Genomic DNA, 203,208 nt, shown 5'->3' with positions numbered 1-203,208 from the left:
TTTCTCCTAATTTAGACCCTTCGTTTTGGGTCCATGAAGTCATTCAGATGAAGTGGGATAGGTGATTTTGTTTACAGTAGTGACATGGTGGACCGCATAGAAAGACAGTGTCAGCGAAGACAAGTTATGTCACGTGTACTGTGTTCCCATTAGCTACAGGTTTTGTCACTCTGGAGTGACTCTGGAGAGGCAGATTAATTTGGTTTGACTTGCTTAGGCAGACTCCTTGTTTGCTTTTGCTTCAACTTCTGGTATTTTGAATATTATGTTAAAAACTATTTAGAATATTTTCAATATTTGTAATAACTTCAGTTTCACTAAACAGACATTGGCTAATGGACACGTACCAATTCGTCACCAAAACCAACAAGCTGGAGCAGAAAGATAAAAAGAGTGATCCCAAAGGATTTCAGTTTTTCATTTCTTCCAGCCCTAAGAATTCCCCTCTGTGCTTAATTTAAGACTGGAGTTTTACTGACAAGTTATAGCCTCCAGAGACAGGGGCTGGCTGTGGAAACAGGCTAACAAAAGTCAGTTCTGAACACAGCTGCAGACTGTCAAAAGTTTGATACCGGTTCAAAGACAGCTCTTTGTAACTCCACTGAAGATATTATTGGGAATAACAGCCTGAAAAGGTGATTCTTTTCACACTCTTATTCTTTCTTAAATGCATTTCCAGACAACTTGCTAGAGTGGACACAGCTTAAATGGTCTCAGCCACTGAAGTTCTGATGTTCTCAGTGATTACAGTTGTCTGGACAAAAATCCTCATACTACAGTAGTGTTAAAATGACTAAGGGCGTTGGTGTCAGCATAAGCCTGTGGAGAAAGCTTCTCTTTGTGTCATTCTTACATGCATAATAACAGCTGATGCACAGAATATTTTTAATATCAGAGTGGGAGGATATGAGAACCCCAGGTGCAGTTTCAGAGGTGCAGCTTACAAGTTTAATGGTGTTATTAGAAGCTGAAAATTCACAGCTTTTTGTGTCGGTAATGGAAGTGGGTTTGGACCCCTATGAACAGACGTAACATATGTATTGCACATCCGTCAGCTGAATCATTTCTCAACGTACCATTTAGCATACAGTACCTGGTCGCCTCTGTGATAAGCTGTAGAGCATCAATCACCCATTCTGTCTTTAGAAAATGTAGTGGTTTATTTTGACTTGGTTTTGTAACTTTTTTTTATGTTTTATATGTTGCCCCAATACCTCATTAAAACTGCGCATTTTTTCTAAATTTCTTTACATGAAGGTGTAATTTTCAGCACAGTCTTAACAAGGATTTTTTTAAAGCAATTTTGACTTGTATTTTTTAAAAATTTAAGTAAGCAGTTCCATTATTGGGGACTGAGAGTTAGGTTTGGATTTGGAAGTTGTATTTAGGTTCAAAAAATTCCCAGTGTCCCACCTGATTCTTTACTGGCCTATTGACATATGGTAAAGGTGTCTTGTAATATTAAAACTGACACTATCAAATGCTCCTAGAAGTGAAAAATGAGGTAAAGTTCCTGCTTACCAACTAGGCTGAAGCAACAATTTCTTATTGATCTCACTCTGTTGTGTTGTCAAAAGCTAAAGGAAAGCAGTTTGTTAAATTTAAAGCTCAAAAATGAGACCTTTCTTAACAACACTAGACTTTTTCAGACAAAGAACATCTTAATTTATTTCTGGTTATATTAAAGATGAGCGCACGCCCTTGTTGCAGGAGCTTATTTGTGTGAGAAGGTAGAATAGTTGCTTTTTTAGATATGCTAAAATTATTGGAAAATTTCCAGCAACAAAAAGGACACATTAACAACAGTCTCCCTTTGGTGGATGAAGGAAATCAGAAATGGGAACTGCAAGTAACTTGCAGTATTTGCACATCTGGTAATTTGGATGACTACATCCAGGAACCTAGCAGTCTTTCTCTTGCACCTACCTTCCTCTTGCACGTTGGCTTTTTTACTATTCAATTTTATTTTTATTGAAGTGTCATTTTGTGCAATTATTCCCTCACAAAAAAAGTTAAGTTGAAATAAATATTAACTACGATTAGAATTAACAATTACATTCAGAGGATCACATTAGTAGTAAAATGTATACTAATTAGTATTCAAATGAAATTACTCCATTGTATTCCAAGTAGTTATTTTTTCTGCCTTTTCAAAAGATGTGCAAATATACTACTTCAGTTTCTCCATTAAATTTGAGCTTGCGTCAAAAATTAATCAGGTATTTCATCTTTTTGTGCTTGCTTTTTAGCTAATTGATGGGACTGTTCTTCTATCAAAACCTATAGCAGTAGAAGGTAATCCCATTCAGATGAATAGTAGTGAGAGGATTAAATATTTGCAGGATTTTTCCACCATGTAGCATCCTGACATTTCTTTATGAAGGAATGAATGTGTCGGGGTTAGCATTAGCATGACTTCTCCTTGAAAGTCTGGAAAAACATCTGTCATTCTGCCAGTCTTCCCATTAACTACCTGAGCAAATGCAGCAAGAAGATTTCATTACTTTCAGGAGACTTCCTCTGGTTTTATTTAGGTTTATTCTTTGCTAGACCTTTTGTTTTTAGAAATAGCAAAAAGGTAGCTGGAATTTTGTCTGATTTACAACTCACTAAATTTCTATACGCTTAATCCAATTAAAACTGGAAGGAATGTTGCCAATATGTCAACAAAAATGCAACAAAGTGATGGGAGGCTTAGTTTACAGAAATTGCTGAATTCCTTTGTCTTGACCAAATGGAAGAATATTGTTCTTGTAAGACAAGTGCATACTAAAAGGATTAACTCTGATGAACTGACTTCTATGTTCAGATAAAAGCCAGTCTGAGTACTAGGGGAACATTTTTCAATCAATTTCTTAAAAGCAGCTTTGCGTTTAATTAGAGATGAGTCTCGTGTTTAAAAGCTGAGGTGGGGTTTAGTGCACTAAAATGCAGAGGCTGGGCCTCTTAATGGTGTGGACTGCACTGGAAATGTGGTTTTAAAATATATCGGTGCTAAGGTAGATGCTGCTATGCAGAGGGACCATGACAATCCATCTCACTCCCCCTGGCTGTTTGCTCCTATCAGTACTGATGCGCAGCTCTAGGGTGAGCCAAGAGAGTTTAGGGAGTTAAGCTGGCAGAAAATGAACCTTAGCCTCCCCCAATAAAGTGGGACCAGCCAAAGAGCACAGCTGGTACAAAATGCAGATATATAACTGGCGATGTGAGTGCCCCTTTTGGAGTCAGCCCACAATTAGACCACATTGTCTGTATCACAAAAACTCACCTACATGGTGTAAATCGGGATTATGTAAGGGATTACTCAGATACTATATAATTCAAAAAGTAGTTCATTTTTGAAAACCTAGTTTTAAAATCTCACATAAAGATATTCTTTGGAATAAATGTATAACATATATTGAAATATATAACAGATATGTGGAATTTATAACATATATATATGGAATACAAAACATGTGGAATATATATGTAACATGTTTATGATGCAAGACAGGCATAGCAGAATTTGTGTCGAAAATATGTGTTAATTGGCATAAAGTATTAGTGGTACAAAGTATATACTTAATTTTATGCATGTTCTTACATGCTTTGCTGAGTTGGGATTATAGAGAACACCCTCTAGTCATGTGTCAGAACATCAGTCAAATCTACATAAATCAATACCACGTCAGCATTTTTCTAGATTAAATTACATGACTAGAAGTTTGTAGAATACTTTTTGCAAGGACAGGCCTAAGAAAATAAGCAACTTCTATAATGTTTAATCTCACCTTGGACTCTGAATATTTGTTAATATAATTCTTTACTAAGCAATTTCATTCTGAAATATAAAAAATATGAATAAATATACTAGTTCGCAAATTTTTCAAAACCTGCAAGACAGCATGTTTTATAGAATACCTAAAACCAGGGAAAACCATGACATCTGCTCAGTTGCGTGCAGGAGGTTTTACTTATACGCTCAATTCGTGATTACACAAAGTCAGTAGAAAAAACATACTCTGCAGTACCTGTAATTTATCTAAAAAGACAAAAAGAGTGTAAAGCTTCTAAAGAAAGATCCCGATACTTTACTGCAGAGCACAAGGGTTTGAGAACCAGGAGGCTCAAATAGTTCAGTTTGGTGAAAGACTGGTTATATTGCTGCTGATCTTGAACTGGATGATCTGTGGGCAAGCTACATGTCATTGCATCTGCAGCCAAGATAATCAGTTCCCAGATAATGGGAGAACTGAGTTTAATTTGTTGGAAGTCAGAACTAATGCTAATATACTGCAAGACAACACCATTTGCATTACAAGTGACTGGTTTATTGCAAGATATGGAAAAAAATGGACAGCGTGAAGCTATGCTCCCAAACAACATGTGAATTCAAAGCATAATTGCTTTTTAATTCAATTTTCAGATGTATTTTTGTTTTCTTGTCACTTTATCATGTCTATATGCATGAATGTCATTTGCGGAAACAACTGATGAAATAGATCTTTCTAAACACTACTTGAAAAAAAATGAACAAATGTTCATCATGCAAACTTACTCATAATTTCCACTTATCAAATGTAGGAACATTGTTTTGTATGTCATTTGTAACAATACATTAATTTAAATTGCATGTGACTTTTAAATAATATGCAAATAGGAACAGGAAGAATTGGTGAAATCTGTTATTGCAAATTGTCTGTTTTGAATTGTGACATCAGAAGTTGATGATGAGAGATTACAAAGTCGGGTGGCTAGCACTGGCAGAGGAGACTGCGATGTGAATGAACAGTAGCAGCATATACTGACTGTTACCAAGTTACACGTAATATGGATTCTGTTCTGCTCTGATACGACACGCATACCTCAGCAAATCATTTCCACTTTCTATGGCATAGACTCCATGCACACACTAGAAATCTTTATAATACTGCCACATTCCAGCCAGAGGGTGCTGGTGGCCAGTTTCTACTTGCTGAAGGAGAAAGCTTTTTCCCAGCTTCCCAGGAAAAGCTTCACATCTCCAGGTTTGTGATTCTGGAACAGAGTAAACATGTAGTGCAAATTTGGGGAGTTAGCTGTTACTCGATATTCTAGTTTCCATTTCTTAGAATTGTACAAAGCTTCCTGCATGAGCTGATGCAGGATTAGCCTTGGCTGGGGACTGGGGGTGTGGTGGGGCAGCCGTAGTTCCCAAGGACTGCACATGCCTTCTTAAGTAGCTGAGGTACTCTGGTGCTAGGATACCACAGTTTGGGAATCCCTGTCTAATATTTGTAAATTGCTTTGAAATAATATTTTGAAATAACATGTAAAAGTTTGAAGAGCTGTTTTTTAAGGAAAGCAAGAAAGTAAAGTACTTCGTTTTCCCTGAAGTGAATCATCCTCTCCCCCACTTTTGAAAAAAAAAGCCTGTAGAATTTAATGTGAGTAAAACCCATACAATTCTCCATGTAGATACTCCACGTAGAGTAATTTATGGAAAATTTTATAAATAAGAGCTGCAAATGATTGGGTGCTCATTTTCTGTCAATCTCAATCGGGAGTTCTGTTACTGATTTATAGAGGGCTGGGATCTCACCTTCTGAATCAAAAGGACATTAAAAATTATTCTGTAGGTTTTAGAGCAGCCATAAATTTCTTTATTGAATTCTGTATGATTTCCATAAAGTCCATAGGACTCTTCGATATAATAAATACTTTGTAATCAATTTGTCTGAACTAAGACATAGGAGTTATGCTAAGGCCTGTGAATATTTACCCCCAAAGATTGCTTTCATGTATTGATAGCAATTACCACTGAATTTTATGGCCTGAATTTTCTATTGCAATCAATAGATAAATCATAAAGTTGAAAAGTGTATGATGTTGTTTAGTAGGGAATAAATGCCAGCGCTTTATACCTTTACGATTATATTGACCTTATTATGAACAAATCAGCCGACTTGGAAATAAGCAACTACTAAGCAGCGGCCATAATTTTAACAGTGGTTTCCTGCTCCGAAGGACAGCCCATGCTCTGTTGTCACAGCTGCCTAACTGAAGTTTGACCACACAGCTGGATCACACACCAGTGATCGCTCCGCGGCTTTGGCAACTCATTGCTGTTACACTGACTTTTTGTTTCTCAATCATAAGCAAATTAAAGCAGGCAGCTGCAAAATCATCAATAGGTTAAATTTGTTAGCTGTCCTCGGTATGAAATAAACAGGAAAATGAAGCTCTCCTTGCTCTTAATTAGTTCTTATAAAAGTTGGCAGGGAAACAAAGACATTTGCACACTCCTTTATTTTTATAAGAGACTTGCCCGAAAGAAAAACCTCAGACTTGTAATTTCCTTTTTTTTTTTTTCTCCGCTGCTTAATGCTCTCAGTCGGAGGCTAACCCAGCACCCTCCCTCTAAGGGTAGAAAGAAAGGTGGTTTGGCAAGGGGTTACGCTATGTCTCTTTTGTGCGGATCGGGGCATGTCCTGGAGAGCCTGCACAAGCTGTTTCCACAGTGATAGGCCACATTCTGTATTTACAGTCTCCCGTACGGGTAATTCGTCTGCAGGAGAAGCCTTAGCCGAGCGCTGTGGTTCCACAATCATTACCGCTGGCTCTGGGCCATGCCACATCACCCAGCAGTACAAATTTGATCTGGATCAGGTGTGGGCACATGATTACATTTTTGTCAAATTAGCAGAGCGCTTCGTGAGGATTTTATGCTGCCTGTCTGCTTTTATCCTGGTTGCAGAGGAACACGCGGTGCCTGAACCACAGAGGGTTGGGGCTGTGTGGGCAACCGATGCCTGTTGTAGCAGTCATCCCGCCGGGGCAAAGTTAACCCGTCAAAGTTTTGTTTGAACAAATTGAATTGGCAGAGAGCGTTTCAATGGCAACAGCACGTTGTGTCGTGCACCCATGACACTGTAAAGCTGGCAGCAGAAGCCTCCAAAATATTTAATATGCTGTCAAACACTGGCCGATCCTATAGTCACAGACTAGTCCAGAGGCGTCTTTTTTCTTCTAATTCATGCTTATTTTCCACAGAATTTACTTGTGCTTCGCACTTGCGTGGTATTCTGGCCCCTATATACTTTTTAAAGTGAGATTTTGTGGTGAGCTGATGAAAATGCAAGACTTTACTGCTGCTGAAAAGGTGTGATGTCACCACTTACATTGCATCAGCTATAGTAATGATGCCAGTCATGGAGTGAGTCAGACTAGCAAGTTGATTTAACCGAGAACTAAGGAAAAAAATAATAGTAAGAAAAAAAAATGAGTCAAAGTTTGGACCGCTCCTTCGCTGGCAGCCCTCAGATTGACTTGAGCCAACTGTAAGCCCATGAGTTTGAGTTTCAGCTCTGAGTATTTTCCAGCTGAAAGGTCTTGTCATAATAAGGGGGAAAAAAACCTCTAAGAACAGGTGTGATTGATAAATGGTTAACAATGAAGCTACTGATTTACTGAAATATTGGTCTGCTGAATTATGGGGAAATATTTCCAGTGGCTTTTTCTACACCTACAATGTGGAAAATGACGTTAATGTTTATGTTTTTGCTTCTTTACTTTATTGGTGAAATATTTATTCTAATTCAATAAGTTTTTAGGAATTTTTACTTTCTTCCAGTAAGTGACATTCAGAAAAAAAATACATCTGAGACTTCTGTCTTCTCATCCATTACTCTGTAATTCCGCTACCCCTGGGATTGCATATTGCGTTAATTCTTTGGTTTTTAACTCAACCACTGGACAGACATTCCTATCTGGATCTATATAGCCGGATAAATTAAGATAGTTACTCATCAGCACTTCAGAGTTTACCTTTCTCAACCATCAATTAAGTGAGCATTTCTAAGACAGGGTAATAAATTGTATGTGAGGATTAATGAAGCTTTAAAAAGAAATGGCTCCTGACTGCCATCTCCCCTGCTGCATCCCCTCCCTCCTGGGGACAATTTTGGTAAGGAGCCAGCTTGTAGGAATTTGGGAGAGAATAGTTAGGGGGTTGTTGCAGGATGGAACTGAGGACTATGTTCGGGATTTCAAGAAAGAGCTTGCTTAGACAAAGACTGCAGGAGGTATCAAAGGGTGATTTAAGAAAACTATGTGAAGGAGGAACAAGTGGAGAGAACTGTTAGGTGCTGGAGAAAGGTTGTACCTGGTGGGGAGGACTGAAAGCAGCCGTTGATTCCCAGGAGCAGGTACCGAGATGTGGTACTGCCACTGCTAATCTGTTTCTGGTAAAATGAGCTTAAAAATAGTTCAAAGCATTCATTTATACTGTTCAAGCTAATCTTACTGATTCTTAGCTGTAGCTGGTTAGGCTGTGCTAAAATGAATAACCCTGCTACCAAAACTATGGGGTTTTTTAACTTACAATAAGAAGTGGTAAAATAATGCCTTAAAGTGCCGCAGCTGTTTGCAAAATAAATTACCAAGGCACTGCCTAAATAAGGAATTATGGGACTCTTACTTCACTTTTACTTAAGTCCTAGATAACTCATCTCTGAGTTGTCAAAGCTATATAAACTAGGGATTTCCTATCCTTTGCTTTTCAGAAAGAAATTTAAATTAAAGCCAGAGAGATTATTATGATTTATGCCTTAGTTATGGCTACCTCCATGACCCACTTTAAATTACGGAGGGTAGATGGAACTTTGTCCTAAACTGCAGATGAAAATAAAATTCCCAGTGTTCCACTGAGTATCTTGTTGAAAAAGTTAAGTAAATTACTATTACTTAAAACTTTATTTTTAAGCCTCTAATTTAATTTTTAGGGGGAAAAAAGTTCATATGTATATCACTTAGGTAGTCCACCAAGCCTTTGAACTGGATTTACTGGAATGAGGTAGGAAGTTACAGTTGTGGATTGCTTCTCTCTGTCAAACTGACCATGTAAAGGCATGAGCAATCTGAATATGCAACAGACTGTTCATTTAAGGTTCATACTTCTTGAGTTTGCTACTTTTTTCCAATACTGCAGTTGTTGAAAGATATTAAAAACCCAACATATATTTAAATTGAGATATTCTATGTGAATAGTAACAGAAGGTCACAATATGTTCAGAGAATTCAAATACATGAATGTTCTCTTATGAATACTTTCTTCTTATATACATAGAGTTGCAGATGGGTTACCAGATGGAATACCTTCCTTCCAATATAGTTATATGTATTTAAAAACGGATGCAACGCAATCATATTATTTAAATCAATTCTGTTATTACTTTTGAAGCCATAATGACAGTACCTATGCTGTAACAGAGAAATGTGGCAAGAGGAATCTAATTTCTTGCTGTAGAATTGTTGGGCTTGTCTGAGATCTTAAAAGGCTTGGTCTGAAGAAAGGACCTTAAACCAATCCTCTCTTCTTTAGGAGACTGGTTGAATATCTAACAGGTAGCATGCAATACAGTTCAGGTAGGGCACTAGGTGACCAGGAGCATGTGAAGCAGAACTGGCTAAAAAGAAATGGCAAGAACATCTTGGGACATAGCTGCCTCAGAAGTACTCTTCCCTTGTTAACAAAAGTCAGTCTCTGTGCCTGAGCTAGAGGCCCAGCACATGGCAGAAGCATCTTTTTCCACTTGCTCAGTCTTTTGCCCTTTGATTAGCTTGCTTAGCTGGGTGCTATTAATGTTGACATCACCATAGCACACTATTAAAAAATAAAAGATAGATCCTGCCCAAAGAGTGAAAAACCAGTACACACTGCCACTGTATACACCCTTTCTCAGTGTTAATGTTCCCTCATCAGCCTACTGTATGTTACGCATATCCTCATGCTGTACTTGTTTTGGCTCTTTTTTTTTTTTTTCAGACTGCCATTCATTCACCTGTGAAAAGTCATCAACTAGCAAGAGCTCTTGTTTCAGTCTCCTCACCCGCCTTCTTTCTCTTGTCACTTCTGGTCAGTCACCAACATGAATTCCAGCATCCTTGCTAATGTTCTTACCATGATTTTGGCAGAATAAGGCACAGAAATTAGTGATAATAGTAGTCACACTAGGGAAGGTTTGGGGAAAGGAAGCAGGGCCACCTACAGCCAGTTGCCCACAACCATATCCAGGCGGCTTTTGAAGATCTCCAAGGATGGCAGCTCCACCACCTCTCTGGGCAACCTGTGCCAGCGCTCAGTCACTCTCACAGTGAAAAAGCATTTCCTGATGTTCAGAGAGACCCTCCTCTGTTTCAGTTTGTGCCCATTGCCTCTGGTCCTGTCACTGGGCACCACAGAAAAGAGCCTGCCTCCGTCCTCTTTGCACCCTCCCTTCAGGTATTTATATACATTGACGAGATTCGCCCCTGAGCCTGCTCTTCTCCAGGATGAACAGTCCCAGCTCTTTCAGCCTTTCCTCATAGGAGAGATGCTCCAGTCCCTTCATCCCCTTAGCTGCACTTGTCTGGACTCTCTCCAATATGCCCACATCTCTCTTGCACTGGGGGACCCTGATCTGGACATAGTGAGGTGTGGCCTCACCAGCGCTGAGTAGAGGGAAAGGATCACCTCCCTTAATCTGCTGGCTTTACTAAAGCACATCAGCAAGACAATTTATTTCACTCCCCAAATTCCTCTGAGTAAAATCAGAGATTTTCTTTCCCTGTCACTATTGGAAGAAAGAGTCAGAAGCTGTAGGTTCTCCATGAAGGTCCGGACTGCTCTGTCTGACCACTTGTATCTCCTACATGCTTTGATGATGTCAATATTAACACTGACAGATTCAACAAATAAAGCAACTCAGCTTTTAAAAATTGTCTTCCTTGCCTTGGAAGCTAAAAATTCACACCACTGTTGAGCAATGATGCCAGTCCTTTCATGCATGTATGTGTACCTACCAGTCTTTCAGCTCCAGGCTCTTAGTTCCTGAACTTGCTATGAGCCAGGAAAAGGAGGGAGCGGTGGGAGGAAGGACCAAAGTGACTCAGAGTTCTTCAACCCTTAGCTCTGGTTGTGTGCAGCTGGAGGCTTCTGAAGCAACCCCGGACCTCCTGCTCTGTCTGGGCCGTGTTTCAAATTTTTATAGGCTGATACGCAAGTTTACATTTCCAGACGTGTTCTGATTTGTCTGTTTGAAATGCATGCAACATATAAATGAAATGTAAAGTGTAAATTGAGAGTAAAACTTTTTAGATATAAGGTCCTTTGGGATTAGGACTGTTTTTTAGTTTTGTATTGCCTGCCACGGTGCTGTTGTGGTGCAGTGTTAGGTGTTACGATACAAAAAATAAAAATCAATGAGAAGACTGAATAGGCGTTAAGTGATATGTTTTACTCTTCTAAATTATATAGCTGATCTGACAAAAAAGTTATGACAATTAATTAAAGTTTGAGTCTCTTAAAGTTTCATTAAGATGTGCTTAGGATGTTGAATCCCCAAAGGAAAAAAAAAATAGATGTTCAGGGATTGTGTTCATTTCCTTCAAACAAAACAAGAGTGCTTATAAGAAAAGCAATATAGGCTACAGAGCCATCTTAGCTCAACACACCAGAGGGAGCTGTATTCACACAGAACTGTAGGTCTAGGTGTGTGACAAGGTTGCAGAACACTGACTGATGTTCTTCTTGATAATAGGATCCTTATAAGTATAGAGGATTTGGGTAATCTCGAAGTGATTTTATTTTCTTCCTTTATTTTTTTTCCCCTTGATTTCTTCTTACCATTAAAACATATACATTTTTGTTTGTTTGTTTGTTTGTTTTGCAAGAATGATAAAGTCATTTTAAAGATTGAGATTAAGGAAACTGATTGAATAATCTGGTTTATTGTGTTCATACAACGTGATAGAATTAGCTGTACCTACTCTGATGTTAATGTCCTGGAAGAGATATTTTTACAATGCTACTTTGGCTCCTCATAACTATGAAAAACATTCACATTTTAGGTTGAAATGTGCCTTTCTTTATCCTCATCCAAAGCTGAAATTTGAGGGAATGTTTGAAATCAAAGAATACACTTAAGAACAAGAGAAATGTTCAAATCATATGCTTCGCACTAAAAAGCATCCACCTAGGAATGTTTTTCATCAGCTGTCACAGTTTGCTTCCTTTTTTATAAATAGTGTTTTCATGTGACCATAATTAATTATGGTTGGTTTTCAAAAATTTATTGATTTATTTTTCCAGTCTTGCAGTAGAATCCAAGCACAAACTCACTGACTCTTCTGAAGCAGACTTCACCTGGGTTATGGGGCTCCATGAATCCATTTGCAGGACTGCGGTCTATATAAAACTGTACTGGATCTCTGTGGCAAGGTTTAGGTAGTGGGGGGCTGCAGGGGGTCCCTGTGGGAAGAGGTCAGGGGCTGCCCCAGGCTGGGTACAGCCAGCTCCACGACAGACCCACCGCAGGACACAGCTGAGCCCATCAGCCAAGCTGGTGGCGCCTCTGGGAAACATATTTAAGAAAGAGCAAAACTGCATGGCAGTGAGGAAAAAAAAATGTGATAAACAGCCCTGTGAACACCAAGGTCAGAGAAGAAGGAGGAGGAGGGGGCACTCCAGGCGCTGGAGCAGAGATACCCCTGCAGCCCCTGGAAAGGGTCACGGTAGAGCAGGTAGTTCCCTTCAGACCATGGAAGAGACTATGGTGGAGCACATACTTTCATTCAGCCTGTGGAGAGGGCCACGGTGGGGCAGGTATTTCACTGCAGCCCGTGGAGACGACCACATCAGAGCAGATATCCACACAGCAGCCCATTCACCCTATGCCAGAGAAGGTGGATATTTCCTGAAGGAATAGTGGTCCGTGGAGAGGAGCCCATGCCAGGAGCAGATTCTCTTGATAGGAACTGTGGCCCATGGAGGGCTCGCGCTGGAGCAGTTCATGAAGGACTGCAGCCCACGGGAAGGACCCACGCTGGAGCAGGGGAAAAGTGTGAGGAGGAGGGAGCAGCAAGGAGGAGCTCTTATGAACTCATCACAAGCCCCCATTCCCTGTCTGCCCCGCGCCACTCAGGGGTGGGGAGTAGAGGAGTCGGGAACGAAGGAGTGAAGTTGAGCCTGGAAACAGGGTGGTGAGGGGAAGGCGTTGTTTTAATTTTTATCTTTGTTTCTCACCATCCAAATCTATTTTAATTGGCAACAAATTAAATTAATTTTCCCCATGTTGAGTCTGTTTTGCCCGTGACAGTAATTGGTATATGATCTCCATATCTTTATCTTCATCCACAAGATTTTCATCTTATTTTCTCCTCTTGTTCCTGTTGAGAAGGAGGAGTGTGAAAGTGGCTGGGTGGGGGTCTGGCAACTGGCCAAGGTCAATCCACCACAAAAACATATAATTTGGAACTGGGTGATCTGGGAGATGAACTTTTTGAGTTTGAAGGATGAACTATTTGATTCCAAGGATGATGTCCCAAGAAAAAAATCTTTTTTCAGTCTGTCATTTACAATCTTCCCTGTTCCAAATGGAAAGGAATGGCTCTCCAGGCTTTTTAATGGTATAATTTAGAGAGTAGCTCCATCAGAGTAAGAGAAGTACATCTTCTGTTTTGATATAAAATTCTACAAAAACTCCCAAGTCCTAAAGGGTGTTCTTCAATCTTGTTCTGTAAGAGACTATATAGTAAACCTAAGCTATGGCTGGTCTCAGAGAAGTGAACTTTAGAGCAAGACTGTTGTATCTTTAAACAAATTTAATACATTTGTGTGCAAAAAAAAAAAAAAATACAAACTCAAGACTCCATCAAGACTAAGGCGCAGAAGAACTAACTAAATACACAGATGTCCCATATTTTTTGGTGTCATTAACTCTCAGATATATCAGCCTTTAGGCTCATGAATGTTTTACTCCTTCTTTCATAGGTCTTCCTGAGAAATAACCAATTGGATACTGAGCAAACAAACAAAAAGAGTAATCAGACTCCACTGACCTGTTTAACCTTGATTGTGAAGGATGAAAAGCAGCAGCCGCTTTCCGTGGAACGAAACTTCTGGTGGCACTTGCTTCTTCCCTTTTGAATTATATTGGCATAAAGACATCAAGATATTGAACGGATAATGTTGTGAGTTTATACATGCCAGACTGTGTTCCATCACTTTTTGAAGCAGGTATGTTATTTGAATCACCTTGCCTTATTTTTCAGCAGAAATCCAAATTAATAATGGGTATGGTAGAAAAAGGCATATTATTACAACTTCTGTATAAGGTAGTTCATCATGGATAGTATAAAATTTGCACAGAAAAAGTTGAAGTTAACTGGAGTCCCATCCTCTTAAGAGATGTGGAATTGTTATCAGAATTTGGATTGTCTTTTAATATATTTTCTTGTCAGTCAAGGAAGTAAACAATATTTTCTTGTCTCTGTTCCACTGGAACAAAAATGCTTAACTTGAAAATAGGATTCTAATGTAATTTCAGCCATCAGGAATGGATCTAGTACTAAAATTGTAACTGTTGTATCTTCCTTCTTAAAAAGAGCATAACTTTTTTCTAGAAAAGTGTCATCTCGTGCTTTTAGTATTTTATAGGACTGCTTTAAATAAGTAAGAAATAACTTTGAGTAGTTAGACCTTCAAGATGATTAATCACTAAAAGACTGAATAGGCTAGTGAGTTTAAATTTCCATAGCTGACTGGGATATTAAAATTATTTTATTAGAAAGTACAAATTACATGACTTTTTAGTTCATCAGAATGAAATCCATCATAACTTTAATTTTGTTTTATGCTTCAGGGTTGCCATGTAGCTAATCAGCATTATGTAACGGCATTTTAAAATAATGCTGTATATCTGTGACTTCATATGGTTGCCTGCCGTTATGTTGTCCATTAACAGGCTTCATGTGCCTTGCATGATCCCAGTGTGATCAGGCTAGATCCCAGGATTATGTTAAATATGCTCTGGACATACCATTATTAACAAGTAGCATTGTAACTACTGCAGATGATAAAGTAATATCTATATGCTCATGTATAATTTCACTCTTAATTGTTACTTTAAAAACAAAAGTTCTGTCCATTTAGTTGATGGTTTGTGTATGACACTTAAAAAAAGAAAGGAATTTTTTTTCAGCAGATCACAAGACCCTAAATTGTGTGTTAACTTATTACCAAAAAGAAAATATCAAAGTAAATATGAATAAATTTAGGTCTTTTAGTACATCAGATACTACATGCCAGAGTTACTCAGTTTATTATATTTCTGGGTGTACTAACATGGTATTTTATTTTCTTTTTGGTACTGAACAAAGCTGAAGAGCTTAAAAGTGTTACATGGCTGGTTCTGACTCAAGATGTGGCCTAGTAAATAATATATGAATAATGGCAAGATAGTGTTTCTAGCTCAGCAATGAGAAGGGTGAAATAGCAGAATGGGTAGTCTTATCTAACAAAACGGGTTCTCAGAAATTTTTCTTATGGCTGGGGGTTACAGCTCACTTTTAGGCTTTTTCTGTGATCACTTCTCACCATTTGGAGAAGGGTGCAACATACAAAGAAATAAAGAGGTTGTGGTGAGAGTTTTGTTGTGGCAAGTCTGCCATCAAAGAGCTGCAGCTTTCTTCTATGAATGATAGGTATCTGTACCTGGTGTTTTAAAATATTGTTTATATGAGTTTCTTCATGTCATTGCGCAGCATTAGCTAGGTCTGGTGTAAAAACTTTTGGTTCTTCAAATCCAGAAGGATGAACTGTAAGGACGTAGTAGAGCTGCTCAGTGGAAAATCACTTGTTTGTCTGCTTTGCTTCTGTGATGAAAGAAGGAATGAGCGATAGATCTGAAGTGGACTAAATCTAGCAACCAGTGCTTAGCTTTTATTTGCACTCCACTGTAAGGGCACCTTGTTAAATTTATCACAAGCTCATGAATTCAGCCCAAAGCCTTGTACCTGAAATAAGATAGGACCCTGATTGACGTCAGTATTTCCCATGCATAAGTTTGCAATAAATGGTTACTTTTGTAATACTGAGGTCAATTCTTGGTATCTACTCTCCTTGCCTAGGTCCAGATTCCTTCCACCTGTCCTCAGGCACATGAGCTGGGAATGCAGTCATCCTGAGCACTCTGTAGAGGTAATAGGAAAAAGTGCTTGGTCAATTGTCCTCTGAGTATGTATGTCTTGTCTGTTGACAATATAAGGAATCTAGTTTGACTAAGCTTCAAACTTAATACTCAAATTAGGCACCTAAAAATGGTTAGGCTGAATCTGAGTCCTTGTGTTGAGAAAGCAAAAATTCACGGCTGTGTTGCATTAGATTACACTCAGAGGTACAAAGCTCTTACCCCACTGCAAGAAGCCAGTAGCCTTGATGAATAGTAGAATTATTCTTCTAAGACTTAGAAAAGAGAGATGTAAACAAGCACAAGTAAAACTAGGTGGAAATACTATGTGCAGGCATTAATGCTGTAGGAAATTTAGCCATTCATTTCAGTGAAAGCAACATCAAGCCTTTAATTCGAACAGTGATACCTAACACAAGCTTCTGTTCTTTGTTTTTTGCTTTTCCATTTTTTCAAATAATTTTAAAATCTCTTAAGGGCTGGAGGATAATTTAGAGGAGATTTTATTCCAGTTTCACTTTCATGTATTTTTAATCTTTTACTACCTCATTAAAATTATTAAAATGAACAATAAGAAATATTATCCATATATACTTGCAGTCCTTGCTATTTTAAATTCTGTTCTACATTAGCAGCCTTGGTAATGTACTGATAACATGGATGAACAAAGGCAACGTGCTTTGTCAACATCTGGGGAAGCGTTATATGAAATCCTGGCCCTAGACAAGGGAGCAACACACGATGAGATTAAGAAGTCCTACAGGTATGTAAAATGTGCTTTGCAACATGTCTAAAAATGCTTGTGTGTCTGGCATGATTATGATGGTAAAACCTTTTGAGTTACCTGCACTGTAGACATTCATTGTTACATTTTTTGTTTTGCACCACGAGCCTGGAAAGAATCAGAGCTGATGCAATGTGAATCTATTGATTTCATCCCACAAGCAATCCGTGTGCTTCATCTATAATGTTTTAGTCTAGCTGAATGAGAGGTCAGACTTGTTAGGGTAAGATAACGCAGACTATGCTTGCGAAGTGCAGTCTTTGAATACTGCACCCAGTTCTTGTGTTAACAACTTTTCCTGAAGTATGTTGAAAAGTAAAGCCAATGCAGAAAAGTGGTGTAATAACGATTCAAGAACTAGACTAAGAGACATAAGGAGTTCGATCAGTTTATCTTATCATAACGATGACAACTGATAGATTATTTTATTATGGTGTGTAATATCTCTGAAAGGGAAAAATGCTAGGTGTGAGAGGGTTCTTCACCTTATGAAGGCAGGCATAAGCAAAACCAGTGCTTGGAATCGAAAAGCAATTTGAGCTGAAAAAGAGGTACATGGTTTTAACAGTGAGCATAACCAACCACTGAAACATACCGGCACAGGAAATGGTAGGTTCTCTATTGAAAAAGAAGAGAGGAGTTTAAGATAACTTTTACTCAAACACAAGTTATCAAAATGGTGAAAAGCATTTTACTGTTGAAATGTAACAAGATCAAAAAGTAAGGCTAGAAGATTTAATGGGTCATTTTGCTCTTAAATCTGTTCTGCTGCTATTAAAAAGAGAATGAACTTTAAACGTCATGAGTGAAATAGATGTACTTGACATTGAAATATGCCAGACATGTACTTGCAGGTTTAATAAATATAGCAAAACTTTTATTACAGCATCGTTCTGGGTGTTGTTGGTTGCACTGTATTACCAGTCAAACTTTAACACAGCTTGCTTGTCCTATCAAATATAAGAATCCATTTGAACTGAAAAAGAGGTTATGAAATAGACCTATTTGCATCATTGTTTAGTTTGAATTTTGTTGGGACTCTGGCCTCTGCAACAAATTGCGTCTCTCCCGCTTCCTGTTCCTAAAGACATATAGTCAATGGAGGAGGGAGAAGTAGTGAATGTTCAAACTCTTCACACAATGGAAGGAAAGCTATTGACATCTCATGATTCTGTTGTCTTGCATAACTATACCGCTGGGGGATAAACTTGCTACAGTATCAAATTCACTCATGACTTGCACCTTCCGTGTCCCTGTAGTATAGCCTGGCTGCAGAAACCATCTTCTGTATCAAACCTCATGTTTTCCTGTTGCTTTTACATTTAACTTTATGGAAGGGAGGCCTTCTTTAATACCCAAAGGAGAGAGTTGTCATGGAAGAATGTAGAATGCAATTAACTATATTTAATGCTGAACATGAAGAAGGATGATTTACACAGTGATCTATGGTAAAACTGACAGTGGTGCTTTATCCATCTTTATGAGTAATTATAGCAAAAAAAAGGCTGCTTCTGACTAAAGTGGAAATGTCAGAGGGATTCACTTTTAATGGAGTAGCTGTAAATATTTGCAAGATAAAATGATGAGTCAGTCTCATAGATTTGCTTTAATTATCTTTTAAATTATGCTAATCCAAAAATCTGCTGCTGAACTGGTATTCTTTACTACAAGGTATAAAACCAGCAATACCTGATTCTGAGTTTCCTGCCATTATTAATTAAGTCAGTATTAACCATACTACCACAGCCCAGGGCAAAATTTACTTTTTAATAAACATGACAGAGGTACCTCTCTATGCTTTTATTTGGAGTTTGGCACAGTCTAATTTATTAAGGACTAAAGCTAACAGGCTTCTAATCAACAGAATTTCAAAGGAGATATCCATATATTCACTACACTACAAAAAAAAACTTAGAAACATTTTTTGGCATAATAACTTAAACTGTACTTGGACTTCTGCTTCCAAGTCTGACAGTAAAGTAATATGCAGAGAGATACCATATTTCTTATGTTTTCATCAGAAGTTTGAAAATATCCAGTTTGATAGACTATGTACAAAAAATAAAGTATATTGAAAACTCTGTGAGACAGTAGGTGTTGGTGATTTAGAATTTTATTTAAAAGAGTGTACAGTACTCTAAAAGCCATTTAATGACTGCAAACCAAAGAGGGATAATCCCTTAACTGTGCTTATGCCAATGGCCTGTGCTACTCCTGATACAGCCATGGACGCTCCCCTCCTTGGAGCAAAATATGAGAACAGGCCCCAGGCTCAGGACCACCATCCCCTGCCCAGGGTTCAGCCGAAACTGCCTTGGCCGGTCATCTTGGCCACCTCGGGCAAGAGTTCAAGGCTGGGCAGCCCTTGAAGGGGAGCCGCCCGGGCATGGCCAAAAGGCAGAGGTGCCGCGGGGTCTGGGCCAGAGCCAAAAGGGCACTCCTTCGAGCCGGAGTTGAACCAGCGACCTAAGGATGGCCGTGCAAGGGAGCCTACAGTCCTCCGCTCTACCAGCTGAGCTATCGAAGGAATCATGGGACATGGACACCTCACACCTTCCTCACACGCTCATCCAACCCTTCAGCTCTCACACCGCTCCCGCATACCTGCACGACTCTCCTCAGCAGGAAAAAAGACAGCCTTGCCGTGGATCACATTGCCCAGAACCTCTCAGGCCCACACCACCTGACCAGGGCAGACCCAGCCATGGTGGCTCGCTCCAAGCGAGTGTCCAGAACAGAAGGCACAATCAGCACCATGAGGAAGGGACAACTGCACGCCGGGAAGTCACTGCATAGGTCAGAGTGACGATCCCGTCCAGTGAGCGCCAGGCAGGTCCACACCGACAAGCCAGGGATGAGGTCGAGCCAGGACATCTGTCTGCACGTCAGCATCCGCATCAAGGGTTGCTGTGGCTGGACATCTCCATGGCCGTGGCCATGGCTGAGCTAGAGACCAGGACTCCTACTGTACAGCTCGGAAAGAGGGTGAAGGCCCAGAGCTGAGCACAAATACAGCTCCTGGACCTGCGGGTGGACGTCGAGGTCCCGCAAAAGGCTGGTCAGGGCCATTAAGGCCTATTAGGGCACTCAGGGCCCGGACGCGACTTAGGGGTAGCCCTGAAAGGGAGCCTGCAGTCGTCCGCTCCACCAGCAGAGCCACTGATGGACCGGCAGGGCCCTCTCCCAGCTCTGCCTCCATGACACAGCTGTCAGAGAAATCGGCTTGGATGAGACCTCAGCACATGTCTGTTCCAGCATCCTCCTCCAAGCACCCCCAGATCAGGGATCACAGCAGCTTGCTCAAGGCTTCAGCCAGTCAGCTCATGCCAACCTCCAAGCATGGAGACTGCACCGCACTCCGGGCCACCCTTCTTCCTCTGCCTGGCTGTCCTGAGGGGAGAAAAAATTGAACCTGTCCTGCTTCTGTTGTTTCTCACTCCTGTTGTTTCTCACTCCTCTGCCAATCACCACACTACAAGGCCTCACTGTTGAATCAATAACCTCCTGAGAGGCATTCTGATAAACTGCAGCTTATCTCCCCCAAAGCCCTCTCTTCTCCAGGCTCTGGACAAGCCCCCGTTCATTGGCCTCTCCTCAAAGGGCAAGTGCGCCTGCTCCCAACCGTCCTGGTGGCCTTGTTTGGAGGTCGCTGCACTTGGTCAATGTCGCTCCTCTACACAGGGGCCCAAAGTTGGGCATACTGTTCTAGAGGCCATCGACGAAGTGCTGAGAAAAGGTGGAGAACGCCTTCCCTCGATGCGGAGCCCATGCTGCTCTTGGTGCAGCCCTGGTTGCTGTCCTCGACTGTGCAGGCCAGGTGCACCAGGAGATCCCCACAGCCCCCAGAGGACAGGGGGCCCCCAGCAAAGGGCCCTGTGTCCAGGCAAGGGGAGTGAAAAGCATTGGAGAATGCGGGCATCGATCCCGCTGCCTCTCACATGCTAAGCGAGCGCTCTACCACTTGAGCTAATTCCCCAGCCCACGGCCTCTGCCTGAGGTCCTCTCCCCTCCCAGGCACCCAGCCCTGACCCAGGCTGCCCTGCACCCAAACCTGGGCCTCCCATCGGCCTCGCTCTCACTTCCCTGCTGGAGGTGACCCCAGAGAAGTCCCGTGCTGAGGACCACCATCCCCTGCCCAGGGTTCAGCCGAAACTGCCTTGGCCGGTCATCTTGGCCACCTTGGGCAAGAGTTCAAGGCTGGGCAGCCCTTGAAGGGGAGCCGCCCGGGCATGGCCAAAAGGCAGAGGTGCCGCAGGGTCTGGGCCAGAGCCAAAAGGGCACTCCTTCGAGCCGGAGTTGAACCAGCGACCTAAGGATGGCCGTGCAAGGGAGCCTACAGTCCTCCGCTCTACCAGCTGAGCTATCGAAGGAATCATGGGGCCCTGCCCAGTACCTCGCCCATCACACACTCATCCAACACTTTCCCATGCACAGCGCAGCCTGATGCCGCTACTGCAACATCCTGCTTCAAACAGCCTCAGCTCCAGCTTCACACGCCCTTGCTCAACCCTTTAGACCGTCAAATCATGCAAACCCCCAAACGGAAAAGCTCCACAAGCTCCTTGGACGTCATCTTCTACAGCTGGACTCTCCTCAGGGACCAAAAATGCTTACCCATATCCCGCTGCAACTTCTCTGCATCCCATTTCACTCTGCTGTCTTTTGCCTTCTGGTCGAGCACCAGACAACAGGAGACCATTTCCTCTACTCCGTAACCTACTCCTACGTGCCCGAAGGCCACGTGGAAGCCCTCTGAATCTCTCTTTCTCCAGGCTAAACATGCCCAGTGTCCTCAGCCCATCCTCAAAGAGAAATCCCTCCATTCCCTGAGCTTTTTGGTGGCCCTCCACTGAAGCTGTTCCATTTCAGTGATGTCTTTCCTCTACGGGGGAGATCAGGCAGAGCTGGACACAGTACTTGAGATGAGATTTGACGACTGTCAAGCAAAGGGGGAGAAAATCAGATCCTCTGTTAAACTGCCCGTGCTCCCTTTGATACAGCCCTGGATGTCATCCTCCTCTGTAAAGCCTGGGCACACTGTGATCTCCCCACAGCCCCCAGAGGACAGGGTGCCCCCAGCAAAGGGCCCTGTGTCCAGGCAAGGGGAATGAAAAGCATTGGAGAATGCGGGCATCGATCCCGCTGCCTCTCACATGCTAAGCGAGCGCTCTACCACTTGAGCTAATTCCCCAGCCCACGGCCTCTGCCTGAGGTCCTCTCCCCTCCCAGGCACCCACCCCTGACCCAGGCTGCCCTGCACCCAAACCTGGGCCTCCCATCGGCCTCGCTCTCACTTCCCTGCTGGAGGTGACCCCAGAGAAGTCCCGTGCTGAGGACCACCATCCCCTGCCCAGGGTTCAGCCGAAACTGCCTTGGCCGGTCATCTTGGCCACCTTGGGCAAGAGTTCAAGGCTGGGCAGCCCTTGAAGGGGAGCCGCCCGGGCATGGCCAAAAGGCAGAGGTGCCGCAGGGTCTGGGCCAGAGCCAAAAGGGCACTCCTTCGAGCCGGAGTTGAAGCAGCGACCTAAGGATGGCCGTGCAAGGGAGCCTACAGTCCTCCGCTCTACCAGCTGAGCTATCGAAGGAATCACAGAATCACAGAATCAGTACGGTTGGAAAAGACCTGTAAGATCATCGAGTCCAACCTGGGGGGGGGGGAGAAAGAAAAAAAAAAAAAAAAAAAAAAAAAAAACAAAAAAAAACAAAAAAAAAACCACACAACCACAAAACCCACGCCACACAACAACAATAACAAGCCACAACCCACCCAACACCACACAGCACCATGTCCATCAAGCTACATCCCACAATGCCACATCCACACGCTCCTTGAATACCTCCAGGGAGGGTGACTCTACCACCTCCCTGGGCAGCCTATTCCAGTGTTTCACCACTCTCTCAGTGAAGAACTTTTTCCTAATGTCTAGCCTGAACCTCCCCTGGCGCAACTTGAGGCCATTTCCTCTAGTCCTGTCACTAGTCACTTGGGAGAAGAGACCAACACCCACCTCTCTGCAACCCCCTTTCAGGTAGTTGTAGAGAGCGATAAGGTCTCCCCTCAGCCTTCTCTTCTCCAGGCTAAACAACCCCAGCTCGCTCAGCCGCTCCTCATAAGACTTGTGTTCCAGACCCCTCACCAGCTTCGTCGCCCTTCTCTGGACACGCTCCAGCACCTCAATGTCCTTCTTGTAGTGAGGGGCCCAAAACTGAACACAGTATTCGAGGTGCGGCCTCACCAGAGCCGAGTACAGAGGCATGATCACCTCCCTGCTCCTGCTGGCCACACCATTTCTGATGCAAGCCAGGATGCCGTTGGCCTTCTTGGCCACCTGGGCACACTGCTGGCTCATATTCAGCCGGGTGTCGATCAACACCCCCAGGTCCTTTTCTGCAGGGGAACTTTCCAGCCACTCATCCCCAAGCCTGTAGCGTTGCCTGGGGTTGTTGTGGCCGAAGTGTAGAACCCGGCACTTGGCCTTATTGAACTTCATCCGGTTGGCCTCAGCCCATCGATCCAGCCTGTCCAGATCCCTCTGCAGAGCCTTCCTACCCTCAAGCAGATCAACACTCCCTCCCAACTTGGTGTCATCTGCAAACTTGCTGAGGGAGCACTCTATCCCCTCATCCAGATCATCAATGAAGATATTAAACAAGACCGGTCCCAAAACCGAGCCCTGGGGGACTCCGCTTGTGACCGGCCGCCAGCTGGATTTCACCCCATTCACCACAACCCTCTGGGCTCGGCCATCCAGCCAGTTTTTTACCCAGCGAAGAGTGTACCTGTCTAAACCACAGGCCGCCAGCTTCTCTAGGAGAATACTGTGGGGAACAGTGTCAAAGGCTTTGCTGAAGTCCAGGTAGACAACATCAACAGCCTTCCCCTCATCCACTAGGCGGGTCACCTGGTCATAGAAGGAGATCAGGTTGGTCAAGCAGGACCTGCCTTTCATGAACCCGTGCTGGCTTGGCCTGATCCCTTGGGTAACCTGCACGTGTCCCGTGAGCGCCCTCAAGATGAGCCTCTCCATAACCTTCCCCGGCACCGAGGTCAGGCTGACAGGCCTGTAGTTCCCCGGATCCTCCTTCCGACCCTTCTTGTAGATGGGCGTCACGTTGGCAAGCCTCCAGTCATCCGGGACCTCCCCCGTTGACCAGGACTGTTGATAAATGATGGAGAGCGGCTTGGCAAGCTCTTCCGCCAGTTCCCTCAGCACCCTTGGGTGGATGCCATCAGGCCCCATAGACTTATGAGTGTCCAGGTGGCATAGCAGGTCGTTAACTGCTTCCTCCTGGATCATGGGGAGCCTATTTTGCCCTCCATCCCTGTCATCCAGGGCCGATGGGAGTCATGGAATCATGGAATCATGGGGCCCTGCCCAGTACCTCGCCCATCACACACTCATCCAACACTTTCCCATGCACAGCGCAGCCTGATGCCGCTACTGCAACATCCTGCTTCAAACAGCCTCAGCTCCAGCTTCACACGCCCTTGCTCAACCATTTAGACCGTCAAATCATGCAAACCCCCAAACGGAAAAGCTCCACAAGCTCCTTGGACGTCATCTTCTACAGCTGGACTCTCCTCAGGGACCAAAAATGCTTACCCATATCCCGCTGCAACTTCTCTGCATCCCATTTCACTGTGCTGTCTTTTGCCTTCTGGTCGAGCACCAGACAACAGGAGACCATTTCCTCTACTCCGTAACCTACTCCTACGTGCCCGAAGGCCATGTGGAAGCCCTCTGAATCTCTCTTTCTCCAGGCTAAACATGCCCAGTGTCCTCAGCCCATCCTCAAAGAGAAATCCCTCCATTCCCTGAGCTTTTTGGTGGCCCTCCACTGAAGCTGTTCCATTTCAGTGATGTCTTTCCTCTACGGGGGAGATCAGGCAGAGCTGGACACAGTACTTGAGATGAGATTTGACGACTGTCAAGCAAAGGGGGAGAAAATCAGATCCTCTGTTAAACTGCCCGTGCTCCCTTTGATACAGCCCTGGACGTCATCCTCCTCTGTAAAGCCTGGGCACACTGTGATCCCCTAACAGCCCCCAGAGGACAGGGTGCCCCCAGCAAAGGGCCCTGTGTCCAGGCAAGGGGAATGAAAAGCATTGGAGAATGCGGGCATCGATCCCACTGCCTCTCACATGCTAAGCGAGCGCTCTACCACTTGAGCTAATTCCCCAGCCCATGGCCTCTGCCTGAGGTCCTCTCCCCTCCCAGGCACCCAGCCCTGACCCAGGCTGCCCTGCACCCAAACCTGGGCCTCCCATCGGCCTCGCTCTCACTTCCCTGCTGGAGGTGACCCCAGAGAAGGCCCGTGCTGAGGACCACCATCCCCTGCCCAGGGTTCAGCCGAAACTGCCTTGGCCGGTCATCTTGGCCACCTCGGGCAAGAGTTCAAGGCTGGGCAGCCCTTGAAGGGGAGCCGCCCGGGCATGGCCAAAAGGCAGAGGTGCCGCAGGGTCTGGGCCAGAGCCAAAAGGGCACTCCTTCGAGCCGGAGTTGAAGCAGCGACCTAAGGATGGCCGTGCAAGTGAGCCTACAGTCCTCCGCTCTACCAGCTGAGCTATCGAAGGAATCATGGGACATGGACACCTCACACCTTCCTCACACGCTCATCCAACCCTTCAGCTCTCACACCGCTCCCACATACCTGCACGACTCTCCTCAGCAGGAAAAAAGACAGCCTTGCCGTGGATCACATTGCCCAGAACCTCTCAGGCCCACACCACCTGACCAGGGCAGACCCAGCCATGGTGGCTCGCTCCAAGCGAGTGTCCAGAACAGAAGGCACAATCAGCACCATGAGGAAGGGACAACTGCACGCCGGGAAGTCACTGCATAGGTCAGAGTGACGATCCCGTCCAGTGAGCGCCAGGCAGGTCCACACCGACAAGCCAGGGATGAGGTCGAGCCAGGACATCTGTCTACACGTCAGCATCCGCATCAAGGGTTGCTGTGGCTGGACATCTCCATGGCCGTGGCCATGGCTGAGCTAGAGACCAGGACTCCTACTGTACAGCTCGGAAAGAGGGTGAAGGCCCAGAGCTGAGCACAAATACAGCTCCTGGACCTGCGGGTGGACGTCGAGGTCCCGCAAAAGGCTGGTCAGGGCCATTAAGGCCTATTAGGGCACTCAGGGCCCGGACGCGACTTAGGGGTAGCCCTGAAAGGGAGCCTGCAGTCGTCCGCTCCACGAGCAGAGCCTCTGATGGACCGGCAGGGCCCTCTCCCAGCTCTGCCTCCATGACACAGCTGTCAGAGAAATCGGCTTGGATGAGACCTCAGCACATGTCTGTTCCAGCATCCTCCTCCAAGCACCCCCAGATCAGGGATCACAGCAGCTTGCTCAAGGCTTCAGCCAGTCAGCTCATGCCAACCTCCAAGCATGGAGACTGCACCGCACTCCGGGCCACCCTTCTTCCTCTGCCTGGCTGTCCTGAGGGGAGAAAAAATTGAACCTGTCCTGCTTCTGTTGTTTCTCACTCCTGTTGTTTCTCACTCCTCTGCCAATCACCACACTACAAGGCCTCACTGTTGAATCAATAACCTCCTGAGAGGCATTCTGATAAACTGCAGCTTATCTCCCCCAAAGCCCTCTCTTCTCCAGGCTCTGGACAAGCCCCCGTTCATTGGCCTCTCCTCAAAGGGCAAGTGCGCCTGCTCCCAACCGTCCTGGTGGCCTTGTTTGGAGGTCGCTGCACTTGGTCAATGTCGCTCCTCTACACAGGGGCCCAAAGTTGGGCATACTGTTCTAGAGGCCATCAACGAAGTGCTGAGAAAAGGTGGAGAACGCCTTCCCTCGATGCGGAGCCCATGCTGCTCTTGGTGCAGCCCTGGTTGCTGTCCTCGACTGTGCAGGCCAGGTGCACCAGGAGATCCCCACAGCCCCCAGAGGACAGGGGGCCCCCAGCAAAGGGCCCTGTGTCCAGGCAAGGGGAGTGAAAAGCATTGGAGAATGCGGGCATCGATCCCGCTGCCTCTCACATGCTAAGCGAGCGCTCTACCACTTGAGCTAATTCCCCAGCCCACGGCCTCTGCCTGAGGTCCTCTCCCCTCCCAGGCACCCACCCCTGACCCAGGCTGCCCTGCACCCAAACCTGGGCCTCCCATCGGCCTCGCTCTCACTTCCCTGCTGGAGGTGACCCCAGAGAAGTCCCGTGCTGAGGACCACCATCCCCTGCCCAGGGTTCAGCCGAAACTGCCTTGGCCGGTCATCTTGGCCACCTTGGGCAAGAGTTCAAGGCTGGGCAGCCCTTGAAGGGGAGCCGCCCGGGCATGGCCAAAAGGCAGAGGTGCCGCAGGGTCTGGGCCAGAGCCAAAAGGGCACTCCTTCGAGCCGGAGTTGAACCAGCGACCTAAGGATGGCCGTGCAAGGGAGCCTACAGTCCTCCGCTCTACCAGCTGAGCTATCGAAGGAATCATGGGGCCCTGCCCAGTACCTCGCCCATCACACACTCATCCAACACTTTCCCATGCACAGCGCAGCCTGATGCCGCTACTGCAACATCCTGCTTCAAACAGCCTCAGCTCCAGCTTCACACGCCCTTGCTCAACCCTTTAGACCGTCAAATCATGCAAACCCCCAAACGGAAAAGCTCCACAAGCTCCTTGGACGTCATCTTCTACAGCTGGACTCTCCTCAGGGACCAAAAATGCTTACCCATATCCCGCTGCAACTTCTCTGCATCCCATTTCACTCTGCTGTCTTTTGCCTTCTGGTCGAGCACCAGACAACAGGAGACCATTTCCTCTACTCCGTAACCTACTCCTACGTGCCCGAAGGCCACGTGGAAGCCCTCTGAATCTCTCTTTCTCCAGGCTAAACATGCCCAGTGTCCTCAGCCCATCCTCAAAGAGAAATCCCTCCATTCCCTGAGCTTTTTGGTGGCCCTCCACTGAAGCTGTTCCATTTCAGTGATGTCTTTCCTCTACGGGGGAGATCAGGCAGAGCTGGACACAGTACTTGAGATGAGATTTGACGACTGTCAAGCAAAGGGGGAGAAAATCAGATCCTCTGTTAAACTGCCCGTGCTCCCTTTGATACAGCCCTGGATGTCATCCTCCTCTGTAAAGCCTGGGCACACTGTGATCTCCCCACAGCCCCCAGAGGACAGGGGGCCCCCGGCAAAGGGCCCTGTGTCCAGGCAAGGGGAATGAAAAGCATTGGAGAATGCGGGCATCGATCCCGCTGCCTCTCACATGCTAAGCGAGCGCTCTACCACTTGAGCTAATTCCCCAGCCCACGGCCTCTGCCTGAGGTCCTCTCCCCTCCCAGGCACCCACCCCTGACCCAGGCTGCCCTGCACCCAAACCTGGGCCTCCCATCGGCCTCGCTCTCACTTCCCTGCTGGAGGTGACCCCAGAGAAGGCCCGTGCTGAGGACCACCATCCCCTGCCCAGGGTTCAGCCGAAACTGCCTTGGCCGGTCATCTTGGCCACCTCGGGCAAGAGTTCAAGGCTGGGCAGCCCTTGAAGGGGAGCCGCCCGGGCATGGCCAAAAGGCAGAGGTGCCGCAGGGTCTGGGCCAGAGCCAAAAGGGCACTCCTTCGAGCCGGAGTTGAAGCAGCGACCTAAGGATGGCCGTGCAAGGGAGCCTACAGTCCTCCGCTCTACCAGCTGAGCTATCGAAGGAATCATGGGACATGGACACCTCACACCTTCCTCACACGCTCATCCAACCCTTCAGCTCTCACACCGCTCCCGCATACCTGCACGACTCTCCTCAGCAGGAAAAAAGACAGCCTTGCCGTGGATCACATTGCCCAGAACCTCTCAGGCCCACACCACCTGACCAGGGCAGACCCAGCCATGGTGGCTCGCTCCAAGCGAGTGTCCAGAACAGAAGGCACAATCAGCACCATGAGGAAGGGACAACTGCACGCCGGGAAGTCACTGCATAGGTCAGAGTGACGATCCCGTCCAGTGAGCGCCAGGCAGGTCCACACCGACAAGCCAGGGATGAGGTCGAGCCAGGACATCTGTCTGCACGTCAGCATCCGCATCAAGGGTTGCTGTGGCTGGACATCTCCATGGCCGTGGCCATGGCTGAGCTAGAGACCAGGACTCCTACTGTACAGCTCGGAAAGAGGGTGAAGGCCCAGAGCTGAGCACAAATACAGCTCCTGGACCTGCGGGTGGACGTCGAGGTCCCGCAAAAGGCTGGTCAGGGCCATTAAGGCCTATTAGGGCACTCAGGGCCCGGACGCGACTTAGGGGTAGCCCTGAAAGGGAGCCTGCAGTCGTCCGCTCCACCAGCAGAGCCACTGATGGACCGGCAGGGCCCTCTCCCAGCTCTGCCTCCATGACACAGCTGTCAGAGAAATCGGCTTGGATGAGACCTCAGCACATGTCTGTTCCAGCATCCTCCTCCAAGCACCCCCAGATCAGGGATCACAGCAGCTTGCTCAAGGCTTCAGCCAGTCAGCTCATGCCAACCTCCAAGCATGGAGACTGCACCGCACTCCGGGCCACCCTTCTTCCTCTGCCTGGCTGTCCTGAGGGGAGAAAAAATTGAACCTGTCCTGCTTCTGTTGTTTCTCACTCCTGTTGTTTCTCACTCCTCTGCCAATCACCACACTACAAGGCCTCACTGTTGAATCAATAACCTCCTGAGAGGCATTCTGATAAACTGCAGCTTATCTCCCCCAAAGCCCTCTCTTCTCCAGGCTCTGGACAAGCCCCCGTTCATTGGCCTCTCCTCAAAGGGCAAGTGCGCCTGCTCCCAACCGTCCTGGTGGCCTTGTTTGGAGGTCGCTGCACTTGGTCAATGTCGCTCCTCTACACAGGGGCCCAAAGTTGGGCATACTGTTCTAGAGGCCATCGACGAAGTGCTGAGAAAAGGTGGAGAACGCCTTCCCTCGATGCGGAGCCCATGCTGCTCTTGGTGCAGCCCTGGTTGCTGTCCTCGACTGTGCAGGCCAGGTGCACCAGGAGATCCCCACAGCCCCCAGAGGACAGGGGGCCCCCAGCAAAGGGCCCTGTGTCCAGGCAAGGGGAGTGAAAAGCATTGGAGAATGCGGGCATCGATCCCGCTGCCTCTCACATGCTAAGCGAGCGCTCTACCACTTGAGCTAATTCCCCAGCCCACGGCCTCTGCCTGAGGTCCTCTCCCCTCCCAGGCACCCAGCCCTGACCCAGGCTGCCCTGCACCCAAACCTGGGCCTCCCATCGGCCTCGCTCTCACTTCCCTGCTGGAGGTGACCCCAGAGAAGTCCCGTGCTGAGGACCACCATCCCCTGCCCAGGGTTCAGCCGAAACTGCCTTGGCCGGTCATCTTGGCCACCTTGGGCAAGAGTTCAAGGCTGGGCAGCCCTTGAAGGGGAGCCGCCCGGGCATGGCCAAAAGGCAGAGGTGCCGCAGGGTCTGGGCCAGAGCCAAAAGGGCACTCCTTCGAGCCGGAGTTGAACCAGCGACCTAAGGATGGCCGTGCAAGGGAGCCTACAGTCCTCCGCTCTACCAGCTGAGCTATCGAAGGAATCATGGGGCCCTGCCCAGTACCTCGCCCATCACACACTCATCCAACACTTTCCCATGCACAGCGCAGCCTGATGCCGCTACTGCAACATCCTGCTTCAAACAGCCTCAGCTCCAGCTTCACACGCCCTTGCTCAACCCTTTAGACCGTCAAATCATGCAAACCCCCAAACGGAAAAGCTCCACAAGCTCCTTGGACGTCATCTTCTACAGCTGGACTCTCCTCAGGGACCAAAAATGCTTACCCATATCCCGCTGCAACTTCTCTGCATCCCATTTCACTCTGCTGTCTTTTGCCTTCTGGTCGAGCACCAGACAACAGGAGACCATTTCCTCTACTCCGTAACCTACTCCTACGTGCCCGAAGGCCACGTGGAAGCCCTCTGAATCTCTCTTTCTCCAGGCTAAACATGCCCAGTGTCCTCAGCCCATCCTCAAAGAGAAATCCCTCCATTCCCTGAGCTTTTTGGTGGCCCTCCACTGAAGCTGTTCCATTTCAGTGATGTCTTTCCTCTACGGGGGAGATCAGGCAGAGCTGGACACAGTACTTGAGATGAGATTTGACGACTGTCAAGCAAAGGGGGAGAAAATCAGATCCTCTGTTAAACTGCCCGTGCTCCCTTTGATACAGCCCTGGATGTCATCCTCCTCTGTAAAGCCTGGGCACACTGTGATCTCCCCACAGCCCCCAGAGGACAGGGGGCCCCCGGCAAAGGGCCCTGTGTCCAGGCAAGGGGAATGAAAAGCATTGGAGAATGCGGGCATCGATCCCGCTGCCTCTCACATGCTAAGCGAGCGCTCTACCACTTGAGCTAATTCCCCAGCCCACGGCCTCTGCCTGAGGTCCTCTCCCCTCCCAGGCACCCACCCCTGACCCAGGCTGCCCTGCACCCAAACCTGGGCCTCCCATCGGCCTCGCTCTCACTTCCCTGCTGGAGGTGACCCCAGAGAAGGCCCGTGCTGAGGACCACCATCCCCTGCCCAGGGTTCAGCCGAAACTGCCTTGGCCGGTCATCTTGGCCACCTCGGGCAAGAGTTCAAGGCTGGGCAGCCCTTGAAGGGGAGCCGCCCGGGCATGGCCAAAAGGCAGAGGTGCCGCAGGGTCTGGGCCAGAGCCAAAAGGGCACTCCTTCGAGCCGGAGTTGAAGCAGCGACCTAAGGATGGCCGTGCAAGGGAGCCTACAGTCCTCCGCTCTACCAGCTGAGCTATCGAAGGAATCATGGGACATGGACACCTCACACCTTCCTCACACGCTCATCCAACCCTTCAGCTCTCACACCGCTCCCGCATACCTGCACGACTCTCCTCAGCAGGAAAAAAGACAGCCTTGCCGTGGATCACATTGCCCAGAACCTCTCAGGCCCACACCACCTGACCAGGGCAGACCCAGCCATGGTGGCTCGCTCCAAGCGAGTGTCCAGAACAGAAGGCACAATCAGCACCATGAGGAAGGGACAACTGCACGCCGGGAAGTCACTGCATAGGTCAGAGTGACGATCCCGTCCAGTGAGCGCCAGGCAGGTCCACACCGACAAGCCAGGGATGAGGTCGAGCCAGGACATCTGTCTGCACGTCAGCATCCGCATCAAGGGTCGCTGTGGCTGGACATCTCCATGGCCGTGGCCATGGCTGAGCTAGAGACCAGGACTCCTACTGTACAGCTCGGAAAGAGGGTGAAGGCCCAGAGCTGAGCACAAATACAGCTCCTGGACCTGCGGGTGGACGTCGAGGTCCCGCAAAAGGCTGGTCAGGGCCATTAAGGCCTATTAGGGCACTCAGGGCCCGGACGCGACTTAGGGGTAGCCCTGAAAGGGAGCCTGCAGTCGTCCGCTCCACGAGCAGAGCCACTGATGGACCGGCAGGGCCCTCTCCCAGCTCTGCCTCCATGACACAGCTGTCAGAGAAATCGGCTTGGATGAGACCTCAGCACATGTCTGTTCCAGCATCCTCCTCCAAGCACCCCCAGATCAGGGATCACAGCAGCTTGCTCAAGGCTTCAGCCAGTCAGCTCATGCCAACCTCCAAGCATGGAGACTGCACCGCACTCCGGGCCACCCTTCTTCCTCTGCCTGGCTGTCCTGAGGGGAGAAAAAATTGAACCTGTCCTGCTTCTGTTGTTTCTCACTCCTGTTGTTTCTCACTCCTCTGCCAATCACCACACTACAAGGCCTCACTGTTGAATCAATAACCTCCTGAGAGGCATTCTGATAAACTGCAGCTTATCTCCCCCAAAGCCCTCTCTTCTCCAGGCTCTGGACAAGCCCCCGTTCATTGGCCTCTCCTCAAAGGGCAAGTGCGCCTGCTCCCAACCGTCCTGGTGGCCTTGTTTGGAGGTCGCTGCACTTGGTCAATGTCGCTCCTCTACACAGGGGCCCAAAGTTGGGCATACTGTTCTAGAGGCCATCAACGAAGTGCTGAGAAAAGGTGGAGAACGCCTTCCCTCGATGCGGAGCCCATGCTGCTCTTGGTGCAGCCCTGGTTGCTGTCCTCGACTGTGCAGGCCAGGTGCACCAGGAGATCCCCACAGCCCCCAGAGGACAGGGGGCCCCCAGCAAAGGGCCCTGTGTCCAGGCAAGGGGAATGAAAAGCATTGGAGAATGCGGGCATCGATCCCGCTGCCTCTCACATGCTAAGCGAGCGCTCTACCACTTGAGCTAATTCCCCAGCCCACGGCCTCTGCCTGAGGTCCTCTCCCCTCCCAGGCACCCACCCCTGACCCAGGCTGCCCTGCACCCAAACCTGGGCCTCCCATCGGCCTCGCTCTCACTTCCCTGCTGGAGGTGACCCCAGAGAAGTCCCGTGCTGAGGACCACTATCCCCTGCCCAGGGTTCAGCCGAAACTGCCTTGGCCGGTCATCTTGGCCACCTTGGGCAAGAGTTCAAGGCTGGGCAGCCCTTGAAGGGGAGCCGCCCGGGCATGGCCAAAAGGCAGAGGTGCCGCAGGGTCTGGGCCAGAGCCAAAAGGGCACTCCTTCGAGCCGGAGTTGAACCAGCGACCTAAGGATGGCCGTGCAAGGGAGCCTACAGTCCTCCGCTCTACCAGCTGAGCTATCGAAGGAATCATGGGGCCCTGCCCAGTACCTCGCCCATCACACACTCATCCAACACTTTCCCATGCACAGCGCAGCCTGATGCCGCTACTGCAACATCCTGCTTCAAACAGCCTCAGCTCCAGCTTCACACGCCCTTGCTCAACCCTTTAGACGGTCAAATCATGCAAACCCCCAAACGGAAAAGCTCCACAAGCTCCTTGGATGTCATCTTCTACAGCTGGACTCTCCTCAGGGACCAAAAATGCTTACCCATATCCCGCTGCAACTTCTCTGCATCCCATTTCACTCTGCTGTCTTTTGCCTTCTGGTCGAGCACCAGACAACAGGAGACCATTTCCTCTACTCCGTAACCTACTCCTACGTGCCCGAAGGCCACGTGGAAGCCCTCTGAATCTCTCTTTCTCCAGGCTAAACATGCCCAGTGTCCTCAGCCCATCCTCAAAGAGAAATCCCTCCATTCCCTGAGCTTTTTGGTGGCCCTCCACTGAAGCTGTTCCATTTCAGTGATGTCTTTCCTCTACGGGGGAGATCAGGCAGAGCTGGACACAGTACTTGAGATGAGATTTGACGACTGTCAAGCAAAGGGGGAGAAAATCAGATCCTCTGTTAAACTGCCCGTGCTCCCTTTGATACAGCCCTGGATGTCATCCTCCTCTGTAAAGCCTGGGCACACTGTGATCTCCCCACAGCCCCCAGAGGACAGGGGGCCCCCGGCAAAGGGCCCTGTGTCCAGGCAAGGGGAATGAAAAGCATTGGAGAATGCGGGCATCGATCCCGCTGCCTCTCACATGCTAAGCGAGCGCTCTACCACTTGAGCTAATTCCCCAGCCCACGGCCTCTGCCTGAGGTCCTCTCCCCTCCCAGGCACCCACCCCTGACCCAGGCTGCCCTGCACCCAAACCTGGGCCTCCCATCGGCCTCGCTCTCACTTCCCTGCTGGAGGTGACCCCAGAGAAGTCCCGTGCTGAGGACCACCATCCCCTGCCCAGGGTTCAGCCGAAACTGCCTTGGCCGGTCATCTTGGCCACCTTGGGCAAGAGTTCAAGGCTGGGCAGCCCTTGAAGGGGAGCCGCCCGGGCATGGCCAAAAGGCAGAGGTGCCGCAGGGTCTGGGCCAGAGCCAAAAGGGCACTCCTTCGAGCCGGAGTTGAAGCAGCGACCTAAGGATGGCCGTGCAAGGGAGCCTACAGTCCTCCGCTCTACCAGCTGAGCTATCGAAGGAATCATGGGACATGGACACCTCACACCTTCCTCACACGCTCATCCAACCCTTCAGCTCTCACACCGCTCCCGCATACCTGCACGACTCTCCTCAGCAGGAAAAAAGACAGCCTTGCCGTGGATCACATTGCCCAGAACCTCTCAGGCCCACACCACCTGACCAGGGCAGACCCAGCCATGGTGGCTCGCTCCAAGCGAGTGTCCAGAACAGAAGGCACAATCAGCACCATGAGGAAGGGACAACTGCACGCCGGGAAGTCACTGCATAGGTCAGAGTGACGATCCCGTCCAGTGAGCGCCAGGCAGGTCCACACCGACAAGCCAGGGATGAGGTCGAGCCAGGACATCTGTCTGCACGTCAGCATCCGCATCAAGGGTTGCTGTGGCTGGACATCTCCATGGCCGTGGCCATGGCTGAGCTAGAGACCAGGACTCCTACTGTACAGCTCGGAAAGAGGGTGAAGGCCCAGAGCTGAGCACAAATACAGCTCCTGGACCTGCGGGTGGACGTCGAGGTCCCGCAAAAGGCTGGTCAGGGCCATTAAGGCCTATTAGGGCACTCAGGGCCCGGACGCGACTTAGGGGTAGCCCTGAAAGGGAGCCTGCAGTCGTCCGCTCCACCAGCAGAGCCACTGATGGACCGGCAGGGCCCTCTCCCAGCTCTGCCTCCATGACACAGCTGTCAGAGAAATCGGCTTGGATGAGACCTCAGCACATGTCTGTTCCAGCATCCTCCTCCAAGCACCCCCAGATCAGGGATCACAGCAGCTTGCTCAAGGCTTCAGCCAGTCAGCTCATGCCAACCTCCAAGCATGGAGACTGCACCGCACTCCGGGCCACCCTTCTTCCTCTGCCTGGCTGTCCTGAGGGGAGAAAAAATTGAACCTGTCCTGCTTCTGTTGTTTCTCACTCCTGTTGTTTCTCACTCCTCTGCCAATCACCACACTACAAGGCCTCACTGTTGAATCAATAACCTCCTGAGAGGCATTCTGATAAACTGCAGCTTATCTCCCCCAAAGCCCTCTCTTCTCCAGGCTCTGGACAAGCCCCCGTTCATTGGCCTCTCCTCAAAGGGCAAGTGCGCCTGCTCCCAACCGTCCTGGTGGCCTTGTTTGGAGGTCGCTGCACTTGGTCAATGTCGCTCCTCTACACAGGGGCCCAAAGTTGGGCATACTGTTCTAGAGGCCATCAACGAAGTGCTGAGAAAAGGTGGAGAACGCCTTCCCTCGATGCGGAGCCCATGCTGCTCTTGGTGCAGCCCTGGTTGCTGTCCTCGACTGTGCAGGCCAGGTGCACCAGGAGATCCCCACAGCCCCCAGAGGACAGGGGGCCCCCAGCAAAGGGCCCTGTGTCCAGGCAAGGGGAGTGAAAAGCATTGGAGAATGCGGGCATCGATCCCGCTGCCTCTCACATGCTAAGCGAGCGCTCTACCACTTGAGCTAATTCCCCAGCCCACGGCCTCTGCCTGAGGTCCTCTCCCCTCCCAGGCACCCACCCCTGACCCAGGCTGCCCTGCACCCAAACCTGGGCCTCCCATCGGCCTCGCTCTCACTTCCCTGCTGGAGGTGACCCCAGAGAAGTCCCGTGCTGAGGACCACCATCCCCTGCCCAGGGTTCAGCCGAAACTGCCTTGGCCGGTCATCTTGGCCACCTTGGGCAATAGTTCAAGGCTGGGCAGCCCTTGAAGGGGAGCCGCCCGGGCATGGCCAAAAGGCAGAGGTGCCGCAGGGTCTGGGCCAGAGCCAAAAGGGCACTCCTTCGAGCCGGAGTTGAACCAGCGACCTAAGGATGGCCGTGCAAGGGAGCCTACAGTCCTCCGCTCTACCAGCTGAGCTATCGAAGGAATCATGGGGCCCTGCCCAGTACCTCGCCCATCACACACTCATCCAACACTTTCCCATGCACAGCGCAGCCTGATGCCGCTACTGCAACATCCTGCTTCAAACAGCCTCAGCTCCAGCTTCACACGCCCTTGCTCAACCCTTTAGACCGTCAAATCATGCAAACCCCCAAACGGAAAAGCTCCACAAGCTCCTTGGATGTCATCTTCTACAGCTGGACTCTCCTCAGGGACCAAAAATGCTTACCCATATCCCGCTGCAACTTCTCTGCATCCCATTTCACTCTGCTGTCTTTTGCCTTCTGGTCGAGCACCAGACAACAGGAGACCATTTCCTCTACTCCGTAACCTACTCCTACGTGCCCGAAGGCCACGTGGAAGCCCTCTGAATCTCTCTTTCTCCAGGCTAAACATGCCCAGTGTCCTCAGCCCATCCTCAAAGAGAAATCCCTCCATTCCCTGAGCTTTTTGGTGGCCCTCCACTGAAGCTGTTCCATTTCAGTGATGTCTTTCCTCTACGGGGGAGATCAGGCAGAGCTGGACACAGTACTTGAGATGAGATTTGACGACTGTCAAGCAAAGGGGGAGAAAATCAGATCCTCTGTTAAACTGCCCGTGCTCCCTTTGATACAGCCCTGGATGTCATCCTCCTCTGTAAAGCCTGGGCACACTGTGATCTCCCCACAGCCCCCAGAGGACAGGGGGCCCCCGGCAAAGGGCCCTGTGTCCAGGCAAGGGGAATGAAAAGCATTGGAGAATGCGGGCATCGATCCCGCTGCCTCTCACATGCTAAGCGAGCGCTCTACCACTTGAGCTAATTCCCCAGCCCACGGCCTCTGCCTGAGGTCCTCTCCCCTCCCAGGCACCCACCCCTGACCCAGGCTGCCCTGCACCCAAACCTGGGCCTCCCATCGGCCTCGCTCTCACTTCCCTGCTGGAGGTGACCCCAGAGAAGGCCCGTGCTGAGGACCACCATCCCCTGCCCAGGGTTCAGCCGAAACTGCCTTGGCCGGTCATCTTGGCCACCTCGGGCAAGAGTTCAAGGCTGGGCAGCCCTTGAAGGGGAGCCGCCCGGGCATGGCCAAAAGGCAGAGGTGCCGCAGGGTCTGGGCCAGAGCCAAAAGGGCACTCCTTCGAGCCGGAGTTGAAGCAGCGACCTAAGGATGGCCGTGCAAGGGAGCCTACAGTCCTCCGCTCTACCAGCTGAGCTATCGAAGGAATCATGGGACATGGACACCTCACACCTTCCTCACACGCTCATCCAACCCTTCAGCTCTCACACCGCTCCCGCATACCTGCACGACTCTCCTCAGCAGGAAAAAAGACAGCCTTGCCGTGGATCACATTGCCCAGAACCTCTCAGGCCCACACCACCTGACCAGGGCAGACCCAGCCATGGTGGCTCGCTCCAAGCGAGTGTCCAGAACAGAAGGCACAATCAGCACCATGAGGAAGGGACAACTGCACGCCGGGAAGTCACTGCATAGGTCAGAGTGACGATCCCGTCCAGTGAGCGCCAGGCAGGTCCACACCGACAAGCCAGGGATGAGGTCGAGCCAGGACATCTGTCTGCACGTCAGCATCCGCATCAAGGGTTGCTGTGGCTGGACATCTCCATGGCCGTGGCCATGGCTGAGCTAGAGACCAGGACTCCTACTGTACAGCTCGGAAAGAGGGTGAAGGCCCAGAGCTGAGCACAAATACAGCTCCTGGACCTGCGGGTGGACGTCGAGGTCCCGCAAAAGGCTGGTCAGGGCCATTAAGGCCTATTAGGGCACTCAGGGCCCGGACGCGACTTAGGGGTAGCCCTGAAAGGGAGCCTGCAGTCGTCCGCTCCACCAGCAGAGCCACTGATGGACCGGCAGGGCCCTCTCCCAGCTCTGCCTCCATGACACAGCTGTCAGAGAAATCGGCTTGGATGAGACCTCAGCACATGTCTGTTCCAGCATCCTCCTCCAAGCACCCCCAGATCAGGGATCACAGCAGCTTGCTCAAGGCTTCAGCCAGTCAGCTCATGCCAACCTCCAAGCATGGAGACTGCACCGCACTCCGGGCCACCCTTCTTCCTCTGCCTGGCTGTCCTGAGGGGAGAAAAAATTGAACCTGTCCTGCTTCTGTTGTTTCTCACTCCTGTTGTTTCTCACTCCTCTGCCAATCACCACACTACAAGGCCTCACTGTTGAATCAATAACCTCCTGAGAGGCATTCTGATAAACTGCAGCTTATCTCCCCCAAAGCCCTCTCTTCTCCAGGCTCTGGACAAGCCCCCGTTCATTGGCCTCTCCTCAAAGGGCAAGTGCGCCTGCTCCCAACCGTCCTGGTGGCCTTGTTTGGAGGTCGCTGCACTTGGTCAATGTCGCTCCTCTACACAGGGGCCCAAAGTTGGGCATACTGTTCTAGAGGCCATCAACGAAGTGCTGAGAAAAGGTGGAGAACGCCTTCCCTCGATGCGGAGCCCATGCTGCTCTTGGTGCAGCCCTGGTTGCTGTCCTCGACTGTGCAGGCCAGGTGCACCAGGAGATCCCCACAGCCCCCAGAGGACAGGGGGCCCCCAGCAAAGGGCCCTGTGTCCAGGCAAGGGGAGTGAAAAGCATTGGAGAATGCGGGCATCGATCCCGCTGCCTCTCACATGCTAAGCGAGCGCTCTACCACTTGAGCTAATTCCCCAGCCCACGGCCTCTGCCTGAGGTCCTCTCCCCTCCCAGGCACCCACCCCTGACCCAGGCTGCCCTGCACCCAAACCTGGGCCTCCCATCGGCCTCGCTCTCACTTCCCTGCTGGAGGTGACCCCAGAGAAGTCCCGTGCTGAGGACCACCATCCCCTGCCCAGGGTTCAGCCGAAACTGCCTTGGCCGGTCATCTTGGCCACCTTGGGCAATAGTTCAAGGCTGGGCAGCCCTTGAAGGGGAGCCGCCCGGGCATGGCCAAAAGGCAGAGGTGCCGCAGGGTCTGGGCCAGAGCCAAAAGGGCACTCCTTCGAGCCGGAGTTGAACCAGCGACCTAAGGATGGCCGTGCAAGGGAGCCTACAGTCCTCCGCTCTACCAGCTGAGCTATCGAAGGAATCATGGGGCCCTGCCCAGTACCTCGCCCATCACACACTCATCCAACACTTTCCCATGCACAGCGCAGCCTGATGCCGCTACTGCAACATCCTGCTTCAAACAGCCTCAGCTCCAGCTTCACACGCCCTTGCTCAACCCTTTAGACCGTCAAATCATGCAAACCCCCAAACGGAAAAGCTCCACAAGCTCCTTGGACGTCATCTTCTACAGCTGGACTCTCCTCAGGGACCAAAAATGCTTACCCATATCCCGCTGCAACTTCTCTGCATCCCATTTCACTCTGCTGTCTTTTGCCTTCTGGTCGAGCACCAGACAACAGGAGACCATTTCCTCTACTCCGTAACCTACTCCTACGTGCCCGAAGGCCACGTGGAAGCCCTCTGAATCTCTCTTTCTCCAGGCTAAACATGCCCAGTGTCCTCAGCCCATCCTCAAAGAGAAATCCCTCCATTCCCTGAGCTTTTTGGTGGCCCTCCACTGAAGCTGTTCCATTTCAGTGATGTCTTTCCTCTACGGGGGAGATCAGGCAGAGCTGGACACAGTACTTGAGATGAGATTTGACGACTGTCAAGCAAAGGGGGAGAAAATCAGATCCTCTGTTAAACTGCCCGTGCTCCCTTTGATACAGCCCTGGATGTCATCCTCCTCTGTAAAGCCTGGGCACACTGTGATCTCCCCACAGCCCCCAGAGGACAGGGGGCCCCCGGCAAAGGGCCCTGTGTCCAGGCAAGGGGAATGAAAAGCATTGGAGAATGCGGGCATCGATCCCGCTGCCTCTCACATGCTAAGCGAGCGCTCTACCACTTGAGCTAATTCCCCAGCCCACGGCCTCTGCCTGAGGTCCTCTCCCCTCCCAGGCACCCGCCCCTGACCCAGGCTGCCCTGCACCCAAACCTGGGCCTCCCATCGGCCTCGCTCTCACTTCCCTGCTGGAGGTGACCCCAGAGAAGGCCCGTGCTGAGGACCACCATCCCCTGCCCAGGGTTCGGCCGAAACTGCCTTGGCCGGTCATCTTGGCCACCTCGGGCAAGAGTTCAAGGCTGGGCAGCCCTTGAAGGGGAGCCGCCCGGGCATGGCCAAAAGGCAGAGGTGCCGCGGGGTCTGGGCCAGAGCCAAAAGGGCACTCCTTCGAGCCGGAGTTGAACCAGCGACCTAAGGATGGCCGTGCAAGGGAGCCTACAGTCCTCCGCTCTACCAGCTGAGCTATCGAAGGAATCATGGGACATGGACACCTCACACCTTCCTCACACGCTCATCCAACCCTTCAGCTCTCACACCGCTCCCGCATACCTGCACGACTCTCCTCAGCAGGAAAAAAGACAGCCTTGCCGTGGATCACATTGCCCAGAACCTCTCAGGCCCACACCACCTGACCAGGGCAGACCCAGCCATGGTGGCTCGCTCCAAGCGAGTGTCCAGAGCAGAAGGCACAATCAGCACCATGAGGAAGGGACAACTGCACGCCGGGAAGTCACTGCGTAGGTCAGAGTGACGATCCCGTCCAGTGAGCGCCAGGCAGGTCCACACCGACAAGCCAGGGATGAGGTCGAGCCAGGACATCTGTCTGCACGTCAGCATCCGCATCAAGGGTCGCTGTGGCTGGACATCTCCATGGCCGTGGCCATGGCTGAGCTAGAGACCAGGACTCCTACTGTACAGCTCGGAAAGAGGGTGAAGGCCCAGAGCTGAGCACAAATACAGCTCCTGGACCTGCGGGTGGATGTCGAGGTCCCGCAAAAGGCTGGTCAGGGCCATTCAGGCCTATTAGGGCACTCGGGGCCCGGACGCGACTTAGGGGTAGCCCTGAAAGGGAGCCTGCAGTCGTCCGCTCCACCAGCAGAGCCACTGATGGACCGGCAGGGCCCTCTCCCAGCTCTGCCTCCATGACACAGCTGTCAGAGAAATCGGCTTGGATGAGACCTCAGCACATGTCTGTTCCAGCATCCTCCTCCAAGCACCCCCAGATCAGGGATCACAGCAGCTTGCTCAAGGCTTCAGCCAGTCAGCTCATGCCAACCTCCAAGCATGGAGACTGCACCGCACTCCGGGCCACCCTTCTTCCTCTGCCTGGCTGTCCTGAGGGGAGAAAAAATTGAACCTGTCCTGCTTCTGTTGTTTCTCACTCCTGTTGTTTCTCACTCCTCTGCCAATCACCACACTACAAGGCCTCACTGTTGAATCAATAACCTCCTGAGAGGCATTCTGATAAACTGCAGCTTATCTCCCCCAAAGCCCTCTCTTCTCCAGGCCCTGGACAAGCCCCCGTTCATTGGCCTCTCCTCAAAGGGCAAGTGCGCCTGCTCCCAACCGTCCTGGTGGCCTTGTTTGGAGGTCGCTGCACTTGGTCAATGTCGCTCCTCTACACAGGGGCCCAAAGTTGGGCATACTGTTCTAGAGGCCATCAACGAAGTGCTGAGAAAAGGTGGAGAACGCCTTCCCTCGATGCGGAGCCCATGCTGCTCTTGGTGCAGCCCTGGTTGCTGTCCTCGACTGTGCAGGCCAGGTGCACCAGGAGATCCCCACAGCCCCCAGAGGACAGGGGGCCCCCAGCAAAGGGCCCTGTGTCCAGGCAAGGGGAGTGAAAAGCATTGGAGAATGCGGGCATCGATCCCGCTGCCTCTCACATGCTAAGCGAGCGCTCTACCACTTGAGCTAATTCCCCAGCCCACGGCCTCTGCCTGAGGTCCTCTCCCCTCCCAGGCACCCGCCCCTGACCCAGGCTGCCCTGCACCCAAACCTGGGCCTCCCATCGGCCTCGCTCTCACTTCCCTGCTGGAGGTGACCCCAGAGAAGTCCCGTGCTGAGGACCACCATCCCCTGCCCAGGGTTCGGCCGAAACTGCCTTGGCCGGTCATCTTGGCCACCTCGGGCAAGAGTTCAAGGCTGGGCAGCCCTTGAAGGGGAGCCGCCCGGGCATGGCCAAAAGGCAGAGGTGCCGCAGGGTCTGGGCCAGAGCCAAAAGGGCACTCCTTCGAGCCGGAGTTGAACCAGCGACCTAAGGATGGCCGTGCAAGGGAGCCTACAGTCCTCCGCTCTACCAGCTGAGCTATCGAAGGAATCATGGGGCCCTGCCCAGTACCTCGCCCATCACACACTCATCCAACACTTTCCCATGCACAGCGCAGCCTGATGCCGCTACTGCAACATCCTGCTTCAAACAGCCTCAGCTCCAGCTTCACACGCCCTTGCTCAACCCTTTAGACCGTCAAATCATGCAAACCCCCAAACGGAAAAGCTCCACAAGCTCCTTGGACGTCATCTTCTACAGCTGGACTCTCCTCAGGGACCAAAAATGCTTACCCATATCCCGCTGCAACTTCTCTGCATCCCATTTCACTCTGCTGTCTTTTGCCTTCTGGTCGAGCACCAGACAACAGGAGACCATTTCCTCTACTCCGTAACCTACTCCTACGTGCCCGAAGGCCACGTGGAAGCCCTCTGAATCTCTCTTTCTCCAGGCTAAACATGCCCAGTGTCCTCAGCCCATCCTCAAAGAGAAATCCCTCCATTCCCTGAGCTTTTTGGTGGCCCTCCACTGAAGCTGTTCCATTTCAGTGATGTCTTTCCTCTACGGGGGAGATCAGGCAGAGCTGGACACAGTACTTGAGATGAGATTTGACGACTGTCAAGCAAAGGGGGAGAAAATCAGATCCTCTGTTAAACTGCCCGTGCTCCCTTTGATACAGCCCTGGATGTCATCCTCCTCTGTAAAGCCTGGGCACACTGTGATCTCCCCACAGCCCCCAGAGGACAGGGGGCCCCCGGCAAAGGGCCCTGTGTCCAGGCAAGGGGAATGAAAAGCATTGGAGAATGCGGGCATCGATCCCGCTGCCTCTCACATGCTAAGCGAGCGCTCTACCACTTGAGCTAATTCCCCAGCCCACGGCCTCTGCCTGAGGTCCTCTCCCCTCCCAGGCACCCGCCCCTGACCCAGGCTGCCCTGCACCCAAACCTGGGCCTCCCATCGGCCTCGCTCTCACTTCCCTGCTGGAGGTGACCCCAGAGAAGGCCCGTGCTGAGGACCACCATCCCCTGCCCAGGGTTCGGCCGAAACTGCCTTGGCCGGTCATCTTGGCCACCTCGGGCAAGAGTTCAAGGCTGGGCAGCCCTTGAAGGGGAGCCGCCCGGGCATGGCCAAAAGGCAGAGGTGCCGCGGGGTCTGGGCCAGAGCCAAAAGGGCACTCCTTCGAGCCGGAGTTGAACCAGCGACCTAAGGATGGCCGTGCAAGGGAGCCTACAGTCCTCCGCTCTACCAGCTGAGCTATCGAAGGAATCATGGGACATGGACACCTCACACCTTCCTCACACGCTCATCCAACCCTTCAGCTCTCACACCGCTCCCGCATACCTGCACGACTCTCCTCAGCAGGAAAAAAGACAGCCTTGCCGTGGATCACATTGCCCAGAACCTCTCAGGCCCACACCACCTGACCAGGGCAGACCCAGCCATGGTGGCTCGCTCCAAGCGAGTGTCCAGAGCAGAAGGCACAATCAGCACCATGAGGAAGGGACAACTGCACGCCGGGAAGTCACTGCGTAGGTCAGAGTGACGATCCCGTCCAGTGAGCGCCAGGCAGGTCCACACCGACAAGCCAGGGATGAGGTCGAGCCAGGACATCTGTCTGCACGTCAGCATCCGCATCAAGGGTCGCTGTGGCTGGACATCTCCATGGCCGTGGCCATGGCTGAGCTAGAGACCAGGACTCCTACTGTACAGCTCGGAAAGAGGGTGAAGGCCCAGAGCTGAGCACAAATACAGCTCCTGGACCTGCGGGTGGATGTCGAGGTCCCGCAAAAGGCTGGTCAGGGCCATTCAGGCCTATTAGGGCACTCGGGGCCCGGACGCGACTTAGGGGTAGCCCTGAAAGGGAGCCTGCAGTCGTCCGCTCCACCAGCAGAGCCACTGATGGACCGGCAGGGCCCTCTCCCAGCTCTGCCTCCATGACACAGCTGTCAGAGAAATCGGCTTGGATGAGACCTCAGCACATGTCTGTTCCAGCATCCTCCTCCAAGCACCCCCAGATCAGGGATCACAGCAGCTTGCTCAAGGCTTCAGCCAGTCAGCTCATGCCAACCTCCAAGCATGGAGACTGCACCGCACTCCGGGCCACCCTTCTTCCTCTGCCTGGCTGTCCTGAGGGGAGAAAAAATTGAACCTGTCCTGCTTCTGTTGTTTCTCACTCCTGTTGTTTCTCACTCCTCTGCCAATCACCACACTACAAGGCCTCACTGTTGAATCAATAACCTCCTGAGAGGCATTCTGATAAACTGCAGCTTATCTCCCCCAAAGCCCTCTCTTCTCCAGGCCCTGGACAAGCCCCCGTTCATTGGCCTCTCCTCAAAGGGCAAGTGCGCCTGCTCCCAACCGTCCTGGTGGCCTTGTTTGGAGGTCGCTGCACTTGGTCAATGTTGCTCCTCTACACAGGGGCCCAAAGTTGGGCATACTGTTCTAGAGGCCATCGACGAAGTGCTGAGAAAAGGTGGAGAACGCCTTCCCTCGATGCGGAGCCCATGCTGCTCTTGGTGCAGCCCTGGTTGCTGTCCTCGACTGTGCAGGCCAGGTGCACCAGGAGATCCCCACAGCCCCCAGAGGACAGGGGGCCCCCAGCAAAGGGCCCTGTGTCCAGGCAAGGGGAATGAAAAGCATTGGAGAATGCGGGCATCGATCCCGCTGCCTCTCACATGCTAAGCGAGCGCTCTACCACTTGAGCTAATTCCCCAGCCCACGGCCTCTGCCTGAGGTCCTCTCCCCTCCCAGGCACCCGCCCCTGACCCAGGCTGCCCTGCACCCAAACCTGGGCCTCCCATCGGCCTCGCTCTCACTTCCCTGCTGGAGGTGACCCCAGAGAAGTCCCGTGCTGAGGACCACCATCCCCTGCCCAGGGTTCGGCCGAAACTGCCTTGGCCGGTCATCTTGGCCACCTCGGGCAAGAGTTCAAGGCTGGGCAGCCCTTGAAGGGGAGCCGCCCGGGCATGGCCAAAAGGCAGAGGTGCCGCGGGGTCTGGGCCAGAGCCAAAAGGGCACTCCTTCGAGCCGGAGTTGAACCAGCGACCTAAGGATGGCCGTGCAAGGGAGCCTACAGTCCTCCGCTCTACCAGCTGAGCTATCGAAGGAATCATGGGACATGGACACCTCACACCTTCCTCACACGCTCATCCAACCATTCAGCTCTCACACCGCTCCCGCATACCTGCACGACTCTCCTCAGCAGGAAAAAAGACAGCCTTGCCGTGGATCACATTGCCCAGAACCTCTCAGGCCCACACCACCTGACCAGGGCAGACCCAGCCATGGTGGCTCGCTCCAAGCGAGTGTCCAGAGCAGAAGGCACAATCAGCACCATGAGGAAGGGACAACTGCACGCCGGGAAGTCACTGCGTAGGTCAGAGTGACGATCCCGTCCAGTGAGCGCCAGGCAGGTCCACACCGACAAGCCAGGGATGAGGTCGAGCCAGGACATCTGTCTGCACGTCAGCATCCGCATCAAGGGTCGCTGTGGCTGGACATCTCCATGGCCGTGGCCATGGCTGAGCTAGAGACCAGGACTCCTACTGTACAGCTCGGAAAGAGGGTGAAGGCCCAGAGCTGAGCACAAATACAGCTCCTGGACCTGCGGGTGGATGTCGAGGTCCCGCAAAAGGCTGGTCAGGGCCATTCAGGCCTATTAGGGCACTCGGGGCCCGGACGCGACTTAGGGGTAGCCCTGAAAGGGAGCCTGCAGTCGTCCGCTCCACCAGCAGAGCCACTGATGGACCGGCAGGGCCCTCTCCCAGCTCTGCCTCCATGACACAGCTGTCAGAGAAATCGGCTTGGATGAGACCTCAGCACATGTCTGTTCCAGCATCCTCCTCCAAGCACCCCCAGATCAGGGATCACAGCAGCTTGCTCAAGGCTTCAGCCAGTCAGCTCATGCCAACCTCCAAGCATGGAGACTGCACCGCACTCCGGGCCACCCTTCTTCCTCTGCCTGGCTGTCCTGAGGGGAGAAAAAATTGAACCTGTCCTGCTTCTGTTGTTTCTCACTCCTGTTGTTTCTCACTCCTCTGCCAATCACCACACTACAAGGCCTCACTGTTGAATCAATAACCTCCTGAGAGGCATTCTGATAAACTGCAGCTTATCTCCCCCAAAGCCCTCTCTTCTCCAGGCCCTGGACAAGCCCCCGTTCATTGGCCTCTCCTCAAAGGGCAAGTGCGCCTGCTCCCAACCGTCCTGGTGGCCTTGTTTGGAGGTCGCTGCACTTGGTCAATGTTGCTCCTCTACACAGGGGCCCAAAGTTGGGCATACTGTTCTAGAGGCCATCGACGAAGTGCTGAGAAAAGGTGGAGAACGCCTTCCCTCGATGCGGAGCCCATGCTGCTCTTGGTGCAGCCCTGGTTGCTGTCCTCGACTGTGCAGGCCAGGTGCACCAGGAGATCCCCACAGCCCCCAGAGGACAGGGGGCCCCCAGCAAAGGGCCCTGTGTCCAGGCAAGGGGAATGAAAAGCATTGGAGAATGCGGGCATCGATCCCGCTGCCTCTCACATGCTAAGCGAGCGCTCTACCACTTGAGCTAATTCCCCAGCCCACGGCCTCTGCCTGAGGTCCTCTCCCCTCCCAGGCACCCGCCCCTGACCCAGGCTGCCCTGCACCCAAACCTGGGCCTCCCATCGGCCTCGCTCTCACTTCCCTGCTGGAGGTGACCCCAGAGAAGTCCCGTGCTGAGGACCACCATCCCCTGCCCAGGGTTCGGCCGAAACTGCCTTGGCCGGTCATCTTGGCCACCTCGGGCAAGAGTTCAAGGCTGGGCAGCCCTTGAAGGGGAGCCGCCCGGGCATGGCCAAAAGGCAGAGGTGCCGCGGGGTCTGGGCCAGAGCCAAAAGGGCACTCCTTCGAGCCGGAGTTGAACCAGCGACCTAAGGATGGCCGTGCAAGGGAGCCTACAGTCCTCCGCTCTACCAGCTGAGCTATCGAAGGAATCATGGGACATGGACACCTCACACCTTCCTCACACGCTCATCCAACCATTCAGCTCTCACACCGCTCCCGCATACCTGCACGACTCTCCTCAGCAGGAAAAAAGACAGCCTTGCCGTGGATCACATTGCCCAGAACCTCTCAGGCCCACACCACCTGACCAGGGCAGACCCAGCCATGGTGGCTCGCTCCAAGCGAGTGTCCAGAGCAGAAGGCACAATCAGCACCATGAGGAAGGGACAACTGCACGCCGGGAAGTCACTGCGTAGGTCAGAGTGACGATCCCGTCCAGTGAGCGCCAGGCAGGTCCACACCGACAAGCCAGGGATGAGGTCGAGCCAGGACATCTGTCTGCACGTCAGCATCCGCATCAAGGGTCGCTGTGGCTGGACATCTCCATGGCCGTGGCCATGGCTGAGCTAGAGACCAGGACTCCTACTGTACAGCTCGGAAAGAGGGTGAAGGCCCAGAGCTGAGCACAAATACAGCTCCTGGACCTGCGGGTGGATGTCGAGGTCCCGCAAAAGGCTGGTCAGGGCCATTCAGGCCTATTAGGGCACTCGGGGCCCGGACGCGACTTAGGGGTAGCCCTGAAAGGGAGCCTGCAGTCGTCCGCTCCACCAGCAGAGCCACTGATGGACCGGCAGGGCCCTCTCCCAGCTCTGCCTCCATGACACAGCTGTCAGAGAAATCGGCTTGGATGAGACCTCAGCACATGTCTGTTCCAGCATCCTCCTCCAAGCACCCCCAGATCAGGGATCACAGCAGCTTGCTCAAGGCTTCAGCCAGTCAGCTCATGCCAACCTCCAAGCATGGAGACTGCACCGCACTCCGGGCCACCCTTCTTCCTCTGCCTGGCTGTCCTGAGGGGAGAAAAAATTGAACCTGTCCTGCTTCTGTTGTTTCTCACTCCTGTTGTTTCTCACTCCTCTGCCAATCACCACACTACAAGGCCTCACTGTTGAATCAATAACCTCCTGAGAGGCATTCTGATAAACTGCAGCTTATCTCCCCCAAAGCCCTCTCTTCTCCAGGCCCTGGACAAGCCCCCGTTCATTGGCCTCTCCTCAAAGGGCAAGTGCGCCTGCTCCCAACCGTCCTGGTGGCCTTGTTTGGAGGTCGCTGCACTTGGTCAATGTTGCTCCTCTACACAGGGGCCCAAAGTTGGGCATACTGTTCTAGAGGCCATCGACGAAGTGCTGAGAAAAGGTGGAGAACGCCTTCCCTCGATGCGGAGCCCATGCTGCTCTTGGTGCAGCCCTGGTTGCTGTCCTCGACTGTGCAGGCCAGGTGCACCAGGAGATCCCCACAGCCCCCAGAGGACAGGGGGCCCCCAGCAAAGGGCCCTGTGTCCAGGCAAGGGGAATGAAAAGCATTGGAGAATGCGGGCATCGATCCCGCTGCCTCTCACATGCTAAGCGAGCGCTCTACCACTTGAGCTAATTCCCCAGCCCACGGCCTCTGCCTGAGGTCCTCTCCCCTCTCAGGCACCCACCCCTGACCCAGGCTGCCCTGCACCCAAACCTGGGCCTCCCATCGGCCTCGCTCTCACTTCCCTGCTGGAGGTGACCCCAGAGAAGGCCCGTGCTGAGGACCACCATCCCGCGCCCAGGGTTCAGCCGAAACTGCCTTGGCCGGTCATCTTGGCCACCTCGGGCAAGAGTTCAAGGCTGGGCAGCCCTTGAAGGGGAGCCGCCCGGGCATGGCCAAAAGGCAGAGGTGCCGCGGGGTCTGGGCCAGAGCCAAAAGGGCACTCCTTCGAGCCGGAGTTGAACCAGCGACCTAAGGATGGCCGTGCAAGGGAGCCTACAGTCCTCCGCTCTACCAGCTGAGCTATCGAAGGAATCATGGGGCCCTGCCCAGTACCTCGCCCATCACACACTCATCCAACACTTTCCCATGCACAGCGCAGCCTGATGCCGCTACTGCAACATCCTGCTTCAAACAGCCTCAGCTCCAGCTTCACACGCCCTTGCTCAACCCTTTAGACCGTCAAATCATGCAAACCCCCAAACGGAAAAGCTCCACAAGCTCCTTGGACGTCATCTTCTACAGCTGGACTCTCCTCAGGGACCAAAAATGCTTACCCATATCCCGCTGCAACTTCTCTGCATCCCATTTCACTCTGCTGTCTTTTGCCTTCTGGTCGAGCACCAGACAACAGGAGACCATTTCCTCTACTCCGTAACCTACTCCTACGTGCCCGAAGGCCACGTGGAAGCCCTCTGAATCTCTCTTTCTCCAGGCTAAACATGCCCAGTGTCCTCAGCCCATCCTCAAAGAGAAATCCCTCCATTCCCTGAGCTTTTTGGTGGCCCTCCACTGAAGCTGTTCCATTTCAGTGATGTCTTTCCTCTACGGGGGAGATCAGGCAGAGCTGGACACAGTACTTGAGATGAGATTTGACGACTGTCAAGCAAAGGGGGAGAAAATCAGATCCTCTGTTAAACTGCCCGTGCTCCCTTTGATACAGCCCTGGATGTCATCCTCCTCTGTAAAGCCTGGGCACACTGTGATCTCCCCACAGCCCCCAGAGGACAGGGGGCCCCCGGCAAAGGGCCCTGTGTCCAGGCAAGGGGAATGAAAAGCATTGGAGAATGCGGGCATCGATCCCGCTGCCTCTCACATGCTAAGCGAGCGCTCTACCACTTGAGCTAATTCCCCAGCCCACGGCCTCTGCCTGAGGTCCTCTCCCCTCCCAGGCACCCACCCCTGACCCAGGCTGCCCTGCACCCAAACCTGGGCCTCCCATCGGCCTCGCTCTCACTTCCCTGCTGGAGGTGACCCCAGAGAAGGCCCGTGCTGAGGACCACCATCCCCTGCCCAGGGTTCAGCCGAAACTGCCTTGGCCGGTCATCTTGGCCACCTCGGGCAAGAGTTCAAGGCTGGGCAGCCCTTGAAGGGGAGCCGCCCGGGCATGGCCAAAAGGCAGAGGTGCCGCAGGGTCTGGGCCAGAGCCAAAAGGGCACTCCTTCGAGCCGGAGTTGAACCAGCGACCTAAGGATGGCCGTGCAAGGGAGCCTACAGTCCTCCACTCTACCAGCTGAGCTATTGAAGGAATGGCAGGGTTGTATCTCACACCCTTTGATACTCCATAGCACAGCCATATCTCACCCTATACAACATAGTTTCTTGGCTCCAGAATGTTGCTCCCTTCATCCAGATGTACCCTCATCAGACACACCCCTGGAGCACAGTATAGCCTGATCTAACCTCTCATCCTAAGCCTCCCACGGACAGAGGTGCTGAGCATATTTCACTGGCTTCATTTCCATGAGTGCTCCATCCATCTTGTGTGATGGCTATTTCTGTGCTTGTTGTCACTTTTCTTGCCCAGATATATCACATTGCTTGCTGCTTTGAAGGGCTGCTGCAGTCAGTGGTCCCAAGGTGGTGAAGGAGAAGGCCATTCATCGTAAGAAAAATCTGAATGGACATAATCCATGCGTTTGGTATGGGAAGTAGCCAACAAACTCCTGTGTTCATTTCAATCTCCATTTTTTGGCCTCTTGCTTTTTCTCTACTCATACTGAACCACAATTATCACATAACTAGGAATGTCACTTTTCCGGTGACCCACAGGGAAGCTTCTCTATAGCTGATACTTATATCACGTAGTTCTTGTCCTTACTTTTTTTGTTTCCTGGGTTGGACCTAATGGAGTCCTTTTTCTCACTTGTATGAATTGCACTACCAGTATCTAGATCTCTTTCCCATTACTAAATCATCTCCAGTTACTATATGTCATCTTTGTGTAGGGAGTTGTTTTGTTAATGTACAATTTTTAGTGAGGACAGTTTTCTCAAAATCAAAATAAGAACATATCTCATCTTTTGTTAACTGTACTGTGTTGCAAGTAATTCTGTTAGCATTCTAAACCAAAACTAAGTAAAGTCAGTGTGCAACTAATTTTTTCTCCTTTTTAAACTACATTTTCTTCAAATTCTTATTTTTTATGAGATTGTTGGGGATATGGAGAGGTGCAGATGTCTTTGTGTTTGTGGGAGAAGAAAGAAAGGCTGGAGATTGATAGTCTGATGCCTGCAACCACGTGTGGGTTTTGAAAGTAATAGCTCTCCCATTTTTTTTATTTTAATTGCTGGGGTTTGTTTTGAGCTAGGAAAAGGGATAGATTGCATAAGCTACTTAAATACTTGGATGGCACATAATGTCATTAGTCATGCAAAACTTAGCTTGTTTTTCCAGTTCTCCTGTTTCATCTTTTATTATGTTTAAGGTACCACATGTTAAATAAGACTGAAAATTTATGTTTAAGATACCATGGGCACAGTATATTACATATGACTGAACGTGAACCCCTTCATGCTATTGGAGACATGTTTCAAGAGTTATTTATTTCCTATGAGAAGATGAATTGGGTTCAGCTTATAGAACTGAAGAGATCGTTGGCAGAGGCTGTTCCCAGGCTCATATCAATCTTGATATTGGCAGAATGTCTCCAAGGCAGGAACTGTCATAAGGAGCAAAGCAGTTACATTTTTCTGGGGGAATAACCTGTACTGGGACTTCAGTGGAAAGTCAAGCAAGACACTACTCTGAAGATAAATTTGTTAGAAGAAATGTGGGCACACTACCTTCACAGCACAAATGATTTTTTTTTTGGCATAACAGTCATGGCTAGCTCCTGAAACACTCCAAGACAATATTTACAAAATGCAGCATAGCTTAACTGAGGTGAGGATCACGGAATTTAAAACACTACTAAATTACTTTTGATGCCACTAGAGGTCAGCACTAGTCATTAAATAAATGTCCTGGAAAAATCTTATTGCCAGTTCTTCAAAGGGAGTGGAGATTTTTTTAAAAGATACACTGCTGTCTATGTTTGTTTTGCAGGTATGTGTGAACTCACACTACCAGTGCTCCAAAATGGTTGGAAGCAAACACTTTCTTCTCCAAGCTGTGCTTCCCCAGCACTGACCATGAACCAGCAGTCCCACACTGTTCCTTTCAAGTTGTACTTGTCCTCGGATGCGGTAGCACTGCATGCAGTCAGGGGAAAAAGACCGTACTGAGCCCTGTCCCAGCAAAGTCTTCCCACCAGCATAAGCAGCCCAAAACAGTTGACACTCAGCTTCCACTGCTTTAAGGACTCTCTCAGAAGTGTGACAGTGGGGAATTAGGCCCAAAGACAGGCACTTGAAACTGGGGCTAACCCACGATGCTTTTCCACTTTGTGCTTCAGAAAGATGCTTCCTTTCTATTGCAACTCCTAACTGTGTTTTCCATCATCACTGTCTGGGCTTCTACAAACACAGACACTGTTTACAAAATTTTAATATAGCTACTATTCATAGACAATCAAATATGGAATTTCCTTTGCTATAAAGAAGATAATGTTGGTGGGATACGCAGTGTGATCATCATGTTTTTAAACAACCTTTAAAAAATCTTTATCTTTGCTGAAACCTGCTAAATGATGCAAATCAGTTGGCAATCATAATGCAACAAATGCATGTGATTTATTATCATGCTGCAATCTGTGCTTTCAGCATATATCACTGTCTTCTTTAACATGGTATCTGACTAGGTATCAATGCACAAAGTTCATGCTCAGTGTAATAGGAACACCTCTTTTACCAAAACTTTCACGTTCAGTCACTTTGTGTCACTTTTTTTCCACTGAGTACATCAGAGCTGGAAAAAAGAATGTTCAGAATGATTATCTCTACTAAAATATTTTGTAATGTTTTGTGTCTGTATACATGCACATATACAGATGATTTATTTTCCTTCTGTTTTTTTTTTTTTTCCATGTTTAAGAAAGCTGGCTTTGAAATATCATCCTGACAAGAATCCGGACAATCCAGAGTCTGCAGAAAAATTTAAAGAGATCAACAATGCTCATGCAACACTGACTGATCTGTCCAAGCGAAACATATATGACAAGTATGGATCATTAGGGCTCTATGTGGCAGAACAGTTTGGTGAGGAAAATGTTAACACCTACTTCATGCTCTCAAGCTGGTGGGCAAAGGTAAGCTGTTACTTTCTGTTGGAAATCAAGTGTTACAATGCACACAGACAATTACATCCACAAGGAACCCCCTGAAAAACAGGGTGTCTCTACAGGCTTAACAAATAGTAGGATCTGAATTTAAACCACTACTAAAAGCTTAATTAAACAACAACATTATCTGGAAAATCAACAGTGGCAGAATGTAACATCAGCTCAGAATACTGCTAATATAGAATGTTTTATTTTTCTTTTTTACTTAGTTAAATAGAGTGCATGTTTTGTAACATTTTCAGATATTAATTAGATTTTAATCTAGTGCTCGAGGTTAATTTTGACTTTCTTTTCAGTAATGACTAAATAAAAATGACTCATTGTTCAAAAACGAGAAGTCCCACTTATGTGACAATCAGTTCATAAGTTATTACAGTACAAATTTAGCTATGTTCTTTGCTATATATAACACACAGCGTAAGTAAGCAATAATAATACATAACACTGTGATTATGGTGTCATATATGTGCCCTGGTGAGGGGGTGAGAGAAAGAAAGTGTAAGAAAAGGTGTGAAGGGTGGAGTGGAGGAAGAGAGTAGGAAAGGAAGAGAATGATACATCAAAAACTGGCATATTCCTCAGGAAAAACACATCATGGGCTGTTCTAATCATGAAGGAGTTGCGTTCATGTGTTCTCTTATGTCACTGGTGTCCTCTGATGTTTGCATATGTCAGATTCGAGTGTTTCAGCAAATATTGAGATGTTACAGAAATGTAACAAACCAACAGAATTGAAAATGTTCAAAATCCATGCTGTCCCTGCCTATTTGCAGCAATAGACGCATGGGAAAGGAAGGACTCTGCCCTGCAGTCCCCTTTCAATCTGGGAAGTCACTTGGGCAATTTGTGGGTCTGAGAAGCGGTAATTTGTCTGCTGAATCAGGATGAGACAGAAGCTGCTCAAATGCGGATCCGTGAATGAAACTAATGACTGCACAAAGGCACAGTTGCACCCTCAGAAGCAGGCTGGAGGCTGCCTGCCGGCAGGTGCTGTAGCCAACTTCTGCTGCAGGCTCGACTCCCCACCAGAGCCGCTGTCTTCTCCTGCTGGATCATCCCCTCTTTTCTTTGCTGTCCACCCTGTCCTTTGGCCTCTTTCTCACGGTTCAGAGGGCCAAAAGCATTGCCTTAGAGCTAAGGGAGCAGCAGTATTGACTCCTTTAACAGTCTTGCTAAACAAGGTTTTCTTCGCTGTTTGCTGCTTTTTTAGCTTTTATTTCCTCTTCTGATTACTGATCTTTAATGGAGGTTTTATGAAGTATAAAATCCTTTGTGGTTAGAAAATCAGGAACAGAAATAACCACCGTGGCTTTGACTCATAAGGAGAGCACCGGAGAGTACAGAGAGAAGCTAGTAAGTCCCTAACAGCTAAAGGAGGAATGTGTGGATTGTTTCAGGAAAGCTGTATCCCAGAGGTGAGATGAGATATACTGAATATTCCAGCAAAAGTGATCACTGCTTCCTGGTTTTTAAGCATTCTGTGCAAAAAATCCAAAATACACATATAGACTCATTTGAGGATTGTCAAAGGTGGTGTCTCTATCCCTTCCCCAACCCAAAATCTTGCTACCTCTAAAGCATAAACAGGCCACCAAGTGTTTTTTGCAAGCTGAGCTCACTATTCCTCATCTCTTTTTAACTCATGCACAAATGCTGGGTCAGTTTCAGATTTTTATATTGGCCATCATAATCCTATTTGAGTCTGAGGCATCATCTGCAGATGACCTCTGGACCCCTAATTTCCTCCATTCTGGTAGAAGACAGTAGGGTCCACAGCTTTCGCTCATTATCTTCAACTACGAACATTCCTGGTAAATCCTTTTCCCTATCACACTCAGAAAATCTGACAACTGTGAGGAGGTGTATCATTAGAAGTAAGGAAACTCAAATGAAAGGAGAAATGCAAAGTGAAAATTACTTTTTTTCGGAGTGCCAGACTTCTTAGCAGGCTTATTAAACTGGGAACATACTGACATGGGTAATGGGAACTTTAACTGCTTCTCCACTGGCAGGCATAGGCATTGTTCATTCAACTGTTTTAGCAAAAGGCAATTCTCCCTCTACCATGAAGACAGTTTATTGTTCATATCAATAAACTGATTCTTGATTTACCAACTATGATAATATAAGCACAAGAAATCTTGAAACATTTACAGTATCATGAATAAATTCAAGTATTTTTTCCTTCTATACACTTTTGTTCTGTCTTTTTTCATTCTATCCATTGTGGTGATTTATTCTCCATTATGGCATAAATGATAAACAGTCAGATAACTTATTTTAGGGGTTACGGCATTTAGAACAGTTTTGAGTGCCTGTTGGAAGGAAAATACTTAAAAATATTTAAAAAGAAAAAGTCGAAGTCCTTCTTTTTATTTATAACCACTTTGTTCACTCTTGACACATGCCTATATTAATATTAGGTATGTAAATAGTCTTATTACCTTCAAAAATGCTCCCGTTGGTCCCCACTAACATCGCCTGAGACATGCATACATAACTGAGTGTTATTTACACAGCTTCATTGTCAAAGTTTGACAATATCCTGACGTTTGTGCTTGCTTTCTTCCTCAGCAGCTTGTTTTCTTATGAATACAGCAAATAGTAAAGGGCAGACTGTATAACCACAATGCTAAAGCCTGGCTGTACCTTCACGTTAACTTACATGTAGCTGGTGGCCACAAAGCTGTGCTGGCTTTACATACACATTCCACATATAAGCCTTGGTTCCTCTTTCAGGATCATCACTGGCTTTTGTTTACTCTTACATCACTATGTCCATGATGACATCTGGAGGTTTCTCCTTTGCCACAAACAGGTGCAGGCCTGGATCCGCCCCGGGTCAGGAGCCAGGCTGCCGTCATGCACCCATGGAGCACAGGGTGGCAATTCCAGCCTAAGGGCTCCCCTTCTGCACCCCCCCATCCCACTGCCGTGACATGGCACGCAGCCCCCAACACAAGCAGCTGTGGAGCTGTGCTGTGAACCCAGGCAGTGACCTGGTCTGGAGGAAGAAAAGTTCCGTAAATTAAAGTTTTCTGGCTGTTGAATCTGGCTGAAATCTCTGGTCTCGGCCCCAGGCAGTTGTGGTGGCTCTGCTGAAGTCTCTGCACTTCGTGCCAGAGTGAGCAGAGGACGATGCAGGTGGGAACTTCTTGCTGCCTGAGTCGCCAGATCAAGAAACCACAGCCTGAGGAGTCTAATTTAGGAGTTGTCACCGGTGTGCTGCTCCTGCACAGGCTACTGGGGAGAGAGAGAGAGAGAGAGACACCCCCAATGGGCAACTCAAATCCTCCCGGGGCTGAATCACCCTCTGGCAGGGCTTTCAATTTACCATTGACTATGTGGGGAGCCCACCAGGGCTACAGTCCTAATTTGGATGCCTTAGTTCAATGCCTGAAGTTATGTGGGATGCATCTGGGTCTTTGCTTCTTTTTCTCTTGGCTTTGTTATTGACAAGAACCTGCCAGTAAATAAGTGTTTGCAACAACGATCTTGGGCAAATGAGTCATTTTTAAGATGGAAATGAGTCATTTTAAGGTGGGTGGGGGTTTGCATACCGCCTGGAAGTTTTTTCTAAGGGCCGTCAGATGAAGACAGACTTTCAAAATTTGAGCGTGCAGAATCCTGTTGGTTGGTGTCTTCTTTGTGGACATGGTCCTGAGTGGCAAGTAGGAGCTGGTGGATGAGGAGGGCTCTGGAAGATCTGGCCCTTGTTTAGGTACTTGGCCAGCAGCTGGATTCCTCTGAGTGCCAAGCACTTGGGAAGCCAGGTTCCTTCGACAATCTGCCTTCACCTGTAAGAGGCTGCCACGAGTTTCAGGAAGGTCATTGCTGACAGGGTTTTCCTCCTGCTGTGTTTAACCCAGGGCCTGTTTGCAGTTTGTGGCCTGCTGACGGGCTGCTACCTCTGCTGCTGCCTCTGCTGCTGCTTCAACTGCTGCTGCGGAAAGTGTAAACCCAAAGCACCCGAAGGGGAAGAGCAGGAGTTCTGTGTGTCTCCAGAAGATTTGGAAGAGCAAATTAAGAATGACATGGAAAGAGGTGTGTATTATAGGGGCTTACTGTGTGGCAAAGCTGTTCAAAACAGTCTTTGAAGCCTGTAGGCCAGATGTTCTGCTCACAACACTGCTCCAGACATCAGTGGAGGTGTGCCAATTCACTCTAGCTAACACCATGACCTGATGAACTTCCTAAGTTGTGTGTTAATGAAAAACTAAACTATGGCACTAACCATTAAATATCTCCTGTATCTCTTCTGAGACACTTAAACATTGGACGTTTCAGGGCTCATGTTAAGAGATGATGTTCACCCTCTAGCCCCCATGCCCATGTTGCTTCATATCTTAGCTCCTATACTTACAGATTAGGCTCTGCCTGGACTGGTGCTTGCCACATCTGATCTGCCTGAATAAGCTGTCATCGGGTTTTATTCATGTAGAATTTATCACTGACTGACGGGCCAACTGTACCCGTTCAAGAAAAGGCTTCAAGAAAAGGTGCAAAGTTTCCAACAGTAAGGTTGTGCAGTAACCTAAAAGAGTTTGCATGGGAGCTGCTGAGGTCCTGCCCCTCTCCCATCCAGCCCCCAAGCTGCTGGCTCTCTTCTGCACTGGCAATAGCAATTGTACTGCCTTACCGGGAGCCAGATCTTGGATACAATCTAGGTGAAAACTAATCCTCTCAAAAATGTGTGTAGTTCCCTGCCCATTTAACTCCCTGCTGTGCTTCACGGTGGGGCAGGCCAAGTGCTAATGATGGCTCAAAGAAGAGAGCAAAAGCACCTGGCCGGGAACACGGGTTGGGGACAGCAGGACCCCCTTCGCAGCAAGTCACCCTCTTTTCTCAGCTCTGCTGCATCCCCCGGCTGCACACTCAGGTTTTTGGCTATACCAAAGGATGATGGTGGTGATTTCCTAATCTGGCACTTGCGTGGGTGACATATTTTGAACAAAGAGCCCTGTCCTAATCTGCTGAAGTGGGGCAGAGTTTTGCCTTCATCTTCAGGGGAAGCAGAAACATCTCAAATTGGTTAGATTTGGAGACTTGCAGGACAGGCTGAGAGAGGCAATGACCCTTTCTCCAGCAATAAGAGGCCAAGGTATCAGGGGAAGACCTAGGCCACTTTTCAGTTGCAAATTTACATATACTATAATTAGGATTACACTTTTTTATGAGGAAGTACCTAAGCAGTCAACTCACTCTTTTTCTCATCCATTGTTATGGAAGGTCTTATGCTGTTATATTCTTACGTTTATTAAGCTTAAATTAGCACTGCCAGATTGCAAATGTCATGTTCCCTTAGCAGGAAGAATTTTTTTCCCCACAACTTTTCACACAAATTTACCCTTCCATAAATATGTAACAAAACACTTGTAGTAGTTGAAACAAATGCTATTTATATAACTGATATGCCAACGTGTGGTGGTGTTTTTAAATTGGTTTTGCCTAGAGGCGTATCAAGGTAAATACAGTCAGCTTAAAAACTGATCATACTTGATCGGTCTCTGGAAATGCAACAAAAACTATTAGTGAAAGCTTTATAACCACAATGCATTATTTGAAAAAAACCCCATAGAATCATAGAATACGTTGGCTTGGAAGGGACCTTAAAGATCATCTAGTTCAAACTCCCCACCATGGGCAGGGACACCTTCCACTAGACCAGGTTGCTCAAAGCCCCATCCAACCTGGCCTTGAACACTTCCAGGGTTGGGGCATCCACAACTTCTCTGGGCAATGTGGTATAATTATCCAATGTAATATAGTCTACAACATTAGGCACCTGAAAAGTGCAAATTTGAAATGGGTCTTGATATTTATGGGCCTATGACACCAAAGCCAAGTTTGAAATATGAAGATGGAACCTCGAAGGATAAGAATTTTTTAATTCTGCCTTTTTTGTAATTTGGCAGGTATTGTGCTCTCTCTCAAAATCCAGCACAAAATTCCCCAGTGGCAGAAAAAAAAATTCTCCCTCCTTACAGCACAGGTGGTATTTATTGGTATTCAGTAATTTTAGGCCACCTTTCCATCCCTTTACTCCCACCAAGTCTCACTGAGATATCAATTTTTAAAAATAATTTAAAATGTTTAGCAAAGTACCAGTCTGAAAAATTAACAAAATGTGGAATTACGTGTTTTAAGTATTTTGAAGACAGTATTAAGTATATAGGTAGGGTCTGGAGAAAACTGGATATTTCTATCTTTCCTACCTTTCTTTTCAGTCTTGCTACATTTTCCTACCAATCAAAACCAGCTTGCCTCAGTAGAGTAGAATTCTCTATATTTTAAAATTAGATTCTTTTATTAGATTCTAAATTCTTTTAGAATGCAACATATCAGGAATAAAAGTAAAAACTTCATGACAGAGGATAACGTGAGCATCTTTTCTGCAGCTGAAAGGAAAAATAGACACTGCATTTAGAAAAATTAATAACCAGCTCAAACTGCACTTCCTTCCTCCCTCCCCCCCTCGCCCCCAAATTTGAGGGATGCTGGCCAAAAAGATGACACTGACTTAGAATGGCAAAGATTGGGCTTTTCCACCAGACATTTTCAAATATTGAGCCATGGAAATGAATACTCATGTTTCCTTTACGTAAATAATAGAAATGCTCCTGTAGGTAATTCAGCAACAAACTGTAATCACTCCTGCAGCAGATTTCATTTTGGAAGAGGAAATCCTATTAGGATCCAAGTTCTTCACATGCCCTCTGCCCACAGACTGAGCATTCTATCTGGTAATTAATTTCTTTGCTTCCTGCTGTCCCCAGTATCTATATTATTGCTAGCCAGAACTTTTTTGCTAAGGTCAAAATATAGATTCTCAAGCTAAGGCCATAGTTTAATTTATCCAAATATTTTGTAGTCAGTCATTGCTTTTCTGAGGAATGCAACATTGATAAAACCTCAGCATTCCTGATGCTAAAAACCTCTGAGAGCGAGTCTCCACCAGTTGTTGCTGTGCTCAGTGGGAGCTGCTTGGAGCTGGCCCTACTGCACAGAAAAGGTAATATGCATGTTGTGGGAGTCGAGATCTAGACTTCATCTTTTGAGCTGGCACAACAGTAATAATTTTCAGAGACCCTCACATTTCTCCTTAACAAAATCAAGCTGTTACACAGTTGATTTAATTCTTCAAATTAACATACCATAAAACATAATTGTTAGTGAAAAAAAGAGATGTGAAGCCAAAAGTTCAGTGATCCATTCCCTAAAATTTAAAAGCAAAATGAGTTATCACTGAAATCAACACAATCATGTCAAAGGCTTCAATTCTGATAAAATGGCATATTCCTCTAGAGGAAAGTTTTATTCAAATATGTTTGACTAGTTCTAGTGCTCAGCTAGTTAAATAACTCCCGTGAAAGATTTGTTTTACAGCATGTACTTCCACGGGTAGCATGACCATCAGAACTAAAGGAACTTAGGGATTTGCAAGCCCTGGCCTGTACTTAGGTTACAGAGATTTCTTCTCACGCCTGTTGATTTCTACCACAGAGGACTGTGGCCTGATGTACAATGGATGATCACTTTCCAAAATAAGTCTTACATTTGGATTATTACATTTTAAACATGACATTTTTTAGGGTTTCAGATCAAACATGACATTAAAAAAGTGTAAGGTAGGATAATCTGTAGTATCATGCCATGATGTTACGGGTCACCTGCGAAAATACACTGGCAGAGGGAAGTATCACTCACTTGTCTCCAGCACGGACATGTGCAATGGTTCATAGCTTTCACTCACAGACACAGGGCAGGTTGTCAGATTTTGCTTCCACTGAAGTCAATGGCAAAACTTTTGTTGGCTTTTGTGGTCCCAGAGGAGGTGCCGCTGGAATTTGGATTGCCGTGGTACTTCAGGCTGCAATGACACACTCAAGCAGTTTGGCAGGTTTCTTCTCCTCTCGTGTTTGGTTATCAATGTAAGAACAAAGCAAGGCATTTCTAGACCAACTTTCATTTTACAGAAAATGAAATCTGTGAGAGAAAAAAAAAAAGAAAAAAGAACCTGAATAATGAAATACTTTCACAGCTCAGAAGAAATAAGTTTTTAGCACTTCATTGTCTCCTCCGCACTCCATATGATACCAATGTAGGCGAACAGTGAGCAAGAGCTATCTATAGAAAACAGTTTAAACTGTGAATTCTGCTGCACCTCCATTCTGCAGCTCTCCATTAGCAGGCTATATTTGTACAGTTTATTATACCATGGGTCCCTGTTCAGATAAAAAACATCATAAATCTTAGAGGGGTGCAGGCAGCAAAATACTTGGGGAAGGTGTCAGCTCAGAACTGTCTGCAGATCACCTGGAAGCAATGCAATGTATTTGCAGGGGGTCCTATTCTCTTGTTGCACATCTGGGTACCACAGCAAAACTAATTGCTAGTCTCTGCCCTCCATCAACTATCTTCCATAAAATGAACAACTTGGAGGCAGCAGAGGGTGGGAGGGAGTGCTGCTCAGAAATCTAGAAAATACATCACAACTTAAAAATGGATTGGAACTGCCAAACTAATCTGAGCCCGAGCTGAGCTCTAAGCATTAATTACTCATATACTTTTAGAAGTTATGAAACATGTCTGTCTTTGACCTTGTATCTAAATACAGAATTGCCCATACAGAGAAGCTGCTTGGCATTTAATCATTCTTGCCTTTCACCTTGACAGAGTCAAAGTTGTTCTACCCCCACTGAGGGGAAGCCGTATGGCATGCAATTAGATTCCTCCTCTGGGTTAAGTTACTCCTGTACATTACATCTTTTGCCCATGATTCATCCCATCAACTGTCATGTAAACAGGAGGAAATGTCAGATGAGTTTTTTTCTGAACATTTGGCCATTTGGCAAAAAAGTCATCATTTGTATTCAATTACTGTGAAGGCTGTGCTAGTATCAAGATTTAGATAGTCCAGAATTTTTCATATGAAAACACTTCACTGAGATGGCTGAACCTTTAAAAGTTCTTAAAAGTCTTGAGCCCCCTCCTCCCCCCGCCAAAACGGTGGATTGGAAAGAGGCCCAGGAGAAGGGCAGCTAAACCTTGTTCATTACCAGAGGGAACACAACAGCCATCAGGGAACTCTGTAAGGACTTCACTTTCCTCCACTCTACAACAAACGCATTTTTTACAGATATATTGGGAAACCAAACACATAACTGCATGGAATGAGAAAGTACAAAGCAGTAAGGATTTATATAGTCATAATGCAAGTTTTTGGCAGTTCCAAACTCATTAAAACAGTAATTCTCAAAATCCTACTGTAAATATATTACATCGGAGTTCAAAATGCAATCTAACGTTTTTATTTAACTAGCTGGCTTTCAGGATAGATACGATTTCTTCCCTCTCAAGTATATTACTGCTCACGCATTTTTTGCCTTTTAACTCTCTTCTTTCTTTATTGTTAACTTTGCCTTCTTCAAGACTCATTTCTGGCCCATTCTTGCAAACGCTGTCAAGGTTAGTGCTTGCTGACTCACAACAGTGCTCATTATCTTCAGATATTTGCAGGAACAAGCACTTGCTATTGGAATAGGCAGGGACCCTTATCTTGCAATCTCTGCAAAGCACCAGGTACAGCTAATGTCCAGTTTAATAACAACAGCAATAGTCGCCCAGAAATCCACCATTACACGTGGACCAGGAGTAAGAGCATTTGTAGACTCGGTGTGGGCATTGCCGCCTCTTCAATATGCACACAGCTGCCTGTGAAGCCAAGGTTAAGCCATAGCCATGACAGCAGATGAAACATTGTGATGCTAACAAGAAGTCTGACTTGCGTAACAAGCAAAGGATTCTTAAAGTATTTTTTGTCTTCCTCCCCAATTTAGATGGAGAAACTCCTATCATGCTTCATCCCACTAACGCAACCGAGAAGACACAGCTAATAGGGGACAGCCATCGGAGCTATCACACAGACTCCTAGAGCAGGCAAACACGACCTGTTGGTGCTGCCCTCTGAGTGTCACAGCAAGAGAAAACGCATGATAAGCTCTGCAGCCTATATTTGTAGTTGTCTTTTAGCTAATCAAGAGTAACCTGAGACTAGTTTCCTATCAAGGCAGAATCTCCCTCTAGGCCACTTCCAGCAGTTTGATACCTACACTCTGCAAGGAGATACTTATGTACAGAGCCCTACAGATCAGCATGCTGGTCTCTCACGGCTTCAAACTGCCAGGCTCGGCCTGGTTTTTCCCTCTAATAATACTCCCTTTAGAAAAGCTGCTCTCCTCCTTGGGAGGGTTTCACCTCCCAGACAGTCCCGAGGACCCTTCCAGACACACCACCTCGGTCTCTCCCTGTCCCAGGAATGCTTCTTGTGGTCAGCAGTTTTGCTGGATGTGAAACATTCCTGAGGGAGCCCTGGAAATGCTCTTTAGCAGAACTCAGAGGGGAAGTCGGTGGCAAGGAAGATAGGGCTGTCCTCCCCAGAGAGGAAACACTCTTTGGAAAGCAGCTAGGAACTTGTTGGGGCCCAGCCCCGGCAATTACAAAGCTGAGCCAGGACAAGGTGCTCAGGGATTGTTCTGCTGGTGGTTACAACACAGGTCACTCCAAATCCAAGAGCCTCATCCAGCAGCAGAAGCACATGTAGGCTCTCTGTCCTCCCCTGCACAAGCTGCAAACCCGGGAAATGGTGGGCAAACACCCCGTGGAGGGGCAGGCTGGCCCCGGGGCTGCCCCAGAGCCTCTCCTCTCCCCATAGCCGGTGACAGCCCCGTGGCAAAGCTCCCCCGATTCTTCCTGGACGGGCCTGCTGCCCATGCTGGGTGGCCCCGGCTTCTCCAGCTGCAGCTACAATATGCTGGAAATTGGTCCCCAGCCAACAGCTTTCTTCAGGCTTGCTCATTCCCCTGTGCCCCTGGCTGCCAGCCCCGCTGCCCGGCTGGCGCTGGGCTAGGAGCCATCGCACCAGCACTGGCACCGGGGCTGCGGGAGCAGCAAGGACTTGGCAGGGCAAGCAAGCAGCAGAGGAGCAACCATCCTCCTCACAGCCCATTCTCATCCGCGTGAGCCTGGGTCCTCCCCTCTGCCCCAGGCACAGGGGCTTTAAGAGCACATGGTGTGATTGTAAATAATTAGGTAGGGATGAGATGTATGTTCAGGTGTACCGCTGCACAAATCAGTGGAGATAGGTGTGGGTACAGCTAAAGCACGCATGAAGAAATCAGGCCCCTAATTTATAAGAGCTAAAGAAATACCTCTGAGATCTTCAACTTAGCACTTCACTGGTTTGACATAGTAGTTTAAGCCTTAGACAGCTGAATTGCTCTTTATTGATCATGTTACATCAATCATTGTCAGTTCCGTGCATTTGCTATTTTTACTCTTCTAATCACAGTGCTGCAGTCCAAAGGGGGACATAATGTACCGCTAAATTATATAGACCAGTGAATATATAGCTAGTCAGAAGTGTTATTCCCTTCCTTAAAATTGGATCCTGGGATTGTGAAACATTATTGTCTTCCTTCTATTCTCACCTTTCACATCAAATGTCATTCAGTGGCAGCTAAATATATGGGAAAAGAGTGTGTTTCATCGCACTAGCTGTAACTCCAAAGTCAAGAAACAGTACTTCTAACATTTCTTTAAAGTTCCCATAACACATGGACATTTTAAAAGCCATTAATTCCAGTTCAGGTTATATATCTCTTCTCCAGGTGCAGTCACTGGGGCCAGCTAAGGCTCACATTGCCCTCAGAAACAGGCCTATTTTTCTGCTTCAAAGAGGGGAAGTCCCAGCACAGGTGGGGCTGTGCACAGGCACTCACTCCCCTCCTGTCCACGGGCTCCTCTTTGTCCTCAGTTGCATGTTGCAAATAATTTTGGAGGCCACTCATATGTACATAGATCGAGACTGCCATCCTGCCTGCCCAGCAGTGCCAGGGGGATGTGCCCATCCATCCTGGTGGTCCCAGAGGAAGAGGAGCTGGTGACGCCATCCTGCCACTGGGGAGACATGACCCCAGAAGGCATGTTCCCAGCGGCAGCCGAGTGCCACAAATCTTCCTCCCGGGCGGCCGGATCAGTGTGTGCATCGGGGGTGCTAGTGCATGCGAGACATACCATTGGATATGTGCCAGGGGACACCAGCACGCACTCGCCCCAGCGCACGCACGGCACACACACATCTTTTGGCTTTCCTCGCTATTCCCTTTTGCACAGTGCTTAGTCTGGTGTAAGATATTATCACCCAACGAAGGAATAGGGAGAGCACATAGTATATGACAAATCTGCAGGCTAAGTGATTTCTTAAGTTTCACTGTCTGGTAGAGAAATTCACTGTGAAAGTGTGCACATGCTACGTAGTGACTATTTCCAGAAGAGATGGAAAAGGCATTCAGAGAGAAATCTAGCGTAAAGCTACACATTATACATGGAATCCTTTTGCGTGTGAAATCCCTCCTTCTGCTCCCATGGAAGTCACTGAGAATTGCACCCTTGATTTCAACAACAGCTACAGATCAGGCCTAAAGCCAGGGAGGGAAAGGTAAATCCCAGGTTAGTAAAAGCAATTGGGGAACTTTTTCACATGCAACACCTTCGATGTCTGTCCGGACCCCACTCTATGGGCCAGAAGCAAAGTTTACTGAAATCAAGGAAATTATCTCCATGGGCTCATGATGTACCGTAAGTCATGTGGTTCTTATTCACTCTTTCTAAATGAGAGATATTTTCTTGGGAAAGATTTATTACTCGATTTCACAGTGTGATGCAAAGATAGACAAGCTGCCACACGTTTGCAAAGCCCATTTACTGACATGGGGATCTGTACAGAAGAGCCACAATATATTATCTCAGTTAGCCAAAAGCCTCAGAACAAACCCGTGACCAAGGCTCTGAGTAGGTTCTCCAGGACTTGCAGCCTAAACATCTGAGTGTGTGAACCCATGGCTTAATTCCAAAGAGGAAACTTAGTTTTCAGAGTACCAGGGCATTTGCCTCTCTCACCACTGTTGGGATCATCTATTCTGAGGACACGTGGAGAAAGGATGAATAAGGATTTCGGAACTTAGCTCTTCAGTGTGATTTTGCTGATGTGTTTGCTTCTCAGAGAAGTTCCTAATGTGAACATAGCTACGCTTACATGATCTGTTTCTGCGTAAAGTTCAGTTGCACACCCATTAACCTTCTCAAAATGTACAGATCCTCAAAATTTTGTTCTGTTTTGCTGCATTTATTTATATGTAAACTACTATATATTAAAATCTACCTTTGCTGTCAACCACTCTGACTAATAAAGGTTGTATGTATGAACTGTAGCCCTCCCTTTACTTTTCCACACTATCAACAACTTCATTCTGGTAACAGCTAGAAAAGCTGTTGAGACAGCTGTCCAAAAGTATGGCTTTGCACCCTGACAAGTGGCAACTCAGGGTTTTCCCAAAGAGGAACTCGGTCTAGAATTAAAGCAGATGGGCCTACCTATGCAAAGCAGCCAGAGTTGTAGCCGCACATTGCAAATCCTTTATATAATGCAGAATGCTTGTCTACATAAAAAAATTCAGCCGTGTGATGAAGTGATATAACACAGCAGTTTTACTAGCATCAGTTCCTATACAGAACAATTTCCCCCAGCAAAGGGTGCGTGCTGTGATGCTGCCAAGGACAGTGGAGGACATCCCGTCAACTTCCCCGGGGCTGGCATCTCACTCAGGGGTTTTGTGTCTGTCCGAGAGCCAGCACAGAGTGTCAGACCGTCTGGGCCTGCTACTGGACAGGAATATTTCTCACTAGGATGGTACCCAGTCTCTGTGACCACAGAAGCCCAAGCATTTGAAAAATGGAGAAGGGGCAACTGTTTTGGCTGGATGTATTCTCAGAGAGCTGTCCTTTTGCGTGCTTACATATTAACTCATACCCAGATTCACTCAAAATACCAAATGGAAGAGGCATCATAGAAGATTTAGGCCTACCATCAACATAACCAGTTATTTAGATAGTTTGTGCACTCTTCTCTCCACCACAAGCTTGTACGATAAACCACTCTGCTTAACCTAAAAACCATCAAACATAATGGTATGTCATTTAATTTCATTGCTTACCTTCCCTCAGAATGAATACCCAAGGTATAAAATCATTGAAGAAAAATGATGAAGCATGCAAAACTAAGCACCATTGAAATTACTGATTTCTTTTTCTATCCTATCATTTTCTATAGAAAAGAAAGCATTTGTTGTGCTGTTACAAAGCAGGGAGAAAGACTGCAGATGAGAGTAATCCCCTTCCTGCTCTCCATGAACTAAAGTCAGGTAAATCACCACATCCAGCATCTCCTTTGACTTTGAGAAGGATGAACGGGTACAGGAGTTTCACACAAGAGGACTCAGGCCTTCGTGCCAGTGTCGCCCGTCCCAGGGTTGGGAAGGCAGTAATGCGGGGCAGCCGTGTGGCAGCCGGCACCTACATGATAATCTCAGAAAGACGCTGGTGAAGAAAGACATGCGATTTCCCAGTAGTGGAGAGAGGTAACACGTGCTGAGTATCACCTGGCTGAATTTGAATACGTATTCCTCTTGTAGCAGTATGTAAATATATAGATACTTCCTTATTCTGGAAAAATAGTGTCTAGACATTTCGGGGAGAGGAGAGGATGTTTGGAAAAAAACCCCTCAGAATTTCAACATCCTAATTAACTGTGATGAGACAAAAGGATCTCAACAGGTATCCTCCTGCACTAACTTGCTTTGTGAGGGTTTGTGGCAAGTTGAAGGAAGAACAACACACATCTTGGTTTCCTTTAAAAATTAAGGAGGCGCAGGCAGTCACGCAGTCCTCTGCTCCTGCAGCAACAGCTGCTGCTGAAAGTCATCAGGTCACAGCAGAAGAGGCTCGGTTTGCAACGCAGCTGGATCTCTTAGAGAAAAACAACCGTATCTGCAACTGGTTAAAAAAAAGCGGTTCAAAAGCATTTTGCTGAGGGGAGAGAAAAAAAAAAAAACCAACGCCTCCTTCGAGCCGGAATCGAACCAGCGACCTAAGGATTCCCGCGGGGCAGCGCCTCTACAGTCCTCCGCTCTACCAGCTGAGCTATCGAAGGGAGCTGTGATATAGACCTCCGCCACGCAACAAGAACCCAGCACGCCTCGCGTCGGCACTGCGCGGCGCATGCGCGGGGCGCACGGGTGTAGGGCGGGCGTTGGCTCCTACCAGGGCTCGCCGCGCAGCGGAGCAGGGTCTTCCGGGAGCGCCTCCTGCCGGCGGGGCGGGGCGGGGTGCGCTGCTCTGTGCCGTGCGGGGACGCGGGGCGGGGGGCCCTGGGGCCGTGTCTGTCACGGCGGGGCGGGAGAGCGGCCGGCGGGGCGGGGCGGGGCGCTCTGCTGGTGGGGTACACTGCAGAGCGAGGAAAGGCCGTGTATGCGACGGGCCAGTGGCGCAATGGATAACGCGTCTGACTACGGATCAGAAGATTGTAGGTTCGACTCCTGCCTGGCTCGTATCAGCTTTTTCGCTCATCCTCACGCTTGTTGTTAGACGGGAGGAGGGGGTTGTTTTTCATCTGAGCTCATCATTTAATAGCATTTATATGCCCCGCACGTCACTGCATTATTGTGTCGCCCGAAGCAAAAATGACAACGGTAGAAACTATAAAACGCCACCTAGGCTTAAACTTTTCCGACAATCTAAACGCAGTAGCTGTGCCAACAAATTAACCCAATTAATGCAGCAGCAAATTACATGGGGAAAAATCCTTTCAGCCCTAGGAGTGGAGCAGCGTGCTCATCATCGGCCGGATACAGTACGGTTAGTCTTATGAATGACATCACGGAAAATAACCATGAGGCCTCTCAAGGCAGCAAGCAACACCGCTGTGATGAAACTATTATTTTCACAGTGATTATCCGTTAGTCTTCAGAAGCGCGAGAGGATCCTTGTTGTGCAGTCGTGCAGCTGAAAAGTACGTGGCTTTGCAAAAACCCATTTCTGACATACAGAAAGGCTATGCAGCGCATAAAGAACAGCTTGCAACCCAGAGAGGTGAGGAAGGCATCCCCAAGGATTAGGTTTGAGAACATTCCACAGCTTCGGAGTAGCCGCAAGCTGCGGATTCGGTGCAAGTTTACTGTAACAAGTGGTTCATGTAAAAAGCGGTTCGTGTTGTTATGCCTAAATAACTGAGGCAGCTCATTAGTGCTGCTAACGTTTGGAATCGCCATCCTTTATTTCGCTATGCCTGTGAACGGCGCTGGTGACGGCCACGATGCGCGGCTGTGCAGACAGGCAAGAGGCAGCACAAGGAAAGGACACCCCACCATGCCCTGCAAAGTCCTCAAGAGCCTCTTTTTTCCGTTTGTTGCTCATGCTCATGTCACAGTCACTGGGAGTCATATCTGGAACGCTGTCTGGAGAATATATAACTTAGAAGATGCCTATTTAAAAGGAAAAAAGGGGCACATCTAAGGTCGCTGTGCTCTGCAAGTTTCTATGCGACTGCGATGGGGTTTTGGTGCCCGCCCCAGGACGCTCGCTGAGGAGGGAGGGAGGGAGGCCAGGCCTCTCGGGTTTTCCTTTCCGCGGGCGAGCGAAAACGCAGTGTGGCGAGGCGAACCGAGGCACCAAAAAACGCTCGAGCCAGGCAGGAGTCGAACCTACAATCTTCTGATCCGTAGTCAGACGCGTTATCCATTGCGCCACTGGCCCCGCACGTGGAACTCGCCTGAGCCGCCACGCACTCACCAAATCCCTTTCCCGCGGCAGGCGCGCTGCGCGCATGCGCCGCCCATCCGCCTGACTGCTGCCCTCGCGAGGCGCATGCTCAAAACTCCGCGTGGCGTGGGGCGGCACCTTGGGCGGTCGCTGGGAGGCGACTCCCAGCTCCCTTCGATAGCTCAGCTGGTAGAGCGGAGGACTGTAGAGGCGCTGCCCCGCGGGAATCCTTAGGTCGCTGGTTCGATTCCGGCTCGAAGGAGGCGTTAATTTTCAGTTTTAATTTTTTTTTTCCCCCCTCCTAGGGGAATTTGACTTTTTCGGCCCCTCGGTGACGGACGGGGGCGCGGCCGCCCAAGCAGAGGTCCGCGAATCTCCTTTTTTTTCTCTTTTGGAAAAAAGAAGATAAAACACTGCAAAGAGGTGGCAGCCCTGCAGTAAACACTGAAATCCATGTTGCAGCGACGCTTTTGGAAGTGCTTCATTGTTTCCGTAATAATATTAGTAGTAGTAATAATAAACTATGTAATAATAGTAATACACTATAATAATATATATTTGGCATCATTCTATGTGAAGCCAAAAAATTAGGTGGTTTTAGCTCAGTCTTGGCTAGTTTTATTAGGTCTTCTTTTCCAGGGTGGTCCTTGGGGTTCCAGTTCAGCTCTGGACAGGCTCTCCTCATTTGGCAAGTTGCTTTATGTGCTGCGATATGAGCCTTACTGAGTTTGCTTTCTGTGATGCCAGATAGTGCTTATGGATGAGGACTTCTAGCATCCTGACTGGTGAGAGCAGATAAAAGTCTCTTGAGTTGAGGGGAGGGACGTGATGTTTGGCCCTGGCCTTTGGTTGTGCCGTAAAGGGGTATGCAGGATGACTGAGGAGAAGGTGGAGCAGTGGGAGAGGGTATAGGGGTCCTTTATACAGAAGGGGTTTAATGCAGATAGACACGGGCTTGCTTAGGATGTTGTAATTAACAGGACCAGCACTCACACTCTGCTTTTTGTTCCTGTTTTCTGTTGTATTGCCATCCCCTCTCCTTTCCCTTCAAGTCTTTTTCATTACAGGTGCTACGTGGTGTGCAGAAAAACATGCTTGGCAATGACTCCTGGCTTGGAGAGAGTAAATGTGTCTGAAGGTGGCCAAGTCTGTCTGCATAGCAGGGGAAAAATGGAAGTTTTCTCCTTCAAAAGAACCCAGAATGAGTCTTCTCTGTGTGAGAGTGTTTTTCTGGAGTCGATTTCAGATATGAGAGCTAGGAAGACCCACTATCTGTGGGAATAGAGTACAAGCAAGATTATCAGCAGGGAAACAGATTTATGAAGCTCAGCGGGAGCCAGACCTGCAAGCTCTGCTCTGTAGTTACACCTTTATGCATTATGTCCCTAGCCCCAGCTACCTCTCTATTAATTAGTACATTTTTGTGTCTGTGTATGGAGACGCGCGCGCACACACACACACACACACACACACACAGAGCCTTTTCTCCTTCCAGCGTGGTGCAGTGCACCCCTCTCAAGAACAATCTCAGGAGAAATCCAGGCGTGAAAAGCCTGCCTGGCAGGGAACAGAGGTGCCCCGGTGAGCAGAAATTGAGGGAAGACATCCATTTCCTTAGGTGTCTGCTATCTTACACGTTTGCACGCACTAGCAGTCAAATCTGAATCCACAGTCCAAAAGCATATCCCTTTGCCACTCCCCGACGTGGGACAGGGCACAGACTCCATCCAGGGCTACAAGATTGATTTCTTTCTTGGTTAAGATTCACTCCTTCCTATAGAAATGTCTCTGCTCCTACTTTTTGCAGAAGTTCATGCAAACTCCTTCACTCCTTTTCACTCATTCAGTGGCACACCTTTTTCCTTGTCGTAAAGGATAGCTTACAAAATAAAAGCACACGCAGAGTTTCTTCTGGAGAAGGGACCACCTCCTTTCCCCCTCCATCTCCATCTCCGAGACATTTTTTCTCTCCCACCCACCCAGAAAGTATTGACATGTATGTGTTTCTGTGTAACAGTATATTACGCATAACTGAAGAGGAAGGCAGAGAAAAAGATAAAAATACAACAGAATGAAAGCCAGGAAAAATAATCAAACAAAAGAAACACAAAAAAAAAATCAAACCCCGGAAAAATGGAGGCACTGATCTCAGGACTTGCTATATGCTGAACAACTATTCTGCCTCTTGAGTTATGGCCTTGTTACATTAATGTAACTGCTTGGCTCAGCTTCCCCCTCTCCTAGGGCATGCTTGTGTATTTAAATGTACTAAATGCTTTTTGCTACAATAACAGCCTATTCAGTGCTTGGATGGTAGTGTAGCTTGCTAAATACTTCATTTAGGAGCAAAGTATTGGCGACCAGTGTCCTGCAAGTGCTTAATTATTTCTGTATCTGGTCTCCAGCAAGGGCCAATAATGAGCTGTGTGCGGGTATCCTATTCAACCATTTGTATCACTTAATAACGAAAGACACCAGAGATTATAAAAACCGCATTCATAAGACATTTCACTCTGATACACTGGGTCACCAGAGTGAGGTGGGCAGGCAAACAGATGGGCCAGGGGTTGTCAAATGGCCTGACGGGTACAGGAGGGGACACCTGCTCCAACAAAAACAAATTTTCAGCTCCTGCATTGTAAGAAAAGGTTTGTTTGCATTTCAAGCAAAAGCCGTCTCTTCTCCTGGAGAAAGGGGAAATAGAATAAATCTCAGGGGAGTTAAGAGTATGAGGACAAAAATTTTCAGACTGTCTGGAGGATTTCAAAGGAGAGATGTTGAAAATGTTCCCGCATGACGAGGTGCTGTCTGATGGATACAGTTTGAGATATGTGGCATGTCCACATGCACAAGATGTCCTGCTGATCACATAGGTGGGAAACCCCTAGAAATGAGAGACCATCTTTTCTGATTTTGTTAGTATCTGAAACTTTATTATTTCTTGACTTAGGTACTCTTTGTCAGTGTATCTATTTTGAATATTGTAAACACACACTTCTATTTGAAACTACTCTTCACCTGGCTTGAGTTAAGTGAGATTTTAGGGTCACCGGATCTATCCAGTTATCACTCAGCTAACAGCAGCTCTCTCAACTGATGTCCTGGGCACTTAGACGTGATTTTTAGCTCCCCGAGACGTTCCCCAGAGCAGCCAAACCTACCTCATTTCAGCGGCAGCAGCCAGATAAGCAGGCATCCGCTGGGGTCAGCTGAGCCAGAGCATGACAGTGGAAAACTGGAAGATGCTGGGAAAAGACTTGGGTGCTGGAGGAAAGATCCGTGTAATAAGCAAGATTTGTTTCAAAATAAAGCTCTTTGGAGATGGAGTTGACCCAGCTGAAAGCTCCCAAGGATAATGAGCAGGATGTGTGGGTACCAACTTAATTAAGCGAATCCCTTGATAAAGAAATCCTCACCTGCAGCTTTCCAACTGTTTTTTTTTTTTTTTCCCAAGCTCCCCAGTTTTTCCTCCATCCACGTCCGGTTGGGTGGGAACCTCACGGGAAACGCGGGCCGGGAAGGCGAGCGAGGGTGTAAAAGTGACAACACCGAGCCAGGCAGGAGTCGAACCTACAATCTTCTGATCCGTAGTCAGACGCGTTATCCATTGCGCCACTGGCCCCTAGCGGTAGCCGTGCGCAACGCGGGCTGTGTTGGGCGTCGGGGCCGCCCCCCTCGAGGCGCCCGGGGGGGAGCCCCGAGGGGGGCGGCCCCGGCGCCCAACACCGGCAAAGCGCGGGGCTGCAGGGCAGGAGCAAAGTCCTGCACACCCTGGTCCCCAAGTGTTGGGACCCCGATGCTGCTCCCGTCCCTAACCTTTGTTGCGCTGTTGTTCTTGGGGGCGGGGGGCGGGGGGGGAGAAACCGAAATTCTCCAGCAGCGGGTGGAAGTTGTGCAGTGGAAATTCCATTTTCCCACCGGCATCCGGGTCCAAGCTCCGTATCTGATATTGCTCCACCATGATGAAGAGCTTTGCAAGCTGGGAGCAAGTCATATCGTGTCACCTGTTGCAATATCTATGCTGAAAGGAAAAAAGAAAAACATCATAATATCATCCAGTTCCCAATGCTGGGAGTTGTGTCATGCCCCTTTGCTCATAAACTCCATTCCCCCCACCCCCAGCAGCCCCTGGGGCCAGCAGAGCCTGTCGGCTCCCATGGTGTCTGGAGGAGGAATCCCAGCTGCTGGGAAGAGGAGGTGGGATCTGCCTCTGCTTCCACGATGCTGTAGCAGAAGAGCCTCGTAGCCTTCACCCCACACTTGGTCCTGCCTCCACAGAAGGACCCCAGAGCAGACAGACAAGGCCTGCAGGGCTGGGACAGGCTGCGTGGTGTGGCACAGAGTCAATCTGTTCAGAGGGATAAGGGCAGCTCTGAAGGTACCAAGATAGCATCAGCACCTTGTCTTCCAGGTAGCCCCCACTCCACTGTCACACTGATACCGCTCCCGTTATGACGTGCCTGACTCACGCCTGCACGTTGGTTCCTGCCCCAAGCTCTGAGTTACTCCTGGTCTGTACCCCGTATTTTCTTCCTGCAGCTCAGACAATTCTCTTTGGACTGCGAAGACAGGCTTTGCCTTTGAATCTATACAAAGCACCACGTTGGTGCTTCAGGAAGGAGACCAGTGTCCCGCTGGCTATGGTCTTGGTCACTTGGTATGCTTCGCAAAGACCACAACATCCCCCAACTTGTTTTCCAGTTTTTCCTTGTCAATCGGGTGCAAAGTAAGTGTCACTTTTCCAGGGAGAGCCAGGGAACACCTCACAGATTAGCAACATTTTGGATTCAGCCTTGGGGCTTCTTGGTGACGCTTGCTGCCTGCTTTTCTGAGCCCTTCGCTGACTTTGCGGCAGCCAAACTTGTTGGCCCATCGCTGATAATAACCTGTGTGTCAGCGAGCTGCTGGGTTCTTTCTGATGCTAGCCTTGGATTGCTGTTGGACTTCTGGCCTGGCACTTACCCATTCAGGCTTTCACAAACAGGTCTGTACCAGAGAGAACCCGGCTACCAAAACCAAACTCTGCATATTTAGTCCTAGCTTCAGTAGGCAAACAAAAACCCCTGGTTAGCCAGCGTTGGCCATTAGGGAGCACGAAAAGAAAAGAATAGCTTTTCTTTCCTTTCCTTAGGAGCAGGATGGGATTCACATAACCTGCTGCCAGGGAAAATGCCGGGAGCTGTTGGAGACAGACGTTAATCACCGCAACCCTATCTGAACACGCACTGCTACCTTAGCTCCCTCAGCAGTGGTGATTTTGCCAGACTACTGTGATAAGTGATGGCTTTTGGCTTGACTTGCTTGTGAGTGCTCCTTCATCTTGTGGGGTACTGAAGGTATTACGTTCTGGATAACAACAAGGATGTTGAGGGTGAAATTTGAAAGTAAGATGAGCCAGCTTAGCAGCTCCTTGCTCCAAAGTAATGAGGTTTCACTTCACCTCCGCTCTTCTCCACTGCGGTCAGCTACGCAATTTGCTTTGTCCCTGCTCCGGTGTTCTGTGGTCACTCCAGGCACCTGAGTCAACTTGATAATCCAGCAAAGTGGATAATTTTCTGTCAGAGAGGTGAATCAGCTCAGCTGGTGCGAACGAGGGGACGGGACCTTGCTGCCAGGGCCAGCACGAGGAAGGCGAGAGGCACAGGCTGCCCCATCCTGCGGGCCACAGCAGCTCAGCTGCCTGCAGTTGGTTGTCAAACTGCAGCGCAAAGGAGGAGGGTCATGCTGAGACAAAGAAGCAGAAGACATGGAGTGGGAGCAAGGCGTGAGAAGTGGAGAAGGTACCCAGTAGGTGAGAGGTAGAGCTGCTGTCTGCATCCACAGACACATCACTTTTGATCTGTTATTTCCATCGACTCTTCATTTTCCTTCTTGCTCTCTTTATTTTTTGCAGGAGCTTGTAAGGTGGGCAGTGAAGACGAGGCCAAATTCCTCCTGATTGCCCCAGGCCAGAGCAGAGAGGTAAGCATGGAGGTGAGCAGCTCCTTCATAAGCAGAGACATGCAAATAGCTCCCCTTTGCAGATGGGTTTTGATTTTTTCCCCTGAATTAATCTTTAAAAAACACAAAGTGAAATAAAGGGGGTGAGTGTGTCCAAATGGCTGGTGGGCATATAACAACAGGAAGAATGTAATTACAAACAGGAGTTTGCAGGGGTGGGGGTAGTGCCTCTTTCTAGCTGGGCAGCTTGGACTTGCACCTATTCCTCCAGTTGGCAGCCAGAAAGATGATCCACTGAATGCCCGGGCCAGGCAGGATAGAGGGCTCCCGTGTATTCATTCAGAGATCCTAGGGATGTTACCCCTGCTGTGATGATGGGACAAAGGATGATGTTAGGAAAAGGTAGTTTCTCAGATTTCCATGCACTTCTAACAGAATTTCTCTGAGCAAACAAGGCCACTCAGTTTTGGCTAACGGAGCCTGTACTGCATGCAGGAACAGCTGTGTTGTAGTGCCCTGCAATTCAGAAAGCAGGTCCCGGTGAGATGGGCCCTGCTCCAACCCAGGAGAGGGCTGCAGCCAAGAATAATCATTTGAGGTGAAACCTTAGTCAAGCAGGGAACCATCCTCATGCCTCAGCTGGAGCCAGAGCTGGGAAATCAGGCTAGTGGCCCCGGGGAGGGAGTGAATACTGGTAAGAGCTGGAAATGAGAATGGGTGATACATCCCTAGAAGACACTTCTCCCCCCCTGTCTATTGCCTGTCCAGCAAGGCCCTGCAGCTGAGGGAAGGCACGTTCAGTAATGCTTTAGATATTATGGGGAAAAAGCTGGCAACCTTGAGTGCTTGTAAGGTGCCCCAAGGTCTACGTGGAGATTTACCACATCCTTTGGCAAGGAACGAGTCATTAGTATCCAATTACGCTGAAATCATACTTAATTCAAGACAGGTTAAGACAAAAAGCAAATAAAAACATTTACTCACAGCTGCCAAGATAGATAAACTTACAAAAGAGGTAGGTGGAGAAATGAGAGAAAACCAGGCTTCAGTTACGGCTTTGAAGATTAAATCAGCAAGGCCATTCCCCATATCCAGGCATTTTGCCGCGGGCTCTCCTGACATGGTGAGGAGCAGAGAGCCTACCTTCCTCCACACCTTATACCTCAGGCTGTGTTGACCAAGAAGTATTTCCTCGTGGAGGAACAAAGCACCTCTCATGTCTAATTTCCTCCTAAAAACCTGAATTCTTCCCTTCCAGGGGGGTCCATCACTTTAGCATGGAGCTCCTCCTATTTCTTCCCTATCCAGGAGACGTGCTGGTCCTTACTCTTGGCAAAAATAAGGATGATTTAATCCCTTTAGCATTACCTGGCCAGCTAACAATGCCTTGGCTCAAGTGCTAAGCTAGAGTGCTGTCATGGGAAAGGCACTGGCTTGATGCCTGAATGCCACCATTTTCTTTTCTTCTTTTTTTTTAAAACTTTTTGTTCTGTAATAATGTAAACATCTCTTCTTTGCGCTGCTTTGCCATCCTTATTCTAGTGGGCATACGGCAAAGTGTGTGTCCCTAGTCAGCCTTGTTTTGGAGGGGACGTCTTGACTCAAGCTAGTTTTGGGATCAGGAGCAAGGGGAGCAGTTTTCTGCCCGCACGAGTGGAGGCTGCTCTTCGGTTTGCAGGACTTGTTTTTTCAGGGAGAGGGTGAGACAGTCCATTCCCTTCATGGAAAAGGATAAAGGAGCTGAAGGTTGATGTGGGATGGAGGAAAAGCAGGTTGCTGTGGTGCTGCGAAGTAGAAGGGGAGGTGGGGGAGTTGTGCTAGGCTTAGGGAATCAGTTCAAAGGGCTTGTTCAACACATAGGACATCCTGGTACTTACCGCTGTGTGTGTATGTGATCTTCTTTCTTACCCTGTTATTGTGTCTTTTTCTATTCACATCTTCCACTTGCCTCTGCAAACTTTCTCCTTCCAGTTTTCCAAGTTGGCCTCACATAGAGACCACACAGAGATCCCCATTAGCCAGCTGGTGGCACAGTTTTCTCCCTAAACTGAAAGGAAATGGCCCAGGTGCCTTTCTGTCCCCCCGCACAGCTCCTGCAGCATGTTGGGCTGGGGGAGGAATGGGGGCAACACCAGCCCAGGGCCAGAGAGCAGAAGCACTGATCCTGCTGCCTCTTGCAGGCTGGGCAGGTGGACGGGCATACTTCCCTCAGAAACAATCCCCAACTGTAAAACGAGGGAAAGGACGGAAACAGGATCACCAAGATAGAAAAAGGTGGAGCTTCCTGTCCTATACATTATCCCCTCCAGATGCTTTATTTCTCAATTTTCAGCCTGATGCAACCTGTGAGGGTCGGGTGTGTAGAGCTTTTTACACGGGAAGGTGTTAAGAAGTCACCAGAAGAAGGATGGGAGATTTGTCACCTTCTTCAGGGAAAGGAGTTGATGTCTGACTGGGTGACAACTGGCTTGATAAAGAGACATTTATACTTCCCTGGAAGTGAACGGCAGCTGACTTCAGTTCCTGGGAATGAGCAGCCAGTCTGGATGCAGTTCAGAATAAAGTCTTCCAGGATGCCAAGGAATTGGCTACGAGACCTGACATATCAGGAGAACCCTAATGAACGCAACCTGAGCCATGACGTGCAGAAGAAGCTTTTAAGGAAGCACTATACTTTCTCAGGGCAATCACCTGCACACCAGGTGGTGACAGGTGAGAGGTCTTGCTGATTTAGATGGGTAAGGGTTGGAGTATGTTTAGCTTTTTTAAGTATTCCATAAATACCTATTTTGGATGGATATCCATGGATTTGGCATGGATAAATTATTTTCTTTGTGATTTTGCTTTACCTGTCCTCGACCGAGTGGGACTTCAGTCTTACTGGTTGCCCGCTGGCATTGCTTGCTGAAGGTTACAATGAACTGTTACCCTGTGGCCACCTAACTCACATCAGGCTCCTGGCATGTTCTCCAGAGTGTTAAAGGATAGCAATAGCCATGCCTGCCCCATTTTGGCTGCAGGAGCGAGGTCTCTGGTCAGTACCTCTGGTGGAGGTCAGGAATGGCAGAGGCATCCTCTGCTGGCAGAGGTAACTGGGGATACTCTTTGGTGCGGAATGAGAGATTGGCCCCAGGCTCGACTGCTGAGGTTCCTCAAGGTGCCTGTCAGGGGTCCTATAAGAAGACTAGTGATGAGCAGGAACCTTCCTGCCCACCCCAAAACCCCCTCTTTTTTGAACTGGAATTGGAACCAGTGACTAAGGATTACTCTGAAAGCACCACAGCCCTCTACCCTGGGAGATGAGCTATCAAAGGATGAGAGATGCAGTCCTGAGAGAGACTCCCAGCAGGATCCCACAGCAGCACCAGTCCCAGCAGCTTCGTGGCAAGTGGCAGACACATCACAGTGGGATATGGGGAACCAAGGCCTAAAAGGCACCTTGAATACAAATTTCTGCACAATGCGATGCTGCTGCAAAGCTCTCTCCTCGCTGTGAAGTGCTTCATAGCAATGATTAGGGATGGAAATAGCACCAACGCCATACTACGTAGGTAACTAGAAGAGATATGATTTGTAGTCTACCCATACATAAATCTATTATCACCCCTCTCATGTTTGCATTACAGTCTTTGGGATTATCAGAAGAAGCAGAAACATGCTGTGTACTGCTCCAGCTTGTCACCTCCCAAGGTTTCCCTGAAGTAAGATTCCCTGCACACCTGCCAACGGGGCAGAGATGAGGGAGATCTGACCTCACAGCATTAGAAAAACAGCAACACAAGTGACACAAGGAGGCAAAACTTGCAACAAGCGGATCCATCAGAGGACTGACTTTGTACCTGTGGCAGAGCAGCTTCCCTCCCCGCTGATGGCTGGGTCACCCTCCGGGCTGGGGAGAGGCTCTACTTGGCTGGGTGAGGTAGAGGCAGGGGGAGAATGGGGGGGAGTGGGGAGAGAAAGCCCCAAACTCTTTGGTTTCTCCCCGGATAGTGGTAACAGATTACTGTGAAGCAGTTTGCTGCCATGAACTACTGGTTCATATTGCCCAACCGTGACTGTGGGGGTGTAGGACTTCACGGTGAGACATGTGCGTCCTCAGGCAGCCCGACCTTGGCTTTCCATGCAAAACACAAATTTTACTGCAAAGCTGACCCTTCGGTGGCAAGGTCAAAGCCTTTGAAGTGGCACCCAAAATCTGATTTGTTCTGTGGCCAAAGGACTTGCTGTCTGACCTTTCTTCCCTTGCATTCCCTAAACTCAGCCAGAATCAGAAAGCGAACACCCTGATGGGAGAGGGGGACACAACACCGTGTGTGTGGGCATGGGTCGTGTGCTTGAGATGCTTCCTGAAGTGATAATTCAAAAGGATGTTAACCTGATAGACTGCTGCTTGGTACAGTGAACACAACATCACAGCGGACGGTGTCCCTGATCATAGCTTAAAGTGTGTTCATTCAACTCTTGCCCTGCTTGAAGGCACTTCCAGCTGTTGTTGCCTTTGCCAACACCTGCATCTCTCCCTCATGCATTGTGCTCCCCAACGCTCACATGAATCTCATGTGAGGGAGTGGGGGAAAGAACTTGCCTGGAAAATGTCCAAAGGCAAACTTGCTTTTCTAATCTGACTTTCAAAAGAAAAAAGGCATTGGCGCTCAGAAATGAATGGTCATGCTGGATTTGCTATACACCTAAAAAGCATTTGCAGGGCAAAGGAAGACATGAAAGGAAAACAGAGAGAAATCTGAAATACAGCAGAGGAAAAAAGCTAGAGGACAGAGGTACCACCACTGCCACTGGTGCTAAGCAGGTGCTTGACTGGGTCAGGTAATGCCTTGCTGTCTGAAAACCTTCTTGCCCCCACACCCAATATTTTTGTTTAACTGTAATAGCATAATGATCAATCCTTTCTCTTCCAGCACTGCATCTCTATTCTGTCCTGGAGGAATGACTCTCAAGATGAGGATGGATGAAAATATAACCTAGACCAGCCTAGGGACCTGGGATGGAGTCTCAGCAGGTCTCTGACATGGTGTAAAGTCATGCACTGAGTGTAACCATAAAACCAGTCTCTCCTGTGAAGTACAGACCTCAGCATTGTCCTGGAGAAAAAAATACCTGCACTCCTCTGCTCTCCCAGCTGAGCTATGGAGGGTACATACTGAAATAGCATCAAGAGTGGCTGATGTTGAGTAGACCAAGGCTGGAGAGAAACATGACACTGGGAGAGGGCTGTATCTCTGCAAAGTGATGAGCTGACGCCAGCTGAGAAGCTTGAGCTGGATCTGTGCTGTGAAACGCAAGTCGCTCCTCTGTTGAACATCGCTCTCTTTTCCTAACAACAGAGCTGGGGATTGCGGCAGCAGGGTTTAAAGGGGAGTGCTACAGGCTAAGGCCAGAGCAGAAATGAAATCTTTGCCCCAGTCAAAATTCCTACTGCTAAAACTCTACAATTGCCTTTCCCTTAAATTCTGGTATGCTCAGGAAGACCCCTACCGCTGCCACCACTGTGCCACCTGTGTCCAGCCCTGCTGTCACAGTACCGACTCCTCCGCTGCTAATGCAGCACTAAATACCCGCCTTATTCCATAAAATGCAGGAACTCGGGGAGGAGCCATCATTCCTTCCTCTCTGGTTACAGGGGAGATGTTTAGTGATGATTTACAAAAAGGCTCCCATGGGACTCTGTGGTAGCAAAGTAGAGGGGAAAGGATCAGGGCTGCATTTGCAAAGCAGGGGACTGTGCTAAGACACTAAAGCACTCGGTCGTTTACTCTCCAAGAGGAAGCGGGATCCTCCCATTTTTGTTGCTGGCTTTGTTTTATTTATATCATCTCTTCCTTCACGTCTCATTCTCACTGCAGGGCATATTTGGGGGTGTGGAAAAGCAAGCCTGTGCCTGTTATCTATGAAACTTGTCCCTAGACCTGGAGAGGAGCTATTTTTAGGTAGGCAGTAGTGTGGGGCTATTTTTTCCCCACATGCAGTATTTCCTCCATGCAGTGCTTTGGACATACTTTTACGCCTTGCATGTGAAATGTAGATCTCTCTGTAGCAGTAATGTGTTGAGGGGATGAGGGTTTGGGAACCTCTGGCCTTGTAAAGTGTATGGCTCGGGGAGATGCTGAACTGCTAATCTCACATTTGTTATTCCACAACACCGGCAGCCTGTCTTTTCACGCTCACCATTTTTGAGGCTTTTGAGAATACAGATAATTGCAGGGAAGATGATAAACCTCTTGACTTAATCACCGTTTGGGGTCACGCTGCCTCCCTGAAGGTATGGCCTGGCCACCATTTCTCATCCTGGTCTCAAGGACTGTGAAGAAACCAGGACTTTCTGTTGGGAGAACTTTCTTTTTCCCTGTGACCCCTACAGCCAGGTGACTCTTGGGTCCACGCTGGCCTGCTGGCATTGCTGGAGGGCAGCAGGAAGCCACAGGACCCTCCTTCTCCCAGGCAGGCAGCCAGGAGCAGCGACACCACATCTTGGTGTCCCGCCCGTGGCAAAGCCACGGCGTGCAGCGGTGACTGGAGGTGTTCAAGGGACGTGTGGACAAGGCATTGTGGGACATGGTTTAATGGGCATGGTGGTGTTAGTTGATGGTTGGACCTGATGATCTCACAGGTCTTTTCCAACCTTAGTGATTCTGTGATTCTGTGATTCTGTGACTCCCCGATGGAGTCCAGCCATGGACTCTCCCCATTTCAGGGTCTTTTAATCCAAGTCTCTGAGGTTTGTCTGCTATAATTTATGTTGGTACTGCTGATGCATCTGGAACAGAAATGACAACCTTTTATCCCATGTTTCTGTCTGTCTGCTGCAAACTGTAGAAGCTCCTTGAGCATGGACAAACCCAGAGAACACTGCTTTCGAGCATAATTCAGCTCAGGTAGGTGTCCATACCCTATTTGAAAGAAAAGTGTAGACATCCCTCTGACTGTAGCTTGTCCCTGAAATCCTGTGCTCCTGCACATTTGATGTGCTCCAAGTGACTCACCCTTAGAAATGCTTTGAGCTTGCCCCTGCTGCTGTGATTTTGTATGTGCAAAAGGAAATTTTGAAAGATGTCATTATCTCCTGTGCTGCGCCTTGTGTTCCTGGAGATTTGAAACTGTCGCTCAGACTGCTTTTAGAAGGTCTCCAAACACTGGTTGCATATGGTCTATCATCACATATGAGGTACACAAAGACAAATATATATGCTGAGTGGAAAAATGTCAGTCTCAAAACTGTGTTTGAAAGCACTTGTCTCTGTTGCAAAGGCTCTTTTGCTGCATAAATTGAGTCACGTATAAGGGTAGTTTCGGTATTTATCATGGGATGTTTAGTGATGAAAATAAAATCATGAAATGCAAGATACCATTTGCAGTTTGCACTTGTATAGGTATGAGGGATTCATCTTATAGCTGGCTCATCTGCTTAGGAAGCTGCTGCAAATGTAAGTGAAAATTGAGTTTCTGCAACATGCCTGCTGTAGGTGGGAATGCCGGTGCTCACCACCCGCTGCTGAGGATTGCTCACTGCAGGGTAAATGGGCACAGACGAAAGGTGAGATGGATGGAGAGCCTCCTCCCTGCATCCCTGAAGGATGCTTGGCTAAAAATGCAAATATTTTCAGTCAAAACAACAAGCAGCATTAGCAGGATGGGGAGAGGGGAAGGCCGCACAGTCATTTTACTCTAAATCTCACGCTCACGTTTGGGTGAGTAGAAATGGAGGCAGCAGCCTCGTCCTTGTTAGGATGCAGTATTGCTCAGGCAGCCAGGGCTTCTCGCCAGAGGTAAGGAAGGCAGGGCAAAGCTGGGGGGAGACGGGGAGGTGGGTCTGGGGGTCCCCCCGCACAGCGGCAGTGGCTTCTCCCCTCTCTTGCCCTGCAAGGGCACTCACCAGCCCTGTCCTCTTCCAGCAGCTGAGCTCTTGCGCAAAGCCCTCAGGTGAGTGCCACCAGCCTCTGGAGTGTGGGGAGCTGCTGGGGGTGCGGGGCGGGGGGGTGGTGTGTGTCGACCCCTGCCCCGGGGGCGATGGGCAATGGGCAGCTGCCCACCCGCTTTAGGCTTTGGCCAGGGCAGGAGGGGGGCAGATGCCAGTGGAGAGGCCGGCCTGCCCTGGGATGGGTGGCAGGAGTGGCACGGTGCTTGCTTGTCCCTGAGGACAGACGGGAAGTGGGGCAGCAGTGGGGCAGCAGCGGGGCAGCAGCAGGCCAGGGCACCGTCGCCCCGTGGACCGGGATGCTCCATGCCACCCACTGCGTCCGAGTGAGGATGCCTGGGCAAGCAGCCTGGTGCTTGCAGAATGGGCTTTGTCTCTGCTGGGCTTGGTGGGGAGGTAAGCCACATGGGAGTTATCCTCTGGCAAAACCACGCTTTTTCTCTTTGTTTTCCAGTCATGCAAGAGAGCCACAGGGCAAATTTTCAGTGACTGACACATGAAAACTTCACTGCACTGGTACATGATAAGAGGTTGACGAGGGGAATTCTGTGAATGCAAAACCCAGGGATGTCATTATGGCATTGAAACCTGAACCTGGACATCGCTCAACTTCTTCCTCCTCCAAATCCCTCTCCTAAACCCACTGCTTTGCAGCCAGCCTTCCAGGCTCTCCTGGCTGTCAGTCCACATCCTGCAAGCTGTTATTCAGCTGCAAAAATAGAGGAGTTAGAAGCAATGTCTGTAAAAGCGAGCATATCTCTAGGAACTAGTGTTCTGGTTGTGTCAGCAAAGCCAGGTAACATTCCTGGCCAAGCAATGCTGCAAAAAAAAATCATTAAAAATGATATTTTCTTCTTGGTGGTAGCTGGCAGACATCCAGAGTTTCTGTCCAGGAGTGGAGTTAAAGCAGGTCCTCTTGCCCTTTGTTAGTCCCTTGAGAGATGGCTTGGCTTGGTGACTTTGGAGGTGGACAGCTGTGCGTTCTGGTGGTCTTCCCTTGTGGGTGTGGAAGGGGAGGGAAAGGAGGGTGACAGGGCTGCCAGGGAGAGACAGGAGGGTGCCAGGCTCTTCCTCGGTGTGAGTCCTTCGAAGTCCAGCCTAAGCAATCCTTGCTGAAGGCCAGCAGCTGCAGGACCATCCCATGGCACCGCAGCCTCTTGGGCTTTGCTCTTCTCTTCCTCCTTGTTGCAGCACGGTCATACAATGCGTGGCTTTCCCGGCACTTCTCATCCAGCCTTTGCAAGCACGGCCAAGCCTCCGCCTTTCTTTACCTAGCAATCACTGCTGTGGTTCATAATACTTTAACAGAAAAATCACGTGTCTGAACTACCTATTCCTGCCAGAAAAATATTTCAGCTTAGGCCTGGCTGCAGAAGGTGGGTTTATCTTTGTTTTGTCGGCTCCTTTTTGTGGTTGTGCTGCTTATTATCTCTTCCATTTCAGCATGCTTCAGTACACAGAAAGGGAAAAACCAGCAGCAGACTGTCCCTCACTTTGTTGCCATCAGATGTCCTCTGCAGATGCTTCAGGTGTCATGCTCAGCCTGTTAGCAGAAGGCTTTTGTGGGCTACTTGTGTAAGTATAAATTCACCAGAACTACGTCCCAGAGGCACGTTACAACCTGAGAGGTGCCTTAGTTCAGTCTCCAAAGTGCTGGCACAGCAGCACGATCCCCCAGCTTTTTTCCATGCCGTGAAGACCCCCTTCCCTACATCACCATACGCAGGTGTTTCCATGCACTGACATTTTTAACCTTCAGCTTTTCCTCCCAGAATTTCTCTGTTTCTGTCTGTGCAGAGAGGTGGAAGTTCCTGCCTTGCCAGGCAAGAACGGCTTTCCTCATCTAATTAAAGCCCCTTATTAAAGCAGGTTTTGATGCACAAGGGGCAGCTGACTCAGAGTTAGGAGGGTAGAAATGAGGCGTTCAAATTCCTCCAGACGTGAAAGTCACCTCTGACCTGGCCGGGGAGGGGAAGGGAAGAAGAGACATATCTTCTCGCTGCTGCCAGGAAAAGCTCCCCACCAGCCCTGCCAAAGCCCCAGCTGTCCACAGCTCAGCTGCCGGAGCAACTTCTCCCGCTCGGCTCCCAACTCTCATCTGCATCAGGCAGTCAAAGCGAAGGTGTGATTTCAAATGGGTTTACTAAGCTATCACAAATTTCCCGTGAATGCAAGGCTTCAGAAAAATCTATTTGTTTTTATGTGACTGCTGACAAATATGTATATTTACACAGGAGAAATTCCATCTTGGTGGGTTGCAAATGGGTGCAGGATTTCACCAAACACTTAAAAATATGCAAGGCATTGAAAATAAAATGCCATTGCCATGGCATGCAGAGGATAGTATTCATTTTCATGCAGAAATCAGTGAAAACCTTCACTTTTATATTTCTCTGAAGTGCACAGTTTCCAGACTGTGTTCAGTTTTGGGCCCCTCGCTACAAGAAGGACATTGAGGTGCTGGAGCGTGTCCAGAGAAGGGCGACAAAGCTGGTGAGGGGTCTGGAGCACAAGTCTTCTGAGGAGCGACTGAGGGAGCTGGGGTTGTTCAGTCTGGAGAAGAGGAGGCTGAGGGGAGACCTCATCGCTCTCTACAACTACCTGAAAGGGGGTTGCAGAGAGGTGGGTGTTGGTCTCTTCTCCCAAGTGACTAGCGACAGGACAAGAGGACATGGCCTCAAGTTGCGCCAGGGGAGGTTCAGACTGGATATTAGGAAAAATTTCTTTACTGAGAGAGTGGTGAAACACTGGAACAGGCTGCCCAGGGAGGTGGTGGAGTCACCGTCACTGGAGGTGTTCAAGGAACATGTGAACGAGGCATTGTGGGACATGGTTTAATGGGCATGGTGGTGTTAGTTGATGGTTGGACTTGATGATCTTATAGGTCTTTTCCAACCTTTGTGATTCTGTGATTCTGGTGTTGCATGCAGATAAAGGGCACTGCTTTGGAGTCGGGGTCTGCCCCTGGACACATAGGGTACTCACTCAGCCGCTCTGTAGCATATTTCAGATGTAAACCCTGTACAGTCATGAGGTAGAACAAACATGAGAGCTTTCTACAAGACACTTAACAAAGAAAGTATTGTAGTTATTGATTAAAAGAGAAGATGATATTCTGATTACATGTACAGTACAGTGGTAAAGTGATTTTATACAGTACACGCAGGGACTTTGGCTTAAATATGAGGATGAGATATTTATTGCTTGTACAGTTGTGTGATAAATTATTGGCAAGTAGAAGCACAGATGGCTTTCCCTTAAGATCAGGCATCACATGCCACAGATTATCTGGGAAATTGTCATTTTAAAAATAACTCTGGAACACGTGCCAAGCTGAGAGGGATATCAGTGTCTAATAAACAGATATAAACACAGCAGTGCCCAAAACTAAAATATATTTGAATTAAACTGTGCGGAGAGAGAGAGCATATACAATTAGCACCTATTCTCTAGCAGTACAAGTGAAAGCTTTTCATACTGTATTTCTTCGGTCTCTTTCCCATCAGCAAATTCAAATAATGTTTTTGGTGCATATTTAAGCCTCTGTGAAGTTAATGGCTTGAATAGTTGTGTTAGATTCTTATGTTACAGCTCCTAAAAAAAAAAAAAAATCATAGCAGAAGAAACTTAAGCACAGTTATAGGCAGGCAATTTTTTTTAACTGGTTTTCAAGGTGGTGAAGTGTTTATGCCCTGAAGTGTCTGAGCTCCGGCGCAGCCATCACTCCTATTGTCTTCTCCAGCAATCCCATGTGTGCTTCCCACCTTGGAAAGGCATGATCCTGGATCCGGCTGAAACACACGGGCAAAATTATGTCCTGCATCTCACAGCCACAGCTGCTTCCTCAAAACAGTATTTAATAGGCTGCAGCCTGTGGCTGGGCAGATTGGGGCAGCCCTATGCTCTCCGCCACCGTGCAGAGATAAGGGGGGGAGTGGATTGCGTTTGCTTATCGCTCACCCTCCTCCTCAGGGGGTGAAGGCTGCTGTGTGCGAGTGAGGAGAGCCAGGGCCCTGCCGGCCACCCCCCCGTCCCCCCGTCAGCCATCACCTGTCCCAGCCTGTCCTCCTCTCACGCGCTTATATGGGCACGGCAGGATGGCATCTTGTGACGCCGTGCTGCTAAAAACAGCCCCGGCTCCCTTCGGCCCCTCGTTTAAACAATGTCCTCCAGCCAGAGCAACCCAGAGAGCCTCTGATCGCAGCGCAGTCTTGGACTTATTTCAAGGGAAATTAACCCGGAAACCCCTCCACGAGGCTGCGATCCTGAGCATATGCCCCTGGAAAAGCTAGGGATGAGCACCTCCCTGAACTACAAGTCCTTCTCCAAAGAGCAGCAAACCATGGATAACCTGGAGAAACAGCTGATTTGCCCCATCTGCCTGGAGATGTTCACCAAGCCTGTGGTCATCCTGCCCTGTCAGCACAACCTCTGTCGGAAATGCGCCAGCGACATTTTCCAGGTAGGTTTCTTCCCGCAGAAAGCTCTGCTTCCCAAGCGGCACTGGCTGAAATTAGTGGAAAAGCAGATTTTTACATGTTTTAGTGAATCGCTTTTAACAGTCAGTAAGACTAGGGGCGAGTGATTTAAAGCAGAAGTTCAGCATCCCTGGGGGCCCGGCCTGAGCTCGTAGCGGATTAGAGCGTCACCTGTTATAGCTGCGGGGACATGGCCGCCTGTGTGAGCTGAGGAACCGGCCCCTCACCCTGCAGTCGCCAGGCGCTTTCCCGGGGGCGGCTTGTTGGACCTACCCTCTCCTTCGGCATGTTGACAAATGGTTTGCTACAAGCGTGTTTTTGCCCCGGTGCTTTTGAAAGAGGTTTTCATGGTTTTGCATGGCCTTACTCACCTCTCCTTGTGCTGCTTGGCAAGAGCAGGCCTCCAACCCCTACCTGCCGACCAGGGGAGGCACAACCGTGGCGTCGGGAGGCCGCTTTCGCTGTCCCTCCTGCAGGCACGAAGTGGTCCTGGACCGGCATGGCGTCTACGGGCTGCAGAGGAACCTGCTGGTGGAGAACATCATCGACATCTACAAGCAGGAGTCCACAAGGTAACGAGTGAACGTGTACCCTTCAGAGGAGGTTTGCCACAAAAGCAGACATGGCTTAGGAGACTGCGGTGGCCTTCTGGTCTTTCTGTTTGTCACACAAAATGACGTAGCTGCTTTCTCTCTTGGAAATGTGGAAAGGGACCGTGCTGCCACGCATGCTTGTCTGTTTGCTGCGCAATGGAGTCAGCTCTCGCTGAACACAGAAAACCGTATCCAAATAGATGCTGAATTTTCCTGCTTCCACTTCCAGCAGAGGATTGTGCCGTGCTTATTCACATGAGCAACACTTACCCATGCAAGCAGAGCCCTTGAGGTCAGCATGGCTGCACACATGAATAAGGGAAAAGTAGCTAGGTTCACAGTCGTTTATTTTAAAAACAGTTCAGATGAATCTTATTTGTCTTTAACCTGTGTGTTCTCATGCTAAAGAAGGGAAAGAAATTTCAAATCTTGTTAGAAAATCCTGAGGGACAGACAGTGCAAACAAGAAGAAAACTGAATTTCACATAGAAGATACCCTGCATCATAATGTCAAATCAAAACTCAATAAAAAATTCTCCATTCCTGTCAGCTTGGGATGGGAACTCATGAAATCAAGTCTTATTTAGCACTCCATAAAAGAGAAGGAATAGCCAGAAATAATACGTATCGGTGCTGTGTGGCCGTGCAGAAGAATCAAAACCCCAGGGCAGAAAAATGGGTTAATCCTAAAAAGTAAGATTACTCCTGAATGTTAATTGCCTGCATTGGGTGTGTAATGGATCCAGCAATAGAAAAACGTGTTCTCGTCTCTCTTGCCCTGGGATGGGTCAGATGCATGATACCACTTTGGGGAACTTAGTAGGGGGGAAGCTAAGCCTCGTCCCAAACTGCCAAGCAAGCAGCTCTCACCCAGGGAAGCCACCTGTTGTCACCAGCACGCATCCATAGGGTCAGTTTTGTATGGCAAGGTGTTTTGTACACCTGAAGGAAGGCGTAATCCTGGCCGTGCTACCTGACAGTCTGCCCATCCCACCCCAAGAAGGAGCTGGGTTTCACAGGGACAATGAGGCGATATCACTGGAGTAGGTGGACACAACCGTTGGAGCCCAGCGCCTCGGGTGGCTTAGGGCACTTCTACCCTCCTCCAGTAGAGGAGGACAGTCACCAGCAGAGAGGACATTTCAGAGCCCGGCGCTGGATTTGGCTGTTCTTGGCTGTTTGAATCCCTTCAGGGACTGTTGTAGCTGGCCATAGGTTGAAGCTCCAAAGCGTCAGAGAGCACAAAGTTGGCTTAAAATTGTCCTTTCTGCTGCCCTTCGCACTCAGTGCCAAGGGAAGGTCAGCCACCCTTGTGTGTGTCATTGATACCCAAATATTATTTTAGTCAGGAAAATCTCGGAGGAAATGGATCAGCAAAGCTACGGTGGTGGATTTTGCTTTTGACCAAAATCAAAATGTGGCCTCACGTCTTTCTTGATTTTGGGTTTTTTTCAGATCACGGTTGTATTTAACTTAAAAAATAAAGAAATGCAGCTCCTTTTCCCATGTAGTTCACGGGCAATTGGAACAAAATTCAGTTAAACAGAAATATAAGAAATTTAGTAGGTTTTTTTTAAATTCCACGAAAGTAAAACACAACACCATGAATAAAAGGGGAAAACAGAAAAAAAAATACAAGTATGAATATATATTTGCTTAGATATTTTTCCAAAAGGTTCATTTATTTAGTCTGTTAAGGCGCTTATTTAACCTTCATGTATGTCCTTAGAATGAAAGTTATCATCAGTGTTATGTAGCAGCGGCAATGCATAACAGCATTATCTAAACTATTTCGCACTTTGTAGCCTCAGCTGCTTATCTCCCTCTGCCTAACGTTCCTCAGGCTCCCATGAGAGCATGAGCAAGATCTGCCATGGCTTTACCCCATGCCCTCCCACTCCCAAAAAGTCAATGGAAATCAAGTCTTCTCCACTTCTTCCTTTTGTACCAGTCTCTTCCAAACTGAGGGCTGGGGTCTGGCAGAGGTACGTAAGAGGAAGGGTGAGATGTGACCTTTGCCTCCTTGTTTCTTCCCAAGACAACCCTTCAAACTGGTAGCACCTGTGATTTCCAGACAGGAGCTTCTTCCCCTCAAGTCCTCCTGCGGGTATAATTCACCGTAACTGTGTATGCCAGAATGATGCTAGCTCCCAGCTGCATTTCACATGAACTTAGGAGAGTGAGAGGAATTCAGCTAGGGAGCAAACTTTGTCTCCTGCTTAGGCAAAAATAATTTCTTTCAAAAATATTTTTTTAAAATTTGAGCTTCTATGTGAATTAAGGAATTGGTTTTTTTTAAATAAAAGCTGGGGCAGGAGCTGGGCTATGGGGTTGGGAGAGTCTGTAGCCCCCCCTATTACTAAAAATTATATCATATGGTCTTTTATCTCATTGCTCATCAAATTCCAGCTGATGGCAGCGTAGCCTGTTGCCATTTTAGAATCTGTTAGCAACACAAGGAAAGAAATCTTCAAGCAGGATGTGGGTCCTACAAAGCTTTAAAGACAGGCAAGGGACTGAACCCAGTGGAAATAGAGTTGGCTAAAATATTAAACCAATGTTTGAAAGTCTGTAGGCCACTGATTACCTGAACTATCTGAGGAATATCAAGGTGCCTGCTGCTACCAGGGAAGGGTAGCAACAGGAGGCCGTGACTTCTTGCGAGCTCTGGCAGCCTCTAACGAGCTCAGCTGGCTATTTCTGATCAAAAGGTGCTTTGGGTGGTTTTACCAGCTGAATCCTGATCAGGGAGGGTCGAGCACTCTTTCTGCCTTGCACCTACCAGGGAAAGCCCAAGGTACAGGCTGTGCCTGCAGCCCCAAGCACGGATGGAGCAGTGTGTGCAGCAGTGTGCACAGCAGGGACCAGGCGCTGTGCTGAGAGCAGTGTGCGTGGGCTCTGCAACCGTGGTGATGTGCTGCAGGATGGGGTAGCCAGCACTGTCAGGAGCAGCTATCCCGGACACCTCAGAGACCTCAGCCAGAGCTCCTGAGGGAGGATGTGGCTCTCCAGGACAGGCTGCAGGGACACCTGGGGATCTCAGATAGGCTGGATCAGGGACATGGGCTTCCAGGTGGTGGGTATCAGCAGGGATCTGTGTCGCCAAGTGAGGGACCAAGCAAAAGAGATGAGGAGAGATAGCACCTGGATCTTCTCCAAGCCACCCCAAAGACCCAAGTCCACCTGCACCGATGGCTTTCTTGGGCCAGGCATTCGCAACAATACTAGTGTAATGGAGCTGCAAGAGTCCTATGTCCATATGATCTTTTTTGGTCTTCTCATTTTTCACGCCCCATTTCTACCTTGTGTATTGATGGACTTTTCACTGCTTTTGGGAGAGCTTATTATTGTGGTTGATTTCTAGTATCACCTCCTCCAAGCTCAAGAATGCACTCAAGCAATGGTGGCAGGTTATCTGCATGGACTAACAAGGAGCTCCTGATAAAATATTAAAAAAGAAGCAAAAAAAAAAAGATGGACAGGTGACTCAAATATTTTGAGATGCTGTGCAAGCATGTACAGATGGAGTTAGGAAAGCCAAAGGCCACCTGGAGCTGAATCTGGCAAGGGACAGCTAACAAGAAGAGCTAAGGCTAACAAGCAGAGCTTCTATAGGTGCAAAAGGAAGACTAGGGAAAGTGTGGGTCCTCCGCTAAATGGAGCAGGGAGTCCTGTAACAAAAGACAGGGAAAAGGCAAAGGTACTCAATGCCTTCTTCACCTCGGTCTTTACTGGTAAGATTGGCCTTCAGGAATCCCACATCCCTGAGACCAGTGGGAAAATCTAGAGCAAGGAAGACATACCCTTGGTGGAGGGGATCAGGTTAGGGAACATTAAAAAAACCTGGACATCCTGATGGGAGGCATGCATGAATGGTGAGGTAGCTGGCCAATGTCATTGCAAGGCCACTCTCAACAATCTGTGACAGCTTGTGGTAATCAGGGTAGGTTCCTGAGGACTGGACTGGAAGAAAGCAAATGTTACTCCAATCTTCAAGAAGTGCAAGGAGGAGAATGCAAAGAACTATAGGCTGGTCAGCCTCACACTGATCCCTGGAAAGGTGTTGCAGCAAACCCTCCTGGAAACCATTTTCAAACATATAAAAGTCAAGAAGGTGATCAGAAATAGTCAGCATGGATTTATGAAGGGGGAATCATGCCTGACCAATCTGATAGTCTTTTATAATGAGATGACTAAGTCCGTGAATGAGAGCAGTGGATGTTGTTTATCCAGACTTTTGACACTGTCTCCCATAACATCCTTATTGACAAACTGATAAAATAAGGTCTAGAGTGGACAGTGAACAGTGAGGTGGACTGAAAACTGGCTTAATTACCAGACTCAAAGGGTTATGGTGAGCAGCATAAAGTCAGGTGAAGGCCAGTCATTAGTCATTTATGCCCAAGATTGATACTGGGGCCAATACAGCGTAATATCCTCACTAATGACCTGAGCGTGCCTCATACAGTTATGCAGATTCTCTCCATTGCTTGACCAGGTGCAGGCACTAGGTGATGTGACGGTACTGGAAGGTCTACAGCTATCTCAGGGTCCTCAGTAAAAACACTACCAAAATTGGATTCAGGATTTCAATAGAGACCATTCTGGATTTGTATAAATCCTAAGGAAAACATGCTTTCTAATTAAACAGCAGTTTTGCTAAGGTCTTACTATGTCCTTCATTACAGTGTACTCCTTTAAGTGCCTAGGAACTTTGCATTTCCTCACCAACTCACAGAATCACAGAATGGCTGAGGTTGGAAGGGACCTCTGGAAGTTACCTGGTCCAAACTCCCTGCTCGAGCTGGGCCACCCAGAGCCAGTTGCCCAGGACCGTGTCCAGATGGCTTTTGAATATGTCCAAAGAAGGACACTCCACAGCCTCTCGGGGCAACCTGTGCCAGCGCTTGGTCTCCCTCAGAGTGAAAAAGTGTTTCCTGATGTTCAGAGGGAAACTCCTGTGTTTCAGTTTCTGTCCATTGCCTCTGGTCCTGTCATCAGGCACCACTGAAAAGAACCTGGCTCTGTCTTTACACCCTCCCTTCAGGTATTTAGATACCTGACAGTATTGATAAGATCAAGGTCATTGTTAAGATCCCCCTGAACCTTCTCTTATCCAGGCTGAACAGTCCCAGCTCTCTCAACTTTTCCTCATAGGAGAGATGCTCCAGTCCCTTAAACATCTTCAGGGCCCTTTGCTGGACTCTCTTGGGTATGTCCATGTCCCTCATGCACTGGGAAGCCCAGAACTGGACCCGGTACTCCAGGTATGGCCTCACTAGTACTGAGAATCCTCCTCTCCATAAAACATGCACAATGCTCCACACGTTAAGGTTCAAACCAATTTTAACGGAAAAGAATAAGCCTGTAGCAGTCAAACACAGACTTAGCATCTCAAAGAGCAGAGTCCGAGAATGAGAGCACAAAGCCATTAGGCCATTTCAGATACCTGCCACTTCTTTGGTGACAAGCACATCTGTAATGAATCTTTTCTTCTGCTAAAGCCATGCTGTCATTTTCCTATCGGCTACTCTTTAATCTTTCGTTTTAAACTTAGGGGTTGTGTTTTGGCCTTCGCTATACCAACATAGACCTAGAGGATCCCCTCTGAAGTCAGAGAATGTTCTGCTAAAAAATCTCTCCTTTTGCGCAGCCAGGGAGGAGACTGTAGATCTGTTTACTTCTAGTCTTCTGTCACTGTCTTCAGAGCCCCACTAGTTCAGGGAGTTCTGCCAGGTTTCTTCCAGCTCTTTGCGGCACCTTTGAAGGTTGGCTACTTCTGGCTGAACTTGCTTGACACCGTTGCCTTTTTGCCCTGTGTGATGTGTCTTTCATGCTAGTGGCACCATTCCAGTGTCAAATAACTTTCTAGTAGTTTCTGGTTCTGGTCTTGTAAATATTTGCAGGAAGAACAGCTATTTCAGGCTTAATTAATCACTTTGAAATTCATTGTCTGTTATTGCCCTCACATGCGGGCCCTCCCACTGGTGCATTACAGCATGAATACATTAGGGGCTGTTTGCAGTCATCTGCAAACAATGTAAGGCATTCTTTATAGTGGAGACACACCTCTTTTGACTAGCGTTGAAATGATGCTGGATTTGACACACTGAGTGCCTTATGTAAATGTATACTGGAAATCTGACCTAAATAATGCAGGCTTCTTTCAGAAGTGTCCATGTTGTTTTATTGTGGTATATTGTGCTATATGGCAAATTACAGATTTTCCTTATGAACGCCTTAAATTCCAGTGCCCTCTTGAAATTAAAAAATGTGAATGCATGAGACATTTTCTTTGTTGCTTGACCTTTTTTTTACATTCATTTCATTGATCGCATTCCATTCCATGTTTTAAGATCAGAAGAGAAAACCTGTACTTTGTCACTAAAAAATAAATGCCACGTCCATTCTACCAAACTATGGAAAACTCTGTTGCAATATAGTCTAAAATAATGATCCTTCCATAAACTTTTAAACTTATGTATAGAATGACTGGTTGCTACAGAGCTCTGTAGAATGGCTTTTAAAAAATTGTTCCCATTTTGTTCCATTAAATTCTATAGTTTTGGAAAATCTTTTCTATCTAATGATGAAAAAAATATATTTCTATGATGCCATTGCTCCACTTGCTACTGGTAAGTCATAGTCCTCCTTCCAAATGGTAGCAGAAGGGGATGATGACTTATATTGGACAGATTTAACTTTGCCACAGTAGGAGTGGCAACCTTTGGAGGCTTGAACCTTCAGGCAGACTCCCTCCACCTATCTACTAACCCTGTGCTCTGGTACCACATCCTCACACACTCACATGCTTGCCGCAGATGTGCTCAGAGTGCTAAGCCTGAAGCATGGGCTCAGAAAAGCATCAGCCTGCCCACGCAGACTGGACCAGAGCTTTCACTTACACTGGGAATGTCAGTTAACTGGTTTGTTTAAAGGAAGCTACAGCTCTATTAGTTCCTAAAATAGCAGGGATTGACTTGTGTGTATATGGCTAAATCATTTTGGTGAAAAGAACATCAGGACTGAGCTATAGTCTGGTGACAGCTCCTGGCTTAGCACATGAGAGGAACGCTTCTTGTGTAACCCATGCCCTTGGTGGTTGGTACAATCAAGTTAGCCATTATTAAAAAGTTCAACACTGTACAAGCTAGACACATGCTACCCAGCTACAATTAATTTGTGTGAGACCTTATTTTGATTGCTGGCCTAGTATAAAGGCCGTAAGGACTCAGTCCTGTTTGATATTCACAGTCCTGACCTGGGCCTCACAAAGCTCATCAGCAGAGATAGAGAGTTAAGGGCATAAAGGTCCATCAATACCTACAACTCTTGCTTCAAATTAGTCCCCTGCATAAGAGCTTTGCTGCATTAAGGCCAAGTGCCCAACATCTTGTGTGATGAACACTAAAGGAATTATATGTTTCCTATTTCAGGCAGATGTTGGACAACATGCTAATTAAAGTACACAAGTAGTCTGAGATCAGTCTTAGTGAGGTTACTTACATTTTTAAATATGAGTGAGGGTTCAGTCACACTGCCAGCTGGAATCCCCCTATGAAGTCATGTTGCTATATTGTCACCACATCCTGTTGTGTCAGGACATTAAGCTGTACCACTATCTATTTAGTCATCCTGTGTGGCAGGTTTAAGTCTACGCTGCGTATTCAGGTCAGCCTTTAACACTGCTACACGAATGTACCACATTTCATGCTGATACCCTAAGTATTGTCATCAGAAACTCATGAGCACCAAGTTTGTTTTAAACTTGTTTTCTTTTGCAGACCGGAAAGGAAGTGTGACCAGCCAATGTGCGAAGAGCACGAAGATGAGAGAATTAATATCTATTGTTTGAACTGTGAAATGCCCACCTGCTCCTTGTGCAAAGTCTTTGGTGCTCACAAAGACTGTCAAGTTGCTCCTCTTACAAACGTTTACCAGCAACAGAAGGTAAATATCTTTTTGTATCTTATAGTCCTCCCAGCAACTGACAGGACTATCAACAGGAAAGTACTCCCATGGGCTTCCTGCGAGTTTCCAAAGGGGCCTGGGGGTGCCTTTGCCATTCCTGTGTGTGAGTGAAAGGCTCACACAAATCTGTAGGAGCTGTTTAGAAGCACTGTAAAATAAATTTATGAGAGATCACACAGAAAGATATTACAGTGTCCCAATTTTTGTTAGTATAGTGAGCAAACATTTTCGACAGTGATTTGGTGTGAAGCTGAGGATCTCTCTTTCAAGGTTCCTAATCTCTTTTTTTCAGTGCTTTTAGATCAGAAAAACAATTGGGATTTCCAACACATGAACTGGAAAGACAACAGAGCATTACAAATTAAATAGATATCTATCATCAGGCACATTTGCCTTCAAGCGTCCGATTTTTAAGAAAAGTTAAGTGAAAAACCTCTACAAGTAAATGCAGGAATATTCAATAGTTGGCAGCACAGGATGTACCTAACATCCTCTGCCCTTGCTGTCACCAGTAAAAGACTTGTTTATTTTTAATACAGTATTAATTTAAAACGTGACTCACTGGGTTATCCTCCTGAGATAAACAGCTCATTTTTCTGGAGGGCCCCAGTGGGGCAAGCAATCAGACAGGCCAAGTTTGCAATCCCAGCCTCCAACTTTTTCACACAGATGCTTGTGTGTGGAAACTACAAATGAGAAGTCGCTTTAGGAAAGTAGTTACAAACATCCTTTTCAATCAAAAAAGAAGGGAGAAGGGGGATTACTTGGACAGAATCCATGCCCCTGATCATTCCCTTTGCGTGGAGGCTGAGGGAGCTTGGGTTGTTCAGTCTGGAGAAGAGGAGGCTGAGGGGAGACCTTATCACTCTGTACAGTTACCTGAAAGGAGGTTGCAGAGAGGTGGGTGTTGGTCTCTTCTCCCAAGTGACTAGCGACAGGACAAGAGGAAATGGCCTCAAGTTGCACCAGGGGAGATTTAGAATGGATATTAGGAAAAATTTCTTTACTGACAGAGTGGTCAGGCATTGGAACAGGCTGCCCAGGGGGGTGGTGGAGTCATCATCATTGGAGGTATTCAAAAAATGTGTAGACGTGGCACGGCAGGACATGGTTTAGTGGGCATGGTGGTGTTGGGTTGATGGTTGGACTTGGATGATCTTACAGGTCTTTTCCAACCTTAATGATTCTGTGATTCTGTGAGATTTGCAAGCAGTGGTTTCCCTCCCAGCATGCCAGTGGAAAGGGGCTGTCATGTCCAAGACTGGAGGCATAACCCACAGGCTATGGGATACATGCTTCAAAGGATCCTTTACAAAGCTGTGGAGGCCACGGACACAGTTGCCTCTGTCACTACAGTGGTGTGCCAAGGGCCCCTCACCCTCCCCAGCACCCTCCTCAGGTTCCCTAGGGACTAGCTTCTCTGTGTCTCCTCTTCTAAGGACACCTCACAGTCATCCCATCCCCTCACTCAGGCCATCCCCTTCTTCCACTCATTTCCCTCATGGCAGTGGTTCAGTCTCCACCCTTTCCTCCCCCTTTTCTCCTTTCCCCTCTCACCACAGCCCCAGACTCACTGTCATCATGCCAGGGGCTCTGTAGTGCCCTGGTTCCTCCAGGTCCATGGGCCATCTCTTCTCTCCTCCAGGGCCAACAGCTACAGTCCTCAGAGAAATACCGCAGCGGCATGCCTAGATCCAGAAACTGAAAAAAACCCCAAGAGACAAAGACTTTTCTCTCAACAAACCCAAAGAGAATATTTTGGGGCTGTTGAAACACAGCACTTCAGACAAAACTATTTAGAAGAGCCTTCTAGAACAAAGTGTTTCCCCCTTTCCAAACCACAGATTCTTCTCCATGAAAAGTTTCAAAATATCAATGTTTTCATAGTGTTTTGGTAGAGGAAACAAACGTCAAAGTACTAGCAGATAACTTGTGGGCAGGTAAAGCTCCAATTTTACTTGATCCTGGTGGAAGAAGAGCTAATACCCTGGCGCGGTTCATTTATCCCCTGCTCCCCACTGTTAGATGTGCCACCCTGAAGTGGGATGGTGTCTAACCCCCTCCTGCTTGCTCTCCCCTTACTGCCTAGTCTGAGCTGAGTGACGGCATTGCAATCCTGGTGGGGAGCAACGACAGAGTGCAAGGGATAGTCACGCAGCTGGAGGAGACCTGCAAGACAGTTGAGGTAGGTACCACCCCTTTAAATGCAGATATTTCAGTGTGAAATCACATCCTTTAAACTGATGGTAACAATCATTCTTTAACAGACCTCGCTTTACCCACGTGCATTCCCATATTGTTTTGCTAAACCATTACCTGTGGCTTTGTACAGTATCAGCTGTACTGCCTCAACCAAAGGATATGTCCTGCTTGGCACCCTGCCTCTGACATTGGCCATGTGGTTGAGGACAAAGAGTAAGGATAATCCACATCAGCATGTCTTGCTCAGCATTCTTAGTAGCATAGGATATCACTGAAGTTAAAAGCAGATCCAACAAAATGCCATCAATTCCCAGATCATTTAATATCTAAGATCATGTGCTAAAGCTGTAAAAGACCAGTATTAGTCTAAGGCCTCACTGGTCCTGTGAACAGAGCCTTAGTCTCAGCCACAGGGTAACCACAGCATGGCTCCCAAGAATGCCATTGAACTCTGTCTTTGGTTACTTTGCCTCCTGTGCAGAAGTAGTTATTTAATATACTTACATTGTTCTTTAAGGAGCCTTTTGTTGCTCATTGGAGGGAAGAGCTTGGGTTCTTACTGTGGGTCTGGATTTTCTGGTAAAGGTCTTGCTCTGACAGAGCTGGAATTAGGTTTGTGTCATTCAACAGCAGAAGTGATTTTCATTTCCTCCAAGAGGTTTGCACCGGCAATGCAAATATAAATATCAGCTCTGACCAATTTGAGCATCACAGAGTGATAAGCTGAAAGGAACTCGTATGAATTGATTCTATGATCAGAGTCTGATGAAGCATCTAGTGAAGGAGTTGCATCCCTCTCTGCCCAATTAGAATTATATTGACCCTTCAGAGCTGGAGCAGAAAGGAGAAACTGCACAGAAAAAGAAGTTAATCCAAGATGTATAGATTCTAAATGGTAAGAAAAACTGATTCCACAATCTACGTACACAATTGCCCAAGGCTCCTATTTCCTCAGAGCAAGGAAGAACAAAAAATGGCCAAGTTTGGTTCAAAGAACATAAAACCATTAGCCCAAGTAAATAAGAGAGTGCGTTAGCAGCAGTCAGAACTTTATAGTCAGGAAGCCTTCACATTGCAAGGATGAAATTGGCTGCTATCAGGACTTTGCAGACAGAAACAAGCCTTTCAAGTAGGTTAACGGCAGAAATTTGAATGATACAAAAGCAAAAGCTTATACTCATTTAAGTTGAACTAGCTGAACCAGAAACAAAACTTCAAACATCTAATCTGAAGTATGGAGAAAACACTAAAAATACCTTAATAAATACAACAGTTTCTGAAACTAGCTTCCTCAGAGTCATCTACTCAGTTTAAAGTCTAACCTTTAAACTCAAAGCCCAAAGAAAGTGCAACCATTTTACCTTCAGATGTTTTAACAGGCTTTTCACCTTTAAAGTCAGAGATTGCAGAAAATAGATCTTAGAGCTTACCTTGGCACTTCCATGTTACATTTCAAGTAAATCACATTTCCTACCATACAGGAGCTTTGTCTGAATTGACATCAGTTTGTCCTTGAAGATGAAAAGCTACAGCTGGAGCTGAGAAATGTGCACACATGGAAATAATGCTACAATCCAGGACTGTCTCTTCTTTCTTTGCAGAGAACAATATATATCTGCTTTAGCAGAAAATACATGATCATTTCCCTTTTAGCTGGAGTAAGCAATAGCCTACAGTTCTATGTTTAGCTATTGCTCCTATCCAAACCTAAAAAAGAGAAAAACAAACAAAAAAACCTGATTAATACTTTTATAGCTTTTTACTGATGGAAAGGTAGACCAAATTCACATATTATTCTGAAAATAAAAACAGGGAATATAAAATGCTAAATACGGGAAAACAATAACAAATAATTAACTACCTTTTAGCCGTGTAAACAATGAGTCAAATAATGAAGTGTTTCTTTCAAATGCTAATAGCATAGCCCAGTCAATACACATACTTCAGAACAAGCAGTGCAACTCATGCTCAGTGGCAAGGACTCCTTTCTTTTTGCTGTAGCTGTGCTTTAAAAAAAAAAGGCTGAGAACTTTTTAGAACGGAAAGTCATGTATTTGTTAGCCTTTTTCATTACTCAGAATCTGATTAGGGTAATTCCAACAGACAGAGACTTTGTATGGGACCATTTTATACAGAAAGAGAATTTTTCTGAAGTATTTCAGCATTTGCACTTAGGAACCTGTTTTGCACTCTCACTCTTGAGGTTCACAACTCTGTAATATCTGCTGGCAGGAAATACTGTATATTAAAGCTTAGAGATAGGGAAGGATCTCTCAGGGCACCCTGCTATCACTCTCTTGCTCTTCTTTCCATAACACTTATCCTGTGTCAAATGGCAAAGATAGCACACACCTGTCTTGAAATTAAGGTTGTTTTATAAGTGATCTGAATGACATTTCAGAGGAGGTCATTGTAGACTAAACTGAAGAGGAGTCTGCAACAAGCAAAGGTGAAGGAAACACTGGGAGAAAGCTAGGAAAGGAGTGAAAGAAGAGACGAAGATTATTTGAGGTCTGAACAATGGAGTGACACCCAGGAACTGTAACTCACTTTGTTCAAAAGCTTCCTTATCCCCACCTTATAATTCACTAATCGGGAATTTCTATGAAGTGGCAAGGACCTCCAGAAAAGCAGGACAAGCCTGTCCCCCCCCCGCGAGGAGTTTCAAATTAGGAGTGCCTGTTTAGCCTAGTCTTCCTCATTGGGAAGCAGATGTGGATACTTGGGTCAATGCAGTAAGATCTGTATTCACTCCCCACCCCTCAATGTAGACAGCTGGTTTTGGCCATACGACCATCTTCAAAAGGCTTTCTCCTTTGAACAATACAGAGCAGACTGTCACCACTTGTAGGAAGGAGCTTTGGCTGAAAGTCAAGAAAAAAGTGGGATTCTCTCTGGCCAAGTGCTATGAATAATCAGTCTTATCACTTCCAAAAGTACTGTGGGACTGTTAATAATCCTGTGCTGCCAGGATCTCAGCATTATGCCTCAAGGGATGACGATGAGGAATTGATTTAGCCTCAGTTCCTAGGAAAGACATTTAAATTATCACCACCATCCGCAACCAGATATAACCACAATAAGGTTATGCCCATCTGTGTGCCCTGAGGCACACAGATGACTCAAGTACTTCTATTTGGTAGACCTCAGACATTATAGATCACCTGTCTCAGATTTCCTCCCCACAAATCCTTCCTTGCAAGTGCAGTGTGTTCTTGTTAGAGAGCGCTCGATGAAGCAGTCGCCAAACCCATCGTCCTTACTCAGTGAAATATGCTATGTTGTCTGGTTGGAAGGGCAATACACATGTCTCAAAAAATGATGTGAAAATCAGTGCCTGAAGGTAGGGCTGCAACCTGATTCTTCCTTCTTGTCTTTGTGGTTTTGTCACACACCGTTTTCTTCGTGGTACCTCTACTTCATTCAGTGCACAGTAAATGGAATATAATGGACGCCTATTGTCAAAATAGGGTCTAAGAGGGCATATGTGAAAATCAAGCCCAGCCAGGATACTTCCAGGTTCTCTGATAGAAAAAGAAAATTCTCCAGAGCTGATCTGAGATGATCGCTCCTTTAAAAACCATTCTGTTCGGGCAAATGAATCCAGCTGCTAATATGTTGGGGGTTTTTACTTTTTCTGCAGACTTTGATGTATCACTACAGACATCATAAATACCTTTCACAATTTTTTAGCAGGCTGACAAGTTATACAATAACCTGTTTGGGGGCTTTCAGCGGCTTGAAACTCAGAGTTTGAGAACAGTTTTAAAACTTTTGTTCCAATAGCTTGGACTTTGAAAATTATAAAAGTCTCTGGGGTCATTCAGAATCCTTTGCACTGTTCAGAAAGAGGAATTTCTTTGATGAAAATGCTTCCAAGTAACTGTAAAAATAGAAACTCTTTTAAGAACATAACATATTTAACATAAACCAAATGATTCACAGGAATGCTGCAGACGACAGAAAGAGCAGCTGTGTGAAAAATTTGATTATCTGTATTCTGTACTGGAAGAAAGAAAAAATGAGATGACACAAATAATCACTAGAACCCAAGAGGAGAAACTGGAACACGTCCGCTCCCTGATGAAGAAGTATGCGGATCATTTGGAAGCTGTGTCAAAGCTGGTTGAATCAGGAATCCAGTTCATGGAAGAACCAGAAATGGCCGTGTTTTTGCAGGTATAAAGTCTATAAATAGAGATAGAAGAAGAATGATGGGTTTATCGAAATACTATTTAAGCATTCCTCAATTTTAGGCACATTCAGAGTTTGGTCATCTTTGAGTGAACATTTATACAAACTCATTTTTTAAACACTTGCATCAACACAGACAAATTACTCATTTTCTTGTGAATAGTATCCAAACCAAGAACGTGAGTATTGGCTATTTGCACCAAAATATACTATCCTGTGTTTGAATTTCTGGTCCCCAAAGAAGAAACAGGAATTTTAACATCTTCCCACCACTATAATATATGTGTATATGAAATTCTGTGAATTATAGGTTTCATTTGCATATTGACAGAGTGATTAACTTCCCAAGAAATAAATATTTATGTTCTAAGTCACATTTTTATGCCCTTACTTATTATTTTTTTCTTCTGTTTTCTGACTATAAACTTAGGAAAGCTGATTAGGAAACCATTAGCAGTCCGTCCACTGAATTCATTGGTGTAGAATTTCTGTCCTGCAAGTTCACAATTCCTCTATATTAAAGGCTGGAAGGGTGTTTTCTACAAAAAAAAAAAACCCTTATTTTCATCTAAGAGTTGCCTTTGAAGAGTATAATATCCTTTCCAGACAAATAAAATTTTGTGGCTCCAGAAGTATGCCCTTATGGATAGTCAAAGATCTAGTTACTGTAACTAAAGATGTTAACAGAACCATTGCTTTTCACCACAAACACAGAAAAAAAAGAGCAAAAATATTTCCATTTCATTTTTTTAGAAATTGTATGTATTTCCTTTCATATTCAGATTTTAATTAAAAAGCCTTCAATGAACTAAAAGGTTTACTCAGTTGTATACTAATTACCATCCAAATCTGATCTCATTCATAGATCTCATGGTTGTCATTTATGAGATCCATATTAGTGTGTTTAGAAGCAGCCAGTGATCTAATTCTCAATGCATAATATCTCTGAAAAAATGGAACCATTTAAGAAGTCAGTTATTTCCTTTTTGTTTTCACAGAATGCCAAAACATTGCTACAAAAGTAAGTATTTAAGCTTGAGACTCTTGATCTTTATAATAAATTACAAATTACAAATTTATCTGCAAATCCAAATGCCAATAACCAATCTCTCTGTTTCAGAATTACTGAAGCATCTAAAGGATTTCAAATGGAAAAAATAGAGGATGGGTATGAAAATATGAACCAATTCACAGTGAACCTCAGTAGAGAAGAAAAGATAATACGAGAAATTGATTTTGACAGAGGTATGTCATTTATTGCACCTAAATTTCTTTCTTAAATTGCAGCTGTGTGTAATTTACATGATGATATTGAGTAGGAAAACTTGAATCAGATATTTCTCTCCATCCTGAAGTGTAACTAGACCATTTTGTATCAATTATAATCAAAAGCAAAATCCATCACAGTCAAAAAATCACATAACCTGTTGACACCATTAATCTTACCTGTTATGTGGCCTCAATGCTTTCCTAAGGTCATGATCTTTACTGCCTCCTCATGTGAAGGGACCTCAAAATTAAGCTTTTATCTCAGCCTGTAAAGTCCTTTTTTTCCCTAAAAGATACCATTATTGTATATCCTGTCTGCTCTAGAAAGTCATTAAAGAAATAGAATGTTTACTACTAAAAGAAGTACTTATGAAAGATACTTTTAATCTTTTTTATAATAATCAAGAAATTTAGCAGAAACATAATCGAAATTCAAGATCACAGAGTTATATAGGGAAGCAAAAATTGTCATCATCTTTCATGCATTTAACATCCTGTATCATGTCATTTGTCATGACATCATGACTAAACATGCTTAATATAATAATGCAAAGTTTTAATTTTACATTTACCAAAGTAGCCTGAAATCTAGTCTTCTCTATGCTTTACCTTACAGAGTAAGCCACAAGAAGTTAATGGAGTTAAATGTTTCAAATAAGCAGATCTCTCCTATAAAAGGCAGCAGTAATAGTCATCTGAATATCTCTAATTTTCTTGCTAGCACTGGATTCTGCTAGTACGTGTACATTTACCTTTGTCAGCCCAGTTAAGTCTCATGCGCCTGCCACCCATCGCTGACTCCCCTGCCACAACTTACACTAACTTCAGAGTGCGTGGCTGCTCCCTGCGAGGGACCCTGCGTGCCTGCTGCGCAGACCTTGGTCTGTAGGTTGGGATCCATGGACTAGCTGTGCTTGGCACCGGGGTCCATGTAGCGGGACAGCAGCTGTGGCACCAGTTAGCAGCAGAGGAGCAGGTGCCATCTCGCAGGGCCATGAATCTCCGAGGATTTGTCCTGGGAGGGACAGTCCCTAGTCACAGCCTTGTGCCCAGTTCGTCCCTGTGATCAGCCACAGCTGCTACATTCCTGCCACACACATGCATCTGCCAAGGTCGTGCATCTGCCAAGGTCGTGACTTCGTGCTCTGGACACACACCCCCACCACGTGATAGGCAATGTGACACCCCCCTCTTGGGGACAAGGCATTAGTAAGGTCTTTGGCAATCTGGAGTTTAGTCCTGCATTTGAAACTCCTATCACAATCAGTGAGGTCCTCTGCAGCCAGGGGACGTGGAAGCGCAGATTCAGCACTCTGCTTATAGGAGTGTATTTGTCTGCAGAAATATTTCTCCATTATGAGGGCGTTACTTAATTTGCAGATCCACAATCCTTCTACATACTCAGGCAGAACCATAACCTGTGCAAAATGTGCAGACAATTTGGAGCTTGGGTTAATGTATCCACCTAGGTTTATTTCTCTCAAGTGCTAGGATGGCTCTGAACAACATCCAACGTTTGTGAGGAGGAATGGCGTGATTACGCAAAAGAAAATGCATTGTTAGAGGGCTCCCTCTGGAAACGTGCAGAGCTATGAATGCTGATAACAGGATGTGTCAGATGATGCAAACGCCACAGTTTGACCAAGTTTGACAGTCTGGTTTTAGGGAGGTTGGTATCCCAAGCCTCCAATTACGTATTGCAAAGCACTGACTTGGCAAAGATTTATTATGATGGCTTCAATGGTGTTTAAAACAAACATGTACATAAAATTGCAAGAGGGACTTTTTTCCTGGCAGATTGTGCCAGACCAGGTATCCTCTCCCCAAAAAGTGAAGGACTATGCTGCCCATCCCTCATGAGGATAACTGCATTGGCAGGACTTTCTGTCCTCCTTCCCATGGAAAAGAGCCAGCTTAAGATTTTTAAAAGCATGTGTGTTCGATATCCTCCCTGCTGCGAAGTACCTGCTGGCAGGTCCACGGCAGTGCCCAGTGCAGACTGGTGGGAGCAGGGTCCTCACTGGTGCCCTCTCCCCAACCTGAGTCCTCTGCCAGTATCAGTAGCTTTGCTGTGCAACAGTAAATGGCTTTTTAATTACATAAATATTGTAGCCATCTTCACGTGGTGCTCAGCCCTGTCCTTTTACATGTGTCCTGTTAGAGGAGGAGGGGGAAGAGGAAGAGGAGGAGACGGTGGATGGTGAAGATTTGGATGAAGTCCACACAGAGTCATCAGGAGAGGAGGAGGAGGAAGAGATAGAGGAGGAAGGGGCTGAGAGAGCATCACAGCCACCTCAGCAGGACCCAGAACCGCAGAGCACAGCGGGAGAGCCCCCAGCTGAACCCACCCCAGCACCACTGCCCGCTGCGCCGGCTGGTCAGGTAACTGTGCCTGTGTCCCACTGCACTGCCAGCTATGCTGAGTGTGCCCTGGCAGAGCAAGAAAATGCTCCCCTGTGGCCTGTAGGCACCGTATGTCAGGAGTAAGGCTAAGGGAGTTGAGGCACTGGAGGGCAAAATTGTTTATTGCCCTTGTACACATATACGCAACTGTATCCTGTCCTCTCAACCTGCGTATATATCGCTTGACAGGCAAAAAATTACGCTGCTAGAGAAATTGAGATATATATGGGCTACATAAGATATAAATAAAAGAGATTCAGTTTGGGAGTTAAGTGCATTACAATGGATGTTCTGCTTGCTGTGATTTAACTCAGACTAACTATTATAAATTGAATGGTTGTTACAATATTTATACTCAGAGAATTTGGCATTCCCTCTGGATTTAGTGAGCTTTCCACTACCAATTTTTAGATCATACTTCTAATCTGTTTTCTGTGAATGGCATTTGCCACCTTCTGCTCTGGTCATCCTAGGGATCTCATCTAGGTGGATGCAGGGCTATCATACACCAAACAGGAGAGGAAACTGCCTCTTACAACCTAGCAGCAAACAGATTCAGGGTGTGAATAATTTAGGCCAGTACTTTTTCTTAAGGAATGCGATTAGAATGAGATTATAATTGCTGCATATTCTAAAAGACCTACAGAAAAAAATATACTTCATGTGTTACTTTAGCTGGCCTTACATACAATTAACTTAGCAAATTCTCCTCTTATTCAATTTACCCAGTGAAGTTGCTGAGCGGCTAAAGACTGCTGTGAAGATATTTGAGGAGGCCAGTGTGAAAACAAGAGAGCACATAAAGAATCTTTGATTGTAGCAAGCTCCCCACATAAAACAAGGGAAAATAAATACTATAGATTCATTCTTGCTTTGATTTAAAAACATACGTGAGTTTGCACCAGTTGTGTGAAGATGCTCTTAAATCCGGATTTATTGATTTAATCAAAGTTTGTCTTTTGAGGATTTGCACTGACTTAACTAGACTTATGTCACCTAACTGATGTAGGTTTTTATGCAAACAAGAACTAGACATAAGCAATTCTGCCCACTAACATGAAGTCCCCCACTTCAAAGGCTAAAATGGGAAAGGTACAGCATGCTGCTGTAGCAATGGTAAAATGCTGTTAGGAGATGGTCAGACATGGAGTCAGACATGGCATGTGGGTGTTGCAGTGTGTGGGATACCTGTATTTCAGCTTTTGCCTTCTGGTGTAAGAAAGGCAAAGTGGAAGTGCTGTGGTGATAGCAGGTATCGTGTGGGTGAGCCCCAAGAGCTTGATGCAGGTAGAGACGTGCAGTTCAGCTGGCTGCTCCTCTTCCTGGCAGAGCAACTGTGCTTGGCTTATAGCATTGATAGCAAGGCTGGTGGGCAAATGTTCCTCTCCAGTGTCTTTGTATTCCCTTTATTCTGACTGCTCATATCAGCAGACTCATTGGCACACGTGTTGTTCTTAACTCAAAACCCAACAAGCCATTCGACGAAACCTACACCTGTCATTCATGGCTGGTACCATAAGTTCATGAGGCTCTTATGCAGAATTTCATATATTTTTAGGGTTGAATTGGGTGTTTATCTGAATTAAGGAACCGCTTGCTCACTCCTTTCTCAGTCAGCATCCACTTCCCAGCTAATTCTACCCTCCTATTGTATTTTTGGGGTAACTTAAGTTCTTTCCCATATCTGTGTTCTTCAAATGATAGTTGCTTTTGCTTCGCATTTTGATTGTAATTGTTTCAGACCATATATTAGGACAAATCTATTCCTTGCAGTGAGATATAAAAAACACGGCATGCAGAGCAATGTGGCTATGGCAGGAAGGTAACGTGGTGCACTCTGCTTGTTCTTCTCTTTATCTGTCCTGATTAAGGATGAGGTTGTGACACCAAGTGGTTCTCAACAGACCCCAGAGTCTGACACTCAAGTGCCGGCCACAGCAGAAACCATCGATCCCTTGTTTTACCCTAGCTGGTATAAGGCTCAGTCACGGCAATCAAGCAGTCCGAGCTCAACCCCGGTGAGTGGGTTGGGGAAAGTAGGGCCTCCTGTTTCTCTGGAAACAAGTGCAAAGAAGGCAGAAGCCCCGGCAGCAGCAGCGATCAAGGAGAGCGCACCGGGGAGTGGTAAGGAAAGTAATGCCACTGCAGCGACGTCCAAGGTCAGTGCTACCGAAGTCACCCCAGAGGGCTGTGACGCGCAGCAAGGCGGGAACAGCAATTATTAAGGAAAATGTGACTTAATTTTCCTCTGCATGCTAAAGAACAATTTCAGAAATATGGAAACAACATAAATTGTCGTTTCAGCAAATCCACTGGATTTATGGATGGTTTCAATATGTGGCAGGCTGACTTTTCAGCTTCAGAGTAGCATGTCAACAATTGCTTGTGCTTAACTGCCGGTGCACCTTGCTTGTGCGAGCTGTTATCCGAGTTGCTCACGCACATGCTCAGGAGCTGTTAGAGAGGCTGGCAATGCCTCTGCACAATCAGATATTTGCATGCATTAGTAGCAGACAAATCCTGCGCATGAGATTATTCTCGTTACCTGTTGAAAGCCTAGGTACATCACATGCCGTCCTACCACCGCTGGTAGAGCAGCTATGGCTTGGCTTCGCCTTCTGCAGCTCTGTGGCTGCACCTGGAGTGTATGGCTTCCCCACGTGAACACGAAGCTATGCAAATACCCAGAGCCTTCTTGTGTGTTTGATTGCCTCTCAGTAAGCAGTGTGGTTTCTTGGGTTCAGATCTGTTGAAGAGGGTTGCCTTCAAAGATTATTGGGACTTGATTAAAGGAGAGCATAAAGATAATATATTCTGTGTTAGACTACCAGCAGCATGATGGGATAACAGAAACTGATATGCTGGGTACAGGAGGGTGTTTCCCTTAAAATAATGTTAGAGTTGGGATAACCTGAATTTGAATATTCCTTCTTCTGCATATGTGTACAAATTCCACATGGGTCAGAGATCCAAGGGACAGAGCTGAAGGAGCTGTGTGTGAAGGATTTGCACACTACACCTGCTCCTGCTCTAGTGCCTGGCTACCAGCCCATGAACAGCACTCTCTAAATTAGACCATCCTGATTTACAGGCTTAAGCCATGTGTTTTAACAAAGCAATTACCTGTATGTGTGTGACGAGAGGAGATTATGTGCGTGTGTGTGTGTGAAAAAGCACAAGCGGGTACTAAGTATTTCATGCTGTTTCCTTTAAAGTTGGAGTCGACCATTCAGCATACACAAGCAGCCCTACCATGACAAACCATCCCATGGCAGGCAAAAAGTTAGAAGGAGTTCATACAGATATGACAAAAGGGACACTTATCTTTTAGCTGGAAGCTTTAGTCAGTGACACTTGAATTTGGTGGAAGGATCCTTGCTGACTTCACTTTTAACAAAAGCAACATTTGACCCCCAAATTTCAGTAGCTATTTTTCAAGTTAGAGTTTGATTTGAGAATATTTGAGTGGGGGGGGAAAAAAAAAGATTATTTTAAAATCACCAAACCTGCTATAACCTTGTTTTCTCAAGTATATTCCAAACGAGCTGGCAAAAGCAGGTAAATTCACGGTGAAATTAATTGCTGCTGTTTCTTCATATCAATTCCACTAATGACTGGGCAGCCAAACCTCACCACAGTCAGGTAAAATCCTCACTGGGAAAATTCCCTGGGTGCTTGCCTGACTGTGGTCTGCTTCCCTGGGCCGTAGTTTACCGGCAGCAAGTAAAGGAGCAAAATTAACGTTTGCTGTGGCCAGCTGTCTGAAAAAACAGTGGCAGTGGTTTTCAGTCAGACTGAAGCAGCAATCTGATACCCAGCTCTCTTTATCATCGGATACCAGGAATAAAAACAGGCGCATGGGAAAGATGTCAATTCCCATTGGCATGTGAATTTGCGCATGGTGGGTTTCGATATTTTCCTGGATTACGAGTGACACTGACATTTTGGGAGGAGGAAGATGTTGAGAAGAGTAGCATGTGGTTTTGGGGACAGGGGGAAGGAAGGAGCAGGGGACACAGCTGAGGATGGGGTTGCCCCTGGGCTGGAGACAGAGGGAGGGATAGGAAAGCTCAGGAAGCAGAAAGGTGCAGAGTGTGCTGAAGAACAGAAAAAGCAGAGTGACCAAGCTAGGAAGGGTGTTGCCCTGAGATGATGCCGTGGTCAGATTTGCAGATCTGAGCTGAAGTGCGTCTATGTCACGAGGAAAATGGCCTCTGTCGTGTGGCAGTGATCATTTTCAAGTATGTGAACTTCAACTTTGGTTTTTTCCTGCATGTGATTTTTACACAGCCCACTCTGAAATGCTATATTTGTTTATTTTTTTAAACCCCCAGCTGATGTTCCTCACACCACTGTTTTTACTCCCTTCCTCCAATTAAAGGATATCATGGAAAAGTACTGTGGAAACAGAGCTTTTTCACTGAACGTAGTGATAATGACTAGTTTGTGTCATGACAACACTGGTGAAGCACTCTTCTTATTTTCTCACAGGAGTTAGCATTCTGCATATCACTTTTGGCATTTCTTATCATACTACATCATCTTTGGAATCTGATTCAATACATGATTTGTACATTCATGGGTAGGAAATATTTTGTTTTACCATTAACTAACAGTTAAAATAGTGTATCTGGTGATGTTCCTACATGGTTTTAAAGGATTTTTCCCTTTCTTCCCATCCAAAAACATCATGCTAGTTCACAATACAAGCTGCCTAAAACATTTGTTCCTCGCACCTTCAAAACGCCACCCTTCAGCTTACTCCTGCATGGTTAAACATTGCATCTCCCTGGTTCAAAAGAAAAGAGACATTTACTCCCTCAGATACATGGGCTTATATTTCAGTTGCTGTTCAGATGACCAGCAGGATGGAGAACCTGTGGGTTGACAGGAGATGTGAAGAGCCCTGAGCTTGTTCAGTCCAACAAATGGGGGAGGAAGATCTGGAGAGCAATGGTTATCATCAGAGGGGTAAACATCAGGAAGACAAATCCACTGAATAATCCTACTGCTGGGATTCCCACCAAAAGCAAACCACCGGTGCTCCCTTGGGGGGGGCGGGGAGGGGCTCAAGCCCTGCTCCCCAGAGGTCCCCATGGGTGACATCCGGGGAGCAGGGCTAGAGCCATCCCCCCAAAGGAGCACCACCGTGAAGAGTCCACTCACACCCCAGCCCACACAGCACACCCCACATGTTGGGGACTCCTCCTCAGGTCCTTCTTCCACCAAAAGGCACCCGAATCCATCTCTCTCACATTCCCAGTGAGTGTGGAGTACCAAACATGGCCCTGAAATGCATCCCCATGCAGCTGGGAGGCATCAGAACCCTTTAGACACCCAAGGCTATGTGTGTGCTTTTAAATATCTGTGCTTAAAAAATGTTTTTCTGTAGCCAAAGGCTTTTTTTCCTTAGGTCACACTAATTAAGAGCTGAAATATCTACAAGATCAAGGACTAAGAACTTCACTACCCAGTGAAGTTGTCCTGAATACAAATACTGTAAATTAAACCTTAACTATTCCAAAACATCTCTTCTGGTGTATATCCTTTTTGGTAGACACTGTCCATGATTTAGTTCTTCCAGCTCCAAATACACACCCCTCTTATGTAAGACATATGTGTACATTTAATTTCCAAAATTATATGGCTGATCTGCAGAGAATTCTGTGTTACCACTAGGGCATTTAATCTTATTTACTGAAGACCAAAGACCTCTGACACAAAACAACTGTCGTTACCTTTGAGTATTTGCTCTAATGGCAGAAGAATTCAATTTTGGTCTATTCTTCATCACAAAAATGCTTGTTTTTCCTTGCTCACTTTCTGTACTGCAGTCTAAGCACTGTACAACATGATATGGTGCACCTATGAAAAAATGATAAATTATTATTCAGCTTTTATGTGCAAAAATTCCAGCACTATGACTGAAGTATCTCCCTCCATAAAAAAAAAAGGGATAGGGGAGAAGCTAGCACCTATGCTTTAGCTACATAAGTTATGCAAAAAGATGCAGTGTCTGGTGGTAATTTGAATTTGAAAAGCATTGGACACTGTGAATCTCAATTAAATTTATGGATCATAGTTTAATTTTCATTTATTTGTGTTTGGTTTTGAAAATTCGTTGTATTATTACAAGAGGACATAGAGCTTGTTTGTACTCCTGGGAAATCAGGCATGCGAATAGCATTATGCTCTTTTTTTCCTCTCTTTCTTTTTTAATTCAAAATACCTTTTGAAATTAAAAATAGACAAATGCAGAAAGCTCTCATTTCTACCATTTGAGACCTCTTTCTATGTGGTCTCTAGTGGCAGCTTTATGATTTATTTAATCGTGAAATAGAAAGGAGGTGCAGGAGAAAGACATTTTGGTCTCAGACTCTATTTGCATAAAAATGATTTTCTTCTCCATGTGTAGTGACGTGGCTGTTTAGACAGTTTATATGTCTTTATCTTTCATGTGAGATATCAGGTCACTGCCCTTTTTTCTTTTTGCGTGATAAGCCCCTGAAAGCCAAATAACTAAATTACTTGAAATAACTGTAATAATAATTTATAATAATAATATAAATCTGCATGACTGTCGTAATCCAAGCAGCATATAATTTATTTTCAGGCTATTTTAATAGAATGCACTGATAGGGATTTCCTTGTTTTTCAGCAGCAAAAAGAAGTCAGTTCCATCTATTAATTCACAAAATTTATTTTAGTTAAGGGCCGCTTCACTCTAAGAAATAGTATCAATGCTTCAGGAAATTTCCTCCAGAGTGCAGGAGGGTGTATCAGCAGGGATATGGCAACAGGAGGTGCAGCGCACAGGTGTACAGTTTGCTTGGTCTAAGAAGGGACGGCAGGAGATGATTCAGCAGGAACAAAATAGGAAACTCCGCACTAGAGAGCCGCATCCCCGCTTCAGAGAGTGCCTAAGTCGGAAGTATAGTCACCGCAGGCTGCTTCTGCGTCTGACGGAGTATGAGAGGCATCTCCAGTGAGAGACAGTTCACCAGCTGCTGCTGGTTCTCACTTGGCACATCTTCACATGTGTCTGCTGTGTGTAAGGTGACATCATTGCTCTTAACCCAGGTGCCTCTGCTCAGTGTCTAAAGTTGGGGGGGTCTTCTGAAGTGAATCTGAGCCTCTGCAGATGACAACCAGGAGCAAATGATTCAAATGCAGGGAGCGGGAACAGCATCAATGAGCTGTCTTGCCACCATAGGGAGTAATGTATTAGTGGAGGGTGATACAGACATTAACAAGCAGCCCTTTCCACTGCATGGGAGAAACAGATCTTGGAGTCCAAAACAAAAACTTAGAGAGCTTAGAGACAGACTATATGATGAGTTACAGAAGGAGGTGAAACAAGCCTTCACCAAGTCTTAAGTCATCTTCTTGTGTTCAGTTTCAGAAGACAGGCAAAGTGAGGTAGGAAGAAGAATACATATTTTGTGCATTAGACTTCAGAAACTCATTCACCCATTTGGCATTTCAGGACTCGGGCATGTGGTTTTGTACTCTTTATATCTGGAGGATGCTACCAAGGCATATACGTGTGGAGCTTTAGGCATATGAAGAATGGTGTGTATGTTTGTAAATGCTCGTGGCATCTAACTGTTGGACTGGCGCACCTGAAGGGTTATATGGCCCTTCAGTCTCTTGGAAATCTGACTTCTAAATATGCATGGAGTCATCCTTAGTAGTAAGATTAGTTTTCAGGAGTGCTGAAGATCTACCTGTTACTTCTGCCAATGCAAATGCTCAATACTCCCAGCTATCAAGCCAGGTATGTAAGCCCCTCTTGCTGCCCAGCTTTAGGCAACCAAATGTGAAAAGCTGGCTCTAAGTTCTGCCTTTTAATTCCCTTGTGCAGACCTCTGATAGCCAGAGAAAGCCATGCACATCAAGAACAGTAAAACCACTTTCCAGGAATGTGTAGTCCTTAAAAATGTCTTCACATTCAGAACCACTCTATCCCTTGGTTTGTAACAGAAGAATCCCAAAAATCAGTAGTGACAAGTATTTTATAATATAACCTTCTTGTGTTGTCACTGGAAGAAGACAGATCACGAAATACCTCACACCTGCTCAAATTATTTCAGTCTGGTTAAAATACAGAGGGCAATGGATGCATACGGGAAAGTTTGTTCATTTCATTCCCCTAATCAGACTTTTGTAGGCAACATCTCTCATGCAGTAACACCGTATAAGTTTGTGAGAGTTTATGAAAGTCTTGTATTCGCCTGGGTCTCTTGTTATCCAGTTTATTTCACCTAAGATGAAGTACTGGACCCTATATTCTGTTGCTCAAATTCCCCGTCAGAGAAGTGGCTGTCTGTGGCTCTGAAGGACTCAAGTGCATACATTTAGTTTGAAAGGAAATGCAAGTTAATCATCCACAAACAGTATTCTGATCTAATTTCCCTTTGCTGCCAGTAAGTACAGTGCTTTAATTCCATGAGGATATAAAATATAATCAGGACTGAGCTGTTTGGGAGGAGAAATACTAATGGAGTGGCCTATGTTAATCTTGTTTCATTCGTTTTAAAATTTTCTATTACTTGCTTGCAACCTTATGCCATCTGCCAGAATTATCATAGGGACAGTCCTCTCTGTATTCATGCACTGTAGTTCTCTTTGCCCTGCTGCTGAATACTTCAATTTCAGCTGGTGATCCTTCAAATATTTTTCCATGAGACAGCTTTAAATGACATGTCAGAGAGGTCAGTACTTAGCTAAGTTTTAGACGATTGATTGTCATGTCAATATGCAGACAACACGGACAAAATAAGATAATTTAAAACCAAAATAAACCCAAGAGAGATCACGCTGTGCTCATTGCCCATGTACCTCTTTTTTTCCATCACTCTATAAAAGGTACGGTCCCACATTTTAGCGCAGTGCTGCTCTGGAATGATTGCACGAGCATGGCAGTGGTACGCAAATAATAATTTCCTTTCTCTTCTCCGAATTGGAAACTCAGTCTTGCCAATCTGCTCAGGTAAGGAAGCTAAGACCCCCTCTTCAAGCCAGCTGCTCCAAGAAAGGGGATTGCTTGCTTGAGAGAAGGCAGTCTTGCAAGGCTGGATCTTGCGGGAATGATGCTAAGCGAGGGTCTCCCTCCCCTCTGGCCCACCTGGCACGGCCTTCCCACGGTTTGCCCCCAGAGTGGGACAAGAAGTTTGTTAGCATCAGCAGCAGGCGCAGCCCAGGCAGCTCTCTCCCAGGAAGCCAGCTGCTGCAACAACTGTGTTTAGTGCTAATGAAAGGTCTGGGAATGCGGAGAGCAAAAGTCAACTTGATATTTACGATCTACATCTGGATGTAATTGGACTATATCTTTCCTTAGGTAGAAAACTGGATGGGTTTATTTATGTTCAGATAAAAAAATCTGCAAATTTTGACTGAATGAAAAATGGGTCATCTATCCTCCACGAAGTTGAGCCTTTTGTAGGAGACCCATGAATCAGTTAGCATACAAGCCCAAAATAAATTCTTTTTGAAGCTTCTTCCTAAACATATCTTAAATTTCACTTGGGAAAAAAAAAGGGTTCAGCCTGTAGCTGAAATACAGGGCAAACGCTAGATGCAAGAATCTCAGTTAATGGTCCAAAAACTCTGCCTTTGTTTCTCTGTAATTTGACTTAGTGAGTTGGGACTCAGTTATAGTGGCCGGGTGTGAGGCCACTCAGGCTGATGTTTAGTTGGTGGCAAATTCTGCCTGTAAATTTCCATTTTGACTTTGTGCTTCAGGTGAGATTTTTTTTCCCTCAGTTTAGCAAATACACACAGAGAAAATCAGGAAAGTCTTGATTGTTCCTCTTTTAACACCTCTCTTTCCCTTGCTTCTGAGAATTATCTGAGTAATTCAGAGGCAGAGTGATGAGTTGTGAGAGCAATGCATTAAGACCAGCTTTCAGACAATAGTTTCTCATAATTAATATGAGTGGCAAATACTTCACCTGAAGTTTTACCTCGAATAGTCTGCTCTGTGATTTGTCTGGTGAGTCATAGATACCATCTGATTTATGTATATTTCATTTTTTTCAGTCCATTACTAGCAAAAGGACCTCCACAATGACAGCGTGGACAAAATTATTTCTCCTGTTCAAATTAATACAAAGCCAAGCTCACCTAGATGTTGTCTTTCTGTGACTAGCTCGTTTAAATACTGAATCCTACCTCCACTCAACCTCTTCCTCCAAGCATCGCTCGTTCTGCTTATTGTTAAGGCGTTCGGAAAGGAAAATAGAGTGTAAACAAAAAATATTTCTTAATCATGGATGAACTGTTGCTGTTTTACATCACATTACAGTAGATTTATGTCATAACAACACAAACCATCTGTTGTAAAATACTTGGTTAGTTGTCATCCTACTGCCTTGAGACAGTTCAGGCTTTCAGTGTAGCTGTACAGTCATCTATGGAAAGCAGTGCTTGTAGTCCTCTAACCATTAGAGATAGACCAGTATTTAAATACCAGCCTGCCTGATTGAAAATGCCAGTGACAGTAATTAGTAAACTGGGCTGAGCCCTTGTGTTTGGATATTTTATCATGCCACCTCCAGGCTTTCCTGATTTGTGAGCAGGTGAGGGGCTGGACCGCAGCACCCTGCAGGATTCAGTGCCCACCTACCTGGCGTTTGAAACGGAGTTACAGGTTGGGGGGCTGCACGTGCAGCCAAAATGAAATGTAAAAAAAGGAGTGGGACATATCAAACAGCGTTGATTCAGTCTTAGATCCCTTTTCAGGTGATATATATTCCTGACATCTTTACAATAATCTTCAGGTCATTAAGTAAGAGACCAGTGACTAATTCAGAAAACCTGTTATCCCAGGGTACTGCCTAATGGAGATAGATAGGTGCCACAATGTTCAAACTATGCTACAGATGTCTGACATAGATGTCACACCTGTGACTGAGCAGAAAATTAGGATCTCACAATCCCAGAGAATAAATGATCTGAATTTCTCATAGTTCTTTTTCATTTAGAGAGCACTCTATGAAATCTCCCTGAGTCTATCTCAACCACTGAAGGTGGTGATCGAAATACAGTCCCAGTCTCTTAGAGCACTCCTGGCTCAGCACTTCTGCTCACAGAAGTGGCTGTTTTTCATGATGAAACACTTGCTGTTTGACTTGCTCTATTACAAAATGCCTTACGGAGGAAAGGTAGCTGTTGTTTCCCCCGTCAGTGCTGGTGAGCCTTTTCAATGTCTGGCACCAGAATTATTTTTTGAAAAACATTCATTTTTATATTTATGCACAATTTCATAATTTGATTTTATAAAACAAATAGATGCCTTTTTTAAGAAAATGGAACTGGTGCCTGCCCAGATGCAGGTCAGTTCCAGGCTTGTCTCTGGTGACAGTTGCTAGTGATCTGTGTTCTACGTTCTGTAATAACCCCATCAATAACTGTGATGATTGAATCCGAGGCATTAAGAGCAGTATTTATCCCAGCTTCCTTGGACTTCACCTGGGAATAGTGCGAGATGGACAGAAGGAAGCTTAATTTAATATCCTACTCATCAGTTGACCCAGTGCTGTGCAAGCAAGTCAGCATTGCTAATGGGTGAGCAGAGATTACAATGTGAGACGTGATACAACAGACGTCTGTCCAGGAAGTCATGGTGCTGCTCGCTGAGCAATGCATTATTGTTGGAGTACAGTCATTCCTTGGCTACCAGCTTCAGTTGCTGTGGTTGTAGTAAGGAGAAGATTGAGGCAAACGAAGACATGGAAAAATGAGCACACTAAAGAAAATGGGCAGCAGCAACAGATGATGAGGGAAAAATCATAGAATCATAGAATATCTCAAGTTGGAAGGGACCCATAAGGATCATCAAGTTCAACTCCCTGCTCCTCACAGGACTACCTAAAGCTAAACCATATGACTAAGAGCATCATCCAGATGCTCCTTGAACTTTGACAGGCTTGGTGCTGTGACCACTTCCCTGGGGAGCCTGTTCCAGTGACTGACCACGCTCTCAGTGAAGAACATTTTCATAATGCCCAATCTGATCTTCCCCTGACGCAGCTTCATTCCATTTCCTCGTGTCCTATCACTGGTCACCAGAGAGAGGAGATCTCTCTCCACCTCCGCTGCCCCCCTTGAGCAAAACATGTTTTAACTGCAGCCAAGACTTTCCTTTTCTGACTTTAAAGAATGGCAACCTGTTGCTTTAGCTGTCATTGCAGCTTTTCTTCCTGCATCTCCATCAGTATGGTTTTGTCTCTCAGAGAAGGTGTGCTGTGTCCACAGCTCACATATACCACCCCCCACATACATACAACAGCCCAGCTAAGTCAGTCACTCACAATGTGAGCAGTGCTCCAATCTCCAAAGCACGGTATGTGTCTACACACCTCACAGCTATGCTGGCTCCATTACCTGATCCTGTGAATGGAGCTCTGGGGTGAGTCACAGTTTGAACCAGCACTCTGTCTCATTCATTGGATTTACGAAAAAACCATTTGCAGAGGAAGAAAAAGCTTTAACTTACAGCACTTTGTATTACTCAAAGGAAAGAGTACATAACAGAGACAAACGGGGCGTTAAACCATTACTAGGTTTGCACTTCTCCCTGAAAGCTAATAGTGAAGTTTCTCTGATATGGGTTAGATGCGTTACTGTCAGAGAGAAGTTCTTGGAAGGCCTTTACTTCACGTTTAACTTGTTGATCTGAAGTCATATCTATTTGTCTGATGAAGCAGAGGTAGGAGAAAGAGGGTAGAACTGGTAGCCATGAGCAGCTTTCTGGCACTGGTGGCCAGCACATACCACTTACTCCTGCACCTTCTCAAGACAATCCTTTCCTTGCTGGACAATTCTCCAGCAGGGCTGGAAGGGAGCAGAAGTGATAGATGGCTCATTGATCAGGACGTCCTCAAAAGCTTCTCTATGAGAGGAACAAAGAATGATGTGTGGATAGATCCAGGAAAGACTGTTCTGATCATGCAGTCTTAATACTCATGTGTTTGTAAGACTCTCCTGCTGGGTTTCCTTCATTTTCCTGGACAGTGGCAGGACTAGGTTTTATGGAGATCTGTAGTTAATCACTCTCAATGAAAAGTAATGCCAGTGAGGACCAGCAATGAGTGAAATGTTAAACAAGTATCTTATTTCTGTCTTTTTTGATTGAGTCATGAAAAAGATACGTGACATAAATAAGGGAATTGTATCTACTTTGTCCCCAGTAACAAAAGAAAGCCGCTCTTTCACACCGTTCTCTAAAACTGTTTCCACCACCAGTTCAAGTGTCTGGACCTCCATATCCCATGGGAGATGTGCAGATCCTATACCAAAATAAGCGAGCCAGGCTGTTTTCCTCTGAACTGTATTTGGTCTCTTTAAGGTCATTGGTCTCTTTAAGGTCATTATGTAAGACATTGCATTAGACATTAACCACATAATGTTAATTGTAATGTAATGAAAATCTATTGAAGAAAGGCATTTCCTCCCAATGGACTTTTAAAATTCATTACTGACCGCTATTAAGAGAGTGACATATCTAGTACTGTGACTGATGGAGCTTGTCTGTGCATATTATTTTGTCTGCCACCATATGTATTTCTGTGGCAGGTGATCACAGCAATTATTTCAGAAAATATTCTGTTGGTTCCCGCTAATAAAAAAGAAAAGATCCATACAAAATAAGCAGCCTCTTAGCTTGAAACAATACTGTTGTGATATATGTGACAGCTGCCAGGTGTTATGCTGAAGGAGCTAGACTGCATAAAAATATGAAAACAAAATGCTTGAACTAAAGTTTAAACTATTTAAAAATAACCTGTTGTGCTCCCTTTGTTTCCGCTGCCTGGAAGTGTTGAGTGCCAGAAGTGTAACACTTGACATTTGAGGCAGACAAACATAGCCTACAGATTCTGTGGCGGCTTTGCGACCAGCTAGCATTTTTTAATCATGCCTGTTCTTGTCAACACTGGGGGTTGTTTCTAAACAAGCCAGCTAAAATATGGGTATTAACTTTAATTTCTCACTCATTTTCTGAGGCTACAGAAACGGTAGAAGCAAGAAGCTTGTATTTTCACTGCTTCTCTCTCCAAGACCCACATTTTTCTAACGTATTCACATTCTTGCTCTCCTGCTGGATCAAGAGGAGCCAGTGAAGGCATTGGGTAGTTCACATGCCTCTAAGTGGTTTAGGAGTTTCTTGCCAAACAGCCCTGCTTCTTTTTCCTGCCCAGATGCCCCACTCACATGTCATTTGTGCTGAGGCAGCTCTTTGTTGTGTTGGAATCAGATAATTCAAATGGCCCGGGTTTAAAAATATCTTCCTTCACCTCAAAAAACAGCAAAAAATTAATGTCATTCCAGTGAGATTCCCATTCTTAGCACAGCTCTGGGAACAGCTGCAGCCATGCAAATGGACAGTGAACCCTGGAGGCAAAGTGGGAAGAGGTGGATGGGTAGCCAAGGGGCGCAGAACCTGCTTTGGTTAGCATTGTTGCTCCAGAAAACTTATACAGCTGCACAAGAAGGCTATTTGTAACCAATCAGTGCATCCATGTGCATAGTTGTAAGAAATAACCCCCCTTCCTAGGGCATGCTGACTTCTAGTAAACCACACACATTCTTTTCTCACTTATTTCACTGTAAATCTAGACCCTTCTCATTACATCAGTCAAAACCAAGACCATGATTTCACAAGATGGTAAATACAGTTTTGGAAAATTCAGCACTAGATCAGAAATAACATACTTGGTGACCCAAAGTGTTCAACTACTACGAATTCACTAGGTAGAACCATATTTGTTCAAAAAATGTGAGGAGGTCATTTTTGCTTTGCCAACAAAGGCATAATCTATTCTGCTGTGGCCAGCAAAAAAACAGCAACCATTTTTGTTTTCTGATCAATTACAAAAAATTGTGATCATTAATTATGCTCAATCCAGATAAAATATACTGCTGGGTGATCTACAGCCCTAGAGGAAACAACCATTTCAGCCCTCAGTTCTCTTATTTCTCGTATCTCCTTGCAAGCTGGTGTGATATAACCTCTGAGAGGGACATTATAACAATGGTTTCTCCAGATCCTACTTTATCAGAAGTCATCAAAAATAAGCAAAAAATTGCCAAAACAAAAAACAAACTAAAGAAGACTATGAAGACCCTTCACCTTTCCTCCCCACTTCCTAAATTTGAGTTACTGATCATGTTAAAGTAATAGTGCAGTCGAAGTTCTCGTTTCCTATCAAGTAGTTTTCTGATATCCTGAAGTATTTGGCTGGAATCTTTCTTGTGTAATTCCTTAAAAGCAAGACCTAGTCCAACCGGGTCACCAAGAGTGTCTCTAGAGTCAGTAGAAAGAAACAGGTAGCTCCAGAGGGCAATCCACCCTATAGACACTTCTTTTAGGATGGGAGAAATCACCCTCTGATGGTGTCTTTCTCTTGTCACTCCCATTAGAGGGAGTGAATACAGTTTGCTTGAGTGGTTATCTCATTTCTGGATGACCAAAGTTTGGTAACAAGGATCCCAGTTTTTGTACCTAAAGGCTACAGAGATTAGTGGTGGTAAAGCAGAAAACAGACTGTAGATTTCATTGTGTTTTAAATATCTAGAAGGCCTAGACTGCGTATTTTTCCCCAGCATAAACAGGATTAACTGCTGGCCCTAATAAATGAAAACGTTATGATAAAGCCATCCCACTCATCCCTTTCCTCCCCTCCACTCCCTTTACAAGAACCTTATACACATTTAAGTAGTGCTCTACTTAAGGAAGCAAATGCTGAAAGATGCTGAATTCCTGCAACTTTGATACGATGCTGAATTCCTGCAACTTTGATACGACTCACCAGGTTAAACTCTGAGATCCTCATACTGTTTATTCATGCAAATTCTGGTGTGCCAGATGCTGAGGAGTGCTGAATGGCTGGTCAGTGGGAGTTGTGGCTGCTCAGCACCTCAAAGAATTGGCATGTAAACTCCAGCCTGGACTTTGCTTATGGGAAAAACAAATCCAACCATCAGTCATGCAGGGTGTGCTTCCCTCCCCGCTTCATGAGCTGGCCTGGTGAAAATTCCTGGTGCTTATTGAAAGCATCATCTGATGTCACTCGACACCACAGGGGAAAATATAAATCAAAGTGTAAGTATTCAGCACTCTCTCAGCATTGGCCTAATGTGATTAATGTAATCTCAGGTAAACACTTTAGTTATTCCTTATTACTGTTAGGGACCCAAATCAAGGGTTGGGACTTGTTATTCTAGGTAATGTGAAAAACAAGCCCTACCCATGAGATCTCCAAGACTAAGATAAAGCTCAGATAGAAGCTTGACAACAGTTACCTAATAGCAATGGACAGACACAATGAAGTGTTGAATCTGAACCGTCTGAAAGGCATGTGGCAAGGGCTGTGCCGTGCTCAGCAGAAAGCTTTTCTCTGGCAGCAGAGTAGGGCTGCAGTAACAGAGAGAGCGAGGTGATCCGGGATGAGATTGCAAGGACGTACAGAGGGGTTAGATGCCCAAATCCCATTGACACTGAGGAGACCCACTTTTGCTTTCTACCTTTCAGAATCACCTCCTGGTTCAAAAAAGTTGTTTTCTATAAAAGTCTACAGATGAAATCTTTGTCTCAGACAATCCCAGCACACTGTATAACTCTGAATTGTGTGGGCTGCCATTGGAAAGGGGGAACGGACTTAATAACATGGACAGAGTTGCTCCTGGCACCTTTTAATGGTCTCTTGCCTCACATGAGGATAGCATACCTCAGCCGCTGTATGACTCAGAGCACAAATACTAAAGTGTCACAGATGTGAAAATGCAAGTCTAAAAGCCAAGGAATGGCCCTATTGTCAGTTTTGTGCTTGATTCACCCCCAGCTGGGTGGGATGGCAAATGATTGCTCTTGGAAAGGCACATCGAGGTATTGCAGACTGGCAGCCTGCTGAGTCCAGCAAGGTGCAGGGAGTAAATGCTTCATCCAGCCAAACCCAGTGGGAATATGCTGGAGCTCCAACATTGTTTTGCTGACATAGGAAGATGTCATCACAGCAGAATATGAAGGAGTTAACACATTATGAAATAGAGTTTTGGCAGTGATGCAGACAAAGATTGTTTTGTTTGAAATGCAGTACCAGCAGTGTTGGTTAACAAGGTAATGTAGTCATCTGGCCAGTCTAAGTTATTAGACTGTGCTTTCTTTTCTTCTAACATGTTAGGTCCAAATGCTATGAAACAAGCTACTTAACTTTAAGCTCATAGATAGTTCTTTGCTTCAAAGTTAGCCTTAGTTTAATGTATATTTCTGGGTAATGGCTGGTTGGAATAGCAAGTGGAAGAGCTAAAGGAAGCCCATCTTGCACAGGAAGAGAAATTACAAGGTGACAGTGTGGTTCTAAGTAAAAAAGAATAAAAATACAGGAAATTATTTTTTTTAAACCTCTTGCCAGTTGCATTCTTTTGCAGAGTGAGGAGAAGTGAGGAGGGCTGTCCTGTGCCTGCTTACATGCACTGCTGAGAGCTCGGTGCACAAAATTGCACAACCAATTTCAAAATTACTTTTAGCTAGTCCAGGCACTCCAGCTGTCCTTCCAAAAATAAAAGGCAAAATTTTCAACATCACAGAGGACTAATAAACGACCTACGCTCCTGCATCTACCGAGATCAAGAGAGCGCAGAATCCCTTACGACTCAGAAAGTCTAGCCATGTATTTACTGCTGATACCTGACTTTTGTAATCAGGTTGAAAGGTTTGCATTCAGCACTTTCCTGGGCTGAGAGGCAAATCTTCTATAATCGGGACTCAATTAGTTACCTGCCTTTTCAGCTGAAGATCTGGCCCCATGGGCCTGATTCTTTACAATACTTTTGCATAAGCCTGGGAGACGACCCTTCTCACCAGTATTGCTGAAAATGGACTTTTGTATTCAAGTAGACAGCTGTTTCTCCCAGATTTTTCACCATGCTTGTGCTCTCATTAAAGTACATGATAAAGTTAGCAAGCAAAAGCTATATTCTTCTAAAAGGTCCTTGTGCATAAAAATCCTTTTGAGCCCTGTGTTTTGTGGTGAGTAGCAGTGAGTGCCTTGCTTTGAAAATATTAATCTAAGTCAAAGATTGGTCCACATTTCAAATATTAAAGCAGATTCTCAGATAGTATTTCACTGGAACAAGTAGGGCTATTCCAGTCTAGAGCAACTGAGGATCTGGGTCTAAAAAAGGAGCTATGATGAACTCTGATTAGATATAAATAAAGAAATAGGGAGCTACTTTTTTCATACCTCTGTGCTGTCTTGTCTGTTGGTGTCATGACACTTAAACAGGTAGTAACTGGAATGAAGCCCAGTAGCCAGTTTATACTCAACATACCATTAGTCCTTACTAATTCCTGTGGGACACTTTAACATTAAGCACTTACAAAAATGCTTAGGAAAATCATCCATCCCATGCTTCAGCTCCTCACAAGCATCCCTGCTTCATTGTTTGTTCCTGTATATGTCTGTTAGCTTTGGTAACTTTCCATTTTAGGACAGTATTATAAATGATTGAGACATGTTAAAATTCAGAGGACACTGCTCTGTTATTTTCCCTTTATCAGGTAGTCTCTTGACATCAAATAGTTCTCCTGAGACCACGCTGAAGTTCCCAAAGTAAGGTGAAACCCTGCACAGAGAAGGCTGGCAGTATTGGCTATTTTATTTTAAGAATGTACAATAATGTACGTGCATATCTAGGAATGTAAAGAGGGAAAAAAATCCTGTATATTGCACATTAAATTGTGATTTTAATGATGAAGACACAAGGCATCCCTTAGCTACCAAATCATCCATTTTTGTGTATTTTATCTTTAATAGGATTTCTAATACTATCACAAAGTTGGTCTTCATTCTCTGCCAAAGAGATCTGAAAACACTGGAACCATATCATACTGGCCTGTTAAATATTCAGCTAATTTAAAAGATAATAATAATTTCTGTGATTAGCAGCATATCATGTCCAGATTCCTTTTTTTACTGTAAGCATAGGATACCTGTGCTAACAAAAGCAGAATTTGGCCTGGGATATAAGCAGAAGCTTTTCTCTCTGTATTATTTATTTCCTGTTCGTGGACTGAGTGAAACTGAAGTGAAATAAATATTAAAAGACTTTAAAGAAAAAAACAACACATCCAAGGCAGATTTCATGACAGCAGAACAAGTATCATTTTGAGTGGCAATGCATTGACAATAACTTTTGGCTTCGGTCCACATCAATCTGGAAGCCCAGCTATACAAGCCAAGCTGGCTCAGGAGCACTTCCAAACAGGCAGTTACCACCTTCGGTGCAATAATATTCCAGAGGTCCAAGTCAGGACTAAGCCCTTTGCACAGGTGCGACACACTCACCCAGCACATTCTTTCCTCTGCCGTTGTCCATGGCAAAAGTCCCTCTGACTTCTCTGGCGTTAGAAGTCTGGCTGGCCTCTCCAAATGTTCGTGCTCCCTGCCTGTTCCCCTCTTTCCCACTTCATTCTGGTTTTCTGCACGTTGTGAAATCTTAAGGATTTTAATGCAATCCATCTTTTCCTCTTCCATTTGTCAACCTTTCCTTCCTTTACAGACTGGTTCTGAGCCATCACCTCAAGGACAAGTGGAGGAAACTACCATGAGCCATCAGAGGGGTGACGAGCCGGCTCGTCATGTCTTCTCCTTCTCCTGGTTGAACTCACTGAATGAATGATGACTCACTCCGGCTGGCTTCTGGTGTGCTTCTCCTCGGAGGGACCACGAGTGCAGGCAGCCTGGGTGCAATCAACAAAGAAACTGGCCTGGAAAGGGACGTCCAAGCAGGTTTTGTTCCCAGGAACCCAGCTGACCTCCACGTCGTACCGGGCCCTTAAGATGACAGAGTGCTAACAGGGATGGGAGCATGGGGACAAATTGCTATACTGTATCGTAATGAGAGTGTTTTCCGATAATTTCTTGTTTCCAAGGGGAAAGTAGCATCACTACAGCTGTAGGCTGCGCACCGCTGATGTTTTGTTATTCACTTTTTGGCATGTCCCTGTGTAGGTGTAAATGCTTCACCAATGTTCTTAGCTAAAATGCTGGTAAGATATTCGTTATTAGCATCCTTTGCCAACACAGCATTTCTCCTCAGTACCCTCCCGCGTCCCAACTCGTCGGTGCTGGTGACTTCAACGACACTATCGCGCCCTTGGCACCCCCGAGTCAGGGTTGAGTCTAAGCTCCTCCCTGCAGTCACTCATGGTCCCCAGGGTACTGGTGCCTCTCTGGCTGCGGAGGCTGAACACGGGAGGGGAGAGGGAAGCTGCCATTTCTTCCTTTGCACTTGCTCTTCCTGCTAAGACACGACATGAGATGCTCACATAAACAGGTCATTTGTAGGGAAGGTGCCCAGCGGCAGGGATGAGGAGGACGCACACGCCAAAAGCACTGGCCAAGTCCCCGTGCATGGATGTGGGACACAGCTCTGAGTGTGTGGGGCAGACGCTAGAGTGCTGCCCTTGTCTGTCCGGCCGTAATCTGTGTCTACGTCTTCTCAGTCATCCATATGTGTAGGAAAAGGAGCATGTTCTTGCATGAAACCAGAATGCGGTGAGGTGGTCATAGGTATTCATTCAAGGTTTAAATTGAAGGCCCCATGGGGTGCTGTAGAAAAGGCAAATGCCGAATGTCCTGTTCTGTGTGCGTGGCAGATGTTGAGCCATCTAATGAAATCAAATTTGTGTCTTAAAAGAAGCTCTACAACTTGTACTGAAGGTGACACTCCGCAAGTTTTGTCACTGGGGACAGGGTGTCAGCACTCAGTAGTGTTTGAGAGAGATTGGCAGGTTGCCAGGAGTGCTCGGTGCCATGGGGGACCCGATGTCAAGCTCTGCACTAGGGTTAGGTGTGGATCTTTCCAGGAGCCCTGAGCCAGGCCCTCAACACACCGTTTTGGCTGGGGACTGTGTCAGGCCATCGGGCTGTGCCGTGCCCCAGCAGGACTGGTGAGCTGGCAGCGCAGACGCAAGGCGGCATCTGGTTAGCAGGCTGTGAGGGGTCAGCCCCAGTGCCGGCCATCCCTCGCTACAGGGCTGGGTCACGTCAACCCTCACTTCTATCTTTCCCCAGGAAAATGCTCCTGCGAAGGAAGTTTTGGAGGGCTGCATAGGCGAGCTCTGTGCAAAGCTTTGAGACTTGCACAGCCCAGAGCGAGCACCTCTCCGCACCGCCACTGCCACCGCATCACCTCCGGCTGCTGGAGCAGCTTTTCCCTGGGATTTGGTTTGGGCTGGGGGATTTCCCATTTTCTCCCAGTCATCCTGGAGGATTTCCCCCAGTTCCTCCCGGGAAGTTTCTCCACAAGCACCTCCACCTCCCCAGCGCCCCTGGGAGGGACCCGGCTTGGGCCCTGCCGCCGGGACGGGGGGAGCTGAAGCGGGGAGGAACCTGCCCTTTTGGGGTGCGAGGAGGATGAGCAGAGCTAGACAGAAAAGAAAAAAAGAGACGCGGGAGCACCTCACCGGTTTCCCATCGCCGCGCTCTGGCAGGAGGAGGCTGCCCGGCCCCGGCCCCAGCGGCAGCAGCCGGGGAGCCCCCTCGGGGGGCTGCTGAGGTGGGAGCCGGCAGGGCCGGGGGCGACCGATCGGGCCCCGGCCCCCCCCGGCCCCGGGAGCAGCCTGTGCCGAGGGCGGCGGCGTGGGGCAGCCCCTGCCCGGCGCCCGGTGCCGGCGGCCCGTCGGGGCGCGCCTCTGGGAGAGCCCGCAGGGACGGGGGGTCCCCGGGGCGGGCGGGGGGAAAGATCCGTGATTTAGGGCTCCCTGCGGCTCTGGGTGTCCGCGGCCGTGGGTGCCCCCTCCCCCCGCCCCGGTAAGCGCTGAGGGAGGCGGAGCAGCCCTCAGGCGTCTAGGCAAGAAAGTCTATCAAGCCATCTTTACTTTGCAGCTTTTATTAAAAATATAAATATTAAACATTCTCTTACACAACAAAATCGACCGAGCGCTGAAAAGATGTTTTATTGTGAAAATGTTTACAGGAAAAAAGTGGATTTAAAGTAGCTTACAGAGGTTCCCCCTCCCACCTCCCTGCCCCCAGCAGAAAAGTTATCTGTCTTCTTGGCACCATTTCTTCCAATGCTCACACATCCCTACGTAGCGATGACACTAGAATAACTGGGAAATGGAGAAATAAATAAAGGTAGGGGAAGTTACGAACGACACTCGTGTTTCTGCACTTGGTACACGGTTGTGCATGCTAGTCAAGGGACAGAGGCTGTTCGGAGTACACCCTTCTAGGTTTAAAGCTATATAAAAATAAAGAGATGACATCAGAGCAGCACTATGGTACATCGGACGGTGTAATTATTCTTGTGCTAACTGCGGAATCTCTTTGGCAAGGCGGGGAGGGGCCGTTTCATTTCCCGATTATCTCCATCAGTTTCCTGTTGCTGTGAGCTTGCTGCGCTAACTGCTCGGCTCGGGCCATCTCCAAGACTTCTCGCAGGAGGTGGAAAGTCAGATCCAGAGAAATAGGGGGCTCCTCGGACCGCTTCTCCCTCTCCACGGCCTCCCCCTCGGCTTCGCGCTCCTCGGGGCTCCCCAGCGAGCGCTCGGACAGCTGCTGCAGCTGTTGCACCGGCGCTCCGAAAAAGTTGCTGGCGGAGGCTTCGGGCTGTAGGTGGCTGGTGCTGCTGGAAGAGGCGGAGAAAGAGCCAACGGGTCTCTTGTTGAGGTTGCCCAGGCGCAGGAAATACTCTTCTCCCATGCGGAGCAGGACGGGCAGAGTTTGCTGCTGCTGCTGCTGCTGCTGCTGCGGCTGCTGGAAGAAATCTGGCTGGTGCAGAGCCCCGTGGGCGGCTACCGGGCTCTTGCTGAGAGCTCTGCACTCCTGGCAGGGCAGGAGGGCGACCAGCAGGATTCCCGTGGAGACCAGTAGCGGGATCTTCATGGTCAGGGCCCAGACCTGCGGGGACAGACGGGGGGCGGGGGGGGGGGGAGTTACACAGCCGAGCCGCGGCGGCGGGGAGGGCAGCGAGCGGCCGGGGAGGGGGCGTCCCCCGCCGCCGCTGTCCCGGTGCTGAAACACGCCGCTCCGCGCCGCTCCGCGCCTCTCCGCGCCCATCCGCGCCCCACACACCGCGGCCCGGCCGCGCTCAGCCCTGGCCCGGCCGGCCCCTGCCGTCGAGGCGGCCGCCCCCGGCGGAACAGCCCCGCGGGGCGGCTCCGGGCTGCGCCGGCAGCGGCTCCCGGGGACGGGGCTGAGCTGAGCCCCTGCGGAGAGAGTCCACGCGTGTGCGCGGACCCGCGTCTCTTCCCCCTCCCGGGGCTGAGAGGGTGCGTGGGGTGCCTGCGGCGGGGCGGCTGCCCCCAAGAGCTGCGGGGTGCGAGCGCCCGGCTCCCCGCGCCTCCCCGCTCCCCGCCCGGCCTGGGGAGCTCCCCGCCTCCCGCGGGACGCCGCGCTCAGCCCCCCGCAGCGTAGCGCGGGGCAGAGCAGCGCAGCCCGCTCCGCGCCCGGGCGCGGCCACGGACCTACCTGGGGCGGCGGCGGCGGCGGCGGCGGCAGGGCAGGGCAGGGCAGGCGGCGGCGGGGCTCGGCGGTGCCCGGCGTCCCTTCCTCTCGCTCTCCCTCGGAGCCGGCTCCTGGCGAACTTGGGATCAGATTTGGTCCTAATCAGAGCCGGGGCGCGGGATTTTTATAGCTTAGACCCTCTCCTGGAATCACGCAGAACTTGCCTAATAAGCTGACGCTCTCCTGACAGCCCGATTGCGTGCCCCGAGCCACTGCTGAATAAATCATGGGGGCCCGTCGGAGCGGCGATGGGCCGAGTTTCGCTATCGCAACCCCAAATCGCACGTCCAATTATATCAACAGATATTTATCGCCTCTGCGGTGACGTCAGCCGGGCCGGGGGCCGGGGAGCAGGGTGCCCCCCCCCCATTGACAAAAATACTTGAATGAGATTTCCTAGCGGGCGCGTACTATGAGAGGTCACTCCGGGGGAAACTTTCCACTCGCGAGCCGGCCCGCGGGGAGGGACCGGACCCGACCCACCCGGGGCCAGGGCTGCCATACCGGGCGGTCTCCTTCCCCCATCCCCGGTGCTCCCCGGCCCCCCGCCGCCTCCGGGCCCGCTCTCCTAGGGCGGCTGCGGCCGGCCGGCGCGGGAGGCTCCGCGGGGCGCGGTTTTTGCGCGGAGCCCGCCTTTGCTCCGCGCCCGGGGCCAGCCCGGGCCGGGGCAGGGCTTCCCCCTGCAAAGCGGGCGGGAGTGCAGCCGAGCCCCGCGGGGCAGGGCAGCTGGCGGTGCCGGGAGGGACCCGCGGCACCGCTGACACCGTCACATCGCACGGGCTGCCCGGGGCCCCGCCGCCGGGAGAGGGGGCGGAAAGCCCTCGGCGAGCGCCCTCAGCGGCGGGGGCGGCGGGGAGGGCCGGGGGTGCCGCCGGGGCCGGGGCCGGGGCCGGGGCCGCCCCGGGAGCACCTGCCGGGGCAGGGACCGCAGCCCGGGCGCCGCTACGCCCGCTCCTCCCCGCCGCCACCGCCGGCACCGCCGCCTGCTCGTCCCGGCCCTGCCTCCGCGCTGCCAGCTCCCACTCCCTCGTTCCGGCCCGTGCTTCTCTCCATTCTCTTCCCACTTCTCGCGTGGAGGTAGCAACTGCTGCTTTTTCTTTTCCTTTTTTCTTCCCCTCCTCGACGCCGCTAGCTGATCTTCCCCACCTCTTTGCCCCCATGGCCATGAGTTTCTCTGCTTGCCCTCCTCAGCTAAGGCCCTATCCTCCAGGGCGTCCTAATCCCATGTTGAGCTAGCTCCCTTTGAAGCGCTCTCCCGTTTCCATTATCTCTGCAGGCTCCAGACCGTATTCCACCAATGTCTCCAGCTGGGTTGCTTACCCTCAGATCCCCTCTTCCAGGAGGTAGCGCTCACTATAGAAATAACTTCTGCCCAACACCCATTCCATGCCTAATGTGCATTCTTCAGTTTTTGCATCCCGTCAGCTTTGCCACTGCGTCTCAGTCCTGCTTCTCCACTGCCTTGGTTGCAACATTAATCATGTCCTTCCCCTTCAATTGGAAAATTGTACTGAAAACCCACTGGTTTTATCCTGCTTAGGCTGTAAATGCTTGGGGTCATGCACTTGCACGTCTCCGACCACAGTGAGGAGTTTCAACAGACCACAGAAGGTGGTCGTATGCTATCAATGCCAAATCAGTGACGAATCTGAAATCCATTTCCTTAATAAAATAACAAAGTTCAAACAACGTAATATATGAGGTTGGCCACAGCCCAATTCTGAGCATCTCCTTAGGGATACTATGCACTTTAGTTTTTGTTATACCTACCTCCAGCCTCGGTCGCTGTTGGTGAAATGCCAAAGAATCAGTTCTTGTGCATCATGAAGAAACAAATGGAAAAACAAGTAGTAATACCAGAGATTTATCTCTGTATTACCTCTGTTAGCTCAGGCATTCATGAACTGAAATGCGTATTACAACGAAAACAGAACAGAATATATTGTGCAGATAGACGCAGCAGAAGCTATTTGTATGCTTTTAAAGCATGTCAGCACGGCTTTCAGTGAGAACAACAAGAGGTTCAAAGAAACAGGAGCTAAGTTCAATCAGTTGATGGAAAATGCAAGAGGCACTTCTTAAACTCAGACCCTCCACATGCGCTCTGGGGTGGGTTTTATCACAGTGTCTCCATTTTTAGGTTTAATACACCTTTTAAAGACACAAAACCTCTTAAAATAATGTGATCATAAATGTAAAGAAGGAAGCATTGTAATCCAAATACATTTTTTTTAGTGTTGTGAGTGAGATCTGAATAAGACATAGAGCTGCATCTCTCCAAAAGATGGAGGCAGTGAGAATTGGCTCGGATTATTTTATGTTTTTCATCATTTACAATATTATTTAGGTCCCTTTAGGCAGACAGTTTTGTCCTTTGAAGAATTACAGAGATAGCAAATAGAGCATAGGAGTGGGCTAGGAGAGCTCCTGCAATTTTTGCAAGAGCTGTACGACATGCCAGGTTCTTCTCCTCTTTTTCCTGACCCCTGTCCCTGAGCAGGGTCTGCAGTGTTTCATACATGCTTGTTTCTAATCCATCATGGACATATTACCCCACTTTCCTCGTAGATCCTGAGTGATGTGTGAGAGGACTTGCAACAATTTAAATGCAGGGAAGACTGTGAGACATTTGAACATCTTGATAATGAGGAATGTAAAATATCACAGATACACAAACCAAAAAGAACTTCCCTCAACGCTTCAAATGCAGAACTGAGTGCCTAGGAACACAGAAGTCCCTCCTCCAAAGAGTCACCAATTTCTGGGTGAAATCGCAGCTGTTACTCCTGAAGGAGATTACAACAGAAGAAATCTTGGTTTCTTACTAGAGGGGTGAAAGAGGGAGACGAGGCAGATATCAGGTATAGCTGGATTAGTGTTTTATGTCTAGTGATACAGTTTGAGATTAGCATACCCTTCATAAGAAAAGTATTCATATTCGACTCATTCTGCAAACATCAGGGGCAAACAGAATTTTTGCAGTGAATCACAAAATAACATTGTCTTGAAATAAAAAGCATTAACAAGGCTCATCTCCTCTCTGCTGACTTGGTTTGGGTGCACCTGCCCTTTAGCCTTAGTGATCTCAAACTCAGGCACCTGCTGAAAGGCAATTATAGCTACTCTGAGGTAGCTAATGGAAAGGAAAAGCACGCCCAGAGCATGATACAGCCGATCACAAAATAGCACCTTCAGGCTTCTGGAGAAGCTCACCTCGTTCCCTTGTCTATAAAGGGAGTGCAGACAACTACCTTAGCCTAGTCACCGAATTTTTAGATAGCTAATGTGAGGCGAGAAGAATCCCCTCCTCACTGATTGACCATAGCAGAGAGATCACACAGTTCTAAAAATAGCCATACAGAAGGGATGATGTTAAACTGAGGGCATGGCTCTTACCCCAGGTATTTCTGAAGATGTCCAACTACAAACATGGAAGAACACACACTAGATGTAGATCAGCTTTCTTCCATGGTGCAATATTTCATTACCACTTCAGCTTTTGTCAGAAGGCGGTAAGGATTTCTGGTATTGTTGCATTCAGCAAACGTTTCCATGTTGTCTCGCATAACCACTTCATGCGATCACCAGTTACTTGGTTGCTGTGGTCAGCTCTCTAACACGTGATCCTACATTCTGTGACTATTTCACGCAGACTCAGTTCATCTCACCCACTCTGAGGTGCCAGCAATCATACACTGGCACATCTATACATCACATTTCCATTTCACCCTTCAGTACTCCCGATACTAAGAAACCTAAATCTGGTGGTCATAAATGTTATGGATTATAGGGTAATCTAGAGAAAAAGAAAAAAACTTTAAGGTATCTTACTATGCGTAAAGTTGATAAGTCATTTTAAGAACAAAATACACTTGCCTATTATTCCTCAGCAGTCTGAATTTGCTGGACCAGTCATAGAGAACATCAATTAAAGTGAGTTATAAAAAAATCAATAAAAATAAATCAATTGAATACAAAAGAGTATGTTCTAGGTCAGGATGAAGAACAAGACTGATATCTGCCCTTTCTCCTGACCCCAGAAGTCTTCAAAATCCTCTCATTCAGTTTTAATTTCTCTTCCATTTTTTCAATGATCTCACTCCAGGAAGGGAATCACATGCTCATGTCACAGGCATTTTCTGTGGTACATCTCACCATCATATCAGAGATCCATCTATAACTTATAACAGGTTTTCCTACAGTCCTGTGAGAGAGAGGAAAGCACCTTAACTTCCCAAACTTTCCAGTGGGGAAAAACAACATGAGAGGATGAAGAGATTTACCCAGTGTCCTCACGGATTTGTGTATGAGGCAGGAGTGAATCTTGCATTTTCTGAGACCCAGTTCATAAGCTCAACCAGAGGACTATTTTCATTCATGACTTAATGTTCATACTCTTGATCCCAGACGGCTGCCCACAAGATACACTTCTCTGGGTTGGGGGTCCCAGCAGAAGGAAAAATTCCTCAGGAATATCCTCTCGGTTCCACCGTGTCTGGGGAGAACACAGCCGTTCACAGCAGCTCACACACGGGTGGATTTGCAGGGAGGGTTTTCCTCCCAAAGCCTGACCCCCAGCTGAGCAGAGGCCAGCACACACTGCTCAGGAATCTCAAGCATGGACCTTCTGCCCCAGCACGAGCCTTCCCTGTGCCCAAAGCCCCGCCTGCCCAGGGGGGTATTCCCACCAGCGCATGTAATACGGAGAGGAGCTGGGCACATCATAACCTCTTGGACATCACCAAAAAGCACTTCTGGAGGCCTCACGGCCTCGCTCTCTCCTTCTGAGCCGTGAAGGGAAGTTGCAGACGCAGGCTGGGAGAAGCGTGCAGGCGGCAAGGGCTGCGCCTCTCTCCTCTTGACAGCCCTCGTCCAGTGAGGCAACAGCTGACCTTTATATTTACCTCACAAGACTTGTCAGTTGCTATTCTTGCTCTCGAATAAGGGCTGGAGAAGGCTGTGCGGGTACGTGTGCGAGCCCTCTATGCCATTAATGACAATGCTGCAGGAACTCATCCCACAATTATTGGTAGCAACAACGAAATCCATCAAACAAGCATTCCCTGAGAGCGCCAAGCAATTGGATTCCTGGTTGTCTTGGTGTCTGGGTATGTTTGGCCATGTGAGAGATTTTGCTGGTTAGTTGAGCATCCGATCTGTCTGTGTTTGGCACAGACTGGGGCAAGGACAGGGGATTGAGTTTGCATCTCGCACGCATCTTGAACAACCCACTGAAATCGCCAGGTTCACCCAAGTTTGCAGTGACAGAGAAAAGGACACACACTACCTGTACGGGCAGCAGGATACGGGCTCGGCTGAGCGGGAGGGGGTATGCTGAACCAGAGGAGGGCAAATGTCGGGCACACGGGCCAAGCCACTGGCCAAGGGGAGGTAGGGGAGACCAGGGAGCCTGCAAGGAAGGGCTGGCATCGCCCCTTCCCAGGCACATCCCTGCCCCTGGGAGGTTACAGCCCAGAGCTGTCCCTTTTTCAGCTCTGGGAGAGGGGCACAGAGGGGAGCCCACAACACTCTGATGGTACTGCCAATGGTTGCTTAAGGACTTGCTCCAGGGAGCCTGCAAGGAAATGTCCACCAATGGCCAGGAGCAGATGAGAGCCTGTCTGTCCAGCTAGGATGTCCCAATGGAAAGGGCCATTGAGCCAGGGATGGCTTCAGCCATCAAACACACCCTTGACATGAGGGACCTTGCCTTGCTCTCATCACATGCCGCACCAGGACTGCCATTAGCCATTAGTGTCAGCAGCAATATTTAGTTCATTCAGCTCTGCAGTTGTAGCCATGCCACAAGCATGACGAAACCATGCTGCTGGGGTGATGGATCTGTGCGTCACTACGAAAATCAAGAGAAACATTTGAGCACAGCTGGGCTGGTGTGGCATTTTCCAGCATCCAGGCAGAAGCAATTTGAGCAAATTGCTGGGGCTATGTTTTTTCAGTGGCCAACCCACTGCTATCCCACTGGAGAAGAAGATAATGGGAGAATTGTTGGAGTTGGAATTTGCAGAAAGGAAAACCCTCATTCAATGGCAAAACATCCACCATGTGTGTTTGTTGTGAACAAGGATTTCCTTTGTAATGTAAGACACGTGATACATTCACATCTAAGAGCATGTACAACATGAGAATGAGACCAAGAAATGAAAACTGAGTAGAGAGGGAAAATGATCAGCGCAATTTAAAGGAGGTTTGTGATACCAAGGGCAACTCCTGCTCCTGGAATCCTGTTACAACCTCAATGTTGCTAAAAAAAAAAAAGAAAGTTTAGCCTTCAAGCTTAAAGACATCACCCAGCTATACCGTCAGGGCTGAGAATCACCAAATAAACACCAGAAGAGCTGAGAATGTCATCTTCTTTAAAAATCTTATGATTCTGAAAAAAATCTCAATATCTGGGGGAGAAGGAGAGGAGGGCAGCACAATTTTGGAATACTTGAGGCTAGAGATGTTGCAACTGCCTTCTCACTTCTTTCAAGTGAGGAAATATGGGAAGAAATACAAACACACTATCTGTCTTGAATGGCTGGGCAATGGGCTATATATAGAATCTGCTCCGTCCTACTTAAGTTATGACTAATGCTAAACAATTAGAAATTCAGATGTATGCATATTTGAAGGAGCAAACATCTCTAATGCACCATTTGTTGTTCATTAAAAAATGGAAGAATCAAAGCCTCTCTAAGCTCTGACTAGGCTGCACTTATCAACAGGTGCGTGTTGCTGGAAGTGGAGCCCCATGAGACTAATTGCAAGAGATAATGAACAAGATGAGGCGTTTCTTGGAAAAAAAGATTGTTATCTTTATAATGACCATACTCATGCCAAAGACTGCAAATTCTTTAGGGAAGGGACTTTCTTTTTTGTTCCATGCCTGCCTGGTGTCTAGCACAGCAGCGCTCTAGTCTGTGACTAGGAATCCTAAGTGCTACTGCAATTCAAGCAGTACATTATAGTAAATAGTAGTATTAAATTAGCTGGGAACATGAAGGTGGTTTTCATCAGCATCTCCGATGTACAGGATCAACAACCATTTCTCTAAGCCAGAGGCCAACGGAGTTTCATTTGAAAACACTTCATTTTTATGAGGAGAAGACAATGCTAATACAAAACTACAGCTTACTCTCAGGAATTTGGCAGGACTTTTTGTCTGGTTCCTCTAAGTCAGGGCTGCAGAGTCTGGAAGCACTGGAGCGGGTTTTGATATAGCCAAGATGAAAGACTGGGTGAAGGAATCAAAGCACAGAATAAAACCACAAATCATGCCAGCCAATAAATGGAAGAAATTATCAGTGTCCACCGGACAAAATTTCCAGATTTCTCAACCGTTCCCATTCTTACTGTAGGTTACTGTTATTGCAAAGCGTATAGTTAATGAATTTACTTACTGGATGGTTTCCTTCATCTCTCTTCCGTGTTGTAATCATTACAGATGTAATGACAGGGGCTATGGATGGCACTGCCACATACACATCATCATATATTATTCTTTTAGCAAAAGAGGAAAATTTTAGTCTGGAAGAAAATACTGGCTTTATTCTTAACTCCTGATGCCGGGAGAGCAAAGATGAGTGGCAATGGAGGTACTGTAGCTGCTTCCCTACAACTAGAAGCTTCCAGTAAACTTAGAAGCAGGTTTATCTTCAGCCTGAGGATGTAATTAAAAAACCCTCTATTCCAGGCTAGTGGATATGAAAATCAAGTAAGGCGGACTATGAATATTCCTAGGCACTAAGTTTTTGATTTCTCCTTCACCAGGAAACAGCGGTGCCAGTGTCCTGACATCAGGCCACTTGATAAGAAGCAGATCTCAAACAGCTTTGCAAATATTACCTCTGAATTTAATCAAGTTAATGAACAGCCATATATATAACTAACTTTGTTTAGCACTGTAATGCATTCTGTACTGAGAATGTACACCACCCAGAATCAAGGCCCACAGACTGGGCTAAAACGAGCACCAGGGCATGAGTATGGATACTGGATCCAAGCAAGGCTGCAGGATGAGTATCTTACAGGCAAGCCTACCTCACATAATGGCTGCAGAGATGCTTGAACTACTCAAGCTTGCATTATACTGCTCTGGCACTGCAATGCCACATCTCATATGAGAGTCTTGCTGAGAGCTGGTGGCTCCTCACTTTTCTTTGCAAGAGCAGGCACATGGAGCAGCACTAGCTCAGCACTCTCTCACTGTGCTGTGCTGCACATGCCCTTGGATCAACAGTTAAACTGAAACTTGGCTAAAACCATCTGGGTAAATGCCAAGAGCTCTTCAGCACCCGTCTCTGATGTAACCTGGCTCATCCGGATGAAGTTTTTACTAAACGACAGAGGAAGGATGAGATTTTAGGTGTGAACAACTAAAGCAGAGAGCCATAGGGTGGCCTCAAAGATGTTAGGAGCTACAAGTTCACAGCTCCTCCTAGGATGCTTTCAAGTGGGAGAAGACAGCTGCTACCAGAGGGGCCAAAGCTTTTTTTAAACTTAAAAAACAACATCAGAACTGTAATCAGTACAGAATCACAGAATCACAGAATCATTAAGGTTGGAAAAGACCTGTAAGATCATCAAGTCCAACCATCAACCAACACCACCATGCCCATTAAACCATGTCCCACAATGCCACGTCCACACATTCCTTGAACACCTCCAGTGATGGTGACTCCACCACCTCCCTGGGCAGCCTGTTCCAATGCCTGACCACTCTCTCAGTAAAAAATTTTTTCCTAATATCCAGTCTAAACCTCCCCTGGTGCAACTTGAGGCCATTTCCTCTTGTCCTATTGACAAGAGTCGAAAAATAAAGTCTAATAAAGTAAAAGTCTAAAGTAAATAAAGTCTAATTTTAAGCAATACTTGAGTTGATAGTGTCCCTTTTGAGGCAGCCACATATATGGGCATACAAAGGTTGGGAATGTCCCTATAAGGCTTTTTCAGTTCCCTTAGTGAAGACTGCGTGAAAAATAATTTTAGAGCAGCCAAATTTATGGTGTTAACAGTGAGTGCCATTGACCTTTAGGTGTTGCTGTAAGACAGCAGCGTGAATAATAATAAACTGAGGTTGTCTCTCTTCAGTTTTCTAGAGTATCTTTTGCTCAGGGAGGTTTTTAAAAATCCTTGGCTCAACCAGTCAGCTCATCTGAACCTCCAAGAGATGCCACTCCAGGAAGTCTGCTCAGCAAGGCCTCTACCATGACAGACAGAGTCAGAGGAACCTGGAAACACATCTAGTAAAAGGGTTGGCACAAAAGCACTTAGAGCTTAGTCAGAATTGCTCTTAGGCTTGAGACTGAGAAAGGTCTCTGCCTCTGCTAGAAGGAGTAGGAAGAGGGTCCCTGGGTGTAATGTGGGGAGTACATCTCAGTCCCTCACTTGTTCTACCTGTATTAATGATCCTGAGGGGAAAAAGGTACTGGTTTTGACTCAGAGGAGATGAAATTATGCATTCTGAAATCTAGGGGTTTGACACTGACTGTAGTTAAACTTGTTTTGGCCCCAAACTGAAAAGCACACACTTTCCTCCTATTTGTCTTGGCAGAACTTTTGGCAGAGCTGTGTGATGGAGGCTGGCTGACTGTTGCAGAACAGGAATGGAAAAGAGATGCCAATAACAGGAAACCGGTGAACTGGAAAAGAAGGGCAGCGGTAAGTGAACTGGCTTCTACATGTCAATAGGTGATTGAACTGCACCGTCATGTCTTTATCATGTCAGCAAGAACAATGACAGTAGGTACATATGTGTGACTTACGATACCCTGCAATCTCACTACTACAGTGACTGTGCCTAAGAGGTGGAATTTCTCTCTAGATTCTTTTGCTATTTCTATTAACAAACAAACCTCAAATTAAAGAAATGAGCAAGAAGGAATATTGTGCATTTCACAACCAACCAACACTTCCAGCATAGCTCTATCTAGACCCAGAAAACACTCGAGTAGGTCCTTCAGGGAGCAAGGAGAGGAGATATTAATCCATTCTGAGAGTGAAGGCATTGTGGCACATATTTTCTTGTTGTAGCTGGGAACTGCGTCTCTTGCCGCACTCACAGAACTACCCTCCCTCCTTCAGATGCTTAGCAACATGTGAGGACAAACTTCTAATAAACAACACGTCCTAGATACCTATCTAAGGTGTAAATATCCCAGTTTTGGCCCCTCAGATCAGGTCTTAATTTCAAAAAATGAGCTACATAATAATCCCTTCAAAAATCCATTAAAGTCAACACCAAGCAGAGTCAAAATCGGCTGACGGAAAACAAGGCGTTATTTGACTCTCCCTTTGTAGAGAATGAAAACAAAGTCGCAGTTTGGCATCGAGGCCAGATTTCAAATCTTGAACACCGTCCTGAAGTGCAACCTTGTCTCTCTGCATGATTCTGCTTGAGATACTAGACAGAGGTTGAGGTAGAGCCGCCTCATGCTCCAAAGAACAAAAGCTTAAATATCTTTACACGCTATCTGTCATTAGGACTGGAGCCACAAGGAATAAGTTTTCCATCTGTGTGTATTTCCACCACAGTATCACAGAGATCCTATTCAGTTTGACTTTCATGTTCTAAGAATTAGACACGAACGATGCCAACTGTAGAGGAGTCGCAGACAAAAGTCTGGTGAATCTTTTCATGCTCATTGACACCTACTGATAACCAATGTCTGTTCATTACCAAAACCAGATAGTCTACTTATCCTTCAGCCTTCAGTTATGGCTAGGATGTTGCTTGAGACAGACTAAGATGTTTTCAAGAATATAAACTGAAGTAAATCTTCCAGAGGCTTGTCTCTTCTGACAGTTGAATTAACTAGGTTGTTGCGAACTCATGGCATGTATAGCTCCTGGTGGTTTTGGAGAAATAAAGTAATATTTTGATGTTTTGATAGCACGGTTTCAGATGGGGCACTGGCCTTCTCCAATCTGCCAGGCACAGCATCAGTATCATGTCACTACCTGGGATGCCAGTCTCAGACTGTATCTCCTGACTGCACTCAGTCTGAGTTCATTTTCCCCTGGGAACTAACAGATGCCTCGCTTACTAGCCATAAACTAGTTGTGTCTTCAACTGCACTATCTTTTTGAGTGCTGAAGAAGTAACAACTGTTACAGTGCTTACCATATTTCACAAATACAGCGTGGGTCTGTCATTCATTTGACTGAGCCTTCAGTCAAACGGTGCTCTCTGCCCCCTGCTCCACCTGCTAGGGCCCGATCACGCAGCTCCGTGTGCAAGGGCTCTGATGGGAAGTGGTCTGCGGCTTAGGGACTTTGTGATCCAGCGACAGGCTTTGTGTTTAATAGAATAGAAATTTCATAGAATAATACAGAATTTTCTTTCGTGAATGTGTCTGAACAAAGATTGATTGAGAAGTGCTCTGTCTGTGAATGACATCTGCATTAAAAATAAACCAGACCCATAACAGATCCTAACATGTAACGTGACTGTGATAGGAAAAAGAGAACTTCAGTTATACAACCCATTCGTAAAACCAGCAAGATTCTTCTTTTCCTAGGAAAGATACCTTTGCATCTGACATTGCTGCCCTTACACTGGGAAAGGAAGGAATCGATTTTATAATTGATTGTAGAAGTCCTGATTCTTCCACAACATAAACAATGCAGGTGATCACCCACAGCTCAGATTTCCAGTGGAAATACCAGAAATCCCAGCAGTGCTTTGAAAGGCTGGCAGATTGCTTGCTTTGTGCCTCTAGCTGAGGAAATAACATCTCTCCAAGAAGAAGAGAAGAATGGAATGAACCTTATCCAAAAAGGCTAAGCTTCCTGATTCCCCATTATTCCTTTATTTAGCTTGAATCATCCCATACCTACAGGTGGGAGCCAAGAGGTGGTGCTAGAACTCAGCTATCTTGTACCCAGCAAACTGTCTATTCCGTCTGGCTTTCAGGTGGAAAGATGTAAAAGATGGCTGCACTCACTATGCTTTATAATATTTCCAACCTATGTTGTTTAGTCTCGCTCATCTGTCTGTGCTGTTAGGAAGAGTATAACCTGTTTTGTAGTTTTAGGGGCTAGCTGTTCTGGAAAGCAATCATCCTCAATTCTTCCTGCTCGCTTCCTAGAGTTCTTGAAACTGTTCACTCCTCAGCTACATCCAGAAGCACTTATCATCAATATAATGAGAACAACTACCTCAGATGCAAATATTCATGAGTTAATCTCGTCTCATTGTCCCTAAATTGAGCACTAGAGCAACATGCTACCAAATATGCGTGAGTCAAATCATGCTTAAAACTAACACCAGTCCTTTCATCAGTGACAAACATCCTACTTTGGGGATGAATTACCAGAAGCTCTTTTAGTGACAGTGAATTGTGCTACATTTCAGGTTAAGGGCCTTGAGTAAGAAAGCAAGAAGAACACTGGAGATACTTACAGCATCACTGACAGGACCATCTGCCATAGCTGAGGCCCCTGCCCTGCTTGTGTATGGCTGAACTGGGAAATCAATCCCCTGGGAATTGATCCCTCTATGCAGCCATCCTCACAGGGAAATTTCAGTGCTGCTGGTGGAAATTTGAGCAATGTTAGGAAGAGCAGGTATGTCTCTGCTGAGAGAACTGCACAGTGAGGTTTCAGTGGCAGTTTTGGAGTGCAGACTTTTCCAAATCAAACTAAGCAGAGACCACAAGAGCAGTGAATAACCAGGTTTATTATCAGCTAACAGTACTTATCATTTGTTACCTGCACCACACTTTACCAAATGATTTTAAAAGGCCCCCAAAAGAACCCTCCTCTTATAGGTTCCAGTGTGTTTTCTGTATTTATCTCCATTAAAATCTGGACAATTAAGACTCCTTCATCAACTTCATTTATTCTATGAAAACAGCCCACTAAAGGCTGTTACTTCAGAATCAAGAAGAGGTAGCTAATAAATTGTAGCATCATCATCAATGGTTTGGGAATTTCTTGAAGAGCTCCTAAACAATTAGCTGATAGAGCACTTGAAGTGAAATTTTCATAAGCTGCTCATGAATAAACCTGGTTTTAATTCATCATTAAAAAAGCATACTGAGATAATAAATTCAAATGCTAGGATATTACGTAATTGGTCATTATGATATTCTTATATAATTTGTTTAACATTGCATTGTTATGCACTAGACCAATTTTCTTCGGAACAAATGAATGTAACAGCCGCCTTCCATTTTGGGATAAATGTAAGCATCAATTATAGTACTCTAGGGAATCAGACAATAAACGATACTATTCTCTGTCCCCAAAATGTGCACACGTCACCAATAAAGCCATAAATCAGCATAACTAGCAGGGAAGTTTATTAGACATTGTTTTTGGAAGGCTATCCATCTGAAAGAGGCTGAGAAGACTAAAGCTGCTGAGAAAGAAAAGCAGAAAAGCTCGTGACACGATCAGAGCAAGCTCTGGGCACACAGCTCTGAGTACTCAGTACTGCAAATCTGACCTGGCGCCTGCCAGTATTGGATCAAAAGTGCTGCAGCCACCTGGTGCAAAGTGCTGCTGGATCAAAATTCTTGAAAAGCAAGTTAATTTTGTACCAGCGGGGTTTGTGTTGCTCTGGGTATCATCTGTTTCCCCTAAAGCTGGCACAAGATGGAGGCGGCAAAAATACCACAGCACGTGATGCGAGTAATTTGACAGAAAAGGGAGCATATATTCATGCTCCAGCTGGATCAGTGGGTGATCTGGTGGTGAGCAGCTCTACCAGCAATGAATGTGGCACCACCACCAAAAAAAGAGAGAGGACTTTCAGGCTAAAAAGGAGTCCAAACTACAAACAATTATCCTTTGTTGCTTGATTCTTTCACCAAGGTTTTGACAAAGAAACACCATTTTGTCAGCTTTTGTGTTTCTGTGGCTATGGACTCATGTCCAAATGGGGAACAATAGTACATTTAGAGTACAAGAGAATATTTTGCTTAAAATAGCCCATTTGGCAACATGTATCCAAGTTTCATAATAAAACAGCAATGGCGCAGTTATTTAGTATTTTTAATGAACTGAGAAGACCCATGCATTTCAAATAAGATACAAACCAGCAGATAAAGTATTTTGAGCTCTCATGGTCCCTCTGCCTGCCAAAGAGCACACAAATAAAACTAAGTCACAAGATTGAAGATTATTTCTTTCCTTTTTTTTTCCCTAAATCTGTTCTGTTACCGAGCTATGTCCTAAAGATCTTACTTCAGTAGAACGCTCTTCACCATTTAGAGTTTGCCCATGGAGGTAATCGGCGGATGTGTTTATCTCATAGGAAATACCTGGAGCCAGCATTTCCAGGTGTGTTATTTCATTAGCAATTGATGAATGCTTGCTAATGCATTATCACAAGAATTTACACCACCAGAAAGAGCACGTGGGGTGACCTACAGGCAATTTTGTAGTTCCTGGTCTTTCCATCATTGTGTGCTCACTATTGCCTCATTTGAGAAGTTTTATTTCCGACCTTTTTGTGGACAACCGCTTCCACCCTTGCATAAGAAACAAGAACTAGAGTTAGGCTAAGACTTGGAAGACCAATGCTCAGTTCCTTTCTCTGCTACTGTCATCCTAGGTGACTTTGAGCAAGTCATGTACTGTTTCAGTGCCTGACTTCCTTAACCCTGAAATATTCTTTCTGAAGATGCTTGCAGTAAAGAATATAGGGTACGCAGACATTACTGTCCTGGAAGCCCTATGACCCTACATGAGATACGCATGGCCCAGTAGCTTCCTAGGTCATCTCAGCCATGCCAGTCCCTCAGTGCTGTGATCTCTCCTCCCCTCCTGCCAGGTTTATTTTGGAGCTCACAGATGGATGTCTCAGTAGAATGCCTCTAATCAGGCACAATATTTTGCATGTAGTTAATCATTCATATGGGACTCTACATTTCAAACAGTTCAGATTTTCCTAATTAATGTTTTGCATCATGATCGTATTTACAGTAATTGGGACTGATATTTGAAGTACAGTAAAAGCTGTCATCTCATTCCCTCCTAAAGAACCCAATTACCTTCATTTGTTAGCAAATTCATACTAACATTTGGGTTCATTACACTTAGCAATATAAAGCCAGCTCCTTCCGTGACGCCGTTCAGCAGCGTGCCGTCAGCCCAGGCCTAAAAGATGCTGCAGACCTAGTCTTGGAGGCTAGAGTTGGGAGTGCCTTCCTGACTTATATCCTGACAGCAAAATCAATCAAAAAGTGTCTCCAGAACAAGAATTTCCCTTGTGCCCATGCTAGACTTCAGCACATGACTACTGAGGAAGATGACAGCTTTTGTAATCAGCCATTTCTCTGACGTTCGTGTGCCACAGGAGACAGCTTGTGCTCAGGTTCACTCAGCCCAACTTCCACCTAATTCCTCATGCCTAGTGTTTTCAATTAGCACCTCTGAAGACCTACAGCCAGCCAAGAGGAAATATTAGGCACAGAAACTGGGGCAAAAGTCAGACCACATGAACTGAGGCATTAGTCTTTTTGGGTTTTCACATCCCCGGATTGTAGTCCTAATTGACAGCTGCAGAGTGGCACATGCTACTCATGTCATTGGAAGTGATAGATGCCATTGCATCCAAAAGTTAATTTCATCATCAGGTGTTAAAATGCACCTGTGTATATGGCTATGTCACATAGCCATATACACCTCAGTGAGGTGTTTACAAGTATGCCGTACCGGCGCTTCAGAGCAAGTCAGCCATTCCACAGACGGGAAAGAGGATGGAAGAGTGCCATACTTGTTTCTCATTCTGGGAAGTCCTATTTCAGCTACTGATTATTACCTAATAACCTAATCAGCCGTAACAGCAATATTTGGCACTTAAAAGCACTTTATATTCAAAGAGCTACACAAGCAGATTAGGTAGAAAATTAATCCCTAACTAATTAGCAAAGGAAGCAAGCAAAAACAATATTTTAGGATCAGAAATTGGAGCTACAGAAGCAAGGTCAGATAGTTGGAGCACAGTCATTCATTTGTTGCGGCTTTCTGTAGGGAAACAGGTGTTTTTCAACAGGGAGATAAGGTAAACTGATTTTAACAGATGTTAAATCTGGGTCAATGTCAGACCTAGTGGGACTCTTTGAGTTGTCTAATTAATAAACATTTAAACACTAAGAAAAAGAATGTTTCAATCACACTCATCCCAGCTACAGCAGAGGTTTAAAATGGGCTTGTTACAGTGTGTAGTGAGCACCAAAGATGCCTCCCTGCCTGGGGTAAGCAAGATGTGAATGAGAAAAAGAAATCAGGAGGTCCCATCCTTCCCACCTACCTACTGAGAAAACCAAATTTGTCTCTGCATGAGATTTCAGCACAAAGTTTTCCAACTGAAATCAGTTCCATGATTCAACAGTTCAATAAGCAGAAACCTCTCTCTCTTCTTGGTAATTTTCCCAAGAGTTTCCTCCAACTATTTTAGCTCTTAATTTATATCTCTCTCTTTTTTCTTTTCTTTTCTTTTTTTTTTTTTCTCCAAGCAACTTCTTCCCCAAGCACCTATCTACAATTGAATCCTACTCTAAATTCATGTCAAGATCAGCTTATGTATTCATTGCTGAATGAATTTCAAATATGTGCTCCTTGTGTTCCTTTCCCAACAGGATAGAGAGGCCTCTTGAGTTGCTTTAAATGTCTCATTACAAATGCTTCATTAGAAACTACGTCACAGATTGTGTCAATCTGGTCCACACTTTCATGCCAAAAAGTAAAGACTTTCAAGCTGTGCCTTTCTTAACATTAAGTTTCCAATCTGTTTTTAGAATCTCAATCAGTTCTTTAAGGAATGCAAATGTTACTTCTCCCTTTAGTGCTGAAACTAGCCATTGGGAAATGCACATGCATAATGCTTTCCTGTTCCTGCATGTATTGAAACAATAATCGATGCTGGAAGGGCAGACTACTTTCTATATATTTTCTGAAGGACACGCAGACCTTCCACACTCATAGGGACAGACCGCCTCCTTCACATTGTGTGAACAGAAATAATTCAGTTGAAATCAATATTACATGTGACAAGAGTTTAATCAAAATCAGTGTGAGAAGCTTAAGTCTATTGGGGCTGAAGCTGATCTTATGATAATGTAACATGAGTCAAGTTTCTTTGAGCCTGTTTTTCCCCTCAGCTAGACCTGGTTTACACCACCATAAACATACTTACTTCAGGGGACTACTCTTAACTGCAGCTTTCTGCTTAGTGCAACTTGGCTCCATTATCGTTTCCTACATACTCAGGAGCCCTGCCTGCTTTACAGGCATTGTGAACCTCAGTTTTGTCAGTGATTCTTACTATGCTCTCTTATATCCAAATGGTAGAGGCCTTCTGCTTCTGTGGCTTCTGAACCATGTGGTGAAATATGGATTATTTTGTTTGCTACTAATTCAGCCTTGGAAGTTGAGTAACTCATTAAAATCTCCTATTCGGTGTGAAACCGTAAAGAACTAGTACAGAAAAGCATTCTCATACATATGATCATCAGTAAAAACGTGAGATGGAAAACTCAGCACCTCAGATGTGGGAAGCTCAACCCAAGTAAAAATAGGAGGTAGCATATACTAAACACAACACAAATTATTCCTTGTTGACTGTGGCAGAGCAGACGGTAGATAGGACACCCATGCTGCTGACAGCTGTGCACCCAGACAGCCTCACCTGTCTGATGGTCCTGGCTAAGATATACCAGACCGTCTTGCCTCAAGGTAGGATTACAGAGGCTCCGCATCATAGAATCATAGAATCATAGAATCATAGAAACATAGATAGAATCATAGAATAGTTTGGGTTGGAAGGGACCTTTAAAGGTCATCTACTCCAAGCCCCCTGCAATGAGCAGGGACATGTTCAACTAGATCAGGTTGCTCAGAGCCCCGTCCAACCTGACCTTGAATTTTTCCAGGGATGGGGCATCTACCACCTCCCCGGGCAACCTGTTCCAGTGTTTCACCACCCTTGTTGTAAAAAATTTCTTCCTTATATCTAGTCTAAATCTGCCCTCTTTTAGTTTAAAACCATCACCCCTTGTCTTATCGCAACAGGCCCTACTAAAAGTTTGTCCCCATCTTTCTTATAAGCCCCCTTTAAGTTGAAAGGCTGCAATAAGGTCTTCCCAGAGACTCCTATTCTCCAGGCTGAACAACCCCAACTCTCTCAGCCTTTCTTCATAGGACAGGTGTTCCATTCCCCTGATCACTTTAATGGCCCTCCTCTGGACCCACTCCAACAAGTCCATGTATTTTCTGTACTGAGGACTCCAGAGCTGGATGCAGTACTCCAGGTGGGGTCTCACCAGAGCAGAATAGAGGGGCAGAATCACCTCCCTCGACCTGCTGGCCACGCTTCTTTTGATGCAGCCCAGGATACGGTTGGCTTTCTGGGCTGGGAGAGCACATTGCCAGCTCGTGTCCAGCTTTTCATCCACCAGTACTCCCAAGTTCTTCTCTGCAGAGCTGCTCTCAATCCCTTCATCCCTCAGCCTCTATTGACACTGGGGGTTGCCCCGACCCACATATCAACTTTTCCTTACCACTGCCAAGGTTTCCTAACACCTAACCACAATATCCACACAGCCCATGCATGAGTTTTCATCCTATCAAAACATTATTCGGAGACCACAACTGTGTCTCACTGAGTTTTCTTTGTATTAAACCCTCTCAGTTGCTTTTGTTTATCCACATACACTTTGTTTCCTAGGACTGCACTGCCCATACTACCCTCTTCTAGACTCTACATCTATCTTGCAGGATGGCAGACACAAGACTGGATACAAGACTAAGGTGAAGCCTTATCAGTAGTGAGTAAAGAACTCCTCTTCACACATCCTGGTGTGATATCTGCTTTTTTATCCAAACAATGTGACATGGTTGGTGTAAATTCAGTTGTGATCTGCTGTAATCCCTAGACTTTTTCAGAAAATCTCTGTCTACTGAATACCCTCATTTTAGGTATGTTCATTTTTCTTCCTAATAACAGAACTTAGCTTGTTGGGCTACAGCTTTTTAGCCCAGTAGTGGTTTTTTTCAGATTGTCAGTAACACCTAAGTCCTTTGCCACTTATGCTGCCCCTCCCAGATGTGTGTCATATGCAGGTTTAACAGGTATATTCTCTACTCCATCATCCAAACCATTAATGAAATACTGAATATCAAGCCCAGGTTATAACTCCTTGGACACATCTCCTCAGTTGGAAAGGTAATCATAACTACTCTCTGAACAAGGTTTTTTGAAACAGATCTGCACTGTCTGTGTTGCATTTTCATCTGGAGCAATCTTCTTCAACATTATTCAACAATAACCACTCAACTCTTTTGAAAAAAAAATAAAATAAAAATCCATGGACCATCTTGTGCAATGACACCACATGAGATTTAGGTGTGGTGAAAACTAGATGAAAGCTTATTTCTCCTCCCTCCTTGTTTTGCATTCACAGCATGCATAGGAGCGTGCACACATTTCTTTTTAACTGTTGTTAGTAACCATTTTGCAACTCACCTCTGATATCTTACAAAAGACTAGAGGTCAGTCCACAGACTACCAGAAAGAAACTTGAACTAGACAAGGTTCCCCTATACTGCTTAAGACAAATACCCCTGAGACAGTTTCAAAAGTCTATTGGAGTCAAGTTTCATCTGTAGGTTCTTGATTAACAGCCTCCCCAGGTTCTGGAGAAAAGGGAGAGTTCATACATTTTGTGTCCCAATGTCACAAACACTTTGGCTAAGAGGCAGCAGGATCCTGACAACTATACACTTTCTTAAGTTTAGGTGGTTTCAGGAATTGTTAGGAAAAAACACAATAGCTCAAAGAGTGGTGTTAGGGATTGCTAAGTGCTGGAAACTGTAAGAAGGTGTTGTTCCCAAAGATAGGCATGCTGTTCTGCAGTGCTCTCAAAAGCAACCTGCTACAACATCCAAAGCTGAGGCATGCTCCGCATTGCTATGGCAATGGCTGTGCATGTCCATCTCACTTTCAGAGATTATGTTTATCGCAGATGCTCAGAGCCTCAAGCCTTCGGCAGACATAACAGCTTTGGCTGGAAGAGTCAACCCCGATCTTGTGACCACAGATTACATATTACGTTATGCACCATGCTGTCACAGATGTTTTAACACTTTTGTATGCCTGACATGAGTAGGAGGATCCTCAAGGGAAGCTATAACCACAAATATATTACATTTAAACTTGGAGGAGAGGCCATGCAATGCCTAATTAGATTTTCCTCATTTCTTCCTCACATTTGGCCACTTGGGATGTTACGAAGTTTCACAACGTCTTAACTGAAAGCAAGGACTGTTTTCTGTTGGGTTTGTTTTCTTCCTAGCTGACTAAATGTCAATTAGGTAGTGGAAGAAATTTAATTGAGTTGTGCTGAGTTCTCCAATGACTAACAAGTCTGCTCCTGAGCTCTGGAAGAAAACATTATATCACCTGTGACATGTGTCATCCCAAGGATGAGGCAGCGGAGATGAAGGAACACTGGAGCTTATACAGCTGGATTTCTTCTTTGCAAATGAGGCTCAGGCAGTATAGTCCATGTATACACTGTCTTAAAGAGAACAGAGTAGTAAAGGCCTCCGTCATCATCATCATCCGTATCTCATCCCAGAAACTACAGACTGCTAACATTTACAAGTCCAAAAGCTTGAGCAGAGGGATTTGAACATACTGATTTAAATGCTTTGTTGAGGGTATGTAGACCCCTGGGATGCTGTTTACTGAGCTCGTTTGGGAACCAGCAGCAGTCTGACTGCATCAGCTACGCACTACACCCATGTCTGCTAACCTTGCTGAGAGGTGGGACTGCCTATCTCCTATAGAGGACACAAGTCAGTACTGCCTCACAGGACTGTCCTGTACATTGCGGAGGTACCAGTCAGGTCAGGGAACTTGACCCATGAATTTCTGCATTTTGTTCCTTTGCATAGCTTAGATGTATCCTCCAAAAATGTCAGCCTGCACCTCAGTTCTGGCCTCCTTTTGCTACTTTGGCAATAGAAAGATCCCTTTAAGTAAATGTAAAATAAAGTGTTACTCACTGTAAGGTACCTCTGCGTTGCCACAGCAGCACTGAAGAACCTTTATGTTACTGAAAAGAGGCAATTTGACTGTACAGTCCTGACCTAGACACGTTTTACAGTTGCCATTAAGCTGTGGCTGAACCCTGCCCTTAGTCAGCAGGCAGTGAGGGTGGAGGAGCAGTCTGCAGCCCGTGGAAGAATGCGGGCAGGGTAGAGAGCACACTGCTCTCCCTGAGGTACCAGAAGTTAAAAAGCTGAATCACCTTTGCACAATTTCAGTTTTACAGCTGCAGAGGGTAATGCAGCCTCCCGGGAGCAGCAGAGCAGTCCTGGCCTATGGCACAGCCCTCAGTGCTCCAGCGAAGCTCCTCTCCTGCATCACCCGTACAGCTGGCGTTGTAATTAAGACATCTGATCCACTGAAAAGTGATGTCTACTGCTCTGATACATTAAGCTCTGTAATCTGGTGGGGAAAGGCACAAGAAGATGTGGGTGCTGGTGGCAAAAGTGGGCCACACAGCAATAAGTCAGAGCAGAGACACGCCGTTTTTATCATGAAAGAGGGTAACTGTTGCCACAGACCGCCTAGTCAAGAGCTAGGCTCTGCAGTTCTCAAGTGTTTTCAAAACAGGACTCAGGGCCTTTCTGGGAGGACTTTCATCAAACATAATGAATTCAACTTAGAGGTAACAATGACCTGCATGTATGAGATGCACAAAGAGTTTCAGGCTAGATGATCTAAAGATGCTCTCTGGCCTTAAATACCATCCATCTTCATACCTGCTTTGTCCTTGATGCTGCAGAACTTGCAGCAGGGACCGGCCATCTACTATCTCTCTTCTGATGTTAGCCTTTCTAGAAAATGTTTTTTTTTTTTAAACTCACATCCTCTTCACCATAAATGTTTTCTACCAAAGTTTCATAAGCAAGTATGTGCCCATTCACATAATTTTCAAACTCGATGCCATTATTAATTCAGATTTTGTTTGTGTTTGAAAAATAATGTATTGATGCACTGAATTTTTGAATGACTCATCTAATTCTCTGAGTAGGTGGATTGTATGCCTTCACGCAGTAAAAGTATACTTTAATCTCAGCCATCCAATTCTTTTAAGCTTCAAAGGCGGAACGACGCAATCCAGCAGTGCAGTTGACTGCTGTTTGAATTTCTGAGGAAGATCTCTGGTCATGCACCTATGTCATAAAACAGACCTTCAGTTACCCTAGAGCTTACCAGCGTGGCTTCACACTACTTCAGCTTGTCTCTGGCTCCAAGGAACTGATTTAGACCATGGCATATTTCAGTCCAGTCTTAAAGCTGCTCTGAATTCTGCTGGGCTCCATGACCCTCTAGGGCTGCAGGAGCTGGTGAGGTCAATGGCTGTAGTATCATCTATCCACGCTCCTCTTTCCCTGGCTCAGACTCCAGGCTTCCCAGCATCAACTGGTTTGAATCTAACTCCGCTTAATGGCACCAACTCAGAACAAGAGCTTGAGGTGCATGTGCACATATAGCTACTACTGCCTTTGGAGCATAACGTTGGAGGCTGACATGTGGCAAATGTCTATGGGTAGTCAAACGATCTAGAAGAAACCAAATGCAAGGTTTCCTGCTTCCTAGGTAGGGCCAGCAGACGGTACAGACCTACAGGTAAAGAAGAACTCAATTCTGTCTCATCTGTCTTTTCAAGAAGGACAAAATACGGAGATGGATGTTTCGTCTCCAATCCCACCTTGTGCACAATGGTAGCCTCTGCTATGTACTACTTAGAGCTTTCTACTACAATTGAATAACATCCAGCCTCAGAAGGGGGATATGAAACTTACCTCCTGTATTTAAGTTTCATTTGAGCTGCCTTGGCCAGCTAACCCACCAGCTGCTCTAAGTGCCAACATACATGCCTGATTAGAAAAAAAGTCTGCCATTAAATTTGCAGACAAAACAGAGTAAATGGAATAGTTCCCCTTTCCCAGCCTACGTATTGTTAACATCCCTTTGGCTGAGTGTCAGGCTGTCTAAGCACATTTCTTAAAGCAAGAGTGAAGGTGTTGTCTGCATCAGATTTGCTGGAGAGAGTCTTTATTAACTGTCCCTAATCTGGGATAAATTACATACAATCAGCAACCCCAGCTTCAGAAAATAAATTAGAAAGAGTAAGAAAGTGGTATTAAAACAGCTAAATCAACTCAGCACAGGTAAATACAAGTCCTACATGCAGCTTTTGACTGACTTACAATTACTTAATTCCCTGAAATTAAAGAAAAATTAACCACCTGATTGATCCAGGGGCCACAAATTGCCCTTGTTAATAGAAGACCTGCTGGTTAGGATAATAGAGAGAATTGCTAATTTACTTGCTATTCACTATGCTATATTTTTTCCTTTGAACTGAACCGTTAAAAATAAACAATTTCTTTTCCTTCCCAAATAGGAAAAAAGAGAGAATTTATTACCAGGAATGTTTTGTGGCTTTAGGGGGAAAGTTAAATTTAGAACTCAGACTAGTTGCACAAAACGCTTTATAAATATTTTAAGGAGCTAGCTTCCACTTTCTTCTGAATATAGATGGGAGCAGGGAACAAACTGAAACAAGGGTTTGGGATGGAGTGTTACTCACAGAGCCTGATGTACCTCTGAGGACAAGTGAATGTATTTCGCCTGGGATTTAACCTTTCTTGAGTCTGTACCTTGTCTTTATAAAATTGCAAAGCCCGTGGTAGCCAGACTGGTCAGACAGGAACCTGTTGGTGACTCAGTCTGTAGCCCAAGAACTCCATGCCTCCTGCCCAGATGTGCCTGCACAGGTCCTTCCTCACCTATAAATTGGGGTACAGCTCTGGCTGCTCCCTGGGCATGGGCCCAGGTGCTTTCTCACTAGGACTGTGGCGTATGAACATGTCTATTTGTTAGTAGTGCCTGTTTAGTTTTAATTTAGCATGCCATGCCTGCTTTGCGATGCCCAGTAAGCAGAGGAGACCGGTCCCCACTGCCACCCCATTCTCATTCTCAGCCTTGCCTACCAGCTGCGCCGCGCTCGGCCCATCTGTGCCTCTGCAGTGTCTGGCTTTCCCTTTTTGCACCTTTTCTGATTTTGCTGGACCAAACCTGGGTGTCATGACAGTGAAATACAGACACCTCCTCCTCATCTCAGCAAGCAGGAGGCAACTGGGAGCTAAGTAAAGCCAGTCACCTCCTATGGGAAACATGTGCCTGCCCAAGTTCAGCCTGGAGCACACCAGACACAGGCTGAGGTAGCTGATGGGCAGACAGGTTCTCCCATGAGCTAGTCCTTCAAGTGGCTCTATTTAAGGGGGTATTACGGACTCTGGGACACGTTCCTGTAACTCCTTCACACCAAACTCTCTCCAAACTGATGCACCAGAATAGAAGCAAAGACATGTGCATGGATTGTACGCAGTAAAAAACAAAAATTTGGCCAGACCAGAGGTTTGGATCTGAGCCTGGATCTGGGATCTGGGCACACTTTGCAGTGTATATACAGTATATGTCAAGAGTGACATTTTAGAAGAGCTTAGGAGAAGAAGAAATGATGACTTGCATCTCCCTGAACGTAACCCAACAGCAGTATTAGAAAAGAGCAATCAGCCCTTTTTAACCACACTTGTTCTCACAGAAGAGTCAGGAAATGAAAGACTTTTTTTTAGGCAAAGAGATCAAATGAATTTTGGTCCCACACTTCAAAAAACCTGGCACTTTTTCCAAACAATGAAGATTTTCAATAGGAAAGGACAATTAATTGCTCCAAAGAAGTTGCTAAATGTTAATAAGCACAGAACTTAGACATAATAATTTTCATCTGACAACTATTCCCATTAATAGTTGCTGTGCTAAGCAATATTTAGAAATTCTGACTGAAATTTTTAAATATGAATACAGTAATGCAATATAGATCTATTGTCTGATAGACTCATGGCATGGACGGAATACATAATTTTCTCTGCCCCAGTGCAGTAAAGAGGAAAAAAATATTGCACCAATGCAACACAACTGAGAAAAAAATTAGCTGCAATGGTGTATAGATGAGTAATTAGAAACAGTTAATTACCACATACAGAAACTAGTCTGTATCCTTCATCAAGGCAGGCCTGGGGTCAAGCAAAAACTAGTGTTGTCCAGACTTTTGAGCAGATATGGTCAATGATTTATTAGAATGTGATATTGTAGAATGGATTCCTCTTTTTTGTGAGAGACTTTGGGATTAAATATTAAGCGTAAACTCTCATTAAGATAATGACTGTGACCACTCTCATAAAATAGATTATGAAGAACTATGTGTCTATGTTCAGAAGAATAAAACTCAAATTTTTATTAATACATGAAATGCATGTATATACATGTGTTCATGGCTTCAGATGGAGAATAATTTGAATATTCTAATTCTCAGCCTATTTTAACCAAAACCTCCTTCTTGTCACCGGCTCTACTCTGTACAAAATGAATCTGAAAGCAGACAAACACGTTACTCAAAGCACTTGGGAAGCCACAGTAATAGGTATTTAATTGACCCAAGCATTGCATAGGGCTGTTGGTCATCAAAGAGAGTCTAAATCTAAAAAAACAAAAAGTGTCTTCAGTCGTGGACTCAGGATATGTTTGTAGCTGTGGGTCAATGTACTGCTGGTGATGTCACAGAATGACAGAATGGCTGAAGTGGGAAGTGACCTCTGGAGGGCATCTGGTCCAACCCCCCTGCTCAAGCAGGGCCACCTAGAGCCGGTTGCCCAGGACCATGTCCACATGGCTTTTGAACATCTTCAGGGAGGAAGATTCATAGGTGGTAGCTTTCTTTTCATGTTATTACTGAAGCAAAACTCCAGGCACGACAGTACCACATCAAGTGAAATCAAAACCATAAAGCTAAGACTCTCAGGATCTCACAAGATTTTATTTTTTAGCCTAAATCTAGGTAGGTCACTAAAATAAAGAGATTAAATTTCAGTCATTATTTCTTAAGGAAAATAATAAAAATAAAAAAAAATCCTGTTAAGCCATACTTAAAATAGAAAATTATTTTTTGTTCCAGAGATGGTGACATTTCAGGAATAAAGGTGCTACAGAAAAGCATAAGAGTTAATACTATTAACATCATGAGACAGTTTTATCTAGCACTTTGCTGTTTGTCCTTAAATTTAAGTGAATTTGAAAACTCTTTCTGTCACATTTCAGGCATGACCTCTCATGTGCTCTGACACATCGCACTGGGCCACGTATGTGACATCATGTTTTCCTTAAAGAAAGAAGTCTGATGTGACCTATACAACTCCATGCCATGAGTCACAGCATGATGTATTGGGCAGAAAATTTAAAAAGATGCTTTTGTAAAATCCACAATTAAAAGAGTTAATTTTTCATCCTGGGAAACAAAAATGTTAAAAAATACAAAAATATTTCTAAAAATGCCAAATTCTTCTTCATACGTTGTTTAGGTCTGGATTGGTGGTTGTAATATATGATTCTCTTTTAAAGACTTAAATTAACAGGTAGATAGATAGATAGCGATAGAAATGTTCTTTTCAAGTCGTTTTTCTTCTTGCTAAAAGATATCCTCAGTATGTTTTCATTCTCTAGATAAGATAAAGGTGAAATGAGCAAACTATGCAACATGCAATGAGACAATGAATGCTTCTCTTTATCCTGGAATAGCAAAGAGAACAGCTCTGTGCTGGGTCTTTTGAGCTGTATTGTTATCACTTTCATGACGATAGCTGGTTGAATTTCAAACTCACGTCCCTTATTGAGCTGTCAACTTCATAGCAGGACTTTATCTTCTGTCTGAACTCTGTTGGGTCCCCTGAGCTCACAGCAGAGCCGGCGCAGCATGGAGTACACAGCGGTTTCATCTAGCAGCTGGGTGTTGTGGAGCATCTCGGCATCTCTGAATCACAAGGAGCTGGATTTTGGTCCCAGTTCAATGTCCCCTGAAGTCAGATGCATATGAAAGATACATCATGCTCTTAAAAATAAGACCCCGGACCCTTCCGGCCTACTATGAATTATCTTTACAGAGCTGTAGCCCTCCTCTGACAGGAATCACAGTGTGTCTGTGCGTGGGGACATGCTGGAACCACAGACACAAACCTCCTTGCAGCCCACTGCCATGCTTACAGCTCCCCACTTTCCATGGCCACCCAGCTTACAGAGCTGGCTTCTCTGTTGCTGCCCACTGAGCCACTTGTGCGAGTTAGGTCAATTTAAGCAGACTAATTTAAACAGCAGATTCAGATTGATTTTGCTCATTTTCACTGAGGTGGGTTTGGGAGTACTTGCACACATAGTTGAGTGAGCGGGTCAGAGTAGCAATAGCCCCTAAGAGTGGATAGCACTGAAAAGCTGGAGCAATACATCTTCTAGTAACAAAGCCACATCCAGGGGAGAATGCCTACAGCCTGTTTTGCTCTGAGTGCCATACTGCTGTACCCAGGCTTTTCTGGGAGTAGAACTAGCTCATTTAAAACTTCCTCAGGTCTCTCCAGGTTACATCACACCCTGTGAAGAGCAGACGCCTCCACAAACAAAATCCTTCTTCACATCCAGGAAGGCCATGGCTGTGTTAGCCCCTGGATTGCCTTTGTCTTTGCCTTCCCAAGCAGTGCGAGGTAGTTTGATGCAAGGAAAGAAAAGTTAGCACCAGTCTGTGGTGCTCATACATTGTGATTAATCCTCCATACTGATGAAGCAAGGTGGCATGGCTGAGGGCCAAAGATGCCAGTTGAAAAACCTTGGTATAAATTCAGGATGTAGCAGATTCTGTCCATTGCCAGTCAGGGCTCAGTCCAATAGAAGTCTTTCAGGGGTGACCCTGCGCTGAATAACCTTAGCCACTTAAGCTGGACATGTAAAATTAAATGCTGCAAATACTCACACCATCCTCTGTGTTTCATCCTCCTGATTTTTGCTGGGATGATGGAATATTGTCCTGCATATGTATTTCCCTAGCTTCCTTCCTCCCCTGCTCTGGACAGTGATAAACAAGGAAGAGTGTTTCTCCTCCGCAAAGCTCTCGCTCTGCTCCACCTCCCTGAGAGCTCAGTGGCAGCTAAAGATTATCCTTCAGGTAGAGACTCTCTGCTCTGCCTCTCTGGGGATCACCACTGCTAATTCACTTTTTCCTTGCTGCTGCCTGCAATAGTCCTCTCACCCTGCTCCGTAAGGAATGTGTTCAAGTGAACTGAATATCAGCAGCAATTAAATTTGTGATGGTTTCTAAGCAAATAAATATCCTCACTTGGTAATTTTGATTTGTTTGTTTTGCTCAGGCAACATCTATAGTTAACTTTCCATGAAGTTTTTTGACTTGACAGTGAGCCAGAGCCATGAAAATAATACATTCACTTAAGAACATTCAAATTCCAGTTATAAAAATACAACTGTTGCTGGGTGGGCAGCTGGATTTAATGCATACATGGTTGTGAACAAAGAAATTTATACATTTATCTGTAATGCTGCCTCTATCAGCTTTGCACCTTATTTTTACACTGGCAGTTGTTTCCAGAAAAGGAATAAAATAAATTTGTCCGTTAATAAAACTTCAGTGTAAGAAAGCTTTTAGATATACTATTAAAATAAAGTTAATTGGTCTGCTCACAGTTCTGTACATTTTGATTCAAGTTCAAGTACAAAGTACTGTGCAATTACGCATCTGCACATAGAATAGTACGTGCCCCTCATTCAACCACCTCCTTATATTAGCTGAATATGTTTGTCATATCTTGTCATAAATTGTACCTCTCCATAAGGAATCCATAAAGAAGGTAGTAATAGAATGGCATTCCCATTCATATTTACCTACTCTAAGTCTGCATTAAGCAAGTATTTCCTTGAATGCTAATTTAACAATCAATTGGATATTATGTTTGAAAATTTCATAGCATAATATAGCTGACTGGAGTCATTAACTTGTGCATAAAATTAATGTAAAATTTATTCAGAATCTTCTGCTTGAGGGGAAGGCGAAATGCAGTTTGTTTACAGCAGTAATGATTGAAGATAGTCTCAAGATATTCATAGGAAGTGCATATAATTAGAAGAAGGGAATTTGAGTTTCTCCAAAACGGCAAACACAGCGGAAACATTTTTTCTGAGACCACAGTGGACAAAGGAGCCACCTTCCACACCTCTGGTTTCAGGACTGGAGACGTGCCCTTTGTAATGACAGCAGGGAAAGAAACATTCAAGTAACACCTTAATGATTTATATCTGGTGGTTTCTAGAAAGACTGAGCCAAACTTTGAAGACAAATGGAGTAACTCTCAGCTTTACATTGTTGTAACTTAAAGCAGAATTCGCTTGCCGGTAGTAGAGGAAATAGAAGGCTTATAACTATGGCACAAAAGTCCTTTGTAAGGTAGACTTGATGCGATTTTTTTTCAATAGGTATAATGTAAGTACTTAGCAGAGTGTCTTTCTCTGGCCCCTTGACATTTAAACAGGAATCTATTAGTCAACTGATGTCATTAGCTAAAGTACATTCTTTCTAAGGATGACACTGATGATCTAATCGATCATCATTATTAAGCTAACATCAATCAACCGCAGGTAGACTACAGCAGCTGCCTGATAGATAAAGTTCCTCTACTAAAGTTGGAGACAATGGACTTCCTTTCAATTCCTTCCTGGTTTTAAAACTCACAAAATGTTGACGGGCCAAATTTTGCCACTGATTTCAATGGTGGTGTTATTTTGAATTTATGCTGGTGTAAGAAAACAAGGGGAAGCTGTGTTTCCTTGTTTCAGCAATGGGAAGACCATAAAAGTGCCATGGTTGTGGCACAGCAGTTCAGAAGAATAAGTAACGTAGTTGCCTGTTAGGGACCAAAGGCAAATTCTATTAACAAGTCTCCTCTTTAGACAGCATCAGTCTAATACAGTGAAATAAACTGTTAGAAATTCTTAGCCCTTTTCATAGCAAGTTTTAGAAAAATGGAGGGACATCCTAGACATAAGATGAATCTTGATCTGAGCATTCATTTATCCACTGCTGATTGTATTCACTGTGCTGCCTTGGTTTGTTGAAGCTATTTTATAGACAATTTTATACATATGTTGAACAAAGTTAGGAACTATTATAATCATATGAATTGTGTTCAGGGAACAGGATACCACCAGCTTCTGAGCTGATTCTTTTCGCCGTTTGCTGATGGGAAGGGAGTGAATCACCATGGAGCGGGTGTGGATGGACGATGACCTCCACCAAGGTGATGATTTCCGGCAGTAAACAAATGTGAGGAAAGAGGTGAGCTTTGCCAGGAAAAGGGAAGGCAGACATTATCCTCTTCAAGGAAGGAAAAAGAAGCAGAGTTTAAAACACTTCTTTAGTCACTATTTGGTTATTCATCTTCTTCTCTGATAATGTAGAACTGATTTCTATAGGGCTAACCAGCTCACAGACTGCATGTTCCTCACAGCAGAGATCTGGCACCCAGCTTGTTCTGGAAGGATCATTGCACTCTGGAGCTGCTAAATACACAGAGCCACAGCAATCCATATTACCAAGCCCGTATTCGGTAGGGATCCACCACCACTGAGTTTTTAAAGGGTACCCAGATAGAGAAGTCCCTGACCATGAGGAAATAGAATGTGCTCGTGCCCTGTCTGAAATGGGTTTCTGCTCCCTGAGAAATTACTTGCCCATTTCAAAGACCCATGCCCTGACGGCTGCCATCAGGACAGCAGCGAGGTCGTGAAGTCATCCCATAAAGGCACATTTCCCTCCAGTGGCAGTGAGACTGGGGCAGGCAGAGCCTGTGCCGGAGGGAGGAGATGTCGCTTCAGCCTCTGAAAGACAGAAACAAAAGGGAGAGAAGAAGCAAGCCAAGAGTGGGGTGCCTGTCAGGTCTGCCTCATCCCTGTCAGATGTCAGCTGCCTCCACTGCTTCTAACTATAAATGTGACAGATAGTTGCCTCATGCCAATGAGCGCTTATAATCATGCATGATGAAAGGATCTGAGATTATGGCGCTGTCAGTGGATTCTGTGTCAAACTGGAAATTTATATTTAGTATTTACCTCACTTGAAGTCACTGAAGTTGTTACTGGAGTTCTTAGCCAATTCTGAGCCCCACTCCCTCCACCATTACATCTGACTGAGAGGTTATGGAAGTGATATTCAAAAGAGCCCATGGAAGGAAGATGTCCAACCTCTAAAGAAATTCAGTAGGATTCTGGTATCTCAAAGCTCCTTCAGAACCTCTGCCCACTGAGCGCCAAGTAAATGGAAAGTGCTTTATCTTAACCCAATCCCCCAGCACAGCTTTAAGCGATGGCACAAGATGCTAAAGATTTGGGTAGATTGAAGAGGTCAGCAGCGAATTGTGGGACATCCATTAAGTGATGTAAATTACCTGGATGCAGGTTGGCCTTACGCAAGATACCTGGTCCAAGCATGACCTGCTTCTGTTCCAGATTCAGAACAAGCTCTCCAGCTATCTGCACTTCTCTATCAGCCCAACTGTAACTATGCTGGGATAATCTAGTCTCTGTAACTCTACTGGGATGGCTCAAGAGCTACAGTTTTCTAAGGTGGATGAGTTCTCACCAGAATTAATCTTGTACCAAAACAACTGCCTTTGGGTGGACTTTGATAGCACCTCTGAGCATCGTTCATTCAGAGACTGTATTAGTCTAAAGGAATAAGAATGAAGTGACAAAGAGGACGTTCGGCTTTAATGAAATCAACTCCACTGAGACAAGAGGCAGATCATCAAACAGGCAAATATGCCTGCATGGACTTCTGAAGGCAGAGATGAGCTTGTTTTGCTCTCCCAGTTAAAAGTCATAATCAGTCTAGTTCTTGTTGTTCTTGGCATACCCTGATCATCAGCAAACCATAGAGTCTCTATGGTCCATACTGCCAGAAACGGTGTGTTAGAACCCGAAGCAAACAGAATAAAGCTGGATTCTCTGTCTCAACAATCCTGCCAGCGATAACAGCTCACTATTTTACTCCTTAATGGTGGGCTATTGACAGCAGACTACGGGGCCAGCACAGAGGCTCCAGCCAAGAGAAGCCAAGTGAGAGACAACCTTGAACAGAGTAAAATTTTGGTAATATATATTAGTGGCAATATGTCCCTACCACTCTGATCCATTAGCATTTTATATATATATTCTGTCTGATGTAAATATCTGCACAAGTGAGAGTTAGTTGGAACCTTTCATCCTATTCCTGAAATTATTCTTGGATTTGCAATAGACTCCACTATTACCCAGCAAATGAGGTCTGATGTGCTCAAAACCTACTGGGGCATGGCTCTAAATTATGTGCCTGACAGGTTTTAAATTTGACCTTAAATACCATATGTATTTAGCATAGATATCTAGTTAACAGCAACCAGCTCACAACACTCAGTTTTGTATGCTGTGTACAAAATTTCTTAATCTATACATGAAAAAGCACTTATTATAGGTTTCCAGATACACTTTTCTTCAACTGATTTTTCTACCTCTGTATCACATTCTCATAAATTTTGTATCTGCATATACCAAATTGTGAGCACATTTCCAGTTTACCATTTTAATATCACTCATTATTTTTAATGTTACAAAATGGCAGTACTGGAATTATGACTTGAAATGATCAGAGTAATCATTGACATACAAAGGACTCCATACTTCATGAATTGTGCTAATAAATATTTATTTAGTAGACAGCAGAAGTAAAACATCTCTTCCAACTAGATCAAATTGACTATATCCTGCACTGTTAATTCTTAATTTGTGTGGCTCCGTCTGAATAAAAAAAATTCTAAGAGGTTTCACGTTCATTTATTGGTGGAAAAATAAATGTAACCATAGTAAGTAATCCTATTATGTTCTCAATTTAAAATGGTTTATAGCGCTGGTTTATCATCAGACAGCTCTTGTCTAACAGATTGGCTCAACAGATCTTAAAACACCTGAAAGACTGAGAATCTTCCTGTAAGAAAAACTTTCTGTTTACGTCTGAAAATAGTCTGCTCAAAGTCTAGGCGTAACTGCAGAATGAGTCCTAATAGAAACCTTTTTGTGTCTTGTCTCCTTTCAAGAGAAGGAGTTGCTGCTGCTTGCTCTGACCTTTCTCAGACTGATGCACCGTACCTATATCTGAAAGGCTCAAGCTGACTTTTGCAGTACCTACTTCTGGAACAGAAGGTGCTCAGTACCCAACAGAAATAAATCAAATCAGTGACCTTTACTTTAAATACATCTGTAACATCTTCCAACTATCTAATGGTTTTCTCTTTCCCATCTAGGGTTGGAGGTGTGAAGAACTGACCTAGCTGTTGCAGTTCGTGCAAGTCCTTACTGTTTTTCTCCCAACCCAAACACAAAGTTTCCCAGATTCATTGGGCACATTCAGCACTAATCTGCCTTTTAAGATACTGGGGAGACTCTGTTCTCACTTACACTCACCGAAATTCTGAGTAACTCAAGCAGGTGACTTTGTGTGTTCTGAAGTTAATAAATCCTCTAGGACTCCCTCCTGAGTCGACTCCTTATTCAGATCCAGTTTCACATTTCTCACACATCATCATGATGTCCAGGGATGCTTCCTGAGATTTGAACAACCATATTTTATTTACAAACTCCCAACACACAGCGCTTTACAAAAAATAAATCTGCAACTTGTTCAGATTGTTTGTTTGCTCCCTGGTCAATGTAAAGACACAGAATAGATAGGAAAAGCCCCACCAGTTTTTCAAAGTATGTGTGGAAAAAAGCGAATCTTCCAAAAACTTTTGACTCATTGAACATCAGAACCTAACTCCTTTGCTCACAGGGGCTAGTTTCTGCTCATGTGTGAAATGTTGTTATAACGCTGAATTAAAATTACTCCAAACACCGGGATTTTCCAAAGCTTGCAAAAGAAATTACAGGAAATTGGGTTTTGCAAAGAAAGCCAGTACCAAGATTTTGATTGCCATTTAGAAACTGCAAGTCAACATACAGCTCTTAAGATCATATTTCTTGACCTCTTGTCAGGTATCCTCACTCCTCCTGCTAGCATTTCTGAGTCACATCAAGTTGAAGCTTCCGGCAATCTTATTTGCGCAGATCTTTTAGCATGCCTATTAACTCTTCATTACTACCCTCCTTAAATTTGTCCTTACAGACCATTACTCCAAAAATGCCTACAAAATGCAAACTAAGTCCCCTGTTGCCCTGAGGCCAAGCATACAGACTTTTGCTGATGCTGCCTGTCAGTTCCAAGATGCTGAGTCTTAAAATGCCCACATCTTCTGGGGTCCTCACCCTAAAACACTGTATTTGGGGTCCGCCATGGAGAAAAGAGACTGAATCATGGAGGAAAAGCAAGGAGAAGGAAAACAAAGACAGCAACAACAAAGTAATGCAAAGTAGATTTAGGCCAGCAGCACCAAGACACTTTTACAAGCATTTCACTACCTTGTCCTTTATAAAAGGACTTCCACGTTTGCGTTTGGCAAGATACTGAAATGTACTGATAAATATTTATAATTTCTTTCTTATTTAAGTAAATGTAAGCAAAATGTTATGTTTTATGCCTTGTCTGTTCTGATGCTCCTGAATATATAGCAGAAATGTAAAACAGAAAGATAACCTGAAAAGAGGTAACAAAAATATCAGACTAGGATATGATGAAAAAGGAAAACAAATGGGTCTATCCTTAAAAGATAACAGCAATTTTGTTATTTTAAAAAAATTATACTAGCGTTACGTGTATTAAATGCTAATTGCCAGAAGATTTTATATCATCAAATGTTTATGCGTATAAGATATAGAAACGATAACAGACTTCTTCAAAATTTTCCTCCAGGGATTCTTCTGATGAATGTTTGAATGCAAGTGACTTATTTATTAAAGACAAGAGGAACTTCAGTTGTACTGTTAAAACACGCCAGTTTTGTCCTCAGCTAATATAAATCAGTCCATATGCCTCATTCTTCATTCTTTTGCATCAATCAGGTATGTGTACAGTACCAGTGATATCACTAGGCTTATAACCAGCAAGAATTTATGCTAACAGAGAAGAAAATCAGGCCCATAAAATTCAGTATGCTTTTCATGCTGTGTAACAACCAGGCATAGAGCAAGTGGTGAAATGTTCATAAATGTGACAAATTAACGTCATGAAGCTTGATCCAAGATCCATTGAAACAGATGGAAAGACTTTCTTGATCTTAAGGTCTATTGAATTTCTCCTGTTTCATACTATGGTTTGGTGCTCCCTTCTAGGTCTTCAGGCAGAAGCCTATGGGACCTCTCATATACCAGGCAATACAGTGAGGGCTGGCTTTTCTGGGAAGGGAAAGGTCAATGATCCCAACATTTTACAATTAAAATTATAATGCTTGTACACTAGTCTTTAATCAATTAGACTGGGATCTCTAGACGAGATTCTTCTTTCTCTGGATATGGAAGACCCTACTGCAGTTATCTCCTTTGTCTGACAGGAGCTGAATCCAGAGAACATCCAAAATATTGGGGTCCACTTGGAAGGAATAGAGGATGGGGAAGGCAAGAAAAGTCCTCATGATGTAATTGCTTGGTATTACATTTTTTTGAGGGGGGAAAAATGTCCTACAATTTTCACCTTCCTAATGAGCCTAAGCATGAGGCACATGAGTCACTTTCAGCATATGTTTGTTCAGTGTCCTATACAGCTCCCAGCTGGGATCGTACCACCTGAGAGCAGTCTACTGTAGGTAGCTGGGGTGCCCACTGGGAGATAGGGGAGTTTCGTTTGAAATCCTCACCCTGAATAAGGCCCACGTGGATATGAACATCCTTCAGCTGCACTCTTCTTGAACGTCCTAAAATGTAGGCAAGGCATATCCAAGTAGTTTTTCCTTTTCAGGCTGGTCTGTTTTGCAGTAAGTGTTTAGAGAGACAGAGGCTGGGTGGCAGCCTGACTGCCAGGAAACTGCCATGGTGGGCAGTCAAGTGACAGGTTGCCCAAGAGGGTGACAGGCCATCTGGATTTGGCTCTTGCTTGAGTGGGTATTTAATTATTTGTACACAGCAGCATAATAGGAACAGGAGAACCTTTTGTCTTCCCACCTTCTCCTGTCTGCCACTCTACCTTACAAAATTCATGGGTTAAAACACTCTCTGAGACAGTGAGAGATGTGGGCTTCAAAACTGCTTTGCAGGGGTTCAAACTGACACAGCATCTCCATGCTGTGGTAGCGAGTGCTTTAGCCCCTGAGTTACTGGTCAAAACAGGAGCTGCTGCCACCAAGAAGTTCAGGATTTACAGTTTAGTGAGAACAAAAGGAGGACAATCACACATGGTTCAACCCGAACACAATTTGTTCCCTGTTTTGCCAGCCATCAATTAGTCATGCAGGTCTAATTTTGAACATTAGCAAATGCCTCTATTTTTAGAGTATCCTTATTCAAGAACCCTGAGTCCACAGAAGATAACAAAGACATTTAGAAACAAGAAAATAGGAAAAATGTTTAGCCGGTGTCGTCTTTGATATTGCTTTATACAGCATGCTAGAAGCATTAACTAACACAAAGGTTTGCTTGTTCAAAGTGCTGTGTTAATATTGACTTAGTAAAACTAGTTGTGATTTATAACTAACTAAACAGCAGCAGAATACAGGTATAGAAAAAAGCACATAAATTCACTAGTTGGTGGATAAACTTACTGCCTCTTTAGTGTTCCACACAGGCCAATGCTAAGAGGGTAAACCCTACAGCCAGAATAGAGGAAGGCAAAATTCACGTATTTGCTCTGACTTTTGACACCTCGCTACTACCAGCTGCTAAACTGCGTAAGAAAATATCGCTAAGAAGAAAAAGGCCATGGTGTCAACATAAGAAGGACTTTCAGTATAGCTGAGGAAAAAGGTAGTGGGCAGAATGATGTAAAGACTGTCCTTTGACACTGCAGGAAAAACAAAGCAAGGACCCCAGGGGAAGCTCTCTTCCAAAAGCCACGTAATCCCTCCCAGGAGTACACTAAAGTCTGTCAAACATCCAGCTGGATGGATGGTCTTGTTGAAGGCTGCTCCTGACCTTTTCCCTCAGCCAGTCAGAACTCCCCTTCCAGACCAAACAAATTTACTAGCAGCTACGTTTACCTTGTTCCTGCAATTTGGCAAAAATTGCTGCGTCCACAGAGCATTCAGAAACTGCTGTGGCTACTGCTATGGCTGGGCTCTACTCCTGCACCCGGATTCGTGGATGGGAACTGGGGATCTGGCAGGCAGCTAACAGCAGAACTTGGAGCCACTGTTGGTAGAGTGTCTTTACTGGAGAAAGAAGTTTGCCTTATTTGTTTATTTATGTATTTTGATTTGATGTGCAAAAATGCCTCTAAGCACTCTGACAGTAATTAAATCTACAGTTCCCATAGGATTATTCAGTGAATGATGCCAATGTAGGTATTGACAAGGTGCCCGTAAAACCACACTGTTCCAGCACACAAAATGAACATATGTGTCACGCTGAAGGAGTAGTACTGTTGTTGGTGTACGCTCACCTCCCACATGAAATACCATCATACCTGTTAAATGACACTTGAAAATGTGTGAGCACTCAACCAGAAATATTTTCAAAATAACACTTGAACATAAGAACCCTTAACTGCTGGAAACGTTACCCTAATTTCCTGCTAACATTTACGTGCTGAAGAAGCTCATTCTCAAACAGACTGCAAGAAAAATTTAGGAGACCCACTGGCTGAGCTTAATGCCCAGACTATGAATGTTTTTTAATAAGAACTTGACATTTCTCATTCTGACCCTGTTTAACACAATGCTCTTCAATTCTGCTTCCTGAAAATAAGTTTTATTGAAAACACAGGGAGAAACAAAAAGTGCAAAAACCTCTTGCAAATATCTATAGGTCACCCACACCATGTTAAAGAGAAACTGCTGAGAACATTAATGTTTCAAAGGCAAGCACTTAAGAAAACGCTGGAATTAAAGCTGTCTGTGGAGAAAGTGGTGTATGAGTGTAGAACTGAAGACAGTCATAGGGCAAACGAGTGAGGTGTGATAATCCTCTGTACCGGGATCATACAGGCAACCTAATCATGTCATTATGTATCTTTCAGTGCTTGAAGCTTTCAATATTCTTCTTGGGGCTTTTATGTGTAATTTCCTAGCTCTGCCTTTTTTTTTTTTTTAAGCTTTTTTTTTTTCCAAACCTCTAGTGTTGTTTCACAGTGACAATCACCACCAGCAGGACAACAGCTGATACAGAGTCACCAGACAAGACAGGAACGAACATGATTTCTAGAAACCTCATCTTCTCCAGACCCACCTTAGCTGCAGCTTCTGGTCAAGCTGCGACTTGGCCCTGCAAGAGGAGAGTGGGAGAGCTCCGTGTGAACCAGAATCTCAGTCCAAGTATTTCACAAGCAAGCACTGGTATGAAATTGTACTGGGTCTGGCTGGGATGGAATTAGCTTTCTTCATAGAAGCCTGTATGGTGCCATGGTTTGGATTTGTGACTAAAACAGTGTTGGTAACACACCAACCTTTTAGCTGTGGCTGAGCAGTGACTGCACCACATCAAGGCCTTCTCTGCTCCTCACTCTGGCCCCCAGGGAGCAGGCTGGGGGCGGGCAAGATGCCGGGAGGGGACACAGCTGGGACAGCTGACTCAGATTACCCAAAGGGATATTCCACACCAGACAACATCACGCTCAGCAATAAAACCTGGGAAGACCAGTTTTCAAATGGCTACTTTCCAAACTAGCCATTGCTCGGAGACTGGCTGAGCATCATGGGGATGATTGCCTTTGCATCACTTTTTTTTTCTCTCTTCCCTTTACTTACTAAACTGTATTTATCTCAACCCAGCAGTTTTCTCACTTTTGCTCTTCCGATTCTCTCCCCAATCTGGCTGAGGGGAGGGAGTGAGCAAGTGGCTGGGTGGGGGCTTAGTTGCTAGACAGGATCAACCCACCTCAGGAGGTCCTAAGCTTGATTTTCCTGTTGTTGGCAGTGGTTAATGTGTGCCAGTGATGGATACAAGGAGGTCATTCATCATGTACACCACAACAACAAAAGCACCAAGAAAAATGACACTGTTGGTGCTGTAAAGCCAGCGATAAGAATCCACCTTGCTGGCTTTTACTCAAACAAGTTGCTGAATCTGATCAGGACACTTCTCTGGCCAGCACAGAAAAACACAGCCCTGTGCTACCTGAATCTAGGAGTTTGAGTAACAAGCAGATGTGTGGTAGAATAGATGGGAGTCACCAGCTAAAGAAAATCTTTCTCCTCTCTTCAAACCCACAACTTTGATTCAAGGTTTAAATGTCAGTGCTTGTCACATCCGCTTTTGTCCACCGCAGGCTAGTCCTACGATAGAAATGTCTTCATATTCTTCTGTGCTTAGAAATGATTTTGAGTGGACCTGACTTCTTCCTGACCACAGACTGTGATGACTAATGACGGTATGTATGTCATGTTCTAACTTGCAGTTTGACAACAGTCAAAAAATTCAAGAACTGTTCTGCTTCAAAATGCAAGAAGTCCTGAGCCATGATACAAATTCTTAGTCACACCATTACCTCAGGATACAAGTTTCCACATGGATTAGAAGGTGATTTGATTTGTTTGTTTCCAATAACGTTATTAAAGCTTCTGATTTACTTGAAATAGCTCATTATTTGGTCTGTATTTGTTTTGCAATTTACTTTAAGTTTCAAAAAAGTTAATTGAAGGGTTCTGTGAAGAGCTCCCATACCCAAGAGCAGTGGCCTATGGTGACAATTCAACAACAGAGTGTTTGTGATATCTACACCACCACAAGCATGTGGCAGGCATCACTCTCAGATTGTCTCCTATCTGACAACCTCATGATACAGGCATTGATACAAACTGTAACCAACATTGCTAATTACTGACGCAGCAATAAAAATGAAGTAACTGTAGAAGTTTACTGAAGCTGTGCAGAATTCTGAATGATCTAAAAATATGCCATTAGCCCTGCCTTCTTCTTTGTAAGAGTGTCAAAGTCTGTCATTTTCTGAAGTTGGGTAGATTTTTCTTATTAGTATTAATATGCACAAAAATTAGCCCCCTTCTAATATGCACAAAAAATACCCCAAAAGTAGCCACCTTTTGAAGGTCTGGGGCATTTTGCATATGATTTAATGGCAAGTGTGAAAAACAAACGAGTGTCATAAGTACTCCCCAGAGATTTCCAAATGCCATAGGCAGACAGAGAGTTATTGATTGTTGCTTAACATGCCTGCAGAAAATAATGGGGTAACAGCATCTGTGCTGTAGCAAATAAAGTTATTCCATCTGTTGTGCCAGCACCAATATTTGGACATGTCCAGAGCTGAAGCCTCATTATTTGTAATGCCAGCTCCACTGTAACCAGAAGGGAAAGCGAGCGGGCTCCCGAGCCCTTGTGCTTTTGCTGTCTCGCACCAAAATCGTGAAGCAGTTCGAGGAAGAAAAGGCAAATCAATAAGTAATTATTTTACAGCCCTCACCACTCTTCGCCCATGTCAACTAATTGAAGTAATAAATAATTCATGGCTCTCTTGCTACCTCGCTGGAGACGGGCAGCAGTTTCCTCAAATGTGTCATCGCTATTGATAAAGAGGCGACAGGGATGATCTTTCCCAATCTCCTTTCGGTCACAAGTGGCCTCCTGAGTTTGACAGTGGTAGTTCAGGGTCTCTCTGCCAAGCTGAGCAGGGCTGGCAGGGAAAGAGGGAGGACCAGGGTGCCCAGGCTGCCTAATAGCAGGGTGTCGCTTGTATTCAATCTCCTCCTAACAACACAAGTGGGCCAGGAGGCTCATCTACGTGGTTCCCACTCCTGCGTGTCATATAAGCGGTGCCAGCTGGGGAGTGCCAGGGCGCTGCAGGGGCCGGGGGGTCCCTGGGGAAGCGGTGGGGTGGCAGGGCAGGCCCTGGCAGACTATCCCATCCCACCCCAGCCAGGAGCAGGGCAGCCAGGAAACACTGGGACAGCCCCAGCCCCAGGCATTGGGCACCTCCCCGGGTACGGGCTGAGGCTGGGACGGGATGTCAGCCTGTGGGTGGGGGTCGGGATCAGGCCCAGTGAGGGTAACCGGGGTCAGACATGCCCAGGGTGGTTGGGCTCAGTTCTGGCCAAATCATCCCCATGGCCATGGGGCCGGGGGCTGCCCTCGGCTGCACCCGTGCTGAGCTGCCCTGAGCCTGGCGGGCAGCGCCCGGATCAGGGAATGAGCTTGGGGCCCTGACAGGCGGGAACACTAAAACTCTCATGAGATGTATTCGTGAGAGCTGGAGAAAGCAGGCAAGCTGTTGGGAGACAGCCCCTTCCACAGGTCTCCATCCACCACTGCAAGACTACACAATTCATTAGGCAACATAAGTTTAAAATAACCTGGTGGGATTTCTACAGTCTTTGTTGATATTTATTAACATTGGTTATTTTGAAGCTAGCTACAGGCACCACCATTTGATGTTATTTCTGTTTTTTTAACCATAACACTGCATGCTCCGTGATTGCCTTGCCTTTGCCCACCAGCAAAGAAGGGCCATTTTGGGTGATTGAGCAGCCTGATGCAGTCTGATTTGACGACTTCTTTGGTTTCTTCAATGGGAGGGTATTTCTCACCAGCTTTCAAAAAACTGCAGGCATCACTTTTCACATCCAGTCTTCATGTGTGAACTTTTGGACTTACCAATATTGCAAGCTTTAACATACATATGAGGGAGCTGAAAGGTAAGTCAGAAGAGTAGGTAGCAATGTACTTTTTGATCGTGGAGTGCCATGTTATACTGTGAACATCAACATGAATTTCAGACTCTGAACAGAGACATCTGATAGGGTGATTTCCAGAGGGTGTTTCCCAGAAATCTCTTTCAAAAGATTATAAATGCTCACCTCCTTAACAGACTTCACTTTTTGACTCATATTTTCCACAGGTATCTGCTTCACACTGATAATTTTTCCTAAATTCAGTGTATATGTTTTGGGTGCTTATGAGAATAATCTTAGGGACAAGTTATTTTTTTGAAATAACATTTCAAGTCGAAAGAAATCTCACACTGAGAAACTCAAGAGCCCTGGCTTGGAGCAGAAATTTTGTCTTCATATCAGAGATGCTTCTCTGATGCATTTACAAATTCTGAGGAATCTTTATTCACACGTGCCCAATAAAGATTTGTTAGCATTTTGTGCCTAAACTCTCTAAAGATGTTGTGGCACCGGGTACTTCCAGCTCAGGCTATAGAGGCTGAGCACGGGTTTTCCTGCAGTTGGTTTTCTCGACTGTCAGGGACCAATGTCTTGTCACTGTCGGAGACACCTTCCTCCTCTGTATCACCATATGTTCACCTGCTAGTGTGTGGATGAGGAGCACACTCTTGCAGCAAACCTCCGGTCTGTCCACGACTTACCATGCTTTGCTTCATTTTGTGGAGTAGTCTCACAGTGCATAGGTCGCACTCCTGCAAAGTGAAATTATGAAGGGAGGGATACGGTCCCAATGTAAAGAAGAGTCCTGCCCATGAAAGGTTGTCCAAACTGAAATCCCCGGAAATCACCCTTATGGGGTGGACACTGGGTCTTGAACAGATATTGTTTCACTCCAAAGGTCTGCTCCCATCGGGCCACGGTATTTGCTAATGCAGACATAGCCTCTCTGTAGCGTAAAGGGGCAGAAATTTCCACCTGAGATGCAGAGGACAAGGACCGGACCAGGGGAAATGAAGGAGTTAGGAACTTGTTTGGAAATAAAAATGGCGTTTCTGTTAGTAGGTGTTATCAAGTGATTTAGACTTACAGACAGTGAGTCTCAAACTTAGATGAGGAAGCTATGGCAAGAGAAATCAGAGCCAACTGCATGTGGAAGTGGGAATGGAAGAAATAGCTGGGAGGAGAGCAGCAGAACAACAGCTGGCAGCATCCAAACCGTAATTAAATGAATAGGTCATGGGTGAAACCCACAGACGTTTTGCCATTGACTTCACCCTAGAACTCCAAACTGCTTTAGGTCCATCAGCACGAGCAGCGTGTAATTTTAGGGCTGTTTTATAAACACGTTTGAACTTTCAAATACAAAATTGCCTCTGGCCCCGACTAACACCTCACTTCCCTATCTATTCTCATGCTGTGCTTGTGCCTGTAGCTGTAAGCTAAGCATGGACAGCCACTCAGCAGGAGTAAGTTGTCATTGATCTACTGGCTTAAATAGCAGTTGCTTAGATTTATACCTGCCTGAGATCCTACTCTTGGGATTTGGCAGTTAGATGAAGAAAGAGGTAATTCTGAAATCTTTCATATTTTAAAACGAAAATGTCTTCGTAGCCTAAATCTTAGTATGTATTATTAAGCCTATTACCAGCTGTAGTCTACTGGCAAGGCAAAAGGACTCGTGAAAAGGAAGAACAGGATGCGATTCAGGTAAATCAGAAATCACTTCAGGATTGATAATATTCAGGACTTTTACCTCCTGCAGTAGTATGTAATAGCAAGTTGGTTAATCAGCAGAGGAAATGCACAGGATGTCTATAAATTATTTAATTCAAAAGCGACAGGAAAAGATTATTAATGAGTGACACTATGATACAATGCCCTCATGGTGAGACCACCTGTAGTTTAATGAATTAACATTGTTACAAGAATCTTTGCTTAAGACTTATACATTTAATTTGATTGTGTTAAACATGTCACTTATTTTTCGTTATTAATGGGATTTCTATTTTTAGATATTGGTCTCAACATGAGCAATGGGACAATATAATCAAAAGCTGCTTCCATGATATATACTCTCCATGGGAAGATTGCACAGCGTTTCTCTGTGAGTTCCCTCCATTCTCCAATTCTTCGTCTGGTCTTGCTGCAACTACAAGTGTAAGCCATGACAGAGTCAGCATCTAAAGAGCAGCAGATCATGGAAACTAATTAGACCGGTGACACAGGAGGTTCAGTCCTATCAGGCAGCTTTTACTTTAACTTCAGGTAATATTTTTTATTACAGCCAGTGAAATGTCATATTTAAACCTGAACCCTGCTCCGTGCACAGCTACATCTCTCTTCCACCTACAGTTCATCCTGTGCTTGTAGTCACACAGCAATACTGTCCCTTGCATTTCGCTGGTTTAATTTCTTCCTGGTCTGTTCCTTCCACACAGACAGTTCTGTCCCTCCTTCAAAAAGATTACAGTACAACCACAAAGCATACAGAAGCCAAGGTGGGAAAGCCCTCTGGAGATCACCTGGCCCAACCGCCCGTTGAAAGCAGGGCCTCAGATTAGGTTACCAAGGGCTCTGCCAAGCCAAGGCACGAGTGCCTCACTTGTAGTGAGGGAGATGCCACCACTTCTCTGGGCATCTTCTTCCAAAGTTTAACTGTTCTCATGGTGAATTTTTTTCTTATATCCAGACAGAATTTCCTCTAAAATAACTTGTGTCCATTGCTTCTTGTCCTGTCGCCGTGCATACCTTTTTCCAGTTTACAGGGCACCAGATTATCAAGTACTATAAATCAGCACAGTTCTGCTAACTCGAACCATCCACAAAGGTGATTCACCAGCAATGGGGATCTGTCCTGTCTCTACCCTGACGTGACATCAGAACAAGTTTCCTTGGGAGTCTCAATATGAGAGGCTGCAATCAGGGACCAGGGACTACGAATACAGCTATCAAACTGCCTGCCTAACTGACCTTCTGAGCATCTCTGTGGATGATGTATAGCAGGGGCACTTGACCTACAGTCTTCGGGTTAGAGCCAGCCAGCCTGAAGATGAATCAGTCTTCTGCAAAAGACCCAGAAACATTGGCAGGAGCAGGTTGGGAGCCAGAAAAGTTGCTCTAGCAGTCTGTTATCCGCTGCCTCCTTTTCCTAAAGTACTGCAGCCCCTTCCCATTACATCCAGTCTTAAGATCTGTTGCACATACATGCTCTTGTCAACTTTTTTTATGTGGCAGAGCATGTTGGATTACATGACAGAGAAACTGCCACTGCATAGAACTCACAAGACCTTCCACACAGCACCTCTGTTCAAAGCCAGTATGTATTTCACTGAGCCCCTACTTTCTCCTAACCTTCCCCTAGCTATGTGACTGTTTAAATATGTTTCCTGCTTTGGGGTTGGGGGTTGGGGGTTTGGGGTGGGTTTTTTTGGGAGTGGGGGACTTGTTCTTGATTGTTTGAATAGCTAAAGCTTTTGTTAGGAATAAATGCCTTTGATTATTGATCAAATTCCAGCCAAACGCTGCAAGACAAGTAGAAAGGTCTTTTAGCACAGGAAAAGGAGGATTTTTCCACTTGCAGAGAATACAGAGAAGGAATCAGGAGACAAAGGAGCTGTCAGAGCAATGAATGGCCACACTGTCAGTAGTGCCTCAAAGGTTGTGCTCTAACTGCAGAAGAAGAAAACTGGAAATCAAGAAATGAAAAGGCTAGAAAAAATCATTTTGGAGACTCACCCATAAGTAATACTGTCCTTCCACACCCTCCCACCCTAGACAAAGTAATTACATGTGAAGTGTAATAGAGAACTGGATACAGATTGCTGTTTTATTGAAGAGATGTGGCATGGCTCTGATCCCCTTTGCTCTAGAGATGTGGAAACAAATGAGTTCAACCTAGGCAACAGGAGGAGCAAACATGTAAAACTATACTTAAGGCTAGTTAGAGAAAATTCAATTTGAATTAAACCTAGATAGCCTGATTCAACACAACTGCTACATATCAGTGCCAAGCACACCACGAAAATCAACTTTTTAAAAATGTAGCCTATACCAACAAAGAGGAAACACCACACTTAGGAATTGATAAATTCTCATTTACCTGAAATTGTAGGTTGCAATCTCAGGTCTCGCCAGACTATTCGGCACCGATCACTCTTTTAAAATTTCAAAAATGTGAGTTCTCACTGTCTGCCACATCCTCGCGAAGTAGGAGGTGGAACTGAGCTCACAGCATCAGTTGGGGCCACTCCTCATTTCTGGGCTTCCTGAGGGTGCAGGGAAACACTGGCCAGAGGCTGGCTAAGTAACCCATGTTTTGATTTCCTCTACCCTTACTTCCCCCATGTGGCCGTCATCCCAGAAGCTGAGGCTTTCCGTTCTTTTCCTTGACTCTAACACTTCATGCATTTCATACACTGCCATCTCACAAACCCTCTTATAACCTGGTGCAAGACATTGTTGAAAATGTGGAGCCCATCAAGTCTAAATGAAGACTCACACTCAAATTGGAGAGAGTATCAACTTGGAAAAGTCCTATTTAAACTAGCAATTATGAACAAAAATGAATCAAAAACGGTCTCTTCCACAACGCCCCAGCAGAAAACCACTTTTGAAGACCAGTTCTGATGCAATTAGAATCAAGTAAGTTCAGAAGATATTGCACTATCTTCAATACGGAAAATTCTGCAAAAACTGCTAAAAAAATTAGGAAAAATCCTAGCACAGTTGAATCATTTACCCAAAAATGCATTCATTAGGAAAAGTTAGCTATGAAAGCTTTTATCACTTTCTGTGCTGACCTAAAGCCACAAAAATTACCTTATCCTTCTTACAAAACTGGCTGTTACCATAACTGCCCTATTCTGAAAAAGAGCTAAAGGCCAGATTACCTTTCAGAATCTACATCTTGAAGGAAAGCTGAAAGACGCTACATTACAAATACAGCTTAAGGTTTGTACACCTACACAAAATATTGAAATGATCTCCTGTCCAAATACCCAAATATTTCAATTCATTTGTCTTATTTCTTGAATTATATTGAAGAATCCCTTTATTTTCCTTTCCAAGAAGCAGAAGGATAGCAGGATCTTGAGGTAGAGTAAATGTTTTAATAAAAAAGTAAAAGCAGCATTTTGTTCCACATGCAAGAATGAGAAAATGATGCGCTCATGGGCGAGCAAGTGCCTTTGGTGGGTGTCCTGATAATTTCCTCAATGCCATTATCTTCTCTATAATATAAGTCCATGACAGAAATTAAACGTAAATGTGTATCTGAAACACATTTTAGAGTAGTTACATTCTTGCAAACAATTAACAAAGTTTCCACTACACTAATTAGACATTCAAATTCACCTAGTGGCTTTGTTGACACCTCCTACACATCCCCTGATACAGCTGTGGATAAGATGCAGGATCCATACAGTTATTTTAGGAACATCTTCATACAGAGAACTGTTGCAAAACCTCACTAATGATGCAGAAACGTACAATAGGAAATTATGCAGTCTGATGGTAGGTTTTGCACTCCTTTTGCATATAAAACCAAAAATCATCATGCAGCAGAATTCAGGTTTTATGCACGGCTTTACACACGCAGAGGGCATAAAACGATCACATGCCCTTATAACATACTGTCATTTATGTCAATAACATCAAAATGCATCTGAAGCAAGTTTATCATCTGAGAAAGCAGATTCTATGAATTTGCTCTGATCTTTACTGAATCAAAAGGAGCAGCAGGTACCTTTTAGAGGCAGAAATTTGCTCCTCGGATGTTTTAAAGGGGGCAGTGGGCACACACTGGTGGTTGGGAAAGGAGCTGTAGGGCTACAAGGAGCCACAGTGACAGCGGCAGGGCCCCGAGCCCATCCCCTGCTCTGGGTGCTGGCCATCAGGCTGTGGGCAGCTCAGCGCCGACGCAGCTGAGGGCAGTCCCCCATAGCCGTGCCCATGGGAGGACATGGCCAGAACCAAATGACCATCCTGGGCTGTGCCTGACCCCGATTCCCCTCACCGGGCCTGATCCTGACCCCCACCCATGGGCTGACATCCCGTCCCAGGCTCAACCAAGGCTGTGCCTGACGCCCAGGGCTGCCCCAGGGCCCCCCGGCTGCCCCGCTCCTGGCTGGGGCGGTGGGTCCCTGGCTGGTCCCCCACTGCTTGGCCACACACAGTCATTCTGACTTTGACCCACAGCAGGCTGTGCAATGGCATTTTGTGTTCAGTTTGCATCGAAAAACATACAGATTCAAGGCAAACGAACATCAGGCCCTTCATGAGAGATTCACCTCAACTGATTTTAAGGGCAGAATCCGGCTGCCTGAACCCGAGCACCTGGTGCCACATGCAGTCCCTTAGGCTCTGCCACCCGGCCTCCAGCGCTGCTCCAGCAAGACACAGATTTCCCACTGCTCCTGCAGTATATCCTTCAGCCTTGCCATAGGGTGGGGCATCTCTGAACGCCTGTGCTGGGGAAACCGAACTGAGCCCTGACTGTCTATATGGCAAAAGTGAAATTCCTCTTTGGTTTAAGACACCTAAATTTAGCTGTGACAGATGTTGCCATGGGAGACAAGTGTCTAAGCTCCCACCATCGTCAGTGGAGCTCTAATCAATACAGTCAGGGGAGGTAAAGAGCTGCCCAGCCAGAAGTTGCTTACTTTTTGGTGGGCTAAATCACTACCTTGAGTGTCAGGGAGCAGCAAGAGTGGGTCTGCTTTGGAAGGGGAGCGGGGAGCCGAGGGCGGCAGCGGGGGAGGCAGGACAGTGGCCTCGCTGGAACTGGGCACCTTCCTGGAGCATCTGGGCTAGAAGAGCTGAGCAGACGTGGCAATGGGAACCAGCGTTAGCAAGGAGCCCTGTGATCCCCCAGCAAATCTGTAGTGGCAAGGCAGACCTGAGGCCAGGCCAGAAAGGCAAGTCAGGGAGCCAGGGTCAGGCTCAGGGAGCTGCAGGACCAGGCAGGGGCATCCCTGCAATGCAGCTCTGATAGAGACCGAGGGAAAGAACTCGCAAGTGAAGGAGGAGCAGGACCCGCTGAGGATCCTCAGGGCCAGGCAGCTGCACCACATCTAAGCTGGTCTTGAGCCCAGGCTGCCAAACTGCCAGGATTCAGAGGGATTTGCACAGGTCCGTGACAGCAAGCTTCATTGTCTGCACTGAACAGGGGCTTGATTCCTCTGTCCAAGGATAGGCATCCTTGATGAGCAGTGCCTTTGGGATGTCCTAGTGTACCCCTCCTGACCCCCAGCTGCTCCTTCAGAAGGACTGGTGTCTCCTGTAGGTTCTATGGCATATCTGCCGGCCCTGAGCAAGTGCATTAGATTGTCTGAGGGATTTCAAGTGGCTATATACAGGAGCTTAGACACCAGTTCACACCGCAGACAGTCCTACTTGAGGACACCTAGTTGTAATCTGCAGCTAAATCCCACTCCAGGTGTCCTGCCTCAGCTAACTGCCTGCACTCCTTCTGCCACCAGCAGTGAGAGAGAAGCAGCTCCAGAGGCAGTTCAGCTCATTTTAGGTAAGTTGGATAAATCTCTCTTTAGAGGTGCCTTCCTTTCTCCATGCAGAGGAACCTTGATGATTGATTAGACGAGATATAGCTACCTAATAACCAGCTAAAGTTGAACGAGATGTGTCCCACCCTTTGTTTTTACAGATGTAGCTGTGCAAGAGATGATACTGATTGAAGACTACCGCCCATGATCCTAGTGCCAGTTCCTAGTGCAAGGACTCACTAACACTGCGGGCAGCTACACTGCACATACACCTACACTGCAAAATTCTGCACCTGGGTCTCCTCAGAAGTACCCCAACCCTGGCAACATTAACTCCTAGCTCCTTGGCTCCTGTCTGCATCCTCTCAGGATCTACAAACTGAAAGCTCTCTGTTTTGTCTGCAGCACTTCAATCACTGAAGCAGCAAAGCTGTGTGTGCCCTAATACATCAAGGAGCACACAAAAACAGCAAGGAGGGGCAATTTCCTCATTTTAATCCAGTAATTTAGTCGAAGCAACACTCAGTCAGCAGGTGGGAGACCTGGGCTCAGTGACCTGCTCTCAGCCCTACATACCACTTCTCCAGAGCCCTCTCCGAAGGCAGAGAGAAGAAAAGAAAGAATACATGAGAGCATCTAATCAGATGTGTAGAGCACTCATCTGAGAGAGGAGAAATCAGCACTTCAGTTTCTGCATCAGCTATTATTTATTTCATCAAATGGCTGCCTGATATAAACCACAAACATTAATTGGCACAGAGAGTTGTGGTATCAAAGTTCTTTGTTCTTGTTCTTACACCCCAAGTAACTATGGATTCCAGTGAAAAATGAGTAAAAATTACATAATTCATTTGCCTCTTTATACATCAACTCATCAAAAGCCTATTGAAATATTTCTTCCTGCTCCCTGCATCACACACCCCCACTAATCAGGCCTGGAAGTTTGTTAAGGTGATTAATACAGCAACACAGTCTTTTGGCATGGAGTGACGTAAAGGTAGAGGGTGTAATGAGGACAGAGCCAGGCTCTTTTCAGTGGTGTCCAGCAACAACACCAGAGACACTGGGCGCAAACTGAAAGACAGGAGCTTCCCTCTGAATATCAGGAAACACTTTTTCCCTGTGAGGGTGATGGAGCACTGGCACAGGTTGCCCAGGGAGGCTGTGGAGTCTTCCTTCTTGGAGATACTCAAAAGCCGTCTGGACATGGTCGTGGGGAACCAGCTCTAGGTGGCCCTGCGTGAGCAGAGGGGTTGGACCAGATGCCCTCCAGAAGTCCCTTCCCACCTCAGCCGTTCTGTGAGCCTGTGCTTATTTCACTCGCTGAGTCTGGTGGGGCGCCGGGTGCTTTGTGTCAGTGCAGTTATCTAAGTGCTTCAAGGCTGTCTCATGAGCTGTGACCAGCAGAACTCAGGTACCAAAGTTTGGAGACTGCTGAAAACCCCCGCAGAAGAGAGAACCTTGTAAAAAGAAAATAGATGACTTGGGCACATGACACATTCTGTTTGCCCCAGGGAAAACTACTGGAAAAGGTCACTGATTCAATTTATTTTTGACCCACTTTCAACTTTGTATGAAGGACATGATTCGGTGAGCTCATTTACACTGGGCTGAACAGCACAGTTAATATGCCTTGGGTGATAATCATTTCAATTAACAAAACCTAATAATTTTGACTGAAAAATGTAAGCAGACTCGTATTCTCCCTCACAGCCAAATGCACAGGGTCTCTATTAATTTCTGTCAATCCATAAAGTGCAGTTAGGATTATCTCCGCTCTTTGAGGCCAAATTCACTATTTGGCTGCAACCTGCCCTCTTACAAAGTCTCACCTGTCACTCAGTGGGAAATCCACAGTCCTGGTAGTTGTTTCAGGACATAGTTTGTCCTTCCAACAAAGGACATCCTGTTTTTCTTTGTTAGCTGGCCTTCCTTTCCTCAACAACAACAACAAAAGCCTTACATAATTAAAACTGTAGCTCCGTTTTAAGGTGTTTTTAAAGACAGTCTGAAGGAATGTGTTAACAGCAATGCACGTAGCAATGTGAGTATAAAATTGAACACAGATTCTCCCTTAAACAGTGAGAAATGGTGATAAACAAATTGTTGTGCTATGAAAACTGACTGTGCGTCAGAAGCAAATTCAAACAATTTTTCAGAGGGCAAAATGTGATTTTTCTGGACAATTAGAAATTTAATCAATGGCATAAGTGTTAGAAACAGTTAATAGCAGAATTCTATTTAAAAGGTTTGCAGCCTTATTTTCCTGTAGCTCCCTCTAGCTTGGTAGCTGGACCAAAATATTTCTAAGTTTAGACCCATGAAGATGCAGACTAAATATAGGATATAAAACAACACTTTATGAAAACAAAAATCCAAAATTTTCAGCTGTGGGTGTCTTTGGTAAGAAGTTCACTCCTAGGTAACTGGATGCAGATCTTACTCATTTCAGTGGGAGCTGTGGGACTAGGCATTTCTGAGCTCAAGGACACTTTTATCCAGCTGTGTCAATGCACATGAAGGAGTTTTGAACCTGCTCTTCACTTTCCCAGACCATTTCTTTTCAGCTTCCTTCTTCTCTCTGCTTCCTTATCTAAACCTTTTTTCCCCCCACTTTTATCTAACAAAGACAGACATCACTCTTTTGAATCCCACACATCTCCAGTCTGGAGACTGGCTCTCTTTGCTATACCATCAAACTTCCTAACTTTGATGAGACCAGGAGGAATGATATTCCCTTCTAGTAATAGTAGGAAATACCACAAGATGTTGCTCAGTGAAGTATTGACTTTTTCATTTCATGTCATCTTTCAGTAACATATGGAATGTAAATTCACAAGTTGTAATGACAAAATAGGAGGGAATAAGCACTGCAGACACAGACTCCTTCAAAAAGTTGGGAAGTTACCACACCGCTCTGCGATCACAAGCCCCCCAGGAGGCAAAGGGCCAGCCTAGCTATTACCAGGTATGGTCTGCACATCTTTGAAGATATTTCCCTTCTCCAGCTGCAGCAGTTAAGTACATCCCGCAGAATTTAAATTTCATTATTGGGGAGCGAGCTGGTTTTGTTTGGGATAGAGTTAATTTTCTTCATAGTAGCTAGTATGGGGCTGTGTTTTGGATTTGTGCTGGAAACAGTGTTGATACACAGGGATGTTTTAGTTACTGCTGAGCAGTGCTTACACAGAGTCAAGGTCTTTTCTGCTTCACACCCCACCCCACCAGCGAGCAGGCTGGGGGTACATGAGAAGTTGGGAGGGGACACAGCCAGGACAGCTGACCCCAACTGACCAAAGGGATATCCCATACTACATGACGTCATGCTCAGCATATAGAGCTGTGGGAAGAAGAAGGAAGTGGGGGGGGATGGACGTTCAGAGTGATGGCATTTGTCTTCCCAAGTAACCGTTACATGTGATGGAGCCCTGCTTTCCTGCAGATAGCTGAACACCTGCCTGCCGACGGGAAGTGGTGAATGAATTCCTTCTTTTGCTTTGCTTGCGTGCATGGCTTTTGCTTTACCTATTAAATTGTCTTTATCTCAACCCACGAGTTTTCTCACTTTTACCCCTTCAATTCTCTCCCCCATCCCACCGTGGGGGGAGTGAGCGAGCGGCTGTGTGGTGCTTAGTTGCCAGCTGGGGTTATAACTATGACAGGGAGAGTCTGGTTAATGTTATCTAGTAAAGAGAAGACACTTCTCTTCAGTATATGCATAGAGAACAAAACTCTGATAAAATTAATTGGGATCATTTTACCATCATGGCCAAAGTCCAGCCTAAGTGCAGAAAGTAACAGTAAGCCCAGAATAAACCTTAGGCAACAATATTGTTTCTGGCTCAAATCAAAAAAGTTCATTTCAAAGTTGCAGTGGTTAATCTTTTCCATCTAAGCTGTAACACTTCTTTGATGAAACTTGACCCTCTGGAAGCAGAATAAGAACTATCCTCCTTTAAGAAAACAACATATGACTACTCTTTCCTCCTATCTATGACTAACCCCAATTAGAATTTACTCTTTTTATAAATATTCAGGCATCATTTGACGCAGTGTTGAAGGAAGATAAATCTGAAACCATTTCTGGATGAGGAAGAATCACAAAGATCATTCACAGGAGGCAAACGCACTCATCTGTGAGAAATGGGAGGTGAAAGCTCTACAAGGATGGAGCACTCTCAAACTATCTGAAGCACTTGATGGATCTTTTCCCACCCTCTGTGATTAATAGAATGCATAAGCCATTCAGTCTCCAAGCATTTTGCTTGAGGAAGCTTTGATTTGAAAAATGAGACAAGTGCTTCCAATGCTGTCATTGATAGGAAATTAGGTGATAAAAGAGAGCACATTTAAGCAGCTCTTAAATATTCATAATTAGAGCTGCCAAACCGCTATGCTATCCCCTCTCTCTTCTTGCATTTACCCAAATGTTCTGTCGGGAGTAATGAAAACAGCAAAGCCAGGGGGATGTGACAGCACTGAAGTGCTTCAAAAGTAATCACAGGAGGACAAAGAGGGGTTTTTTTGGTCCAGACCACAGTACAGATATAATCATCAAGTCAGATGTACCTAATAGTTAATTTGCTATGTTGTGAGGATTTGACTTGCTTTTCTTTTAATGAATGATACTATCAGAGGTTTCTCCTTTTGCTACTTACTCTCTTTGACTTACCAACTTCTGATTGTTTTCCTAGAAATACATTCCAGGATGATTTTTCTCATTACTCTGAAAAAAATGAGAAAAATATCTAATGCAAAATTATGATAATAAGCAAAAAATAGCTAATTTATTTGAATATTATGAAAGGAATATATATTTCTATAGATCTTTTCTTTCTAAAGCCCCATACTGACAGAAGGGGCTCTCAAACCAGGATATCCCAAATATGAAAGTAAGCATATTCAAAAAATGAGGGATTCAAATTGTTATGAACTTATCAACTTTTGTTCTAGCACTCTATTAATTTAGAAGAATTACAACTCAGCTCTGCTTTTTTAGTCAGTGCACAGTGAGACAAGAAACTGCAGAACTTCACCAGCAGCCACGAAACTTGCTTGACCAGGCAGCTGCAGGAGCAAAGCAGCCGTATACATTTCAGGTTGCTCCTGACTGGACCAAATCTCTGCCACAAACATTTGCAGAAAAGCAGTGTCAGCTCAGGGTGCAAATTCTCACCATTTGGTTCACATCACTACAAAAACACCTTCTGTGAGCGCAGCTGCTCCTACAGAAGACAATCTTTGCTTCATTTATGTTTTCCCATACAGCTATTATAGGTACGTGTTCCTCCTGTGCTGGGAGGTCACGCAAGCAAGAGATAGCTGCAGCAGCTCCGATGCAGCCGAGGCCTTAACCTGATGTAAAGCACACTGCAGCGACTTCCAGCTGCCTTCAGCGACCATTAGGTTGGCCGTTAAGGAGCGGCAAGGGCAGATTACAATTTGTCACCCAGCACGTGTAACTACTGCTGGGACCATTTCTAAATTGGAACAGAGTTATAAGGTTGACTTGAAGCCCACCTGAGAGGTAGAGAGCAGTACAAGGCAGTCGTTGGTACACAGTAACGTTGTCCTCTGGTTTTGGTATAGGAAATGAAGGCAAATGGCTTTTGCAGTTGACGCTTCAGGAGTATGTATGCATGAAGAATGGAATTGCTTCCAAAGACTTTTGGATAGGTCCATATCCCTACACTAACAGAATAAGACTAGCTTGTAAAAATTAAAGGGATCAGCATCTCAGTTTTATGCCTTTTCTGAGAGGTATCACACGGTTAGGGCTGGGGACAAATAACTGATTTGCAAAACATATTGATCATATAGAAATTGACTTTGTAATAGTGAAGAATGAAAAACCCCAAGGTATGCAATTCTCTGGAAAGGGAATGGAGTTCAGGACAGACTGTCCGGGTAGTGGTTGCTGAATGCCCTGCTGTGTCCAGCTTCAACATCGCCTGAATGGCAGACTGGCTCACAGCTGTACGCCCCAGACACGTGTAATGGAAGATCTGGCAAACTAAAAGAAAGTGGCCCACCGCTGGGGAACCAAGCCCCTGGATCTTTATCCCTAAATATGTGCATCCAGATCATCTGGTAGAAAGTGGGCAGATAGAAAGGGGGTTTGCAATGAAAGACAGTACATGCTGAATGCAGTCTACGTTATTCCATATCTGCAAACAGGTTGATTGAATGTGTATGTCAGGTTTTTTACACCGTATAAGAAATGTACTGTTTAAGCGGACGAATATCATTTTCCCATGTGTTTGTGATAGTCCATTTCTGCAAAGCTTTTGTGCTCAATCCACCATCTCAAAAGCCTTTCTTTAGAGTCAGAGGGAGGCAGGAACCACAGTGTTTTCCCTTCAAACTGGACTGACTGGTACCACCTTGCATCTTCCTTTAAAACTGTAGGAAAAACAAAACTGTAAAGGGCTCTAAGGACAGACTGGACTTTATGGCTTGTTAGGCTAGATCACTATGATAGTCTTTCCAGAACACTATTCCTCATTCCCCTGTGCAAGTGGTGGGTGGATACTGAAACATTTCTGCTGTCACTTTTTGATTTTATGTTATGTGGCTTCATGTTGAGCCTTGATTTGCTGCTTTTTATAGCTCAAGTGTAAGGAATACAGTTGAACAAATGTTACTGCCCTCCCCCCCCCAAAAAAAAACCCCTGCTGTGAATATTCATTTGCATTTTTGAACAAATTCACTGGGATTACACGCCTAGTTCATCTCCGACAAGTAATTTGGTGAATTCTCTAACGAGAAGCAACCACAACTGTGACCAGGGAGCGCTGTGCTTTGAACGTGGGGCAGGCTCAGGTCTATCAGGGAGAAGTGAAAGGTCTTTGGCCAACTATCTTAATACCGGTCACCCCTTCTCACATAACAGGACCCAGCTACAGCTATGAGGACAAAGACACGATCTGTCCTGCAGGTCAGGACAGTACCTGTCCTCTCACCTCAGCAGCACAACAGTGCTCAGGGAGGCCACACCAAATTTCTGCCTCAAAGGTTGCAAGAGGAGGAAGCAAAAGATATTGTAGACCCTTTTTTTTTCCCCATTCTCTTCATGGCTGGATCCACAGACCTGACCTACAGGTGTTTTGGGAATTATTCCTGAATTTCAGTAGCATAAGCAAGAGCAGAGTGCAGCCTGGTGTAACAACAATATGTAAAGCATAGCTGTATAAGTGCTTTCCAGTGCAGACAGACCCCTGTTTTTAATGTTGTACTGAAAAATTTACAGTACCTTTGTCTTTGACCATGCAGAACAAGTAGGAGAATGTTGACAGCAGCACTACAGAAGCACAGCAGTGAGTAAAGAGAGTTAAATCTGAGCCACTGAAGCCAACAGGAAATTTCTGAGGGAGCTGGACTGGATCGTTGTGTACTACCTCTTCACAGACAATTTAAAGACATATATACCGCTTTTATATTGTACCCCAGAGCACAGCCCTGCTGTACCTGAAAGCCTGCAGTTTCAAAGAGAAAAAAGGACAGGAATCTCCACCTCTCCTCTTTCCCTCATGAGAAAAACTCATTCATATTTAATGTGATTTTCGGCTGGTCCATCCCCTGAGCTGACTCCAAGGTCAGGCGAGCGCCGGTGGCACGTGGGAAGTGGCAGGGGTTCACAGCCAGGGAGACAGGGGCAGAGAATGGCACCACCACACTCTTTCGGCAGCGCCCAACCCCTAAACCAGTCAGCTGTATCGTCACTGCACCCCAAATGTCCCAGTGCCTGAGACTCCTGGCATTGGATGAAGTACATGAAGCTGCCATGAGAGGCTCCAGGTAGGAGAGAAGATTGCTTGGAGTAGCCTCTCTGAGCACACGGTCCACTGGATAACACCAGTCTCACTGCTGTGCACTAACCCTTCTCCAGATCACGGGTCGGACAACCGGCTGCATCTGGTACCTCAGGTCAAGGACTGAAAGTGGGTGAAACACAGGTGGGGCGAGAAGGGAGCGTTCAGCAAGGGAGGTCAAATGAGTCTGTCCAGTTGACTGGTCTGCTTTCCACCTTTAGCACTCAAGAGATGAGTAAAGGTTTTCAAGGAATTCCTTAAGTACTTTGATTGGCAAACCCATTTATCTAGAATCATCATTGTCCCAAAGCACCAAAGTATAGAAGAAAAACAGACTATGGGTAAAAATGTAAGCAAGGGAAGAGAAGAAACAGGGAAGGAGAGTGGAGGAGAAAAAAATAGCTTCTTCAGAGGAGACAAAAAGAAGGAAACAAGAAGAAAAAAAGATTCTGGATAGGGAATACATACACAGTACCTTGAATGGTCTCTATCTGTCAAGGTCCCACACAAGAAAGGTAGGATCATCTCACCTACCTGTGACACCTACATAAAGAGGGTACACTTGAGTTACTCAAATTGACATTAAGCTTACTGAAGAGAAACAAGCACTTCCAGGGCAAGCTTTGTCTTATCTCAAAGAAGTTACCGTGAGTATCTCAGTATTAGTGTTTCTCTCCACTGGCTCTAAGAGGAGCCTAAACAACCAGCTCTATGTGGACGCCTCTAGTGTAGACACCTAAAGCTAGTTGAGGTTAATACCACAGTAACATCCCCCACACTCCTGCATGGTCTCTTCTGCTTCTTGACGTTCTCTGGGACTCTTGAGATCCATGTTCCCCACTTCTCAGAGAGACGTGCCCATTACAGACAAAAGCTGTCACACTGCCAAGCTGGAGATCAGCTGAATGCTTGGGAAACCAGGACCTGGCACAGCACAACACACAAGACAAGTAGGCTTAGATGTCTCAGGGCATCACTGACATGCACTGCCAGTTTCTAGCCATAAAGCCAATGCCTGGCCAAGTAGCAACCGGTATATTCCTCCCACTGTGAAGACTTTGATAAATCGTGTAGAAACAGCAACTATGTCCACTTCAAATTTGTCAAATACAACTGCCTGTGGTAATCTGTCCTTCACAGGCTGGGTTCAGCTCTTGTGTAAATCCGTTGAAGTCAGGGAGTAAAGTCATAACAGGAACAGAGCACAAATCCTAGTAGAATGACAATAGCAGGCATATTCAGTAGCATACTAATTCAGTTCACTAAATTGGGCACTTTCCCACTTTATTTAAATAATTATAGTGAAAGAGACATTTATAGAATGAAAAGTTTGGAATGAAGTACGTTTTAAACAAAACTGAATGAAATAAAAAGGTACATTTTTGGTTGGCAGAAAGAAATAAACTATATTTGGATTTTGGTCAGAAATTCAAGGACTGTTTTTATCGCCTCTAAATATGGCAGCAGAATTCTGAGGTCCCTGGTACTGGAAGTGATTCTGGAGGCACATCCTCTTTGGAAGAAGATCAGGGTAATTTTCCACACATTTATGTTTATTAATAGAGGGGGGAAGAAAGACTTAACTGTCTCAGAATTGATGGAACCTTGTAAAAGCCTCAGTGCCGGCAAAAGCTTCTGTCCAGAGCCTGTACTTGCCTCTCTAACAGGTATCTTGCATCAAAGCATTGCTGCCTTCAGTCATCCACTTCTTCATCCCAAAAGAAGTTGGAAAGTTACCACGAATTTCTGATCCATTCAACAACGTACTTTTGAATCTGTTTTCAGGCAAGTATTCAAGTAAAATGACACGGAGTCCAATTCACGCTGATAAGCTAGGCCACGGACGGTGATAGTCCCAGTTTAGTCTATGGTGGCCTTCCGAAGGGTGTTAGCAGAATCTGCACACCCTTGCTGAACAATGCCATGGCTCAGCTATTTCCTTTAGGGGGGCCTGCCAGCCTGACTAATTGCTGGCTTTCATTATTTTTGGACGGATTTGGGCCAACAGCCAAGTGACCTTGAGCTCATCATGTTCTGCCAGCTGCTCTGTGATGCTGTCTGCCTACTTCTTACCTCTCTCCCTGTTCTCACCTGCAGAGCGCAGAGATGTCAGCTTATCCCGACAGGACAACTTCCCTTGCCCCCTTCTCCCCAGCAGAGAACGATCTTCAGACAGACAAGGCCACATTTCTCAAACTTGTTGACTTCAGTGGAATAACTTCAGGTTTTACCTGCAAAACAGACAGAGTGGGGATGTGCGGTGAGGACCACTGACATACTAGTGGGGAGCTCCGGGGTGACATAGCTCTTTTAACACTTTTGTGCAATCTTGTGCCCTCCACAACACCTCCGACCTGCAGTTTCAGCAGGAGACACTTGCCAGAAGAAGCAGTGAAAACGAGAACATTGCCATGATCCAGAGGTGTCACTGCAGCTCTTCTGGGCACACTTGAGTCACCTTCAGCTGCCAGCGCTGGTGCTGACAGCAAGCATTTCTGCGCAGACTGTGCAAATCTGCCCAGGACCCTGGGTGAGCACTTGGCTGCGGATGTTCTCAACGTCACAGCTCCCTTGTTTTCTGTACCTGAGCCAAGAAATTTCAGGTGAGCTCGGGATGGAAAGGCAAGCCACAGTCTGCCCCTCGACCTGCACAACAGCAAAGGTGTAAACCAAAATCCTGAGCACAGGGGACCTCTTGGTACTTTGGCAATGCAAGTGCAGTTGTTGGCACGCTGGATGGAAGGGATGTAAACAGACTACGCATCCATCCTGAAAACCTCCTCTATATCTACACATGCACCAATCTCCCTGTGAAACAGCATCAGATTAACTACATGCATTCATAGAATCATAGAATCATTCAGAGGCTTTTAAACCTTGTGATCTTACTGGAAGAGAAAAGCTGAAAGCAGGGCACTTATTTATAATGAAGGCATTTACAGAAGCAAGACTCTTTTATCTGTTTACCGTGTGGTACCGAATAGAGGATTCTGTGAGCATGTGCATCAGATAATTGTGAAAAATGTATCTGCATTATCTTTGTTAAATATCTCACTAATGTGAAAGAAAGACCAAAGGTCATCTGTCAAATGTAGCTGTGAGACAGGAAAAAAAAAATCTCATGTTAGATATCTCGAAACCTTTAGGCTCATGATATTTTTGTTGAACAGAGAAAATGTGATCAATGACTCATTAGGAGTCCTGTGCCTGATAATGGAGGTCAAGAGTGCCTTTTGACGATGAGTTTAAGATGCTTTTATTAACCTGTCTCAAGATGGTTGATTGCTTTCTAATGTGATGAGACCCTCTCCAGCACTTGAATTTTAAAATATTTAGAGATCTTCATTGTCAAATGCTTCTCAATAATGCTTCTCAATAAATGAATTATCGTGCAAATGAAACTCAAGATAGTTTTTAATAAAATCAGAGAGATTTCAGTATTCTGTAAAGACTAATCATGTTTTGCAAAGTACTTGCTAAAATAAAGGTAACTAATAGGAAGACACCTGGAAATGAATGAGGAACTAGGTGAATCTCATTTTCTTTTCACACTAAGTTTCTTTGTATGTAAATACACTAATTTCTAATTCTAACTGCCTCCAGTTAAATTCTGGCTCATTATAACAGTGCATATGTGAGAAGAAATGAATTCATCTATGCTCAGGTCCTAAGGAGCAAAGCCATTTCCAGCCTTGATGCTTTCTGATACAAAATCTATTTTGCATCTCATTGGCTATATTACATTCACATTTGCTTCACAATTCTGTTACACAGTTAGAGAAGTGCAAAGTAATGTCTGACTAAATGAGAATCAGGCCGTTGCACATAGATTTTCACTCCTGTTCCCATTTCATTTACACCAAAGTGAATCACAAGTAAATCCATTTAAATCCACTGGACTGTATGAATGGGAAAACAGAGTAAGGAAGATCTTAATTAGAGGAGATGAGCAGCAGTGTTCCATATTTAAATGGATGTATGCTTTGTAGAGTTAGAATACATAGGATTTTGTTCATGCACCTTTTTTAAAACTCTGACAGCTTAGGCCTTCTTGAAAGACAATTCCAGTATCAGTTCTGAATTTATAAAAAGGAGCAAAGCAGAGTTTTTGATTAGGTCCTGCCAGCCCCAACTATTCATGGTACATGAGTTTCCTGTACACTGTTTTCACCTGGTGATATGTTAGAGGACAAATTATGAAGTCACTAATTAGGCTGGTAGCTGTTCAAATTCATATGACTTTGCTTTATTGTATAGCTACGTGACATGATGCTCAATTGTCTCATCTGCCATCTGCTTTGGTGTCAAGATGTGCCTTTTCCCAAGTGACATTCTGTTGTCAATTGCAGCATTCTTGACATTTCCAAATGTCTTTGTTGAGAAGTTTGTGGTCTACTTCATGTTTCCACAAGAAAGTGTTGTTGATCACCACCAGTACTATGGGACTTGCTGTTCATGGCAGTGTGAGGGATCGCTCACCCTGCCATTTCTAGGCAGCGCCCTAGAAAATTCTGAAGCTTTGCAACCATTTCTCCCAATTCCCTGCCAGTTTTATTTCTGAGTGAAGGATTCAGATGGCTTCACTTGCTCTGTTTGCTATTTTGCTATTCACTTGCTCTACATGTTCAATATTCTTCTGACATTACATGCAAGTATGACATCAGAAAAATTAACGTTGGTCGTGAGGCCTTAGTCACCTCATATAGGTCAGGACTGCAAAGAGTTAATATGTTATTGAGATGCTCAGCTTACTGTTTTCAATTTAATTTAATATGGACTGGCTGTGTACTGTACTATATTATACTGTGTACTGTATTGTATTCTATAAGGGGGAACCTCTCATTAGGCAGTAGTTGTGCACAAAACGACGTTATACTGGCTCATGAGCTGAATATGAATCAACAGTGTGTGATGCTGGGGAAAAAAAAAACCCCAGTCTTATTATTTAGGGTAGTGACAGGAAGGCCATTTGCAAGACCTGGGAAGTATGTTACTGATTTACATTTGGGGTATCAAAGCCTAAGAAAGATGTAGGCATATTTGAAAGCTTTCAGGGGACAGCAACAAGAATAAAAAGTCTGGAGAACCAACAACAGACAAGGATGGGTTAGAGGCACAATTCTCATCAGTGCAATTTCTAGAGGTCCTTCCATTTGCAGTGCTGCAAGTGTGTGCTTTCTGAATTCTTGACTCAATCCTTCCAGCCCACAAACACCAACGCATTCTCTTCTGGAAACTTTTAAAGATCCCAGGAAACTGTAGGGAATAGGTGGAAAAAGTTGCCTTGCTGAGGGCTCATTCACAGTGCCCGCGTGGGTATGTAATGCAAGTTACAAGGATGTTAATAATTGTCTGAGTATCTGCAAGATTTTTTCCTCTTACATACCCTTTTCAACAGCTTAACCCAATCGCACCCTCTGAGGGTACCTAACTGTATCTTGCAGATACTCAGACAATTATCAACATCCTTGTACCTAACTAACTGTGCCCTAACTGTACCCTCAGAAACAAACAACACAAAGCAACTCTTTGGCCTGATGCTGTAAAGCTGTGGCCCTCTAATTAGTCCCACTGACAGTCTGTGCACAAAAGTAGGCTCGGATAGCTGGCAAAGTTGATGTAACCCAAGGCAATGCCAAGTCACACCTGTGAAGGGTCAGGCTGTAGACCTCTACTGTACCAATGAGAGAATTTGGTTCGTAAAAGCTTTCAGGATCAGGCCCTGCCTAGCTTTCATAATGCATTTAAATAACTTCTCTTAGAAACTGCAAAAAAGTAGTTTGTACCGTACAGAAAAAGGTCACAACAGCACTTACATTTCAACAAGAGGTAATTAACATATTACTTGGCCTTTCATTTGTCAGTTCTTATAAAGTGATGTACACGGCCAGCAGTTACACAAGGACTCTGCTGTACTAATGTTAGCAGAGAAATTTTTCATTAAGAAACTTTAAAAGTTGCATGGAGGGGTTATTAAGTAACACAAAAAGTATTCGCACATTTCCACTTTTTTGCTTTAAGGTTCACACTGAGAATATACACAAAGTTTCTTTGTGAGACGCTTCCCATAAGACATGTACGTTGAAACAAAACATACATCCAACAATCCATGTTCTATTGGTGCATACGCTGCTTCATTTTGACACTACAGTGAGAACGCAGGGCCTTTCAATTTTTTGCTCAGTGAGATACACTATTGGAGGATTTTGCATTCAAAACTTGCAGTTAAATACATACCTTGCTTCAAATCCTGAAATCAGTAGGACTCTTCATATGCCTGAATATCTTCCTGAATCAGGCTGCAAAAACCAGGAGTTTTCCCACCTAGTTTAGCTAAAGATGAGGCTGAGAGATGAAGCAAGGTAGCAGCCAACATCTTTTGGTTTGTCTGAACAGCTCTCAGCTAGCATTAGCTCTCATTACTTTGGCAAGCCCCACTCACTGCCCACAACACACGGAAAACCTGGCTAAATTTTGCTCTTCTCTATCTAACACAAACAGTAATGTAATGGCATGATTTTAGTGCTGCTACAGCAAAAGTTTGCTATGCATTTAAAGTTAAAACGAGTCTTCTGGGCTCTGAAAGCTCTATTATCCCATTCGTTTTCAGACAGAGGCATAATCTGAAAGCAACATTTCCTTGAAAACTGCTGTCGTGCTACCACCATGAAAGACGGCAGAACGAAGAAGTATTTCAAGTGATTTCGGGGACTTGTACATCTGGTGCATTTTGCAAAGAGCAAGGCTGCCACAAGCTGTTAAATTTTCCAAAATTATAATGAAACCAACTCAGAATCATAGCCTGTGTCCTGTTTGATCACATCTCAGCAAATCTGCATATAAAAAACTGGTGAGTTTCTAAAAGGAAGGGATCAAAGCTCCAGTTTATAAGGTTCTTAAATTCATGCTTAATTTTATCTGCCTGGGTTTAAACTTCAAAATCCAAACAATGGAAAACACAGGTGGTTAGCTTGCAAAACAAACACACCCAGCTGAAGGTAGGTAGGCAGACAGGTTTACAAGCGTATTTTATTTCTATATGTATGTCATTTTAAACTAGTGTAATTTACACAGAAATGCAAACTCAAATGTGAAGGTTTAAAAGGAAGATTATTCTTTTTTCAAAGGACAGCAATCAATATTGCAGTCAAAGTGCATTTTTCCTGTATGTAAAACAAAGATCTCATGTCACCTTGAAGACCACTGCTGAATCCATTGAGATGATTAACACAAATCTTTGAATTTCCAATCCAAAACCAGCCCTTTTAGCAAATAAGATGTTTGATAGTATCCATCTACTTTTCTTTTTGTTCAAATTGTTTGAATTTAGAGGGTTTATTCAGAAGACACAGGCTTAGTGTCAGATGTTTCCATCATAATAACTCATAGCCTGAACAAGAGCATCTCCCAAGATCTGCGCATATCCTCAGTCCAGTCCTAAACCATCTACAGGTGTTTTTTTTCTTCTTCTAATCAGCAAAAACATAATGAGAATACGCTTTATCTAGAGCTGTTTTGCACAGCTTGAGTAAATTGGAGTGAAGAAAAAGCTGCAATCATTCAAACAATTCATTTAAAGAGATGTTGCTCTCCTCCTTCTTCCCTACTGATCCTCTAAAACTCATTTATGAAGTATTTTTCCACTTAGCTTTCCTCTTCTTTCCTCTACTCTCTCCAATTGTAGATGTCTGTACTTTCATTGATGTGGGACACAAAGCCCAGGAAAGGCCTTACCAAGTGAGTGAAAAGCAATTGCTTTCCAATACGTAACACTGCCCAGACCAAATGTACAGCTGGGATTTTCCATGATCCTCTAATTGACTCGTAACATCAATAAGGGTTGAGTCATAAGCTTAATTGACAACTCAACTATTTCTCAAACTTACCATCAACTCTTTCTCAAACTTACCATCAACTATTTCTCAAACTTACCACCACCCGTTTCTCACTCTTACCACACCATTCAAACTTATCGCACCATTTATATCAGTGCATTACAGGAAAGTTAAGCCTGGCTTACTCACGCAATCTAGTAGGTACTTTTTCCAGGTGCCCAGGAGTTCTCTGTCGACCTGCATGAGAAACACACACTCTGACACACCATGGCACAGCACATGGCTGTTCTGTCCACCAACAAACTAGTCCAGAGACAGGCTGTGGACTGGACCCTGGTTGCCCCAGAAATCAGGGGAATTCAAGCTCAGTACTTCACAGAAATAATTAGAAATACTAACGGACGTGATCAGGGTAGAGCAGAGACTATGAAGAACAGCTTCAAATACAGGAGCAAGTAAGTAAACACAATAGAAATAATAGGCCTTGGACATGTCTGCATTAATGCCGCGAAGAAGGAGGAACGACAGAAGGAAATGAAAGGGATGAGAGGAAAACAAGGCTCCAGGTGACAGGTTACATGCAGTGCCTCCAAGGCACTCTGGATTGGTCTCTAGGGAGCGAGGCAAGCGTTGGGAAGTCCAGAGAGGAGGCTGGTGCAGGATTCACCTTCAAGAGAAAAGGAAGGTGTCCTTTGTCAGAATTGGGAATATTTGGAGAACAGAGAACGTGAATGCCTGGTCCTGTAAACAGTATAGAGAAAGGAGCAACAAGGAGCAACAGCACAGCCCATCAAACACTCCTATTTCCATACAGCATCTCACGCTAACAGGTAGTCCCAGTAGCAAAGACTGAACATGAGTTGTATGAGATATCTGCACGTTTTAAATCAAGAGTTAACAGAAGCAAAAATTTTATTTTGTCCCTTTCACTAATTATGTGAAAATATTTCTTTCTTTTCATTTTATTGTTGTTCCTACCTACTGCTACACAGAGAATTGCCCTGCCCCTGCTTGAAAATTTCCTTAGTAACTGAGGAAAATTACAGACTGAGCAGTTCCCACAGTGCCTGTAGAAGGATTTTGGAAACTGAGATTCTACCCCATTTTACAGGTTTGCTCCTTCTCCTGTAGTGCAGCAGCTGATGAACAGAGGCACGCTGCAGAAAACTAAAAGAATAAGGATGCACTGTGCAGAACAGCTAATTTGGTTTTGTGGCAGCACGAGGCAGGCTCTGAACAGCTCGGAGAATCACTCATCCCCTCCAAGGACCCAAGAGCTCTGACTTAAGATTAGGATAGGGAATTTCCTGCCCCAGCTCTGAGGGCTCTGATTCACCAGCAGCAGGGAAGTTACCTTGTGATGGCCAACATTATTACTGCTCCCAGTTATCCCCACCAACAACCCTCTGAGATGCTCCCAAACCCTTTGCGGAATGACCGAGCGACCTATGTAGCAACTGGTTTAGTTTATAGTATATTATAATAAGGTAACCCCAAATTGCTGCCAGTTTCCCTTAATGCACCAGGCTGTGAGCTCTGGTTGCTACAGAAGTTATGGGAGATCTCTGTTGCTACATGAGCAGTTATGCCACCTTTACAAGACTTCAAGAAGAGGTTTGGTAGGCTGCTGTAGGCATGAACCATGACTACTCCTCCAAGGGAAGCCATCCCTGCTTGTGAGTCAAGCTGTGGCTAATCCCCTCAGGGACAAAGCCAGTTTGAGAAACTGCTGTTCCCTCTGGAATGCCTAGCCACACGTTCACACTCCCACCCCACCCCAGAAGCTACCTCCCTCAGCTATGCTGATTCAGCTACCTTGTGAGTATGGTCTAAAACCTGTGAATTGACAGTCTTAATCTCTAGGACTTCTTTTTCAGTGCAAGAACGACTTTAACCAAATCTGTTGTCACTGGGTAATGACGTAGAGTCACAGCCTTAGGCTATACGACATTCAAAATGAAAAATATTTATTAAACAGAAAATCCCCTAATTTACTCTGAACTACAACATACATCCTAGGTACAAGTTCATACAAGTTTACAGATGATTCTTGTCTTACGTGAGTCACCTGTGGTTCCATGTTGTTGAAAACCTCCCTAATATCTTGGATTGAACCTATGAAGTGCCATATTCTTGTGTACAAAAAGGTCTAAACCGAGACTTTTTTCCCCTTTCATTGATAAGTGTCAACTGAAAATGTATTAGCAAGACCTTGAAGTGGCTGCAGCTGATGTAATTGAAACATCAAATTTGAAGCGCAGCACATAGTATCTTTTACTTGGACACCTACAGCATACATTACCAAAGTAGCTTGTGGGAGGCACAGTTGCACACACAAATGCTTCTGCTGCTTCATGGCAGGACCTGCATGTACATTCCCCACTCCTCATCACACCACCTTCAACGTGTATTTCATCACGCTGGTGTCAAAGGTAGCTTTCAGAACAAAATAGTCCGAAAACACACTGAGGACGAAATTCCACCCTGACTGATCAGCCTCGCTGATGAATGGAAATACGGAGGATAAAAGGTTACAAACCGGGCTTGGGGAGCCTTTTCCTTGCTGACTGCCGAGTAGTGCTGAGGCTTTGAAGACATCTTTGGAAAGCAGCACTTCAGCATACATCTCCATGTCATCCAGCAAGGGTTGGGAGAAGATTCGGGTGGTTGTGGTGCATGAGATGGTTGTGGTGTGTGTATGAAATGATGCCTGGATCTATGCCTAGCCCCAAGTTGAAGGTTCCCCAATAAGTCACTGAAGAGTCATGGTCCTAAATGCATTGCATTGTTTTGCTTTGAGATCAGGTCTCATCCTTTTTCCTTTGGCAAAAATCAACATTCAAGTTTCTCTTGTACATGTGAATGCTGTTATCTGCATAGGCTTAATCACATGCATACAGTATTTGTACATATGCATAAAAGGCTGAAATTTTCTACTGAAAATACTGAAACTTGCCCAAGAAGCCTTTTCTAAGGCGACCCTTGAAGATGGATTTCTTCTGATTCACAAAGGCATTAGAATATGGGAGCTGGCATAGTCACTGTCAGCAGACATACAGAGATTTACCCTAATCTCAGATTCACAGTACTGAATCCTTAATTCGATTTGACCTGCCTTGTGTCCTTCCATCAAAAATCAAGAGTGACTATGGCACATCCTTTGTGTCATGGATGAAGACTTACACGTTCCGTCTCACTCCCAACATCACAGACATTTCCAACCATGAACAGAGGAACCATTTTTGTTCTGGTTGTAAGTGTAAACTTAATCCAGGGCAAATCTCTGTGCATGACAGATTTCTTGTAAAAGAAGGAAATGTGTTCCATGGCGTTTTTTTAAACTTGCAGAAGTAATCTTATGCCAAAAAGTAGGTCTGCTCTAGACAGGTGATAAGAAGGACTGACCCTGGAAAAAGAACACGTTACTATGCTGCCATTCTTTCCATCACTGTCTGATAAAGTTCTCACTCTGTTCTTTAAATTCTCCTAAAAAACACCTAACAAAACAAAGCCACGCCATTGCTGGTATTTCTAATATGAAGACCACGCTACAAGAAAACTTTCTCAAAGAAATCAGGTCACTGTAAAGCTCATAAAAAAGCAAACCACATCACAATGTGTTTTCATCCTGATTCCCTAACGGATAGCAAGATAGGCATCAAGCACTTGGGAAAGCCTCAAATTAGCTTAGCTTTGTTTTGTTTACCCAAAATCAGTTCAGTGAAACCACACAGTCACAGCCAGTCAACTGATCAAAATAGATTATGGTCTACCAATCATTTTCCATAATGCCTGCAGTTATCCAAATCTCCCTGCTATCTCACCAGCTATCTATGTTCTGGCTTCTGAACCAAACATCAGGCTCTACTTAGTATTCACTTGTAACTGCATTCCTAATTACCCAGTCTTAGGTTTTGGGACCAGAGCTACAGCCTCCTGAGTTTCATCTTCATGATTTTTCACAAATACAGCAGTCTGCTAAAATCACATTAAATCTTTGGACAGGAAATCTAATCCTGCTCATTTACAAACCAAGTTTTTAAGCATGTGAGCACAGATAGTTTCATCAGCATCAACAGATGTGCCTAGAATTAAGCATGTACCTTAACACATTTCCAGTAAGGCCTTACATCAGTGAAACTACAAGAAGCAACTATCCATTATCTGTAATCAGAAATTTAACTCTTTCTTAAATAGTCAAAACTGTGACTACCAGGCATGTTTTTGTTATACTGCTGAAATCAATCCTGATATTCCATAACAGATGGTGGCTCAGGTCTCTGCAATTTTTTTAATCCTTACAGACAGTTTTTTCACATTATATGGACTAGTGAATAGGAAACAGTCTTTGTTTAGCCAAATTTTCATGCCTATACTTCATTATTTGGACTGCAAAAGCACCTGTATATGTCCCAGGAAATAAGATACATGCTGAAATACATGAAATAGATTTTATAGGGGTAAAAAATGTATTGGGAAGCAGAATTTGGTCCACAAACTGTTGTACTTAATTTAGCTTCAGTGAGCAAACAACTTCTCCCTTACAGGAAGAAATCCTACAACATAGATTTTTACTTCGAAGTGTACTGAACAAAGTCAGTGGAAAGGAATGATTTGGAGGCAGTGTGGGTATTTTAAGGGCACTTTCTACTATTTGCCAAAATTACCAGCACTTTGGGTTTTCCTGATAAAAGTGTTCTTCATAATGATCCTCACAGCAGGCTTATGAATTGGTTGAATCATCTTGTAACTACATCTACTGCCATCCAGAGGTAATTGGCAAAAGTTTGAAGAGTAAATCTAAGTTAATGGTATCGCTAACAGTGAGACATGAATACTGTACATTAGAGCAGTTCCTATCAAACACAAACTAAAAGTTGTAGCCCAGCCGAACAGAAACTACAAAAATAAAAGTTAAGCAGGGTAATTCTTTATTCTTTTCCAACAGAAAAACAAAACCGACAGTATGTCATATTGATGTCGTAGTTCTTCTGGTACATCACATATATCCTGCATTTTGCTTTCTATTAATCTTTTGGACGAGTGTTCCTGCAAATTACACTCTGCCTTCTTCTGTTTTTCATGCAGACCTCAACTGTGGTTAAAAAAAAACAACCCAAAACCTTACAGCCTTATTCACCCCATAGGAAGCCCACACTTTGCCACAGCATCCAGTTTCTGTCTGATCATCTCACAGTAAAGAAAATAAGCAAACACTAAGGAATTAAGCACATACACGCGCGCGCGCACACACACACACGACTTAAGTATTACTATCGTTTATACTGAAGAGATAGACAACCTCATGGAAAGAGAGAGTAAGGCTAAAATTGTTTGTCTACAGTCTGTGAGTGCCCACAGTAAGGGATAACTGCTTTCAAGTCCTGTGGTTGAGCACTCACAAATCCAGCCACAGGCAGTTTGACAAATGCGATATTTAAGATTCTAAAACTAGAAACCCAAAACCAGAGATGACCAAAATGAATAAGCATTGCTAAAAATTCATCCTTAAAAAATTTACTGCAAAAGCCTGATAACAAAGCTAGATAACAAACATGAGAAAAAAAACCCATATATATTTTTAATAGCTATTTCTATAATTCAACATTGATATCACCCTTTCATCTTTCAAAAGCCCAAATTTTCAGCAGTAAACACATGCCTATTCACTTACAGGAAGCTGTGTGCCTGCTTGTAATTCTCAGGTCTAGACTGGGAGTTACAAGCTCAAAGCATGGCTATGATTACTATGGTAAGCACCTCAGAAGCCACTTCTCACAATGGGATAGTTCCCCAAAATATCCATCACTCTTTTTACAAATCCTGTTTGGTTAACAAATCTATTCAAATATTCTTCCAACTACCACCTTCCCAACCACACCGTGAAATCACAAACTCAGAAATGTCCTGTCTGAATAATGCTCTATAAATACGTACAGTAGTAATGATTTTGTAGCCAGGCTTCACTAACAGCCAACGTTGTGCTGAGGACACTCGAAGCACAGTAGCACAAGTCTCCTTCTTCAGTTATGTCCTATGCTTACAGGACAGAAAGTTTGGCGTTGTCATTAAACCAAGCAGATATTTCTTTCTTCTACGCAACAGGAGGAGGTTTATACAAAGACTATGAGATTTCAGCTTGTAATAAGCAACATCTGACTCTGCCAAGGCCTACAGCAAAACCATCCAAGATTTCAGCTTGGTCAGGGTTTCTCCCATGTTCTTTAGAAGCCTGAATCCTTGAAATGGTGCAAGAAGCTTTTTCAGAATTATTCTCTAAACAGATATTAGGATGATTTTTTGTGTGCTTTTTTTTTTTAAATAACTTTGAGAACGTGTTGTAACATCTACTTGTGACAAGTTTCAAAGACTTACCTAATTTGCTCAAAGTGTGATTTTCATAAACAGCAAAGAAAACAATGCAAAAGTATTTACAGATTTCCTCTGTTGATCATAATTGTTACAGTTCAATCACGTATATAGAGAGACTAAATGCACAGGATCAATTCATTGCCTCCAGCAATGCAACACACAGCAAAGATGAGTAAAAGGAGAAAAAAAGCTGCTAAAAAAATTCACCTTTGAACTCCATCTGAGACCAAGTATAGAATTTCCTGTCACTAATCTGTAATCATAATGGTGCCCCTATTAGATTATTATCACAAAGTAACGCTGAAGCAATGTAGTAAGTGAACGGTCCCATTTACTGCATTAGGACCACTCATATAGCAAATGACAATTTCTGGAATACATAAAAAAGCTGGAATTCAGTTCTACACAGCAGTTGCCAGAAAGTAATTCTGAGATTCTTTTTTCCCCTCCTTGGCAGGTTCATGCTATCAGGTAAAGCAAGAAGACCAATTCCTGCCATGCACTCCTTCTGCTATTTCAGTGATATACAGTAACCATTAACGCTTAAAGCAACTTTGGAAGTGCAACAGATATTAACAATTATGTCCTCTCAGTCCCAGACATTTACCTGAAGGCTTGTGGGCTTTGTACAAATATAAACCAAAAGAACTCAAAAGAGTTGGCTGCATAAGGATAAAACAGGAGGTTACAGGGACCAGTGTAAAGTACCAGACTGCCAAAAAAGTGGACGTTGCAGTTCAAAAGTATAAATATATGCCTAAATCTAAACCTAAACAGTGCACGTACATCTCTTCAAAAAAATGTCTTTGAAGTTAATTTTAGCTGTAATTCCAGGTGAAAGTATGAGCTGTCCAAGACAGGGAACAAAATACTATCCAGCACAATGCCATCTTGTGGTAAATGGGAAAACTGTCTGTGCCATCCGGCCTGGGTTTAAATGCATAGGGACTACGCTGCTCCATAGTATACAAATCATGCTCAGAACTGCTGACTTTAAAAAAAAAAAAAAAAAGACTTTATCATAGTTAGACTTACAAAGTATAAGTTGTGATATGCTATGCATTAGAATTTGAGAATCAGCTATTTGTCTTCATTTTACAAGGCTGGCGTTTTATTTTCATTCCAACAATACTGCTGGGGCATTATACTCAGAATCATTTCCATCACTCCAAACATAATGTAAAGGCAGGCATGTGATATAACTTAGCAGAAAATTGTATCTAGCATAAAAACTGTCATCACTTTTCCTTGGCTACAGTTAAGTACAATCATGAGCTTGTTTTTAGGGCACCAGGGATCAGCTAAAAATGTCATGGCCATACAAGCCAAATCACTGTGTAACTGTAAAAGGATTCTTCCATAGCTCATTTGTTTGAAAAGAGCACGGAGGTATCTTTGACCCAGCTGACCTTTGGGTGCATGCAGTATCACCCAATCACCTCACTTATCATTATGCCTGATAAGACATCTGCCAGGTGATACTGCTTTCGGG

General features: G+C 45.9%; 3 protein-coding genes and 35 non-coding genes across 41 annotated transcripts; 4 read left to right on the top strand and 34 right to left on the bottom strand.

Annotated features, from left to right (window-relative positions):
* Positions 1-16,624: 16,624 nt before the first annotated feature.
* Positions 16,625-63,326, top strand: DNAJC5B (DnaJ heat shock protein family (Hsp40) member C5 beta). Its single transcript, XM_059815588.1, has 4 exons — positions 16,625-16,731; positions 53,146-53,359; positions 57,262-57,436; positions 63,232-63,326. The coding sequence occupies exons 1-4, from the start codon at positions 16,625-16,627 to the stop codon at positions 63,324-63,326; spliced, it is 591 nt and encodes a 196-aa protein (XP_059671571.1).
* Positions 19,191-19,279, bottom strand: TRNAY-GUA (transfer RNA tyrosine (anticodon GUA)). The gene is given in 2 exon segments: positions 19,191-19,226; positions 19,243-19,279. It is a non-coding gene; the product is annotated as a tRNA-Tyr (tRNA).
* On the bottom strand, positions 20,656-20,728 carry TRNAA-AGC (transfer RNA alanine (anticodon AGC)). Its single transcript has one exon. It is a non-coding gene; the product is annotated as a tRNA-Ala (tRNA).
* TRNAY-GUA (transfer RNA tyrosine (anticodon GUA)) lies at positions 21,034-21,122 on the bottom strand. Its single transcript is given in 2 exon segments — positions 21,034-21,069; positions 21,086-21,122. It is a non-coding gene; the product is annotated as a tRNA-Tyr (tRNA).
* Positions 21,871-21,943, bottom strand: TRNAA-AGC (transfer RNA alanine (anticodon AGC)). Its single transcript has one exon. It is a non-coding gene; the product is annotated as a tRNA-Ala (tRNA).
* Positions 22,249-22,337, bottom strand: TRNAY-GUA (transfer RNA tyrosine (anticodon GUA)). Its single transcript is given in 2 exon segments — positions 22,249-22,284; positions 22,301-22,337. It is a non-coding gene; the product is annotated as a tRNA-Tyr (tRNA).
* Positions 25,239-25,327, bottom strand: TRNAY-GUA (transfer RNA tyrosine (anticodon GUA)). The gene is given in 2 exon segments: positions 25,239-25,274; positions 25,291-25,327. It is a non-coding gene; the product is annotated as a tRNA-Tyr (tRNA).
* Positions 26,704-26,776, bottom strand: TRNAA-AGC (transfer RNA alanine (anticodon AGC)). The gene has a single exon. It is a non-coding gene; the product is annotated as a tRNA-Ala (tRNA).
* Positions 27,082-27,170, bottom strand: TRNAY-GUA (transfer RNA tyrosine (anticodon GUA)). Its single transcript is given in 2 exon segments — positions 27,082-27,117; positions 27,134-27,170. It is a non-coding gene; the product is annotated as a tRNA-Tyr (tRNA).
* Positions 27,919-27,991, bottom strand: TRNAA-AGC (transfer RNA alanine (anticodon AGC)). The gene has a single exon. It is a non-coding gene; the product is annotated as a tRNA-Ala (tRNA).
* On the bottom strand, positions 28,297-28,385 carry TRNAY-GUA (transfer RNA tyrosine (anticodon GUA)). Its single transcript is given in 2 exon segments — positions 28,297-28,332; positions 28,349-28,385. It is a non-coding gene; the product is annotated as a tRNA-Tyr (tRNA).
* TRNAA-AGC (transfer RNA alanine (anticodon AGC)) lies at positions 29,762-29,834 on the bottom strand. The gene has a single exon. It is a non-coding gene; the product is annotated as a tRNA-Ala (tRNA).
* On the bottom strand, positions 30,140-30,228 carry TRNAY-GUA (transfer RNA tyrosine (anticodon GUA)). The gene is given in 2 exon segments: positions 30,140-30,175; positions 30,192-30,228. It is a non-coding gene; the product is annotated as a tRNA-Tyr (tRNA).
* Positions 30,977-31,049, bottom strand: TRNAA-AGC (transfer RNA alanine (anticodon AGC)). Its single transcript has one exon. It is a non-coding gene; the product is annotated as a tRNA-Ala (tRNA).
* On the bottom strand, positions 32,820-32,892 carry TRNAA-AGC (transfer RNA alanine (anticodon AGC)). Its single transcript has one exon. It is a non-coding gene; the product is annotated as a tRNA-Ala (tRNA).
* On the bottom strand, positions 33,198-33,286 carry TRNAY-GUA (transfer RNA tyrosine (anticodon GUA)). Its single transcript is given in 2 exon segments — positions 33,198-33,233; positions 33,250-33,286. It is a non-coding gene; the product is annotated as a tRNA-Tyr (tRNA).
* On the bottom strand, positions 34,035-34,107 carry TRNAA-AGC (transfer RNA alanine (anticodon AGC)). The gene has a single exon. It is a non-coding gene; the product is annotated as a tRNA-Ala (tRNA).
* TRNAA-AGC (transfer RNA alanine (anticodon AGC)) lies at positions 35,878-35,950 on the bottom strand. Its single transcript has one exon. It is a non-coding gene; the product is annotated as a tRNA-Ala (tRNA).
* Positions 36,256-36,344, bottom strand: TRNAY-GUA (transfer RNA tyrosine (anticodon GUA)). Its single transcript is given in 2 exon segments — positions 36,256-36,291; positions 36,308-36,344. It is a non-coding gene; the product is annotated as a tRNA-Tyr (tRNA).
* TRNAY-GUA (transfer RNA tyrosine (anticodon GUA)) lies at positions 39,314-39,402 on the bottom strand. Its single transcript is given in 2 exon segments — positions 39,314-39,349; positions 39,366-39,402. It is a non-coding gene; the product is annotated as a tRNA-Tyr (tRNA).
* On the bottom strand, positions 40,529-40,617 carry TRNAY-GUA (transfer RNA tyrosine (anticodon GUA)). The gene is given in 2 exon segments: positions 40,529-40,564; positions 40,581-40,617. It is a non-coding gene; the product is annotated as a tRNA-Tyr (tRNA).
* TRNAY-GUA (transfer RNA tyrosine (anticodon GUA)) lies at positions 42,372-42,460 on the bottom strand. Its single transcript is given in 2 exon segments — positions 42,372-42,407; positions 42,424-42,460. It is a non-coding gene; the product is annotated as a tRNA-Tyr (tRNA).
* Positions 43,209-43,281, bottom strand: TRNAA-AGC (transfer RNA alanine (anticodon AGC)). Its single transcript has one exon. It is a non-coding gene; the product is annotated as a tRNA-Ala (tRNA).
* On the bottom strand, positions 43,587-43,675 carry TRNAY-GUA (transfer RNA tyrosine (anticodon GUA)). The gene is given in 2 exon segments: positions 43,587-43,622; positions 43,639-43,675. It is a non-coding gene; the product is annotated as a tRNA-Tyr (tRNA).
* On the bottom strand, positions 45,052-45,124 carry TRNAA-AGC (transfer RNA alanine (anticodon AGC)). Its single transcript has one exon. It is a non-coding gene; the product is annotated as a tRNA-Ala (tRNA).
* TRNAY-GUA (transfer RNA tyrosine (anticodon GUA)) lies at positions 45,430-45,518 on the bottom strand. Its single transcript is given in 2 exon segments — positions 45,430-45,465; positions 45,482-45,518. It is a non-coding gene; the product is annotated as a tRNA-Tyr (tRNA).
* TRNAA-AGC (transfer RNA alanine (anticodon AGC)) lies at positions 46,895-46,967 on the bottom strand. Its single transcript has one exon. It is a non-coding gene; the product is annotated as a tRNA-Ala (tRNA).
* TRNAY-GUA (transfer RNA tyrosine (anticodon GUA)) lies at positions 47,273-47,361 on the bottom strand. Its single transcript is given in 2 exon segments — positions 47,273-47,308; positions 47,325-47,361. It is a non-coding gene; the product is annotated as a tRNA-Tyr (tRNA).
* Positions 48,738-48,810, bottom strand: TRNAA-AGC (transfer RNA alanine (anticodon AGC)). Its single transcript has one exon. It is a non-coding gene; the product is annotated as a tRNA-Ala (tRNA).
* Positions 49,116-49,204, bottom strand: TRNAY-GUA (transfer RNA tyrosine (anticodon GUA)). The gene is given in 2 exon segments: positions 49,116-49,151; positions 49,168-49,204. It is a non-coding gene; the product is annotated as a tRNA-Tyr (tRNA).
* On the bottom strand, positions 49,953-50,025 carry TRNAA-AGC (transfer RNA alanine (anticodon AGC)). The gene has a single exon. It is a non-coding gene; the product is annotated as a tRNA-Ala (tRNA).
* A 5,024-nt stretch (positions 63,327-68,350) lies between the features above and the next one.
* Positions 68,351-68,441, bottom strand: TRNAY-GUA (transfer RNA tyrosine (anticodon GUA)). Its single transcript is given in 2 exon segments — positions 68,351-68,386; positions 68,405-68,441. It is a non-coding gene; the product is annotated as a tRNA-Tyr (tRNA).
* Positions 68,442-68,765: 324 nt separating this feature from the next.
* TRNAR-ACG (transfer RNA arginine (anticodon ACG)) lies at positions 68,766-68,838 on the top strand. The gene has a single exon. It is a non-coding gene; the product is annotated as a tRNA-Arg (tRNA).
* Positions 68,839-69,969: 1,131 nt separating this feature from the next.
* On the bottom strand, positions 69,970-70,042 carry TRNAR-ACG (transfer RNA arginine (anticodon ACG)). Its single transcript has one exon. It is a non-coding gene; the product is annotated as a tRNA-Arg (tRNA).
* Positions 70,043-70,219: 177 nt separating this feature from the next.
* Positions 70,220-70,310, top strand: TRNAY-GUA (transfer RNA tyrosine (anticodon GUA)). The gene is given in 2 exon segments: positions 70,220-70,256; positions 70,275-70,310. It is a non-coding gene; the product is annotated as a tRNA-Tyr (tRNA).
* A 3,287-nt stretch (positions 70,311-73,597) lies between these two features.
* Positions 73,598-73,670, bottom strand: TRNAR-ACG (transfer RNA arginine (anticodon ACG)). Its single transcript has one exon. It is a non-coding gene; the product is annotated as a tRNA-Arg (tRNA).
* A 14,376-nt stretch (positions 73,671-88,046) lies between these two features.
* TRIM55 (tripartite motif containing 55) lies at positions 88,047-127,115 on the top strand. 4 transcript variants are annotated; one of them, XM_059836109.1, is made up of 11 exons: positions 88,047-88,380; positions 88,796-88,968; positions 96,774-96,939; positions 99,050-99,145; positions 103,108-103,341; positions 104,355-104,377; positions 104,477-104,601; positions 106,787-107,007; positions 108,900-109,187; positions 111,520-111,610; positions 126,592-126,630. In XM_059836109.1, the coding sequence occupies exons 1-11, from the start codon at positions 88,192-88,194 to the stop codon at positions 126,600-126,602; spliced, it is 1,617 nt and encodes a 538-aa protein (XP_059692092.1). In that variant the 5' UTR covers positions 88,047-88,191; the 3' UTR covers positions 126,603-126,630. The 4 variants fall into 4 exon arrangements, with proteins under 4 accessions (XP_059692092.1, XP_059692091.1, XP_059692093.1 ...); XM_059836108.1 differs by lacking the exons at positions 111,520-111,610; positions 126,592-126,630 and adding an exon at positions 117,070-119,101; XM_009815376.2 differs by lacking the exon at positions 111,520-111,610 and having other exon boundaries at positions 88,049-88,380; positions 126,592-127,115.
* Positions 127,116-129,389: 2,274 nt separating this feature from the next.
* CRH (corticotropin releasing hormone) lies at positions 129,390-129,923 on the bottom strand. The gene has a single exon (XM_009816512.2). It carries the CDS (start codon positions 129,921-129,923, stop codon positions 129,390-129,392), a length of 534 nt encoding a protein of 177 aa, XP_009814814.2.
* Between the last annotated feature and the right edge of the window lie 73,285 nt (positions 129,924-203,208).

This window comes from Gavia stellata, chromosome 3 (assembly GCF_030936135.1).
Source record: "Gavia stellata isolate bGavSte3 chromosome 3, bGavSte3.hap2, whole genome shotgun sequence".
Classification (NCBI taxonomy): domain Eukaryota; kingdom Metazoa; phylum Chordata; class Aves; order Gaviiformes; family Gaviidae; genus Gavia; species Gavia stellata.
The sequence above is the reverse complement of the archived record's forward strand: the minus strand, read 5'-3'. Positions and strand labels throughout refer to the sequence as shown.

Bases quoted from the DNA above. Each gene is read 5' to 3' on its own strand.
- DNAJC5B (XM_059815588.1), top strand. From the start codon at position 16,625: ATGGATGAACAAAGGCAACGTGCTTTGTCAACATCTGGGGAAGCGTTA. The intron at 16,732-53,145 runs GTATGTAAAATG...TCCATGTTTAAG, and splicing joins GAGATTAAGAAGTCCTACAG to AAAGCTGGCTTTGAAATATC. The intron at 57,437-63,231 runs GTGTGTATTATA...TCCCCAATTTAG, and splicing joins TAAGAATGACATGGAAAGAG to ATGGAGAAACTCCTATCATG.
- TRIM55 (XM_009815376.2), top strand. From the start codon at position 88,192: ATGCCCCTGGAAAAGCTAGGGATGAGCACCTCCCTGAACTACAAGTCC. The intron at 88,381-88,795 runs GTAGGTTTCTTC...TGGCAAGAGCAG, and splicing joins GCGCCAGCGACATTTTCCAG to GCCTCCAACCCCTACCTGCC. The intron at 107,008-108,899 runs GTAACTGTGCCT...GTCCTGATTAAG, and splicing joins CCGCTGCGCCGGCTGGTCAG to GATGAGGTTGTGACACCAAG.
- CRH (XM_009816512.2), bottom strand. From the start codon at position 129,923: ATGAAGATCCCGCTACTGGTCTCCACGGGAATCCTGCTGGTCGCCCTC.